At 44.0% G+C, this 288,358-nt stretch overlaps 4 protein-coding genes across 13 annotated transcripts; 2 read left to right on the forward strand and 2 right to left on the reverse strand.

The window, feature by feature from the left end:
• The first annotated feature begins 639 nt into the window (after positions 1-639).
• ADSL (adenylosuccinate lyase) lies at positions 640-22,054 on the forward strand. The gene is made up of 13 exons (XM_072656236.1): positions 640-869; positions 6,625-6,828; positions 8,034-8,078; positions 8,726-8,805; positions 14,688-14,859; positions 15,010-15,056; positions 16,334-16,424; positions 17,384-17,453; positions 19,214-19,361; positions 19,445-19,535; positions 20,565-20,654; positions 21,074-21,250; positions 21,782-22,054. The coding sequence occupies exons 1-13, from the start codon at positions 705-707 to the stop codon at positions 21,866-21,868; spliced, it is 1,467 nt and encodes a 488-aa protein (XP_072512337.1). The 5' UTR covers positions 640-704; the 3' UTR covers positions 21,869-22,054.
• Positions 22,055-24,576: 2,522 nt separating this feature from the next.
• On the forward strand, positions 24,577-52,288 carry SGSM3 (small G protein signaling modulator 3). Of its 6 annotated transcripts, none has more exons than XM_072656232.1 (22): positions 24,577-24,722; positions 44,618-44,690; positions 45,057-45,142; positions 46,606-46,672; positions 46,971-47,179; positions 47,264-47,371; positions 47,481-47,624; positions 47,713-47,908; positions 47,996-48,141; positions 48,735-48,959; positions 49,053-49,107; positions 49,202-49,329; positions 49,868-50,023; positions 50,135-50,189; positions 50,404-50,453; positions 50,651-50,803; positions 50,898-50,968; positions 51,095-51,143; positions 51,248-51,333; positions 51,416-51,538; positions 51,615-51,675; positions 51,779-52,288. In XM_072656232.1, the coding sequence occupies exons 2-22, from the start codon at positions 44,660-44,662 to the stop codon at positions 51,860-51,862; spliced, it is 2,283 nt and encodes a 760-aa protein (XP_072512333.1). In that variant the 5' UTR covers positions 24,577-24,722; positions 44,618-44,659; the 3' UTR covers positions 51,863-52,288. The 6 variants fall into 6 exon arrangements, with proteins under 6 accessions (XP_072512333.1, XP_072512334.1, XP_072512335.1 ...); XM_072656233.1 differs by having other exon boundaries at positions 24,586-24,722; positions 51,639-51,675; XM_072656234.1 differs by having other exon boundaries at positions 24,586-24,722; positions 51,399-51,538; positions 51,779-52,069.
• On the reverse strand, positions 52,009-208,156 carry MRTFA (myocardin related transcription factor A). 5 transcript variants are annotated; one of them, XM_072656224.1, is made up of 15 exons: positions 208,005-208,154; positions 199,774-200,035; positions 97,907-97,972; positions 67,565-67,620; positions 65,214-65,289; positions 64,005-64,166; positions 61,753-61,928; positions 60,540-60,692; positions 57,216-57,466; positions 56,827-56,992; positions 55,333-56,295; positions 54,093-54,227; positions 53,806-53,979; positions 53,593-53,653; positions 52,009-53,428 (listed from the first exon to the last, which is right to left on the reverse strand). In XM_072656224.1, exons 1-15 carry the CDS (start codon positions 208,083-208,085, stop codon positions 52,935-52,937), a joined length of 3,276 nt encoding a protein of 1,091 aa, XP_072512325.1. In that variant the 5' UTR covers positions 208,086-208,154; the 3' UTR covers positions 52,009-52,934. The 5 variants fall into 5 exon arrangements, with proteins under 5 accessions (XP_072512325.1, XP_072512326.1, XP_072512328.1 ...); XM_072656225.1 differs by lacking the exon at positions 54,093-54,227 and having other exon boundaries at positions 208,005-208,156; XM_072656227.1 differs by lacking the exons at positions 199,774-200,035; positions 208,005-208,154 and adding an exon at positions 183,409-183,675.
• Positions 208,157-268,204: 60,048 nt separating this feature from the next.
• LOC140532112 (uncharacterized) lies at positions 268,205-273,151 on the reverse strand. Its single transcript, XM_072650657.1, has 6 exons — positions 273,117-273,151; positions 271,041-271,138; positions 270,784-270,869; positions 270,601-270,735; positions 269,870-270,178; positions 268,205-269,394 (listed from the first exon to the last, which is right to left on the reverse strand). The coding sequence occupies exons 1-6, from the start codon at positions 273,149-273,151 to the stop codon at positions 269,149-269,151; spliced, it is 909 nt and encodes a 302-aa protein (XP_072506758.1). The 3' UTR covers positions 268,205-269,148.
• Between the last annotated feature and the right edge of the window lie 15,207 nt (positions 273,152-288,358).

The following is a 288,358-nucleotide window of genomic DNA, read 5'->3' on the forward strand; positions in this document are numbered from 1 at the left end:
TAGGTGCTTCATAACTGGGAGTCGCCCCTTCACAGCTCTCAGTTTCCAGATGTGCAGAATGAAGGGGCTGGACCCCTTCCATCACCCCAAAGATTTAGACAGATGGGAGGCCTCCTGTGGGGTCTCTCACCCTCACCCTGCGGAGGAGATGCGGACTTCGCACCACGTCTGGCCTCCCAAGCCCTCCTGGAAGAACGCAGCACAACAAAAAGCCAAGGCCCGGGGCGGACTGGGACGGGGCTGCGTAGTCCGACTCGGGGCCTTAGGTCAGTTTCTCTGCGGGAGGGGGGGGAGGAGTCTACGGGAGCTGACGGATCCACGCGGGGCAGCCTGGCAAGCCCCGGGAGGGCCAGGGCCACAGCACGGCTTTGGGACAAGACCCCGCCCTTCCCTGAGCCTCAGTTTCCCCACGTGTAAAACGTGGAGGGGTGAACTGGATCCCTTCTAGCTTGAGATATGACCACGCAGTCAGTGTGGGGGGCTTGGATACGTCTTTCCCACGCCCTGGGCCTCAGTTTCCCCACAGGTGAAAACGGAGGAACGACCGCTAGATGATTCAAACGTCTTTCAGCTCCGGCGCGCAGTGACGTCACCGACGCAGGCGATCACGTGCCAGAGGCCGGCGAAGTCCCGGCCGTGACGTCAGCACGCAGGCCCCGCCCCCGACGTCGCGCCTCGCTGGGCCTCTGGGGCGTGGAGCCGGGATGGCGGTGAATGGCAGTCATGGCGGCGGGCTGGCCGACCGAGCCACGTACCGCTCGCCACTGGCCGCCCGCTACGCCAGTCCGGAGATGGCCTTCCTCTTCAGCGACGCGCACAAGTTCCAGACGTGGAGGCTTCTCTGGCTCTCCCTGGCGGAAGCCGAGCAGGTAAAGCGCGGCCGGCCAATCAGCGCCCGCGCTGCACCCACGTGACGCGGGCGCCCTCCAATCGGAGCGCCGCGACCCCGAGCGACCCCACGTGTCCTCCCTTTTTCTCCAGGCCACCCCTTTCGGGCCTCAGTTTCCCCCCTTAAGAATGACAGGGTTGGATTTGGCGGCCTGTGAGGGCCCTCCCAGCTCACCAGTTCGATAGTGGGCATCGTGGTGGCTCCCACCCACTACCTCTCCCATCGCCCCCCTCCGCGCCTTTGCACAGGCTGACCCTGCTCCCCACTTCAGGAGCCCTTTCCTGACTCCCCCTCCCCCTCCCCCTCTCGCTGTTAGGTTGTCCGTATTTTGTGTAGGGCTTTAGCCCCTGCGTACGTCACGGCCTTACTTGAGGATATAACGCACCTTTGGCACAGCCCCACGTGGCTGTACATACTCACATGCCTGCACTATTCCCAGTCCACGCCTGGGCCTTGTGTGCCGGGCCACGCCCACCAGAGGTTCTAAATAACTTTGTATTTATTGTTGACCCTCACCCCCCAGGGCAGGTATTGGGTCAAGGGAGGAACGAAGGAAGCGGTCCGTTAAAGGGGTAAGACAGCCCCTGCCTCCAGGAACTTAGAGGTCTGGACTGAGGCCTCAGCCGAGCATCAGGGGCTGCCTGGGAAGGGGCGAGAGGACCCGCCTTCCCACGACGGATACTTTGTAGATACCTAGGGTGTCTACTTTGTTTCCCGAGAGAATGTAACTGTTGCGCGATCAAGCCTTCCTAAATAAATGCCTGGTGGTTGATTGACTAAGAGAACTGATGTTCCGTCATGGGTAACAGCACACAGGGCATACGGAGAGGAGAGTGACCCCGGAGAGTCATCGAGAGCAGCTTTTTTATTTTACAGGGGAGGAAGTTAAGGCTCAGAGTGGTTCAGTGATGTGTACAGAGTCTGAGGTTACAGGGGTGGTCAGCGGGAGAGCCAGGATTTGAACCTGACTGCCTCCACGTGGGCTGTCTGTGGGGAAGGACCTTAGAGTATAGGATGTCAGAACCAGGAGGGTCCTGGAGAGCCATTGAGTCCAGCCAGGGCCAGAAAGGGCTAGATCCAGAAGCAACCACAAGGAAGCTACGCTCCTCATTTCTCTGCATAACCGTGATCCCCTCCCACCCCCCTCGATTCCCAAGGCCCCACAGCAGCTTGGTCTGCCCCAGTGGTGTGCTCTGGAGTTGCTGGGACCTGTCCTCTGACCATTCCCCTCGGCCTGCTTGGTATAGATCACTGCACCACCTTTTAGGAAGGACAGGGAAAGGGTAGGTGACAGCAGCAGTCAGTGTTTGTGTAGTGCTCTGCAAAATACCTTAGGTAGCTTTTCTCATGTAATGTTCTCCTAAGAGCCCTTTGAAGTAGGTACATTTATTATCCCCATTTTACAGAGGAGAAAGCTGTAGTTTTCTTCAGAAAAGAAGTTAATTTGCTTGGGGTCCCACAGGACAGGTTTGAACCTTGGTCTTCCTGACCCCAGATCCAGTGTTCTACCCACTCGGCTGCCTCTTGGCTGGCCCAGGGAGCAGATTAGAAACCATGTAATATTTGAGAAATGAGTGCAGGTGAGTAAAGTACCTACTGTGTGCAAGGCACCTGCTTATTACCCTCCCCTCCCCGTTACAATGATGAAGAATCACCTCACACATCGTGGAGTCAAAGTTCATAGTTTTGCCATCTGTGCCTTTTCTATTTGTGTATTGAAACACTTATTTCTGTTGATGTTTAAGGTGGTATTTAAGGAAATTTAAGGAAAATGTGACACACAGCTGAGGCAGGCTCTTCCAGCCTTGTGGGAGGGGGTGGAGAGAACACTGGAGTGACAGATGTGCAGGGAAGTGCTGTGTGAGGTGACTGGGCCCGAGCCAAGCAAAGGAGAAACCCCATGTGCTTTCACAAAAAAAGTATGTGTGTGGCTGGGGTACAGCCAGGACTTCCAGCTAGAGAGCTGGCCTGGGACTCAGAAAGCCCTGGGTTCGAGGGTGATCTCTGGTGGCCACAGCCTCCAGGCTGCTGGTTGTGGAGCAGATGCTGCACTAACTTGGGAGTCCAGAAGACCTGGGTTTGAGTCCTACCTCATACACACACTGGTTGTATGATCTTGAACAAGTCATTGACTTTCCTAGAGCCTCACCTCACAAAGCCAGGGAGGTGGTACAAGATCCTGTGTGGCAGGGGCTTGTTATTATTATTGTACTGATGAGAAGGAAATGTATGAGAGAGAGAATCCCAACAAGTCGAGTTCTCCCAAGTGGAATTGACTGCCTTGCGAGGTCGTGAGTTCCCCATTCCTGCAGTTTTTCACATGGCGTCTGCAGGATCACTAGGCCAAGGTTTGGCAAAAGTATTCTTACTTCCTCTAGGGGCTGAGCTGGGCTATCCCTCAGACCTCTTTCCCACTCCATAACTGGGGGGAACTGTCTGAAAGCTTCAGGTTTGAAAATCTCTTTTGTCGCTGTCCTGGTGACCTCTTTCCTTTCCTCTGGGCCCAACTTGGGCCCGTTCCCCATCCCTTCCCCCACAGGGATTTATTTCTAGCTGGATGTTCCCATTCCTGGGTGGTGACAGCCCCTGGGGGAGAGGTTTCCCGGGTGAACCACCTGCTCATTCCTGTCGGTCACTTTTTGTCAAAAAAGGTCAGGCCCCTTCTTATCACACTAGGAGCACATTTAGAAGAAGGGGAGGGGAGGACGGATAATTTGGGGGGTGGGATTTTTTTTGAAGGGGAAAGCTAGCAGGAACATTACAGATCAAGCCCTTCACTTTATAGATGGGGAAACTAAGGCCCAGAGTGGGTGTGTGTCTTCCTTGTTTGGTCACAGAGTTGACTCTGTCCACTTCCAGCCTCTCCTGCCTGCAGCCAAGGGGATGATGGGGTCGGTCTGACCAAAATTGGTGATGTCCTTCCAAGGAGAGGTCACACAAGAATGAGTCTGCCTCTGGGGCCGGCGGTTTTGTGAGGACAGCCGGCCAAGGCAGGGAGCCTGGCATCCAAAGCCCAGCTCCTCAGTGATCTGAGGCTAGACAATCTTAAGTGGGTCTCAGTTTCCTTATCTGCAAATGGGCAGGGGCAGGATGGTGTGTTGGAAAATGCTCTGGAGACAGTACCCAGGTTTCAATCCTGGCCTTGTTAGAGCTCACTCAGCTACAGAAGATTGTGAGGGGGACCTCAGGTAAATGACTTGCCTATGGTCTCTAACTCAGTAGTAGATGGGCCTAAGCCCCTCATTAGGATGTGTCATCCCCCAAGAGAAGAGAAGAGAAGAGCTGAGCCTCTGAACTTGTATGTTGGTTGAAGAGCAGACCTGACATAACCTGGACACCTGGGAAGGAAGGCAGGGGTGGAGGCTGACTCTGGTGTGAGCCCCAAGGTGCCTGACCCAAATGGAAAGAAGGGATACACAAGTTGGTTCAGGCCTGATCCATGCTGGCCAGGGGACCTCGGGCAAGTCATCAACCTCTTGGTGCTGCTGGCAACTAGCTGAGACTCCCAGGGTCCAAAGCCAGATGGAAAATGGTTCCCCTAAAAGAGCACTTATCTCTAACTAGCCCCCATTGGGGGAAGATGAGAATCCTGAAAATCAAGGGCAGCCTCAGCCTGAGCAGTGCCTCCTTTGGAGAGAAGTCATCCTGGCAGCTGGTACATGGGAGGGTGCTCATTTAGGCTGGGGCTGCCACTTGCTGCTTTGGGAGAAGCTATTTTAGGGACTGGCCTGGCCACCCCAGGAGGCCTGAGGCTCAAGTACTCCCGAGGACTCTGGAATTCGAGGTGTCAAGTGGGCTGTGGCTGGGCCCAGGGAGGCCTGGTTTCCTGCACTCTATGTCCTAGGTTTCTTACTGACTCAGTGACCTGGCTCCCAGACTGGCCTGGACACAGTGATGTGGGCGGGACTGCAAGGGACCAAAAATGCCTGTCAGCTTGTTTACTGGATTTGTCTCTATAGTCCTGGATTTTGTTCTGAGGAATAAAAAAGGATGCCAGTGTGGGCAGCTGTGCCAGGCCCCCAAACTAACCAGAGAGAGGTGCCACATGCCTCGCTTCTGGTGGCTGGTGGCCCTGGTTGAGGTCGGGGGGCAGAGAAGATATATTTTATGTGGGGCCTCCCCTGCCCAGCTTCTCCAGCTCAGTGTGTCCAAAACAGGGCTCACTGGCTTTCCTCTTTGACCACACTCTCTGCACTTTGCCCTCTTGGGTCAAAGGCTTGGGCATGTCTTATTCTCACTGCCCCCCAAATGCAATGAGTTGTTTGCACCTCCTTCTCCAGAGCTGAAAAGAACCTCCTGAGGAGGAAACCGAAGTCTGTGCCAGGTCACACTGGAGAGTAAGCTCAGGTGGAATTCGAGTTCACACCCTCTAACTCCAGAGCCTGTCCAGAGCGCCTCCCTTCTTTCTGCAGTACCCTGCCATTATTATAGTGACCTCCCTCCCAACCCCGTTTTGGTATTTCCATTTAGGGCTTGGTTCAGTTTGGTTTCGTAGGGATTTGCAATAGCCTTTTACTTGGTCTCCCTGTGGCTGTTTCCCTGCTCTGATCCATCTTGCCTGCTCATTCAGACAACCCCTGCTGGCATTTGGCCTTGAGTGTCTCACCAGCTGATTATGCATGATTCCCTGTCCTGCACCTAGTGTTCTCAGGCCTGCTGACCGCATGTCTGTCTGCTCCCTGTGTGTGACATCTCACCTCCCACCTCCATGTCTTTGCCCAGAATGTCCTGCTGTCACCCCTGCATCTTGAGACCCCCTTTCAGGCCCTGTTCCAGTGCCTTTTTCTGGAGGAGCCCATTCTCCTGGGCCCTGGGGGTTCTCCTTCCCTCCTAGTCCCTTACTGTCTTCCACGTGTCTGTAGAGTCTAGCCTCTGTGTGTAATTTTCTGCTTGGAGTGAGGGCGGGAACAATTGTCTTCGTGTCTTTAGGCCCCTGTCTGGCACATAGTAGGTGCTTAATGAATGCTTGTATCCCCACTTAGAATGGTCAGCGGAGTGGCATTGGCAAGTTAGAAGGCTCAATCCACTTGACCTCTGTCCATTTGTCTGGTTTGCTCAGGTGACTGGGGGAGAGGAGACCAGCTCTGCTCTTTGCATCAGGCAAAAGTTCAGTAAAAACAGTAGAAATAAATGTTTCTGAGGAAGTAAAAGTGATATTTGGGTTTTCTCAGTTTTGATCACTCATCTTCCTCATGTCTCTCTGGTTCTCCTGCTTTTCTTTTTTTGTTGACACATTTATTCTGACATAAGGTAGACTTCCCAGCAAACCCTCAATGACCCTCCCTGCCCCCCAGATCATTCCCTGAGCAAATGCCAAGTCACCAAGTCACTGGGAGGGGACATGCAGTGGTCTTTCTCTTCACCCTGCCTTTGGCCAGAACTTGGCTTCCCCTCCCACGAGGAACGCTCCCCTGACCGTCTTTATACAGGGACATCTTGTCTCGCTATCATGGTTAGACTTCTTGAAGTTTAGCTGCAGTTGTAAGGTTACTGGATCAAATAGAGGACTTCTCCTGAATAATACCGATAGATTTCCAGGATGTTTGGGCCAATTGCAGCTTTCACAATGAGCTATCCTTACTCCTCTTTGCCCTTCAACTTTGGACTTTGCCATCTTTGCCCATTTGCTGGGTGTGAGTTGATACCTCAGATATCAGCTTTTTAAAAATGTCAGTAGACTTTCCCTGCTCCTGGCCATTCACCAGAGCACCTTGCCCTTCTTTTGTCTCTTGCAGAAACTCGGTCTGCCGATCACAGACGAGCAGATTGAGGAGATGAGGCTGAACCTGAACAACATTGACTATGACATGGCTGCCGAGGAAGAGAAACGTCTTCGTCATGACGTGATGGCTCACGTCCACACCTTTGGCCATTGCTGCCCCAAGGCGGCTGGCATTATTCATCTGGGTGCCACATCGTGCTATGTTGGAGATAATACAGTATGTGCCAGCCAGGCTGCGTCTTCCTGTGGCTGATTCCCATGCCCAGCTTAGAGGAGTTGGGTCTCCAGCTTCTTGGGGTGCTTTTCTCTTGCTTAAGTTCTGAAGCACACACAGATCAATCCATACCTGGGCATAGATTGTCATAAGATCTAGAACTGTCAGCCCTTCAATCCCCTTCATTTGTGGATGAGGATTGGAGGTGGATACTTGGTGACTCAGGCAGGGAGTAATGGGCTGGAGTCCAGGGGAAGGAACAAAGTCAGGATTCTTTTTTTCCCTTCAAAATTTTTTTAAAAATTGTTTACCTTATGCAGTTTAAAAACATTCTGAGTTCTGAATTCTCTCCCTCCCCCATTCACTGAGAAGACAAGCAGTGTGATCTCAGTTATACACAGGAAATCATGCAGAGCATTTTTACATTCTCCATATTTCCAAAGTAGGTGAGACAGCAAAGAAAGCGCGGCCGTTGTCCTCCCGTTTGCCGCTCTTCCTCAGCGGATCTCCGTGGCCACGCTGCTGTTCCTGTCTCACGTGACTTTGCATCAGTTTCTTTAGGTCCGCCCCAGCTCGGCAGCGCTCTGTCCTATCAGGCGCCCCCGCTCGTTCAGCCCCTCCCCAACTGACGAGTGTCCCCTCAGCTTCCAAGACAGCATCTGAAGTTGTCTGCAGATCCCAGACCCATCGTTCCCTGTCGCTGCACTAGAAAATATTCTTCTTTTAATTTCTCTGCAAAAACCTATGTCTTTGTTTCCCCATAAAGCATTGTCCACGTGTATTTGTTAATTAATTACTAATATAAGACAGTGTGGCCAGGTTATTGTTTTCATCAGTTTTTCCCAGGCTCCCCCTCCCCATGAGTCCTCTTTGATGATATCAGCAGAGCCGATGTAAGAGTTCCACGTCTGGCACCCTGTATCATCGAGGATACACCCCCACCTCTCCTGACAGGGTCTCCTGGCCCGGGCCTGGCTGTGGCCATTGACCATTCTTGTTCTTCTGAGTGTCCCCAGCATGTCCGTGTCAGTCCTCCGCGTTGTCTTCCCAGCTCCAAGAGTCTTGCAAATTGAAGTAAAAAGGGAGGGATGAGGCCTATTCCGTCGCTGGCCTCCCCCAGGTTAAGGAGCGGAACTGCTGCTAACTTTGGTGGGTACCCGCACGCCCGCTCTCCTTACCCACGGCTTTCCATGTGCTCTCATTGGCAGGACCTGATTACTCTCAAAAAGGCTTTCGATCTGCTCTTACCAAAGGTAAGGAGACAGAGGCACCTGTTTCTCCACTTAGATCCTTTGGGGAGAAGGGTGACAGGCTCAGGGTTCATGGAGAGGGTATGACCAAAGGAAGGGAGGAACAGAGGGCTACCCCTGGCAATGGCCAACACAAAGTCTGGTTTCCTAAACTTCTGAAGAGGAAATACCTTCTCCCATGAGTTGTCCAGAATGCCATGACCCCCCCAGGACGTTGTGCCTCAAGGAACCCTCATGTCTCCTGGGATCCTCACTCTTGATGTGAAAGTTTCTGAAAAGCCTGGCCTCCATAAGGGGCTGCCCTAACACAAAAGGCTAGTCTGGGTGGTTTTCATGCCAGATTTCACCTGTCTAAACACTGGATGGAAGGTCATTTGTGATGGGATGTGCCCTGTCCATGAGCCCCTTCCAGGCATCACTGTGGGGTTCAGGTGATGCCGAGGCTAGGAGTCTGGGCTCAGTGACAGGCCATCCCTCCCTCTCTTGTCCTGGCACCAACCCCAGAATGCCCACTGGGCCTCAGCTGGCCTCCACGGTCATCTCTGAAGTCATGGGCAACCCATGTGGGCAGCTGCAGGAGTGAAGTCAGCAGTGACCTTTCAGCCGGTATCTGATCTTTTGCTTCCCTCCCCCAACACCCTTTCCCACAGCTGGCCAGAGTGATCTCCCGGCTGGCAGACTTTGCTGCAGAGCATGCCAACCTTCCCACCCTGGGCTTCACACACTTCCAGTAAGTAACCTGACCCCTCTATGTGGCTTTGACCTTTTAAATGACTCCCGCCTCCATTTCCCTGAAGCGGCCTTTGACACTCAGTTGTGCTGAGCACACAGTAGGCACTTAGGAAATATTTGGTGAGTTAGGTGGCATTGAAGCCACTTAACGTTCTTTGGACCTCAATATTCTCACCTAAGAAATGGTTACAGTAATGGCTCTAGGACCCACCTACCAGAATTGTTGTGAAACTCTAATGGGGATTTCTGAAATGTACTTTGCCAATCTTGGCATGTGTGCACCATTGGCATTAGCACTGGCATTCTTGTGAGAGCTGTCTTCAGGATCTGGGAACTTAGCTGAGATCTGCTTGGGTCCTGAGGGTAGGGCTAGGAGCAGTGGAGGACATGCAAGAGAAACACATTAAGATTGAATGTCTCCCCCAGAGCCATCCATCCAGATGACCCCTCTGTGGGCCTGTTGTGGAAGGCTTCCAAGGATAGGACAGCCATCCCTGCTGCCTGCCCTGGCTTCAGTGGGCATAGCCCTCCTGTGATACCAGAGTTGCTGTGAATTGATCAATCAAAGGCTGAGACCAAGAAGTGCAGTCATTGCTGTGACCTGGGCCCAGTCCTCAGCAAAGAGCGTGCAGGAGCTGGGCATCCCTTCTCCGGCAGTGAGTTGGCATGGACGCAGAGAACACACACTCATTAGGCAAAGTGTAATGAGGAACCTGATCACCTGCTGTGCCCACTCAGCACATGATGATGACTAGATTGGAGCAAAAAAAAAGCAACAGTGTCGTCCTGCTTCTTGATTTCAGATAGAAGTTAAGTTGGCATCTGCTTCTGAGCTGCCTGTGGACAAAGAGCTTCCCGTTCCTGGGAGGTGGCTTTAATGCCAGATTTTCCCAGGGGAAGAGCTTTTGATAAGCTGAGAGCCACCTCACTGATGACGCTCATGTGCTCACACGCATGGTCGGGCGCCCATGTCCATGAACAGTGCTGTAGCATCTTCCAGGACACGGCCAGTCATGGAGGGACAGAACATGCCACCACCACTGCCTCTGTGGCACCGGCATCCGCATGGACAAGGCGTGGTCTTGGAGCACCTGGAATCCCTCCCTCCATGACTCTGGAATGTGTGGCTTCCTTTATCCTTCACCTGATACTGATGATGGAGTGAGGCAGAATGCTGGGTTTTGCCCTCATCAGAAGAAAACCTTTCGGGCACTGTTTACCCAACCCAATCAGAGGAGTGAGCTTGTTGTTTTGTTTAGATAAAGGATGAACAAACCACAGATTCCCTGCCTCTCCCAGGCAGCTGCATGACCTGCTATGTTTTCCCCGTGGAAGGACAATTTGACATGTGCATAGTTGGCATCCTATAAACATCGTATACAGAATGACCTTGGCTAAGTCACTAAGCAGCCCAAGTCATAAGACTGTACATTGTAGAGGAGGTACTAACCTGCATTAGCAGGACTTTCTTCCTCTGAGAGTTCCCACTCATGCTCCCTGTAGGAAGGGAGGTATCATTAAGGTCTGAGATTCTTCTCACATCTTTGGTGTGTTCCTCCTCTTCTGGTCACTGGTGGCCCCAGTAATCCCTCATAGTTGTGTCCCCTCCCGCAAACACCTGCTTTGTACCCTTGGGCCAGTCTGTCTGCTTTTCCCATCCAGGGCCCTCATTTTGTCCCCTCTGAGTACCTCAGAGGCTGCCATATTGGACTCCACATGAGATGGGCCCACTTTTTTTTTTAATTTTTTCTTAATTACATGTAAACAAAAATTTTTAACATTCATTTTTTTAAATTTTGAGTTCCAAATTCTTCTGCCTCCTTCCATCCTCACCCCCTCCTTATAGCCACATTTCCTATGGTGGTCAAGAAAGAGTATTGCTGAGGCTCTGCTGTCACTTCTGTTGGTCATCCTTCCTGCAGTACCCTTGGGATGACCTTGCTGATACTTTAGAGGTCTTTCCCAGGCTTTCTTTTAGTCTTTTCAAAGGCATTTCTGTCATAGACCTGGCAGCCAAGAGGGGCCGCAGATTTAGAGGCAGGAACCCCTGCCTTCCACTCTTGCCTCAGAAACTTAGCAACTGGGTCACTCTGGGCAAATCACTCACATCCATGACATGGGATAATAATGGCACTGGCCTCCCCGAGGGGAGGTGAGCGTTTAATGAGATAATGTGTTGTTGGGAATTAAGTGTTAGGTGTATCGATGTTTAATCATCCCTGTCCCTGTCCCAGCTTTTGTCTCAGAGTTTTTGAACAGGTCACATTGGAGCTGTTTTCACTGTAAACTACTTTTCTTTGTACTGAATTTTTATTCTGCTTTCTACCAGTCTTCATCTCTGCTCTCATAGGTCGATGTTGTGAGTGTGCACGCACTGCTGCACCAGCAGTGGCTTGTTTCCTGTGTTATCAGAATAGACTCAGGGTCAGTTCTGTGGTGCTGTTCCACACTTGCTGGATCTGGTGCCTTGAAGCAAGTATTATGGCTGTGGGGCTTGGGGGCGGTCTGCAGCAAGTCTCTGCCTTTTCTTTTTCCTGATCCGTGTTTTCTGATATTCTTTGCTCCCTTGCCTTTTCCCATGTTTACATTGAAGTCACCAAGGAGCAGAGAACTTCTTTGTGCTGGGTACTAAAGATAAAGAGGCACAGAAATGGAGTTGGAGGCTTAGGGATAGCCCCTGCTGCTCTCAAAGAGCCTCTGCTCAACTGCGGTGAAACAGGTTTAGGGTCACTAGCCCTGGAGGGCAATGGCCATTGGGACCAGGAAAGGCTTCCTGTGAAAGGTAGAGTATAACCTAAGGTATATGGGGTGTTCAGGGAGAACCAGCACCTCTGGGGTGAGGGCTGCTCAACCACCTTTGGTGTCCACCTGTCACCCACCTCTCACCTGTGACTCCAAGAAGCTGGAGCCAGAATGGGCTCCGGAGGAGAACAGTTTGTTCCCATGGGACATGAGAGCGACTGAAGCAGTGCTTAGAGCTTGGCCAGACATTGAAGACACTGAGATCATCCACTGCATCCTGGGTCACCGCCAGTCATCCCAATTTGTGTCTTATCAGTGGACTGCAGTGACTCCGGAAGAGATGGCTTTGCACTACTCTTGCTTCACTTAAATCCAATTCTGGCGCATCACCCCATGATATCATTAGTCTTCACAAACAACAGCAGATTGTGAGCTGAGGAAAGTGAGGGCTTTGTCAGGAGGGAGAGAGCATGGTTAAAGCTCCGGGGTGCTGAGAGAGGAGGCCATTGGCTAAGCACAGATTCTGGGCACACGATGAGGCTGGAGAGATGGGCTGGGCCAGGGTTTTAAATGCTCAATGGAAGAATTTATATTTTATCCTAGAAGCAAAAGGAAGTGCCATGATGGATTGGAATAGGAAGAGACTGGAGGCAGGGGAGAGAGATTCGAGGCTAATCCAGTGGTCTAGATGAGAGTTGATGCAGGCCGCCTGGTAGTGGCTGTGTGAGTTACGAGGCAGGAGAAACACCAGTATGGCACCAGGGGAGGCTGTGTGGCCTGGGAGTGAGTTATAAGTCAAGGATAATACCAGACTGATAAGGCTAGGAGACTGAGAGCATCATGGTGCCCTTGGGAAGTTGGGAGGTAGATGAATGTGTTCTCTTTGGGGTGGGTGGAGTTGGAGATGTCTAGGAGACATCCAGTCTGAAAGGTCCCATAGGAAGTTAGTGCTCATGGGGAGAGATGAAGTCTGGGACACAGCCAGTTCTGGGGTGCCATCTTCATCAAGATAATATGGGAGCTTACCAGGTCGGTAACTGAGAAGAAGTGAGCACACAAGCAAGAGTTTGAGGGGCAGGGGAAGAGGGTGTCCAGGAGCAGAGGCTGCAGGAAGGTCAAGAAGAATGAGGGACTGAGAAAAGTCCCGTCTGATTTCATGGCTAAGAGCTGTGACCGTAGAGGAAACAAAACCCAATTGGAACCATTGGAGGACCAGACTCTTGGCTGTGTTGTGTCAAAATAATAACAGTGATAAGAGAACGTACCCAAAATTCATGGCACATACTGTACTCTCCCCATCAGACTGCCACAGAGGTCCTGTACAGAGCTAAACAGAAATACTCATAAAGTTCACACAAAGGGAAGTCATGAAGGAAAGGACAAGCAGAGGGGGAGGGCACTCCCTGACCTGAGTCCTCCAAATCCTTTAGTTCTGGTGAAAAACCAGAGAAGTCAGTCAGTGGAACAGAGCACCCAAGAATTGAGCAGCCCAGAGTCTGATAAAGTCCAAGTCATAAATAACTCAGTAAAGAACTCAGCTTTTAATAAGAACTGCTGAGCACCTGGGAAAGCAGTCTGGAGTCGCGAGGCTTATTTGTTATTTTTATTTTAAACTTACATCCTCTCCTTCCGACACTTCATCCAGCCCACCCCAATTAGAAAAGCAACATTCACAGTAGAGCAAAACAGATTCCCCCATTGGCCATGCCTCCCCCTCGTTCCCATGAAGGTAAGACTTCTTCTGCCCTGAGTTTGTGACCTCTCTTCAAGGAGGGCCATCAGAGGGCCTCTGGCATCATGGTTGGTCATTGTGGTGATCAAAGGTTCCAAGTCAGACATTAGCTTACTGTTCACAGCAACAGGTAAAGGGTGATTTTTTTTTTTTTCACTTAAATCTCTTTTATTTTTAGATCCTCATTCTCTCCCTTCCCTTCTCTCCTGTGCCTTCCCCCAGCTGAGAAAGCAAGAAAAACAACCTGTTAAAGCATGTATAGTCATAAATAACTACATTCCACCCCCCTCCCCGCAATGTCTCTCTTAGGAGATGAGCAGCCTGTTTCCGCTTGCATCCCCTGGCATTGTGTTGATCAGAATTCCCAAGTCTTTGACAGTCGTTGGTCTTTAAAGTACTGTTGTTACTGTGTATTCATTGTTCTACTGGTTCTTCTCCCTTCCTCTGCATCAGTTCAGACAAGTCTTCTCATGGGGTAAATGTTTCTTACAGGGTAAAAATTCTTAACTAAGCAAGGGATAGGGCAGTTACAGAAGATGTAATAGATCATTTTTCTTATATGGAAAGGAAAGGCTTTTGCAAAAATAAAATTAATTCGACTGAGAGACCATAGTCCATTGGGAAGAAGCATTTTTTTCAGATAAGGGTCTAATTCCAAAGTTTATAAAGAGCAAACAGATACGTCAAATCAAATTACCTGATAGATCAATGGTAAACGGATGGACAGGTATCTCAAGAGAATTTTAACAACTGCCTGGAAATTGATTCCATGGGGTTTAACCTCACCAGTTGGCAGAGTTGACAGAAGGTTGAATAGTGCATGCTAGAAGGGTAATGGGAAAATGGGCACACTGATGCATTGTTGGTGGAGCTGTGAGTTGGTCTAGCCATTCTGAAAAACAGTCATCCCCCTTGACCTAGAGATTCCACTGTGAGGAGGACCCAAGCTGACCCAGGGAAATTGAATTTGCAGATTGGATCATCTTAGTATTTATGTGTTCATCCAAGTTATTGATCTGAATCTTGATAAGGACAGGGCCCTGGGAGCCCTCCCATGGAAACCATCTACAGTGAGATGGGTACAAGACAGGATGCTCTGTGCTTCTGCTTGTTCATGAATCCGTGGAGCTAGAGGATGCCTTCACCCAGGCATCTCATGAAAGCCTGTCAGATGCCTTGGTGAGGTCCAGGGCCTCTAGGCCAATGGCAAGTCTCCAATCCCCGGGGAGCAGTGCCTGATACATAGTAGGGCTTACAAATGCTCATTGAGTGACTGGTTGATGGCTCTAACAGCCCTGTCAAAAGGAAATGGTAGGTGAGCCTTGCATGTTCTTCCCTACTGGTTTCTCTATTGTACTAGACTTCGCAAGTGTCACCATCTTGAACTCTGTTTTGAATGTCTTCAGGCCTGCTCAGCTGACCACAGTGGGGAAGCGTTGCTGTCTCTGGATTCAGGATCTGTGTATGGACCTGGAGCGCCTAACACGGGCCCGAGATGACCTGCGCTTCCGGGGAGTCAAGGGCACCACAGGCACCCAGGCCAGCTTCTTGCAGCTCTTTGAAGGAGACCACCAAAAGGTAGATGAGCCAGCCCACTGCTCAGTGCAGGCAGAGGGGAGGCCCCTGGGCCAGGGAGCGGGTCGTGGTCCAGAGGGAGCTGCCTCTGACAGCTGCTGCTCGGGCACACTCCAGAGGCCATGAGAGAGCTCTTGTTTTTTTTCCCCCAAGGTAGAAGAACTTGACAGGATGGTGACAGAAAAGGCAGGATTTCAGCGGTATGTATAGGGTGTGTAAGACATATGTCACTGGGGCAGGGCACACTGCGGGCCCCTGGCGTGGTCTCAGGGAAGGCACCTGCTTGTCTTTCTCCTTGAGGGTTTGCCTGGGCTTTGATTTTTTCAGTTTAAGCTAATTTGTACCTGTCTCTCCCCACTGTGGCCTGGAGTGGTGGCCAGAGACTGCCTCACAACCAGGAAGCCCTAGGTTCCTGTCTTGGGTCCATCCTGGCTGCGTGACACTTCCCCTCTTTAGACCCCAGACCCTTGGGTCTGGGCGGGAGAAGGGGGAGTTTGAGCTTCCTCAGGAACCCAAGAAAGGCCCTAATCCTTCTCCTTTACCTACCTCTGGCCCTGGGTCCCATTTTCTTCATTCCCCAAAGAAGGAAGCAGCAAAAGGGATTGTACGTGTGGGTGGGAGTGGCAGGCTATCTTTCCTCCTGGCACCTGGTGGATTGGCCCCAAGGTCAGTGTGGACCCAGAAAGGCTTCTTTACAAAGATGTTCTTGAGTACTCCCCATCCCCCAACAAATCACCTGACACCCCCTGAGCAGGTCTGAGAAGCCCCAGAGGAGCAGGGAGGCCCATCTGCCCAGATTGTTGGGGGCCAGCACTTCCTACCTGGCATCTCTGGGGGGGGGGGGGTTAAAGGGGCACTGCTACTCTGGGTACACCACCTCCTGTCCCCATCCCATTTTCACATCAGGGAAGTAAAAAGTTGGGGCCCCCCGGACCGACCTCCTTTGAAACTGATTCTGAATGTCAGCTAACAGGGTAGGAGAGCAGACTTATTGTCACATCTTATAGTAGAAAGAATGAGGGTTTGCCCGACTCCATAACCTTGGATTGGTCACTTCATAGCCTCCTTGGCTTCCCTCTGTAAAGTGAGGATGGGATTGCATCCACCTGGCTCGAGGGCCCTTGGGTATGTGGCCATGGAGCCCAGGGTGGGCGGTCAGGAGACCTGGGTCTGAATCTGGACTTTGACCTTCGCCCTCTGGGCCCTCCCTGAGACTACAATGCACAAAGCAGGGCTGTCAGTCAGCGAGTGTTTATTAAGCATTTAGTGTATGTTGGGCCCGTGCTTCGTGCTGGTTGTGGTGGGGAGCACTTTGTGCACCTCCTGGTGGCTCCCCTCCCCCGTGGTGCCCATCATTCTGGGGGGAAGGGAGGAGGCTTCTAAGGACTGATTGGGAGGCTGGGGCACAACCTCAGGCACCACAGGATCCCAGAATGTGGCCAGGTTTGGTCTTGAGGCCTTCCATGTTTCTTTTTAGAGCCTTCATCATCACAGGACAGACATATACGCGGAAAGTGGACATCGAGGTGCTGTCTGTGCTGGCCAGTCTGGGAGCATCTGTACACAAGGTCTGTGGGGCCTGGGGATAGGCTTGTGGACCCTCCTGACCCCAGGCTCAGCCCTTGTCTGTAGGAAGGCACTCCTCCAGTACCCTAAAGGTTGTTTCCTCTGGTGATCAGAGCTTCCTAAAGGAATACTCAGCACAATGGAGGCAGGTGGGCTCCATGGCTCCCATCTAGCCAAGCACCATTGCATTGACTTTCTCATGCATCTTTTTAAAAAAAATATTCTGTTTTTGTATCACTAAATTTTTCTACCTCTTCTGCTCCTCTACCCAAGATTCATCCCTTATAACAAAACATTTTTAAAAAAGAAAAATTCAGTGAATTAGCAACACAGAGAAAAAGTCCACCACTGTCTGCAGCGCTGCATGGAGACTGGTGGGGAGATGCTGTCTTGGGCTCTTCCGTTGTTTACAGCTGTGTGTTAGGCAGGATTTGAACCTTGAGACTGGCTCTCTGTACTAATGGGATCTTTGGGACCTCATCCTCAGGGACCCAGGTTCCACTGTGCCATCTCCGAAGGAGGGGTGGTGGTGATGGTGTGGTCTCACCTGGCACTAGGGGACCCTGCTTTTGTCACTGCCTCAGAACTGAACCAGACAGATTTTGAGCTGGAAGGGGCTGGAGGCCACCTAGACCAATCTGCCCCTTTTACAGATGAAGAAACTGAGACTGAGAAAGGTTTAAGTGAGTAGGCCAGGTCAGTTAGTGAGGAGTGGAGCTGCCACCACACACAGAGGGCAGGGATGCATTCAGGCCAGTGTGGCTCCCTTCTCCCACCAGGTGTCTCAAAAGAGCCTAAAGGACCAGGGCAGCCAAGGCCCCATCCTGGTGGGGCACTGGCTGCCCTTGCCTGCCTGAGCTTCATCCCAGGGGCCCAGCACGATGGGAGCGCAGTACGTGGAGAGGGTTGGGACCCTGGGGAGATGGCTGGGTTGCATTCTGCTCCCTTTCTTTCCCTTCAGATTTGCTCAGACATCCGCCTCCTGGCCAACCTTAAGGAGCTAGAGGAACCCTTTGAGAAACAGCAGATTGGTGAGCATGGGCAACTCTGGGGGACTTACTTTGTCTTATGATGACATCCCTGGGTGCAGGTGACTGGCACAGAGCAGGGATTTTGCTGTTCTAAGAAACAGTCTGAGTAGGCAGGGTGGTCCCTCCCCGTTGCTGAGGAGCCTCCCTGTCAGTTACCCAGAGGCCCATGCTTGGGCCTTACATCATCACTTAAGGGATGCCTTATGGTGTCTTCTGCCAAACGTATTGTATTTGCCATTGAGCTGGTCACAATCTAACTTAGCCCCTGGCATGGGGAGCCAGGGTCACTTCTGTGAAATGCTGTGAGGTTTCAGGAGTGGGTGCCGTCAGATGGGATGGAGATGTTGTACCTCACCCTGTGCTATCCTTCCTCAGTTCAAGTAGTGTCCTGCTCACAAGAAACGGCCTCCTTTCTGGGAGGGGCTGACCCATGGCCTCCATGCTGTTCACATTTTCCCATATGAGGCATCCGAGGGGGCCACTGGTAGCCAGCAGTGCCCAGAACTATGTGAGCAAGGTTCCCAAGGGATCAGCAACCCCTATGAAGGAATGTGGGCCTGGGCTCTTTTGCTGGGAAGCTCTGGAGAGGTGGGGAGGTAGTTCTTTGCTCTGATTCCTATCTAAATTCCTCCTCACCTGGGGTATGGAATGCCAATCTTAGCTGGACTAGGCTGACGTGGAGCTAGATCTGGGCCCAGATCTGGGCCCTTTGCTGACTGTACAGTGGCTGGCCCAGGGTCTCCTAGGAGGGCCTTTTCTTTCTATTTCTCCATCCCTGAGATGTCTTTTTGGCTCTCTGCCATGGGTCACTATTTGCCAGGCTATTTCATTCAAAGCTTTTACTTTAAAAAATAAAAGTGAACAAACCAGTGGCTTCTGAAACCTTCCCCCCAGCACCTCTCGCTCCCCTCCTGGTTGTATGGGGAGTTCTGGGGATCATTGTGCTAAACGATCTTGTGTGCGAGTGGCCTGTGGGATGTTTGTTCTCCCTCCTTAGTCTGCTTCCTTTGCCGTGGTGTGGCAGAAGTGGCTCCTCCCCTGCGGCCCTGCTTCTTCCTGAAGTGTTCTGGGTGTTGGTGCCACCATGGGGAGCACAGGGTTGCCAGAGCTCCAGGCACCGCTGCTCTGGGGTGTGGAATGGCCTGCCACCTGCTCTCTTCTTTAGCGCCTCATGTCCATCAGTTTGGAGGGAAAGGTCCTCCATCTGGGGTGGCTCCTTTTACTGCTGAGGTGGTTTGGGAGATGTGGACGTCCTGAAGCAAAGGACTGGCTGCCCGCATCCCTAGCCATGTAGCCTTGACCTTGGTCACTCTGACCTTTCTGATGCCATTATCCTGTGGTGGAAGCCAGTGGGGAGGGCCTGGAGGGGCTTGCACCAGTCGTGTCAATCTGGAGTCTGACTCGGCCCTCGGCAGCCCCATGTGGAAGGCTGGGGTGCTGCTGGACACCCCGAGACATGACTCCTCTTCCACCTGCACATGAACTGAAGCTCATGATGGTGAAGAAAGGGGGGAAACCATCTAGTCTTGCTTTCATCTGTTTCTTCTGTCAAGAAGGCACATGGGGTGGGGAGCAGCCAGGGCCCCTGCTCCCCCATGCAGCTCACAGCCCCTGCCTCTGCTCCTTGGCTCAGGGGGCCACCTCTTCTCTGTCCACTTGAGGAAAGGCTGAGCCCCCACATGCTACCCCTGACCTTGCCCCAAGCAGGCCACAACTCCCTGAAGGTTCTCTCTTTCTTCCCTCCCCCTTCATGGAGGCAGGCTCCAGCGCAATGCCGTACAAGCGAAATCCCATGCGCTGTGAGCGCTGCTGCAGCCTGGCCCGCCACCTGATGACGCTCGTCATGGATCCGCTACAGACGGCCTCCGTGCAGTGGCTCGAGCGGACCTTGGATGACAGCGCCAACAGGTTTCCACATCGCCCTTTCCAGCAAGGGTCTGGGGACTCAGAAACAGAAGGGAGAGGGGTCACAGGCTGTGGTTTTCTTACAGGCGCCTGTGTTTGGCTGAAGCCTTTCTCACAGCAGACACCATCCTGAATACACTGCAGAACATTTCTGAAGGTCTGGTGGTGTACCCCAAGGTAAGAGACCCTCGTGGGAGCAGGAAATCTTGAGGAGGGAACAGCTCTTTCCCTGCTGTTGGGCAGGAGAGAGGAGAGGAGGGGAAAGTCTGAGCCTGCAAGCTCCCCCTGGGATCCACAAGCAGCATCCTGCTGAGGAGAGGAGAGCCAGGTCCCAGGGCTGCCCCACCCTCATCTGGGTCACAGATCAGTTCCAAAAGGTTCCCAGAGGCTGGTCAGACATCCTCCCTGTAGAGGCTCAGGAGGGGAGGCCCCAAGCCTCTGAGCCGGGGGGTGCCCACACTTGGGGCTCCCCACCCTGGCAGAACATCCACTGTTGGCACTATTGGGCCAGGGTTTAGAGCTCCAGGCCTCAGCCCTTACAAGATGAGGGAGTCAGGGCTCTGCAGCCCGGGCCCTGAACGCCCCGGGAGCACTTCACATCAAGTCTGACTGTTCTTAGAGGCCAAGCTCAGCCTTCCCTTGCTGGCCCTGACTTGGAGATCTTCTTGGTCTAGTCCTTGGGAAAGAAGCTTGTCACATTTCTGCTGGAGCAGCTTTGTTCACACCCTTGTCTCTCCAGAGGTGCCCCTTCTCCATTTCACCGCCCTCACTGGGATTGAAAAAGGAGAAGAAGGTGTTCTGACTGGCATGCATCCCCTCTCTTAGCCAGGTTGCTCTCACTCATTCCCCAGCACTGTCCTGCTGTGGTGTTCGTCCCCTTATGACTTGTTGCATCCTTGGGTGCTTGGCTTGGGTGGCATCACTACCTCCTAGCCTTCCAGCTCAGACTGCCTCTTTTATTTCTGCTTGACACTGTGCTCTGCCCATCCCTGGTTGATGGCACCCACACGGGTTTCTCTTTTTTGGGCTGCTGCCTGAAGGGCCCTTGTGGTTAGGTGGGGGATGTGTAACTGCCCATGGACAGAGGTGGTCACCAAGTACCCTGAGACTGCCCCTGGCTGGAGAGATACAGAGGCTGTGAACTGCACCCAACATGAGGAGGGCCTGGGAAAGTAGCCAGGAGACCACCTCCTTCTCTTTTCTCAGGTCATTGAGCGCCGCATTCGTCAGGAGCTGCCTTTCATGGCTACAGAGAACATCATCATGGCAATGGTGAAGGCTGGAGGAAACCGCCAGGTGTGTAGCTCCAATAGGTGAAGCCCCTTAGCGCCTCTGGGCCCAGCACCTCCAGAGAAGAGAAGGAAGCTGTTCCTCCATGAGGTCAAGGGACAACATTCAGCCCCTGCACCTACTTCAGCTTAGCAGGGCTTCTTGGGAAGCCCAGTTTATATGGAGACACCTGTTTAAGGTTCACAGGGCCATACAGGAACAAGTATTAGTGTGCCATAAGGGCAGGCATTGGGGGGCGGTAAGGTTGTTTCTTCTGAGATGAGGATTGAGTGAATTGTCAGGGGAGTCACCCACTTTACAAGGAGTAGGAGAAGCCTTCCTGAAGGGTGGCAGGAGAAGGCCTAGGAGCCCCAGGCTAGCCAGCTGACCCAGTGCATCGCCTGCCCCCTCCACCATCCCACTGATGTTGGTCTTTGTGCTCCCAGGATTGCCATGAGAGAATCAGGGTGCTCTCTCAGGAAGCGGCTGCTGTGGTGAAGCAGGAAGGAGGCGATAATGACCTCATTGCCCGGATTCAGGCTGACGCCTACTTCAGCCCCATTCATGCCCAGCTGGAGCATTTGCTGGATCCTTCCTCTTTCACTGGCCGTGCTGCCCAGCAGGTGATGCCCGCACCTTTGGTAGGGTGGGCTTTCTTTCCCTCCATGGCATAGAGGATCTCCTGGGGTGGGATGACCAGCCTCCTGCTGGCCTGCCAGTGAACTTCTGATGGGTGATAGATGTGCTGGGAGGAGGTCTCAGAGTCTGCTGGGGCTTGGGAGTTGTTTTGTTTTTTATTTTTCCCAGTAAAGGCATTTAATGAAATAAATACCCTGATTGGAAAAGTAGCAGTCGGCCATTTTCCCCAGAAGCCTGGGCTACCCAGCCCCACAAACGCACTCACCATCAGGTCACACGCTTCAGATCAAGGGTGGGGGTACATGCGTGTGCCTGGGATTTATGCCAAATGACCCCTTGCCCTAGTAAACTACTGACTAGCTCCCTTTGTGTGGGACCCGATTAGGGGATGCCTCCTGGAGGTGTCTTTGCAAAAGAGATTCCAGGTGTGCACACCAACCCCACATCCCTGATGGTGGATCGTCCTGTCTGGGTTTAATGCCTTCTGTTCTCCTTCCCTTTCCCCGTTTGGACAGGTGGACAGATTCTTGAAGGAAGAGGTTCGGCATCTTCTGAAGTCTTATGAAAGTCAGATGGATGTGAAGGTGGAGCTGAGCCTTTAGAGGTGAAAAAGGTGTGAAAAGGAGTGTGTGCTGGTAGGCCTAGTCCAGAGGCTGTGGGGAGGCTGCTGGGTGCTTCAGGCTCAGGGATTTCTACAGGCCTTCGGAAAAAAATTGGGAGGAAGATGTTCTTTTCCATCCCAGCTCTGATGTGTTCAATAAATATTACTGATTCTCATCATTTGTTCATTCTGTCTGTAAGCGTTTTTTAATCACCTGCTGTTTACTAGGTCAGCAGCCCAAGGGGCAGGGCCCAGACATGCTGGGGGTGGGAAGCAGAGAGGCGGGGCCCAGAGGTTTTAGGATCAGATTGGGGGCTGAAGTACGTTATACTGGAGGGGAATAATTGATATTCAAATAAAAACAAACACAGAGTGGGGGCATCAGGGTAGTGGTCAGGTCTCCTCTTGGAGGAGAGGCTTGCTTACGTTGAACCTAGATGGGACCTAGGGAGGGATTCCACTAGCCAGAGGTGGACATGGGCTGGACATCCCAGTGAGGCATGGAGGGTAGGGTGGGTAATGGAAGGCTCTGCCCCTCCTGCCCAGAGCAATTCCCAGATTTGTGTCCCCTCATGCTGACCTGCTTGTATGGCGAGTAGGCCTGGTGACATTGTCAGCCGTGTGCCAGCCTGTCGATCTCAGTAGTGCAGTGGAAGCAGCTCTGGATTTGGACTCCACAACAAAACTGACAAGTCGCCCTTCCTCCCTTCCCTCCTCTTTCCCCTCCTCCCCACTGCATGAAGGAAAGCGTAATAGAAGTGTCAGATGGGAAGCAGATTACAAACGACTCTGCATTAGGCTTGCAGTTTGGTTTTGATCCTGGGGTCAACAGGGAGCCATAGAAGATTTTTGAGGGATAGGAGAGGCAAGTAGAGAAGGAGGCTGTAGTCAAAGTTCTATCTTAGGAAAAATTCTGTGCTTTGTAGAAACGGCTTCACTTGGAATCTGCCTCCTCATTCTACCTGTCCTCTATAGTCTCCCCTCTCTAGGTTATCTGGATGTCCTCCCACCCCCACCCTGATTCTCCTCCTTCCTCTCTGACCCCTCCTGGGATCAGGCAGATGTCCCCCAGGGTTCTGTCCTGGGGTCCTCTCTCTTTTCCCTTTATACTATTTCCCTTGATGATATCAGCAGCTCTCATTAAATCCCAATGGACTGAATGACCATCTCTATGCTGACCATTTTCCGATCGCTTATCCTGCCCTAACTTCTCCATTGACCTCTACTCTCATCTCCAAATGCCAACATCCCAACCTAAACGTGTCCAAACCAGAACTCATTCTCTTCCCCCAAATCCTCCTGCCTTCTGTAGAGGGCAGGCCTTCTGGCTCCCACCCTTAGAGTCATCCCGGATGCCTTTCACTTTCCTTATCTAGTATGGTGCCAAGAGCAACTTTGAAACATCTCCCCGATACATCCCCTTCTTGGGACACTGCACCTACTCGGGTGCAGGCCCTCAGCCTCTCACACCTGGACCACTGCAGTAATAATCTGCCTGGGGAAGGGGGGTGGGGGTCTGTCTGCCTCAAGTCTCTCCCCATTTAACCACCAGAGGGATTTTCCTAAAGGGTGGGTCCAACTACATCTCCCATCCCCACACTCAAGAAACTCCAATGGCTCCCTGTTGCCTCAGGGATCAAATACAAAATGTTGTTTGGCATCCAAAGCCCTTCATGATCTGCTCCCTCCTTCCTTGGTCTTCTCAGACCTTGCTCTCCAACGCAGTGACCCCGGCCTCCTCGCCTCCATCTCCAGACTGTCCCCCATCCCTCATACAGCCTGCTTGCATGTGTGTTAGATGGTGAGCCCCTTGGAGGCAGCCTTAACACAGTGCCTGGCACATAGCAGGTGCTTAGCCTTAGGAACTGACACCCAGAGAGGCTGAGCCCTGCCCCAGGACCCAAGGCCAGTCACTGGCCCAGCAGGATGGGGGCAGCTACGATCCACCTGCTCTCCTGCCTTCAGGACCCTGGAGGAATGAGACTTGGCCACATCTCTTGGGCCAGTTTTCCGTGGGTCTCCCTGATCCGGACTTGCACAGTGGTCCATGAATGCCCCCCTACCCCCCAATGTCCCGCTGCCTGCCCAGGTCAGTCTCCTGTGCCCGGCCCAGCGCTCGGGCTCCATTCGCTGCCAAGTTTGGGGGCCCTCCAGGTGGGGGCTGGGGGGGACCCGAGCCAGGGAGGGCCGGCGATGGGCTCTGGCAGGAGGGGGAAGGGCCAAGGGCCAACGCCTGGCCCTGGAGCCTGCGGGGGGGAGGGGGGGGGGCTGCCAGAGAGGCTGGATGACGTCACTAAGCTAGGGAAGGTGGGCGGTCCCCTAACCCCCAAGCCCGGGGACCCCTCTTTCGAGACTGGGTCCTGTCCTTACCCCGCCCCGCCCCGCAGCGAGCATCCACTGAGCGTGCGTGAGGGGCGGTCTGCCCGAAAGACAGGGTTGTCCTGACCCCCGAGGCCCAGAGAGTGTCTGCCACACTCGGAGAGGCCAGAGCTCTTTAAATGGGGCAGGCGTGGAAGGGTGCCAGCTAGAGCCCGCCTCCAGGGTCCTGTCCCCTCCCCCTCAGCCCCAGGGCTGAAGTGCCACATGCTGGCCTGCAGGCGGCGCCCGCGAGCAAGGAAGAGAAGGGAGAACTACAGCTCCCAGAATGCATCGCGACCCCACCCCTTCCACACCTCCGCTCCGCCTTCTTCCCCCGCGCGTGCGCACTGAGGTCCCCAGCGGAGCGCTGACGGGCTGGGAGCTGAGGGGCTGGCGACGCGGCGGAGGCTGACTGACGGAGGGACGGACTGAGGGAGTGAAGCAAGGACTGACAGCCGGAGGGACGAGACCCGCAGGGGCCCCGGGCCTGGCCCCAGGTACGTGGGGAAGTCGGCGCCGCGCGTGTTAATGTTGTGCGTATTTGTGTGCGCGAGTGTGCGTGACACGGGGGGGGCGATCCCGCGGGACAGTGAATGTGCCCGTGGGCGTGTGTGCGTGGCACGGGGGCAGTGTGAGCGCGCGTGTGCGTGGCAGGGGGAGCGGGCCCAGGTGTGTGGGGCGGGCAGGGGCGTGGGCGCACCCCTGGGCGTGACTTGGCTGCTTGTGCGCTTGGGTGTGCAAGGGTCATTCCCAGGGTGGAGAGTGTGAGTGCGTGTGCACAGCTGGGTGTGGACTGAGCTGTCCACTTCAGGAGGGAGAATGAGTGCGCGCTTGGGTGTGCAAGGGTGAAAGGTCTGGGCAGATAGACCAAGAGCAAGCATTTATTAAGCGCCTACTGTGTACCAGGTGGACCTCTGGTCTGCCCACAGCAGCCACCCGCGCCCGTGTCCAGGGAGTTTCCAGGGGGGTCCGCAGACTTACATGGGGAAAAGTCACCAACCTTTGGTCTCCTTTGCAGCGCTGTTTCCACTTGATGCAGGACCAGCAGGGGGGCCCGGGACCCTCCCAAAGTGAAGAGCCCCCGGGATGGAGCCTGGGGAGCCCGGGGAGAGGGAGATTATAGAGAGGGGGAGCCTGCAAAGGAGGCCGGGCACAGAACGGGGCAATGACGGTGGCTTTTGCCCTTGAAAAAAGAGCCCCCTGGCTCTGCCTGGGCCCTCTCCTGGTGCCTGGGTTGAGATGCTTTTCCTGTTTTCAGGGCACCCACTGCCCCCTTCTCACCCACCTGTGCTGTGCCTCAAGGGCAACTCGGTGGTGAAGTAAATAGAGGCCAAGACTGCCAAGAAAACCACAAAGTGTATCCCAAAGAATCAGAGGTGGTTGAAACAACTGAACGGCTACATTGTTGCCCTGGCAGTTCTGTCCCAGGGGAGCCAGGCCTTATCTCAACTTGTCTGTGACTGATGACTATTGGCCGGATGCTTTTTTAAGATTGGGGAGGAGTGGAAGCTTTGGGCCTTTTAAACTTATCTGTGCCTAAGCTTGAGGAATTTTTAAATTAAGTTTAGAAATTTCCCTTTCATAACAGAACAGCTATGGAGTCTCGCCTGTAAAGGTATGTGATGTGTTGGATTAAATTAAATGGGAAAACCTGTTCCTTAGGAGGGGAAATTTATAGATGTCACAGAATAATCTTTATGGCCTTCTCTTCCTTAGAAAATTCATATTCCTCCCTCTGAATTCTGACTCATTTTCTTATGGAATCTATAGGGGAATCCGTATTCCCTCTTTCTTGTTTTCTTTCTTTTTTTTTCATCTCTCTAAATGACCCATTCATATTTTCTTTGCTTCTTATATTTCTTACTGTTCCCCAGAGATAGGCTAGAATTGCTTTTCCACTCTATCTGTTAATAGCCCTAAATGAGGGCAGCCTTTTATCACTAATTTTCATCTCAGCCTGTAGACAAGCCTCTGTGACAGGGGAGGGCAGAGGGAGAATCAGGCCTGTTTTCATTCTGTCTGAGACCTGAGCAAGCAGTGAGTGGGGGGAGCAGGTAAACATGGCCCCAAACCAGACGTTAGCAAAGAAGGTTAAGGGTTGAATGTAGAGGAGCATAATGACCTTTTAAATTAGAGGCCTCTGCCTGTTCAGAAGGAAGTTCTGAAGGAGTAGGATGGTTCTTCCCAGGAAAGAATTTAAAATAGGAGTGAAATTCTAAAGAAATGGATTTTTTAAATTGGGGGATTGGCTGCTTTTTCTGTGAATGTAAGAGTTGCCAGCAGCACCCTCAGCTTGGAAAGAAATTTTAAAAACAGATTTGTCAGTTGGCATTGTCTATTTTTCTTTGTTTTGGGGGTTTCTTTTGTTCCCAACAAGAATTTTGACTGGGATTGAGGATCTTTGTTATGGTAATTTGAGAATTAAACATCTGTTCTCTCTGTTTCATCTCATAATCATATCTGAGGCTGTGCTTGGGAATTTTCCATAGCAACCATTCATGAGGTCACCCAGATTGTCCCAGGGAGGCAGAAGAGCACTAAGGATAGTAAGTCATGAAGAAATAGATTGTTTCCAGTGGAATTGTGTCTTTTGGACTTGGACTTTGGAAAATCTGGGCCAGATGAGAAAGTGAGGGTGCCGTGGAGTGTTTTCGCCTCATCAGGCTGCAGAGTTATTGGACACCATCTCCATGCCAGGCTCTGGTATTCAGAGGCAAAAAATAAGGAGCTTACAATTTATTGGGAGAGGAGAGGAAGGGGTAGGAATGAGATGTATATACAGACAAGATACATTAGAATGAGAAAAGTGTTTAGGAGAGGTCAGATGTATTAGAGATGGGGGTGGGGGAATCCCTGGGGCTAGACAGCTCTTGGATGGGAATTTGTTCATGGGAAAGGAGCTGCCCTGGAGATGGGTGATAGCCCAGGAGGACAAGAGGAGACCAGGAAATGGCTGACTGGAATCAAGCAGAAGGCAGTATGAAATATGTTTGGAAAAAGAGGTTTGATTGTATAGGTAATGAGGAGCCCCTCACCCTTTGTGAGGGTGGTGACCAGACTTGTCAGTGAAAGAGATGACTTTGGCAGTGGTGTGAAGGCTGGAGGAGGGATGATCATTTAGAACCTGCTGCAATGATGCAGTGGAGAGGCGCCACATGTGGGGGGACAGAGTAGGGTTGCACAGTTCCTGTTCTCAGGGAGTCCACAACCTCATGGGAAAGTTAACCTGCAGACCTATATATACAAATAAGACAAGAGAAATGGATGATTATCTGTAGAGAGCCCTAGATTGGAAAAGACTTCCTATGGAATGTTGGATTTTACTACAACTTGAAGGAGCCCAGGAGATGAGGAGAGAGCATTCCAGGAATGGGGGACAGCCAGTGAAAGTGCTCAGAGCTGGGAGATGGAGAGTCTTGTGCCAGGAGGCCAGTGTCACTTGACCAAAGAACATGGAGGTGAGGGGGGAAGGTAAAGGGAGGTATAAGGAGATGGGAAAGGCAGGGGGAAGTCAGGTTATGATGCACTTGGACACCAAACAGGATCTTCTATTTGATCCTAGAGGAGATAGAAAGCTACTGAGGACAGGAGCTAGGGTCAGTCATGGGATCTATGGGCCAGGTCATGAACTCAGAGAGGAAAGAAGAGTTATCGACAACAGCTCCTGGAATTTTGATTGGATGGTAGATATGGGTTGAAATGAACTTCAGAGGAAGAGAGGTTACTAATTGATAGAGGTAGTGGGAGAGTCTGGAAGTGGCCACAGGGAGCAGAGAACCTGCCAGCTTCTCCCTCTAGACTAATGGGTCTAGGGCAGTAAGGGAATGGAAAAGACACTAGATTTCAGAGGCAGAATTGACGGAACCTGCCATAGGATTGGATGGGGTGGGTGGGACTGAAGATGAAGGAATAGATGGTTGAAGTTTCCAGCCGTGGTGATGGAAAGAACAAGGATGACTTAAACAGAGGCAAAGTGGAAGGGGCAGGTTTCCATGCTGCATTGAGGAGAGGTGTCAGATCCCTGCAGGTTGCATGTTGACTGAGAAAACCACAAGTTCCCATTATCTATGTTGTATTTTAGTTTTGTCGAATATTTCCTGATTACATTTTAATGCGGCTCCCTACTTGGAAGTTTTGCAGGGTTTGACTCTGAAGCCTCCAGGTGGAGGAAAGTTCAAGTGGTAGAAATGAAAGAAGAGGCCAGGGGCATTTCTATGGACTTGGGTGTCATACGAAGACCATGGCATCATGAATTCACACCTGGGAGGGCCCTGAGCATCCAACCTCCTTCTTTTACAAATAAGGAAACTGAGGACCAAGGAGTTTAGTGACTCGGTGGCACACGACAGAGCTGGCATTCAAACCCAGATCCTCTGGGGCCCAGAGCCAAGGCTCTTTCTACTTCTCTGTATGTAATAACTGAAGCCCCGGACAATTGCCAACAAAGATGTTGAAATAGAAGAGCCTTGGAGAGCACCCTACACAAGGTGGATTAGGATCAAGGGACAGAACAAGTTGTGGCAGAATATTTAGGTTTGAAATAAAGCACTTCCTAAAAATCCAAGCTAGCCAAGAGTGGAATTGGTGCCCTTGGGAGGAGATGGTTTCCCCTCACTAGAAATGACCACAAGTCACATGTGTTAGAGGGAGGATTCTCACCGAGTTGTCCACTGGACGGTGGCCTTTGACGTCAGCAAGGCTGAGTGCTAACTGGCTGTTGGTTTGAGCAGTAGCTTATAGTCTGTTTATCCACAAGCATCCCGTGGGTGCTGGAGACGCACAAAACATGAATGAAATGGTCCCTGCCCTGAGGGACACTGTCTTCCATTAGACTGGGAGTTCCTCCAGGGCAGGCTCTATCTTTTGCCTTTCTTTGTATCCTCAGCACTCAGCACTCTGCCTGGCGCACAGTAGGTGCTTGATAAATGCTTGTTGACCAACTGAGTGAAGATCTACAGGAAGAAGTCACCTCTTTATTCAGTGAGTTGAGGGAGGAAATAGTATGCCAGTAGGGCCAGAGGTAGCAAAGCTTGAGTCTTGGGGGTGGGGGAGGAGTTCAAATACTTAAAAAGCTTGTGTTTGTCCTTCCTTGAAGAGGGCCATGACCAGGGAAATGATGACATGACTTGCGGTTGACTTGGATTGGTGGGAGGTAGGGCTGTGCAAGGTCACCAGCCTCACTTTCTCCTCCAGAGCCATCTGGGTCCAGTGGCCAGATATTCATCAGGATGCCAGATGGCTGAGTAATCAGGCCAGCCATGCCTTCTCATCCTGTGGATTCTGGTCCCACTCCCTCCAGGATCTCACCTGCCTGCTGGAGGGCATCTGGAAGGGGCTTTCCCTGCTAGCTCTGGCTCATTGGTCAAGTCTTTTTTCAGGCCTCTACTTCCTGGATGGTGTCATTTAATGATAGGCAGTGTAGCCTGGGACATAGGAGGCACCCAATCGATGCTTATGGATTGGGAGTAGGTTTACGGCCTGTGTATCCAGGTGTATGTATCCTTGCGTGGGCCAGGATTTGCAGACACACAACACCAGTGAGACAATATTAGCATTAAAATGGTGACAGCAAGGCCAGGAACTGGAGCTGCTTGGGACTGTTGAAAACACTGGGAGGTTTTCCAAATGCCGTTCAGCCATTATATACTGTGAGCACACAAACATTGCTAAGCCTTCCCCACACAAGCCAACATGTTCTCCTTTCTCCAAATTCCTATAATTATCTTGCTGATTGGATTTTAAACTCCCCATGAGTAGGGAATCAGGCTTTTCCCCCCAGCACCCAACACATTTGATAATGTATCTTCAAATGACCTGTACTGCTCATTTAACATCGATTTTTCATGGTTTGTAATCGGCCTATTAATAATAAGAGTTTTCATCTTGCGTTCCCAATGAGAACACCAAAAGTAGAGGGTCCTGGGCTCTGAAGCTCCCAACTCTCCTTAGGACACATCGCTTTTTTGGGCTCTCATGGACCCTGCAACAAATGAAATCACCAGATGTTGTTCTTACACATGTTCATGTGTAAGCCACTCGACTGTGTGTACATGGCTTTCTTCCAATATTTCTGCAACTGATTTTATTTTTCCTTAATTAGTAGGATTGACAGGAACACAATGTATAGATTGGTCCAGGGTATGTTCCCTCCATCATATTGCCTCTTATCCAAAGAGTACAAGTTCTGTTGGCAAGTCAGGCAATGAATTTACCCTGAAAAAAATAATCTCAGCATCTGTAATATTGTGTGTGTCTGTGTGTATGTGATGGTCAATAAATGTAATTGCATTATGTAGCTGAATATAGTAAATGTCATGAAATGAATTAATAATACATTGTCAGAAGAATATGATTCATTTCTAGCCATTACAGTGTCCCATGTCCCTAAACTATGAGTGAGGAAAATGAGTGGCCCTCAGTACAGATCAGAGGCAGGAACTAATGACTTGCCTGAGATGCTAGAAGTCCAGAATTCCAGATTTAGAAGGAACTCATTATCCATGGAGGCAGGTCCACTGTTGATTCATCCTACAGCCTTAAGGATAGGTAGCCTTGTGTGCGAGTGGAAAGAGGCCTGTATTTGGAGTCTGTATGTGGGTCCGAATCCTGACTTTGTTCTTTCTAGCCTACGGGAAAGGCCTCAGCTCCATCGTCTGTAAAATAAGGAGGTAGGGAGGTATTGGTCACCTCTCTGACACTGATCTCTGATTCTGGGTCCCTGAGCAGTGATCCAGTCTCTACACAAATCCTTCCAGCTGCCTTAGAAGTAAGACAGTCATGATAGGACAACATGCAGTTCCTCCCCCAGCTACTATCCTTAGTCCCATTCTGCCCTCTGGACAGCTTCCACGGCATCTAATACCTGTGGAATGCAGAATAAGCTAAGATATCAAAGGCCCCTTGGGTCTCCTCCCCTCTGGGCCTCCTTTGGCCCAGCTTCCTATTCCAACTCAGGTGCTCTGGCTTCTCCAGTTTGGCTGCCATAACTCTCTGTACTGCTTGCAGAAGTGCTCTGTGCATACTAGAGGCCTATCACTTCCCTCGGTTTGGACATCACACTTCTTTCAGTTCAATACATAAGGATCTCTTGTTTCTCTGGTGAGTTCCTTCGCTAACTCACAGTTTAGTCTGCATCCCCATAGGAAATGGTCTCTGAGAGTGGCTAAAGATGGCAGTTTTGTCAACCCATGGATGAGCCTCTCTGGAAACCGAGCTATGCTGCCTACCTGTCACTCCTAGGCTTCGAGCCCAAAGAGGTCAACGACAGAGGAAAAGGATCCATCTATACAAAAACACCTTTCATGGCAGCCCAGCTAAGTTTTTTTTGTTTTCATTTTCTCGAAGTTTCTTCTCATTCTGCACCCTGAATCCAACACCTCTTTCCAGAGTAGCAAAGAACTTGAAACTAGGGAAGGTGCCCATCCACTGGGGCTCAACAGATTGGTCTATGCATTTAATAGAATGTTATTGTGCCATAAGAAATGAAGAAAGGAACAGTTTGGGGAAAAAACTGGGAGACTTGTGTGAACTGATGCAGAACCAGGAGAACTTCTATGAGAATAACAATTTTACAAGATAAGCAACAGTGAAAGACCTCACCCTGATCACCGCAGTGACCAGCCAGGACTCCAGAGAAGTGAGAGCGAACCAATTCCTCAGGAGAGCTGGTGGACTCAGGGTACGGAAGGAGATTTTGTTCAGTTGTGGAAGTGGAGTAGAGAAAAACTAGGGAGGAAATCAAATGCAAATAAAAATGAACTTAATGGAGCTAGTCCAAAAATAGACATGATTTGTCCCTACGTGCATAGTCAAAGCCTTTCCCGCTTGGTGGGACTTGCCAGAGCTTCTGAGAAATCAGCATCCCCTCCATGTCCTGGCAAGAAAGCAGAAAGCATGTGGGTGGAGGAGGGACCTCAAATGAAGCTTCCTATTGCTGTGGCTGCTTGTAGTGGCCTAGCAGAGCGCTTCCAGGGGATGGCATGGCTGCAGGTTAGAATACCGCCATCTCTGAGTACTTAGAGGCTCAAGTCATTCAAAAGGAAGGTGGAGAAGAGCTTGGGAGTCAGCTGCAATAATCACTAATTATTATATTAGCACAGGGAAAGGAAACGGTGGAAGGATGTTATGAGAGAGATGTATGACTGAAGGGGAGGTGAGCTTCTCCTGCAGTAAGCCTGAGAATGCCTAGGGGACAGCTTAGAGGTGCCATTACAGCTGCCCCATGGCAAGAGATAAGGAGAAAAGCCTACAGCATGTTGGGTAGCCTTCAGTGATGATTTAGGGGAGAGCATGGAGCAGGGTTCCCCTGAATGAGATAGTGTACACTCACTCTGATGAGATGTAGTGAAGGAGCCCACTGTTGAGTCAAATAGAGCTTCAAATCTTCAGTGAACTCTGTGTTCCTCCATTCTGTGTGGGGGTTGTTGATTTTTTGCTAGCTAATAGAGTTGATAACCCAGTGTCTAGACTCTCTCCCTGCCTAAGATGTGTTCCACCATTTCATTAAGTCTCAACCTTATAATACATAGGTGCTATTTATAAAGTGATCAACCTATTCTTGGTAACAAGTGATATAAGATAATTTTATCACAGGATTTATGAAAGTCCCAGATATGTTAGACAAAACCAACATTTTTCTTATTATTCTAAGCTCCTATCACTGGTCTGAGTAACGACTAACCCCAGTGTGGTTATACTTTAAATTCCTCTCTCTCTGTCTCTCCCTGTCCGCCTCCCCTCTCTCTCTTTCCTCCATCTCTCCTTCCCCTATCTTTTTTCTCCTCCCCCTTCCCTCTTTCTATCTTGACTGACCCTGATGTATTTATGTAATTGAAATTCCTTAAACACACACAAATACACACACATACGCCTATACATCTACCAGGAAGGTGTCCTTGATCCTTCTTTACGGGTCTAACAGAACATACATATTATTAACCTTCAAGGTGGTTAGTCCTGCAGTGTGTTTCAGTAGTTTTTTGGTCTCCACCTTAGAATTAGATCCTGAGAGTAGAAAACAACCTTGCCATAGCCGCTGCTTTCCCGAGGGAAGCCATTTCAATTCAAATTCTTTCTTTGTCATATCTTCATGCTTTCTTTTCTTTTAAAAATACTTAGATTGAATCAAAACAACTCTGAGGTACCTCATCACACCTATCAGATTGGCAAACATGACAACAAGAAAATGATAAATGCTGGAGAGGATGTGGGAGAGCTGGAACACTAATTCATTGTTGGTGGAGCTGTGAGCGCATCCAACCATTTTGGAGAGCAATTTGGAACTATGCCCAAAGGGCTACAAAAATGTGCATACCCTTTGACCCAGCAATATCGCTACTAAGACTGTATCCCCAAGAGATCATAAAAATGGGAAAGGGTCCCCCATGTACAAAAATATTTACAGCAGCACTCATTGTGGTAGCCAAAAACTGGTAGTCAAGGATGTCTATCAATTGGGGAATGGCTGAACAAGTTGTGGTATATGAGTGTAATGGAGTACTATTATGCCATAAGAAATGATGAACAAGAAGACTTCAGAGAGGCCTGGAAGGACTTATATGATCTGATGCTGAGTGAAAGGATCAGAACCAGGAGAACTTTGTGCACAGCAACGACCACAGTGTGCGAGAGTTTTTTCTGGTAGACTTGGAATTTCGTAATAATGCAAGAACTTATTAAAAAAAAAAATCCCAATGGTGGTTTTCTAAGGCAAAACGCCTTCCACACTCAGAGAAAGAAATATGGAAGTCATTTGCAGAATGTAGCAGATCATGTTTGTGTGTGTGTGTGTTTTTGTGTATCATGTTTTGATTTGTTATATGATTTCTTCCATTTATTTTAGTTCGACTATGTAGCATGACTATAGTGAAAATGTACTCAATAGGAAAGTATATGTAGAACCTATACAGAATTGTATGCTGTCGTGGGGAGGGAGGGGGGTGGTGGGGGGGGTGTGGGGGGGATAAAATCTTAATTTTATGACAGTGATTGTAAAACATTAAAAAATAATAATAATAATAAAATACTTAGATTGGCAGCCCAAGATTAATCCATCATCTAGTTCAAATCCTTCTCTGTTAAGTGAAGGAGGCACTAATTTCAGCAGATGTTTAGTAGACATCTTTGAGTGTAGAACTGAGCCAGGTACTGAGGAAGATCAACAGATCAGCAGAGAGAACATTAGGTCTAAAATCTCATGGGCCCCGTATGTGGACAGGGCTCGTCTAGTGAGCCCAATGCAGGCTCATTGCCAGAAGATGGGCTGCAGCATCTCCAATAGTTCCCAAAGAAGAAGAGGGGTTTTGGTTCAAATTGGCAGAACAAGCGGCCATAAGATGAAATCCCACTGAAGAAGAACATGACAGTCTTACCTTCTGTTTTCTTGCCAAGGTGACTTTCTCTGCCTGGTTTTTTGAAGCTGCAAGTGATCCATCTTTCCATTTACCCAGAATCAGAGATAACAGAGGCAGTGTCACTTATCAGGCAGTCCATACAGCCTGTACTGTCTCTTTCCTTTCACTAGTAACCTGGGATCAGCCGAAGCAGCATCGTCACCACTGTTCCATATGAGTGAAGTTCAGGCAGTTGGAACTTCTGAGTGTGGGCCTGATGACTGATGACCGCTCTGAAGACTAAAGAGTAAAGTTATCTCCAAGTTTAGAGAGAGAAAAGTGAGACCAGGAGACTGCCCATGCCAAGCAAACAGATGGTAGTTTTAAGCCATCCTGCTCCCATCCAGCATTCCCAATGGAGGACTGTGTTAGGAGAGACTGAGGGCAAGGTTCTAGCCTCTGGTGTTCTAGAACATCTGGCCTAATTCTAGGTCATTTCCATCCCTGAGGATGCCAAGGATGTTTTCATTGCCATGGGACTCTTGAGTAACCTCCAAGACAGTAAATGGTTGCATCCAGTCTCACTGAGGGTTAGCAGGCACAACAGGCTGGGAAATGTGTAGCCACTCAATGGCAAGAACATGGAACCTAGAGTCAGAACACATGGTTTGGTTCTGTGTGATTTTGGGCAAGTGAGCACCCTCTCTGAACCTTCATGTCTTCTGAACAGTGAAGAGGTCCTTTTCCAGGTCTAAATCTTGTCAGGGCCCCCATCTTATGAAACCTAGAAAAGTGAAGGCTGAGAAAGGGGACAGGATTGGAAAGTCTAACAAATGAATTCTTGATGAGGAGAACGCAGATTTCTACGCGGAATCCTAAATTAAACAAGGCATTGTGACCAGCAAGATGGAAAACTGGCTATGTGTGCTCCCCAAAACCCCAGGGCCTCCCCACAATAGGAATTAGGCTCTAGGGATAGTATAGGCTCTAGCTGTAAGCTGGCTCTGGGATTTGGATATCAAGAACCAGTGAACTGATGACAGAGAAGGCTAATAACCCCTACCTCCTAACTTGCTCACTCAGCAAAATAACAACAGAGGGCCCTTTAAAAGATCTCATTCTGAAAGTACACAAGGAGATAAAAAGACCTGATGCATCATGGACTGAACACCCCGTCTCCAGGTGAATCAGTGATTTTATGGGAATAGGCTATGGAAAGAGATAGAGGGGAATGTATATTGTGCCTTAATCAAACCTGGAGTTTCTAATGAAGCAAAACCAACTCCCATAGTCTCTCAGTAGGAGAAGACCTTATGGGTAAAAGGCTGATCAGACCAATCCAACCTTGAAGGCTGTACCACATGGTGGGCACAAATGGAATGTGTGAAGTGGAGATGGCCCTAAATGTGTGTATCCCAAGAGGGTTCTTGTGCAGCATATGACTGCTTTCTGCCTCTTCTCCCACAGTCAGGGAGATGCTCAAGTTTGGCTGAAGTGACTCAGGCTTCTCTAGCATAGAGTACAGAGGTTTCTAGGATAGGGCAGGAGGACTGGACGGTCCCACAATAAAGTAAAATGCTCACAAGTGCCTGGAGATGTCAAAGAAAAAGAGACCAGAGGTTTTTAGTCTACCTTGGAAGTCATTTGCATAGAAATCCAGCTAGTGACCTGACTAGTGGAAAGGAATGAAGAGAGAAGAGGGCTCAGCGGGGAGCCTTGCAAGACACCAGTCCCCAAACCTTAAGAGGTAAAATATAGATAGGTGGCCTGGCCAGAGGAGGAGTGTCTCAGACACCAAAGGACAGAAGCGTGTGTAGCAGCAGCATCTGAAGTAACCGAGCTGAGCAAAGGCCAGGAAGTTAGCAGGTGAGCTCTGCTGCTGTTTGGCTGGGTTTTTCCTCTTCCTATATAAGCAGCTTTCTGGTCTGCCTCATACTGGGAACCATCTGCCCAATGAGGCTAATGAACTTGCTTTTTTTTTTTTTTTTTTTTTTAGCATTTTCCTCAAAACAACCAAGGAGGGCAGGCACAGAGGAGGAGACAGAAACTCAGAGTCTAACTCCAGGCTAGTATGAGCCAGGAGCAGGACTGGCCCCAGGTCTTTCCTCCCCCCTCTCTCTCACCCCTTTGGGACAGCAAGCCACCATTTCCCTGGAAGAGCTAGCTAGTCAGCTAGAAAAGTCCCTGGCCAGAAGATTGGCCACAGCAATCAGAACAGCCAACGAAACAGTGGGAGGGTCCTGGCAGTAGAGCCCTCTTTGAGGTGTTAAGGTAAAGAGGGCAGCTTGGATTGGCACAAGTCTGGAAGCAAAAACCTCCTGAAGCCTGCAGGGCTCCAGAGATAGTATGACCAAGCATCTTTGGATGAATGGAAAAGGCTTTTAGCTGTGATTATTATTTTCCTCCTTTTAACCAAGTCAAGCAGATCTTCTAGACTGATGGTGAGATTCGAACCCAGTCCTTTCTGCTTGCCTAACAAGCTTTCGTTCCAGCCCAGGCCCTTTATCTAATGGGTAGAACTGTGTTCATGCAGTTGCCTCATGTCCATCTCTAACCACTTCCTCAGCTATATGTTAGAAGAATGTGTTTGGGCATGAACCAAGAAGGTGACCAGGACTTCACTTGGAGGAGGACTTTGAATGGATGGGGAAGAGTGGGGATGGTCTTCAGAACTCTCCAGGAGCCCTCACAGTGGAACTGGCAAATCCATCTCCATGGTTGCTGATTTAAAGGGTGGCGTCACTGCTCTCCCTCTTCCTCGTTTCATGAGTCTGATTGGCCTTGTGTAGTTGGCCCTGCGCTTTGCTGGAAGGAACCGTGTTGGATTGTACCCAAGGCAAATATTGACTGGGAAGGGGATGGGCAGCCTCAGCCCGAGACTATCCTGAGGATGTGGGAGGAGGAGCAGATGTTTGAAGTGACAGATGGGAGGCTGGGACAGGGTGGAGATAAAAAACCTGTTCTTAGACAAACGTTGCTTGAGCACTGCCTCTCCAGTTGATAAGGCTTTGGCCTGCTCCCCTGGGGGAGGAAGCCGGGCATTCTCCAAGCCAAGTACAGCGTTCACTGGTCCGCCTGGCTCAGGCTCAGGAGTGTCGCCCAGCAAGGAAGCATCTGACTTTGGAAGGTGATGATTGTTTGTATGGAGAGCTTCATTTGAAAGAGGACACAGCTCCTGCAGGACTTTGTAAATAGAAGCATCTTAATAAATGTCCGTGTGGATTTGAATTTCTGGGGAGATAGGCCAAGGAGACCCACCTGAAGGACACTGGCCCCAGACAGGGTCCCATTTCACTCCAGTAAGAAAGGGAGCATTGTTCATTGCTTTCAAATAAGTAAGTCAAGCCTGCTGATGCCTTTGCCAGGAAATGGTTTAAAATGTAATAATCGCGTGGCTGGGCTGAGGTACAGCAATGCAGTCTTAGAATTAGGGAAGGAGAGAGCCACAGCAGGTGCGGGGAGGGGTGAGGAGCTCGAAGGCTGGATTGAAGCTCTGTCACCTTGGCCCAGTCACTGCCTTTCTCAGTGCCCTGGACAACTCTAAGAAGGGGACTTTTTCACTTGAGGTCAGCCCAGAGACCCAGATTTCAAGGAGTCTGTGAGTTTGTATGGGAAAGATTCTATTTTCATTTTCACTAACTGAATTTAAAAATATCACTGTAAGAAGGGGTCCGTTGACTTTCCCTCACTACCAAAGGGGGTCCAAGGCACTCAAAGAATTGGGAACCCCTGCTCCAAAGCCCGCATTGCTGGGGGGGGTCATTTCTCCCCCCCACCCCCGACCCCAGCTCTCCTTTCACTGTCCTGCAAGACCACAGGAAGGCTCCCACACTCTCTGCTTGGCCTTAGGCCTGGCTGGGTCCCAGCCTCATCTTTAGTCAGGTGATCAAGGGTTAGTAACCTCATTATAACACATCTTCAGAGGACACCTAGCTTCCTTCCCTGCTGTGTCCCAGGGCCTCTTGGACATTTCTTAGAGTCTAGGCAGATTTTTCTAATATTTAGACTTTAAGCCTAAATCCTTCTTGGTATAGCCTAAGACTGGCAGTCTGTTGTCTATTATAATTTGCCCCATAATCAGTCATCCTGAAAGCACCTACTGCATGCTACACGCTGGGAGAACCTTATAAAACAACTCCTGACCTCCATTAGTTTATACTTTGTTTGGGGAAACAACGTAACCATGAGTACATATCCCAATCGGGGTGAGGGAATCAGAAAAGGCCTCACAGCCTTTATGGGAGCTGCCCGTTCTCCAGGTCCTGCAGAGGAACTGAGATGAGATGAGATACCATGCAAGGAAAAGCACAGGGCAGGATGGCTGGAATGTAGAATTTCTGCAGAAATGTCAGAGAGGAGCCAGCTCTGATGGGGGGTGGCTTTTGTGGAGTTTGCACTTTCTTCTCTAGGTAACAGGAGTGCTGGGGTCAGGCCTGTGCCCTGGGAATGCCAGGTTGCTAGCTGTGAGGACAGCTTTGGGACAGGGGGGACCAATCAGGAGAGTGTTATAAAAGTTCAGGTGTGAGGGGAGGACTGGACTTGAGTGATCTCCACGGGAGGGAAGGATGTCGGTGACAAGGGAATGGACGCAAGGGATGGTGTGGAGGAGAGCTGACGAGATCCGGCCACTGATTGGACAGGGAGGTGGGGAAGGGTGGAAGAACAGGAAGATCAGTGAGAGGCTCTGTCTTGGACATGTTAAGGTCAAAGTGTCTCTGAGGCATCTTTATGGAGATGGCCAAGAGTCGTCAGTGATGGGGGCCTGGCGCCCTGGGAGAGAGGTGAGGGCTGGCTGGATGTGTGAGTGCTCTGTGGAGCTGGAGAGGAATGTTTACAGCAGGTTATATGTTAGGAGTTATTTAAGGAACAATAAGGAGGTGACTTTGCAGTGGTGGGGCCAAGTGGAGAACAGAGAATGTGGCTACCCGATCTGTGGGAGGAGATGAGGAGGCCGTTGGGGAAGGGAAAGTAGCAGGGTGGCCTGTACGGGATTGTGGGGGGACGACAGCTAGAGGTTGGGGAACATGGAGAGTGGGCAGGAAGCAATGAGACAGGCATAAATGGGAGGGGGAAAGGAATTTCAGATCTTGGAGGCAGAGAACCCATAGGTGATGGTGCACTCATTGCTGTGTATGTCTTGGGGAGAGTAAAAGCACAGGCATTGAGAAGTGAATGTTGGAGGCAAGCTTTGGATATAGGCCTCCCTGACTGCAGGACCCTGGGCTCCATCACCTCAGCCCAGAGCCAGTATTCAAACACAGATCACTGCCTCAGAGTTGGGAAGGACATCAGAGGTCATTGATCAAATGAGAGAATATCTGTAAAGTGCGCTTAGTAAATGCCTACCTGGACAAGAATTCCCTTTACAACCTCCCTGACAAGTGGCCAGTAGCCCATGCCATTCAGAGGACCTCACCCCAAGGGTGAGTGTGGGTGACCATGGCATTCAGGACAGTTGAAAAGCTTGTGTGTGCTCTGACAGGCTGCTTTTGAGTGAATTGTTGGGCTTTCCTGCTTGCCCTATTTAGGTGTACTTGTTCTGGGTGTGTCTGTGGCGATCCTGTGAACAGCTAAAAGATGGTCCGAAAGGGTTTCACTTCAGTGTAGGAGAGCAGGAAACAGCCCCCGTGTTGTGAGCCTGGTGGGAGGGCTGGGAGCTTTGGGGCTTCTCTCCAGCCAGCTCTGCTTTGGAAGGATGAGGTCTTCCAGAGGCTTGCAGCAACGTTTCCCAACAGCTACTTCAACAATTACAAAAACTTATTTTTTCAGGGAGCTGAAGCAGCTAAGCTAAGCTTGGAGCAGCTTAGGAGGTTGCTGAGATATGTGCCCCCCCACCCCTGCCAAGCAGTGATAGGAAGCATCAGCTTCCCCTGGGGGAGAGGACACCCCAGTCGCCCCATTCACAGTTTTCAGGAGAGTTTTCTAATACGTTCGCACATGGGGTTTCTGTCTTTGGTTCCCAAGGTGGTGTGTAAACATTGAATCCCAGCTGTGGGAAGTGTTAACTCCAGCATCAGGTCAGGCTGAGAAGTTGGTTTCCAGGTTTAGCTTGGGCACAAATTCTCAGAGATGCCACAGAAGGTCTTTAACTGTCTCATCTGATGCTCTGTTGGACCCCAAATGGTGACCATTTTTAAAACACTGTTTCCATTTCAAAGTAGCAGATGTTCTTCCCTTCGCATTTCTCCACAATGAGCCCTTCCTGCAAGCTTTCTTACCATCCAACACTCAGGAAAGCCATGTGTGGCAGAACTCTGTCCTTCTGCCAACCAGAAGGCGGCCTTAGCCTGATGCTTCATAGCCCCTTCTTGGCTTCGCACCCCTGACAGCCCAGCTTGTCATCATTGCTTCCCCCTCTTGGCAAGTCTCAGGCCACTGTTTGTGTGCTCTCCATAGAAAACCACTTGAGTGAACCCCCTGGAAGGCAGAAGACAGCACAGTGTGATCCAGGAGATGGAAAATTTAGGGGAAATATGGGAATAAGAGTTGTACACAGATAACAGAAAGTAAGCCATGTAAGTCAATTAAAAGAGTTGAAAAGGGAGATGTTTTGTGAGATCTGTCAGGAAGGACATGGCTGTGCAGCAGTGAGTGAAAGAGGGTCCAGGTGACCCTGAATTGGATTTTACCCCCAAATTGGAACTGGAAAGGAAGGAAAATGGACAAATTTTCTCAAGTGCCAGACCATCCACACACATCCACACCAGTTGGTCTTAAGTTCAGGAGAGAGCAGGCCCAGAAGTTGATTGTCTTTCAGGCCCCCAAAGATGCAAACCCCAGGGAGGGTCAGGGTGGAGGCTCTTCTCCTCTCATGGGACCAAGTCCTTGCTTCTCCCTGGAGCCCCTCACAAGGGCCTGCAGCGGCCTCCACTAGCTCTGACAGCAATGCGGAGGAAAGTTTCCATAGAGGCAGGAAAAACCTGCCTTCCCAGTTCAGCCGCTCCTGTCTCATGTCTGTTTGCTGTAAGGGACACAGCGTGGCCTGATAGCCAATCATGTGCAGGAGAAGGGGGCCTAGCCAAGAGGGGTGCTTCTAGGAAAGCATGCAGGGCCCCATATGGACCCTAAGCAGTTCTATGACTCCAGACCCCCAGGGTCACCCAGAGCCAGTGACCAGGCTGTCTGGCTGCCTTCCTCTCCAACCAGGCCCAGTCTTCCTCGGCCTCTTGTCTGCTGAGGTGCTACTAAAGCCAGCTATCGGTGGTGGGCTGGACAGTGCCCTAGTTGAAGGAGGAGCAAAGGAATGGATGGAACTGGATTGTTTCTGATATCCCTTGTGGGTCTGAAATCTGGTATGTTGAAAGAAGTATGGTTGCTTGTTGCTTATGTATTGACAAACAAACATCCCATAAGACCCTGTGGTCTCTGGGGGAAATGTTTGGGGGAGGACTTGAACACAAGTTAATTGCCGCATGCTGAATACCATGCTGCTATCTGCCCTGGGAAGTTGCTCCACCTGGCAGAGGTAGCAGAGTTAGAAGGCCTAAGGCACCAGCGTGACTGTAATGGGTAATAACCACAGTTAATACTTTAGAGAGGCAAAGAACAAAGTGGGCCTGAGGAGGCCGCTTCAGGAAGCTGACATTTCAGTTGGACTTTGCAGGATGGACAAAGAAGAGGAGGCAGCCCCAGATGGGGGAGCCCAAGGATGGGGCAGGTCTGTTTCTCATCGTTGTGTGTATCTGCGCAGTGTAGGTGCACAGTAGGCACTCTAGAAAGGTTTCCTTTTGATCCAGGAAGTCCATAGCTCCCTGGACTTACTGACGGTTCCTTTATCAGATAAGGTTTTTATGCAACTACAGGGCTCTTTGGCCGCCATGTTTGGGGAACTCCATCAGGATTCTAGACTTTTTTTCCCTTTTCAACCCTATCAGAAGTGAATTAGGTCCTAACAATACTGATAAACACATTAAGTTGAGAAAAAACAGCCCAATCCAACCCCCAACATTACCACAAAAGCCTTTCTCATCGGGTCACTTGGGAGGGGGTCGCCTTTTGTTGTAAATGGGGCCTGGCACAGACTGGGGGTGGGGCCGGCTGCCTCTGGCCCCATGGATGTGGGTGGATTGGGCTGGCTTTTTGAGGGAGAGTTCAAAGCGGGTATTTTGCCTAACCTGCCTCCTCACCAAATGTCCATATGGGTCTGGGGCAGTAGATGACAGAAGCTGTTGAACAGGTGATTCTGATTTGGGGGCAGAAATGGGCCTGTTCTAACGAGCTGCTACAGGACTTTGAGTAACTCCACCCAGAGCTTGTGGTCCAGGGAAGCCTGAAGGATCCACTTAGATATTAGGAGAGGACAGTGGGAGACCCCAAGAGCTCTGCCTGCCATCAGGCAGACCCTCGGGCCATTTCATCCCTCCCCCCATTCTACAGATGAGGGAGCTGAGGTCAGGGAGGGCATAGGACTTGCCCATGGCCATTCAGGTAATAAATGCCAGCTCTTCTGCTTCTGCCTTCATAACAGTGACCCTCTCTGGGCCTCTGTTTCCTCATCTTTAAAATCAAGGAATTGGAGTTAATTTTCTCCCAGGTCTTCGCCGGTTTGAAGTACTGTCGGTCTAACACTACAAATGACTAAATGGAGGTGCCTTTGGGGCTGGCAGGGCTCGGTGTCACTTCAGGGGGCCAGGATCTCCCATTCCTTGGCACTCGATGTCCACAGTACTTTAAGGGAAGTCCCTGCCAAGCTACAATTTAGGGATTCCAAACTAGAAAGGAAAGGTTTAAAATGCCACAGGCCCTACTTGCTGCCTTGGGGTCCAAGAGGCAGGGCCCTCACATGGATAGGCCTCCTCCTCCTCCACACTTTTGCCCAGCCAGTCTCTCCTGAGGCCCTCCACCCATGGGATGTGAGTGTGAATCACCTTCCTGGCCAGTTAGCCAGGGAGGAGCAGGAGGAGCTAGGGATGGCAGCTGGCCCTGGCCCTGGCCTTCCCAGCCAGAGGATTTCCTGGCTCCAGGACCTCTGCTTGTCCTCTGCTTGTCTCCTCCTGTGGACATTTTCTTTTCTTTAAATTGGAACTGGTGCCTTTTGACTTTGCGGCTGGGTGCTTCCCCACTCCCTCCTGACAAAACAATTCAGCAAGTCTCCCTTTCTTCCAACCATCTTCTACCCATTCCATGCCAGGCTTTCCCTTCTGTGCCCCTGAATCCCTAGGGCTTTTCTCATTGCTTATTTACAGTGTTATAGTGATCTTTGGATCGATTGGTCTTTTGGAACTTTGGATAGTTTCATTTTGTTGTAAAGCATTCCCAAATGCCACCCTCACCTCTCCCTTACCCACAAGCTCATAACAAAGATTTAGAATGAGGGGAAAAGGCAGTTCAGCAAAGCCAGCCAGAACCTGAAGTGAATGCGACACTGAATGCGAATGCGGAGTCCTCGTCCTTCGTAGAGCAGGGAAGGAGCTGCATTTTGCCATGAATTCAATGGGGTCAGGTTCCTTCCATTTACATGGAAGTCACAGCTCTGGGAATGGGACATAAACCCTGAGAGGCGATCACGCTCCCCATGGCACCCAGGCAGCAGGAGAGACCAGGGGCAACATGCTACATCACCCAGCCAGTCTTTGTGGCTGAGGCAGGGCCTCACCTCTGTGGGCCTCAGTTTCCTCATAAAGGTTAGCCTAGATGACACCTGAATCCTCGGGCTCCTTTCAGCTCCAGGCCTGTAACCCTGTGATGCCAGAAAGAGCAGAGCCTGAGGCTTTTTCTGCACATTCTGATGTCAGTGGGATTCAGACTCACAAAGCTAAATGGGCCTGAGGAATTAGACCGACTGTTTGTAGGAAACATGATCCTGCTGACCTCAGGCCTGGGTGCTTTTCTCCCTGGAGGGATATTGCTGGGCAGGGGGCGCTGCTCTCAGCCAAGGCTGTGTGGAGAGAGAGGCAGGCAGGGTCGCTGATTTGGGGATCACAAGGCCTAGGTTTGAATTCTGCCTTTGCGGCTCACTCCCCCTGCCCTCTGTGGGCCTCTGTAAAAGCAGGGGGCTGGGCCAGCTGAGCTTGGAAGACCTTTACTGTGGCCTGAACAGACCTTTGCTGTTATCCCCACAGCGGTGGAGGCTCCCCACAAGGCCACGTGGGTGGGGTCTGCAGATGCTTCCTGGCCTTTCGGGCAGAATGTCAGGTAAGGTCGATGCTCTCTCTCTAACCATATGATTGGGCTGGGGGTTGCGCCAACCTCGGGGAATGGAAGCCTGGCCAAGGGTCCAACAGGTACTAGATGAGCCTTGGTGATGAGGGAAGAGACTGTTGGGTCTCCACTTCTGGGAGCGGCTCAATGGGACTTCCTTTCCTGACCCAGAGTCCATTTCTCCTTGATCCCTCTGGACTCCTGGCACTTTGGCCCCCTTTCCCTCCTGGAAGCCCAGAGAAGCCCTCCCTTTTGGTGGGCTTGGCCCCACTGGGGCTCCCTTGTCCTGCTCATGATGGTGGGTGGCCTGTTACTCAGCTTCCCCAACCCTCTGTCCCATCTTGTTTTCTTTGCACACAGGGAGCCATACACCTCCTGCTGGGGGCCCCTTCTCAGCCCTGACCCCAAGCATATGGCCCCAGGAGATCCTGGCCAAGTATTCCCAGGTATGGAGCTTTCCCAGGCAGCCAGCTGGGCTGTATAGAGCATGAGGGCACCGACAGGCCCTCCCAGCTCTGTGCTCGTAAACTGAGCCATGATTTGGGGTCATTTCACTATGGAACTAATGAGGCAGGATGCCTAGGGTGAGGGCTTGGGTCCAGATCTCAGCTCTGACATTTTCTGGCTTTGGCCCCTCAGTCACTCAGATCCCAGAGCCTCATTTTACTTGGTTAGCAAAAGAAAGTGGTCAGGATAATACAAGCCACCTGTCGTAGTTCTGGGAGAAGCCCTGGTACACTTCGGATGGCCCAAGGGATGGAGATGGGAGCTGGTGGGGGGAACATGGCAGCCTGGGAGCCTTTGTGATGGAAGAGGGGGGATGGGCAGGGGTCAGTCCCTGCCAAGGCCTGAGGGGAACCACGTGGGCAAGGAACTGCCTGGGGCCTGCGGGTCAGGAGCATCCTTGGTGTAGAATGACCACAGTGAGGAAGGAGCTCCAGGCCCAGGTTCTGGGGCTTTGTGGTGCAGGGCAGGTGTGGCCCTTCTCCTCTGTGCAGAATCATGATAGAGAAGCAGTCCAGAGGAGAATTCTGGGGAGCCCTAGGCCCATGTGCTTCCTCTGAGCTTATGGGGGCTCCTGCCATCTGGTCCTTTGGGAAGTCATCTCAGGGAAAAGTGTGGCCAGGTAGCACACAAAGAGGAAAGAACATTGGCTTTCAAGTCAGAGAACCTGGGTTCAAATCCTGCCTTTTGGACTTAGCCTGTGTGTGACCTTGGGACAGGCCGTCTACCCAGTGCGATCCCAGGACTCTTTAAATCTTCCTAGATGGGCCTTGAATAATGTGAACCACGAGCAGCACCTGGGCTATAAGAGAGCTCTGGCTTGTCCCCAGGGGCCTTCCCTGGTCTTGTTGAAGGGCTTTAAGAGGAGCTCAAATGACCCCTTGTGGGCGTGGGGGCTGCCCCTAAAAACACAGGCTCCTGCAGAGACAGTTCAGGCCATCCAGGAACCCAGCTAGAGACAGACTGACTAGTCGAGGCAGGTGCTTCGGCGATTTGAATGAGAGAAATTGTCTGGAGCTTTAAAGGCTTGGGTGATCAGGGAAGGCTTTGTGGAGGAGGGGGCATGTAATAGATGGGGACACTTTGGGAGATGGAGATGGGAGAGGAGAAGGCACTTCAGGCAGCAGTACCGGCATGAATGAATGTGCAGAAGTGGCAAAGTAGATGTGTTCTAGGTTGGCTGGAGAGAAGAGGCAGGGATGAAGCCGGCTGGGGAGGCTGGGACTTGGCTGAGGAGAGGCCATGTGTCTGAACTTGTTCCCTGGGGCCCCTTTGCAGAGCCAGTGGCTTCAGGGAGGGTGTGGAAGGTGACAGACCTGAGATGGGAGGCAGCAGAGAAGGGGTATGGCCACTGGGGAGCAAATGGAGAGATTCTGTTATTGTCTCCCCTGGCTTCTGGTCCTAGAAGGAAGAGCTGGTGGAGCAGCCCGAATTCCACTACGATGAGTTTGGTTTCCGGGTGGACAAGGAAGGTAAGGTCTCCCCTGGGTCCTGTGGAGGGACAGGCTTGTGTGCCAGCTCCCTGGGCACCTAGCTGGGGGCAGCCCCTGCAGCACTGGCATCTTGGGGAGCTTGGAGATCTCCTGATGCCCTCCCTGATGCTGGGTCCTCTCTAACTGTCCCTGCTAACACCTGTGCCCTCTGCCTGGGCTGGGCAGGGAAGGTGGGACCCCCAGAGTACCCACCCACCTTGAGGCCCCTTCTGGAGTCTCTGGGAAAAAGAGGAGGAGGAGAGGAAGTTTCCTTTCTTTCCTGACTCTCCCACTACAGATGGCGCTGAGCCCAACTCCAGCAAGCTCTTGGGGGTGCCCCTGACAGAAGACCCCCAGCAGAGGCTTAGGTGGCAAGCCCACCTCGAGTTCACTCACAACCACGATGTGGGGGACCTCACGTGGGACAAGATCGAGGTGTCCCTGCCCCGCTCTGACAAGCTCTGTGCCCTGGTGCTCGGGGGCATCCCTCACAGCATGAGGCCCCAGGTGAGGGTTGGGCCCTGGGGAGGGCGGCCGGGAGCCAGAGCCCCCACCCACCTTGCACTGCTAGCCTCCCCTCCCACTCCCCAGCTGTGGATGCGCCTGTCGGGGGCCCTGCAGAAGAAGCGCAGCTCGGAGATGGCCTATCGGGACATCGTCAGGAGCAGCACCAGTGACGAGACCATCGCGGCCAAGCAGGTGAGGGTAGGGGAAGAGGGCTGGAGATGGCACGACTCTGGGCTTCCCGCTGCCCGGGGGGGGCGACTTCCCACGGCCGCGTCTCAAAGGGCCGCTGGGCTTCCACCAGATCGAGAAGGACCTGCTTCGCACCATGCCTAGCAACGCCTGCTTCTCCACCATGAGCAGCGTCGGAGTGCCCCGGCTGCGCAGGATCCTCCGAGGGCTCGCCTGGCTCTACCCCGAGATCGGCTACTGCCAGGGCACCGGCATGGTGAGCCGGGGGCGGGGGCGGCGGGGGCGGGGGGGCGGCAGAGGGAGGGGGCGCCCTGGGAGCCCCCCCTCCAGCCCCGGCCCCGCAGGTGGCCGCCTGCCTGCTGCTCTTTCTGGAAGAGGAAGACGCCTTCTGGATGATGTGCGCCATCATCGAGGACCTGGTGCCCGCCGCCTACTTCAGCACCACCCTGATGGGCGTCCAGACCGACCAGCGGGTCCTGCGTCACCTGATCGTTCAGTACCTGCCGCGGCTGGACGCGCTGCTCCTGGAGCATGACATAGGTGAGGGGGGGCCGCGGGGCGGGGCCGCGGGCGAGGCCGGGGAGGGCAGAGCCAAGGGGTGGCAGCTGCCCGCCTCTGTCCCCCCAGAGCTGTCGCTTATCACCGTGCACTGGTTCCTCACGGCCTTCGCCAGCGTGGTGCACACGAAGCTGTTGCTGCGCATCTGGGACCTGTTCTTCTGCCAGGGCTCGCTGGCGCTCTTCCAGATCACCCTGGGCATGCTCCGGATGAAGGTGCCCGCTCCCGAGGGGGAGCCTCTGAACGATGGGGAGGCAGCTGGCCCACTGTTCCCATTCTACAGATAAGCAGACAGGCCCAAGTTAAATGACCTGCCCAGGGACACAGCAACGAAGGGGCAGTCAGAACTTGAGCCCTGGTCTGCCCAATGGGGTTTGGTGGGCAGAGCAGGCGATTCTGTCTTCTCCACTCGGTGACTGACAGGCCGGCTGGCATAGGGGACGCCTGGCAGGCTGAGGCGCCCAGCACCATCTTAGGATTTAGATGACGTTTGAAAGTTTGCACAGCATAGTACAAGTATCTCCTCCTGGCTTCACAACTCTGGGAGATGAGTGCTGTTATCCCCATTTTACAGACGAAAAAACTGAGGCAGGGGAGAAGTGATATGTTCAGGGTCCCACACCTTGCACCGCTTGACTTGGGGTCTTCCTGATTCCAACCCCAGGGCCTCCCACCAAGGCCAGTTCCCACCTTGGAGAAGTTTCAGCTGTCTCCACGGCTGACAAGGTTGTGCTGGGCGTCCAGTGGATCTCTGCTGGCCTTTCCCTCCCATGTCCCTGCCTTCACCTTGCTCTCCCTCTGGCTGCAGGAGGAGGAACTGATCCAGTCAGAGAACTCGGCTTCCATCTTCAACACACTGTCAGACATCCCATCGCAGATGGAGGATGCAGAGGTGCTGCTGGCCGAGGCCATGCGCCTGGCTGGCTCCCTGACCCACGTGGCTGTGGAGACCCAGCGCCGCAAGCACCTGGCCTACCTCCTGGCTGACCAGGGCCAGCTGCTCGGCCCCAGCGTCACTGGCAACCTCTCTAAGGTGACCACGGCCACGTGGCCTCCCCTCAGGGCCGACTCCCGGGCTGCTGGGCTAGGCCCAGTCCCTGACAGCTCTGTGGCCACTTTTCTGCAGGTGGTGCGGCGCAGAACCCAGCGTAGGAAGTCGGGCATCACTTCCCTGCTCTTTGGTGAGTTCGGCAGGGAAGGAAGGAGGCTGGACCACGGGGCCCCCTGCCACAGAGAAGAGGCTGCAGCCCTCACTGACATCTCCCCTGTCTCCAGGGGACGAGGACCTTGAGGCTTTGAAGGCCAAGAACATAAAGCAGACGGAGCTGGTGGCTGACCTGCGTGAAGCCATCCTGCAGGTGGCCCGCCACTTTCAGTGTGTGGACCCCAAAAACGGCAGTGTGGTGAGTGGGGGAAGGGTGGGAAAGACCCAGTGTTAGCGGCCTCACTTTTCCCAGGGAGCCCAGGGCACTGCCTGCCTCCTGCGAGTGGGCTGAGGTTGGCTGGGTCCAGACCCCCTACCCGGTGCCTTGAGGTCTACAGGAGCCTCAAGCCTGTGCCTGGTGACGGGGTCAGAGCCTGAGCAGGAGCCCCTCCTCCTGGACCTTAGCCCAGCACCTGGCACCTAGTAGGTGCTTAGGTTTGTTGACTTGCCAGCTGATCTCAGTGAGAAGACAACTCCCAGGTGATGAATCTCCTTCCACCAGCTGATGGGCTTAGTGGATTGCCTGGGATGTGCAGGTCTCATGCCAGCACAGGTCAAGAGGGTCTTGACCATGTCTGTGACCCATTGGGGCTGCCACTTCTTTGTGGCCTTTCCAAGTAGGCTTATCTGAAGAAGCCTCTGGCAGGTGGGGGTGGGGTGGGGGGGAGAATGTCAGGGATGAGGCACTGGGGGGTTTGGGCCGTGACTTCCCCACCCCTTTTGGGGGCTCTGAACAGGAGCTGACCCCAGACTATACCATGGAAAGCCACCAGCGGGACCATGAAAACTATGTGGCATGTTTCCGCAGCCAGAGGCGCCGAGCCAAAGCCCTGCTGGACTTTGAGCGCCACGATGACGATGAGCTAGGCTTTCGAAGGAACGACATTATCACGGTGCGAGCAGGGCACGTGGGAGGGCAGGGCGCGTGGGAGGGCAGGCAGCGGCTGGGGGGGCTTTGGCCCCGTCCTCGGGGTGTGACCAGGCACCATCTCTTTTCTTGGTAGATCATATCGCAAAAGGACGAGCACTGTTGGGTAGGGGAGCTGAATGGACTGAGAGGTAAGAGCTGTGGGGAGCTGAATGTGGGCCCAGGCTGGCTGAGTGGCTCAAGCACAGGAGCCCTTTCTGTTTCCTGGCAAGCCAGGGAGGGGAGGTGTGCCCACAGACTGGTGGGTGTCTGGCTGCAGCTACCATCCTCAGCTCCCACCTGTGTGCAACATTAGCCACTGCAAATGGCTCATGGACCTGGGTCTGTTCTGTGCCTCTCCCCCAGGCTGGTTTCCTGCCAAGTTTGTGGAGGTCTTGGATGAACGCAGCAAAGAGGTAAAAGGCCATGGCTGAGGAGGGGTCATCTCCGGGAGCTCCTCTGGATTTGACCTTATGGTCCTAGAACTAGGGATGCATGGCGATGGGAGAGCCTGGACCCAGTTAGCCCCATACTTTACTTCCCCCCAGAAAAGCTTTGGGGGTCTAAGCCTTGTGGAATGACCCAGGCCTTACTCACCTCCCCCTCACTGCAGTATTCTGTGGCTGGAGATGACTCTGTGACAGAGGGTGTCATGGATCTGGTGCGAGGGACTCTCTGTCCTGCCCTCAAGTCGATATTTGAACATGGGCTGAAGAAACCATCCCTGCTTGGGGGCCCAGGCCACCCATGGCTGTTTATTGAAGAGGTCAGAGAGGGGCAGGGGTCCCGGGAGGGATCAGAGGAGGGCCTGGGAATGGTCCCTGGGGCTGACCTTCCCCTCCCTCTCTCATTCAACACAGGCTGCTGGCCGAGAAGTGGAGCGAGATTTCGACTCTGTCTACTCTCGTCTTGTTCTCTGTAAAACTTATAGGTAATGGTTCTTCTTCCAGGCTTCTCTTTCCCTATAGTGCCCAGCCTGTCAGGGGCTTCTGGGTCCCATTCCCATGCCAGCACCCCACCTCCCCATCCACTGGGCTAACACTTTGGCCTTCTCCAGGTTAGATGAAGATGGCAAGGTCCTGACCCCTGAGGAGCTGCTCTATCGAGTACGTGAGTGACCCACAGCCCTGGGCCAATGTCCCCTTCCTTGGAGGTGCCCACTTGGGCAGGGGGACTGTGGTCTGGGCCAGCCTCTTGTCTTCCTCTGCAGGCCGTCCAGTCTGTGAACATGACTCACGATGCTGCCCACACCCAGATGGACGTCAAGCTCCGCTCACTCATCTGTGTGGGACTCAAGTGAGTGGGGAAAGGGAGGGGCTGGGGCATGGGGTGGGGCAGGAAAACATCTGGTTCCCTTGTAGCAATCTGCCTCCCCCAGTGAGCAGGTACTACATCTGTGGCTCGAGGTGCTCTGTTCAAGTGTGGCCACCGTGGAGAAGTGGTACCACCCGTGGTCCTTCCTCCGCAGCCCAGGTTGGGTCCAGATCAAGTGTGAGCTTCGGTGAGTGGCCCTCCCCTGGGGGCGGGGCAGGAAGGCACCTGTGGAGGGCTTCACCTCTGCCTTCCCTCCCACCCAGAGTCCTCTGCTGTTTTGCCTTCAGTCTCTCTCAGGACTGGGAGCTTCCTATAAAGAAAGAGGTGAGTGGCTGAAGGGAACAGCCCCTGCCTGCCTGCCCAGGCCCTGGGGCCACGGGTCAGTCTGTGCCCTGTTGTGGTTAAGAGGATTCTGGTCTATTTGCAGGAGAAGGAGAAGAAACCATTGAAAGAAGGCGTGCAGGACATGCTCGTGAAACACCATCTCTTCAGCTGGGATATAGATGGGTGACCCGGAGGCCCCCACCCTACCTGGGCCCTTCTTGCCCTCCCCTCCCTGGCATGGCCAGGGAGGGGAGGGCAGAGCCCACCATACCTTGGGAAACAAGACACCTGTTTGCTACTTTGTCCATCTTAGAGAGCGGGGAGGACGGAACATGAGCCAACAGTGATAGGACCTTTATTCTTTTGGTTTATAAATAAACAGCATATTGTGAAAGCACCTGCTTTTTAAAAAAAAAACAAAAAACCACACCACACTGCCCTCAGCTCCTGCTGTGTCCCTGAAGGGGAAGGGGAGGCATTCTTTCTCCTCTGCTCCCCACCCCCTCCTGGGGGTGCCTTGAGGTAGGACATTACCTTAAAGCGCTAGTGTGTTCTTATTTATTAAAAAAAAACCCCTTTCCTGCCAGCTGTTCACCCATCATTGAGCCCCAGCCCCAAGGGGGGGGGGGGAGGCAGCGAGAGGGCCCTAGGCCCAGCCCTGCTAGTGTTTGCTGCAATGAGGCAAGTGGACGAAGATGCGGGTCTGGGCCTCAGAGCACCGCTGCCCTCTGGCACTGATTAGGAACCAAGGGGCAGGGCTGGGGCACGTCCGGTCAAAAAGCAAGCCTGGCTGAGGGACTCTCTGGGCCGCCATAGCCTGGGGGGAAAGGATGCAGAGTCTCAGCCGCCTCTCACCAAAAAGAGAGAGATGTATATATAGAATATATATATACATACATATACATATATATGTATGTATATATATATAATATTGAGCTATTTACACCTGTACAGACCACTTCTTGGTGTATACCGCTGCACTAGGACTACCCAGGAGGCCAGGGGCCCAGGGGGTTTCCGCCCTGAGGAGAAAGGGTCAGGAGCTGGGCAGGCAGGTCTGAGCCTTAACCAGTCCTGCCCTGGATAAAAGCATGGCACCTCAGGCCTCAAAAATGGAGGCCAATAGCAACTTCCCCAGCCTGGCCCAAGGCCACCCAGGAAAGCCCCCGGTGCAGCCACTTCACTGGGGTGTCCAGGGCCCAGCTCAGCAGGCGGGGGCTGCTTGGGTTGTCCCTTTCTTCAGGCCTGGAAGTTGGAGGCTACAAGCAGGAATCCCAGTGCAGGTGTAGGTCATGGCCATCCAAGAAGTCTGTGGAGAAGAGGCTGGGGGCCATGCTGCTTGGGGGTGCCAGGCTAAGGACAGGACCCCCTGACAGTTCGAGCCAGTCCATGCTGTCCAGATGGCTCTCGGCCAAGTCCAGACTCAGGCTGGTGCTGGACTCATGGGCAAAGTGCAATTCAGAAGTATCCATAGGGGAAGGCGGGTGGTCCAGGATGGCAGAGCTGCTGAGCATCTGACTGTGCAGGTCATCGATAAGGGACAGGGGCTCGGGGCCTTCCTGACCCCCTGTCAGCAGGGGTAGCCCTGTGCTGCTCTCCAGAAAGTCTTCTAGGCGGCCTGGGGCAGGGCTGGTGCCCAGGGGCAGGGGCAGCTCCGGAGGAGGTTGGGGGGTTGCTGGGGAAGGGCAGGGCAGGGCTGGGCTTGACTCCTTCCCAGGTGAGGGTGAGGACTCCTTAAAGTCAGCTGAAATTTCTGCCAGAGAAAAGAGAAGGGTCAAGGACATGAGGAAGGCCACAAGGATGGGGTGGCTGAGCTGGTCACTGAGAGCTAAGCTGTGACCCAGACTGGCTCCCTCCTCCTCCATTCCCGAGAGAGCCCCTCCTTCAATGAAGGGGAGGGGGAGTGCTTGCCCTCACCTCCACTCTGAATAAGAATGTCAAAGAGATCGTCCATCTGCTGGCTTGAGGAACCATTTTCCTGAGGAGAGAGAAAGGAAACTGTGGAAACGTGTGGCTTGATGGGCCATCTGTCCAAGTGCCAGTTCTGACCACTGCCTTGCCAACACCTTCCCTGGACCAGGGACTCTGCCCCGCACTACCCCTGCTGGGCCCATGGTCACCAGCACTTACCTCCTGGGGCTTAGGCGGCTGTTTTACAACTTCGTCATAGCCAGGGGGCTCTTTCTTCACCAGGGCAGGGAGGGGGCTGGCCCCAGGAGCTGCCTCAAACAGGGCCTGAGGCTGATGGTCCAGGTCCATCTGGGAGGTCTGGAGGGCTGCTGGCGAACTGGGCTCTGAGGAGGGCTGAGCAGACAAGAGAAGACGTATGTGAGGAGTGGGCAGGCCAAGCTTGGCCCTGGAGGCAGGGTCTGGTCTCACCCGATCCCAGGGACCTCTGGTCAGGAAAGGGCACGTACCTTCTTGGGCAGGCTACTGGGGGAGGCCATACTGGCTTTCAAGGCTGTCTTGTGGAAGCCATTTGGAAAGAATGACTGCAGGGCAGGGGGGACTGAGAAGGGCAGAAGGGGGGAAGGTCCCGGACTGGAAGGACCCTGCAGAGAGACAAGAAGGGTTAGCCCTGGTGATCAGGGCTCAGAGGAGGCTGGTCACTGACCCCTGGGTGGAAGCTTCAGATGCATGCAGGAAAGGAAGAAGAATGCTGGCATCTCACAATCAGTCTGAGTCCAGGGACAGAAAGGGATTTGCCCAAATTCAAGTGTAAATTGTGGCCAAAACCCATTAGGCCCTGCATTGCCAAGCTCTTCGGACATCAGGGCTCCCAGCGGATGACAGGCTGAACGAGGCTGTGTCTAATGAAGGGAAGGGGATGAGGACACATGGGCCCCAAGGGCATCCTCAGAAACCACACTAAAAAGTCTGGGTACAAGCTGGGCCAGCCTGTGGCACCACTCAGGACAAACAGAACAGCGCACAAAAGCATCAGAAGTCCATCCTGGGACTCCGGAGGTACTGGTAAAGGCTACTGTGCCACTTGTGGAAAGCCAGGGAGGGTGTCCTAGGCCTGGGGGATGGTTAGAGAAAAGGCCTGGAGCCATCGGGGAAAAAGAGAGGGAAAGGAAACAGAAACTGAGGAAGGGGCTGGTGCTGAAGAGGGTTGGCCACCAAACAGCATTTGTGTTTGCTCCTAGAGGAGACAGGAAGTACTGAGGTTTACTGAGTAGGGGGTGACATGGGGTGGGGGGCAGAGATCTGAGGCAGGTAGGGGCCCCCTACCCCAAAGCAGTCTATTGCAATGGTCCAGGTACCACGGTGCGGGGGCTAAGTTAGGAGTTCCAGATGACTCCAAGGGTGGGAGTTTGGGGCAGGGGGGCCGGTTGGAGATCCTGAGGTTTAGACATGCCCTGAGTTTCATATGTCTACCGGACATCCAGTCCAAGATGGGAGAAACTGAGAGGCTGGGGCGGGTAGGAAAGGCAGATGGGAGAGTCATCAGCAGTGACCTCAGTGTGTACAGTCTGGTGTGGAGGAGGATGCAGCGGATAGGACGCTGTCCTCCCTGTAGGACCTTGTGTACTCCCAGGAGATGCGAGCGGGCCCTGGTTTGGGTTGCACAGGAGCTGGATGGAAGGGCAGCCGTACTCCTGCCCTCCTTCCCTCAGCACCCCCGTCCCACAGAGGACAGGACTAAGTTCTCACCTGGGAAGGACTCTGGCCACTGCCAGGTTTTCCAGGCTCATCATCAGCTGGGTCCTCTGTGTCCCGCTTGGTCACGGTGAGGACGATGTGGGTCCCTGTGGCATCAGTGATGAGCGCTGGGGGAGGCCCTGGAAGGAGGCTGCTCAACTCTGGTGCCAGGAGGCAGCTGGGAGGCTCCTCCTCAGGCACCACCTCCTGCTTTACCGTCACTGCCAGCACGGGTGCAGTGCTGGGCTCTGTGGATGGCCCTGTGAGCTGGCAGCTGGAGAAGCCATTCTCCTGCTTCACCTGGGCCAGAAGGGTAGGAGGTGGTGGGCGGGGGGCAGCCTGCTGGGCACGCTTCTCCTGCTCCAGCTGCAGTCTCAGCATCTCCACCAGCTGCTGCTTCTGCTTGAGCATGCGCGTCAACTCCTCGATCTGCTTGTCCTTCTCCTGCAGCATCTGGTCCTTGTCTCGGCCCTCAAGGTCTCCACTGCCACGCTCGGCCCGGGCCGTGGGGCTCTCCTCCTTCACCAGGATCTGCACTGGTGACGCCTGCAGGGTGAGCTGCGTCAAGGGTGAGGTCACCATCTCCCCAAAGGCATCACCTCCAGCCCCAGTGGAGTTCTCATCGCCAGTGCTGAGCAGGGAGCGCTCTGAGGGAGTAGGAGACACTGGGGGTGTTGAGCCTGTGCTGCCAAACTTCACCATCCCATTGCTGGTCACCGTGGCCACGACGACCTCAGTGGGCGCCAGGCCTGCGGCCATCAGGGTAGGGCCTGTGCTCAGCCGGGCTGCAGGGAAGGCCACCACCACTTCACCAGCTTTGGCAAGGATGGGGGCAGCCCCAGGCTTGGTGGTTCCAGAGGTGGGGCCGGGGATCCCTGCGTGCTCTTGGTAGGCTCGGAGGCGTTCGATCAGGTCTGTCTTGGTGCCTGAGACGGGCAGTGCCCTCATCTTCAGCTCCTGCTTCAGCTCAGCCACCTGCATGAACCACAGAGCAAAGGTGGAAGAGGAGGGTCAGCAGCAGATCCTGAGTAGCAGTGACGCCAGGGCAGGACAGATGTGGCCACTGTAGACCCAGGGGCTCCCAAACCAAAGGCCGACAATGTCCCACAGAACCTTCCCTGGGCTCAGGTTGCTTGTCCCTCACCTGGCAGGAGACTGAACTCCTAAAAGCTTGAGCCAACAGGATGAGGTGGGAGGCCTGGGTCTGAACCTCTTGTGCTGAGCTCCCTCCCCAGGTCTCAGTTGGCCATAATAAAAATAGGGAGACATGAAGCTGGTTTGGTTTGCTGATCAAAACCGGACATTTTGTGGTTAAAGACCTTTATCCAAAGTAGGTTCTTTCATCCTCCAGACCAATGATAGGAGAAAGATGCCCTCCCTACCCCCAAGAACACTCTCTGGAGAAAATCCAGGGACCAAGGCCTCAAACCATTCCCCAACCCAGACCTTGTGGGGCGGGCAGGCGCCTGAGGCCAGAATTAAAGAAAGGCTAGAAGACAGCTTTACCTTCATGTCATCCAGGTTGGAAGGCAGGGGGCCCAGCTTGCCTGTCATGGAGTTCTGGCGCACAAGGCCACTGGGCCCAGGTGGGCCGGAGGCCGAGCTTCCCAGGGCAGCAGGGAGAGTGCGCAGGGAGGCAGGGCTGCTGCTACCCTGGGGTTCACCCACAGGCCTGGGGGCAAGGAAAAGAGTCAGAAGTGAAATTGTCCCAGATGCCAAAGTTCCCCTTTCTTCCTCTCCTGGGCAAGGTGGGCAGGGGGCCAGTGCAGGGCACAGCCATACCACACAGCAAAAAGGGGCTCAGCAGGGCTTCTTCCCCAAGAAGGAATGTGGGCCCCAAAGGTGGCATTCCCGGGGTTGCTGCCCAGAAGGAAGTCAGGGCAGGGGGGCCTTACTTGGGAGGGGCTGGCAGAATGGTTTGATAATTGTAGTGCTGCTGCTGCTGGTTGAGAATCTGCAGTTGGAGAAAGAGCTGCTGCTGCTGCAGGATCTTGGCATAGGAGGAGTCCATAGGGGGCACCCCCTTGTCCTGCTTCTGGTCAGGGGGGATGTACTGGTGGTACTTGAGTTTCTTGATTTTGGGCTTCAGCTCCTTGGCCTTCTTGCTGCGTGGAGGTTTCTCCCCTGGTGCCTTGGGCTGGCTTTGCTGACAGGAGAACAGGAGAGGGGAGGCATGTAAGCCTTGGCCTTCCCTAGAGCCCCAGCCCAAGTTGACTCTGTCCTTTCTATTCCCAGGCCTGCCATGGTCAGCTTTGAGACTGTCTAAAAGACTCCCAAGTCCCTCCTCCTCCTCCTCCGGACTTCAAGGACTGCCTGAGCCCATGAAGCCTTGAGTTCATGGAGGAGGTGAAAGTCACAGCTCTTGTCCTCAAGGAAATGATGGTCTAATGGGGGAGGGAGGTGGAGATGAGATGATGATTCAGGGCTGGCAGAGTTCAGAGGAGCCTGAGAGCTTTCAGAAAGTTGGAGCTATCACAGAAGACCAGGGAGGAAGCAGCCCCTGAGCAGGGCATCAACAGGCCAGTGCTGGAAGAGGGTATGGTTGTGGCCATGGCACCGAGGCAGCAGGGGGAAGGTGGCTGAACTGAACACCCAGCATAAGGCAGGAGTGGAGGAGTAAGTGGAGGTTCGAAAGGCCTTCCACCCCCTCCACTCTTCTTCCTGCTGCCAAGGGGAGGCCACAGAGCCTAGGGGCCTGACTGAGTGTGGAAGGAGAACAGAGACCAAAGATGATATGGAGTTAGGAGCTAGAGGACCAGGTGAATGGCAGGTTGAGGAGGGAAGATGGAGTTCAGCTTGGGACCTCATGCTAAGGGCCAAGTAGAATTAAGACATTGAGGAAGAAGGGCAATCACAGGCAGTTAGAAATGCAGGGCTGGAGGTCACAAAAGGCCAGGGGCAGGACACATGAACTTGGGAGTTTACGTGCCTACATGATAGCTGAGGGCCTGAGGACAGATGAGATTGCCCCTCAGGGAGGGATCATGGAGGGAAGATTGACACATGCTAAGCATGGGGCCTCCTGACATGTCCCCAGGAGTTCACATATTGGTACAATGAGTGCAGGGTGGAAGATACTTCTCCGTCCCTCACTACTTTATAGCATCAGCTGCCAAGGAGATGGGATGCCATCTAGAAGGATCAGGATGGGTAAAGACACAGAGCTGCCTAGGTGGAAGGGACAGAAACCCAGAGCACTCTGGTCAGATTACAGGGACCTCTGTTATCAAGGCCAACTCATGTCAGGGCCAGATTCATGGGCAAAGATTTGAAGTGTGTGTGGGGGTAGGTGGCTAGTCAAGGAGAGGTAGCTGCTTGGAGGTCATCTAGCCACACTCAAAAGTCAGTGCCTCCACAAAAATCACAGAATCTGAAGGCCTTCTATATCCAATGCAGTTCACTCGACTGCGGGCAGCTCCTGTCAGAAGGCTTTTTCCTTTGAGCCTAAGTCTAGCTTTCTGCAACATCCTCCACTGCTGTGAATTATGTCATTTGGAGCCAAGTAGAACACAAGACGACCCAGGACACTTATCTATTGAGCACGCAAGAGACTGAGAAATGTGCAAATGGCCGGGCAGGAGTCTATGAGGACGGGCACAGCCAGCAGCGCTGGTGCATGAGTTAATCAGTAGACATGCCGGCTAGGTGCTGGGCCCCGGACTAAGCGCTGGGGATGCCAAGACAGCCCAGAGACAGTCCGAGTCCTCAAGGAGCTAGTTCCCAGTCTGAGTGGGGAGACAACATGCCAACAACCAGGTATGAACACGATACAGAGAGAATAAATAGGGAATTATTGGAGGAAGGCACTCTCATTAAGAAAGAATCAAGAAAGGCTTCCCACAGAAGATGGAATTTTAGTTGAGGACTTGAAGGAAGACAGGAAAGCCAAAAGGTGGAGATGAGGAATGGGAGAATTCCAGGCATGGAGGACAAAGACTGTAGGGAGCTGTGAAATGGAATATCTTGGGGGAAGGACAGTCAGAGGCCAGTATCACTGGATCTCAGAATGGTTGTAGGGCTGCAAGAGAAGGGGTGGGGGGAGGCAGTTAATGAGCAGCTAAGTGGATAGAGCTCTGGGCCTAGAGTCAGAAAGACCTGAGTTCAGATCCAGACTCAGACACTTATGAGCTAGGTCATCACGGTGGACAAGTCATTTAACCTCTATTTGTCTCAGTCTCCGGATCTGTAAAATGGGGATAATAACAGAACCTTACCTCCCGAGGTTGTTGTGAAGATCAAATGAGATAACTGTAAAGCCCTAGCACACAGTACTATAAACATCAGTGATGATGAAGGGCTTTGAATATCAAACAGAGCATTTTGTATTTGTTCTGAGAGACAACAGGGAGCCACTGGAGTTTACTGAGTTGCAGGTGACATGATCAGACCCGTGCTTTAGGAAAATCACTTTGGTGGCTGAATGGAGGACAGTCTGGAGAGACATGGGGAGATCCAACAGCAGTTATTGCAATAATCCAGGAGGGAGGTGATGGGGGCCAGCACCAGGGTAGGCGCAGTTCATTAGAGGAGAGAAGGGAGTATATTTGGCAAAGGTCAAATGGACAAGAGACGATCAGAGGTGAGTTCAACAGGCCTTGGTAACAGCTTGCACATGGCAGGCTGACAAGTGTGAGGAGCCCAGGATGACTCTGAAGGTGTGGAGAAATGGAACAGTGGTTAGGATCCTGAGATGGGGCCTGGCAAGGACAGGAGTGGGGTAGAGGGACTGATCAGGGTGCTAGGCAGGGCATTACTGGAATAGCTTAGCAGGTGATCCAGGCACAGCCAGAAAGAAAATGAAGACAGAAGGGAAATGATGAGCCAGAAGACTGGAATGAAGAGGGAATTTGGCACTGAAGGCCACCGAGAAGGTGACGAACAAGTTCAATAGGAGTAAGGGAATGGGGAAGGTAGCTGTGGTCAAGAAGGGAGCTCAGAACTTCAGGATTTAGCAGTTATGGCCTGAGGGAGAGGCCTCTTGATTTCCTGTGTCCACAGCCCACCTCCCTCTCAGCCACATGAAGCAGTCAACTCCTTCCACTGAGTAACCATGACACCTCCTCCTGTCCCTCCCACAGATGTTTGTCCCCATTATTTCTTTCAGGGGCCTAAGAAGGGCTAAGAGAAAAGCCAACACCAAGAGTCCTCACTCAGCCAGAGATCTCTTCCCCACCTTCCCCCTCCCTCTGACCCTGACATCCAAAAGTGGCTGATAGTACCTTGATGAGTGTCGGGGTGGGCTTGGCAGTGGGAGCAGTCCCTCCATTGGGGAGGCTGGGTGGCATCAAAGGTGGAGTTGGCAGAGGAGATGGCTGCTCTGCCAGGTAAGCGGGTTCACTAGAGTCAGGGCACACTTGGAGCTGGGACACCACCTGAAGGGGAAGGAAGAAGATGAGGGCCAGTCTGAGAGCCCACAGACCCAGGCCAGTCCATACACATCAGAGGGCAAAGCATCATGACAGTCAAAGAGGATTGGTCAGCGTTGGCTCAGCTTAGACGGGAATTATGGCCAACTTGTTGGAAGAAACAGAAAGGTAGATGGAACCCTGCTGGGTAGATGGGCTCTGATGGCAATGACTTCCCTAGCTGGTCTGAAGTTGCTCTGAGAAGTGTGTGATAAACTGGCCAGGAGGACTGAGTTGGGGCTGGAGTCACAATCTACATATCTAGAGCTCCTTCCTCACAATCTCTTTGAAAGGGAGGTAAAGAATATTATCTCAGTTTTTCAGAAGAGGAAACACGTCGTGTGACAGGAGTGTCCTGGCCCAGACAGGATTTGAATCAAGATATCCTGACTTTAAGGCCTCAGAGGGTCCCGCATGGATTTAGAACTGGACTAGACTTGGAGGTCACCGAGTCCAGCCCCTTCATTTTACAGAGGAAGAAACTGAGGCCCTTAGTGGGGCAGGGCCTTGCTCAGGGTCACACAGCAAGCTGGAGTCTGAAGGAAAGATCTGAACTTCAGTCTGTCTGGTTTCTATCCACTAATGGCACAGAGGCAGAAGGATGGCCAGAGGATCGCCCATTCTCATCAACACCCTCAGCAGACGGGGGGTGAGTGGGTCAGGCACAGGAAGCAGAGGCAGACTTCGAAGGGTGATACTACAGCTAGCTGCCAGGCTGCCTCAGTCACAGCCCTGGGCCCAATCTGAAGTGGAATCCAGTCCAACCATTTCCTCCCACTCCTGCATGAATGTGCCAACACTCCTTCAGAGCCTCCTTTTAGAGGCTACCTGCTCCAGCTGGCTGGAGGGCTTTCCTAATGGGGGCTGAGAGCACTGCAGGTACCTTTACTTTCACAAATAAATGACCCATCAGAGTAAAGGGACAGCCATTTTTAAGAGAGTGAAACCTTGGAGATCACAGAATCCAGTGCTCCAAATTCAGTTATGAAGTCACTCTGGCCTGAAGAAGCTGCTGCTGCAGTCTCACCTGAGGGGGGGACACAGAAATTGAGGTGGCCAGGGGTTCGCTGCCTCGACCCTCCAGCGGTGATGGTGCTGACCCCTGGGATTCATGGCTGGCTGGCTGCTCAGGGGACAAAGCATCACTACTGTCCTCATCAAAAGAAGAGTTGTCGGTCACTTTGGGATAATTGACCTGTCCCACTACAAAGAAAATTGAGTCACGTGTCAGCACAGGGCCAGTGAGGCTCCACTTCTCACCAAAGGGGGTGGTGAGAGACCCAGAGGAGCCAAGCAATGGAATCCTTTGCCCATCCAGCAGGGGAGGGGCATGGCCACCCTTTCACTTCACTTCTTCTTCCCAGGGAGGGCAGGCCCAGAAAAGCTGTTCTGGGTAAAAGAGAAATAAAAGCTCCTTCACATCACCAAGTGTCCCGCCCCTCTACATGTTCCCCACTTTCAGTTCCTCATTAAGCCCCTTCTCATTTCCATCTCGTTAGCTGCCCGGGGGTGAAAGGCTCTCCAAGCTTTGGTGGCCTTTTCCTGCCCTCCAGCCTGGAGCCACAACCAGACTTCCCATTTGCCCAGGGGCTCACACAAACTGCTTCTCCTTCTAAGGAAATGTACAGGGGAGCTGGAGCAGGGTGTCACTGACTGAATTCTCAAGAAAAACCCTAAGGTGCCTCTCCCTGGTTCATGTGACTGCCTTTCATAAATAAACTTTTCATAAATGAAAACAAGAAAGAGGACATCTCCTGGTCAGGGATACAACCTCCCAGCAATGTAGAGAATGAATCTTACTCATCGTTGTGAAAATGATGAACTCTACAGGGCTGGCTTAGTGTGTCTCTTCAAAAGCAAGGAGCAGGTTCAGGAGGCCTTGGCATGGAAACCCCAGGGTTATGAGGAAAAGCAGGAAAAGAGAATAGGGAACCCAGGGAGAAAGGGACACTTCAACAAAATTCATGCCACCACCTCTGAATCAGGTCAGAGAAGCATCAGAGCTGCTGATGGGGATAGGGTAGGGGGTTGAGATGGACTGATGGACAAATTCAGCTCATTCCATTTGTGTGCCTCTATGGGACCTGCCCAGAGGAGCTCTTACCACTGCAGAGAGGCCAGAGGTGGCCTGCTGACCATGGACCAAGGTCATTGGGAATGGAGAGGGGCCCAAAACGGAAGAAGAACCTGAGCAAACCCGTGACAGAACATGTTGGTAGCAGCCGTACCCAGTCTCCCTGGGCAAGGCCAGGCTCTTCCTCATGCTCAAGGTATGGGGAAGATCCTGACAAGATGCCTCCTCCTTCTCCCATTCCCTGTCCTCCTGCAGGGCCAGGGTGATCAAGCCCCCTCCCTAGGGCTGCACAGTCCCTCTGTTCTACCAGGGCCCGTTTTCAGACCTTGTAATTCTGCCATCCTAGCAGGGCCTCAGCAGACAGAACAGCAAGGGGTACAAGGACAGGTCCCTTACATTAGGGGCAAGTGTATTTGGGGAGGGTGGGCAGCTTCTCCTGGGCAGGGATCTCAAAGTCCTTCATATTCAGAGCAATTCAATCTCATCTCCTTCCAGTGCTTGAAAGGCTTGTCAGAAGGTGAGCCCTAGAACCACAGGCCCACCTGGGGCCAGGGTGGGCATCACCCTGCCCATCTCAGGAAGCAGGTGTGCTAAGCTATATGAGCTGCATGCTAAGGGAAATACTGCCAGGGGCCTTTGCCCATGAGAGTGCTGAGGCCACCCCAGCTGGGTGGGGAGCAGCGCTGTGGGGGCAACTGCTTTCTCCTCTATTCTACTGCTTTCCAACCTGGGGGGGTGGGTCGAGTGTGCCCACATTAGTGCTTTGAGGAGCAAAAGATACTAAGCCAGGAAGGGAAAGGAGGAATGGGCACACACATGAGGGAATGCATGCACATTTATGCATCTGCCTGCTTTTAAGTGACCCTACTGGCAAAATGGAGGGTCCTACGGGTAGGGCTTTTTCCAGGACACCTAAGTCTGAAAGTGTCAGGGGTCCCAGGAGATGGCTCATTAGAGGAGAAGTCAAGGGCTGGCTCTGCCAATTGCCCTCCTGGAGAGAGCGAATGATCTGCCCTTCTCTCCACTTCTCTATCAAGCACCAAGAGCCAAGGTATCTTCCTCTGTTCACACTACCAAATTACCTCTCAGGGTCCAGACTTGCCTGGATTTCCTCTCAATTGGGCAGGCTAGCAGATTGGCTCTAAGAGCCTCGGCCCTGTCCTGGGCTTTAAAGCCCTGCCCCTCCCTGGGCAGTGCCTCCTCACCAATGATGGCCTCCTTCAGACTGGACTCCACTGGAAGGATATTTTTCTCCACCAGCTCCATGGGGCCTGGCCGCTGGGCGATCTTCTCATTGAGGTCGTCAGCCAGCCTGGCTCTCTTCAGTTTCAGTTGTTTGGCTTGGAGGGAAGGCTCAGCTGAGGTTTCTGCTCATAAGGAGATGGGGAGAGGAAGCCTTAGTGCCCCTGCCCTATCCTGAGGACATCAGAGCAGCTATCCTTTCTTTCTGAAAAGGAGCAAGGAGAGCTACATACACCCATTTCCGATTCACCTTGAATTTGGGTGGGCCACAGAACAAGAGTTTACCAACTTGAAGGCTACCCAGGGACCAAAGAGCCAATGGAATAGAGATAAATTCTTACCCTAAGAAACAGGATATGGTTGCACACTTACTGGGGAGCAGCACGCTATATAAAAGAAAGAAAAATAGCCGGGGAAATGGGAGGCCAGGGTTCTGGTCTAGCTCTGCCCCGATGTCACTATGTGCTTAGACAAGTCATCTCTGCTCCGGGTCCCAGGAAGCCTCTTCTGCAAACTAATGGGGCTGGACAGAAAAGCCTTATCACCCCACATTTAGCTATTTCTCCAACGGCCACTCTGCTACTACTCGTTGGTCCAAACCCTGGTAGGGAGGGAGAAGGGGGAAGACAGCGTAGAAGAGATGGCATGGCTGGGGCCAGCTTTGGAAGATCAAGAGAAGTTTCACAGATTGCATTTGTTTTAGTCACATTTGAAGGAGAAGTAAGGCATGGATGGGGATGGATGGAGAGAATACATTCAGTACCAAGAATTGGTGGGAGAAAATGGCTAATGACTTGTATGGAAAAAAGAATCAACACCAAATCTGGTGCCTCCCTGAGAATTCTAAAGCAGAAATTCTGGTCAAGGCAGCTTGGCTGGGCCTGGCGTGTGAGAACATGGCCAACTCCTTGTTGAGAAACACAGGAACTGAAGAGAGGGATGGGGAAGTCTGAGGGGAGCAGTGTTCTTGTCAGGGTCCAGTGATTTCCCTTTCTGAACTTTGGGATTCTTGGATCTGTGAAATGAGGGGCTTGGATTGCCTGAGCTTTGAGGCCTTTCTCATATTATAATCCATTACTAATAAATGCTGACTAATGGATTACATTCCTGAGGCAGTTGTAGTAAGAGAAAGTTAAGATTCTCTCTCCTGGATCCCTCCCTTCTACACAAACCTTCCAAAATGTGCATCCTGACAAGCTCTGATCTCTCTGGCCGCGAACGGATCTTCCGTTTCAAATAGTCTTCTGTCTATTAAAACAAAAGCAAAAGAAAGAGGCTTTCAAGACTGGTATTCAAACAAGGAGAGCAGCCTAGGCTGGATGCTTCCCAGGTTCCCCCAGTCCAGCTCTGAGACCTGCTCACACTGGCAAGGTCAGCAGAGGTCAGGGGCCTGAGACTCCAAATGCACTTGCCAGCTTAATCCACAGCCCAGCTGGTTTTTTAAGACTCAATTCTCTTTGATTTACTGTTATTGAAATCCACACAGTTCTGATGCAGTCTCCACAGCCCCACCCAGCACAGAGGTCTCATCTCCACAGTCTTCCCTCAGGGTTATATCAGAGGGCAGACAAAGAGAGATCTCCTAGTGCAGGCCCATCAAGTCCTGGGGTCCCATACCTCTGCTCTGTCTCTTGTTGCCTACATATTCTCCACGTGAGCTCACCTGGTTTTGTGCTCTGGGCCTGTAGAGCCAGCCAGACTATCTGGAGAAAGCTCAATCCTAATGGCCACAGCAGACAACCTCTAAATGCTGTGTGGCCTTCAGAGCCCCCAACTTGGGAAGGCCTGAGCTGAACCCACAGCAGCACTTTCTTCACAGTCATCCTGTGAGGGATGCTACCAGTATTGCTGTCTCTACTGCCTAGACAGAGAATGAGAGGTCCGAGGAGGACAAAAGGTTTCCCTAGAGTCACAGGAGTCAGATACAGGCCCCCTCACCCCAAATCTAGAACTCTTTGCACTGCGGTGCTTCCAAATAAAAAGGCTTTTGGGAACGGAACTGAAAAGGGCCTAGTTCAACTCCTCAGGCTCTACAGGAAAAGAACCCAGAGGAATAGAGAGAAGGCGCCACAAGTCCCATTTTAGTCTGGTTTCTTGGACTTGGCTCTGATGTGGAATGTTAGACACATCCTGCACCCTCCCCTCCCCTCTTCCCCTTTCCCCTCATCACAATGTTGGTCTGGGAATCAAAAGACCTAGGTTTAAGTCCTCCATCTGCCACGGGCAAGAAAGTTCACCATTCTGGGCCTCAGTTCCCCATCTCTAACATGAAAAAGATAAGGCTTTGAAGCACTAGAAAAACCTGTCACTGAGACAGTGGGGAAGGATGGAAAAGATAATGGATTTGAACCTGGGTATGACAATCCTGTCCTGACACCCCAGCTGGGTGACCCTGAACCTTCCTGAGTCTCTTTCCTATAAAACAGCAATCTCAATCTCAGCAAAGCTTTCACTGCGGAAACGTCAGGAATGGTTATGATCTTGGATTCAAGTGAGAGTCATTTTCAAATGCTCCATCCATCACTCATGAGCCATGGCCTCTGGGCCATGGCTAGGAAATGGGATTGAGAACCAGCTGGGTGATTCCACCTCAGGCCTTAGGCTTTTCAGCTGGGAAATGAGAGCCTTGGGCCAGATCAGCTTTGTGGTCTCTGTTTCTAGGATTCCTCTCAGCCATTTAAAGAATCCATCAAAAGCTCTGGTTGTACACAGCTATCTCCAAGGAGGTAAGAGTCTCCTGGAGATGGCCTAAAGGGGCCAAGATCTCCCAGTGCATTCTTGGTCATCTCCAGTCATCCTGATGAAAATATCTGGTCACTGGACTCAGATGGCTCTGGAGGAGAAGTGAGGCTGGTGACCTTGCACAGCCCTCCCTTACTAAAAACAAAGTCAAGTGCAAGTCATGTCATCATTTTTCTGATGGCATGGTCTTCTTTGACAACAAAGGATGAACACAAGAGTCTCCTGGGGAGCCTCTGGGGCTGGGAGGGGCCAGCTGGGCTAGAGCTTCTATCACTCAAGGTATGTGAAAGGCAGAAAGCAGAAGCCTCTCGGGGGTTTCCCCATCAGGCAGCACCCTAGAACAGCTCTCAGACAAGGAGCCTGGCTTTCCAGAGCCCCTCTGAAATCTCTTTGGCCCTGAGGTGGTCAGGAATCCAGCCCCACAAAGATGCCTGCTTGAAATGACACAGAGGGAGCTAGTTTTGTAACTGTCCACACCAGCAGTGCTGCCCAGGGGAAAGATTACTCAGAGCATGGGGAGAGAAGTGGGATTCTGAGTGGGAAGATGAACACCAGAGCCCAGATTTCTGTGTCAACATACTGAGCTCTCATTCTGATGACATTCCACTTAACCACACCAGGAAAGCGTTCCTGGAAAGGTACTGGTAGGTGGAAGGATCAACAGGGGCACTACAAGAGTGCGGGAAAGATAGACAACTCTAGCCCCAGTTTGGGGCTTCTCTACAGGCAGCAGCCACAAAAAGACATCAAAAGAGCTTTGGAGAAACATACAATGCCTTACCCGGGCCCGCTCCAAGCTCCTTCTCTGCTCATGAAATGCAGCTGGACTTTTCAGAGCTGTTGGAAAGAAGAAAAACGTCAAAGAAAAGCCATTTCAGTGAGAAGCTTTCCAACCCTTCTGCCCATGTCTCCTCAGGAGACCAACGACAAGGCCCACCTGTGGCACAGCCTCTTGACCACATTCCTGCTAGGGTTTCATACCTGATTTCCCTGCTTCAGATCTCCTTTTCTAAACTGAAATCTAAGCCTCGGATTTCCTATCTGTAAAATGGACACAACACCACATCCCTCACAGGGTGGCTGTGAGGAAACTACTTTGTAAAGCTTTTAAGTGCTTGAGAAAATTAAGCTCTCCACTAATGCTTTTGTGGCTGCAACCCTGGGCCTTTCCTGGTTGACAGGCAGAGGTGACTTGATTTGCCCTAAGGGCAGATTTAACCACATTACTTCCCCCACTCACTAAACTACAGTCTAGTGTACTACTAAACTATTGTCAAGATGAGACTCAAACATAAACTCCTGTTTGGCCATTAAACCTCTTCACAGTTTGGTCCCAGGCTACCTTTCCGTCCTCATTCTACATTTAGTCCTCCTCTGTCATCAAATTAGTCTCTCATTTACCACTTCCATGTCTTTTCCCTGGATGGCCTGAATGCCTAAAATACCTTTCTCCTTACTACCACCTCATAGAAAGCAACTCTTCCTTCAGTTCAGCTTAAGCACCATCCTTTACATTAGGCATGTCAAACTCAAATAGTTGTTCAGTTTTCAGTTGGGTCCAACTGTTCCTGAACCCAGTTGGCGTTTTCTTGGAAGAGATCCTGGAGTGGTTTGCCATTTCCTTCTCCAGCTCATTTTACAGACAAGGAAACTGAGGCAAACAGGTTACACAGGGTCACACTGCTAATAAGTGTCTGAGGCCTAGCACTCTATCCACCCAGCTGCTCAAATAGAAAGAAGGACAACTAAACTATACATAAGCACCCCTATACAAGCGCATACTGAATGAGAAAACCATATATTAACCTTATCAAGGTTTTATTGTACTTTTATTAATTTTTAACTATTTCCCAATTGCTTTTCCCAATCTTCACAAAATGGTCACAACACCAATACTTGTCAAAGTCAATATTCAAAGCCAGCTTTCCCCTGACTCCTGGTCTGGCATTCCCCTATACCACCAGTGAATCCTTTTTCTTTAGCTCCTAAAGACTAGGAATTAGACATTTCACTTGACTAGGTCAAAGTATTACATGTCACAGTGTTACTCAAATTAGCTTGTACCTCATCTCCACAGAGCTTGTCCAGGAACTTTACAGTCATTATTTGCTCACTACTGCCAAGATTCACTGGGCAAAAGTTGGCTAAAGTAGCTTAGGGGGCAGTGGACAGAGGGAGCCCCTGGAGTTAAGAGCCCTTGAGTACAAACCCTGACTCTGCCAGCTCACTCTCGGGCTACCTTTGGGGCTCATATTCATCACTGATGAAACGAGGTGGCTGGACCAGAGCCTTCGAGTTTCCTTCCAGCTCTCAATACCTAGGATCCTGAGGCTTTCAAGTCCAAAGTCTAGGCTCCTGTATCTCACTGAGGTGAGCCGGCCACTCCCAGCCTCCACTCTCAGTATGACCCAGTATGGAGACTACCTTCTGGTTCCAATGGAAGTTCCAGAGCAGGGTGGGGATGACACAAGGCCCAGGCAGTTCTCAAAAGCCTTGCTGTGGGACCAGAAGGACAGTGACAAGCCAGACCATGGTTTCAGACATTTCTCTGATGGATGAGGGGTCAGCAAGTCTTGACTCACTACAACTAAGCAGGGAACAACAGGAAGGAGAGTGAAATGTACAAGACTGTGGTCAGTTTCACTTCTGAGCAAAAGGATTTCAGAGCAGTTGTGAAACCACCGAGAGCGCTTCTGCTCTGGGTCTGGCTGGCGGCAGGAAGGAGAAACACAGATAGACATGAAGGACACTCCCTGGCTGGAGCCTCTGGGAGGCTGAGTCTTCACAGCCGATAGCACACAAGGACACTTACTGGAGTCTGATCAGCTCAGCTGCCTCTGCTCCTCAGCAGGGCAGAGGTCATTCATTCAATGCCTACTTTAAAAGTCTCCTAGCTTTGTGGGTCTTTGGAGCGGAGCTCGTGTTCCCAGTTTGCAGCAGCAGGGGGCAGTCTATGTTTATCAAAAAGCCAGAAGAAGAATGAGCCAGGCTCCTCCCAGAACACTCACACATTTACAAAGAGGAATGGCATTTTCAGAAAGCCACATCTCTGTTCATCTGAAGAAACAGACGCTCTGGTCAATCAATCATTCAATAATCGTGGTACAAATGTAAGGCTCTCAGAGATCATCCAATCTAAACCATTAACTTTATAGATGAGGAAACTGAGACCCAGTAACCCAGCTGGTGGGCTGATCAGCACGGCATACCCCCTACTGCCTCAAGCACAGCTCCGTATGGACCACATATCCTGGTATAGGAGAAGGGGCACCAAAGACATATCAGGACATCGGCCTTACCTCTAACGTGCCACATGATTAATTCTATCTCCCACTAACCACCCCCCTGAGCAAAGAAGCAGAAACAAGAGATGCCCATCAACTGGGAATGGCTGAACAAACTGTGCTACATGAATGTTAAGGGAACTTAATGTTTCTATAAACGAATACAGAGAAGCCTGGAGAGATCTATAGAGCCAAGGAAACAGTCTGCACAGTACCCACAACAATGCATATGGCAAGAACCAGTGACACAAATCAAGAGAGAAAGCTGCAGAATCACAAAGAACAAGCCTTGCTCCAAAGCTGAGAGATGAGAAGGCATCTGACCCTGTCCTTCCAAGAGGCGGGAAGCCCACAAATGTGGTACACACTGCACACAAGACTTTTTCCAATGAATGATCAGTTATGCTGATTTTTTTCCTTTAAAATTTTTTTTTTACTTATGTGGCATGGCTCTCTGGGAAAGGGGTGAGAAGTGATACCAAAGGAAATAGTGATGTTAAAAAAACCTCATGCAAATGACATCAATAAAAACTTTTTTTTAAAAAAGCACCAGAGATCTTCTAATGTTCCTTCCAGTTCTAAGAATCTATAAGTAGGTGAAAACAAAGCCCACGCCTGAGTTTGCCATTTAACTAAAAGAAGTTGCATGACATGATAATATACAAAGGCAAAATATTACATTTTATATGCAAAGTGAAAGAGTGGACATTTGTGGGGAGAAATGCAGACAGCCTGGCTGCAGACACTTAGCCTGAGGCCTTATGCTGCACTTGGTACAAAATCCTGTCTTTGGCAGTTTAGTTTACCTGGTTAATGATGACAGTGATGAAGGAAAAGAGAATCAGAGAAACAGCTATCAAAGTTTCATGCAGCACTTTGAGGTGTGTGCCTGTAGTGTCTGTTGTTGTCATTGCTATTTTTTTTAACAAAATACTTTGCCAATATAAGCTTATTTGATTCCCCACAAACAAACCCATGAGGCAGGTTCTGTTATTATTCCATATTCTATATGGAACCTGAACTTAGGACTTGACTACAAGATCAGGCCACTATTTACCATGCCATAATGGATTCAAGGTCATGTGTTTGATCATGTATGGACTAGTTACTTTATTCTCTATGGCGGTCAACTCTACCTCTAGCTTGAGTATATCCTAAGTCTCAAGGAAAAATTATTACAAATACCACTTCTAGGTGGGGGAAAGTCCAAGTACACACTAACTAATTGTAGACCACAAAGGAAAGGGTACTACTATTAATAAATACCAATGAGACAACTTTTGTCAAAGGAAGGGCACTGTTATGTAGGAGAGGGGGATTTCCCTTGATCTCTGAGGAAAGAAAACACTTGGTAAATGAGAACAAAGGGCCACATGGACACAGGCCTGAATTCAGATGAGGAAGTGAATCTGTTCATCAAGCGGAAGTCATGCACTTGACTAAATGGGTCACCCTGGCTGACAAAGAGGGCCATAATCATTACAGATGTGTTTGATGAGATGAATGCTCTGCTGGAGAAAAGCTTTCTTGCTGTGTATGAATTGATGTAGAGTAAAATATGTAAAACAGAAGAATCAGACCAACTCAATCAACCACAATATAATCAATCAGCAAGCATTTATTAAATTTAATAAATGCATGCCAGGCAATGAAGATACAAATACAAAAGTGTGCCAGCCATTAGCTCCCATGAGTCTGATTATGTGATCTTCATGGTGATGACCTTCCATCTCCCATCACCAACTCAAAGGGATGATTGTGCATAACAGTGCCCATCATCCCCCAACTCCCGCCCCAAAGCCGCCCCGCTCCACCACACTTTCCTATTTCTGTTCACAGCACCGCCATTCTTGCAGTTCCTTCACATCTCATGCTCCCTCCCCCGCCATGGCTAATCAGATGCCAAACATTTCCATTTCTACCTTCACACTTTTCATGTCCATGCCTCCTCTCGCCTCATGCCACCAGCACTTTAATTTCATCTTTCATCACTCCATTCCCAGATTTCTGCATTGGCCTCCTAATAAGCCTCCAGTCTCAAGAGGTTCCCCACACCAGTCCATCCTTCACACAGGTGACAAAGTGATTGTCCTTAAGTACAGATCCGATCAAGCTAGTCCTACACTCGATCGACTCTAGCGGCCACCTATGGCCTCTAGGATTAAAAAGCAACTCCCATTTGCCTTTCAAAACTCTTCACAACTTGACCTCAACTTAGGTATCTTTCCATCTCACCAAGTTATTCTCCCTCCTACACCCTATAATCTACCCAAATGAGCTCAAACACGAGCTCTAACTCTGTCTGTTTCTGTCTTGACGATGCAGCTCAATCACATCTTCCTGATCTCCACAGCCAAATGTTACTGTCCTCCTTATCTCCCTTATATTTTGTTGTTTTTTCTCTTTGTATCTATTTAGTTTTGTGTGTGTGTACATGTGTGTATGTGTAATGTCTGTATTTATGTACATAGGTATCTGTCCCTCCTGATAGAATGGAGGCTTCCTGCATGAAGGGCTTGCTTCAGTCTTTGTATTTATGACTCCAGAACCTAGCACAGTACTTAACACACAGCAGGTGCTTAAAAATGGACAGTCTTTGCACTCAAGAAATTTACATTTTACCAGGAGGATCCACACACCATGTTCACAGCAGGATACAGACAAAATAAATACAACTGATTTCAGCAAAATGGAGACAGCAACAATTAAGCTGAAGAAGGTGAAGAATCAGAGATCACTACTATGTTCCAAACTCCAGACCCATGAAAATGGGGCCCTTGACAGAAGAAAGGAAGCGATGAGGAGAGGAGAAGGGAGTAGAGGGGCAAGATGATAAGCCGCTCTGTCCATGATGACGCTGGACACAGATGTCATCCTATTAGAGGTAGGGCCCAGGCGAGAGAAGAGGACTGAGAAGATGATCTTGCAGTAACAGGCCCTGAGCAGAACTGGTCAGAGAAGCAGAAAAAAAGCTACAACAGAGCAGCATCTAGGGAAGAAAGATTATTAACAAAGGGGACACAAAGTCACACAGAGCGAAAAGGACGAGGCATGTGCAAAGGCCATTGGACTGAACAGACAGCTCGTGTAGACATAAGAGAGGGCAGTTTCAGTTCAGTGGAGACAGAAGCCAGACTGTAGGGGTAGAGAAGTGCAGGAAGTAATCATCGAGCAAGGGGAACAAGGAAATTCTAGCAGTAATTTCTAGAACTAAAAAGAGGAAAGGAGGCTTGTAAGGGGAAGGCTCACTACAGTAATTCAACACCTCTTGCCAAAGGAATCATTTCTTCCATGCACTACATCTTGGTAAAAGTGGTACAGAAGCATGCGTAGGATGGAGTTATAGGTTGTGTACTGAGGTCTCCATGTTACAGAAGGAATTCCTGTTCAGGGGCCCCTCCAACTCAGAGGCTCAGCACTTCCTGCCTGGTGTGGGATGTCCCTCCTTTATCCCTCTGGGCAGTTATTCCCATCTCCCCATCATTGTCCTTGTGCTACACATAGCTCTGCAACTGTTTTCCATTTTCCTTCCACTTCTAAATGGCTCCTTCTGGGGTGGTTGGTTCAGCAATTTCAAGTTTGCTTCCTCCAACAACTCCAAGGAAGGACACACAGAGTGGCCCTCTTTCTAGTCTGTTCTTTGCAGGGGCTTCCCAAAAACTTCCTCACCAAACTCACCACATGAGGGGCAAGGCAAGTAAATGTTTGCAGCAGCTAGACAGGAATGGAGGTATGTGAGAAAGTACTGATGTATGTCAAGCACAAAACTGTTAAAAGGGGTTAAAGGACATTTATGTGAGAGGAAAGGTGAGAGTGAAATACAACTGACAAATGTATTGCTGCCTATGTAAGGAATATGGGACTAAGGGGCGTCAAATAATCAAAGGTCATGTTCAGGTTCATTCAGTGCTTAGGAGAAGAAAGGACAAGAAAGCCCGTCAGAGCAGAGAGCATTTTTTTTTTTTTGAAAGTCAAGGCTGACATTCTCCAGGGAATTCTAGTCCTGGAAGAAACCCAATGGCCAAGTTCTCCAATCATCCCTAACACAAGTCTCAATCTCCAGGCCAACTGACTACGACTTCATTGTTCTTAAACAGGTGCCTCTCTCCTCCCACTTCTACTGTTCTAATGGCTTTGCCAGTTATGAGCTGGAATCGTAGGCACAAAAATATTTAGAGTAGCCCTTCTCATAGTAGCATAGGACTGGAAACTAGGGGGCTGCCCATCGATTAGGGAAATGCTAATCCAATTGTGGTATATAAATGTTATATAATATCATCATGCCATAAGAAATGGCCAAACAACAGTGTCAAAGAAAATTGGGAAGATCTGTATGAACTAATGCAGAGCAAAGTGAGCAGAACCAGGATAATTTATACAATAGCAACAAACAACTCTGATCGATGCAGTAACCACTCCAGGCAACTGGCAATGAAGCATGCTATATCCTCCTGACAAGAGAGTTCATGGACTCACGTTGCAGGATGAAATGTATTTTCAGACAAAGCTATAATGTAACCATTTGTTTTATCGGACTATGAATATTTGTTACAAGGGTTTTGTTTTTCTTCTCTTTTTTAAAATGAGGCAGAGAGGTGGGGAGAGGAGGGACATAGATAGAGAAGGAAGAAAGCTGGGTGTAATTGAAACATTTTTTTAGTGCATGGAAGAAATCAGATTTTTTTAAAAGGAAAAAAGAAAAGAAAGGCTCACTGAAGTATTCTTAAATACATACAGGAAAATAAAAGGAAATCACAGATAAGTAGAACATCTCTGAAAGTTACATGTTGAATTTATTACATACTCAAAAGAAAACTATGCATAATATATTCACAGTGCTGGGCACAAGCTTCTTTTTCTATTCCAATGTGTATTCAGAAATGCTCTTTTTATTAAGTATTTGTTAACATCAAAAAAATTCCAAAGAAACCAAATGAGAAAAATTTGTTTTAAAAAAAGGTGGGAACTGTGTGGTGGTTTTAATTAAAGTTTTTGTTCTGAATTCAAAGCCCTCCCTTGGCATCAGTGATGGTGGTTCTTTCTTCCTCCTTCTGAAGTAGTCAGATTTTCATTCCTATTTAAAAGTTAGACGTGATCAGAGGAAGATGATCAGGATGGTGAGTGGACTAGAAGCCATACCAACAGGACAGACTGAAGGAACAACAGATGTCTAGCCTTGAGAAGAGAAGACTGGGAGGTGGGGGATGAAATGAAAGCCATCAAGGAGAAGATTTTAATTTGTTTTGCTTGGACCTTTAGCACAGAACTGGGGTGGAAGTTGCAGAGAAACCGATCAGATCCAATGTGAGGAAAAATTCCATAATCCACTAAAACCATCCAAAGTGGAATGGGTTCTCTCAGGAACCAGCTTCAAGTGGAGGCTTAGAAGGGACCAATGCTCCAATTTTACAGAAGAAAGCAAGGTCAGGTCCACAGCTGTGATGTGATTTGTCTAACACCATGAAAGTACTAAGTAGCAGAACTAGTATTCAAACTCAAGCATCAGGTGATCCTGTCCAACTCTGAGACTCGATGACAATATGCTACCCTATATAGAATGGAAGGGAAAGAGCATCACCTTGCTTTGGATGTGTCCATAGCTGTTATCTAGCTTTGAATACCTGTGAGAGCAAGCCTGCATGCCTTTCTTGAATGAAGGATGAAATAATGGTATTATTTTTTCATTCATTTATGTTTACATGGAAAATTCTCCAGATAAACTGCAACGGACTTAAATGGTTAGTGGGACCTCACATGAAAACAGGAGACATCATGGTGGACCATAAGGGGAAAAGGACTTTGCAAGACCTTTGAAAGGAATATCAGTGTAAGCCATTATCACTATTCCTATTAATATAAATTGCTATATTATATCACTAACAACAATTTCTAAAAAGCAGCATAGGCAATTCTTCTGGATATCTAACAGTATCTACAATTGATTACCTTTATTTTCCAAATGGGCACTAAGTCATTTTCTTCATTATTATCATTAAAAAATATTTATTGAGGGCCTGGGAATGAAAGTCACTTTGTTAGATGAGATACAATTAATCCCTATTCTTAGGTCCCTCCCAGCTCTGCCATTCCCTGTTCTAATGGCCCTCCATTAGATTGTGGGCTCCTTGAGGGCAGTGATAATCTTTTGCCTTGTCTTTATTCCCAGGGATTAGCACAGTGCCTGGCATAAAGTGGGTGCTTAACAAATGTTTACAGCCTGACTGGTTTTACAGCAGTTCAGCTATAGCTATAAGGGCCATCTACAAAGGCAGTGCAGCCTGTACAAACCCAAGTACACTCAGCACGATGGGAAACAAACAAAAAAAAAGTGTGTTGGGAGAAACAGATACTTCCCTGATCAAGTATCAACTTCTTGAAAATGTAATAATTACAAAGAAAATAAACAACAGAGATTTAATCTGCTCTTTCACATTCTCTCTTCTAGCTATTCTTCTGGGAACAAACCCTGGATTGTCGTTTTTGCTAATGTTGGTACAAGGACGCAAGGGAGGCCTTCAAACTGACCACAAACCATGTCCAAGGGAACACATCTTCTACTCCTTTCCTCTGCAGCCCTCTGGGAGAGGCTGAGAGAGCAGAGAAGGCTCCAGCCTTGCTTTTGGCCACAGCACAAATGCCTGCTGAGCAGCTCCAGGCTGCTGGTTCATTCTGCCACAACCAATCTGTACCACAACTAAAGGTCATGCCAAGCTTTTCCCAGCACCGATTCAGTCACATTCAGTCACTCTCAACCCTTTTGGTATGTTCTCACCCCCTTCTTCTTCAGACCCCACCCCCCACCCCCCCACCCCCCACCCCCCCCCCCCCCGGAAGAGAAGCATCTCAATGTCATCACTTGAAATGGGCGTGAGGGAGGAGAGACACAAAAGGTCAGTGGGTGCCTGCTCCTAGATCCTAGCCCTCCCAGCTTCCCAGAGTTGTTGTTCAGTGGCTCTCACTACACAGCCACCACTGGAGACTGCTTGGCTGTAAAGTAATCTAGATAGGCATCACCACATAAGCCAGAGAGGACTTTTACTCTTCCCTGAATTGCCCAAGGCAGGGCCTTAACTTGGCAGCCCAAGGAGGTGGCTGCCAAAGTGGGACAGATAGGATTTTTCACTTTCTGAGGTCCTCTCAGGGGCTCTTGCTTTAAGCTGAGATTTCTGGGAATAAAGGATTTAGGAGAATGCAAGGCTCTTGAAGACAGAGGCCTGCCCCCTACCATTCTTGGAACCAACACATTCTAATTCAAAAGGTCTTCTTGCCCCCCAAACATCAATTGAATTGGATTGGATTGAAATGACCTGCTTCCCTCACCAGCCTCCAGGCTGTCTCCACCACCTCTTTCCATGGCTCCCTGTTTATAATGCTGAGGCAGAAGTATCTGCTCCCCGATGCAGCTCAGCTGGGGAGCAGTGTGGCCCAGTTGAAAAATTTCACTGGCTATAGAATCAGGGGCCAGGTTTCAAATTCTGGTTTTTCCATTAATGGCCTGAAGCTAGTCACTTCTTCTCACTGTGCCTTGGTCTCCTCATCTGTAAAATGTGAGCTGTACCACGTGGCCTCCTGAAGCCCCTCCTAGTTTGAGCTACAACCTGTTCACAGGGAATTACGACTATTGTGCCTTTAGGTGACGCCCCAATGATTGTGCAGAGTGAAAGGATTCATATCCACATTCTGGTTTTTTCTCTATTTTGTCTGGACACTCAGAAAAGCCCAGAACACATAGGACCATTAACCAAATGGCTGCTTGTCAGTCTTCTCAAGTTCCACTTACTAATCATGACAAAGAGAAGCAGAGTTGACTCAACTCTCTGGTGCTGAAGCAGGGAGAAGGAAGGAGCCTGAACTTGGGGTCAGCAAAGCCCTAAACCAACAACAAAAGTCTCCTTTGTCCACAGGTGGTTTGGGCACTAGAGACTCGCCCTCCTCTGCCCCAGAGGAGGTTATAGCTCCAAATAGAAAATCAATGAATAATCCCCCTGGCTTCCAGGCAGTCACTGCATATGTAATACTCTCCAAGATCCTCGGAACAGGTGAGGGGGTCTCCTGGAGCTGCAGAGAGGGAGGGGTGAAAGCCCAAACGTGGTAAGGCTAAGGGTGCACACTCCCCAGGGCTTGAAGAAGTGTGAGTCAGTACAGCGAACTCAGCAAGGTAGGAAGAGAGGGGGTCAAACACGCTGCTCTCGGCCTTGCCTCATACCAATCATCCCAACCACTTCTCTCTGAATTTCATACCACAGCCGTCTCAGGCTCAATCGGGCCCTTCAATCATCACTGCGGCACAAGCTCCTTACTAAATCAGACTCAATAACATCCACTGGTGCTCTTGGTATGAATGTCCCAGACCAGCTGAGGAGCTACCAGCACAACACCACAATCCGAGAAGTGTTTCTGCGGACCCACTGAAATTCCATTACTATCATCATCAGATACATGCCTTTAACATGGAGATGCTCAATAAAGTTTCCTGAATTCATCTGAAACATCCCTGCCGCCCGTCCCCCACCATGGCACTATGAGGTTTGTAGACGTGAGGTCAGATGGGCAAGTAATGTTACTGTCTTCATAATCTATTCAATTTCATTTCAATAAGAACTTGAATACAAGCTATCTTTGAAGAAACAAAAGTAGACCAAACAGTGAAATAAACCTGTCTAAAAGAACAAGGTAAAAGCATTTACTTTCAATAATCTCATTTTCTTAGCATGGTTTTTTTAAATGACAATAAACAATATCAGAAACATGTAGCTGAAATTCCTAGCAAATGGCTGGGGAGGAGGCGGCGCATTCTGTATATCTCATATAACCTTTACAACTTTGTGTCCAACTTTCAATGAATGCCAGTGTAGACACACACACACACACACACACACACACACACACACACTTCACCTGAGCATACTACTGTTAGAATATAAAAAATGGGAAGGAGGTGGTTCTGTTAAGTGTTAAGGTGGGAAACTGAGCATGAAAGAAGTTCAAAGAGCCACTGCCATACACACACACACACACACACACACACACACACACACACACACACATCATAAATACAGTATTAAGCAACTCCAGGAGATTACACAGCTGATCCTTTCACAAGATAAAAGGGAATGATTTCTGATGCCGTGACCAGGGAGAAATTCTTTGTCAGCCCCAAATCTAACGATGCAGCTTATCCCTATTCCTAGAACAAAAACCCTCCTACAACACTCGTCCAACACTCTACGTTGTTCTTGTTGTCTGTGAAGAGGGTGAAGTCCTGACTTGCTCATGCACTGGACTGAAGTAAGGCAGAGAGCCTCACTCTTTCTTCAAACTCATAAAAGCTCGGCGACAAGACAAAAGTCAAGGAGTGCCCTGGAAATTCCAAGACAGCCGAACTGTCACACTGCTGTCCATCAGCCAGTTACTCTTAAACGCAATCATCCTTCCATTGTTCCCTGGGCTTATCATCTTCCTCTATACAGTGAGGGGGTGAGACTAGATGACTTCTGAGGAATCTTCCAGCTCTAGAGCTGAGAATTTTACTTTAATGATTCAATCAGATTAATTCTTACAACATCCTCAGAGGAGGGGTTAAAGATAAGATCCAGAAAACCTCAGGTGTGTGACCAAAAGCTGTCTAACTTTCAACAAGACTCCCTTCTTGCCACTTTGGAAGAATTTTTAATGGCACTAGTTTATGGCCATGTTTCCAATGGTTTGCTCAAGAATTCCTTCCAGCCACAGACAAAAGCAGCAAGACAGAGCACACGAAAGAAGTGAATAAAGACAGTTACAAAACGATGAGGATCTTCTTGTCATCAGAGAATCAAAATTCCAGAACTACAAGGCTCCTCTGAGACAATCTAATCTAAACCGCCTCATTCAGACGAACTCTGTGGGCACATGGCTAGTTAAATGGAGATGGCCTAAATGTTCTCTAAGTTCTCTTCCTGGTCCAAAATTTATGATTTATAATTGACTGTACTGGCAGAGTTGGGGCTAAAATTGTAATTTTCAATTCAGTAGATATCAAACAAATTAGGTGGCCTTGTAATGCAAAAGCTGAATTAAGACAAAGTTGGAAGGTAAGTTGGGGAAGATGGAGACAATTAGGTAAAGCATTCACTCTCAAACCAGATTCTTAGCTGTCTTTTCTGATGAACAGACCCATCCACTAATTTGTGAATGCTTCTGTCAGTTGGCAAGATACCAAGGAAAAGCACAAAATTCCCATATTGGCTACTTCTCACTTTTTTTTTTGATTGATGGCAAAAAGGGTACATATTATCAGAATAATTTGGAGTTCTCAAAAGAGTAAAAAAAGACAACTTCATTACTGATTGATTGTTGTCCTTTGCTCTCAAAGAGGACCAAAATGATATTATGTTAAGAGTCAAGTTACAGTGTTGTTAGGGGGCTGTGGCTGATCAGAGCAGTATGAACTTGAAATGCTCTACCACATATGAACTGATGCTGAGTGAAAGGAGCAGAACCAGAACTTTGTACACAGCAACAACCATAGTGTGGAAGGAATTTTTCTGGTAGACTTAGCCCTTCACAGCAATGTAAAGGACCTAAAAAACTTCCCAATGGACTCCTGAGGCAAAATGCCTTCCACATTCAGAGAAAGAACTATGGAACTGGATTACAGAATGATACAGATCACTTTCTCTTGTGCTATGTTTTGGTTTTTTTTCCTGGTTTCTCCCATTCACTTTAATTCTTGTATGCAACATGACTAAGGTGAAAATGTATTTAATAAAAATGTATCTGCAGAACTTATAAGACTGCATGCCCCTTGGGGAAGGATGGGGGAGGGAGGAGGAAAAATTCTAAGATATATGGAAGTTATTACAGAAAACGGAAAACAAATAAATTAATTAATTTAAAAAAAAAAAAAAGGAAAGAAATGCTCTACCACTGGTCAGACCCAAACAGTCCAAGTAAACATCTGGGGCAGATTCTCTAAATCTGTGCATCTTGTGTTTCTTTTGGGCTATTTCAAATCTGTTCTGCTCACAGAGCACAGCCCTTCCTTAATGCAGATGGTCCTTTGTTAGTGTCTCCCATATCATTCAATCAATGCAAAGTTCTTCAGAGAGACCTCCAGGGTCCTGTTACTGCTTTTTCTGACCACCATGTGAATGCTTGCCCTGTGTATTTTTAGGACTTAGTATTTAATTACTATATAGTATTTAGTATTTAAATACTAAATATAATTGTTTCTCTTTTACCCAGGAACCCTGAGGGTCTTCTCTGTTTATTTTTTTATTAAAGGGGCCATCCCTTGAGCAACTACTTAAAGAAGCTTATTCATTGAATGGGTGCATTTCACTTAAAGTGAGAATGCTATAGGACCTTAGCCTGAAAGGGGCAAGGTCTCATATTGCGTACTGGGCTGTACCCAGTTGTCTTGATGAATATCAGGCCACTGGACTCAGATGGCTCAGGAGGAGAAGGTGAGGTTGGTGACCTTGCACAGGCTCCATCACTCAAGTAAGTCATGTCATCATCTTGATGTCATGGTCCTCTTCGAGAATGAAGGACAAACACAACAACAAGAACAAGCCCTATGTAAGTTCTTCTAGGCAAGCATATGTTTATTACTAAGAATGGAGGCCATAAATTGCCCAAAGGGTCACATATTGATTTCAGAACAGGGGTTTGGTGGGGTTAGGTCCAAAGTAGTAGAAGCTGGTTGTTGGTGCAAACAATAACCTATGACTATTTTTTCCTGGAATTCATGGTAACAAAGGAAAAACAAGTGAAATATAGAAAGAATCTCTTTTATTTATGGAAAAAGATTTCCCATACTTGAACACTGGTTGTTGCAGTATTTAATTCTAGGGTCCTGAGAAGCTGCCCTCAAGGACACTTGCTGACAAAAATATCTACGTGATACTAGTATTCTTCTGGCAAAATGGAGTCAATACTCTCTGTCTACCTCACCAAAATTTCATAAGCAAACAATTACATTACATGTGACATGGTCAAAGATCCTTGAATAAAGATGAGATGTGCTGAGTTCTAAAGAACCCAAATGAGTAAACTAAAAAATTATTAACTGAAATAATAATTTTAGCAAAGTTGCAAGATACAAAATAAGTTCACATAATCACCATATTTCTGTGTACTTACAGGAAGAGAGAAATTACACTCAAAATAAATATAAAATGGTTGAGAGTTTATCTACCCAGACACAAACAAAATGCTCTATATACTTAAATAATTGGAGAAATCTAAGTTGCTCAAGAGCAGGCTAAGCAAATACAGTAAAAATTAAAATCATTGTTCTTCAGTTATTTTTCAGTAATGTCCAATTCCTCATGATCCCACCTGGGGTTTTCTTGGCAAAGATATTGTGGTGGTGCACCATTTCCTTTTCCAGATGAGGAAACTGAGGCAAACAGGGTTAAGTGACTTTTAAGAAAAAGAGGTAAAGGGCCTAGCAGTATCAGATCTTGCACTTGAGATTACTATGAAGCCATAACAATCAAAACTATTTAGTAATGGCTAACAAATAAAGAAGTTGACCAACAGAACATATTAGGTACAAAATATAGAGAAGCAAGCAAATATAGTAGTATAACATTGGGTGAGTCTAAAGGCCCAAACTCCTGGGGCAAAGATTTACTATTGAACAAAAAACTTCCGGGAAAAATGGAAAGCAGGCAAGCAGGATTTAGCAATACCTCAACACCTCATGAAACATACCGAGGTAAGCACCCAATGGATAATCATAGATATAAATGGACACATCACAACCAAATTAGAAGAGCAAGGAAGAAAATGGCTTTCACAATTATGGAAGAATTCATGACCAAAGGTTAGATAGACAAACAAACAGGATAATTTTGATTATATAAAATTTAAAAAGCTTTTACACACAAAAAACTAATACAGTTAAAATGAAAGAGAAACAGCTAACTGGGAAAAAAGGCCATTACAATCTTTATTTCTGACAAAGGCCCTCATAGTCAAGATGGAGAAGGAACTATTTCAGTTTAATAAGATGAAGAACTATTCCCCATTCGACATTAAAAGATGAGAGGAGCCAGTTTTCAAAGAAAAAAATCGAAGCTATCCACTGCCTATGGAAAAATGCCCCAAATGGCTAATAACTGGCAGAATGCAAATCAAAACAACTCTGACTCTCAGACTGGCAAAGATGATCAAAAGGAAAGCCACGGCTGCTGGAGAGGCTACCAAAGAACAGGTACATTCATATACTTGGTGGAGCTATGAATTACTGGTGCAGTCCTTCTGGAAAGCAATCTGGAACCAGGCCCCCAAAATGACTGAATTGTGGATACTCTATAGCCAGTACTAGGTCCACACTCCAAAGAAATCAAAGACAAGAAAATGACACACATGAACAAAAACATTTAAATTTAAATATTTAAATAAATTTATAAATTAGATAAATATTTCAAATTAAATAAAAATTAAATATTTAATATTAAAAGCAAAGAACGGAAAATTAAGGGGGTGGCTCATTAATCAGGGAATGAGCAAATTACAATACAATAATGTAACAGAAATCACTATACCCTAAAAAATGATGAAAGGGACAGTTCCAGAGAAACTAGTATGCGCTGCTGCAAAGAGAAATAAGTAACTAAGTGGCACAGCGGATGGAGTGCTGGGCCTGGAAACAAGGAGACTCATCTTCCTGAATTTAAATCCAGGTTCAGATACTAGTTGTGTGACCCCAGGCAATCCTGCCTGCCTCAGCTTCCTCATCTGGAAAATGCGCTGGAGAAGGCAATGGGAAACCCCTCCAGGACATTTGCCAAGAGAACCCCAAATGAGGGCCTGGAGAGGGGGACATGGCTGAAACAACTGAGGAACAAAATAAGCAAAACCAGGAACCCAATTTCTGCACAGGACTATAATCAATGCAATGATGCCTAACAATTCCAGTGGACTAATCGTCACAGGATAACAGATTTTAAAATGGAAGGGGCCTTAGAGATCTCTGAGACCAAGCCCTATTTTACAAATGAGGAAATTGAAGCTGGGAGGTGGCTCAGAAAGAATGTGAGCTCTGGTCTTAGGGACTCCAAGTCTAAGGCTCTATTCTAAGCGCCACCTGCTGCCCACTGCCTGGCACAGGGGCTGAGTGAGACAGAAATAGGTTTTGCTTGGCTAAGGGTATTCGCTCCCAAGGTCTTGTTTTTCTTTGTTTCAGTGAGATGGCAGGTGGAGGGAGTGACCTGAAAGAGAAGAGAGGTGAGCAGCAGAGCTGCCAAAAAAAAAAAGAAAAACTGAGAAAAGGTGGTCACTGACACACTGTTTAAAATTCACAGAAGAGAAGAAAGTCAGGAGGAAATCCAGACAGGCATAGCAGCTTTGAAAATTTATTCTATGCTTTAAAAGAAAAGCAGGCTGTATGTATTTAATAGAGATTCACAGTTTCAGGCACATTCCTCTTTTTCCAATCCACCATACATATGGAGATGCTCATTTTATTTAAGGTTTAAGCTCAGAATGAAAAAAGTTTTAAAAGGTGCTACCCCTCTATTATTCCATTTCCCCCATTAGGCAATGGGGAATTAGAAGAGGACTATGTAGGCCACGTCTTTTTAATAATAATAAGCACCCTAAACTATACCCATCATACCTCTTCCCCCTCAGGAAACACCAAGGCCTCCTTAAGTCTGCTCATTCTCTCAAAAGCAGATAAAGCCTAGGATTTAGTTTTCACAGGTATTTACAGAGGGCACCACCTAAGACACAGTGGAGGAAAGCACTGGCTTAGAGAGGTCAGTCTACGTGAATTGCTGTCCTGTCACTCAGTGTCTGCAGGTGACTCAGCCAAGTCTCTCAGCCTCTCTGGGCCTCAATTCTCTTCTCTGTAAAAGGAGGAGATTAAACTCTGATAACAGCCCACCCTTATCTAGCAAGTAATGGTTCACTCCTTTGCTCACACCAGCTGGGGTGGAGGGTGGGGGACTGAGCAGTCCCAGAAGAGTTGGCCACCAAGTGACAGCGCTGGGATTGGCATCTTCTCACTCCCAAACCAGTGACCATTCCAAGACACTCAGTAGCCTGGAGGCTCTCCAAGAGGCTTTCTACATCCTGTGAAAAGAATTATAACCTGGGAAACATCAAGGCGTTCAGGAAGAGAGAGAGGTTGCCTTTGGATATGGACAATGTGAAAAATAGGTTTAGCTTGAATATGCATATTGGTTACAAGAAGATAAGTGCCTGTTAATTGAAAGAAAGAAAAGGGATTTGAACCCTAGATGCTCCATTTGCTCCATAAGGCCAGAGAATTTCACTATTGGCAAGGAGATGAACAAAATTCTTGGTACTGATAGAGTGACAGTATTAATAGAGTAAGTGCTTCAGGAAATTGGTTTGGTAATTCTGAAGCTCCAGTCAGTTAAAAAGAAACTTCTTTCTTAGCAAGCACATTACTACAGTACCTGCCCTCAGAGCTTCAGTCGATGTGACTCAAGAAATGCAAAGATCCTGGAATCTATTCTAAGCTATACTTTAGTTTTTTCACACAGGAAGAAAAGAGGTCTTCTAGATGGTAACAGAATTTTCTCTTTGGGTCAAAATTCTCTTAAGATACTTTTAGTTTTCTTAATTGTTTAGACATAAATGTCTCAGAAGGCTTATATAGAAATTCTTTAAAATTAATGTCAAAATAATCTTTCCAAGAAATTAGAGTATGGTTCTGTGAACATTGGTAGGTTCAAAAATACTCATAAGGTACAACAATTTAATACAACGCTCAGTACCTTCCCACCAATATATCTGGACTCCCAAGTCCAGCGCTCAGACCCCAGAGATAACACAAATATTTGAGAGGAAGAGATCTGCTAGAACATAGCTCTGGAAGGGTATAATTTATTTAAAAGAATAAAATAGGTAAAAGGTAGAATCTAAGAAACATTGCATATTAAGAAAAAATACTTATGAAGAAATCTATAAATCAGAGGTGCAAAAGAATGACAGAGAAAGCAATTAGGAGGCTATCATAATAACACAGCTGAAAGGTGGTGAGGACCTGAATGTGTAACTGCACTATGTAGAGAAGAGTTGGCTGTAAGGGTATTATGAAAGTAGAAATGGCAAGATTTAGCAACTAACTGGATGGGTGAGGTGAGGGAGAGTGATGGTGATCATGTCAAGATTATAAACCTAAGAAAGTGGCAGAATGGGGTACCTTTGATAGAAGTGATAAGTCTGGAAGAGGAAAGTATTTAGGTTGAAAGAGGACAAATTTTTTGAAGCCTAAACTAACTCCAAGATATCCTGTTTGAAATGCCCAATGGGCAGTTAGTGATATGGGACTGAAACTTAGGAGAGAGACTGGGGATGGATGTATAGAAGGTCCCAAAAGTCTTATGAACTTACAATAAACAACATTTACAAGCTTAATTATTTACTGATACTGTTTATTATTAAAATTCATCATAACCATTATCCTGCGCTATCCATCACTCTAGTCGATTTATGAATGTCATAAAAACTTTCATCAGCTGCTACTCACTACTGCATTTATAATCTAAGCCTTAAGATCATCCAAAGAAGGAGGATTTCATTTATATGCCATGATTTTGATGTTAACCCACAACAAAAAGTATAATGGAAATAGATCAGGTAACAGGGAAGGCCAAGAAAGAGCCACCAGCTGGAGCAACTATCAACCAGAAACTGCTGCATGTGCAATGCAGCGTAACAGGGTGCCCATCCTATTAAAGTGAAAAGTTATTCAAAATTCACAATACAAAATTTAAATAATTAGGCTTTCCAATGATTAGTTTACAAGTTTGCTGAATTCATACTTCTGAAGCTATAAAAACTCAGAAATGCCCTAAGACTTTTGGGATTCCCTATCCAGAACTAGGAGTCATTAGCATATAGATGATCAATAAATCTACAGGAGCTCATACAGTGCCTGAAAGAACAGGGGATTTAAACACAGAGCCTGGGGGACACATTCCAAGAATGAACAGAAGTTAGCAAAGTAGTGTAAAGACAACAAAAGGTGTGGTGGGGCAGTTTGTTTTTTTAAAGTCCCTTTAGTATGTGAACATTTTGACTGAACAAGGCAGGAAGAAAACATTTCTATAAGGAAAGCTAGGAAGATCAACCTGACCAGAAAAGAATCCTCTCGGATAAAATGTTCCTCTTTCCCTCTATTTCCATTCTTAAGATCATCCTGACAGAACAGAACCACCCCCAGACCTTGTCTAACTAGACTCCTTCTATGACCCCTGATGAAGCTCCAAGTACTGAATGTAATCGAATGCCCCGTATCTGAATACAAGCATTTTAACCTTGGTTAGAACCTTATTGTCCACCTTTCTTCTTCACTCCTGTGTCTGAACTTAAGAGTTTCTTCACAGCTCTGGTCTGTTCATCAAGAATGATTGAGAGTGCTCTATTTCACTAAAAATCCATTTTTTCCCCCTGTAGCATTATACTCAAATGTTGCTGAGTAAGTTGGTCTTGGCTGTTAGCCTTTGAAAACTTTCCCATCTGGAATATTGTTTCCTGAGCCAAACAAAAGATTCTATATTTGATCCTGGGGCAATAGGGAGCCACTGGAGTTTACGAAGTCGGTGGATGATGTGATCATATCTGTGCTTTAGAAAAATCACTCTGATGGTTGAGTGGAGGACAGACCTGAGGCAGGCTGACCTACCAGCAGGCTAGTCCAAGAGTGAGCAGATGAGGCCCTGCACCATGGTGGGGCAAAGGTCAGAAGAGTGAAGGGGACATATTAGAGAGACTTTGCAAAGGTAAAACTGACAAAGGTAAAACTGGCAAAAGATTGGATTGGGAAGGGCAGGAGTTGCTTGAGAGATAATGAGGACTCCAGGACGTGCTGAGTTGCTAGGGACTAGGAAAATGGTGTTGTCCTCATCAGTAATAAGAAGTTAGGAGGTGGGGGAGGGTACATGAGTAAAGAGAATGAGCTCTGTTTGAGCCACGTTTAGTATATGGTGTCTACTAGACTTACAATTCTAGGTGCAAAATAGATTTGGGAACCATCAGCACAGAGCTAATAGTCTAGAGGGAGAAGAATCCAGGACACAACCCTATCCTAGATCCAGCAAAGGAGACGGAGAAGAAGTGGTCTCAGGAGAATCAGGACAGAAAGTTGCCCCAAAGAGAGCATCGAGAGAGAAGAAATTATCAAAGGACAGGGAGTGATCAACTGTGTAAAAGGCTGCAGTGAGGTCAGGAATGAGGACGAATCATAAGGAGTTAGGAAAGAGAGTGAGAGGAGAAAACATGGAAGCACCTATTAATGGAGGCCTTTTCCAGGAAGTCAGCTTCAAAGGGCTAAGGAGATAGGAGGATAGGAGTTCTGGGGATGGATCAAATAAGAATTTTTCAGGATGGTGGAGACATGGGCATTGTGTAGGCAGCAGGAAAGGTTCCAGTAGACAGATTAAAAATAATTGACAAAGTTTATGAAAAAATGACAAAAAAAGGAATTTGTTGGAGGAGATTGGAAGGCTAGCCTGAGTAGGTAGAAGGATTAGCCTTGGAAAGGAGCAAGGCCCTGTCTTCCTCTGAGACAGGAGTATAGACTGAGACAGAGGCAGAAGGCATCTGAGTGATACAAGATCAGGAAGAGGGGCCAAGAGGGAGCTCACGGTGAATGACCTCAATTTTTTCTGTAAAATATGAGACAAGGTGCTCAGCAGAGGGGGTGGAGGAAGGAGGAAACATCAGAGGTTTGAGGAGGGATGAAAACCTTTGGAAGGGACTCTTTGGAAAGTGGGATAATGAGTTAATAAGAGAGGTTTAGCAGGATTACCTAGCAGCAGTGAGGGCACAGTTGTGGTTGTGTTGCATAAAATTGTAGTGGACCCAATCAGAATGGCTGCATGTTTTTCTTCACTTTTGTTCACTACCATTTGCATAGGGGCAGAAGTGGCAGATAGTACGAATTATCCAAGGCTGAGGCTTGGCAGGATACAATCAGTGAAAATCATGAAGGGGCTGGAGACTTGAGAAGAAGATAGTGTAGATTTGAACTGGCTCACTAAGGGCCAGATGAGGCAAAAAGGAGAGGGTAACTAATGAAGGGGTGATGACCTGGGAAAGATGGAAAACCAACATGGTCAGTTAAGACAGTTTTGAATTCTTGAACAAGGAAGTGGTATATCTGTGGGTGATGATCTTGATCCAGTGTACAACCATTTTTGTGTGTGGCTAAGGTGAAGTGAAGGAGCAGGTCATGGGAAATGAGCAAATTCAGGAAGTTAGTGGTTAGGATGTTTGAGGGAGAGTCAATATGTATGTTTAAGTCCCCACATTTGAGGACAGCAGTTGGGAAGGAGAGAAAAACTGTGGTAACGAGTTCATTGAGGAAGGAAGGGGAGTGAGCTGGGGGTCTGCATTTATCAGCTGCCTGGATTTTGACTGGGTGGTAGATATGAACTGCATGAACCTCAAAGGAGAGATTAATGAGTGACAGAGGTAGGGGGAGAACCTGGAAGTGAAAATAGAGAACAAGGAATAGTCTACCTTCCTCTATCTTGACCAATGAATTATAAGAGTGTGTGTTCGTCCTTCGTTGCCAAAGAACACCATGCCATCAGAGAAATAATGACATGACTTGCACTTAACTGGTTTTTTTTGAGTGAGGGAGGGCTGTGCAGGTCACCAGCCTCACTTCTCCTCCAGAGCCATCTGAATCCAGTGACTAGATATTCATCAGGATGACTGGAGATGACCCAGGATGAGGCAGTTGGGGTTAAGTGACTTGCCCAAGGTCACACAGCTAGTGAGAGTCAAGTGACTGAGGTGAGATTTGAACTCAGGTCCTCCTGACTCCTGCACTGGTGCTCTATCCACTGCACCACCTTGCTGCCAACCAATGAATTAAGGGGATGAGTGAAGGTATATCCAGTACTGGAAAGGGTGACCAGAAAGCCTGTTAAACCATGAAAGGAGTGTGAGAGGAAAAGATTTAGGATTAAGGGAAGTTTGTTGCCTGTGGAACAGGCATTCCAGAGGGCACAGTAAAATGGGCAGGTGGCTTTTGCCTGGAACTTTGAGTAGGAACTTTAAGGAATCAGGAGCTGGGGAATGGGTTTTGGATGATGATCCACAGGGGTTCAGAATCACCGACTGAGATGTGTTATCATTAAGATGTTCATTGAGTGCTACTCCTCTACTTAGAGGAGGTTAAGAGATTGGGCTGGACACAAGTAGAGCCTGAAATGGCACAGCAGGAGATGGATGGAGACAAGTAAAGCCTTGGAAATGGCACAACAGGAGATGGAAGTCTCACTCCCCATTTATTTTCCTCTTCCCTCAAGGGACAGGTAGCGGCAGGAGATGGAAGACCTGAGGTCAATGGGAAGGTTGTTCCTCTTTGCACTAGAAGGTCTCTACATCCCAGCTGGAAAAATCAGACTGGTGGAAGGAAGTGCCAGCACAGATGGAAGTCACTCCCTCAGCCTTTAGCAGCCTTCCCTCAGGGGACACATAGAATAGGAGATGGACGTCTTAGTCAGAGGAAGGTCTCTCTCACTTCTTTTTCTTTAGTTTACTGATTCTTAAACCTTCTCTTCTTGGTCTGTTTCTAGGTCAGTTGTTTTTGATATGAGATGTCTTATATTTTCTTCTACTTCTTTTTTCAGTCTTTTGACTTTGTTTCAATATTTCTTGTTATCACATGGAGCCACTGGCATTTCTATTTGGTCTTTTCTAATTTTCAGGGAATTAGTGGCTTGGTTTTGTTATCTATTATGCCAAGCTGTTCACTGCCTTTCCAATTTTTTCTTCCACAGCTCTCATTTCTTTTTCAGTTTTTCCCTCTAGCACTCTCATTTCATTTTTTTAAAAAAATAAACTTTAAAAAAACTTGCTTCATTTCTTCAAGGAATTCTAGTTGAGTTTGTGCTCAAGTTGTGTTTTTCTCTGAGCCACTTCTTGTAGATGTTTTAGAATTCTTCTTTTCTGCTTTTGTGGCTTGAGTTTTCTTGCTGCCATTAATACCTCTTTAGGGGAGAATTCTTTTTTTGTTTGATTATTATCCCACTGACTTCCTGATTTCAGACTTGATGTTAGGGCTGGATTCTGCAGGCTTCTGGTGGGGAGATCTGGGCTTGCCTTGTTGCTACTTTCTTAAGGTACTGAGTGTTACATGATTTCAGGATCTCAGGGGCAGGCTGGGAACCTGCAAGCTTTAAGTGCTCTCATGGTAGTCTGATATAGAGCAAAGTCTGATTGCTGCCTACCCTAATCTGATCACTGAATTCCTGACTTTAGTTTTGGTCTGATCAATAGTATAGAATGCTTATGGACCCAGCCCCTATTAGCCAACTGAAAGCTTTGTTGGTTCTGAATGAAAGAATTCTAGGCAGGATTCTCTGGTATAAGACTTTTACCCAGGTTATTCCTCCACAGACTGGGCTAAATGCTGGAACTGAGACCTTGTTCTACTCCTGGAATCTGTGCCACACAGCTACCCTTTGCTTCTGAACTTGCTATTTCCTTGCATTATATAGCCTTTCTACCTTGGACTGCCACTCCCATGTAGAGATCCCTTTGTCAGTCTACCCTATATCTGTGATCCAGGACTGAGTATTAGGAGACAAAACTGCCCGTTCCCATCATCGTGCCCTGGGCCCTCTCCCTGAGTGTTCTTGGCCTAACATCTCATCCCCAGTATCCACAGACCTCTTTGTTCCCCTGGATGGTTCGCTATGACTTTTTCTGGATTTCCCCATCAAGATTAGGTCTGGTGCCTCTTCTAGATCTCTGTGGAGGGGAGCTCAATTGTACTGCTTTCTAAAGTTTCATTAGCTTGACTCCACCCCTCTCAGATAAAACGTCAAAAAGAGACACACTGTTCTGAGAACTAGATAAGACCTCATCTGATGAAATATACTGGGGGAACCTATTTAAAGGAAGATTAGTACCTCAGGTAACCATGGCCATAAGGCTACAACTTGTGATTCATCAGTTAATCTGCATGTCACTGTTTTTAGAGCTGAGAAGATTATAATTGAGAAACTTTAACTAAAATAAGTGGGAGACCACAGGAAGATTATATAAGGACTGATGAGGTCCTACCTGGCAGAAAAGTGCAACTAATAAATTGCACATTATAGATTAGAGATTGGTCACTGAGAATACGGAGGCATCAGAAACCAGAGAGAAGAAACTATAGGAAAAGGCAGACAAAAGGAGCATGAGAGTAAGTTGAGCCCAGGAGAAGTCTCAAGAAGCAGGGGAAAGAAAAAGGCTGTCATCCTTCTCTGAGACCACTGCTCTGATGATTGACTGGGGAAAGGACTGAAGGCTTGTCTGCTGATTGGAAGACAGCTAAATCTGGACCCTATGAACAAAGGCGTCTGAGTTTACTTCTAGAGCCATCAAGAATTTCAGAAGGGAGAAACCTTGCACCTGACTGTCCTCTACGATTTGGGAAGAAATAGAGGGGAAAAGACAAGCAGACATCTATTCTACTGTGGTATCTGATACTAGAGAAGGGGATTTTCTTTGCTGGAGCTGATCTGTTTAGTGATGAGTTGGCTGGACTTGTCTGCATTGCCCAGAGAGTTAAAGAGGAGATTTACAGTTCTTTGGGTTAAGGGAAATGCTTGTCACTGAACAAGTATGATGGTGATTATATATTTGTCTATGTGTATATGTGTATATATGTACGTGTGTAGGTATGTAATTCAAATTATATGTGTATGTACAGTGTCCATTTTTGACAGCATTAGAAGGCTGGTTAGGTGAATGCTGTAAGTTAGTTTAGCTATTTTTTGGCAAAGCATTTGACAAAATCATTCACAAAAATCTCACTGAAAAAATAGAGATGTAGGCTAAACCAGCACACTTAGGTGAATTTAAAATTGGCTGATGGACCAGACTCAAAAACTGATCCTACGTCAACTCAGAAGACATCAGGGGAAGAGGACTTGGAATCTGTAGTAGGTGCCATTCTTGTCACTACAGATGGCAAGTTTATCGAATGTGTAGATGACACCAAGCTCAGAGCACCAAACACCAAACATGGGATTTGTTAGGGATATATGTAAAGTTATTAAGCTGGGTTGAAAGAAATCAATCTTAAACTTTAGAAATCCAAGATGGCAGAGGTGTGGGGAAGACAATCACCATTTGAAAAAGACTCCTGTAGTGGGTACGGCGGACTACACACTCAATCTAACTCAGTGGTGTGATATGGCAGTTAATAAGGAAAACACAATCTTAGGCTCCATTAAGAGAGGCACAGTGTTTAGGATTAGGAAGGTGAAAATTCTGCTGTTCCTTGTCTTGGTCAAACCATACAAAGAATACTCTGGATGTTATATTTTAGGAAGGCAACTGGTAAACTGAGGACTGGCCAGAAAGCAGGCAATCAGGATGGTGAAGGGCCTAAATAAAGATCATGCCACAGAAAGGGTGGTGGAAAGAGCAGAGCATGCTGGGCCTGGACAAGAGAAGAGCTGGAGGTGATGTGGTAGCTTCCTGCCTGCAGGCATCTATAAAAAAGGGATTCAACTTGATCTTCTTGGCCCTATAGGACAGAAGTAGAAGCTCTGGTTGGAAGTTTGAAAAGGGCAAATTAACGGCTAATTAATTTAAGAATTAGCAGTATCCCAAAATGCGCCGGGCTGTCTGGGAAGTAGCGGGTTAGACAGATAAAGATAAGGCTGGATAACTATTTTTTGGGTCTGCTGCTGAAAGCTTCCTTGTTCAGATATAGGTTGACCAATATGGAGTCTGAGGGGTCTCTCAACTTAGATTCTATGAAAAATGGTGCAGGATGAGACGGTATGAATGGGTTGCAATCTATACTAATGTCAGGATACGTCCTGACAATGCTAAAGATACACAAAATACTGTTTGTGTATGTGGGAAAAAACTAAGGATGGGCGGGCAAGGAAATAGAAAATACCAGTATGTTAGCTATAGACTGAAATTTATCAAAAATGGAACCCTGTTGTTCCTTTCTCGATAATCCTAGTATTGGTCTGAAAAGGAAGAAACCAATACAGCTCCTCTTTTCTATCTAGGAGAGATTATAGATTTTTCTGGTTTGTGCCAAGTAACAGAACTTCTATGATTCCTTTAAAAGGTCATTCCTCTGCAACATCTCCCTGCCAGAACATTTCTCTTAGAATTCACCTCAACCTCCTGACCTTTTACACCTTTAAATGTCAAATATAAAAGGCAAGGGGAAAGCACTGTTTAAGAACAAGGCATTCCAAACACAGCTCATCTCTTCCCTGAACACAACACTGAATCTCTGTCTGGAGCACATGGAATACATCTTGCCTCAACTTTCTGACTTCAAGACTGGCTTCCTTACTCAGCCATCTCCCCCCTTCCCCCACGTTGCTTCTTCAACGGAAATCCATGGTGAAAGCCCAGGGTCTGGAACAGATAATCCTGTGCTGTCTGGCATTGTCTGCACAAATGCAGAGTTTAGTTAAGTGGTGTTAAATTGGAAACCTATGTTTACATGTTGAGAACAAAGGAGACTGGGAAGTGATCCTGCTGAACAGTCTACAGCAAACACCACCTTCATGACAGGCCAGATGTCTTAAATGATGTGTGTCGTTAGGGCAGAGACAGGAAGAACCAGGCACCAGGGCTTATTTCAGCTGCCAAGCCCTTTTCAGAAAAGCGGCTTCGTTCACAAAACTCTCCCTAGCACCCAATCATCTTCTGAACTTTCCCATTTCTCTCAAAGGCACTAGCCTTCTTCTTGTCTCCAAGGTTTGTAAGCTCAGTATTATTTTTGACTCCATTTTCCAATTTCCCACATTTTGTTTCCATCTTGTCCTCTTCTCACTCCATATGTAGTGACTGCTTGGTGCAGGCCCTCATTACCTCTCACCTGGACCACTGCCCACCAGCCTGCTGGAGAGGTCTACCTGCCCATTCCAATCCTATTTCCCTCAGCTGCCACAATGATTTTTTTTTCCAGGACAAGTCTGACCATGATCTGCTCAACAAACTCCAAGAGATTGTCACTGCCTCTGTTTGGCCTTGAAAACCCTTCACCACTTAGTCCCAATCTACCCTTCCTGTCTTAGAATCCATTAGCCCACTCCCAAGCTTCAAGTTCTTCATGCTCCTCCTCACATCCAGCTATTTCCCATCTCTGTGTCTTTGCCCTGGCTGTGCTCCAAACGTACCATGCATTCCCTCTTCCCCTCTGCCTCCTTCAAGGCTCATTTGAAACAGGGCCTTCAGTGTGAAAACTGGCCTGATACTTGAAACTGTTCATGCCTCACCCCTCCCTCCCTGCACCACTGAGGACCCATTCTGTCCAGATGATTGATTCTGTCTAGACATGTGGTTTTTGCCAACAGAATGGAAGCTCCTTGAGGGTAGAGATTGGTTTTGTTTTGTTTTTGGTATCGAGAAGTCAAATAGAGTGCCTGGCACACAGTGGGCACTGATTGATTGTGTGACTTTAGGTCACAACTTCTTTGGGTCTCAGTTTCTTAATCTGCCTTACCCCTACCAAAAGCAGAAAAAGAAGAAAAAAAGAAAAAAAAAAAGGAATAGCCTGGACTGGATAATGTCTAACTCCTTCTTATGTGTCATGACTCTAACTTGGGGTGGTTAACAGGCAAGAGAGAAAAGTCCAAACCTGCAGGAGTCCCAGGAGATTCCCACCTGATCATCTAACCCTGCCTTGCAAACATGAAAGGATCACCATTTTGTCCTGCAAGGCACTTACACATAAGTGGCTTTTCCTTTGGGGAGTGGGAGGCACAAGCGGGAGGAAGGTACGGACCAGAAGGCAGAGTCTACTCCATACCCATCAGCACATAACTGTCTCCAGCTGTTTTGCCTGGGTCAGGTTTAGCTCCCCAACTAGAGTTTATTTCATTTCCTTGACTGCAGCCCTGTCTCTTTTCTTTAATATCACTCAAAGCACTTAATGAAGTCCTAGACACTTAGGAAGCACTTGCTGAAACATGCATATCATCAGTTTCCTTGAGGAAAGCTGGCAATGTGTCTGCATGGTGCACATCAATCTGGAGATCATTTTGTAAGGCAGGTTTTTTCCCCTGCCCGATCTCAGGCTGCCTCACGTTCCTTTGGGTAGCTTGGGCCACTAATGGGACAATGTCCAAGACAGGGCATTGCTGGCAGGCTATGTCCTAGATTGGATAAAGCACCAGAGACTTGAAGTCACAGGACAACAGTTTTGATACTTCATTCTGTGTCCCTTTCTAGGCCTCAGTTTCCTTCTCTGTAAAGTGAAGGATCAGACTCTAAATGATCTCCTAGGTTCTCTTCCAGGTCTTGCAAGATACTATGAGTCTATAAAATAAGAATAATAATATTTGCACAACCTACTCTGGATGGCTGTTGCAAGACAAATGTTTTATAAATAAGTTATTCCCTAAGTGACAAGGACTCCAACCACTTGTTCTACAACATCAATGGATTCCATTCACACTGGGAGATACATTTGCCAAATCACACAGTTAAAGCAGGTAAACTGAAAACCAGTTTCTATACTGAAAGGGCATAAAACAAGACAAGGATGAACATGGTAATGAGATGAATGAACAGTGCAGTGTCAGAGAAAAGACAGACCATAAAAAAGAACTGACTTTGACAGGCCTCCCAGAATTCTCCAGGTGTTGCTAGAATCCTACCTCTTGAATCAGTAATGGATTCATCCTGAGGGCCCAGAAAGGGAACATGTTACCAATGTACTTTGAGTTATGAAGGTGGACAATTCTGATTTCCTCTCTGCCAATTAGAAGGAGTTTCGGAAGTTTCCTTTAATCTATTTCTCTGGAATTATGGGGGTGTATTATAGGTGGCTTTTCAGAGTAGGATTGAAAGACCTTTTTTTGCAGAAGGCTTTTCAAAGAAAAAAGCATGTTACATGCTTGGGATTGAAACAGAATCACATCAGAAACAACCAAAGTTTTGCTCACTTCCATCTCACTAAATTTATGATCCTGCTGGTATTGACAAGAACAGCAATCAGCATTACTACAAAGACTTCCTCCTAATCACCTGATGAGGGGAAGCAGGGAGCAATCTTTGAGCAACACAGGAAACTGAGGCCAAGAGAGATGGAGCTATTTGTCCACAGTCTGGCTGCTGTTCAGTGTCAGAAGCCTCTCAAAACACATCTTGCCCTCTTCATATTCTACCGCATTATTGTCAACGGGTCCCCCCAAATAGTCTGAAGTTCAGAGCTGGCTCCTCCAATGTCCACCAACCCCACCTACGGTATGCACATTCTAAGGGAGCCCAAGCTCACAGCCACATCACAATACTTGTCAATGCCTCACTCTGAAATCAAAGTCAAAATCTTTCTTCCAAAAATGACTGCTTTGACAGTTCAGAAAACAAGGCTAGGACTTGGAGGGGCAAGAAGGAAACCCCAGGGAGTTTTCTCCAACTCAAACAGCAAGGCAGAAAACTTGTGGGCCCTCATCCATAACACTCAAGTTCAAAAATTATGGTAAGTTGACAGAACTCACAGGAGAAAACCATAAAGGCAGGAAACCTGCACAAAGATTGATTACCAGCCCCGCCCTGCCCACGAAGGTACATGTTCAGAGCACATTCTTTGTAGCACACATCACGGAATCAAAGGATGATTCACAGTTCTCCCTGTCCTCCCTCACTACCTTCCATTTTCAAATTAATCAAGGCTGTTTCATTCAGTCTTGTTGGCCAGAACAATTGTAGCTCTCTGGATGCACTGAACTTTGAAAAACATTTGGTTGGGTTTTCTATTTTGTGCCAAACATTTCCCATTCCACCCCATCAGGCACATCTCTGGCACTACCCCCACCAAAAGCAGCTGGTTCTACTTGTTAGGAGAGGGCAGGGATGGGGCTGGTGGAGGGGGTACTTACGCGGCATGATCCCTTGGCTCACCAGCTCCTCCCGGGTCCGTCGTTGCTGAAGCTTCAACTGGAGCACTGCATAATAGAGAGAACAGGGAGGCAGAGGGTCAGTGGGACAGAGCACCACAAAAGGCCCATTTTAAAATTTAACATGAGTTTTGTCTTTCAGTTCTAAGCCATGAGGGTCTAAGTGTTAAGGAGAGGTCAGGGAGCTGTGAACGTCCGCAATTGCAGAAGTGGCCTCATAGAACACAGTTTCCGTATTTGGCTGTGGGTGGCAGGAGAGGAAGTTGTGAAGGGTCGTGCAAGGCGATAACAATCCACACAACTCAGAAGCCTCGCCTCTTGCACAAAACCTGCCAGACCAACACACTCCTTCCTGAGACTGGAAGTTTGAAAAATGACAAGGTACTAGATTTCCATTTATCAGAAGGGTGTTCTACAAGGCTCCATTTCCTAAGTTAACCAAAAGTAGTATGAACACGGCAATTATGCGGCTCAAGCTGTATGGCAGCCATTTCTAATGCGTCTGTGTACTGTGGGCAAGGCTCTGTCCAAATCGCTGTCCACACATCCCTTTGCCCTTCTCCCTTTCTTTACCCTCCAGAGCACTCAAAGGCCCAGACACTCCCTGAAGATGAGGAAGCGATTCAGAGCACATCCGGACGGGGCTCGATTTTAGTATCAAATGAGTGCTTGCTGTCACCCTGGCATGGCAGCACAGCTTGATAAGAGTTTGTTTAAAAAAAAAAAAAGATAAAAGATAAAAATCAATTCTCTGTATTTCAAAAGCCAAAAAAACAAAACAAAAAAAAAACCAAACCCTGATACACCCTACATGAAGCCACAGGCCTCTCCTGTATTTATAGATAGTTTATATAAATGAAACATGTACTACTCTATGAGAGGCTGGAGCTTGGGTTGCAGAAAGATGTTTAAACAAGACATCTCTGAATAACTACAATTTTGCAAACAAGATGACTAACTAGGGTGTGTATCCAACTCTGTCATCTGCTTCTCTCAATAAAAAGTTTTTCATTAGCTCCCAAGCAGGGGTGATAGAAAGTGACACGAATGGACCCACTCTCTTCTTAACGGCTAACAATCATAATGACAACTCGTGTTACTGTTTTTGTTGCTAATATATGTAGTGACTGGAAAGCATTCCAGCATGTTGTCTCACTGAGTTCTCACCTGAGGAAACTGAGGCTGCTAGAAGTTAGCTAACTTGCTTGGGGACACGGGACTGAAGTTTTTGAGGGAGGATCCAGCCCAAAACATGGCTCTGTCTACAAAGCTTTAAGCCTCTCTCCCATGGTTAACAAAGATTTGGAAATGACCCAAGATCACAGGCCGAGCTTCTTAGTCCCCATCATTTCCTGACACGGAGCCCTTCCATTTAGTCAGGCAGGGCTTTGGTCACAGACTCGTTCTGCCCAAGCTTCTCTCACTTTCCTTTCATTTATCTAAATCCTGCTCACTGAACAAGGACCAGCGAGAAGGTCCCCTCCAATAGAAAACATTCCCATTTAACTTCCACTTAGGGTAGGTTTCTTTACCTGGAATCTGTGAAATTAAGAACAAAATTACAGTTTTATTTTAACTAATGTTTTCGTTGTAATCCTATGTATTTTATGCATTTAAAAACATTATTCTGAGGACAAATAGGGTGAAGAATCTTGATTTAGAGGAAATAATAACTGAACGATTTGGTCCCTTTCACTCACATACCAGCAAGCAACAGAACCTTATGTGTGCATACATGTGCATAAGTAGAGGGCTTGCACTGTTCACTGCTTCCTTATTTCTCTAGGGTGAGAGAGGGGACCGGAATAAGACACTCTACTCAATACTGCCTGACATCAGGGTGACTTCTGGGGCCACAATTTAGCCACACTAAAATCCTCAGTATCTTTTCCATATGAACTACTGTCTAAACCACATGAACAACACATACATGAACAGTTGATTTTTTAAAACACAAATATAGGATATTAGAGAGGAAAGAACACTGCATTTGGGGCCTGCAACCTTGGGTTCAAATCTTTAACTCTGATGCAACTTATTTCAGTGTGACTTGAACTCACCTCCACACTAGGCTAGATATCCTCATCCTCCTAGCTTCCCAGGCTTCCTTCATATCTCAAACTATAAATCCCACCTTCTTTAAGAAGTCTTTTCTGGTCCCTTTTAATGCTGGTGCCTTACATCTCTGGATTATTTCCAATTCATCCTCCATCATCTCAGTTGTTGTTTCCTCTGGAAAAGTTGACTTTCAACTCTCTTTGCATCACCAGGGCTCAACCTACATGCCTGACACATAGTAAAGGCTTAATGAACACCCACTAACTATCTGTTCTTCAGTTTCCTTATGCGTAAAGTGAGAGGGCTGTATTAAATGATCTCTAAGGGTCCTTCTGGGGAAGCTAAGCGGCACAGTAGATAGAATGCCAGGCCTGGAGTCAGGAAAACTCATCTTGAGTTCAAATCTGGCCTCAGACACTTACTAGCTATGTGACCCTGGGCAAGTTACTTCACCCTCTTTGCCTCAGTTTCCTCATCTGTAAAATGAGTTGGAGAAGAAAATGGCAAACCGCTCCTGTATCTTTGGCAAGAAAATCCCAAATGGGGTCACAAAGAGCTGGACATGACTAAAAACAACTAAACAACAAGGGTCCTTTCAGATTTAATTCTTGCGTTACTAGGAGACCTTGTTTGTTAATACATATCTGTCACCTACAGATGGGATACTCCCTTTTCTAAGGGGGGCTGGTTGGGGGATAAAAGTAACCTACCTACATTTACAATGCAGGAATCATCCTGGTTAAGAAGTTTTATGACAAAAAATGCTCTAAATCACTACTTATTTGAGAAATGCAAATTAAAACAACTCTTGAGGTACCACCTCACACATCTATCAAATTGGTTAAAATGACAGAAAAGGAAAATGACAAATGTTGGCGGGGATGTGGAAAAATTGGGACACTAATGCACTACTGAAGTAGATGTGAAACTGATCCAACCATTCTGGAAAGCAATTTGGAAATATGTCCAAAGGGCTATAAAACCATGTGTACCCTTTGGTCCAGCAATACCACTACTAGGTTTGTATTCCAAAGAGTTCAAAGAAAAAGGAAAAGGACCTATTTGTACAAAATATTTAGAGCAGTTTTTTATGTGGTGCCCCCCAAGAAAAGTGAAATTGAAGGAATGCCCATTAACTGCAAATGGCTGAACAAATTGTGGTATATGATTGTGCTATAAATGATAAACAGGATGGTTTCAGAAAAACCTGAAAAGACTTACATGGACTGGATCAAAGAGAAATGAGCAGAACCAGAACACTGCACACAGTAACAGCAAGGATCAGCCACAAATGACTTAGCTATTCTCAGTAATACAATGATCCAAGACAATTCCAAAGGACAAATGGTGAAAAATGTTATCCACCTTCAGAGAAAGAACTGATGAAGTTGGAGAGCAGATCAAAGCATACTTTTTAAAAACTTTATTTTTACTGAGTTTTTTTGGTCTCCATTTTCTTTTGCAACATGGCTAATATGGAAATGTTTTGCATGACTGCATATATATAATCTATATCAAATTGCTTGCCTTCTTGAGGGGGGAGAGGAGGGAGAGAAATACAAAATTTTAAAACAACAAATGTTTCAAAAAGCAGCACATTTTACATTAGACTTGATGTTGTGCATTAGCAGATTCTGTAGTTCTGTATATGACTCCCAGTTATTTCACTAGAACTCAGTGTGGTACAATGGAAAGAGCCCTGAAACTGGAGTCAGAGGACCTATGTTCAAAGGACCTATGTTCAAATAAGGTGCTAACTGCCACTCACTGCCCTGTGATTCTAAATAACTCACTCACTAGGCTTCAAGGTCTTCATCTATGAAATATGCAGGTTAGATCTGATGGCTCCTAAAAGTCCCTTCCAATTCCAAATCCATGATCCTCTGAACTCAATTAATCCTCCATGATTAAGGAAAGCAAAAGGAAAGCCCAGGGCACCGTCCCTTGAGTACAGGGGTGGGAAAGCAAGCCAGGCAACTTAACCACTGAGTGCCCTTTCAATAAAGAAACTCAATTCTTCTAGGAAACGTGATGACAGGTGAAAAACTTCATGTTAACTAAAACCACTACGCTCAAGATCTTTCCTTAAGGATGTCCACAGCCTCAGCAAGTGACAGTGACATGAGCAAGGAAGTCTCACTGCCACAAGGTCATCTAGCAGGAATTTGGATCATTGGGCCCAGGCTCTAAGAAGAAAGGAACAAGCAACAGAGACAGGACGGTTCAGGCCAATGTCAACAAGCTTAGGGCTCTTGCCCTCTAAATTAACCCCAGAATTTACTTTCTCTTCAGAACATTCTGAAGCCACAAAATAACAAGGGAGTTAAAAGAGTGCAGTGGAAATGTGAGAGAAGAGGGAAAAGAAAATTTTACACTGCTTCCTGAGAGTTCTAGCGAAGTTACTAGAAAATGTCTATCTATGTACAAGGACATACTATATCAATACAGAATAATCAATGTTCTTAACCTAAAACTTACAACATTTTTAAAATTCAACAGGTCTAAACACCTCAAAGAAACTGCTCAGAGTCAATAAACATTTTTAAGAGCTTGGTATGTGCCAGGCCTGTGCCAAGTGTTGGGGATTCAAAGGCAAAAGCTGCCTCTAGAGGCCCTTGAGGAGCTCACAAGCTAATTGGGGGACCCATATAACTTACTTAAACAACCATATACAAGCAACATACTTGATAAATAGAGAATTATTAACAGGAACTATTACCCTAAAACAATAACAATTTTCTTTAAAAATCCACTAGAAAGGGATACAAGTTCAACCAGCAGGCTTGGCAATGATCCTGAATTCAGAGACTTCCTGCTTCATGAGACTCCTGCAAAGCTCTCCAATTTACTCTCTGACTGAACTCTTGTAGCCTGGGCAAGCAAGGTACTTTCCACTGCTTCTTAATGCTAGTCTAGAGAGGAAGGGAGTTCCATTACAAATGCTAATAAGAATTAGACTTCAATTATCTGAAAGGGCCATCAGTTCCCTGGCCTCCTTTGTCTCCCCCACCTCTGCTGTTAACTCCCCATTTATCTGAAATCTGACCAAGTTCCCCAGTGAAATAAGGGAGGTGACCTTGTAACTCTATTATCTTTGGTGTTGCTATAACTTGACAGTCAGTGTGTCTTGTTTGGTACATTGCATAACTCTCTTCTAGTTACTTCAATGATATTTATAAAAAAGAAAAAAAATTAAGTAGCCGAATCAAGTAACAGTATGATTTCTTTATTATACATAAGAATGATCCTTCTGACTTCTGATGAAGATGAAGGAACAAAAACTGTTTTCTGCCCTGCACTGGAACTTCCTCTTTTTATAGTCATCCTGATTACTGGTCACCATTTTATATAAATTCTCTCCTTTGATATTTGCCAACTACAGAGATGAATCATCTTAGCAGACATTTCATGACAGACTTTTAATAAATACCAAACCAAACCAGATGAACAAGGCCACAGAGCCACTTGGTCAGTAAGGACACAGAGTTCCAAGGCCTACCAGGCCCACCTGGCCTATACCCTAAAGTGTCAAGCACCAGTTCAGACCTCAGACACTCTTTGTTTTGGGGTTAGGTACTCTACAAGTGCTGAGTCAGGAGAGAAGGTATGCCATCCCTTGGGCCCACACTCTAATCAAAAAGCATGGCTTGTCTGATCTACTTGCCAATGAATTCCACCATCTATTTAGTGGATCAGCTAGTCAGCCTACACACATAAGGCTTACATAGAGATGAGCAAATATTTGTAGAGATGGAAGTCACTGACTAAGCAGCCCATTAAAGATCAGATTTGGAACAGAGAAAATTATTTTAAAAAACACTATAAAGTAGAACTGAACACCATCATCTGCCCCTTAGGAACTGTCAGCGCCTCCAGCTCCTTCCTAAACAATGACGACTCATATTTACTGTGAGACAGAGAAAGCACATGGGTACAGAACCTCTGCAGACTGAGCTCATCTTACTCCTTTCTCATTTCTGAAGCAACCTCCACTACAGGAACAAGAAAGTCCGAATACAGAGAGACGGAAAAGAATCGGAGAGGTTACTGATATGGTAAAGGATACGAAAGAAAACAAAGGCGCAGCCATCTCCCTCCCACTTCTCTCACTGAGCACCTCAAACTATTGTCAAGTGGGATTTGTACAGCACTTAGCACAAGGCCTGGTGCTATCTAAATGCTCATCCCCTTCCCTTCCCCTTGTTTCAGACTGCCTCCAAGAATCAGGACAGCAAAGACAGGCTCAGTTCAGAAAAGAAGATAGGTGACAGGCTATTTTTCTCAGGCTCTGATTATCCAAATATGAGAATGGTAATTCCTATTCCATGATGGCCTGGGACCTCGACTTCAAATCGTTTTGACAATCTAGGTTAGACGCCCTTACACGCATTAAACAGCAGCATTATGGATATGTTTCAGGCCCCATGTGGGGTCTGAAAATGACATGCCAGGCAGCAAAGCAGAAAAGCCATCACCGAATGACCTGAATAAGGCCTCCTCCAAGTATCTTATTCGGCTTTCAGAGGCTGTTGAGCCTAGTCCATACCTGGACATGTGTTGTCTCTACAGCATCCCTGACAAGGTGATCATGGCAGGCACCTCTGTGTGAAGATTCCCACTGAGAGTTCCACAGGCTGCACTTTGGGAGAGCCTGGTCAGGAGAAATCTCCTTCTGCTCACCCTGTGTTTGCTTCTCCTCAACTGCCACAACTGGTACTAGTTCTATACTCAAGGTCAAAAGAACAAGTCAATTCCCTCCTCCAAATGATGGAATCATCAAATACACCAATCACTCAACCAATCAACAGTTATTAATTACAGAAGATAGAGCACTGGGCCTAAAGTAAGAAAGGGCCAAGTTCAAACCTAATCGTAGACATTTACTGCGTGATCCTGAGAAAATCACTTAACCTATTTGCCTTAGTTTCTCTGACCAGAATAACACCTACTTGCTGGAGTTCTGGTCTCATTTTACCAATGAGATATTTGTAAAAGGACTTAACAGAGTGTCTGGCACAGAGTAGGTACTATACATATATGTGTGTGTATATATATGTATATACCATTCTCTCTGCTGTATGCTATGTTCTGAGCTAGATGCCAGGTAAGAATGAAAAGAACTCAGGAATCCCTACTCAAAAGATACTTATATGCAAATGGGGCACACAAGTAAATAACTGGAGTATAAAAAAAAAACCCAAGATGGCTTGAGAGAAGAGAAAAGGCTTACTGTAGGAAGCAGGGCCTCAGTTGCATCCTGAAAGAAGAGCTGACATGGGCAGAAAACAAAATCAGTTTGGCAGCATGTGACAGGAGCGGAGAGAGCTGGAAAAATGGCAGACAAATGAGAAGGCTGCCTCACTAGTTCAAGTAAAAGGTGATGAGAAACTGAGCTAAGACAGAAGTAGAAACATAACAACAGACTGACAGGTAGGCCTAGGCAAAGTGAGGAGGCAAGGATGATGATAACGTTAGAAATCTGGGAGACTGGAAAAATAGTGGTACCTCTGATAGAAAGAGGAGGAAGAGTAGGGAGAAAGATGAGTTGTTTTAGATGTGAGGAGTCTGAGATCTCTCCAGTCTGAAATGTCAAAGAGACAGCTGATGGTGCTGGATTGAAGCTCAAGGGAGAACTGGATAGATAGTTACCAGTTAAGGGCTAGACACAGATGTGGGAGGTCTTGTAGAGATGATGTTAAACCCATGGGAGATGATGAGGATAAGGAGAGGGAAGACAGGAGAGAGAGTGTACCTAGGACAAAACCTTGAGCAATACCTAGGTTTGATGAACCAGCAAAGGAGCAGTCTGGCAAGTGGGCAGAGGACCAAAGTAGCATCACAACATCCAGACAGGAGAGAGTACCCGGAGGAGTGGGCAATCAGTAGTGCCAGGTGCAACAGGCAGCCTGAGAGGGGTCAAGGCTAAAAAAAGACTGTCCAAAGAAGCAGCTAAGATGACCTCTGGTCATTCTGGATGGGATTGCTACAGCTCAGACATGAGGCTGTCAACAGGCTGATGAGCGAGGAAAAGGGGATCGAGTAGAGGCCGTGAGCATAGATCTTTCCCATGGAGTTTGGCTGAGAAAGGGAGGAGAGATACACTGTGAGGGGACAGCAGCATCTGGTCAAAGTTATTTAAGGAAAGGGAAGCCTTAGGCAGGTTGGAAGGAGAGGCTGAAGATTTAGAAAAAGGGGAGGGGATGACTGAAGGCACGATCTGCTGCAGAAAATGCAGTGATGCTGGCTTTGGCAGAGGGAGGGGACATCTCTTTCTCAGAGCCTAGAGGATGATGTCAAAGGATACTGACATGAGATATCAAGAGACTGGAAGAAAAAGGGAACTCAGACTGGGGACAGCCATCCTATCTCCCCCAATCAGCTCTTCTCTTCTCTAGGATAAGCATGCCTAGTTTCCAAGACCACAGGATTACAAATTTAGAGATAAAAGGCCTCTTACAGGCCATATAGTCCAATGGTCTTATTTTAGAGGGTCCTGGAGCCCTAAGGAATTACAAGTGGCTTGCCCAAGGTCACACAGGATAGTAAGTAGAAAGCAATAGTTGGGATCAATGTCATTCCTAAGTGACACACCCAGAACAAAACAGTTCTGCTCACGATGACAGAACGGAGATTACCATTGTCTTAGTCCTGGACACCATGCTTCTCAATACTATAAAGCTGCTTAAGGTCATTTGTGAAGTGCCTAATAATGAACATTACAAGCTATTTCCACTTTAAAATTCATTGTATTTTCAGAAGTTTTTGTTTTGTTTTCTAAACTAAAATGAAAATACCCCATCAGATCTATCCAAGAATTAAAATCCTAAGAAGCAATGTCGCAGAATTAATGGTCACCAAATATGGATCCCACAGCACTAAAGAAATGCCTGAATGACTGAAATTCTGTGGTTCCAATTGTAACTGACTGAATCCTGAAACTATGAGAACCATGAGTCTGCCCAGTGCTAACCTCCGTAAGTGCTATTTAAGTTGCCATCTTTCCTTGAACATTTAGCACTCTAAGTCCCAGAGACAGCTTTCTCTTCCCCTAACTCTCTCCTCTTCCCAGTATCCCCGTTCTGTTGAAGGCATGGCAGCCTTCCAATGCCTGCCCTGGACCCCTCACTCCACCACCAAGTCTTGCCCTTTCTACCTCCACTCACACCTTGGTTCAGGCCCCCATTACTTCGTGCCCCTTAACAGGAACCTCTCTGTTCATCACACTAGAGACTGCATCTTCTGAGGTTAGCATTGGGCAGGCTCATGGTTCTCATAGGAAGTGATTTTAGAGGCCACTGAGCCCAATCTCATCATTTTACAAATGAGTGAATGTAGACACGTTGAATTAAGTGATTTTCTCAGGATCACTAAGCTAGTAAGTGTCTGTAGTAAGATCTGAACTCAGGTCTTAGTGACTCCAAGTCTGATGCCTAATCCTTATGCCATCAGGACTTTAAATGGGTAAACTCATTTAAAGCCAGCCAAATTTACACATTAGTAAATGCGTTACGCAGTAATACACGATAAGGACCACCTTCTTAGTAGTATACGCACTACTAAGTAAAACCCTGTTTAATTGCCTTATCATACACTTTGAGATTATCATCTGTTTGTAAAACATTGGCCACTGACTCCATGTGTAGAGAATGCAGGCAAGTACAGCAACTGCCCTAAACCACAAAAGCATGTGTCAATTGTTAAACTGGTCTGGCAATGCCAATGGTTTTAGGGAGTTAGGCAGGGCACATATCACTGCCACCATAATGCCCTGCCACACAGAGATCCAAAGGAACTGAGGCACCAAAGAGAAAGTTTGATCAGGTTTTCAGGTACCACAATATCCACTGACAGGGCAGATTTCTAAGATATGACAAGACAACTCAGTCCTGATGACAGAAGGACTGCATATAAACTTTAATGTTTCCTATATGACCACAAAAAGCTCAAAATAAAATCAAAGGGACAGAACTGTAGTCCACATGGGGTGGTATCAATGAGAAAGGAAGGACAACTGATAACATGCTTTCAAGTAGCATTTAGAAAATAATTAATTCCATGCATCAAAGCTCTGAAACAGACAGTTTATATCTAGACTGACTGACTCACTATCTCTCATATTCCTACCACATCCAAGCTGTTGCTAAGCCTTGGAGATTTCATGTCTCTTAAATACATCTTCTTCTCTCCCCTGATTCTGCTGATGGGTCCGCCTACTTATCCTCCATTAAACCACTAAAGTACAGGTTCAACCATATCACCTTCCCCTCCCCTTCCAAGTTCCTTAAATTCCAATGCTCTTTTGATCCAGTGACACTGCCCTGGCTGTTCCACAAACAAGACCCTAGTTTCCTCAGCTCTGGCCTTCTTTCCTCCTCTTTCCTAGGCCTGGAATGCAATCCCTCCTCGGCTTAGACTACAGAGTTCCTTGGCTTCCTTTAAATCCCAACTAAAATCGCCTGTCCTTCCCAGTCCCTCCAAATTCTACTGATTTCCTAGTTATCTTGCCCAGAACTTGTTAGCACCCATCTGTTTGCCTACTGTCTCACTCATGGGGGCAGGGAGGGGGGAGGGGGGGGAGACATGAGGACTCCTCAAGAGCAGAGGCCGTTGTCTGCTCCTTTTTGTATCTTCAATGCTAACCACGTAGTAGGTGCTTAACAAGTGTTTACTGAATGATGTCCATACATAGATACAGAGAGTACCTTTGGACATAGGAGACAGTCAATGAATATAGGAAAGAAGCCAGGAAGGGAAGGAAAAAACAGAAATATTCAAGATTAAATGTTTTACTTAGGGGTGGGGAAATCAATCAGTACCATTGGGAATTCCATGTCTAAAATGAGTAAGATTGAAGGAACCCATAATCATTTTATTCTGTTCCATATGGAAAGGTTTTGTGAAGGAGATGGAATTTCAGTTAAGTGTTGTGTTAAAACTGGGTTTTAAACTAGCTAGATGTGGAGAGAAAATCAGATAGCAAGTCAGTCAGTTTAGGATGACAATAAACCACACCCATACACTGTTTTCTGGATGTAATGCCATGTGGAACTGAACTCTATTAGTTACGATAATTTAAAGAGCAAATAAGTAGATCTACATGCTCATTCAAGAGAAATCATCTTCCATTGCTCATGACTCTGCAATCTGTTGAGACTTATTGTTGGTGGGAGATGGACATGAAGCTCATTCCTTAAAGATGGCACTCTAAGACAGTTCTGAAATCTTGGTAGGCTAATCAGGGAAGGACAGTAGAAACTCCAGCAGTCATTGAGGTCAAACTGTTGCAATACTTTGGTTCATTATTTTTTACACTTCTGCTCTTTTTTACCCATGGAGCAGAAATGAGTCCATTTGCCCGTGAAGGTCAGAACAGAAGCCAAGAGCTATTCTCTGCACACTGTCCCGGCCCCCTCCCATTAAGTGGCCAAGGTGGGAGCAATGCAACACTCCAGTTTCGCCCCCTGCTAGGATTACACTCAACAACCTGTATCCCTCTGAGCTTCACTGCCCAATCAAATTCTGGTATCCTCCAGGACTTCTTTCAGCAGTGAGTTCACTCCCTAGCTAATCGTCTTTCTTTCCTTCTTGACTGGAGCTCTCAGACTACTCTCTTAACTTTTCCTTGATTCTTTTTTTCTAAGCTTTTGGGACACTCCTCTCTCTTGGTTCTCAGGCTCCTTTGCTGGATATTCATTTAGGTCCCACCCAATAAGCCTGGGTATCCTACAGGGCTCTATCCTGGGCACGCTTCTCTTCTCCCTCCATACTATCTCACTTGATGATTTCATAAGCTTCCACGGATTCGACTGTCATTGCCATCCTGATAATTCTCAAATCGACATATCAAGCCCTTACCTCTTACACAAAGAACAGATCTCCAGTCTGGTATTTCCAACTGCTTGTTCCAAAGATAAATGGGATACCAAATCAGGTATCAAGAGAGATAATATCTATAAAGTGCGTGGCACAGTGCCAGGCACCTAGTAGGCATTACACAAATGCTTATTCACTTTTCTCTTCCCCTTTCATGGACATCGTAAACTCAATATGTACAAAACCAAACTCATTCTCTTGCTCCCCACCTGCCCTCTTCCTAACTTCCTTTTTTCCAATAAGCTAGACATACAGGCTCACAATTATCCTGGCATTCTCCCTCTTTTGTGGCACATGTGAGATGCGCTGCAGCCCCTCATCACCCCACATCTGGATTACTGCAATAGCTGCTAGTTGGCCTCCACAGGTCTCTTTCCACCTCATCTGATCATGTGAGCTTCCTAAAGTAAGATTCTGATCATGTCACTCCCTACCCGTGCCTGGAATATAAGCAGACATGTTAATTAACTATTTGTTGATTGACAAGAGAAGAGAAGGCCAAATCAAGGGCCCAAATTTTTTCTGGTCACTAATGTTGCATGAAAGGATTTGGAGACACTTGATGGAGAATCACAGCCTCCAGTATACCAGCCTCCCTTAAATCCTTTCCTAGACCCACCAGGGTACCCTGATTCCAACAGACTCAGTGACCACCCTATCACAACAGGCTTAACAGATAAAGATATAAATAAATAAGATAAAACAGCTTATTCCATAGCAAAAGCTGGGAAACTCTGTCTACTTCACAAACAAAATAAAGTAGGCTTTTACTCTATTTTCAACTTGCTTGGTTCTTGGTTCCCAGAGTGCTATCATGAAATGCAAAAAGATGCTTTATTACCACAGGAAACTATAAAAGTCCTGGAATGGTAAGTGTCTATAAACAGTCAAGGCATAGTTTAAAGAACACAATTTCCTATTTCACACAAAGAACAGAAAATGCCCCATAAAGAACTGCAAATGATCACAATACTTAGACACATAACACAGTCAGAGAAAGACAAAGTCAGTAAAGGATGGAATTCTAGACACACAGAGGGAAGTCTGTGTTCCCCTTGGTGCCTCAAGGGCCTAATTTTTAACCTTCACTTTGGATGCCCTCCTTCAGGTTTCAACAAAACCAAGGACAGCTTTCTTAACAGGAGAAAATTCCCTCAAAATTAATGCTAAGAATTAAAACGAAATCCTCTTTTGATAGAGCCAGAAACCAAGTTCTACAGAAGCTAAGGGGGATGTCTACATGAATTACAAGGTAAATTAGTGGGACAAGTTGGAATGAAGTCTCAGGGTCTCCTGAGAGTCATCCCGAATCTTCTATGTAGTTCATGCTAACAATAGGAAAAACTGGTTTAAATATACGGAAATATATGGAAAGAGAAAAATAGCCTGCTCAATATTACCTCCAGGATCAAATAGAAAATCCTCCCCTAGGTGGTCAAAGCCCTTCATATACTGCCCACCCTCCCCTACCTTCTCATTCTTCTTCTACCTCATGCAGCCCCCTCTCCTGGGGATTAAAAATAAACTTCCAGTCACATTTATGAAAGAGAGATCCCCTTCTCTTCTTACTTCTATGTTGTGCTCTTTAATATTTGGGTCACACAACCATTTAAAATTTACTGTAAAATATAGTGCAAGATATCAGCCAAAGCCTAATTTCTGCCAGAATGATTTCTAAAACTCTACTCACACAGGAAGCTCTTTTCTAAGTAACAGGTTTGCAGATTCAATGAACTTTTTATTACCAAATTCCATTATTTCAATGTATCCCTTGTTCCACTGATCTACTTTTTTGTTGTTTAGTAGTGCCCAACTCATGGTAATCCCACTTGGAGTTTTCTTGGAGATACTGGAATGAGTTGCCATTACCTTCTCCAGCTCATTTTACAGATGAAGAAACTAAGGCAAACAAGGTGAAGTCACTTGTCTAGCATCATACTGCTCCTAATTTCAGTGACTGCTGCTTTTTTTTTTAGTTTGAGATCTAAAGATGCTATTATCCTCTTCATTCCTACCCATTTTTATTATTTCTCATGATACTCTAGAGCTTTTAGTCTTCAAATTAATTTTATTATTATTTTATTAAGTTATGTAAAGTAGCCCCTCAATAGTTTCATCGTTATAGCATTAAAACCGTACTTTGACCATGGTAGTATTGTCACTTGCATTCTACTGAACATGGCCCAGGCATGAGCACTGACTATTCTTCTAGCTATTTAAGTTGTTCATTATTTCTTTAAGGAGCATTTTGTAATTTAATCTCAAGTATTTCATGTGCTTTGGGCCTCTTAACTGCCAAATTCATGGTCCTAATCCTTTTCAACCTATCACCTGCACTTGACACACTGGTCAGCCTCTCCTCCTGGACATGTGCTGTGCTCTCCTGTCCAGGCTTTCCTGACACTATTCTCTCTTGGTGCTCCTACCAGGCTGATGCCACCTCCTCATTCATGCCATAGCCCCTAAGCGTGGGTATTATTTCCTGGTTCTGATTACTTTGCTTTGCATGAATTCATTGAAATCTCAGGCTTTCTTGAATTCTTCTTTTTTCTTACATTACAATAATTATACCCACATACCACAATATGTTGACTTATTGCCCAATGGATAGGCATCTACTATGTAATCCTGGTGTTTACGCTACCACAAAAATTGGTGCTATGAATATTTTTAGACTTTTTTGTGTCTCTGACCTCCTTTATGTATAATCAATCCTTGCAATGGAATCTCTGGGTCATAGGTTATGGTCACTTTAGTCATTTTCTTAGAATAATTTCACATTGCTTTTCAGAACTGTTGAATCCACATTTGTATTTCTAAAAAAGTTTATGGATATATGCCTTTATGGAGATGAGGCTGAAAGGAAAAGGTGAGAAATGCAAAGATGATGCTGATATAATTCTTAGATTAGAAAACTGAGCTCCTAAGTCAGGAAATTCAGTTAAACTTGCTACTAAACATCAGAATGCTCAACCACACTGAGTTAACGCATTTTCTATTTCTATTTTCACACACTCACACACACACACACACACACACACACACACACGCATCGCCCCCCCAATGTGTAATGTTCATAATGTATACCTTACATGTATGCCTTAAAATATCTTACGTAAAATATTGGTGGCGCTAAGTTTAAAGTTCTGAAGTTTCGGACAATTTCTCAAAAATATCTCATGTCCTGTGGCCTTTTTTTCTTTCCTTCACCTAGCAAAGAATCTCCTACATTACACAGCAAAAACTATCTCAAACTGCACAGGCTGGTCAGGAAGACCAGGGCACTTACAATGACAAGCATGACTTTGTGAACAAGAGATTACCATGTGTAACTGCCCTTCACTTGTTCTCTCAACAGCACAGAGTACTTGGATATTTTTTTTTATTATTATTTTTTAATGTTTAACAATCACTGCCATACAATTGAGATTTTATCCCCCCCACCTACCCCCCACTCCCCCCTTCCCTCCCCACGACTGCATACAATTCTATATAGGTTCTACATATACTTTCCTATTGAGTATATTTTCACTATAGTCATGCTATGTAGTCAGACTAAGATAAATGAAAGAAATCATATAACAAATCAAAACATGATACACAAAAACCTACATATACACAAACATGATCTGCTACATTTTGCGAATGACTTCCATATTTCTTTCTCTGAGTGTGGAAGGCATTTTGCCTTGAGAACCACCACTGGGATTTTTTTTTTTTTAAGAAGTTCTTGCGTTATTACAAAATTCCAAGTCTACCAGAAAAAATTCTCGCACACTGTGGTCGTTGCTGTGCACAAAGTTCTCCTGGTTCTGCTCCTTTCACTCAGCATCAGGTCATATAAGTCCTTCCAGGCCTCTCTGAAGTCTTCTTGTTCATCATTTCTTATGGCACAATAGTAGAGTACTTGGATATTAAAAGGGGTACAGGTTTACCCAACATACTGAACCCCTCCAACCATCCATCCAGCTGCCTCCTAGGCTTGTCTGGAGTGAGAGATCCAACTGCTGTAACACAAAGCTACTATTACGGGGAAGCTGGAGACACTCCACAAAGGAGTTACTAGTGACTAATTACATCATGTCCAAACTACTGCTTTGTTCTTTTTGTGTGTCTTTAGGTACAACCTTAATTAACTTATTTTCTCCTTTTCATTATGATTAACAGAGATGCTCAGCAAAATAAATTTCCTTCTAAGATCTGCTTTAGCTGCATCCTAAACATTTTAGTATGTATTCTATTTTTTGATTTTTTTAAGTTCATTGATAATTTTAAAAAAATTTCCACATATCCCTAACATGTCCAAACATTAAGTATATTTAATAAACAAAAACAATAAGAAGTGTTTCCTCTCATACAATCATCAGATTCAAAAGAAATATTATCTTCATATTTTAGATATGAATGAGAATCAAACTGTTTTAAAATATTCCATGTTACAAGACTGGTTACTTTACAGAACTATCATTTTGGAACCTACGTGGCACATGCCATAGTGGACAGGTGGTGGTACCTACAGTAAGGAAGACCAGAGTTCAAATCTTAACTTAGACACTTACTAAAGGAATGACTGAGGGAAAATCACTTAACCTCTATTTGCCTCAGTTTCCTCAGCTGTAAAAAGGGGGTAACCTTAGCACTGACTTCCTCAGGTTGTTGTGAGGATCAAATAATATTTGTGAAAAGTGACTGGCACCGTTCCGCAGGCACCGAGAGGCTCTGTGTAAATGCCTCTTCTCTTCTCCCCCCACCTCCTTCTTCATTCACTTTTGTGAAGCCTCCTATTTACAACCTGCCCCCGAAGGCCCCAAGAGTCTAGTGATTTTACATTGATAGCTATTAGCCCAACTGGCCTATAATTTCATTTTTTTAGTATTACCTTTACCAAGTTTCAAAATCAACAAATTTGCCTCACAACAGAATTAATAAGCATTTAACTTTCTGCATATTTGAGAATAATATAGGGAATACAGGTGTTTTATTTACTCTTGTAAAGTCTGAAAGAATTCAGCTGTGAATCCATCTGGGCCAGATGTTTTTTGGAGGAGTGAATTTTTGATGACTTGTCTTACTGCTTCCTCTAAGACTGCATAAAGTAAACAATATACACACATGTTGTATATATTATGTTATATATATACACATATATTCAGTCATTCATTACTTGTTTATTGCTGTGTCAGTTTGGGTAATACATATCTTTCAGGATAATCACCTAGTTCTTTTACATTTTCTAATGTGTAAAAATACAGTTATGCAATACTGTTAATTTAGTCAATAATATTCATTATTTGAGTTTTGATCAGTTCTGTTAATCTTTTATTTTTTAGTAGAGTCACTTTTATAAACCATATCATCTCTTTTTACAAAGCTCGCTCTGGACTACTGCTTTGTTCTTTTTTTGTGTCTTTAGGTACAACCTTAACTTATTTTCTCCTTTTCATTCATATTAACAGATGCTCAGCAAAATAAATTTCCTTCTAAGATCTGCTTTAGCTGCATCCCAAACATTTTTTCTGATTTTTTAAGTTCACTGATAATTTTAAAAAATTTCCACATATTTTGTATAACTTATTCATGCCATTGCAACATTCTTTTGTTTTTATTGAATTGTGACCTGAAAATAGAGTAGATATGATTCTTGTATTTCTGGATTTGGGAGAGTCCTCACAAAAAGACCTTTTTTTGTGAACCTTCCAAGCATAACTGAAAACAAAAAGGGTATTGCCTGCTTCTACAATTTAGTACCTTTTGTGTATCTATTAATTTTGACATGTTAAGCAAGTGGTTCAAATATGTGACTTTACTGTTAATATTTTTGACCTTTAAGAAAAGAATAATATAATTCCTTTCCCTTCTACCTCACTCCCCTACAATCTTTTTTAGTCCTGACCTGTGATTTACTTGATCTATATAGAGCCTGGCCAATGAGGAAATTCCTAGCAAGGTAGATCAACACCTGTCCTATAACTTTTAAGAGTTACCCTAACTATTAGTTGTATTTCTTATCTGACTGGTGTTAATCGTTATTTTATGGATTTTAACTGCTGAATTACTTGGTGTGCATGAATTGAGGAAAGAAGGGAAGTGATATGGGAGTTTGTAGACAACAGCCCAAAGGATTTTACTCAGGTGGCAGATATGAAGAGCATGCACTTCAAAGCAAGAGAAGTTACTGAGTGATGCAGGTAAGGAGAGAACTTGAAAATGACAATGGGGAACATGGAGTATTCTGAACCTCCCACCTCCACCAGTGAGTTGAGGGGAATGAGTTAAAGTACTGCCAGGCGTGGAAAGGATGTTCAAGGAGGCTATCATCAGGAGAAAACCAGGTAAGAGATAGCAGATGGAAGGATCAGAAAAAAAAAACAATTAAAAATAAGTATTTAGGAAGTTTGTTGCCTATGGAATAAATACTCAAGAAGGCACAGTGGAAGAGCTGGTGGTGTTTGGCCGAAACTTTGGGGTAGGAGTGGGATTGGGTTGGTACATGAGGAGGTATGGGAGGGTTGAGAGGGGATTGGAATGGGGAATCAGGGAGTGGGGGAAGAGGTAGGGAATGGGGTTTGGATGATGATTTACAAGAGTTCAGGGTCACTGGGATGTGAGTAGTATGAGCAGGCATCAGAATGTTCATCATTGAGCAGAGGATGCCACTTGGCTGGAAATCTGGCTGAGGGCAAGTGCATCATGAGATGAGGGGGACACAGTCAGATGGAAGGGCCTGCTTTACAAGTCCTCTTCCCTCCAAAGGCTGAAGATGAGGCAGGAAAAGGGTGCAGCTGGAAATGGAAGCTGAGCCTGCCCAGCAGAAGAAACATGCCTCATTTCCTACCAGTTTTCCTCTTCCATTTCCCTCAAAGGACAGGTGCAGCAGGAAATGGAAAACCTGAAGTCAGAGGGACAGTTCTTCTCTTCACATCAGAGAACCTTTTTACATCAAAGGTTCTCCACATCCCAGTTAGGAGACTGAGCTGATAAGTAGGAAGTGGTGCTTAAATTTTTATTTTATTAAATTCCTCTAAGTCTTACATTTGTTTGGAATATATTTTTCTGTTCTTGAACATTACAATCACATCTTCTGGGCCATGTATTTTGGAGATCGAATTTCATTTTTTAAAAAACTTTTTAATATGCAGTCCAATTTTGAAATGTTTATTATGAAACTGCTCTAACTGGTATTTCTTTAAATGTCACTATTTTTTCTTATCACTTAAATTGAAAAAATTAATTCTGTAAACTGAGCTGAGGCTAATGGATTGCTTGAGTTTGTGACTTTTGAGTTGCAGGAGGGCAAAAGCTGATTGGACATTACCTCTAAGTCTAGCACCAACATGGTAAGCCTCCAGAAGCAGGGACCACCAGGTTACTGAAGGAATACAGCAGACCAGAGAAATGTAAAACAAATAATTCTGTAATTCAACAATTACATTATTTAGTAAAAAGAAATAAGTATTTCATTGGGCTGAAATCCTATGTGTCCTCGCCACTTGCTGAATATACCTTGATCTTGTCCATTGGGCAGTTTGGTGGGTGGTGGGAATGATGAAGTGGGGAATATTGGCCACAGTCAAGTATTTAGGGCTGGAAGAGACATTCAAAGGTCAAACAATCTATCGCCTCATTTTATACAAAAGGACGCTGGATCAGAGAGAGTTTAACTCACCTGTCCAAGAGAAAACAGGGAGCAACTGATGAAGCCAGGACATGAACTCAGATCTCCTAATTCCAACTTCAGTATTCTTTCTACCAAACCATGTTCAAGATCACAGGGGGTGAGGGGGTGGGTCTTTGGGAAAGGAGCATATGGAAACAAGAAAGGGAGAGAGATTTAGCGGGTGGATGTGGGGAGGAGATGGCCAGGCTTTCAGCCAGGAGGCCTCAGTGCCTGAAGAACAGCACTGAGAGAGAACTTGTCAACTCCTGGTAAAGTTTCCTGTAGCTCCCCTGTCCTGGGATCTACCACACTGGGGAGGCCTTACCCCTTCACTTTCTGACACTATCTTACAGAAAGTCTCCAAGTCTGTTTTCTGGGGACAATACCTTCCTCCAGGTTTTATTTTATGCTGAGCCAAGCACGTTATTAATTATCTAATAAATGTTTATTGGTAAAAAAAAAAAAATTTCTGATGGTACTTTCTTACTCCAAAAACTTTTCCCCCTTTTCCCCCAGGTGTTCTGACCACTGGTAACTTTTCTTCTACTCCCACTGACCCTCAAAGTCCAGTCCTATAATAAAGAAATGAACAGCATATAATTTATGGTGGATATAATCTCTTTATGAGCTATCTCCAAAAGGAAGAAAATATATTAAGGGAAGGTCACAGAAGGAGACGCCATTTGGGGGCCCAACAAGAATTACCATTTTGGACTATTTGACAATTTATATTTGGAAGAGCAAAATGCATATATCTGATTTCAGTCACATTAAAATAAAATAAGTATGTGGTAAACGTCCATCATGTGCCAAGCCCTGTGGTAAGTGATGGGAATACAAAGGAAGGCAAAACACAATGACTTCTCTCAAGAAGCTCTAACAGGGAAGATAAACACGACATCTATGTACAAAGCCACAACACTGAGGGCAAACTGGAGAGAATCACCAGAGGGAGGGTGCTAGCATTGAAGGGACGGCTTTTTCAGAAAGTGGGATTTTAGCTGGGCCTGGAAGCCAGGAGAAAATCCAGGAGTGGGGGGACTAAAAGTCAAGCAATGAAGCTTGAATGAAGTGTCTTGTTAAAGGAACAGAAAAAAGGAGGCCGGCAGCACTGGGTCACAACACTTGGGCCATGCTATGGAGGGCTTTGAAAGTCAAATACAAGATTCTATATTTGATCTTGGGGGTAAGAGGGAGCCATAGAGTTGACCAAATAGGGGTAAGGGGAGAGTGAGAGCAAGGGAGAAACTTGTGACAAGGGGACCAACCAGCTGGTTACTGCCCAAGTCAAGGTGTGAAGTGATTAACATGATTCAGGAAGATGTGGAGGGAACCACCCCACAAAGTTAATTTTATATAGTTATCTGTCTGATCTGATCAGGGTCATCTAATTATCTGAGATATGAAGGTACATGCCTTAAAAATCATGTAGGAACCAGCAGCCTTTAAAGCTGCATGTTCTTTCTCTCTGGGGATGGGGGGAAGTTCTGCTCACTCAAGTTTTGTACTTAAATGTTGAGATAAAAATGAACCTAGGATTGACCTCTTAAGAAAAAGGTCCTTCTAGTATTTCACCATCTAAGTGACTTCACTATGATCAGTAAAGGAAGTGAAGGGGAGTCTTGAGTCCACAGTCTCTTCCTTTTACCCTTTTCCCACAGTCTTGTTAGAGAACAAACTCATTTGTTTAACTAGACCTTAGTGGGTAGAAATCTTGGGGTTTAGGATCTCAAAACTGCATGAGTTTCATCAGTGCGTTTGCTCCATTCCACCAATACAGATCAAACCGCTGCAATCCAGTAACAGCATAACTGTAATGATCATCTGTGAAGGACTTGGCTACTCTGATCAAGGCAGTTCGAAAAGACTCACGATAAAAATGCTGCCCCTGTCAGAGAGAACTGATGGACTCTGAGTCCACTACAGTACACTTGTGTCACTTATTTTCCTTGGGTTTTTGGTGTGCTTTCTTTTGCAGCCTGGCTAATATGAAAACATGTTCTGCATGGCTTCACAGGTGAGATGGACATCACATTGCTTGCCTTCTGAAGGAGTGGGGGAGGTGGTGGCAGGGAGGGAGAAAACTGAGAATTTAGAATTGAAAATTTTAAAAAATGAATGTTAAAAGTGTGTTACAATGTAATTGGGAAATACCTAACAATATTTATCTGTTTGTTTATTTTTAAAAGGCCTCTGTGATCCTTATGAATTGCTCTATCAGTCAACAGCAGGCAACAATTAAACACCTACCGAGTGCCAGGTACTCTGCTAATTCCTGGGGATACAAAGAAAGGCAAAAACACATTGTCATAAGGGAGGCAACATACAACCAACCACACACAAAGAAGAGAGGTGAAATCAGAGGTGACTGTCAGAGGTAAGTTAGGAGCAATAAGGAAACCTAGGAGATCAGTAGGTGGAGACAAGGAGGAAGAGTCAGAAAAGTCACAGATGGAAGAGTGCCTTGTGCAAGGAATACTAAGGAGTCTTTGGATTATAAAGTACATGGAAAAAAATAAAGTATAAAAAAGCTAGAAAGGTAAGGAAGGGTCAGATTATGAAGGATTTTTACATTTTACTGAACAGGGCATTGTTTAATGTATATTGTGTCTATGTGTGTACTTATTTATATGTAAGAGGGAAGTGCTAGAATGCACAAAATAGGAGGGTGACACAGAATGTAACTCTGGTAGCTGGGTGGAGGATGAACTGGACAGGAGAGATACACAAGATAGGCAGACCAACCAGGAGACCACTGCAGTGGGTGAGGGGCCTGCATCAGCTTTGGTCACATCAGAGGAAAGAAGAGGTATATAGAAGAGATATTACAAAAGGCAAATCAACAAGACTTGGAAACAAACTGGATCTAGGGTATGTCACCCAGATTGCAAGCCTGGGGGACTGGGAGGATAATAGGAAGTTAGGAAGAGGATTTGGGGAACAAGGTAATGAGTTCTGTTTGGGGCATGTTGAGTTCATAATGTCCCATAGGGCAGACTAAAGGTCAGCGAGAGATTAGGGCTAGATAGGTAGATCTGAGAATGATGAACACAGAAATCTTTAAGTTCACTGGAGGAGATGAGATTGAAACAGCACTGAAGGGGAGAAAGTCCAGGTCAATTGTAAGTGGTTTTGGGTGAACGTCCAGCAGAGGACAGTGAAAGGGAGTGATCAGAAAGCTAAAAGCAGAATCATACCAGGAGAAGAGAGTGATCACAGTAACAAAGGCCAGAGGGAGGTCAGGGGCAGGACTAAAAAAGGCCATTAATAAACTTAGCAATTAAGAAATCACTGCTTAACACTGGAAAGAGCACTCTCAACCAAATGGTGAGGCTGAAAGCAGATAGTATAGAGTTAAGAGGAAAGTGAGAGGATAGGAAATTGAGACTTTCTATTTTTGTAGATGGCCTCTAAAGACATCACAAAGGGAGAAGAGGGAGATGGGACGAGAATGGAGATGTATGGATCAAGGAAGGGTTTTCTGAGGATGGGGGAGCCATGAGAATGAAGGGGGAAAAGTGTTCAGGGTGGAAGATAGCAGTTACCAGAATCTGGACTGAAATGCATGAACTTCAGAGGAGGAGAAGCTGCTAAGTGATGATGGTAAAGGAAGAATCTGGAAGCAGTCAGGAGCAAAGAGTCTATCAACTCCCCCTGCCATGACAAGTGGTTGGGGGAGGGAAGTGGTATGAGTGAAATGCAACCAGAGCTGGAATGGGTCACCAGGGATGCCATATCATCAAGAGGAAGCCAGATCTCAGTGAATGCAAGAAGATGGAAAGGATGAGAGGAAAAGTTTTAAGATGAATCCAAGTCTGTTACTTATGGAACAGACATTCCAAAGAACATAGAGGAAGGTATGGTAGATCTGGAGTGGGCTGTTGGAGGAACTGGACTGAGGAAGGTAGTAATAAGGCAGCAAGCAGTAGGGAGTAAGGAAAGGAGTTTACTTATTAACAGCCAGGGGTCCAGAATCACGGAGATGGGGAGAACATGATAGGAAGGAGGACAGTCTCCAGAGGGGTAGGCAGCTGGTGTGGAGTTGTGGCAAGGGGAGCTGGCAGGAGTGTGAACAGCATGGACTAGTCCTTTGCACAATATGGAGGGCATCCTATGGCCAATCTAGAAATGGAACTTATTGCTCAGATCACAAGCATACAGTGTTCTATCATGCTTTATAACTTTCCTGCTTGGTAGAATTTTCAAGAACTTATTCTGTGCTGATATATCCTTTGAGAAATCAGAGTCCCTGAAGATTTTAATGGGGATATAAAGTGTCAGGTACACAGTCTTATTTCTGCATACATACACATACACACATATGTGGCCTAAGAGTTGCTGAAATGACAAGAACATAAATAATAAAAACAAAAAAGAACACCGAGACCAAACTGGGCACCTGAGTGAAAAGGTCAACACCTCTCTCCTGTCATTGAAGAGAGGAATGATGTTGGGGCAGAATGGCTCCACCCTTCCCTGGATTTGTGAAGAAGACACATTCTTTATCGCTGGGCTGTCCAGGACCTGCCCCCTGCCAAAACACTTGAGTGTGTGCCCAGGTGCTCACAGGCCCCCATTTGTCAAAGCTTATCAAGCTCTCTCAACTGCGGCCTCTCCGCTTTGGCACATTCTTCCAGGCAAATGTCCAAGACAGGCTTCTCTTTCTGATGAGGCATCTGGGCAGTGAAGAGAATAGCACTGGATGTGTAGAGAGAAAGCCCAAGTTCAAATCTATCCTCTGAATTCTTAGTGGTGTGACCCTGGGCAAGCCATTGAACCTGTCTGCCTCAGCTTCTTCATCTGTAAAATGGAGATAATACTTCCAGAGTTGAGGTGAGACTCAGATGTAAAGTGCTTTATAAATTTGAAAGTGTTACAGAACCATTTGCTATTACTGTGGTTGTCATTCTCTGCTCTCCCTGCCATAAATACATCAAATGGGTGCTTGCTAACAGCTCAATTGTACCCCTTGAGTCTTCTCTATTAAGGTAAATATCCTCAGTCCCTAAAAGCCTTTTGCCCATATGGCCTGAGCCTTAGGCACTTCAGCATTTTGGGGGACCTCTTCTAGATGTTTTCTAGCTTCTTTCAATGTGGAGTCCAGAATGGAACACCGTATTCCAGGTGTGTTCTGATCAGGGTTCCGTGTCAGACAAATGCTCTCCCAACTGGTACTCATGTGGTCAATTTTTGGAACTCAAGTGTGACGCTTTAAATTTATTCCTATTTGGTTCTATCTTTCTAGACTCCACTCCAAGTCCTAACCTGTTGCAATCTTTCTGGATCCCCCTCTTATTATTGCTAAGTTAGCCCCTCCAGATCCATGTCACCTGGCAACTGGATAAGCATCCCACCTGTACCTTTATTCAAGTTAAGGAAGCAAGGTCTGACTTGGATATTTGTTCTAAGAGCAGACAGAAAACAATGTAAAACCAGGAACAGGAGTGGGAAGCTACAAATAGGCAGTTAGCTCTGATCTAAGGAAAACTTCCTAAGAAGTTGAGCTATTTCTCCAAGCAGATGGAATGGGCTGTCTCAAGAAAGCAGGCCTCCCTCTTCCCTTATTGGAGGCCCTTCAAGCAAAGTTGGGTGGCTGTCTGAAGATGTTGGGGCACAGCTTTTACCAAATGGCCAATGAGCTGTCTTCCAACTTTACATTTTATGATTCAATTCATCTTCTTCATCTATTCTCTGATTTGTGTCTTTCATGACATCCCTCCCTTTATCAATCCATAATTTTTTATGCTGCTTCTTACCCCCAATTTTCCTTTACTTTGCTTTTATGTTTTCCAGAAGTAATTCCATTTCCTGACTTTGGTCCCCAGAGTTCACTGCACCAAGTACATATGTTTTGGTCTCACTGACTTTTCAGTACTGACATAAAGGATTTTCAAGGCCCAATTTATATTCTGATTCCTCCTACCTGTCTACCAGACAAGTGTCACCCTAAATCTACATAAACTTTCAGAAGTGGGGGGGGGGGGGGAGGGAGAAGAAGGTTATTCCAGAAACTAGCTGATATTTTATCCACCAGTCTTCACTCTAAAAGGCAGGTCAAGGAAGGGCCCCTTAGAGATTTTACAAAGGCAATGGCATTCACTGGTTTCGAATCAAAGGCCTCCTCCACTCCTCCTGGGTAACCACACTTCACTTTACACCAAATACACCAAATACCAAAAGTAAGGACTTTTTATACACATCACAAGTTGTTGAGAGCTAATAACTGCTCCCCCCAAAAAAGACTTATTTGCTTAGGAACATGTAGTCAATTAAAAAGTACACTTTGTTCCTAGGCTTCAGAGTATTTAATACATTTGGTGGTAAAGAGTGCAGAATTAGGGAACACAACAAGTACCTAACTATAATTAAATGCACTATGAGTGTCCAGAATGTGTTCCCCAAATTCTAACCTGCCAATATGTGAGAGGCACTGAAAAGACCCAGAAAAAATCTCCATAACCTGTCCAAAAAAAAGAGAAAATGAGTGCCTAAGACTTAGAATCAGGGAGAGGATAATGCCCCTGGGGTTTTTAGCCCCTCCCCTTTCAGAGGCAAACAGGAAAGATCCGCTCTTTCATAAAGTGAAACACTGGCAACTATTAGGTAGAAAGAGATCGCTATGCAATTTGTGTTAAAAATACCCAAATCATTTAGAACCTGTTATGGAACATCATGTTCAATTCAAATTATAAAGCCAATTATGATTCTGCTAAATATAATTATGCAGAATGGAAAACTCTAAGGACATGAACAGAAAGGCCCCCCAATCTCATAGAATATACAATAAGATTTCTAATTTGACAAAGTTGTGCAAGCTAATGTACCTGATGATCTCCTCCTTTCCATTAAGTCCCTTAATAAGATTCTTCCTCCATCAAAGCATGATGAAAATTAAACTAACTTCCCAGATGCCTAACCCTCCCTTCTACAAAGTAACAACTTAAATATTTCCATTTGGGTTCTCCTAAGTGACCTTCAAAGGGCACCAATTTGATGCCAGCTTGAACAGAGTTCAGATGTCAAGCTAAGGTTTTAATAATGACACCACTGACCACAGTGTCCTGGAACACAATTTCCAAAAGAGAGAGGAAAGAATCTTTAAGGAAAACCGTGAGAATGAATGTAAGGGGGAAATCCATCAAAAGTTAAGAATTTGTAAATTCTCCCTTTCACTTTCTGAAAGGAGCAGAAACATTCCAATGGGATCAGTGCTTCGCGGGTGGGTGGGCAGGCTCTTGAGGCCTCCTATTCTCTGGGGCTGGCCTGTGGCAGGCCCTCCTCAGAAGGCCGTCTTATGTTGACTACAATGTGGTTGAAGTGATGCATTTGGTGCCGGACAGCAGAGGTCCTGGCTGTGCCCTTACGGCACAGCCTCTTACACAGAGGGCTGCACGCTTCCTACAGCCCTCCTGCATTTCTACAAATAGCTCATTTCCTCCTCGATCCAGTTCACTGCTTCACTGGTCCCCAGACACAGTACCAGGGCTAATGCAAAGATACAAGTCTGCTCAGTGACTAACTCAAAAACAATGCTCCGACTGCCCCCCTCATATAGGACCTGAGGATAATGTTCATTTCCACTGTTTGCCAGCATTGGGGGGGAGAGGGGGGAAGATAAAGTGGGAATCTGATTTCCTCAGATTGGCATGAACACGTGAAGGACCCTCTCAGGGGGGAGGGAGGCAGGAACAGCATTCTCCCCTCCACATTCATCCTGCACGTTCATCAGGCCCAACCATGCCAGTCTCCAATTCTACCTCCTTTTCTCTCCCTGAGATTGTCAGTGCTGAAATCGTACAGAGCTTTCAATTGATGGCAGGTGCTAAATGAGCTGGTTTAAAGATTTAGCCAGGTCCCCAGGCAACAAAGGAAAAAGGGAAAAAATTTTAACTATATTAGAGAGTTTATTCTTACTGTATTTCATCACACTAGATTTGGAAAAAAAAAAAGAACAAGGGAGACAAATAAGGCAGATTTGTCTTATCATATAAATCTAATTTTTTTCAAAGAGGATGAACTTTGGAAGCTAAGTATTCCAAGGATTAAAGGTGCCTTCCCTATATATCTTCCAAGGTTTCTGAAAAGCTATATATTTTTCAGTGTTTGTGGTAAGTGAAAGGATAATGAAATAATTATTTTGGAAACTGGCTCTTCTGGTTGAACATTTCCCTGCTGTTTCAATACAAAGCTATTTGAGTCTTAGGATGAGTGGCAAGGAGAGGAGCAGGGGGCAAATAAACTGGAAATATTTAAAAACAGTTAAAAAGCACACATTATTTCTATCTGGGCCAAAATTATTTCTTCCTTTTCCAAACTAAAGGCTCTCCCATTCTTCCTATGTAACAGATTCAACAGACGCTTTGATACTCTAAAGTAGAGTGAAAGAAAAACAAAGTCTTTACTATCATTCAATTCGAAGCAATTTTAAAACTGTGAATTTTACCCCAAATTCAGTCAAGATTTTACAGTTCACGTTTTCTCTAAGAGAGCTATAAGAACAATTAGCAAAGCTTCCATCTTCTTTCCTAAGCAGGAAACAAGTCTGTGAGATTACACTGACTACAATCTTGTGTGGATGATGCAAAATGAGAAGGGGGCAGAGGAGAGCTCCAAATGCTCAAAGGAAAATGCCCCACCCCTCACCCCCAAGGTTGCTCCTCTCAACGCCCTACAAGAATCCTATGAATGCCAGGGAACTGAGACATCCGTTAAACAGTCTTTCCCCTCCCCACAATACCCCTCTGCATGTGTCATGTAGGGAGCTCATGTTGCTATGGGGCCTATAACTCATAGCAACTGTATTTCCTGACATTTGTGTGGTTAAATATGCAACTTGAACATTTCACTACTGAGGTTTTGCACACAATTTTACAGAACACTCAACAGTCAAATAGAGTACAAGTCTACGCAAATCCACCCAGAACTGAAATCAACAAATTCCTCCATATTACTTGTAAGAATGCCATTCCATCCTGGGGGCCCCCACTGTGGAGCTTCCCTTTCCAGACCATCCACCATTCTTGGCCTGGCCTGGCACAAACACTCAGAGGGCGGAGTCATGGCAGCCATAAAGTCGATGCTAAACATGATGCGAAGCCAGTTGTGACCACTTTCTTTGCACTATAGAGTGAGACAGAGGCTGCCACACCCATGAGTACACTAACTTGGTAAAAGAAATGCCCCTCAAATTTATGTCAGCTTTTACTCCTCTGGGCTTGCATTTTCAAGCATCATGATTATTCCCTATCATTCCTTGCAGACAAAGTGGTTATCATGCTAGCTATTTGGGAAATCCAGTTAGCCTTGTTTACAGGGCTGTGTCCCCAACCCCCATCCTCCTCGCCTTCTACTCCTGGGCATGAAAATAGCCAGAACTAAAGCAACAGCTGGGGATCATTAAACCGACAGAAATAGCTTGGGAGACTCTGATGGGGAGGGAAGCACAGAGTGTCAGATTCAAAAAACCCAAAGGGCAACAGGAAAGGGGAGGGTTGAAAATCCTCTCACACCCACCTTCCCTTTGCACTTCAGTAAATTCACCAGAGCTCATGAAAACCTAGGTGAATACCACCCCATCTGCTCTTTTCTCTCATCTCTTGGATGAAAAATATGGTCAGAATAGGAAATGACTAAGTTTTACTAAGTGACAAGCCCTGTGCTAAAGACACAAACAGAAAAGGCAAGACAGTCGTCCCTGCTCTCAAGAAGCTCACTCTCTAATGGTGGTTGGGTGGGGCAGGGCCAGGTTCAACTACAATGACAATGGAAAGACCTCACAGTCCTAAGGGAACAGTAGTGAGGTACACAGCAAGACCCAGAGAGCCTAAGGTAATAAAAAGTGAAGATGGCAGTAGCAGGGATGACAGGGCGGAGGCAGGCCAGACTGTAATAAATCTGGTGGTCCTCCAGTTTTCAAAAGGAAGAGAACTGATGGTTCCTATCTCATCCAAGTCCTATGAATAGTCCAGTAGCTAGAAAGAAAGCAAGGTATGTAGGGAACATCCCATGGAGCCAACGCCTGCCACTACCAGATCCTCCCAGATAGGTTCTGAGATGGCCCAAGGCCAGGGAAGTGGGCAAGGGAGGAAGACAAATGCTTGCATGTCCCAATTTCCAACTTTTAAGGTTGCCTGAGCATTTACGTTGAAGCTGGTGGAGTCTCATAAGTTAAAAGTCTCCTCTAGGAGGGACGGGGAGCCTTAGTTATCTCAGACCCAACACCTCAGGTTGACCCAAATCCCCAGAACAGGTTGTTCTTAACAGATAAATCTATACCCCTAAAACTGGCCTGTAATCTGGCTGACCTATGAAGGTGAGGGGTGGGGGGAAGTGTCAATGCACCATTGTATTGGTTACTTCCCCTGAATTGTGAGTACACATGGGCTTCATGGCCGCATGCACGTGCACATACACACACTCTGAATCCACTAGGATAGACTCAGGAAAGCCATATCAAGGGAATCAGTGGTTCTCCATCTGTGAGTTCAGTTCTTTTCTTTCCTTATATCCTTAATATACAAAGCAATCCTCTCATCCATCCTTGACAACAGGATGGATAAAAACCAAGCTATCCCAACAGTCAATATCATCAAGATGAGGGCACCACCACCTGATGTAAATAGTTAGACAACTCATGTGTACACACATATCTTATAATTACAATTAACTTGTCCGGAAGGCAACCTGAGATGGCCCCCTACACACTGTTCGCCATCAGGAAATGATCCGATTGCAGAGACTGTACTTGCAACCCTCTTTGGCAAGTATATTTTGTAACTACTATGGGTCAACAACAAACTCAACCAGTATTCATTAAGACCTTACTGTACATAAAGCAGCATGCTAGGATAAGATACAAAATTTAAACAGGACAATCATTGCCTTCATAGAGCTCATGGTATAAAATCATAGGAGAACATGATAGAAACATAAGATAAAATGGCATTCATGTGTCAGAGTTACAAACAATAAGCTGCTATGAAGTCCAAGGAATGAAAACCATGGGGATGGGGAGTATCAGGAAAACTTCCTGCGAGAGATGATGTGTAAGATGCACTTAAAAGGGCGGGGCAAGTCTTGCCAGGAATAAGAAAGAGTATTAGCAAAGGCACAGGTCAACAAACTCCTGAATGTCTCTCTGAGAGATGTTGAAGTGCTGACTTTGCCTGGAGCACCAAGGACATGGAAGGGAGGAGTGGACATGACTAGACTGGTGAAGTTCAATGGTGTCTAATGATGAAAGGTCTTGAAACCCTAGGAAGCAACTGAAGGATTTTGGGCAGAGGACTATGGCTGAGAAAGATAAAATGAGTAGCATGGGGGGCCTGGTTTGGAGGGGCTGGGGGACACAAGTGAGAAAGCACTTATTGTCCAGGTGGGCATAGACTAGAGTGGTAGCTGTGGGGATAGTGAGGAGAGAACCAATGTGGTAGATACTGAGAAGCCATAATCAGCAAAGTTGGATGATTGGTTGGACATGAGATCTATAAAAGAAAGAAGAGAAACACAAAGTATGAGTGAGCTGGCCAACACCCAGTTTCTGCTTAGATATCATGTGAGAGGTGCCACATTCTGAAATGGCAGGGGCAATCTACACTAAGTATTCCTAGCGCAGTGGAGCTTACAGGGTTGGGGCCTAAAGGAAGAGGGCATGATCATGAACATTTCCAAACTCCAACAGCCACAGCTGGGTATTTGTCAATGTATCTAAACCTCTTTACTGAGCTGGACAAGAAACCTCAACATCTTCAATCAGTGTCATCCTACACCCAGAAAATCAAAAATAGAAAGAAATTAAGAAAATTATTTAAATGTTCTTCAGGTCATACATTAAGCATACCCTGAGAAACATGTGTAACCACAAGTTTGATTAACTGAACCAATAACCAAAACCATCTCGTGGTGAAGTAGGGTGATTGACTACCCTGTCATAGCCTGTATCTTCTGTTAAGGCAGTAAATGGCCTTTACTCATAGCTTTGACTAAATGGTAAAGATGTTGAAAATTAATTGTCTGTTATGTCCATTATGTACAAAGAACTGAAGTAGGTACTGCACAGAGCCTAGAAAGAAAAACAATCATGTATTTACATGGTACTTTAAACAAAACATTTTCACATAAATTATTGCATCTGATATATACCACCTGATCCTGTGAAATAGGAATAAGAAACAGCCAGGAAAAGAAGTAGCTGGTCAAAAAGAAGGTACTTAAATTTAGATTTCTGAACCACAGTTTAAAATATAAGAATGACAGGCTCCTATAAGAAAATTACGAGAGCATGCAAACCTGTCAGATCTATGGATAAAGGAAGAATTTATGACCAGAAAGAGACAGCATTACAAAATGTAAAACAGATCATTTTAATTACACAAAATTTAAAAGTTTCTAAACAGACAAAACCAGTACAATCAAAACTTTAAGGAAAGCAGAAAATTGGGAGAAAACTTTTGCAACAAGTATCTCTAATAAAGACCTCATTTATCAAATATATAGAGAACTGAGTCTACTTTATACACAAGTCATTTCCCAAATGGTAAATGGTAAAAGGATATGAACAGGCAGTTTTTAGACAAAGGAATCAAACTATCTATAGTCATATGAAAATATGCTCCGAATCACTAATGATTAGAAAAATGCAAATTAAAACAACTCTGAGGTACTACCTCACACCTATCAGGTTGGCTAAAATGACAAGAAAGGAAAATGACGGATGTTGAAGGGTTCATGGAAAAACTGGGACTTTGTTGGTGGAGTTGTGAACTCATTCAGTCATTCTGAAGGGCAATATGGAACTATGCCCAAAGGCTTATAAAACTGTTATGCCCTTTGATCCAGCAACACCACTGCTAGGTCTATGTAACAAAGACATGAAAATAAAGGGGAAAGGACCTAGTTATATAAAAATACTTATAGCAACACTTTTTGTGGTGGCTAAGAATTGGAAACTGAAGGGATGCCCATCAATTGGGGAATGGCTCAACAAATTGTGGTATATGATTGTAATGGAATATTACTGTGCTATAAGAAACAACAAGCAGGATAATTTCAGGAAAGTCTGGAAAGATTTGCACGAACTGATGCAGAGTGAAGTGAACAGAACCAAGTGAACACTGTATACACAGTAATAACAACATTGCTCAATGAAGAATTATGAATGATTTTGCCATTCTCCAAAGGATCAATGATGAAGTATACTATCCACCTCTAGAAAAAGAACTGATATTGTTTGAATACAGACTGAAGCATGCTATTTTTCACTTTCTTTCTTTTTATTTTATTCAAGTCTTCTTGTAAAAACTGACTAATATGTAAATGTTTTACATGACTGTATATGAAGAGAAAAAAAAGAACAACAGGTTCCTGAACAGAGATGGAACATCTGTCTGGAGTCTTACAAATCCAATCAGAAGGGTTTTAAACTGAAAAGAAGAACAAAGGTGAGGTACAGGTAGAAGCTTTCTTCTATTTTATTTGTTTAATCAAGCTGGACATCACAAAGAATAATTACAATGTAGGGGAAATAACAACAGAGATAACCAGAAGTTCACAGGAAACAAATACAAGAAAGCAATCAGTCATAAAAACCATGGCTCCAGAAGTACACACATTAAAAAGCATGGAGAATAAATGGGATAAATTATAGATGCAAACTGGATGCAAATTTAATTCACAGGCTATTACTGCTGCTTTTTTGTTGTGTCTGTCCTTTGTTCTCAAAGAGGATCATGACATCAAGATGATGACATGACTTGCAATTGACTTTGATTTGAGTGAGGCAGGGCTGTGCAAGGTCACCAGCCTCACTTTCTTCTCCAGAAGCATCTGGGTCCAGTGGCCAGATATTCATCAGGATGACTGGAGATGGCCCAGGATGCAGTGGGAGACCCTGGCCATTTTAGGCTAAGGTCTGATCAGATTCTCACTTTGAGTGAGATAGACCCATTCAATGAATAGACCCTCATTTGGTTGGTTGTTGTCCTTCATTCTCGAAGAGGACCAAAATGATGTCATCATGATAAATTCAAGTTTCAATGTGTCTAACTGTGGCTGATCAGACCAATACGAGTTCAGAATGCTCTACCACAGGCTGGGCACAGAGAGTCCATGTGAATATTTGAGGTGGATACTCCAAATCTGCACATCCTACATTTACTTTATGCTGTCTCAATTCTGCTTTGCTCATAGAGCACAGCACCCTTTCTGATGTGGGCACGCCATGCTGGGCGGTCCTGTGCCAGTGTCTCCCATGCTGCACAGTCAAATCCAAAGTTCTTGAGAGAGACCCTGGAAGTGTCCTTGTATCACTTCTTCTGACAACCATGTGAATTCTCCATAAAATAGTCTTTTGGCAAGTGTACATTTTGCATTTGAACAACATGGCTAGCCCATTGGAGATGTGTTCTCTGAAGCATAGTTTGAATGCTTGGCAGTTCAGCTCAAGCAAAGACTTTAGTGTCTGGTGCCTTATCCTGCCAGGTGATCCTCAGAATCATCCTAAGAAAGTTCAAATGGAAATGATTCAGTTTCCTGGCATTGCACTGGTAGATTGTCCATGTTTCACAGGCATATAACAATGAGATTAGCACAATGGTTCTGTAGACTTTCTGTTTGGTAGTCAGTCTAATACCTTTTTTCTCCCAAACTTTTCTTCAGAGCCTCCCAAACACTGAGCTACCTCTGGCAATGCACGCATCAACCTCATTGTCCATGTGTATATCCCTGGAAAGTACACTACCAAGGTAAGTGAACTTATCCACAGCATTCAAAATTTCTCCATTTGTTGTAACTGATGGTATGGATGGTGTGGTGGTGGTTGATGGAGCACCTTGCATTTTCTTGGTGTTAATTATTAGGCCAAAATGAGCACAGGCAGCAGAGAACTGATCCATACTTTGTTGCATCTCAGCTTCAGAGGCTGCATTGAATGCACAATCATCTGCAAACAGAAAATCATGCACCAACACTCCCTCCACTTTGGTCTTGGGCTTGTAGCCTTTTCAAATTGAAGAACTTACCATCAGTAGGGTAGTTGACCTTGACGACGTGTTCATTCTAATTGAAAGCATTTGACAACGTGGCTGAAAACATCAGGCTAAAAAGCATGGGAGCAAGCACACAGCCCTGTTTCACCCCACTGGTGACTGGGAAGGCACAAGAGCATTGTCCACTATCCAGAACCCAGGCAAACATGCCATCATGAAATTGATGTACAATATTGATGAACTTCTCTGGGCAACCAAATTTTGACATAATTTTTCATAAGCCATTATGACTAAAAGTGTCAAAGGCCTTGGTCAGATCTACGAATGTTCTGTACAGACCTCTGTTCTGCTCCTGGCATTTCTCCTGGAGTTGTCAGGCAGCAAACACCACATTGACTGTTCCTTGGCCCTTTCTGAAGGTCTCAGGTAGATGACCATCTTCCAGGTGAAAGATCAGCCTATTAAGGAGAGTTCTAGGAAGAATTTTGCCAGCAACGACTAAGAGAGAGACCCCCCCCCCCCCAGCGACTGTCGCAGGACAATCTATTCCCTTTACCTTTATAGAGATGGACAATGGAGATATCCATGAACTTCTGGGGGATGACCTTTCCCTTCTCTGTTTAGCCAATCAGGCAGGTGGAAGGTGTCAACAAATGATTACTATGTAGCAGACTGTGCTCAGGGTTGGGAACATAAACACAAACAATCAAAAAGACAGTCCTTGTGCTCCAAAAGCTTACATTTTAACTGGGAAGACAACACTGAATGCCGGGGAGCAGAAGAAACTGGGAGGAAAGTTTTGGAGAACTTAGTCTACATACAAGTACAGCTCAAAGAGGAGCGAAAGAGCCAACCAGGCCAGCTTGGACACTTTTCTTAAAATGGAGGTTCTTCCAGGGTGAGAAGACTGCTAGAGAAAGAAGCTGGGAGTGTCAGAAGCAGAGCCCAGAGAAAAATAAAAAACTAAACACATTTTTCTCAATTGCTTGAAAGGACTATGTGGTACTTTGGTATTTTTGTGTTCCCTGGTCTTTCTTGTACCTCCTGCATATGTTGTTTTGGTGCTGAACCTGGCTGGTGAATTCCCGATGCTTTTCCTAGAGTATCTTCCCACTGCTCCCCTGCGGTGTCTTAAGGATTTCATTCTGGAGTGGTTCCCGTTCCTCCTCGGGAAACTCTCCTTGGAATCTTAGGCCACAGTACTGTTCTTTGTCTTTCCCTGAATCTTTTGTAATCTGTGCTCCAAAAATGTAGAGGGCATATCAGACAAGGTCTAACTTCCATCTCCTTGCCTATGACAAAGTCTAAGATGAACTGGTCAGTCCTTTCTCATGGCTCACCCAGCCAATCCCTCCTTGGTGAGAATCAGGTCCAGGATAGAATTTCCCTCTCTAGTTCTTCCATTTCGAGGAAAGTAAAATTATTATTGAGACAGTTTCAGAAGCATTACTTGCTCTGCTCTCCATAGATGATCTAGATAACTAAAGTCTCCTGTCATTGTCATATTAAACTTCTCTCCTCTCTCTCTCATTCCTTCCCCCTCCCGCTCCCCCCCACCTCGATACAGAGAGAAATAGACAGAAATGTAGTTTTGGTACAGGAGACACCACTGTGTCTGCCTCCTTCTCTTGCCCAAACGTTCTCCACCATGGTCTCCCACATCTGATTCCTGGACTTGCTGCTATTTTATCTTCTTCATTCACAATGCTAATCATCGCTCCCACTGCCTCTTATCTCCTCTGTTTCTTTTTGTATAGGATATCCTAAGTCTTATCCCAACAAGGGCGGAAAGAAAGTAATACCACAGATTAAATTTGTATCCTTGGATTAATTAAGGTAGTTTGGGAGAGAGGTCACTAGTATTTGGGGGATAAGAAAGGGTTTCATGTCGATGTTCCTCTTCAAGGATGAGGGGGGTAAACTGAGGCAAATGTAAGGAGCAGATGCATTCTAGGGATGGAGAAAGGAAATGCAATGTGTGTGAGGAACACAAAGAAAGTCAGTTTGGATGGATGGATAAAATGTAGGAGGGGGCAGTAACATCCAACAAGGCTGGAAAAACAGATTGGGGTCAGACTGCATTAGGCTTTAAAAGCTAAACAAAGGAGTTACTATTTTATCCCAGAGGCAATAGCAAGCCTCTGGAGAGGAGTATGGTAATCACATGACTTTGACAGCAAGCACTGTGTAGGATGGACTGGAGTAGGGAAAGACTGGAGGCAGGGAGACGAATTAGAAGGCTACTGAAATAGCCTAGGCCAAAGGTTAATAGTTAAAGGTAAATGGAGAGAAGGGACTGAATACAAGAAACACTGTGGATGGTGACTAACTGAACGTGCAGAAGGAGGGAGCACAAGGTGGAAGAGTCAAAGATGATGCCAAGATAATAAACCAGGGAGACTAGAAGGATGGCAGTGCCTTTGACAGAAATGGATAAGGTTGGAAGAATGAACGGGTTAGTAAAGATGAGTTGAGATGTTTCCTGGATATCTGGTATGAAACATCCAAAAGGTAATTGTTGATACAGAAGTAAAGCTTAGGGAAGAGACTGGGGCTGGAGATAAGTACATTGTGTGTGCGTGCGTGCGTGTGTATGTGTGTGTACAAGCTCACGCATATGGGTGACAAGGGACTGATGCAGGTTCTGAGTCCTTCAGACACCTGCACTAGGCCTCACCTGTTGCAATCCACACAACGCACAGTGATGCATGCTGGAAGGTCCCTTTTCCCTCTTTGGAAGATGCACAGTTATTATGCTTTCCTGTGAGCTTACTGTATGGTGACAGGAAGACCTTTTTGGCTGAACATGGAGACAAAAAGTTTGAAATCCCTTTCCCAGTGATGAACAAAGCAAGACCTGGAGGGATCTGTGAGCAGAAAGCAAAACTGGCAGGGTCTCACAGCTCATGGCCTCCTGCAAGCAGCCTTTTTCCTTATCTAGCTGCCATGTACCCATAGACATATAGATAAATTTGTTTTATTTAATTTTTCCTTATCTTGAATGAATAGGGATCAAAGGTGGCATGGACCAGGCTACCACCTTGTCAACTTTGAAAGGTAGTAAAAGTCAGCAAATGGGGGCCAGACCTGAGATTGCCTGTAGCTGCTACAACTGAAACCAGGCAGTAATCAGCCCTAAGGATCAATCTGCTCGATCCACTTCAGCAATGAATCCAATGCAGCAACCTAGACGTCATGTCCTGAAAACCCAAGAGGTACTTGGTCCCAACCAGAAACGTACCTCATAGAAGTAATCATTTTAAGGGAGAGCTCACTAAATAGCAGAAAAAGTATACCCTGGTTTGGTATAGCTCAGGGGAAATTTTTGTAGATTGGGTCTTGATATGTCTTCTTAGTAATTATTCCTTTGTAAAAACTAATTGATTATGGTAGTAAAATTACAATGGGGCAGTAATTACAAGTTAGATGATAGTGAGGATGTGGTAACTGGTTAGTTGATATGGGAGAATCACTGGATGGAGGCTCATAATGCTAAACAATACCCGCAAGCTCTCCGGTGACTCCTAGAGCTCTGAGAAGCCCATCTGGCCATGCTCTGGGGAGCCAACCAGCTAATGAGAACAGGGCCTCAGAATGAGCACAGAGGGGAGAGTATTAACAGGGGACTTGACCGACAAGGGCTCAAGCCTTTGCACACATGTGGTATGGTCTGAAAGCTGCAATCCACATGGCAGCTTTGGGAGCCTAGCAGGACTCAGCACAGTACTTGGCACAAATAAGGCATTTCATAAACGCTAGCTGATCAACTGAGGATAGGGCCCAGAAGAGTAGCTGGGGCATATCCACAGTTACAGGAGTGACAGGCCAGAAAATGAGACTGAAGAGCAATCTGATGAGTAGGAGAACAAGGAGGGAGTCGTATCATGGAAACTCAGAGAGAAACAAGCATCTAAGAAGAGAGGGTGGTCAACAGTATCAAATGCAGCCTAAAGGCCAATGGCCAGCTGAGAAAACACCATCAGACACAGCATTTTAGAGATCAATGGGGAGGCAGGCAGAAGCCTGACTGCAAAGGACTGAGGACTGAGCGAGACCAGAGGAAACAGGGGGCAGCAAGTGGAGGCAAGCTTTTCCATGGAGCAGGGCTGACAAGGGTAGGACAGAAATAACAAGACAGAATGAGAGGATGGTAAGATCTAGTGGAGCTTATTTTGAGGAGGAGGAGAAGCTTGGGCCTGATTAAATGCAGGAAGGAAGGAATCAGCAGGTAAGGAGAGGTTAAAGCCTACAGAGTAGGGATGACTGGGGGGGATCATATCAAGGGGCTGCATACTTCCAGCAACTGAGTCTGAGTAGAGGGGCCCAGGCTTCTTTTTCTAGTCCCGAAAGCTTTGGTTTCTTCCTCTCAACATCCGTTCTTTCTTTCCCTTCAACATTTGGTATTTGGCATGGCTTACAGATATTTTTAAACCTCTCCATTTCCTAATTTCTCTTATGCCCATACTGTTTCATATTATTTTGTTATTTTTGTAAATGTTTTTAACTCCCCTACTCAACTGTGAGTTTGAAGAGGTAGGAATTTTATTTATTTTGATATACCCCTTGGAATCTAATAGTGGGATTTGTTAGGCATGGGGGTGCAGCCCTGCCAGGAAGGCTGAGACTGGGAGATAACTGAAGATAGTTCTGAATTGTGGTAGTGCTAAAGCTGAGTGTCCAGAGGGATATCAGGTGATTTAAGGAGGAGAGAACCAGCCCAGGCTGGAAAAGCAACAGGCTAAAACTTCCAGGCAATTGGTATTGGGAACAGATCCAAGAGTGGCTTCCAGCCTTGTATAGGAGGAAGGAAAAAAGGGGAAGGGAAAAAAAATGAAGGGATGGAAAGAAAGGAAGAGAAAGAGGTAGGGAGGGAGGAAGGAGAGAAAAAGGAAGGAAAAAATGAAGGAAGGAAGGGAGGGAGAGGGAAAGAGGAAGGAAGGGGAGGAGAGTGGGGAAATAGTGTTTTTGATTATTTGATTAGATTTGTTGAAATGAAAAGCATAAGACTTCTTAGAAGAGTCAGAAGGGGCCCTTTGCTCAGTATACTTCTCATTACATCGAGTGCTTTTTTCAGAACAAGGGTATTACCCTCAAGGAGTTCAGTTCTCTTACCTGACTCTCCAGCCTGTGTGTTATAGGTTTACCACATTTCTGCCTAGAAAAACAATCCAACCAGTTTTCCTGGACCCAGCAGTCCACCCTGAATCCACATTTAAAATAATTATACAGCCCGAGCATAATGGGGAAAACTGAATTTGGAGTGAGAGGACACAAGTTCAAATTTTAGCTCAGTTCTTTTTTATTCCCCATGTAATGTTAGTCAACAATCACTTCTTGCATGCTTTACATGCCAGTCATTGTGCTAAATAGTGGGGATAAAAACAACAAAAACGAGGCTCCTGCCCTCAAGAAGATCATGTCCTAATGGGGAGACACTAAGCCAACAAGGATTTATACATACAACATCCCCAGAGTAACTGGGAGGTGACTGAAAAGCGGAGGAGACCAATGGACTTCTTGAAGAGGGCAGGCCTGGGGCAGAGCCTGAGGAGGCCAGAGAAGGGAGGGGGTGAAGGGAGGAAGGGAGGCCAAAACCCTTCCAGTACAGGACCCAGAGGAGGTGGACAGGAGCAAGAGAAGCCTGGAAAAGCAGGCAAGGGCTGGCTCGTGCAAATCCCTTTACCTTCCTGAGTTTGTTTCTTCATCTGTAAATTGGGAATGGCAATACTTATGTCTCAGGGTTGTTGTAAGGATCAAATGAGATAATATTCATAAAACAAAACACTATAAGGCAAACCTTGAAGCCCTGTGTAAATACCAGCTACTATTATCTGTAAAATGGCAGGCAATTTCTTCCCACTTCTAATCTTATGCTTCTAAATGGCTGAAATTTCTTCCTCAAGCAAAAGGCATCTTTAATGTTACTGTCAGTTTCCTGGACACAAACATTTTCCCATGGTCAGAAGTAGGGAGTGTGACATCACTGAAAGAACAATGGATTCTGAGCCTGAGGCCCTAAGCTGGGACCCCAGGTCTGTCATTTACTGCCTTCATGATCTTGGGCGAGATCTCTGCACCTCCATTTTCTCAACTATAAAATGAGGAGGTTCAATTAGAGGCCCTCTAAGGTTCCTTCAGCTGTAGATCTGTGGTTGGATGCAGTTGTAAAACATTAGGTAATACTACGTGGTGGAAGGATGTACAAGTAAGTACACACGCCACTGCCCTCTTTTGAATAAAGAAACACTACCTGTGTGCACACTTCTGCCCCCCAGTGACGAGAGGTAAGACTACAATTACCAGGTCCAATGCCAACAAGAATTGGTAAAAGCTTGGCTCAGAATTCAGTTACATTCTGGAATGAAATCAAAGGCAAAAATCACCTTTGGATCATGGGAATTTCATATGAAATTTCTTTTCCCTTTTTATGACAGTTTATTATGAATTCAACTTTCAACATCAAGACTGTTAAAATATTCATTTAAAATACCTTTATGGGCCTCAGTTTCCTCCTCTGTAAAATATATGTAGTATCTATCTCACAAGACTGCTGTGAAGTGATTTGTAAACTACAAGGCCCTGCAGAAAAGTGAGTTACTACCATGATTAAAATTAACATCTAAACAGCTACATCAACTTATTACCTACCTCACAGGATCAAACGAGATAATAATTATAAAGCACTTAGCACAGTGCTTGGGATATATATATATATACACATATATACATAGTAAACCCTATGTGCATGTTAATTATCATTCATTTTTTCCATTCACATTAACTGTGACTACACAGCAAGCCACGGAATAAAAGCCAACACTGACGCTGTTCTTCTACTTCTTAGATTTTCCGTTGCCATTAATTACTGTATCATGCTATTCTACTATATTACTATACAACCATTTGTTCAGTCATTCTTGTTATTTAATAGATACTTAGTCTGTGTCCATTACTTTGCTATTATAAACACTACTACTATAAACACCTGCATACAGATTTTGAAAATACTTTGAAATGTTTTCAGTGTATAGTCTCAATGATGAGACTAGCGGATGGCTAGGTATTATTACTTCTATAACTCATCATATACCACCAGATCTCTCTCCAGAAAGTTCTGTCAATCTGCGAGGTCGTCTGAGTTTAACTGTCTTCCCCAAAACAACCACATACTGAGTTTTATAGTTTTTGCTTATCCTTAACAACCAACTTAACTTAATTGCCACCTTAAGTTTAAAGAGATTGTGTAAAAAATACAAATAAATCAATGTTGGAGCCTTTCAAACTCTTCTCCCTCCTGGATCTATCCACTGTCCAATACTGTCTATGCTAAAGTAAAATGTGGAAGACAACAGTTTGGGTGCCTTCCGCTTCCATAGGTTACTCCAACTGTCAACCAACACAATAAAGTGAAGGTCACCTTTGGCTTGCTTTTTCTCCAGGTACAATTAGCCCCAAGACGCTGATTTTTAAAGGAGAGGAAGAAAACAGAAATGTGAATAAAAGAACAAAAATTATATATAAGAAAATGAAAACTAATTAGAAGTGTCTCTAGTTTGGATTCCTGAAATGTGTAACTTTTTTGTTCCCTCCCCCAATCTTCTGTATGAAAGAATTAAGAGCACACCCAAAGTATGGATGTTTTCTTCCTCCCCCTCCCATTTCGTTACAAATACTGAGACTTTAAGTAAGAGGAGACAGAAAATCAGGTTTCTCTTTCAACTTTCAGAATACAATATGAAATTCTAGAACACTTCAAAAGAGAATTATCTCAGTGCTTATCTTAAGAGAGACTCAAACCTCATAAACATCATGAAAACAGCAAAAAATATAGCCAGTTTTCAAGGAAGTAACAGAAACGATTATTCTGTATCCGCTGAACAATAATACTACAAGTATATGGCGGAAAAAACTGACTGCCACTAACTAAACCATTTTTAAAAAGTTTTTTTTTTAAATCTCTTTCCCAGATGAACCCAGATCTAATCACATTTACAATACATCCACTCATGGCCAATTATATACACTCAAGAATTTTCTAAGAAATAACTTCAAATGTATGGGTTAATCCACATTTAATTCTTAGTGTGCATTACAGAAATTTGACCATCAGAAAACACACAGTTTCCAAGCTATAAAAAAAAAAAAGGATACTTTTCCTCTACTGGCGCTCCTTGGCCATCTTCCCTTCTCCAAACTTTAAGTTCATCTGAAAGTATTTTCTTTAAACTTAGGATCATCTTTTGCACTGAAGCCAAACATTATTACAAAGCTACAAAGAGAATTTCTTCATAAATTTAAAACTAAGAATGGCCAAGATTGCTGTATCCAGCCCTGGACCAGAACAAAGTGGCAGCACAAAGTACCTCCCCTCCCAGATTGTGGTGCTGGCCTGGAAACTGCCAACATTTCTAATCCTTGTTACTCCCCCTAAGCTGAAAGAGGCGGCACCTTGGTCCTTAAACTACTGTCCAAAACAACAGACAAGAATGTCCTGTTTCCCTAGGAGGCTCTTTCTCCCTGGTTCCTCCTCCTCAAAGCTGAGCAACCTCATGTGGGGAAGGTAAGGGCTAGTAAAGGGAGAAAGCATTTGGGCAATGTGAACCAACCATTAAATAGAGATAGATGGTGCATGCACATGTGTAGATAACAGGCACGTGTGTGTGTGTGTGTGTTTGCTATCATGCCTAGTTGCCCCGTGATCCTCACAACTTCAGAAAAGCTTGGAAGAAATAAGCAGCCAGACTCCAAGCTTGTATAAGGGCAGGGAAAAGGGGGCAGCATGCAGACGCAAAGAGGCTGAAATCTGCTAACCTTCCCGCAAACTGTGGTACGGTTCCTGGCATCCTGCTGAGTCAATGTCCTGCCCTTGCTTCAGCCCAATCCCTGAGAGTGGCAGGATTCCAGAGGCACACTGGAGGATATTCGTCTTTTCCTCCAGCATGCTGGAGGGGATTTCGGGCTCCAGAAGCAGATGCTGCAATAAGCCAGACTTCCCTCACTCCCTAAAAGAGGCTGTCTGCTTCTTATAAGAGCTCGGCTCACCATCACTTTCGAGGCTGCAGAGCACCAGGTTGGCAGCTGCCCATGCCTGATCCCATTTGGGGAAGGGGACCCTAAAGGGTGTGCTGTTCCTTCCAGTCAGGACTCAGACTAGGCAGAGACACCTCCCTCTTCCCCCCCAATTTCAGTAGCAAGCTCCGGGATGATCTCAATGAGTAGAGCTGTGCATACTGGAAGCAAGGAAGGGTCCCATAGAGAAGCTGCTCGCAGCAACCAAGCAACCTCATTCACCCAAAATAGTAAACACAGTTGGTTTCTCTGCTCAGAACTTCAAGACTTCTGCCAGACAGGCAGTATCACATGACTTGATTCACTGCTCCTCTTCCTACTTACTTCCCCGCCCCATCCCCATTTTGCAAGGGCAAAACTGGGATGCAGGTACTTTCGTGTCATTTTACATTTTTATTAATTTTGAAACCATTTCAAAATATTTACAACTAAATGATACCAAATGAAAAACTCTAGTAGAACATTTTACTCTTCCAGTCAAATCTCTTAAGCTATCCTATACCAGCTTCCTCTGATGGCCTTCAAAGCCTTTACTGATAAAGCCACTAAAAGGCAAGACAAATAACTTAGGTGTTTGTTCCTACTAATAAGATGGAAACCAGCAGTCTTGACTAGACTTTTCATTGTAGCAAAGAACCAGAGAGAAGAGAGATGTGCTGAGATTGCAGAATAGCTACAAAATTATGGGGTGTGAATGAAATAGAATATTATTGCATCCTAAGAAATGACAAACAGGAAGTCTTTGGAAAAGCATGGGAAGACCTATGCAAACTGATGCAGGGTGACATGAACAGAACCAGGTCAAAATCTTTCTACATACACAACATAAACAAACAACAAAAAAATACACTCAGTAACAATAAGACCCTTGAGAAGAGGCCACCTCTCCCTGCACAAATGGGTGACTGTGAGAGGGAAGTACTGCATCCACTGGCAGCAACAACTGATATATTCATTGGCTTTGTCAAATACTGCTTTTTTCTTTTCTCTTCTTGGAGGCAGCTGGTGCAGCAGACAGATCACTGACCTTGTCAGTCAGTATTTATTAAATGCTTATTATGGGCCAGGCACTGTGCTAAGCAAAAGACAGTTGCTGCCCTCAAGGAACTCACAACAAGGGAGACACAACAAAGCCAACAATTATAGACAAACAAACCACACACAAGATAAATAGGAAAAAGTTAGAAGAGAACGGCAGAGGAAAGGCAGGGACTCGCCTGAGCTCTCCCACATTCTCTTCCAAACAACTTTAAATAATGCCTCAAAATGAATAATGAAGTGCCAGAACCTACAAAGAATGGAGTGAATCAATTTTCTAGTCCAAGACAAATTAGAAGGTTGGCAGGAAAGGTCAGTCACACCAGTGTGAGAGTGGAGCACAGTCTAGCGCACCAGCAAACCAGAAGCAGGACTTGGGGGCACTGAATCAGCAGTGGCAGTTTCTAGAATTCTCAGTTACAACAGACAGTAAAGAGATGAGAGAACTGATCAAAAGAAGATTACATGGGGTCCTTTTGTTGGCACTGGATGCTTGCACTGCCCATACTCAGATCTGGGCTGAAGTCCTAGGTGGCAGTCTCAGGGTAAGGAAGAGCATTAGCACACCAGAGCTTATAGCTGCAGGAGAACAGGAACCCTGGTCATCATTCCAGGGTGGAAAAGAATGCTTATGGTTACTTACAGACCAAAGCATAGACCAGGAAAGTAGTAAACACACTTCCACTTGGATCATACCACATTGGAAAAACCAAAAACTTGCAGATTTCCACTAGCTCTGAAAACAGCCACACAAAAAACCTGAATTTTGGGACAATGCTCCTTCCACCACAGGAGCCCAACCTCAACATAAAAATTAAAAGACAAGAAACAGGCTGAAAAAATGACAAACAACAACAGCAAAGAATCCAACCATAAAGTTACTATGGTAACAGGGAAGATCAGAACACAAACTCAAAAGAATCCAAAGTTTTGAAGAAAAATGTGAATTGATCTCAATTCCAAAAAGAATTCCAAAACTCAAATAAGAGTGGTGGAGATAAAAATGGGAAAAGAAATGAGAGCGATGCAAGAAAATCATGAAAAATGAGTCAACAGCTTGCTAAAGGAGGCACAAAAAATACTAAAAAAACCAAAACAAACAAAAAAAACACACACACTTAAAAAAAAAGGATATGCCAAATGGGAAGAGGCACAAAAATCCATCGAAGAGAAAAACTCCTTAAAAAGAATTGGCCAAATGGAAAAATAAGGTACAAAAGCTAACTGAAAAAAAAAATTTCTTAGAAATTAGAATGTGGCAGACTCCATGAAACATCAAGAAGCAATTAAACAAAATCAAAGGATGAAAAAACAGAAGGAAATGTGAAATATCTCAGTGGAGGAAAAGTGATCAAAGAAAGATAATTTAAAAATTTTTGGACTACCTGAAAGCCATGATAAAAAAAAAAAAAAGAGCCTAGAAAACATCTTTCAAGAAATTATCAAGGCAAACTGCTCTGATAGTCTAGAACCAGAGGGTAAAACAGAAATGGAAAGTATCTACTAATCGTTTCCTGAAAGAGATCCCAACATGAAAACTCCCAAGAAAATTATAGCCAAATTCCAGAGGTCAAGAAGAAAATAATGCAAGCAGCCAGAAAGAAACAATTCGAATACTGTAAAGCCACAGTCAGGATAAAACAAGATTTAGCAGCTTCTACATTAAAGGATCAGAGGGCTTAGAATGTGATATTCTAGAAGGCAAAGAAGCTAGGGTTACAATCAAGAATCACCTACCCAGCAAAACGAAGTATAACTGGAGTGGAGGGGCGGGGGGGCCGTGCAAGGGAATGAAATAGAGAGGACTTTCAAGTATTCCCGATGAAAACACCAGAGCTGAATAGGAAATTTGACTTTCAAATATAAGACTCAAGAAAAACATGAAAAGAGAACTAGGAAAGAGAAATAATGAGGGATTCAATAAAGTTAAACTATTTACATTCCTACATGGGAAGAAGATACTTGAAACTCCTAAGAACTTTCTCATTATAGGGGCCATTAGAAGGAATATTCATAGGCAGAGGGCACAGATTGAAGTTGAATATGATATTTTAAAAAATAGAAGTTAAAGATGAGAAAGAGAAATGAGCTGGAAGAAGGGAAAAGGGAGATGGAGAATGGGGTAGATTATCTCACATGAAAGAGGTGCAAAATACCTTTTATAGTGGAGGGGAAGATGGGAAGGAGGATAGTGCTTGAACCTTATTCACATCATAACTGACTCAAAGAGGGAATAATATACACATGCAATTGAATATAGCAATCGATCTTATCCTATAAGAAAGTAGGAGGGGAAGGAACTGAAGAAGGGAAAACAAATCACGGAAGGCAGTAGTTAAGAAGCAAAATGCTTGAGAACGGACAGGGTAAAAGAAGAAAGGGATGGGGGGGAACAGGATGGAGGGAAATAGACAATAACATATGAAAAAATTTTTACAGTAAGTTTCTCTGATAAAGATCTCATATATATATATATATATATATATATATATATATATATATATATATATCCCAAAAAGATTTTTAAAAAAAGGAAAAGGACCTATTTGTACAAAAATATTTATAGCAGCTCTTTTTGTGGTGGCAAAAAATCAGAAATTGAGGGGATACTTACCCATCAATTGGTCAATGGATGATTAAGTTGTGGTATATGATTGTGATGAAATACTGCTGTGCTACAAGAAATGACGAGCAGGATGCTCTCACGAGCAGGATGCTCTAAGAAAACCCTGGAAAGACTGCCATGAAGTGATGCAAACTAAGATGGGCAGGACCAGAGTTAAACTGCAATACTGTATAATGATCAGCTGTGAAGGACATAGCTCTTCTCAGCAATACAATGATCCAAGAAAATTCCAAAGGATTCATGAGGAAAAATGCTATTCATCTCCAGAGAAGCAACTGATAGAGTCTGAATGCAGATTGAAGGATACTCTTTTAAAACTTTATTTTGCTTGGGTTGTTTTGTTTTGCTTTTTGGTCTGCATTTTCTTTCGTAACATGACTAATATGGAAATATGTTTTGCAAGTCTGAACATGTAAAACTTATATCAAATTGCCTGCCTTCCTTCTCAATGAGGGGAAACAGAAAGAAGGGAGGAAAAGAATTTGGAACTCAAATTTCTTTTAAAAAATGAATTTTAAAAATTGTTTTTACATGTAATTGGGTAAAAATAAAATATTAAAAAGAATGCTCTAAAATAGTAATAAAGAGAAAGAATTATGAGGGGTTGGGGAAGGCTTCCTGTAGAAGATGGGATTTTGTCTGGGACTTAAAGGAAGTCAGGAGGCAGAGACGGGAAGAGAGGGCATTCCAGAAATGGAAGACAGCCAGAAAAAAGGGCCAGAGTCAGAAGATGAGTATCTTGTTTGAGGAACAGCAAAGAGGCCACTGTTAATTGGATTGAAAAGTACATGGCAGGAAGGAAGATACAAGAGATCTGGGAAGGTAGAAAGGGCTAGGTTACGAAAGTTTTTAAAAAACCAATAGATTTTCTGTTTGATCTGAGGGGTGATAGGGAGCTATGACATGGTCAAACCTGAGGCTTTAGGAAAAAAAACCTCTTGCGTGGTTGAATGGACTGCAGCAGGGAGAGACTAGAGTCAGGCAGACCCACCAACATGGTATTACAATAGTCTGAGCATGAGGTGATAAAAGCCTGAAAAAGGAGGGTAAGCAGTAGTGTCAGAGAGAAGGGGGTAAATATGAGAGATGTTGCAAAGGTAAAATTGACAAACCTTGACAACAGATGGGGGAGAGAGGATGAGAGATAATGAAAAGTCCAAGATGATAACATGCAGATTGTGAGCATGATGAACTAAGAGAGTGTTAGAAGTCATCAGGTTAGGGCAGCACAAAGAAATGATAATTAGTGCCAGGAGAGCTAAGAAGCTCACCAAATGAGGTGGTATAGAGGGAGAAGAGAAGAGAGTCAGTACTACAGAAGGGTCAGATTACAGATAGCATAATCCTATAAAACATCATGCAAGAAAACACACCAGACATCTGACTAACCTGCAGACCATTTGTCATTTGGGAAATGAACAAAAATCTTTAGCATTTTAAGGCATGGGTTCCTAGAAAAGCTATAACACAAATTCAACTTTTGAACTGAGTTTCATGGTTCTAAGAACAATGGACTATTTACATACACACACAGAGCTCTTAAGAGGGACCCAAGTACTATTTTTCATTAAAAAATAATTATTCAGTGCTGCAAAGACTCTCACACTTAAATGTAGCATTAGCTCATTCTAGAATGTTTCGTTTCCTATGAAACAAATCTAGACAACACTCCAATTCCACTGATGAAATGTCTTCAGGATAGGATGAGCTAAGAATTATTTAACCTAACCAGAGGATGTTTAAGTGAAATAACAACCAACATTTATATAGCACTGAGTGAGTGCTTTATAATTTGTATCTCATTTGATCCTCACAACAACTCTGGGAAGTATGTGCTACTATTAAATCTATTTTACAAATGAGGAAACTGAGGCAAAGAAGAGCGAAGTGACCTGTCCAGAGTCACACAGCTAGTAAGTGTGTCTAAGTCAAATGTAAACTCAGGTCATCTTGACTCCAGGCCAACTGCTCCAACCACTGGATCATCTAGCTGCCCTCAGAAGGGCACAATGAAGTCCAAAATTCATTGTCTAACACTTTTTGTGGATGATGAGAATTAACAGGAGAAGCATCCTGCCACAGAGGCTAAGGATCCACTCTGAGTCAGGAAGACTCAGGCTCCTGTCTCTGCTATGCCCTGGTCATGTGATCCCAGACAAGGCACTTTACCTATCAGGGCTAATCTGCACCAAAGAACTACTAGTTTACCTCCTCCACTCCAACTAAGGGCTCATCTAAACTCCTCCCACTCCTTGCATATAAAATTCACATCTAATCCACAGGACTAGCTTTGCTCCTGGGAAAGTAAAGGTACAGGCTGTGGTTAGCACTGACCCGTGCACGGCAATGTCCTGGTTTCTTGGTTAGGAAGCGCTTGTATTTCCATTTGCACAAGGCCCCTACCGCTTACACTATAGCACAGAACAGTGAGGAACAGAGGATGACTGGTGTGTTCAGAGCTGAGATTCTCAGCTTCTTTTGTATCACAGATGCCTTTGGCAGTCTGGTGAAACCCAATTATGAAAATGATCTTTTAAAATGCATAAACTAAAGTATATAGTATTACAAAGGAAAGCAATTATAAATTTATGGACACAATTATAAAAAAAAAATTTAAGATGACAATTAAGACTCCTGATCCAGATCTTGCATTTAAATTACATTTTAATCAGGTTCAGGTTGATCCCACAGCCTATTTAAGCATGGGGCACATGACGGTACCCCCAAGAAGTAACTAAGCAACAATGCTTGGAATATTAGAAAACAACTGAATCAAGCTTAGCAGGCAATACACCATTCAGATCCAACTTTAAAATCTGGCTTATAACAGGCCTTTTAAAGATGCTTCCTACACAGTCCGCCTTTGACACCATTCCAGCCTGGAGGCAACTCTGGTCTTAAAGGCTTGGCCAATAGAGTGCAACCTCTGGTAGGCCCTGCTGAGCTGAAATGGCTTCCAGTGTAGGCACACTGAGAGAGAGACTGGAGCAGTCAGTCAACAGGCCTACATTAAGCATCTGCATATGCTGAGCACTGGAGATATAAAGGAAGGGGAAAGAGTCACTCTAGGAGCTCCCAAGACTAATGGGGAGAGAGCTGTATGCAAACAATATGCAGAAAAGACCAAATAAAGATAATTGTCAGAGGGAAGGCACTAGCACAAAGGGGAATTAGAAAAAACTTCTCAAAGGAGGGGAGATTTTAGCTCAGACCTCTTTGAAGGGAAGTTGGTTTGTGGGCACAAGGCAGAAGACCCAGCTTGGAAGTTAACATCAAATTGGCTGGAGGGGGATGAATTGTTCAATCACATCAGCTTTCAAAGGCCTTAGCCTTTGGCAGAGAAGTCTGGGGAAAGGAGAGCTCAGAGTCACTTCTGGATTTCCTCAGAAAATTCCCTAAATCAAGATCATCTCCAACCAGCTTTTGTCCCTTGCACATTTCTACCTCTTACCTGCATTGCTAATTTGGACTTCAGTTGTTTAGTGTCAGTCTAACAAGTTCCCAGAGGACAAGAATGACAATGACTTCATTTCTGTATCTTTTCTTCTCCTCCCATCTGCTCCATGTGTAATATGGTGTTCTGGATAATGGGTTTTCAATATGCTGTAAGTGATATTCACACAAGTCTACACAGAGAAAAAGTGAGACCTTGATGGTACATTCAAGGTTTAATTAATTAGAGGCTAACTAAAAGGGCCCATGGTTACCTATCTTCCAGATCTTTCTCTTGCCTTCTGTCATATGCTCAGCGAGTTATCAGACCCATAACATCGAGGGCAGCCTGCCTGGAGTACACGATGACAGCCATCAACCTATGGTCAACCACTGAGGCTTTGTTTCAACTGAACACAACACCTTAGTTGGGAGTCCCTAATTCAGAAACATTTTGGGGAAACAATATTTCCAGATCCTCCTCTACAGCTGTCAACACTTCTCAGATACCGACAATACATGTTTCAGGACTGAGGGCCCTTACTGCCACTTTACGGTCAAAGAAATTGTTTAAAAAAAAAGAGAAAGTTTTAAAGATAATACCTAAGGGCAGCTAGGAGGTGCAGTGGATAAACACTAGCCCAGGAGTCAGGAAGAAATGAGTTCAAATTTGACTTCAAACACTTACTAGTTGTGTGACCCTGGGCAAGTCATTTAATCCTGATTGCCTCCCCCTGCCAAAAAAACCCCCCAAAATAAAGATAATACCTAAAAATCTTTTTTCAACATTACTATTAAGTAGCTAGCCTATTTCATTAGTTATAGAAGCAAAAATACTGTACAATAAATAACTCAATACTCCAGAAGATGAATGATTTTATCAAGGTTCATATTTCTTCCAGAAAGCTAGATCACAACTCCTCCTAATACCTCAGTAAGTGATTTCATGAATTTTTGTGGCCCAAAGAAGTCACTTGCCAGCCAACCTTTCAGTGCTTCTCACTCCTTGGCTAGGCTGGCCCTCAGTCCAAAATAAACATTTTCCCATACTAACAGAGGCTCTCAAAGCCCACACTCCATGGACATTGCCTTCAAAAATCCCTGGTCAACCCCATGCCACAATGAGGCAGAAGAGTGAAGCAATATAAAATAAATTACAACCTATGTGCATGACTGCCTAAATTACTATTTGGATTTTGTAATGGCTTCTGGTCAAAAGCAATAAAGATCCAACCTGATTATTTTAATGAGTTATGACTAGTAGAGATTATGATCATCAGATGCCTCATTCCCTAACTGAAAGTGACTGTGGAATTGCACTATCTCAGAACTGGAAGAGACTTCAGTGATCACTTGATCTAAACCATACCTGAAAAAAATTCTCCATCCCTAACAGGTGGTCATCCAGTCTTTTTGAATAAATTACCCATCAGTCTTTCAGCAATTTCACCTTAATGGTAAATGTTTTACCTTATTAAATCAAAATATTCATACCACACAGAATTTTCCCCACACCCCAGTTCCTATGGAAAGACCCTACTGTTGAGCATTATGCACATTTCTAGGAAACTTCTAATATCCTGATATCAAAAGATCAGCTCACAGTCTGATAGAAAAATAAAGTAAAATCCCATGGAAGCAGCTGTGAACATCCTAAAGCCAACACGTTCTCAGTTGTTCCAGTCGTGACTGACTCTTCATGACCCCACTTGGGTTTGTCTTGGAAAAGATACTGGTGTGGTTTGCCATTTCCTTCCCCAGCTCATTTTACAGATGAGGAAGGTGAGGCAAACAGGGTTCAGTGACTTGCCCAGGTCAGATTATTAGCATGACTAAAATGATCAGGAAATTTAGAAGTATTCCTATAAGCAAAGAAATATCTAAAAGCCATAACTGCCAGACAATAAGCTCTATAAACTCCTTACAGGTAGTGAAAAAATTCTATTCAATCTTTTTATCCTCCCTCCCCAGCCCCACTCCCTCACTTGGTGTTCCACCCCAACCCATCTCTCAGCCAGCATCTAGCATGGGACCTTGAATACATAAGTTGAACATTTGTTTAGGTGAATTTATTAAATTTAAAAACTCTTTAAATGGTACACAGATACAAGCTAAAGAAGACGTCACTGTCTCTATCTAATGGGAGTTCAAAAGACAGTTAATGTTGATGTGGATAAATAGGGCTTGAATAAGTATTATAATCAACTCTACATTACTTCCACAGAAATAAGTACATACATATTTTGCCATGGTAACAGAAGAGGGAACTATGTGCCTCAAATATATTCTCACATATCCTCTTATACACATTTCCTTTAAGAAAATTTAGGGGAAAAGAAAAGAGGAATTTCGCTAAATGGTTTCCTAATGTAGCTTAATATACTAGGTTTTTCCCCTTTCTATCTTGAAAGGGTCTTATATCACAGAAACCTAGAAGTCCCAAGCTCACAGACCTAGAGATGGAAGGGACTGAGACCCAGAGAAGGTAAGTGTCTTGCTCAAATATGATCATCAATATGATGAAGCCATAGCCATACCTCCAAGCTTCAGCAGGCAAGAAGACCACAATATGGGACCAGAACAAAAGTGAAAAGTCTAGGGAGACTCTAGGAGAAGGAAAAGAAACTGTCCATCATTCGGCCAATGATGGCAGCTGGAGACAGGCATGGTTACTGGATCATGGTTACTAAGGTTCCAAAAGCAGTGAGTGACAGAAGGTCTTTGCTGAAGCATCTTACTCACAAATTTTACACCCAATGAATTTTTAAATCACCAATTCCTGATGAATCATACATAGAACTACCTTCTTCTATTTTTTCTTTTTTTTGGTTCCCAAGTTTCATTAGCTGGTGAAGAACATAATGTTCTTCTTCCTTCTAAGGATGATGTGCTGGGGTTTGGGGGGTTTTGTTTTTTAAGTAGGAGGAAGGAAGAAGGGATTGTCCAAGAAGCCCCTGCAGCTGACGGTCTCTGAGCAGTACAAAGCAGTTTTTGTACCTGTCTTTATGGTGTGCATGGTCATGCAAAAATCACACAAGATGATCAAGTTGGAATTGGAAGCCACCTCAGGGGCTACTAAGGCTAACACTCTCATTTACAGATAAGGAAAACAGTCACCTAGCTTTTCCTTGAAGACTTTTACCAAAGGGAAACCCATTCCCTTCAGAAGCAGCCTTGTCCACTTTCAGATAACACCAATTGTTAGGAAAGTTCTATCCTGAAGTTTCAATCTGTCTCTCTGCCCTCCTCCAAACATGTTTCCTCAGCGTCTTGCAGACACTACCAAGCTCTCCCCAAGTCTCCTCTTCTCCCTCTACTTCCTTCAGCCAATTCTCACACAGACTGAATTGGAAGACCCTTCACTCTCCTGATCACCCTCTCTTGTAACATGTCAATGTCCTCTCTAAAATGGGGCCCTAGAACTCAAAACTCTCAACATGTCTGAGAGAACAGAGCCAGGGCTCTCTCACCTCCTCAGGCCAGATATGGCTTCTTCATTTATCCTGCTCTCACTTTCCTGGCTGCCAAATTACACCATTGACTCATTCATGCTAAAGTTTCAATTCCACAAGCTCAGAACTTGTAGAGTTCTCTTGATGCATTTGTTTCTTAGAATACAATATTTTTCCAACATACCATTACCTTCATACCTCCAAGCCACCCCCCAGCCCTCCACTGTAACAACAAAAAAACCGGATGAACAAAATCTGGCAACATTAACAGCTGCCATGAACAGCAACACACACTATTTTATATTTCTCTGCTGAGAGAAATGTGTTTTATCCTGTCTCTAGGATCAAGACTCTTCATTCACTGAATTGAATTTGTCTGGCTGCCTTTAGTGTTGTGTTTATTTGCACACCCATTAGTTCCTGCAGGATATAGCTTGCCTGGACTTCATCAAACGCTGTCAGATCCTCTCCTATTATCTCCCTGCTTTGCCTGGGTCTCTCAACTACTTAGTAGCCATTTCTATTACATTCTTTCCAGTCCAAACATTGTTCTCCTTGAGAGGCGGAGGGGCATGGGGGGATGGGTGGGCTGGGGGGGTGGGAAGGAGACGGGGGAGGGGGGGGGTACAAGCACAAACAAAGTAAAAGCTGAGTAGTTTGTCCATGAACATTTCCTTATCCATCCTCTACAATAATCTGAGCTCTTCTCTTCATTACAGCTTAAAAGCAAAGTAAAAACCCACATCATTATTTGCTGTCCTTAGTATTCCTTGCTGGCCTCAGGACATCATGAAGACCCTAAAGCAAAATGTCATCCTCATGATGCCACTGGTCCCCTTTGAAAACAAAGAACTGAGAACAACAACATTTAAGATAGATCACGTAGTTGGAGTCAGGTTTAAAGCACCACCATTTATCTTCTAAATTCTCCCTGGCAATCATGATCCTATAACTTACAGGATGATGGAGGGGAAAGTATTACCGGTCTACTCTCCTTTCACCATCAGGACCCAGAATGAAGCTTTTAGCAGTACCATACTGCTGGTTTGGGAGACGACAAAATTCTTTCTCTTTCGACCTCAAGAACACCCTTTTGTGGTTTATAATTGAAAAAATCCCTGCCCTCAACCACTCAAGCAGTAGCTCTACTTCATAGCTCCTGTGAATACTATTTCCCCTCTACAGCAGTGACTTCAACATCCATGTGGATGAACCACCGACTAGACGGCAGTCCAAAATCAGATTTTTATTAATCCATCTTTCCTGGAAACGTCTGATTCTCAATAATGAATCTCTGCTACTTTTTACTCACCTCTATCTTCTATCATGTGCCATACCCTGAAGCCCATTTTCACAAGTCAGTGTTTTGCCTTAATGGGCCGGCCCTCCAACATCTCCAGTTGGGCACTGTTCTTCCTTCTCCCATTACTTTCTTCTCTCCCTCACCCTGACCACAGCTGCTGTCCACATGTCCTGAGACTTCCAGTCACTCAGCTCCTCTTACTTAGACAATTCATTCCCTACTCTTGATGAAGTCTCCTATGCCAGCCATCTCACTGCAGTCACTTTTATCCTTTTACCCTTTTATCACTTAGCCACAAAGTTTTGCTTTCTTGTTTTTGGGTTCAGATTGTGATTTCATTAGCTTAAATTAAGGTAGAAACTTGCTCCATCAATCCAGACCAGCAATTATTGGTAATCTCTAATCTTACAGACTTGCCTGGATCACTAAGATGTTAAATAACACACACAATTACATGATCACACATCTAGTATACTGTCAGAGGCAGGACGTGATCTGAATCCAAGATCCACAGGCTAGCCATGGCAACACTTTGCCACTCAGTTTGCTCATATTAAATACTTAATAAATGGCTCATGAATGTACCACACTACAAATGCTGGATCAATCAATTTCTATAACCCAATTTCTCTCCTCCAGCGCACCAAGATCAGATCTATTTCAAAAACACACCGCCATGTTTCGGCTCTCAACTTTATTGGACACTTCTTTTATTCAACATTTATCTATTCTCTATCACGGTCTCTACCACTGGTGTCTCTGCTCTGTTCTAGCTCTCAGTATTATGGACCTCTTAAGTCATCAACTACTTTACAGAAAAAAATGCAGGTCACTGGGAGGAAGCTCCTTCATCTACTTTCTTTGCCACAAATGAATTCTTTCTCATCCTGCATACCTGCAGTTCCAAATGAAGCTGCCTGTCGCCCCTTTCATCCATGCATTCATTGCTTTGTTCTTCCTAAAGATCTTGCTACCCCCGTCAGCACACACACAGACACACAGACACACAGACCACACACACATACACCACACAGACACACAGACACACACACACCACACACACACAGAGATACATACACACAGACACACACATACCACACACACACACAGATACATACACACAGACACACACGCACACAGACACCACACACACACACAAGACTGGAGATATATGGTCTGATCAGAGAACACTCACCTTCCCCGTGCCAAATCCAAGGCTGTCAGCCCCTGTACCTCTCCATAGCATTTTGCCATCCTTACTGAACTCCTCCTCTCTGACTGCCTCTCCAGCTCTCATGCCATCTCCTCAGCAATTTCTCTCCCTCTCTTCACCTCCACAAGGGGGCACTGTCTCCTAGGGGAGGGCTGAGACTACTCGGCTCTGTGACTATTCTTTTTTGGGGGGTCCAAACTTGTGATTTCATCAGTGTAGACAGTTCTAATTGAGGAAAAGCCTAGCAAGGTAGAGGTGATTGATTATTCAGCAATCTACAGTCTTTGGGAGTTGCTTGGGAAGTTGCCTAGGTTCACACCATTACACTGGGTCAGAAATGGGCCTTGGAGTCGTCTTCTTCATTGATGCTAGCTCACTATCTCTACTCTTGTCTTTCAACAATCACTCCCTCAACTACTCACTTCTCATCACTCTAAACATCAACTCTACGTTAATAACGCCCAAATCAAGTTCTCTGGCTCCTATTTCTTACTCCAAGCCCAACCCTGTGTTTTCAAACTACTACAAGACATCTTTAATTAACCCAGGTTTCCTATTATATGCAGTGGTCTAATGGCTAAACTTTCACTTCATCTTGCAAAGATCAAGCCTCCAAGTTACTTTCCCACAACTTTACTCCTTCACCCCTGTATGCTGGCCACCATGCCCTTCTCTATCTTACCAGAACTCTAGACTCAGCCCTAGATACTGGGCTGATAAATTAACTTTTATCTTGCCTGAAACCAGGCTTCCACACCACTTTCTGGCCATCTCCCCACCGTGAGAACTCCTCCCCATCTTTCCAGCTCCTCTCAATGCATTGTCTTCCCCTATTAGAATGTATCTTTGGAGCAGGGACTGTCTTACTTTCTTATGTTTATGTCACCAGCACTTAGCAAGGATACACTGCACACCTCTCCAATTAAAAAACAGAGCTGCATTTTCTTTTCCCTAGTACTAATGTAGACACTATAATCCTATAGCATTCACGTGCACTTTACTGTTCTTCTATTACTTCAGCACTGGGAAGGTGAGTGTTCTCTGATCAGACCATATAGCTCCAGTCTTGTGTTGTGTCAAAGAGGACACTAAGAAGCCAGAGAACATGCAAAAGACAGAGATCAGGATAGTGAGAAGCCTCAAGAACATGCCTATGGAAGGACTGATCGAAGGAATCACACATGTTTAAACTGGAAAAATCTCAGGGTAACATGACAGGTTTCTTCAAATCCCTGAAGGGTTGTCATGTGAGAGTTAGTATAAGTCTTGTTGCCCTTAGCCTCAAAGGGCAGATGTAGGGGCACACAAGCTATCTCAGAGAAGCAGACTGAAGCTTTATGGAAAATGAACACCCTGAACAATGGGAGCTTCCTTACCATGGAGAGGGCTGTCTACATTCCCTCTGGATCCAGAAAAGCCATTTGGGGGCTGTGCTGAAGAAACAGAACTAGGTGGCCTCAAAGGTCCCTCCCAACTCTTTACGAGTCCATGCCTGATGAGCAATGATATCTGCCAGGAGGCTACAGACCTCATGGTATGGACCTAACAATATTTCAATTCCAATGAGACATGAGGAATGTGGACACGGCAGAATGAAGAGGAAGGAAGGGGTCGTGGAAGTATCTTTAGAAAAGACACAGGCTTCTGAGAGCAAGCTAAGAGAGGCAGCTTCTTGTAACTGAGACAGAGATTGGAAGGCTTTTCACATAGACATCGGCGACTCTATGAGGGGATCTTTCCAACCTGTGGGCTGACTGTGGAAAGAGATATCTGCCCAGCCTTTCCCAAACTGAAGTAGAAGCCTTAGGAGAGATTTCCCCACACAATATTCACTTGGAAATAAGACCTGAATGCCTAGAGTATGTGTTTGGATTGTTTACTTAAACTGCTTTGAGACCGATTAAAAGTCTTACTTTGGAAATGCATGTTCTTTATTCAATCTGCTATACAAAGAAAATGAATTTAGATGACTTGCAAAGTGCCCAGCTAAGCAGAATGAGATGGGGACTGGAGGCAAACAAGGGAATTATCATCCATATATCTCACAATGAGCTCAGTTACACATGAGAAGACAGGTTTTCTCCTTCTCCTCCAACTCTTACCTCTAATAATCAATGGCGCTAAAGACCAACCTAGAGTAAATGTGGGCACATTCTAAAAAAAGCTTGCTGGCCCACATCTTTCCCAAATGTAAGATCATGTTGTTTTATTCTGTTTTTAAATCAAAATATCTCCATTTTCTGTTCTTGCATGGTAAAGATTCTGTTTGTTTAAACAGAGTACTTCAATGTCAAAAATAATTTCAAAGAATGATTTGCCAAGGAAAGTCCCCATGGACAATTTCATAGATAATCAACCCAGAGGACAATCCAGAGCTGAATATAATGCCAGATTCTCTCATCATCCACAAAGATTCTATCACTTCCTAAGGCTATTTTCCCTAAAAGAAATGCTTTAAATTGCTCAACTCTTCCACAGCTTACCTCCTATTCCTTATCCATCTACAAAGTAGAATCATTCAACCAAAGCTCTCTCATACCCACCACATAACTGCAAAACTGAGTTTTCTTGTCCAGTTTTGAATTACTTTTCTAAGCTTTCACCTAAAAGAATATCTGAATGCCTGAAAGTTATCTTCCGGGAGTTCCCTCAAATATCTTTAGGGGAGAATAAAAACAGATTTCTCTTGCATTTTTACAAAAACTTCCCCAACATCTTTCAGTTTTGGCAGGTCCTGACAAAATCCCCTTTCCTTATATACCCTTACAGGGAGGGGAATTTGGGTCAAGAACACTGCCAACTTCTAGTTGCCTTAGGCAAATTTCCAAACCCACATAAAGTCCATGAGGTTAAACATTTCTCAGTGACACAGTACTCCTTAGAGGGAGGAATAAGGAAAAGGTCCAAAAACCTATTCTTCCCAAAGTTAAAAAAAAAAAAAGCCAATTCAAGCCTATGTCTTGCTCCAGAGAAATAAGTGAAGCTAAACCACATTTTTTTTAACTCCCTCAATATCCCCACTACAAGCAAAAAAAAAGTTGGGAGGTGAGAAGAGACATAGTTGCAGACATTAAGATTAATCTAATCAGTAAATTAATTTCTGGAGCATAAACATAACGATTTCCAGTCAAGACCTAAGCGTGGGGGGGAAAAATCTATGATAAAGTGAAAGGACAGGAAGCAATTGGATAGAATAACCTGAAGTTGAAAAAATATGCCGGGGCAACAAGTTCAGCTCAGATAGCGGCTGGAAATCCACATCTGCATCACATTACCAGAACTATTTAAATTAACTATGTGGGTGTGGCTGTGGCTGTGGCTGTGGCTGTGGCTGTGTATGAGTGCAGGCACACACAGGCACATAGGGTGGGAAGGAATACAAAAGTTTTATACACACGTAAATAAATGCACATATACAGACATGCATGAGCACACACATGTAGAGACCCACCAAAAGAAGACTATCACTTATCTGGACTCCTGGCACATCACTCAGAATGTTCTTGAGATCACTACATAAATGTGAATTATTTTATGGAATGAACTTATTAAAATACTTTCAAGACTGAATCAATGATGGTAAAGTATTCCCGGCTCAGCTATGTCTTCACATGGATTTTCTCACTTAACTGTCATAATAATTCTGTGAGGCAGGCAGGGTAGATAGTATTATTATTTTCATTTTAAAGACAAAGAAACAGAGAGTGTTTTGCTCAAATTCCTGTTAAATCCTTCCATGATACCAAGCAGCCATTCACCCTGAAGCTATTGAAGGAGTAAGAGAGCATTCACAAAAAGATGTCCAGTTTTTGTACTTGACTTCTGTCCAATGGAATTGCGTGTCTTTACGTTGGCAACAAGACTATGTCACTTCTAAGTAAGTCCCAGGCTCCAGGTACAAAACTAGAAGGAACCTCAGAGGTCCAAGAATCCAAACTCCTCACCTGACTGATAAAGAAATGAAGCCCAGCCACGAAATTATTTGCCCACAGTGACATTAGAGGGAGAATTTGAACTCAGATTCTGTGACTCCAGAACCACTCTTCATGCCACTGCATCCAATTTAACAGGCATTTATTAAGCACCTATTAAGTACTCATCAATCTTCAAACCTACTCTAGACAAAAAAGAAATTCACTGAGAATGCCTGATGATAATCCAAGAACCCAGCAGTGGGAGCTCCACTTGCCCAGTGACCAAGTCAAGTCACTTCACCAAGACTTCATTTCCTCATCTGTTGGACTAGATAATCTTGAAGGTCCTTTCCAGCTCTAAGTCTCAGGATCCTATGAATTCACTTTTGAGAGTTAGTCAACAAGCATTTATTAAATACCTACTATTTGTCACAGTCTAAGAGGGGAGACAGCAAGAACTAAGACAGGATGAGTTGGAGATAATCAGCAGTGGGAAAACATTAAGTTTAAGAAGAATTAGGAATGGAGAAGGCAGGGTTTTATCTAGAACTCAAAGGGAGCCCAGGAAGCCAGGAGGGGAAAATGAGGAGGAAGAGCATTCCAGGGATGGAGGGACAGCCAGAAAAAAATATTCAGAATGGGGAGAGGAAATGTCATGTTCTGGGAAGGGTAGGGAGGTCAGTATCACCGCATCAAAAACTCCATAGGGAGAAGGACTGGAAATGTTGGAGGGGGACAGGTTACAGAGGATTCTGAATACCAAGATGAAGATTTCATATCTGTATATGGAAGCAACAGAGAAATAAAGGACTTTATTAAAAAGGACAGTGACATAGTCAGACTTGTGCTTTAGAGAGATCAGTTTGATAGCTGAGTGGAGGAGGAACTGGATTGAGGAGTGATAGCTGAGGAAGGGGAACCAGCAGCAGGCTACAACAGTCCAGGTTGTGAGGTGGGATGAAGGCCTGCACCAGGGGGCACATGGTCACACAGTTAGCATTTGTCACAGGCTGGCAGAATGTGAATGCGGACTTTTCTGACTCGGGAACAGTTCTGTATCCACTAGACTAGACCATACTGCCTTTCTAATCTCATTTTACAGACAAGAAAGCTAAGACTATGAAAAGTTAAATGACACAGTCATGGTCACATAGTCAAAGCCTCTGAACCAGGATTCAAATTCAGTTCTTTTGATTCACCATGTCTAGGGCATCTCTTATTATACCAATGAACCATTCAATCACTCCTCTCTTCACTTAGGTCACCATTTTCAGAACACTTGGTTGTAGGACAGGAGTTCCTCAAAAAGAAGAAAGGTTCTTTTTCTCCCTCTCCATGAGAACTAGTACGAGAATGAGATGTTGAGAGTCTCCAAGAAAAGAGGAGCATTTCCCAACTTCATTCCTATGGTATATGTCACAGTTGAGACTTTGCAAAAAGATGCTTTCACAAGCTGCCAGAAGCCATGCCCTAGTCTTAGGGGATGACTAACCACTCAAGCTTTATGGTGTTGATGTCATGCTGGCAGTGGCCAAAATTTCACTGGTTGAACATGTTGACTCTTGATATCCAGCTACAGGGCAAAGGGACAAACATCCTGTAGAAATCCAAAAATTCACATACATAGCCATAACATCATTTAGCAACTTTCAGCTTAAAAGTAATTTGCAAACCTTAACAAATCTATCTCTACTATGAATAGTTTATGGAAATGTTTGTTAAACTGTAATTTTTCTAATTCTTATTTTACATAATAACTCATGTGCTAGACAAAAATCTTCCAAACACTTTCAAAGGGCAAATGCAATTTGGAACTTAGTTTAAAGTAACAATATACAAGAAAATTATTCGGAAAAGGGAAGTTTACCAATGAAAGATCCTCAGGCATCTGAACATTATGATGAGCAGACCAATGTCAAAGGTGTTTGACATTCCAAGGAAATAAATTCTGAGAGATGGTATAATCAGCCAAAAGATCAGTTCCCATTCCATAAATACTACCTATCTCACCTTGGGAACCCCCTGGCACTAACAGTACTCCAGGGGGCCACGGGCAAAAGCCAAAGGAAAAGCCTGGTAGTAGGCAAGATGCAGTAGCACCCTAACAGCGCACATCCAAGCTGGCAGGGGTGGACTAAAGCCTCACTGGGATGGCCGTTCCTGCTTTGGCGACAAGTTGGGGAGCTTCAGGACACATTGAGTCAAAGATGTTTTCTGAGAGGCTGAGGGAGGAAACTGTTCCAGGTGACACACTAAAGGGTATCAAAAAGGAGCAATGAAGTCCTTGGTCTCTAGAGCACTTAGAGCTGCTGTGCAGCGGGCACCAGCTGGGGAACGAAGTGGGTACAGAGGCTGTCCTTACTTCTACATCCAGAGAATCTGACATACAGCTGTATGTCTAACCGTGTGACCCTGGGCAAGTCACCTGACCTCTGTTTGCCTCAGTTTCTGCACTTCAAAAATGGGGATAATTGACAGTAGCTACACCCCGGGTTGTTGTGATGATCCACTAAGACAATGTAAGTGTAAAGCACTTAGCACACGGTGCACACTTCTATAGATGTTAGTTACTGCCTCACTTTTTCATTTCCAACAAGGATGACGCAGAAATTCCATCGGAAGCCCCTCCTGACACCTCCTACAGTGATTCAGAGCACAATCATTTAGAGGCCGCTGGTGATTACTTGCCTGTAGGGGCCAGTCTCTTTCCACTACAAGTCTATCCATCCTCAATCACCAAGTCTCCCTGCCAAGCCCCAGAGGTCCCCTAGTCGGAATTAGAAACCAGAACAGTCTCCTGCAACCTTGACAAGAGGTCAGTCAGGCTCCATCTGAAGGGCTCCAGGGGAAGGAGCACTCATTACCTCCAGGACAGTCTGCCCTAGGCCAAGCAGTAAGTCTCCTCCAAGAAGCCTTCAGGCTATTCATTTCAAAACAATCTATTTCATCAGTATCTTGTCTAAGTAGAGCATATGAGCTCGGGTGGGACAGAAGGATGCCTTTTCTACATTCTGCATAACAACAGATTAGCAGTCTATTGTTATTTCAGAAACATACATGGGATGCAATGGTTTAGGTTGGTTTTTCAATCCTTAAATATCTATTAAATTCAAACATAACGGATAATGGTCACCATGGGCAGAACTGAAGATTTCATAAAGGTTAACACACAGGTTGATTGACAAACCGCCCTAACAAAAGGATCTTATTGCAAGGTAATGAATTACTGCTCTTCAGAGTAAAGCCACTAGTAATTTATTCTCAAATGTTTCCTAAGTGGAAGAACAACTGTTAGTAACTACTAACATTAAAACCACCACCAACAGAAACCAACCACTGTGGAGGTCCTCAAACTTCTGACCTTTAAGGATCTTTTTAATCTAGAGCCGGCAATGACCTTCACAAACTAAATGTTCCTACTATAATGATATCTAGGTTTAAATTTACTTCCCATACAAAGAGACTGCCTGGCTACATCGGAAAAAATTCCTAATGCACATTTTATGACAAGAAACTCAAGAGGCTTTGCTTAGTATCAGGGCTATTCAAATACAGGACTTGGGTTAGGAGCCAGGAGAGGTGGAGCCAGAAATTTTACTTCATTGTAATTCAAAAAAGTAACCATTCCAATCCTTTGAGCTGACCACAGTCATGACTGGAAAGAGCAGCCTCCAGGGGATTGCCTAGAACATATAAGAGTTTTACAAGCCATATGAGATAGAATCAAGACTCTCCTGGGAGGGTAGTGGGGGCCCAATAACCCTTCCTCTTTAACATTTTTAAATCTGGTCAACATTATAAAGTACAGCCTTGAAGGGAGAAAAAGAAGCAACCAAAGGAAGAGAAATTCCAGTTAGTCCAAAAAGAAAAGGAAATGAGGATGCCAGGTAGTTTGCCTACTTTCCTGATGCCCCCATTGCCAGGCACAAGTTCACTGTTGTGCATCTCAGGGCTGATCTTTTTCAGCTCCTGCTGGTGATGCCCTCAACCTCCTACTCCCCAAAGTTACTGGGTTGCTCCATTTTCCAAGAACCCAAAGGAATACGGCTTCCCCTCCTCCAAAGGATGGAACTCAGGGTAACTTGCCTTACCCAAAGGATAGTTCTGCTTGTAATGCAAAGAAAATGAAATAAAATTCAACAGAATGCTTCATGAACTTAATGAAAGATAATAAAACCCAATCAATCACCATGCCTGAGTTTTGAAGTCTTTAGCTACAGAATTAAAAACAAAAAATCAAAGGAGGCAGCACACAGAATAAAGAAAAATGACCAAAGTAGTTCTACTTAACCAACTGCCTAAAGAAGAACATGGTAACAAGTAATGATAAGGAAGAAAAAGCATCCCACTGTTACTGTGGCTAATGCAGCTGGAGAGCATGCCAGTAACAAAAATGGCTTTTCCCCATTTAGCCACATGCATTTCTCAAGTGATTCTTTAGTCTATATTTCTAATATAAGCCATAAATTGGTCAAAATGGGGAAAATAAAGAGACAGTCCTTTGGCAACAATAACCATGATGCTCCCTGCTGTTTCCCCTCTCCTCTTAGGTGAAGATGGGGCAAATCAAGAGGCATCCCTGGTTCCTGGAGCGAGCTCAGTTCCTAGCAGGAAGAAGAGGAGTTTTTCCGTCCCTTCTGCTGAGATGCAGGCAGGAAAGGATTCCTCTGCCTGCTTTCAGGTAAGCTCCAAGGCTCTAAATTGTGCTCAGCACAGGTCAGTCCCAAATGAATAGGGCAGAGCAGTAAGAATGCTGAACAGGAAAGAAAGAGGCAGGGCTTTTAGCTTGGAGACTTAAGGAAACTCCATTCTGTTATGGCACTAAATGACTAGGAGATCCTAAGAGTCCTTTCTTCAGAGTCACAGTTTTTACTATGACAATGAAACAAACTCCTCCAAGGAGGGCAAAGATATGCCAAACAACTTTGCCTTGGGTGGGGTTAAATCTATTCTTACCATAGGCTTGCGTAATTAGTCAGAAATTATTTGTTCTCTCTCAATAGCAGGTCTTCATCTCCCATGAGTGCACACCTACTTTGATTTTAGGCTATGCTTACCAACCAGGCTGTTTAATAACAATGCAGAGAGCTTCAAAATACTCCCCCCACCTTCCCTCAACACCAAGCAAATCTGTCAGGGCTAAAGCTCTAGTGTCTGTGTAGAGTCTGAATGAAGCCTGACAATTCACACGGATTCACATTCTTTCACCCCAAGTCACTCACTACACTTTAGAAACTTTAAAGTTGTACACAGGAAGAAAACTGCAAACTAAATGACTCTGACGTAGCAGGATCAAACAGCTTCAGGCTCAGAAAAGGGATGAGGAAATATACCACCTTAGGTTCCACTGGCAAGACTGGGCAATCAAATGGGGGCCTCAGTCTGAGGCAGAGAATAGAGGTGCTACGTGTTAACCGGCTTACTCTATGTCAGGCACTGTGCTAAGTGCTAGCGATGCGTGAGAGACAGAGACAGAGAGAAAGGGACAGAGACACAGAGAGAGAGAGAGAGAGAGGATGACGATGATGAAAAAGAAGAAGAAAAAGGGAAGAGACAGGGAGAGAGAAACACATAGAGGGAGAAAGAGGTGACACGACTAAGAGGGAGAGGGTGATGAGAAGGAAGTGAAATAGGAAGAGGGAGAAAAAGGAGAGGGGGAAAGAAAGGGAGAGAGAGACAGAGGAAGAGAGACAGAAAATAGAGAGCGAGAGAGAAAGGAGGAGGAGGAGAGACACAGAGAAAAGACAGAGAGAAGGGAGGAGGAGAAAGAGAAAGGAAGGAGGAAGGGAAAGATAAAAGGGGGGAGGGAAAGAGAAAGAAGGAGGTAGGGAAAATGCATGAGCACTTTTTCCACACACTCCAAAGTCTCATACCAAACTGTTCCACAGAAATGCCCTTTCAAGCAGTTGAAACACTTCAAAATCACGTCACTATTTTATGCCCAAGGGAACCGAGATCATTCTTGCCTATCAAAAACAAAAAATAACTTTGTGTGCTTCTAGTTTATAAAACTTCTGCAAGGCTTAGCTAATTGAGGGTACGCCTGTGTGCATAGGAGGGATCAGCAGCTCTGCCAAGAACACAGGCTAACACAAACACTGCAAAGATAAATTTTAATAAATCTTACAAAGAAGAAACAAAGGCAAAAATGTGAAAGGGATTTTATACAAACCCTCCTGGTCAAAGGGAACAGCTTAATGGCCTGGAGTTCCTCCTCTGCCCACATTCTTAGAGGGCAGCCTCACAGATCTCAAAACATCAGCCCTCCCCCCTGCCTTAGCCAGGAGACTACAGCCGCAGCTTTCTTAAGAGAACATTTTGTCAAAGCTGGTAGCCGTTCTCATTTCAGAATTCAGGACTTCCCTCGATTCCTGGACTAAAGCCCAATGAAGCACAGCGAGACCTAGATGAACTGAACTAACCTGAGTTCGCAGCACTAGCCTCTGCCCCTCGGACTAGAGGGTGCAGCAAAAGCCTCCTCCAAAATCTAGGGAATTCTTCGTTTCCCATCAGCTGCACTCTTTGGATTCCATTCCACCATCAGCACCTTAATAAACAGCATTGTATTGTAAGTCAGAACATACAAACTAACAGAGAGATGCTTTTCTGACCCAGTCTTCTAGAAATTTGCTCCCTGAAACAAATCATGTACTTCAAGTAAGGATAGAGATATGTAAACGATACACACACACACACACACACACACACACGTTCATAAAGACAGGTTTTTACTAGAAGGTACACTTCAATTGTGGGGTTAAGTTATCCCTACAATCTAATACTGGTCCAGTACTTGGACCCAGACACAACCAAGATGGCAGAATCAGTGAGCTCCCTACCCCAAATGCTTCAAGCAGATCTAAAAAAGGCACCAGACCAAATCCTGAAAGGGAAATGCAGAAGAACTTGGGAAGCCCAGGTTGGTTCAGAGACAGACAGGAAGGTGTACAGATACTGGGATGGGACCAAGGAGCATGCCAAGACAGGCTAGCCCAGTGACAGAGAGGCTGTGAACCAGACAAAGACCCGGACCTGGCCAAACTAAGGTCCAACTGGCACTACCCCATCCTAAGCTACAGACTTAGGGTGGACTGCAGAAAGGGAAGGTAGGGAAGTCCTAGGTAACGTACTGAAAAAGGAGGAAGTTCAGAAGCCAGCAGCAACAGCAACATGACTCAGACCTCAGGCTTAGAATAAATTCTCATTTCCAGGATCTAGCTCAGCTTGCAGAGCAATAATCAAGACAGGAGTCAAGACCAAAAGCGAGCCTACAGCTCTGCAGCTCAGAACCAAGAACTTTCCAATGAGCACCTACTCTTGCTCAGACTCAAATCTAGGGCAGGTATTTTCAGCGACCAGATCACTCTGGCTCTGTCCCTCAGACCCTGGGATAGCACAACACTCCAAGAAAGCAGCAGCAGCACTAGCCCAAACCTTCCCTCCAGAAGTGTGTGGATGAAGTTGGAGAGTGGGCTGGAAGTGATGGGGCACAGGCCCAAGCCAAGACCTTTTCCCCTTGGATCGGGAGGGCTTTTGCCCCATTTGTCAGAAGGGCCCTGGAAAGTCTGGCTTGGGGAGGGCTCCTTGGACTCCCCTTCCATTTCTCCCAGCCCAGATACTCCCTATCAGATCACCATTTAGCTTGCTTTCTCTCCCTTTGATATTCCCAACTACTCAGCATTCTCTTCAAGTCCAAGTTGCCCAGCCTGGATTGTGGATTGTCTGGACTACCAGCCACTCCCATCAGGATCCTCTCTGGGGTTGATCTAGCAAGACTATCCCTGGATGAGACTACCTGGTGACACCTGGATGCTTTCCTCAGTCTTTTCTGTATTTAAGTTTCATCTCGCCTCCATGAAGACGCTCAGATTCAATCCAGCTCAGACTCTGTCTAGCTAAGATTCTATCTGGCCTGCTTGTGAATACAAGCGTTACAAATGCTTAGGCTCCTTAAGAGTCAACCCAATATGGTGAATCTTTAATAAACTTTGTTTTTCTTTGGTTTAAAGAAGTCTGGAGTCGAATTTATTCGAGTAGGACCGGTGTGTCAGTATTTCAGGGTCCCCAGCACCCCTAAACTTCATCAGAAGGACAAACAAAACCCACTATAACACGCTATTATGATGGCAGGGATCCTTCAAAACATAAGCATAGAAGACACTTGACACTCACTAGCTGTGTGACCTTGGGCAAGTCACTTAACCCCAACTGCCTCATCCTGGGTCATCTCCAGTCATCCTGATGAAGATCTGGTCACTGGATTCAGATGGCTCTGAAGGAGAAGTGAGGCTGGTGACCTGCACAGCCCTCCCTCCCTCAAAACAAAGTCATCATTTCTCTGATGGCATGGTCTTCTTCGGCAAGAAAGGATGAACACAAACAAGCACAAAAGAGAATGAATCATAACATCTCCAAGCAAAGCAAAGTCTCAGAAAAACATAGCTTAGACACAAACTCACCCAGAATTCCTGAAAGAGATAAAGCAAGAGTAAAAAAAAAAAAAGTTTCATAAGTGAAAAGAAAGCATCTTGAATAAGAAACTGGAAAAGAAATGAGGTATAGAAGAAAGAATTCAAAAGGGAATTAACAACTTGGCATAAGACGCATAAAACTGCCTAACCAACAACCTCTCTAAAAATGAGAAATCATGAGGCAACAAGAAATATTAAAACAAAGCCAAAAGACTGAAAAAAAAACAGAAGAAATGTAAACAACCTCAGAGAGGAAAATAATGACCTGGAAAACAAACTGAGGAGAAAAAAACTTTAAAATCATTGAACCATCTGAACATCACAACCAAAAAATGAGCCAGTCATCAATTTTCAAGAAATCCTCAAAGAAAACTCCCCAGTTATCCTAGAACCAGAAGGCAAAGTAGAAATAGAAAGAATCCATCAGTCACCTCCTGAAAAAAACTCCAAAATGAAAATTCCAAGGAACATCACTGCCAAAAACCAGTGCTTCCAGGTCAAAGAAAAAATACTGAGATCAGCCAGAAAGAATTCAAGTATCCAGGAGTCACATTCAGCGCCACTCAAGATTTAGCAACCACTACTATAAAGGAATGCAGAATTTCAAATATGATATTCCAGAAGGCAAAGACTATAGGTTTACAGTGAAGAATATTTCACCCAACAAAAAATGGACCTTTAATTGAGGACTTCTAATCATTCCTGATGAAAAGACCAGAGCTGCCACGAAACTCTGAAGTTCAAACACGAGTGAAGAGAAACAAAAAACGGTAAACCTGAATGATAAAGGCAAAGGACAAGGATAAACTACTTATATCTGAATATGGAGAGAGGATATATGTCCCCGGTGAACCCTATCATCAGTGTTCATAGAGGGAGTCCAATTAGGACTGTTTCTATTATGTCTGGATGATCTTAAGGATGGAAAAAGAGGGGAAGAAAAATACAGTGGGGGCAGGGGAGTGAAAGTTAGGTTAGAGAAAATTATCTCACATAATCATGTGCACATGTAGACATCTACAAAAGGAAGGACAGGTAGTGGAAAGGGAGTGACTTGACACTTGAGCCTCACTGTCATGTGAACTGACCTTTTGGTCAAAATAAGAATAAGGAAGAATAAACACCGAAACACATACACACACATACAAAGAGCTGGGAAGAGAAACTTTTCACTCAACAGGGAAATGGGAGGGAAAGACAAGAGAATGGGAAAGGTAATTATAGGGAGATTAGATTATGGGGGGAAAAGAGTTCTAAGCAAAACAAACTCCATGGAGAGCTCTCTTTGAGGTGACAAAGAATGGTAATCAGATGGGGCACCCGTAAACTGGGAAAGAACAACCTATGGTTTCTATGATGGAATACTAACGGTTGTACTGAACTCTTCTCAGCATAACAACCAAGCAGAATTCCAGAGAACTAATAATGAAAGAGCTTATCCACCCCCAGTAAAGAAGTGAAGGACTCAGAATGAAATAAATATTTTTTTGGACATGAACAATGTAGAAATTTGTTTTGATTGACCAGACGTGTTTGTACTGAGTTTTGTTTTTTCTTGTATTCTCAACCGGGAACAGGGAGTTGGGGTGGGAGAGTAAGAAGGTGGAGCTTGTATGATTAAAACAAAATATTTTAGAAAAAATGCAAAAAAGAAAAAAAGAAATACAAGTAACTAAAAATAGTCTGTCTTCTCTAGGTTTTCATGACACTTACTCTAGCCTGGTTCTATTCCTACCTTTCTTGACCACTCCTCTCAGGTCACCTTTGCTGGATCTTCATGCCTGAAAAGCATGAGTGTCTCACAGGGCTCTGTCTTGGATCCTCTTCTCTTCTCCTTCTACAGTAGAGTCATATACTATGTTCACTTAGTGAGGTCATCAGCTTCCATGGATTCATCTGTCTCTGTGCTGAAGATTCTCAAATTTGACCTCCAGTCTCACATCTCCAACTGCTTATTAGACATCTGAAATTGGATTTCCTATATGGCATTCATTTTAAACTTAAAATGTCCAAAGCTGAACTCATCTTGCTCCCCTCTCCCTAAATTCCTAAATGGTAGTATAGAAGGCACCATCATCTTCTCAGTCCTTGAGTCCCACAACAGGCATCATCCTCGACTCCTCATTCTCTCAATTCACCCACATACCCAATCTTTTGTCAGATCCTATAGTTTCTACCAGCCAACATCTGCCACAGACAATCCCACCACCAGCACTTCACACCTGGACTACTGTAATGGTCGGCTGGTTGTTCCCCTTGCCATAAATCTCCCCCTACTCTAGTCCATCCTCCACTCAGCTGTGAAAGTGATCTTCCTAAAGTACAGTTGACCATGTCATGCCCCTATCCAATAAACTTTTTTTTAATACCATAAATGCTTAGCACAAGGCCAGGTACAAGGAAGGTACTTAATATCTGTCTGGAGACTAAAAAAGCTAGGTTAGCAGTTTAAGCCACAGAATAAGGCAAATGACAAGAGATTTCTTTGCATGCCTTCTATAAAAGAAATAACTACAAATCCAAGAGCATGCCTATCTGGCAGACAATAGGTTAAAGTGCTATGTTAATAAAGGTAGGGTCACAGGTTCCATCAATATGAGAACCATAGAGTTTTCTTCTTTTCAATGATCCCTAATACCAACTAGTCAGTCTGAAAATAAATGTTATCCACAGACAGCACAGTTTCCACTTGTCTCCCCTCATTTTGGACTTCTTTGCTTCACCATACACCCAGTAAACTCACCACTGAGAAATCTTCACCATCTTACAAGATCCAATCAGCCTTGGTATTCACATACCTAACAGCATCCTCAACCCCTTTGACTGAAGGGTGGAGGCATGAATAACACCTCAACCTCCATTTAAGAAGTTAGGGGTGGTGGTGGACACCTCCTCAGATACCACCTCATTTCCCATAAGGCCACACTCATTCTGGACTACTTCTTTGCTTTTCTACCATGCCTGCTACCTCCTCACACTCCTCTTTAGCTTTCTTTTTTCTGTTGTATTACCCCACTGTATCCCCCTCTACTGTGTTCTGTTCTTCCAGTAAGCACCTTGAGGGTAGGAATTGTCTTTCTTTTTCATATTTGTATCCTCAGCACAGTGCCTGATACACAGTAGGCATTTAAAACATGTTTACTGCCTACTATGTCACTGGTCACAAAGGGAATTGGGCAAGACACTATTTCAATATAAATCCATCCTCATTACTGAAAAAAAAAAAAGCATATACTAAATCTCCTTTAAACAATTTTTAAAAACCCAGATTAAACCTAACAGCCTTACAACATCCAAGCATTACAGAAGAAAAATTGGACTAGAGCCTAAGACCATAGTTCTAATCTCATTTCTGCCCCTAAACTGTCCACATGATTGGAAACAAGTTGCCTGATTTTGCCCAGCCTCCATTTTCTGACTCATCAAATGAAGATGTTATCTTGCCTAATTCATAGGGTTTTCAAAAACAGAAAAGGTTTGTGAAAGCACATTATAAATTGATATGAGTATTAGAATCATACACTCATTGAGGCAATATTAGAATCCAGGTACATTGAGTTCCAATTCAGAGCTCTTATTAGACTATACTGTCTCTTCTCAACTGGAAACCAAGCTTTTCTAGACCAAGTCTGCACAAAGAGACAATCCCATCAAATAGGGAAATAATAATAGCACCTACTTTCCAAGGCTGTTGTGAGGATCAAATGCAATAATATCTATAAAACTTTTACCAGAGTGCCTGGCACACAGTGGGTACCATCTAAATGCTAGCTATTGTTATTATTAAAAGCACAGTGTCTCTCCTCTGTAGCTTGGTATATCCCCAGTTACCAGCACATAGCAGAATATTCTTTTAGTGGTAAGAAAGGAACTCAGGGTTTATAATACAACTGGCAAAAGGCCTTCACCAAAGTATGCCATTCCCAAGGCCTCAAAGATGTCACCAAGATCCCAATAATCAGAGAAAAGTGGCCATAATAATGGGGGAATCTCTGAATGCTAATAACAGATGGCCTACGTTCAAGTATGGATACACATTGATACTATACTCTTATTAATAAAACAGTATGTTATCTGTTCCTGGAAATCCAATAGCTAGGATGTATGGAATAAGGAGAATGGAACTCCTTCCATTTAAGACCATCACATTTTTCCCACTCTAGCCCCCTTCAAGAATGTTCAAGTCAATTCAAACAACTTTTATTGAATTGTCACACCTATGGTCTAGGACTCAGGAGTAGGGAACCCCCATGTGGCCTCGAGCCAAAGGTTCCCCACCCATTAGGTGTTAGGGGACATAAAGAGGAACATGAGACGAATCTGATCACTCAAGAGCCCAATGTTTTTGAATCCTTGAATTTGAAATGCTACAGGAAAGGGAACCCAAGATAGCACCCAGAAGTGTGCGAAAAGCAATCAAGCATTTAGCCCTGTTTGTGATCAAGAGGATGAGAAGATGAAAATGCAGGCATTGATTTGTCCTAATTTTCAGAGACCATTTAAAAATGTCCTAGAACCAATGCTAACATATTCTGTGATCATTTTATACCAGAAAATAATAAAGTAGCATAATGGTTTGCAAGACAGAAGAAAGACTAGGTATATAAAGGTAAAAAAAGCAATTTTCCTTTATCAAGAGCCAAATTTAACATTTCAGAGTCTCGATTTCACCTATAAATCAAAGATCAGTCAGGAGGAGGGGAGAGTGGTTAAGAAAATTAAGAAGTAATCTATCCTTATAAAATATTTTAAAATAAAAACCTAGTAAAATGTAAATCAAACAGAAAATAATGCAATATGGTTGAGACAAGAAAATTCTCAGGAGTGCTCAAGTGTAAAAATCTGTGAATGGGGTATCAGAAGACTTGGGCTCTAATTCCAGTTGGCTACTAACAAACCATCACCTTGGTTAAGTTTCTCTGGGTATCAGTTTCCCCATCAGCAAACTTCAGAAGATTGGACTAGATTGTGGATTGGCCACTGGTAACTTCCAAAACAAATACATCTCTAGAAGAAGATCCCTGCAGCTTTGCAAGCCCAAATGAGTAGAGTCTGTATTTCCAAGTTCTGCCTATCCTTATGCAAGTCACTTCACACCTAAGCCAAATCTTCTGCACCCCCAGGTTCTTCATCTTCATTTGTCCCTATAAAAATGGAGACAAAAACACTTTTACCATCCACCTCACAGGGCTGTTCTGAGTAAAGTGCTTGTAAACTGTAAAGCGCTGTGCACACTTGAAGTGTTATTGCCTGTGGAAGATGGGTTACATATCATAAGTAATGAACTAAGTGAACCTCCTACCTTGGAAGCAGGCAGAGCTAAGGTTTGCCGTTTTCTTGTTCCCTATCTTACCCAAGATAGTGCCCACTAGGGTAGACCTCCCTCCCCTCTTTAGTCACTACTCCCACTCTACAAACAGCCCTTTTAACCAATCTGGCTTGCTGCTACGATACAATGACTATTCTACCTCCCACCTCCTTCTGTCTCATACTTGCCCCTCAGAGCCAGGCTCATCCTGTCTTTAACATGACAATTAGCTAAACTAATAAACTTAATATTCATATAATACAAGAAGATCATAGGAGATCTTTTGGACTCTCAAATTCTTAGGCCACATATATTCAGAATACTAAGTGGCTTCTGGAAACAACAAATAATTACTAGTTGGCCAATTATTTTACATTACACAAACTGAGTAAAGTAATAAATGCATATGACCTGGCTCTTTGAAGAGTTATGTTCTAAGAACACTACCCCAAAATGACTCTCCTCCCTTAAAAGACTGTCAGATTCTGAACTTGATGTTTTTTTGTAAGGTCGTTTTCAGCCTATGTTTCAAAGATATGGGTTCTAGAAATGGGGAAATGTGCTGGGCACTGGGCTAAGCCTTCGGAGGCTTTAAATTTAAAAGCAAACTGTTCTTCGTTCTCAAGGAACCTACATTCAAACAGAGAAGAAAACATACACATCTACAAATAGATACACAACAGATACCAGGTAACATGTACTGATCCAAATAGCTAAGTCAGTCAAAATGACCACTATAGAATATTACTGTTACTGTGCACGATGTTCTCCTGCTTCTGCTCCTTTAACTTTACATCAGTACATGTAAGACTGCCCAGGTTTTTCTGAAAGCATCCTGCTCATCATTTCTTTTTTTTCTCTTCATCTTTTCTTTGTGGCACAACAGTATTCCATCACAATCATATACTGTAGTTTGTTCAACCGTGTCTTAATTGATGGGTCACTACTGAAAGGGTTGTTATAACTGTTTTTGAACATACAGGTCATTTTCCTTTTTCTTTGATCTCTTTGGGATACAGACCTAGCAGTGGCATTGCTAGATCTGTTTTATAGCCCTTTTGGGCAAAACTCCAAAATGCTCTGCAGGATGGTTAGATCAATTCACAACTCCACCTAGAGCTTGTCAGTGTCCCAATTTTCCCATATGTAACACTGGCTAATATGACGGAAAATGACAAACCTAACAAATGTGAGGTGGTACCTCTGAGTTGTTTTATTTGCATTTTTTTAATCAATAATGATTTAAAGCATTTTTTCATATGACTACAGCTTTGATTTCTTCATCTGAAAACTGACTGTTCACATCCTTTGACCATTTATCACTTGGAGAATGACTTGTATTTTTATAAATTTGATTCTGTACCCTATGTATTTGAGAAATGAGGCCTTTATCAGAGAAACTTGCTGTAAAAAAATTTTTCCCCTAATTTCCTGCTTTCCTTCTAATCTTGGCAGCAATGATTTTACAAAAACTTTCTAAATTTGTGTAATCAAAATTATCCATTTTACATTCCATGAAACTTTCTATTTATTTCTTGCTTGGTCATGAATTCTTCCCTTACCCATAGATATGTCAGCTAAAAGTTTTCCATGTTCCCCTAATCTGCTTATGATATCACCCCTTATGCCTAAATCATGTTCCCACTTTGACCTTATCTTGGTATATGAGATATTTGGTCTCTACCTAGTTTCTTCCAAAATGCCAGTTTTCCCAGCACCTTCTGCCTAATAAGACAGTTCTTGTCTCAAAAGCTTGGGTCTTTGGGTTTACAAACACTAGATTACTGTGGTCATTTACTACTGTGTATTGCATACCTAATTTATTCCACTGATCCATCACTCTAGTGCTTAGCCAGTTACCACTTTGTGATACACTCTGAAATCCGATATTGCTAGGCCACCTACCTTGACATTTCTTTTCACTAATTCCCTTAATATTCTTGACCTTTTGTTCTTCCAGATGAATTCTGTCATTATTTTTCTATCTCCATAAAACAATTCTTGGTAGCTTGATTGGCATGGCTCAGATTAAATAAATTAGTTTAGGTAGAATTGTCATTTTTATTATATCAGCTCAGTCTACCCATGAATGATTAATATTTTTCCAATTGTTTAGATCTTTTACAAATAATGATAGTGTTAGAAGGATACTGCTTATATTTACTTTAAGGCAAGCTCCATTTAGTCCAATGTTTTCTCGTGTTTTTTTTAATTGTAATGAACATCATATTTTGTCAAAAGACTCTTCCTGAGTTCAAACCTGGCCTCAGAAACTTACCAGTTGTATGACTCTGGGTAAGTCATTTAACCCTATTTACCTGTTTCCTCGTTTGTAAAATGAACTGGAGAAGGAAATGGCAAACCACTCCAGTATCTCTGCCAAGAAAATCCCAAATGAAGTGATAAAGAATTGGATACCACTTAACAACAACAAAATTTTGCTTTTGCTTTGAGATCATGATTGTTACCCCTGCCTTTTTTACCTCAGCTGAAGCATGAAAGATTCTGCTCCAGTTCCTTATTTTTATTCTGTGTGAGTCTCTCTGTTTCAAGTGTGTTTCATGTGAACAATGTATTGCTGGATTCTGGTTTCTAACCCATTCTGCTATCCATTTCCATTTTATGGGAGAATTCATTGCATTCACAATCAATTGTGATTACTAACTGTGTATTTCCTTCCATTCTATTTTTTTTCCTCTTATGTCTTTCTGTCTCTCTCCCCCCTGTACCTCCTCAAAAAGTTACTTTGTCTCTAATCACTGCCTCCCTTAGTCCTCCCTTCTATCAGCCTCCCCCACCCCTACTTATCCTCCTTCTCTCCTACTTCTCTGTTAGGTAAGATAGATCTTCATATCCAACTACTATATCTGTTGTTCCCTCTTTGAGCCAATTCCAATGAGAGTGAGGTTCAAGCATTGTCCACCATTCCCCACCCCATTTTCCTTTCCACTACAAAAGCTCCTTATACAGAGAAAAAATTTCTTACTATCTCTCCCTTTCCCAGCGCATTCCTCTTTCTCACCCCTTCATTTTGGGGGGGGGGCGGAATTAATCATTCCAATATAATAGACTCACATTCATGACATCTACAAAGACTTCATCTAATTGTCCTATTAATGATAAAGCTCTTAGATTTTACATGTATAATATCAAGTAAACACTTTAAAGAGCCCCTTATCATTACTCTTTCTGGTTTACCTCTTTATGCTTCTCTCGAATCTTCTGTCTGAAGGTCAAATTCTTTTCAGCTCTAGTCTTTTCACCAAGAATGCTTGAAAAGTCCTCCTTTTTATTAAATATTCATTTTCCCCCCGAAAGATTACACTCAGTAGGTTATTCTTGATCGTAACGTTAGCTCCTTTGCCTTCTAGAGTATCATATTCCTCCATTCCTTTAACACAGAAACTACTAAATATTATGTGATCCTAACTGTGGTTCCATGACATTTAAATGGTTTCTTTCTGGCTACTGACAATATTTTCTCCTTGACGTGGGACCTCTGGAATTTGCCTATGATAATTCTGTGAGTTTTCATTTTGAGATTTCTTTCAGGAGGTGACTGATGGATTCTTTCAATTTCTATTTTATCCTCTGATTCTAGGATATCAGGGCAGTTTTCCTCAATAATTTCCTGAAAGATATTGTCTAGGCTCTTTTTTTTTGTTCATGGATTTCAGGTAGTGGTAGTCCAGAAATTTTTAATTATCTCTCCTTGATCTATTTTCCAGGGCAGTTCTTTTTCCAATGAGATATTTCACATATTCTTCTATGTTTTCATTCCTTTTTTGTTTTGTTGTTTCTTCATGTCTTACAAATTCATTAGGTTTCACCTGCCCAATTCTGCTTTTTTAAGAAGTTCTCTTCAGTGGATTTTTGTGCCTCTTTTACTATTTAGCCAATCATGGTTATTTTAAGGCATTCTTTTCTTCAGTACTTTTTGTGCCTCTTTTCATAGTTTTCTTGCATCACTTTCTTTCCCCAGTTTTTCCCTGACCTCTCATTTCATTTTTAAAGTCCTTTTTGAACTCTTGCAGGAATTCTCATTGGGCTTCTGTTCAATTCACATTTTTCTTTGAGGCTTTGTTCATAGCTCTTCTGACATTATTTTCTTCTGAGTTTATGCCTTAATATTTATTCCCTGTCATCATAGTAGCCTTTTATAGTCAGTTTTTTGTTGTTGCTGTTTCCTCATTTTTCTAGCCTATGTCTTCATTTTTAACTTTATGTTAAAGTTGATCTCTATTCCCAGGGTACAGGTGGTACTGTTCCAAGCTTCAGGAGGCTGTTGGGGTGTTCTCTCCGCTGCTGTTTTCAGAGCTTCTGAAGTTTTGTCTGTAAGTTTTCAGTGCTTCAAGGGTGGTATGATCTAAGGAGAAGTGTGGTCATTGCTTTTTTGGCCTGTGCTCTGGTCTTTATCCAGGAAGCATCCTTGTTTCCCTACAGTCTCAAATGCTAGTATTTCTCTTGGTCCTAGAACTGTGACCAGGGCTACGCTGTATCCACAAGTTCAATCTCTCCTTTTGGCCTGGAACTGTGACGTGGGCCCTGCACTCTTGTGGCAGCAAGCACCTGTGCATCTCTTCATCCTGGAACTGTGACCAGAACTGCACATGGGCAATTCCAACAGGGTCTTGTACTCAGTACCAGCAAAATCCCCTGTAACTTCTTTTTGATAAGTCATCCAATCCCAAATACAGCAGCCTGGTAAATCTATAACGTTTCTTGGATCCACCCCGTTCTCTCCTTTGGGTGCAAACCTTCATTATCTCATTCCTGGCCTAATGCAACATTCGACTGCTCAGAATGCCTGCCCCAAATCTCTTCCCATCGCTGTCCATCTTCCACTCAGCTGCCAAAGTGATCTTCCTAAAGTGCAGGTCTCACCTCTTCTACTCCCTATTTATGTAACAGTGGCTCCCAACGTCCAAAATAATATAAAAAATCCTCTTTTGAGCAGTCAAAACTCTTCATAAGCTGCCCCTTCTCCACTTTGCCAGTATTCGTGCACCTTCCACCTCCCTCCCCTACATGCTCTGTAATCCACAAAATACTTCTCTCAACTCCAGCCATTTTCTCTGACTATTCCCCATGGCTGGAATGCTTTCCCAACTCATCTCTGCCTTCTGCCTTTCCTGGTCCCTCTGAACTCATGCCTTTCCTCTGCTGATTATTTATAATTTAACCTGTCTGTAGCTTGTCTTTATTTGCATACAAGTCATCAACATGTTGTCTACCTCATTGGATTGTGAATTCCCTGAAAACCAATATTGTCTTTTACCTTTTTTTGTATCCTCAGTGTTTAGCACAGAGCTTGGCACATTGTAGATGCTTAATAATATGTACATGACACAGATGCTAACTAAGGACACACCAAAGGCCTCTGTCAATTCAACTGAAAATAGTGCCTCTTACAGATCAAGTACATGACAAGCCCAAAATGCAGAGGAGCCCACCTTCACCTACCATTGGCAATTAACTGTTATTAGGAGATCTGAATTGTCCGGATCTAGAGATAGGGCCTGCTAGGTTAGTGACTGCACACCTGAGTCTCCTTATTCATCAGCAATGAAGCCCTCACGTTATGACACTGTGAAATGGACATAAGTCACACTGCTTTGCCCCCGTCTTCCCTTACTCTTGTTTTGCAAAGTCCCAAGCTCATCTTGCTCCCTGGGAGGAGGGAGCAATGTTGGCTGTCTCCCTTTCTCATCAGAACTTAGCAGAATGCCTAGGAATAGTGATGGGTATGATAGCCCAACTAATACTGCTCAAGATGCATTCCAAGTGTCTGACCAATGGGAAGCTCTAACACCACACTGTTGGAGACAAAAAAAAAAATGATGCAGACAAGAATGGAGAAGCTTTATTTTCTTGCTGTTCCCAATGGGCTATCTCAAGGATAATGGCTCCCCTTCACTAGAGGTTTTCAAGCTGAGACTAAGTGATTACCTGTCAAGAAGGGTATAGAAGGGTTTCCGGCTCAGGCAACAGGTTGACCCAAGTGACCTTGGAGAGCCCTTTCAACCCTGAGATTCTTAGGCTCATGGCTTCTTCTTGGCACTCTCTCTGTGTACAGACCACATAAAAAGCTACTGGGGTCTTGTTCTAACAGTATTTATGCACTAGAGAGCATCACCTCCTATGATGCAGGCCCATCATGGATGACCATTCAGAGAGGTTGCAGGGGGCTGAGTCAAGATGGAAGAGTAGAAGTATGACCTACAAGAACTCTCCACCCATAGCCCATAAAATACCTGTAAAAAATAACTTTAAACAAATTCTAGAGCAGCAGAAGCCACAAAACAACAGAGTGAAAAAGATTTCCAGCCCACAGCAGCCTGGAAGGCCAACAAGAAAGGTCTATCACACTGGGCTCAGAGCGGAGCATGGCCCAGACTTGGCCACACATGTCATGGCAGGGAAAGGACCAGAGCAGCCTTCAGGGCACCACTGGCAGCAGCTCCAAGTCCCTGATCCCTCAACCCAAAAACACCAGAGACCACTTCAAAAATCAGTGAGAAAGCTCTTTCATCTGGGTGAGAAGTGAGCAGGGTCCTCCTGCCATAGCCCCAGTCCCAGGTGGCAGCAATGTCAATTTTTGGAGCCCTTGGCCTAAAGCTCCTGGGGAAATCGAGCTGCTGATCTGAGTCTCAGCCCTGAGTGGCAGCCCTGGGGTGAGGAGGAGCACTGACTTGGTGGAGATGGTGGAGGTTCTGGAGAGGAAATTCTACTCGCAGATTCTGGGCAGAAAAGCTTGTGCTAGCTCCCAGACCAGGACGTAGGCCAGGACAGGAGTAAATTCCTCTCCCTTGATGGTGCCATCTTGGAGGAACTGAGAACTTACAGATCCCCAGAGCATACCCTCCCTCCCCTTGACAAAGGACTCAAAAGTCAAGTAACTAACTGGGAAAATGCCCAAAAAAAGGAAAAAAATAAGACTATAGAAGGTTACTTTCTTGGTGAACAAGTATTTTCTTCCATCCTTTTGGATGAGGAAGAACAATGCATACCATCAGAGGAAGACATAAAACTTGAGGCTTCTGAATCCAAAACCTCCAAAATAAATATGCAATGGTCTCAGGCCATGGAAGAGCTCAAAAAGGATTTTGAAAATCAAGTAAGAGAGGTAGAAGAAAAATTGGAAAGAGAAATGAGAGTGATACAAGAAAATCATGAAAAGTGAGTCAATAGCTTGCTAAAAGAGATCAAAAAAAAAAAATGCTGAAGCAAATAACACCTTTAAAAATAGACTAACTCAAATGGCAAAAGAGGCCCCAAAAGCCAATGAGGAGAAGAATGCTTTAAAAAGCAGAATTAGCCAAATGGAAAAGGAGGTTCAAAAGCTCTCTGCAGAACATAGTTCTTTAAAAATTAAAATGGAGCAGATAGAAGCTAATGACTTTATGAGAAACCACGAAATCACAAAACAAAACCAAAAGAATGAAAAAATAAAAGACAATGTGAAATATCTCACTGGAAAAACAACTGACCTGGAAAACAGATCCAGAAGAGACAATTTAAAAATTATGGGACTACCTGAAAGCCATCATCAAAAAAAGAGCCTAGACATCATCATTCATGACATTATCAAGGAAAACTGCCCTGATATTCTAGAACCAGAGGGTAAAATAAATATTGAGAGAATCCACTGATCACCTCTTGAAAGAGATCTGAAAAGAACAACTACTAGGAATACTGTAGCTGAATTCCAGAGTTCCAAGGTCAAGGAGAAAATATTGCAAGCAACCAGAAAGAAACAATTTGAGTATTGTGGAAATACAATCAGGATAACACAAGACCTAGCAGCTTCTACATTAAGGGACTAAAGGGTGTGGAATATGATATTCCAGAAGTCAAAGGAACTAGGATTAAAACCAAGAATCACTTACCCAGCAAAACTGAGTATAATACTTCAGGGGGAAAAAATGGTCATTCAATGAAATAGAGGACTTTCAAGCATTCTGGATGAAAAGACCAGAACTGAGTAGAAAATCTGACTTTCAAACACAAGAATCAAGAGAAGCATGAAAAGGTAAACAGCAAAGAGAAATCATAAGGGACTTACTAAAGTTGGACTATTTGCATTCCTACATGGAAAGATAGTATTTGTAACTCTTAAAACTTTTCTCAGTATTTAGGTAGTTGGAGGGATTATACACACATATATACAGACAGAGGGCACAGGATGAGTTGAATAGGAAGGAATGATATCTAAAAAAATAAAACTAAGGGGTGAGAGAGGAATATATTGGGAGGAGAAAGGGAGAAATGGAATGGGGTAAATGATCTCTCATAAAAGAGTCAAGAAAAAGCTTTTTCAATGGAGGAGAAAAGGGGGGATGTAAGAGGGAAAAAGTGAAGCTTACTCTCAACACATTTGGCTTAAGGAAGGAATAACACGCACACCCAATTCGGTATGAAAATCTATCTTATACTACAGGAAAGTAGGGGAGAAGGGGATAAATGAGGTGGGGGGATGATAGAAGGGAGAGCAAATGGGAGGAGGGAGTAATTAGAAGTAAACACTTTAGGGGAGGGACAAGGTCTAAAGAGAGAATAAAATAAATGGAGGGCAGGATAGGATGGAGGGAAATATAGTTAGTCCTTCACAACATGACTATTATGGAAATCTTTAGCAAAACTACACATATATAGCCTATATTGAATTGCTTGCCTTCTCAGAGGGGATGGCTGGGGAGGGAAGAAGGGAAAGAAGTTGGAACTCAAAGTTTAAGCAATGAATGTTGAGGATTGTTCTTGCATGCAACTGGGAAATAAGAAATACAGGTAATGGGGTATAGAAATCTATCTTGCCCTAGAAGAAAAGAGAGAAGATGGGGATAAGGGAAGGGAGGGGTGTGACAGAAAGGAAGGGAGACTGGGGGAAGGGGTAATCAGAATGCATGGTGTTTTGTTTATTCTCCCCCTCTCAGGGAAGGCTAAAGGATGGGAAGAGGTTGGGGAGGGGAGAAATGGGCAGAAAATGTGGAACTCAAAATCTTTTGGAAATGAATGTTGAAAACTAAAAATAAATAAATAAAATTTTTTACAAAAATCAAAGGGGTTTGCATTATAATGAACCAAAAGTAACTCATCAGACAATAGCTGAAGCACAGTTTTGCAGCCACCATTATCGAATGTTACTGTGGGAAAATTAGGGCCTCACACCAGTGATGGCCTTCACATTTCTGGCAGACTGGTTTACCTTGAATCCACCGAGCAACTGTTTCAATTTCCCTAAAATCCATCCTTTGCAGGTTATCCAAGAATTTCTTTTGTTTCCTTTGCTAAATGACATTAGTGTGTCACTGGGCAGCTACAAGATAGCTGCCACATTCCACAGGCAGTGAAAAGTCCACCAGTTTAAGCCTACTATACTTTTGGATGAAGTCAGCCTGATGTTCTAGCCCTCCCTGCTTCATGCTGTCTAGCTTGAAGAGAACAGAACGACAAACACAAGAGAAGAGAATCCTGCCTAGACTTTTCATCCCACCTTTACCTGCCATCTATCCTGCCCTGCACACTGCTTCCCCCTGAAACTTTTATGCGGTGGCTGGCCAAACAGAGGGTAGCTAGTCTAACCTAAATATATGTCCCAGGGGATAAAAACTCCTAGAGAGATCAAGGAAGTCATAGTAAACAGAGAGAGCACTGAGAGCCCTTGGAGAAAGCAAATATTTCGTCACTTGAGGGACTACTGAAAGATGGATACTTACATGTTCTATAATGAGTTCTCTGACTAAAAATAAACAATCACTAAAACTGTTTGAGAATGAATTGTTCCAAAGCAAAACGGACACTTACCTACACAGAATGACACTAAAATATTAGCATGAAAGAAACTATGCTAGTAATTTTGTTAAAGACAGATATATAGCATTAAGAGAGGGACAAGACTGGGGAGATTCAGGGAGAAGGCAAAAGTAAAGCAACCTGAAATATACAGAAAACTATATTTGCAATGGCTGACTAAAAAATGGATCCTGGTAGTCGTATTACTTAGAGTCAGGAAGAAGAGGAAAGGAAGACTGACTGGTTTTTGCTGCCTCCATTCCCTTCTGTACAGGGAAGCTTGGTGGAACCTGAGGCTTCTACTGATCACTAGCTGGAGCCTTCACTCTACCTAAGCACTCCCCAATGAAAACCGTGAGACTGCTGCTGCCAGAACTAACAAGGAATCTTATTCTCCTCCTCTGAGTGAAGGTTAGAGGATGGGAAGAGGTTATCAAATGCCATTTGTATGAATCTTTCAAGATATGTTCTCAGTCGAGGAAATAAAAGGAAAATACTGCACTATATTTCAATCCAAGTCTAAAAATAACACAAGAACATTTCCTTATTTTTAGAGTGTTATCTTGAAAGTTTAAAAATACTGGCAACCTAGACAAGCCCATTACAAACAAAAGGAGTTTAAAAAAAAGTTTACTTCTAAGACAGGCAAAGTCTACTGCAAGAGAAATAGTGCTCAGGATTTACATTTTCTTCCTTGGCTTTTCTCACCCCCAAATGTGTAGTCACCATCTGGGGGGTCTCCATGATAAACAAAGGGCAGTAAATGAAGACGATACCTACCAACCCAAGAGGAGCCAGGCACTGGGAGCGGAAGAAACCTTTCTTAGGACTTCAAGAAGGTCACAGAGAAGTATTACTTCATGTTTAGGAGGCACTCACAAAACGTATGTTGAACTGAATGTAAGCAGGCCTGAGATGGGCCTTAAAGACAGAAATTCATAAAACAACAGAAGCATAAAACAAAAGTAATCCCTCATTAAAGCAATGTTTAAAATACTTGATTAGACTAAGCTTCACTTTCACACACTTCTTTACTGAAGAGAGCCTCGAGTTCAGCAACTACAGGATTCATCACTGATTCCGAATGTTTGGAATTTTAAAATACAGGAAAATTATCAACTGTTAATTCATAGTAAAAGACTGAAAATGCCAGTGAAATAAGCCTAATTTCTGCCTTGTCTTCACACTGAAGTCCAACCCCTTAGGTCATATAACCATCCTAAGGATGGATATCCATTCTAGCCTAGAAAACAGGGCTCAGAAAACAGTTTACAAGCAAAAGCTCTGGGATTACCTGAGCGCACAGCTGTCATTAGCATTTCGGGCTCCAGCAGCGTCATGACAGCCCCAGCGAAGCAACAGACACACGCCAACTAAAGAAAATCTGAAAAGGATCTTGTCTTCAGAGGCTACTGAGTACCTTCCTTAAGGCCACTCTCACACGCCTGCAGCTGAGATCAGGCTGAGAACTCTCCCTGGAGAGGGTAGTTCCCAATTTATTCAAACCACAGGCGAGCTGAGATGGCCCAGAGTTGAATGACTGCCCACAGGAAGTTGAAAAGCACTCAAGTCAAGACTCCCAAGTGTGCTTAGAACAGGGAGCTCCTCCCCTTGCTAGCCTTCTTTGGGGGAAGGGGAAAGACACAAACAAAAAGACACAGAAAAGGAGAGGAAGAATCCCCCCTCTCCCCAGTCCAGAAAGCAGAAGGAGATTTTGTACACATTCTTGATCCTCTAGGGATCCTGCTAATGGAGGAGCTTAGGTCTCTGGATAAAAGACAACACTTAACACACTCCAGGGCACTCAGGCACCAGATTCCACATCCGCTAAATGAGGACAAAAAAAGGCATACATCACACACAAATGTGAATGCCATGTGAGCATTATATATTACACCCCCTTAGTCTGGGATATTTATAGAAGCAGTCCAGAGAAGCTAACTATTTGCCTACAGAATCTGAACTATTCCCTCCTCCCCTCACCCGTTAAAGCATATTTCCAAGAGTTTTCACCTTTCTCAGGTCATTCTCCAAAATAATTCACTCCTAAGTACCTAAAAAAACCATGTGATCATATCTGTACATTCAACACTTTCTATTTTCTTATAAATAAACAGAGTTAGCAGATGAATAGTTCCTTTTTAGCATGATTAACATATTTTAAATGAAAGAGCACAATCCTAATGCACAAAGACCTTTCTTGTTGGACTTTCTTGTCTTGTGCTTCATTATCTCTTTACTAACACAGAGTATCTTCCAAGCTTTAACTTAAAAATAGGTGAAAGGAGGCCTGATCAGAGAAATGAACCTTGGAAGTAAACATTACTCTACAAAGTCCATCAAGTCACAATAAATTCCCTTAGTTCAGGATCTGTACCAAAACCAAATAATCATACTTTCCTTCCCCATCACAGTCCTATACAAAAACCAGTATTCATAATGATAATTCATGCTTGATATTTCTGCAGTTGCTCTAGCTCAACTTACAGGTGAGGAAATTGAGGCAAAAAGGGTTAAGTGACTTGCCCAGGGTCATACAGCTAGGAAGTGTCTGAGACTAGACTGGAACTCAGGGAGAGGAGTCCAGAGCTCTATCCACTGTGCCACCCAGCTGCCTATATTTGACACATGCAGTTAATTAAAACCTTCCGATAATCAGAATGCCCTCTTTGCCAACATTAAATACCATTAGGAGCCTACTTTATCATCATAACACACCACCATTCAGTTTTTGGTAAACCAATGCCTCAATGCCAGGCGGTCAACTGCAAAAGAGACACCAGAATGTTAACCCAAGCACAGACAAATGAGCAGCAGTAACAGGGATCCTCTGAGAGATAAGGGGCTCAGAACTAGCCAAGGCCCCTACTCTTTTATGCCAAAGAGAAAAGTTCATGCAGATTTCTAGGGGGGAAATTCCTCAGGGCTCCAAGGGACGGGAGAGGTTCCTCCCTCCTCTGCCCGCCCCCCACCAAGAATGTACTATTTAAGAGAAATCAGCAAAGCTGTTTTTAGAACTGTGGGAGGAAATTAACAAGAAATGGGAGTAGTCGCCAGCATAGGCTAAAAGCTGCTCGGAGACAAGATTTTCCAGTGACATTCTCACTACCCCTCTCTGGCAAGCTCCTCACCAATCCCCTCCTTAGTGCTCAAGTTAGTTAAGACCAGAGAGGGCTGACTCATCATTCTGCCCCTGCACAGGATGTACAATGAGCTGAAACAGACATTTGGTCTGTTTTCTGTGGACAAACAAGTGCAAGTTGCAGGTCTCTGCCTTCTGCTACCTGCCCTCTTCACAATGGCAGTGCTCTAAACAGCCTACTCCTAGCGCAGGAGAGACACAGTCACTCTTACATGCCTATAGAATAATAACAAGAATATACGTTACCAAGTATTCATGCTTATCAAAATGTTTTCCCTTTTAGGATTATTTTCATGTTTATAATCTGCGATCTAGCACAAGGCCTGGTACTTAGTAGGTGCCATTCCAATCCCTCTGTTGATTCACTTGATCTCATGCTTTCTTATCTCCAGCAAACTGCCCTGTCCATCAGCCCCCTCTAATCTTCAGACTGTTCAAACTGTTATTTGCCATTCCTTCACTGTCTACAGATATGTATAGTTCCCCCTAGATAGATGGCCCAGTGGATAGAGTGGTAGGCCTGAAGTCAGCAAGACCCAAGTTCAAATCTGACCTCAGATACTTGGGCAAGTCACTTCATCCAGTTTGCCTCAGTTCCTCATCTATAAAAATGCTCTGGAGAAGGAAATTGGCAAACCACTCCAGGTCATGAAGAGTCAGACATAACTGAAACGAATGAATAACATTCTTTTAAAAAAGAAAAAAAAACCTTCTTCACTAGACTCTACAAACCCCTCAAGCTAACGTCCTCTCTCTTTCCTTCCTTTCACAGTCAAACTCCTAGAAAAAGCTGTATTATACACTCTCTGCTACGACTTCCACTCCTCTCAACCCTTTGCTTCTGACCTCATCACTCAATTGAATCTGTTCCTCTGGTCCCCTCCAGCATCCCTTTCTCTTAATCTCCAATCGCTCCCTTCTCCTGGCTATTTATGTACTGCTCACAAACAGGTCCATATTTTCCCTGGCCTCCAAAAGGCCTCACATGATCCCTGGATCTCCAGCAGCTGTGATCCTCCATCTTGTGTGTCCTTCACATCTCAATCCTCTTCCTTTCTCTCCCTCTCCCTCTCTTCGGAATTCTTTGCGGCCAAGTTTACAACGTCATTGTTCAACAGAAATTGTTCTTGGAAGTTATCGATGATGTCTTAGGCCTAATGAATTATTTCTCAGTCTGCACTCCTCGTAAGCTCTCTGCAGCCTCTGACACAGCTGATCCTTCTCTCCTGGATATTCTCTCCTTTCTATGTTTTCATGATCCTGCTTTCTTCTGCCTATCTTGGCTTTTAAGGCTCTTCATAATCTCGCCTCTTCCTGTTTCTCCAGTCTCCTTACACCTTTCTCCCCTCCATGGACTGGATGATCCTGTAACATCCCCTACCTCTGAATGTCTCGCTGTCTCCCTCCCTCATCTGGAACATTCTCCTTCCCTGCTTCAGCCTCCTGGCTTCCCTAGCTCCCTTTCCCCAGCCTCCGAGAGCTTAGTGCCTTTTTCCCCTGAGTCTAGGACTGATTTATCCTCAAACATTTTCATGTCTCCCCCAGCAGACTGGGAGTTCCTTGAGGGCAGGGATGACTTTTTCCTTTCCTTTGTATTTCCAAAGCTTAGGCCAGTGCCTGGTTTACCGGACACTCTTCAGAAAATCTTCCTGACCAACTCCCCAAAGTTACCCATGATCTTTTAACTGTCAAATTTAATCAGTCTTTACTCAGTCTTCATCCTTTTTGGCTTCTCTGTAGCATGCGATATTGCTGATCAACTTACCCACTGGATAAACTCTCTTCTTGCTGGTTTTAGCGTGTTCCTCGTTCCTGGTTTTCCTTCTACTTGTCTGATCATTCTGCCTTAGTATCCTTTCCTGGCTCTTTATCTATCTCCTCTCCTCAGTCTTCTTCTTTTCTATTTCTATATCATCCCTTGGTGACCTCAACTTCCGAGTAAACTTCAGCAAAAGGCCTTGCCTGGATCATTCCTGATTCCCAATTAGAAGAATCTCTATCCAGGTTTTACATTATGAAATAATTCCCAATGAGTTGCAGCCCCTGGGTCTCGGACTTTGATAGCTTTAACCATAGCACCAAGACTTACCAAAATACGGGTCCTATTTATCAATGCAATCTCACCTTCAGGCAACCTAGGGGATCTGAATAACCACAAAGGAAGAGATATGAAACATTATTAGCCATGGGATTGATTTATAATGACTTAGATTTATATAATATCTTAAAAAGCACTTAACATACATACTCCTGTGATCTAAGAACCAGATGAGGCACACAGTCAGGACTTTGAACCCAAATCTTGAGACCCCAACTCCAAAGTGTCTTCCACACTACTACCCTACTTCTTCTAAGACAAGGTAAAAACAGAACGTACTGTCAATGGTTAGACCCAAAAGCAACAAGCTAAGCCCTGTCTGTTAATGACAAAAAGTTAATACAACATGGGAATGATGTCTTCTGCATGAGAATGCCTGCCTCAACAACTGCACTAAGATATGGAATCAGCTCATATAGTCTGGGACCCTTAGTAATGGGGTGCTCTCTTACCTGCCCACAGGAAACTCCAATGTGGACAGTCTGAAAGATGGTAGGGAACAGACTGACGAGTCCATCACTGGTGCACATCAGCCACCATGCTATCACTGAATCTTGGAGAACTATCCACTCAATGGTGCAATGAGCTGGCAGGGTCACATAGCCAGGACAGGTCAGAAAGAGGACTTGCATCCAGGCCTTCCTTGTTCCAAGACCAGCCTTTTCTATCCATGAGGTGGTGCCACAGTGCACAGAAGGAAGTGTACTTATGAAGATGGGAACTCAAATCTGACCTCAAACAATTATAAGCTATGTGAGCCTGCGCAAGTTGCCTAACTTCAATTTCTTCATCTGTAAAATGGGAATTATGATAAGATAGCATCTACTACATAGGGAGTAAGCACAGTGCCTGATACGTATAGGAGCTCTGCCTTATACCCTTCTCCCCAACCGTGCCACACTGATTCAAGATAGCTAGATGTACTTCTGGGAGAAGATACCAGCAAATGAATACTCAGAGTGATAGCAGAACCACAAGAAGACACACTGGGGTTCAAAAGTTTTTATGTGCCATCTTCCATTTGACAGCAACATATTCCAACACCAGAATATGGTGGGGGACTTCAAGGACAGCCACTGTCCCTGGTGCTACCTATCCACAGAAACTCACAGATTTCAAAGACAAAGTAGTCCTGGACGAAAGCTGTTGAGTGAAAAGTCTCTCTCTGCAACTATTAAGTAGAAAGAATAAAAGTGCACAAGGGATCTAAAATTCTCAATTTAATCAATAGGCTTTCTTGTTTACCTTTACCAGAAAAAATTTATTCTAATGCATCTAAAAGTTAGATTTTATTTTCTCTACCTATCCTTTGTTACCTCACTGCTAATAAAGAGAAATGGATGTTTCACTGCTAATGTAAGTATAATGACAAGAGAGTAGAAAGCAATAAGATGGAGGGCTGGATCACACATAAACTGCTCCAATTCTGAATATCTGAGTGTTGTCCAGATCTCGAATAACTAAATTCTGGCACTCCGTGCAACTCACACAGTGACAGACTGAAGCAACACATGTTTTTTTATTTTTTTAAACGAAGTCTTCACAGGGCTACAGACAGCTAAAATGTCATCTATGTCCATTTCTAATAAATACATTCCCAAGCATACTTGCAAGTTATTGTTTATTATTCCAAGGAAATCTAATCATATGGAAATGCCACAGGTTCTCACTAGTTAGGTCTCTTCCCTCAAACACCTGGTGTTGTGTAAACTAAAAGGACCCAAAAGATAACAGCAAGACCAACAGGCTCTAGGCCTCCCCCAGGGCCCGGTTGTCCAACCTATGCCTCCAATGTGTCAGAACCTAACACAGAGAACTGCAATTGCCACAGATTTTCAGGTGTGCTGTTCTTTGCTCCAGGACAGACAGAAATAAAGCAAATGTAACAGCCATAAAATTATGACTGCAAATATTCAACTCTATGGTATTAGCACTCACATCATTTTAGAACCCTAATTTCCACATCTTGTCACCTAGGGTTCTTAACCTGAGGTCTGTGAACTTTTTTTAAAAGTATTTTGATAATTATATTTCAAAATAACAGATTTCCCTCACAATCTCATTTTATTTGATTCATCCAAAAGTATGATTCAGTGAAGGGAATCCAGAAAGTTAAGAAACTTCAGCCTTAGATCATGTGTACCCTAGAATACTTTGGGTCAAACTTTCAACTAGCACAAATGGCACCTTTGGGGAAAAAGAAGTTCTCTATGCAAGACGTTTACACATTCTGCATATGGTTCAACTGCCTTGGAGGAGAAATAAAGAACTATCTTTCCAAGCACCATGGTCAACTTCTCAAATTTCAGAGAGAGGGTTCTAGAACAATATTAAGAACAATTATTATTTTCTGTTTTCTAAGAATATATTATGGTCTCCGATTAAGAAACAGAAAATTCTCAAGGTCTTCATCTCTCAAGAGTCAAAATGCTCGGCGGAGCCAAGATGGCGGAGTAGAAAGACGCACATACACATAGCTCTGAACCCACAACCCATAGAATGGCTACAGGGAAGTAACTCACGGCGAATTCCGCACCCAGAGGCCACGGAACATTGGAGCGAGGGAGATTTCGGTTCCAGAGAGACCTGCAAACCTCTCGCGGGGGTCCTTCGTGCTGCGGACTGGGCGCCGGGACTGGGAGCTGAGTGCAGCCCTGCAGCGGCCACGGCACCGAGAGGAAAAGATCCGAGCAGGCTTCACAGACAGGATCTCCAGCGGCCACGCGGGTCCCTCCACCCACAGAGGGATCTGCAAACCTCTCGCAAAAGGTCCGTCGCGCTGCAGACGCAAAGCCCAGCCCAGACCTGCTGCGGCCACGGCTGCGGCACCGAGAGAAACAGATCCGAGCAGGCTTCAGGGACGGGATCTCCAGCGGCCGCACAAGTCCCTCCACCCACAGGTGACAGGGGTGGGTGAGAGAGTCTCTTTGGCGGGTCAAGAGGGGAGTGGGGTGCCCCCATAATTCAGGCCCCCCCCGGGAGGTAGAAGCTGAGAGGCGGCTGCAGACAGGGGCTCCCCAAGCGGCGGGAGCCTGAATCCATTGCGGAAGGTCTGTGCATAAACCCCCTGAGGGAACTGAGCCTGAGAGGTGGCCCTGCCCCGACCTCAGCACCAGAACATAATCTCATACTGAATAGCAGCCCTGCCCCCGCCAAAAGCCCTGAGGCTGGAAGCAGCATTTGAATCTCAGACCCCAAACGCTGGCTGGGAAGATCAGGAGGCGAGGTGGGTGTGAGGAGAATATTCAGAGGTCAAGTCACTGGCTGGGAAAATGCCCAGAAAAGGGAAAAGAAATAAGACTATAGAAGGTTACTTTCTTGGCGAACAGGCATTTCCTCCCTTCCTTTCCGATGAGGAAGAACAATGCTTACCATCAGGCAAAGACACAGAAATCAAGGCTTCTGTGTCCCAGCCCACCCAATGGGCTCAGGCCATGGAAGAGCTCAAAAAGAATTTTGAAAATCAAGTTAGAGAGGTGGAGGAAAAGCTGGGAAGAGAAATGAGAGACATGAAGTCAAAGCATGAACAGCAAATCAGCTCCCTGCTAAAGGAGACCCAAAAAAATGTTGCAGAAATTAACACCTTGAAAACTAGCCTAACTCAATTGGCAAAAGAGGTTCAAAAAGCCAATGAGGAGAAGAATGCTTTCAAAAGCAGAATTAGCCAAATGGAAAAGGAGATTCAAAAGCTCACTGAAGAAAATAGTTCTTTCAAAATTAGAATGGCACAGATGGAGGCTAATGACTTTATGCAAAACCAAGAAATCACAGAACAAAGAGAGAAGAATGGAAAAATGGAAGATAATGTGAAATATCTCATTGGAAAAACAACAGACCTGGAAAATAGATCCAGGAGAGACAATTTAAAAATTATGGGACTACCTGAAAGCCATGATCAAAAGAAGAGCCTAGACATCATCTTTCATGAAATTATCAAGGAAAACTGCCCTGAGATTCTAGAACCAGAGGGCAAAATAAATATTCAAGGAATCCACAGAACACCGCCTGAAAGAGATCCAAAAAGAGAAACTCCTAGGAACATTGTGGCCAAATTCCAGAGTTCCCAGGTCAAGGAGAAAATACTGCAGGCAGCTAGAAAGAAACAATTCAAGTATTATGGAAATACAATCAGGATAACACAAGATCTAGCAGCCTCTACATTAAGGGATCGAAGGGCATGGAATAGGATATTCCAGAAGTCAAAGGAACTAGGACTAAAACCAAGAATCACCTACCCAGCAAAACTGACTATAATACTTCAGGGGAAAAAATGGTCTTTCAATGAAATAGAGGATTTTCAAGTATTCTTGATGAAAAGACCAGAGCTGAAAAGAAAATTTGACTTTCAAACACAAGAATGAAGAGAACCATGAAAAGGTGAACAGCAAAGTGAAGTCATAAGGGACTTACTAAAGCTGAACTGTTTACATTCCTACATGGAAAGACAATATTTGTAACTCTTGAAACATTTCAGTATCTGGGTACTGGGTGGGATTACACATGCACACACGCTCACATACATAGAGACAGAGTGCACAGAGTGAATTGAATAGGATGGGATCATATCTTAAAAAAAAAAATGAAATCAAGCAGTGAGAGAGAAATATATTGGGAGGAGAAAGGGAGAAATTGAATGGGGCAAATTATCTCTTATAAAAGAGGCAATCAAAAGACTCATTAGTGGAGGGATAAAGAGGGGAGGTGAGAGAAAAACATGAAGTCTACTCTCATCACATTCCACTAAAGGAAAGAATAAAATGCACACTCATTTTGGTAGGAAAACCTATCTCACAATACAGGAAAGTGGGGGATAAAGGGACAAGCAGGGTGGGGGGGATGATAGAAGGGAGGGCATGAGGAGGAGAGTGCAATTCGAGGTCGACACTCATGGGGAGGGATAGGATCAAAAGAGAATAGAAGTAATGGGGGACAGGATAGGATGGAGGGAAATATAGTTAGTCCTATACAACACAACTATTATGGAAGTCATTTGCAAAACTACACAGATATGGCCTATATTGAATTGCTTGCCTTCCAAAGGGAAGGGGTGGGGAGGGAGGGAGGAAGAGAAGTTGGAACTCAAAGTGTTAGGATCAACTGTCGAGTAATGTTCTTGCCACTAGGAAATAAGAAATACAGGTAAAGGGGTATAGAAAGCTATCTGCCCCTACAGGACAAAAGAGAAGATGGAGACAAGGGCAGAAAGGGATGATAGAAGAGAGAGCAGATTGGTCATAGGGGCAATTAGAATGCTTGGTGTTTGGGGGGGGAGGGGATAAAAGGGGAGAAAATTTGTAACCCAAAATTTTGTGAAAATGAATGTTAAAAGTTAAATAAATAAATTTAATTATATAAAAAAAAAAAAAAAAAAGAGTCAAAATGCTCTTTACATGCCTTTCTTCCATCATTTCCAAAAGATGGTTCCTTGCCCTCTTAATGAAGGTCTTCCACAAGAGTCTGTCCTCAGGCTTCTTGCCAATCTGTCTCCTGGCAATCAGGTCTACACCCACACCTTCATCTGCCCAAAGTGCATTTGTGCCAGGATTCAAATCAATTTAACACAGCAAACATTTATACAATACAAGGTATAGATAAGGCCCTCTGCTAGACACTAGCAACAAAGCAAAGTCCAAAATCCAAGACCTGCCCCTGATGAGCTTCAAGTGCTTTGGGACGCATGACGTATACACGAGTAAATGAATGCCAATATAGAAAAAGTAACAGAAAATCAGTTCATGATGGAGAGAATCCTACCAAACAGCGAGAGAATGAATGTTCTTGCTTAGGAGGTATCAAGTTAGCTGTGCTTTTAAGAAAGACAAGGGAAGAAGGAGTGCACCACTTACAGCTAGAAGACCAGGTTGACTAAAAGGGAGAGTGTGGGAAGGGGCCTAATATAAAAACAGACAAGAAAAGTCAATAGAAACCAAATTTGGGGGGGCAGGGCAGGCTTTCAGTGTGGAGGATTTTTTATTTTATTAGCAGCAAGCCACTGAAAACTGCTGAGCAGGAAAGTATTATGGTCACAGCTGTCTTTCAGAAACGTTAAATTGGAAATTGTACCAAGGTGGAATTGATTAGAGCTATTCCTCAATTGATGGGCATCCCTCAATTTTCAATTCTTTATCACCACAAAAATGAGTTGCTTTAAATATTTTTATACATATAGATCCCTTTGCCTTTTTCTTTGATCTCTTTGGGATACAGACCTAGCAGTGGTGTGTGTATGTGTTTGTCCTTCGTTGCTGAAGAAGACCATGACATCAGAGAAATAATGACATGACTTGTACTTGACTTTGTTTTGAGTGAGGGAGGGCTGTGCAGGTCATCAGCCTCACTTCTCCTCCAGAGCCATCTGAATCTAGAGACCAGGTATTCATCAGGATGACTGGAGATGACTCAGCATGAGGCAACTGGGGTTGCCCAAGGTCACACAGCTAGTGAGTGTCAAGTGTCTGGGGTGAGATTTGAACTCAGGTCCTCCTGACTCCTCTGCACTGATGCTCTATCCACTGCACCACCTAGCTGCCCCTAGCAGTGGTATAGCTGAGTCAAAGGGTATGCACAGTTTTATAGCTTTTGGGGCAGTTCCAAAATGCTCTCCAGAATGGTTAGATCAGTTCACAACTCCATCAACAGCACATCAGTGTCCCAAAATTTCCACATCTCCTCTAACATATTGGATTTTCCTTTTCTGTCATATTATGCAATCTAATAGGGGTAAGACGGTACCTCAGAGTTGTTTTAATTTGTACTTCTCTAATCAAAAGTGATTTAAAGCATTTTTTATGACTAGAGACAGCTTTGATTTCTTCATCTGAAAACTTACTGTTCATGTGCTTTGACCATTTATCAATTGAAGAATGACTTGTATTTTTATAAATTTGGCTCCATTTCTTATATATTTAGGAAATGAGCCTCTTTATCAGAGAAACTTCCTGTAAAATGTTTCTCTCCCGTTTCCTGCTCTCCTTCTAATCTTGGCAATGTTGGTTTTGTGTAAAAACTTTCATAGTTAATGTAACTAAAATTATCCATTTCATATTGCATAGTCCTTTCTATCTCTTGTTTAGTCAAAAATTCTTCTCTTATCCATAAATATGAAGGTAAAATGTTCCATGCTCCCTTAATTTGCTTTTGGTGTCACCCTTTATGTCTAAATCATGCACTCATTTTGGCCTTACCTTGGTATATGATGTGAGATATTGGTCTATACCTAGTTTCTTACAAACTACTTTCCAGTTTTCTCAGCAATTTTTCTCAAATAGTGAGTTCTTGTCCCAAATGCTTGGATCTTTGGGTTTACTGAACATTAGATTATTATGGTAATTTACTACTGCGTACCTAATCTATACCAGTGATCTAACACTCTGTATCTTAGCCAGTATCACACTGTTTTCATGATTATCACTTTGAAATAGTTTGAAATCTAGTGCTGAGATCCAACCCTGCTCTGGTCACAGTAAACACTCTCTTTCAACAACCCAAAAGGCACCTCTACACATGGACATCACCAGACGGTCAATATCAAAGTCAGATTGATTATACTCTCTGTAGCCCAAGGTTGAGAAGCTCTCTACAATCCAGAGCTGACTGTGGCTCAGATCAGGAGCTTCTTATTGCAAAATTCAGACTTCAAGTGAAGTAGGGAAAATCATCAGATCATAGAGTAGAAAGACTTAAATAATATCATCCCTTATGAATATCAAATGGAGGTGACGAATAGATTAGAGTGCCTGAAGGACTCTGAACAGAAGTCTGTGTACAGGCGGCTGCAACAAAAAACATTCCAAAGAAAAAGAAAAACAAGAAAGCAAAACTGCTATCTGATGAGGCTTTGCAAAGATGTGAGAAAAGAAGGAAGGAAAAAGGGACTGAATACAGAATTCCAGAAAACAGCAAGAAGAGATAAGAGGTTTTCTTAAATAAGCAATACAAAGAAAACAGAAGAAAATAACGTAACAGGAAAAAACAAAAGATCTTTTCAAGAAAACAGTAGGAACTTAACAGAAACAGAAGAGATTAAGAAAAAATGGCAAGAACACACATAAGAATTACACGAAAAAGATCTTAACATCACCAATACCCATGATAGTGTGGTTATTCATATAGAGCCAGACATCCTGGAGAATGATGCCAAGTGGGTCTTCCAAATGAGGCTAACAATAAAGCTAGCAGAGATGAGAGAATAGAGAATTCTATCTGGGCTGTTTAAAATCCTAAAAGATGACGCTGTTAAAGTGCTGCACTCAAAGTGCCATCAAACTTGGAAAAACCAACAGTGACCAGTGGATTGCAAAAGATCAGTTTATGTCCCATTCCTAAATAAGGGCAATGCCAAGGAATGTTCAAATTATCAAACAATTGTGCTCACTTCACAAGCTAGCAAGGTTATGCTTAAGATTCTGCAAGCTAGGCACCAGCAATATGTGAACTGAAAATTACCAGGAGAGCAAGCTGGTTTTTCAAAAAGAGGCAGAGGAAGTAGAGGACAAATTGCCAACATTTGCAGAATTATGGAGAAAGCAAGGGAGTTCCAAAAAAAATCTACTTCTGTTTCACTGACTACACTAATGCCTTTGACTGTGTGGATCACAACAAAATGCGGCAAGTCCTCAAAGAAATAGGAGTGCAGATCATCTTACCTGTCTCCTGAGGAATCTGAATATAGGCCAAGAAGCAAAAGTTACAACCAAACATGGGAAAATTGACTGGCTTAAGACTGGGAATGGAATATGACAAGGTTTTATATTTTCACCTTATTTATTTAACTTATATGTAAAATACATCATGTGAAATGCCAGGCTGAGCAAATTAAAAGCTGGAATTAAGGTTGCCAGGAGAAATACTGCTAATCTCAGATATGCACACAATACTGATCTGGTGGCAGAAACTGAAGAAGAAGCCTCTTGATGAGGTTAAAAGAGGAGGATATAAAAGTTGGCTTGAAGCTTAAAATCAAAAAAACTAAGATTGTGGCAACTGGTCCCATCACTTTCTGGCAAATAAAAGGAGAAGAAATGGAAGCAGTGTCAGAGTTTATACTCTTGGGATCAAAAATCACCGCAGATGGCAACTGAGGTCATGAAGTAAAAGATGTTGGCTCCTTAGAAGGAAAATCTGGACAGCATACTATAAAGCAGAGACATCACCTCACTGACAAAGGTCCACATGTAGTCAAAGCTATGGTTTTCCAGTAGCCATGTATGGCTGTGAGAGTTGGACTGTAAGGAAAGCTGGGTGTCACAGAAAGATGCTTTCTAATTGTGGTGCTGGAGAAGACTTTTCAGTCCCTTGGACAACAAGGAGATTAAATCAGTCAATACTTAAAAGAGCCTGAGGTGCTATGGTTCGTGGAGTCACAAAGAGTAGGACACGCCTGAACAACAAAAACAACGCTGCTACCCAACATCTCTCACACACCAGCCCTTACTCTTGTGACACTGCTATCGCCCAGATGCAAGCTGTCATTACCTCACACCTTCACTATTTCAATGTCTAGGTGGTCTCCCTTGCCACACGTCCCTCCCCACTCCAGTTCATCCCCCACTCAGCGATCGAAGTAATCAAGGTATATAGCTCCCTCAGTCAGCAAACTCCAGTGGCTCCCTATCACTTCTAAGATCCAATATACAATCATCATTTTATTAAGTCCATCCTATGCTGAGACTTTCTTACCTTTCTAGTCTTCTTATACCTTATTCCCCTCCACACACACTCTGTGATGCAGTGACACGGGACTCATTGCTGTTCCTGAACAAGGCCCTTCACCTCTCAGTTCTTAAGTGTTTCGTTTCCATCAGCTGTCCTCATGGCTGGGTTTTCTTCTTCCCCGTGCCTGTTTCCTTTCAGTCTCAGCTGAAGGCTTACCTTCTGCAAGAAGCTTGTCCCAGACTTCCTTATTCTTAGCGCATTCCCTCTGAGACTGCCCCATGTCTATCTTCTCTCTATCTTGCTGTACAGATCTGTTTATATGTTGTTTCCCCCACTAGACTTCTGAGCACCTGAGAGCTCAGATTCTTTTTTTGTATTCCCAGCACAAAGAAAAATGCCTGGAACACAGCAGGTGCTTAATAAAGGCTAGGTTCCTTACTGACTCTATGCATGTGGCTCCTAGAGAAAACTGTGAATTATTACGAAGTCAGGCAAAAACTTTTACTAAGGGTACAATGAGTATGGAATCCTAGGACCTGGGTTCAAATCACAGCTTTCCTACTCCCTAGATGACTAACCTGAAGCAAATCCTTTCACACATCAGTGTTCTCATCCACGAAATAAGGAGCTTGGACTAGGTCAAGTCAAACTCGAAGTCCTCAGGATTCCCAAATCTCCAGAATCCCTTCTAACTCAATGAATGTCCTATGAATGCTAAGGTCCCTTAAGTCTTTAAATCCTATAAGAGTAGATAAGACCACAAAAGATAAAATTATATTATTTTAATTACATAAAACTGAAGAGCTTTCATTCAAATCATATCTGGCCCAGTGAAACAAAAGCAATGATGTGCCTAGGATCTAGATGGAAATTGTTGATTGGGAGAAAAATTTTTTGTATCAAATATCTCTGAAAAAGGTCTGAATATATAAGATATACAGGGAACTGACACAAATATATAGGACCAAAAGTCATTCCGCAATGGATAACTGGTCAAGTTATTAAAATAAATGAAAACTATTAACATCTGTGTGAGACTGCTCCAAATCAACAACAGCAGAAGTACAAATCAAAACAACTCCGTGGCTATACCTCACACCTGGCAAATTGACAAAGAGACAGGAATAATTGACGTGAAAGGGGTTACAAGAATGAACACTGTGAAATGACCCAACTGTTCTGGAAAACAATTTGGAATTATGCAAAATAAGTGCCTAAGTGTCCCAAGGAGGTCAAAGGCAGAACAAAAAGCTCCACATATAACAAAATAGCCAGAGCAATACTTTTTGTGGTTATTAAACAAAGAGAAATGAAAAAGATGGGAAAGGGACATAGATAAGCAGGACAGAGCTAGAACTATCATACTAAGTTTAACATATACTTTTAATAATCAAGCTGCAGGTAAAAGATTAGTGTCATATGCAAACTTTTTTCTGTTTCTTTGCTTAAGGAAATTTTCATGTTTGTTGATGTTTGTGAAGTTTATGATAATAAATTTAAAAAATTTAAAATAAAATGGATGCTAATTGATTGGGAAATGACCAAACAAAATATTACACAGTTGACAAGTAGGAGGAATTTTGAAGAATGGTAAGATTTAGATGAATGGATACAAAGTGAAGTAAACAGAATCAAGAAAAGCAATCTATACCATGACTGCATCTGTGTGTTCATCCTTCCAAAGAAGACCATGCCATCAGAGAAACGATGACATGACTTGCACTTGACTTTATTTTGAGTGAGGAAGGGCTGTGCAGGTCACCAGCCTCACTTCTCCTCCAGAGACATCTAAATCCAGTGACCAGATATTCATCAGGACGACTGGAGATGGCCCAGGATGAGGCAATTGGGTTAAGTGACTTGCCCAAGGTCACACAGCTAGTGAGTGTCAAGTGTCTGAGGTGAGATTTGAACTCAGGTCCTCCTGACTCCTGCACTGGTGCTCTATCCACTGCACCACCTAGCTGCCACGACTGCAACAAAGTAACAGAAGAACAATAAAGTGCACCTGAATGCAGCAAGATTATAGTGTCTACATTTGGTACTCGGAAAAAGAAAATGCAGCTCCCTCTTTTAACTGGAGAGGTGTGCAATGCTGAATAAGCTACCAAACAGAGAAGATGAACTACTGCTTTTCTTTCATCTTTGTTACAAATGAAGGCTCACTTTGGAGTGGGGATGTATCTGGAAATGGTTGTAATGTTAAAAACAAAAAACATCAATAAAACAACTTTTAAAAAAATTTTAAGGAAAAAAAATAAACCCTATAATCTCTAAGACCAAAGTACTTAATACCGGGTCCTCAGACGACTAGGGGATTAATGACAGACTTCAAGAGGCTCATGAATTCAGATGGGGAGAAAAATAATTTTATATGCATGTCTCTAGTTTCATTAACCTCTAACTGAAATTTAGCATTTCCTTTGACTATGAGGTTTTTTTAAAATCCTTATTCTGAGAAGGGGTTCATACGTATCACCATACAGCCAAGGGGACCGACGGCACAAAAAAGTTTAAGAACCCCTGCTATAAGCTAAAATCCCTTCGGTCTCTACCTCCAGAGGGGTCAGCTAAAGTTGACATCTTTAAATTCTATGCTCCTAGGATCTCCACAGTCCTTCTCATCTCTACGGTCTATACTCCTATGATTTCTAAATCCTTTCCATTTCTGAGAACACTCCCACCTCCAAATCTGTGCTTCTGTGACATGAAGGCTTGATTGAACAAACTCTACCAAAAGGCAACTGAACTATCTTTCTACTCACCATTCTTCCGCTCACTGAGTGGAGGCAGGTTGGGATTCCTGCCAGCATGGAGGCTTAGGGTCAGCTCAGGCTGCAGGGTAAGTTCCTGAAGTTCATTGGCAACAGCTTCACTCTGGGGGCTTGGCGCCGCAGCCAGGGCCACCAGCACTGGCTCCTCATCATTGTCGCCAGCCCCTCCTCCGTCCAGCCCATTTACAGCAACGACGGAAGGGGGCAGGCACACCACACTGGAGAAATCCACTTTGGCTTTTGTGATGGCAACCTGGAAACCAAACGAAAAACAAAGTTCAGATGTCCAACGCCACCCCAGATTATCAGCTTAATACTCTGGGGTTCTTAATTTATTGATGGATCTCATCTCAGGAAGATCTGAAAAATACAGAAGAAGCAAAATAACAGGTAAAAACAAATGACCCCTGAGGGCAGGAGTCAGGCCCCTCATTAACCTCAAGCACCAGAATTGGCCAAGCAAGTCTGGAAATCACTCTCAATTATGAAATAATACCTTATTTTAAACTCTACTGATTTACAATTTTTGACAATTCAACCTGGGTTGGAATGAAATTTACTATGATGTTATCTGTGAAGACAGAGTTTACCAGGCTAGTATTTGACCTTTTTTTGGAGAAGAGAAAGCAAGGCAATTGGGGTTAATTGACTTGCCCAAGGTTACACAGCTAGTAAGTGTGTCAAGTATCTGAGGCTGCATTTGAACTCAGGTCCTCCTAACTCTATTCACTGCACCACCTAGCTGCCCCAGTATTTGTCTTAAATAGTATTAACCTGCTGAAAAGAACATCTTAAAAAATAACTGTATGTAAACATTTGTTCCTCATTCCATATGCAGGGCAGGGCAGGCTGGTGTACATGGATATGTATGCAAATATCTGGAGAATCTGGATTTAAACCTTCCTCTGCCATTTCTTCCCACTATAACCTTGGGCACATCACAGAAGCCTCAATCTCCTCATCTATTAAAATAATGAGGCTTGATCACATGACCCATTTGGTAAAATGTACTTAGAAATAAATTATTACTAGTTAGTTCAAGCAGTGGGACATACTACAGAGCAGAAAGAAGGTCAGGGAGCCCCCTCTCCCTACCTTCCCTCAGATCCACCCCTATATAACTCTGACCACTGGGCTAGAAGAATGGCTATCCTCCTTTGCAGCCTTCTTTCTCCCATTCTCTCAAGTCCCTATGCTGCCCAGACCCCATCAGGGAAGCCCAAAAGGAAAAGACACAAGAGAGTTCCTACTACTTGGTAATTGAGAACTGCAAGCCTTTGTCATTTGCATCCAGGCCTTTCCATCTGCCCAGTGGCTGGTTCTTTTAACATGTGCTGTCTTCTCCAATTAGAGTAGGAGCTACGTGAGGGCAGGAACTGTCTTGTAATTTTTTTCTAATTTTATTTCCAATGGCTGACACAAAGTAATGCAATGTTTTTCATCCATTCACTTAAAAAATGTTATACAATTCACTTTTCATATTAATTCTATTAAATAATTGAGTGCAAAGCACTGTGCTAGGTATTAAAAGAGAAACAAAGATGAATAAAACATACACCCAAGGAGTTTCTAATATAGTTAAGCAGATCCTATTATAAATGACAGATAAATGAGATGTCATCTGCGAAGTTAAGAAGGCAACAGGGGCTTGAGGGATTAGAGAAGGACCCTAAAAGCTGTGCTTTGGGATTCTGAGAAGTGAAGAATTAAGGAAGACAAGGATAGGAGGAATACTAAATAGAGAAGGAACAGTATCAGCAAAAAATAAGACTGAGGGGGGCAGAGCCAAGAGGGGGAAGCGGCAGAAAGCAACAAAGCTGAGCTGCTTTCCACAACTCTTCCAAACAGATCTAGAAAATGCACTAAACCAAATCCTGAGGGAGAAATACAGAAAGGTACAGAAAGCCTTCTATCTGGTCCAGGTCAACACAGGTAACGGCTAGACAGGGTGAAGTTAGCTGACACCAGGGCCTAGCATACTAGGGCAAGGGCATGGCCTGGCATCCAGAGAGGTTGTACAACAAGGCATGAGGAGGTCTCAGACCTCAGTGGGGACTAAGGCACCACAATGGGCAGATTACCGGAGTAGGAGGCCCTGGGTGGGATCTGGGAAAGCAGGTCAGAAGCAAGCAGTAGTAGTGTGGCTCAGACCACAGGAGCAGCGAAGGAGCTTAGCTCCAGCCTCTAGCCCAGCCTGCCTAAGAATGACCAAAGTTTTGCCTCCTGAATAAGGAGAACTTCCTAAATGACCGAGAGGGTCAGAAACTAGCAGCAATCTATATTTGCTCTGACAAAAACCCAGGTCAGAAACTTGGAAAACTAGGACCAGAAGTCAATTAGACTCTGCCTGGGATCAGATCCCATTGTGAGCACTGAAACCTTTCTAGTCCCAAACCTGGGCTGTCCCTGAGATGCTGGAACAACACAACTCTCAGCACCTCAAGAAAGCAGCTAAAAGACAAGCCCAGGCTTTCCTTAGAAGTGTGTAGAGTCCAGTCCTAACAGCAAATCCGGAAGTAGGCTGGAAGAACAGACAAAGAACCCCACCATAATGAAGCATTATGATGGCAGGGCCTATCAAAGACACAAATGCAGAAGAAGAGAATGACTCCTAAATACCTACAAGCAAAGTTCTCAGAGAAAAACAGTTTAGTCACAAACTCAACCAGAATTCCTGGAAGAGATGAAACAAGAGTTTCTTAAAAATAGAGTTTAAAAATGTTTTATAAGTGAAATGAGAGCACTTGAGGAAGAAACTGGAAAGGAAATGAGAGCTTTCAAAAAAAAAAAGGATTAGAAAAGGAATTAACAGCTTGGCACAAGAGATACAAAACCTTATCCAACCAACAAACTCCCTAAAAATCAGTAATTTCACATGGTAACAAGAAACATTAAAACAAAATCAAAAGGCTGGGGAAAAAAACAGAAGAAAATATAGGAAATTTCATAATAAAAACATGGAAAACAGATCAAGGAGAAAAAGAATGCCATGACCAAAAAAGGGCCTAGAGGTCATTTCAAGGACTTCAAAGAAAAGTACCCAGATCTCTTAGAACCAGAGGACAAGAAAGACTGGCCACCATCTAAAAGTAACCTCAAAATGAAAACTCCCAGGAACATTGCTGCCAAAATCCGATGCATCCAGGTCAAAGGAAAACTAACACAAGCAGATAGAAGTAAAGAATTCAAGTAACTATGAGTCAGTCAGAATCACACAATTTAGTAACCACTGCTAGAAAGGAGTGGAGAGTTTGGAAGATGGTATTCCAGAAGGCAAAGAATATAGGTTTGCAATCAAGGATAACTTACCCAGCAAAGCTGAACATATTCATACAGTGAGGAAAATGGATCTTTAACAAAATAAAATACTTTCAAGGATTCCAAATGAAAAAGAGCAGAGATAAATAGAAATTTTGAAATCCAAACAGAGAAGTCATGATAAATACAAATAGGTCATCACAAATGACTAAACAAGGATAACCTATTTTTACACATATGGGGAGATGATACATCTGAATTCTATCATCATCAGGAGCCAGTCTAATTAGACAGAAGGTCTAGGAGTGCTATAGAAATCTATACAAACCAGGAGGACTGGAGGAATTAGGTGACATCTGAACCTTATTTTCCTCTGAACTCTGTGTGTGTGTGTGTGTGTGTGTGTGTGTGTGTGTGTGTCCTTTGTTGCCAAAGAAGACCATGCCATCAGAGAAATAATGAGATGACTTACACTTGACTTTGTTTTGAGTGAGGAAGGGCTGTCCAGGCTCACTTCTCCTCCAGAGTCATCTGAATCCAGTGACCAGATATTCATCAGGATGACTGGAGATGACCCAGGATGAGGCAATTGGGGTTAAGTGACTTGCCCAAGATCACACAGCTAGTGAGTGTCAAGTGTCTGAGGTGAGATTTGAACTCAGGTCCTGCACTGGTGCTCTATCCACTGCACCGCCTAGCTGCCCCCCTTCCTCTGAACTAGTTAAAGGAAGGAAGAATATACCCAAGTGCAGAATTGGCTACAGAAACACAGCTCACGCAATAGGGAAACAGGCAAGGACAGAAAGGGTGAGAACCTGGGAATTACTCTTAGAGGGGAAAGTGAAGAGACAAAGAAGCAATAGGAGACTTCATCAAACCTAGACTACTGCGGCTGAACACGCCTTATCCTTTTTAAAGAGGGAAAAAGCAACTCTAATCAAGGTAATGGTGAACTATTATAATAACAAAAAATACTACCCATTTCCTGCCTGAGGTGATGGACTCAGGGTGCAGACAAAGACATATATCTAGACAAAGCCAATGCGGGAATTTGTTTGCTTGACTATGCAAATTTGTTGCAAGAATTTTATTTTGCTTTCTTTTTCAATGGGACAAGGAAGAGGGAAAGAAAGTGGATTTCTGTTCATTTAAAAAAATAAAATTAAGTTTAAAAAAAGGGTAATTATCTCTTACAAGGGTTTTGGTTTTCTTTTTGGGGGGACAGAAGGGAAGAGAAAATACTGTAAATGCTTACTAACGGGGCAAAGTGGAGGTGATGGGGGAAACTAGAGAGGAGAGAATAATCGTATCCGGGAAGGGAGGATAGTCAACAGTGCCAAATGACATTAATAGGTCAAAAAGGATGAGGACTGAGAAAATATGTCTTGTTAGATTTTACAAGTAAAGGATCATAAGTAATTTTAGAAAAAGCTGTCTCAGTTAAGTGATGTCAGAAACCAGATTATATGAAGTTGAGAAGTGAGAGAAAAAGGAAAAGTAGTCACAATGAGTGGTTGAGAAAGGAATGATAAATGCCACTATACAACGATAGCTCTCTCAAATGGTGGAGTCCAAGCGCAATTTTTTATATAGGAGACTTGGGCACGTTTGAGGGAGGGAACCAGTCAGACAGAGAGAGATTCAAGATCAGGGTGAGAGGGGAAATTTTTGATGCTTAAGACAGAAGAGATGTGGGATCAAAGGGACATATGGAGGGCTTGGCCTGGACAAGAAAAGCCACTTCATTGTCAGAGGTTGGGGAAAAGGAGGAAAGAATGTGAGGAGATGAAACAGACTTTCGAGTTGAAGCTGAAGAGGAGGGAGATGAAGAAACTCCTATCAAACAGCCCCCATTTTCTCAATAAAGTAGGAGGTGGGTCCTTGGCATAGAGAGAAGGAGATAGAGAAGTATGGGAAGGTTAGAGAGAGAAGAGAAAGTGTGGAAAAGCTTTTCTGATAAGTGAGCTTGGCTGTCAATGAGAGAGGAATAAAAGGACTACACTGCTGTAGTGAGGGTCCACTCAAAGTTTACCATGGTCATGTAACTTCCCCCAACTCTGATTCTCAACAAGTAGGATCAGCAGGGGAAGATGGTGGGAGTAATACAATCCTAAATTTTGGGAAGGGAAAAGCAACCACTAGACAAGAAGAGGGATTAAATAATAGAGGGTAGCATGGAATTTCTTTTTAAAAGATTTCTGTCAAGGAGGGTTTTCATTTCCAGCCCTTGATTTTTCTTTGCTGGTGTCCTAAACACACTCAGTTTTTGAGCTGTGGGATACAGCTTATCTACAACACTAACATTCCTTTCTAAATATCACAGCACAAGATAGGCCAGACTGCTACGTTAAATACACATGACAAATTAGCATAGAATCTGAGGACTCCGGTTGTGCAAACCATACCACCCATCCGTTTTACTCATACAATAGAAAGATACATACTGAGAGTGAGGAAGGGACAGAATGGAAAAAGCTAAGGGGCACTGTGGCCACTGTAGACTCTGTTTGGCTAGGAATAAACATGAGCAAAAATGTTCTTTCTTTTTTTTTTTTTTTTTTGTAAATACTAGTTTGGAATGAGAAACTTGTTGAGACAAGCTGGAATTGGCATGAAGATAGGCAGCAGTGGGGAGGGGGTGGACACTTAAAGGTGAGGCTTTGTTTGCAATGAACCAGTTTAATTATTCCTCTGACAATGGACTATTTGAAGGAGAGTCCTACTTTCCAGTGCCAGAGGCACCATGTCATTAGGTTTCCCAAGTTGAACTCTCTCCCAACTATAAACTCAAAGAAATGCCCCTATTTTGCCAAGAGACCCAGTGTCAATGAATATTTGAGAAGCCGATTAAATATTTTAAGCTTTGGTAATAGATGTGCTGCTTTTAAAAAATGATTCCTATTTTGTAAGAGCTGAGAAAGACTCAGAGTAAGAAAGCTGCTTGTGTCTTGGGCGTCTGTTCCGGTTCTGTTAGATCAGAAGCCAGTGTGGCCTGCAGAGGCCCAAGCCTCTGTCCCATTCACTTGACCTCACTTCCTCTACTTCTCCTCCAGCTTCAAACAGGCAACTTTAGCAGGCACTGATCCTGATAAAAGAACCACCAGGGTCCCAGTGCTGCCTCCTGTTCTGGGAGAGAACAATTAGCAGATTCACAAATCACTGTGTTTAGACTTCAGTTACAAAGTCAGCCTCTGGTAGGCCTGGTCCACACCATCTATTTCACCTTCACTTCTGACTTGGCTTTTTAGTGAAGAGTTCTACCATTCGCTGTCTCCCTCATCTCTCACATTCAAGCGATATTAACTTGTGATTCCATTTTCACAACATTTCTCTCATCTGATTCCCTTTTACAGGAAAAGGTAGCTTCTTTCTGCCTCCACTGTCTCCTTTCTCCAACCCATCCTCTATGGTACTACCAGACTTTCCCTCCTTACCAGTAATGTCACTCCTCTGCTCAAAACTCTTTAGTGGCTCCCTGGGGCCTTCTGGGTCAAGTTCAAGTTTCTCCTGCCCCTATTTGATGAACCCCCTCCCCCCAACTTGGCACTTCATTCTTACCTCTACTCACCTACCTCCAACCCCACACCCCAAACTGAACCCAAACCCATCAGTGATCTTTCCTACCACTATGCCACTCCCCTTCCCCATGCCTGCAATAACCTCCCTCACCGGGGAGGTTGCCTGTTGAATCATAAAGCCCAACTAAATCAAATCAACCAACAAATATCTATTAAGTGTCCAGGCACTATACGAGGCACTAGGGAATCAAACAAAAATGAAACAGTCTTTGCCCTCAAGGAGTCTATAATTCATAGAAGGAGACAACAGGTACGTATAAGCAGATTAAAGACATTTGTGCAATCAACTCAAGGTGAGTTGGGTGAGCACCAGCAGGTACGAGGGGAAAGGAAAGACTAGGAAAGATGGAGAAAGGAAAGGGGAAGGCAAAATGCAAGGGTGAGGGATGAGTGTGCTCCAGACCACTGTGAAGTCATGGGGACAGGCTGTGCTGTCACACTCAGCAGCTAGGGCTCCTGCCTGGAGTCCCAGAGAAGCTCTCCCACAGGGCCTTGTTCCTTCAGGAGTGCTGACAGCTGCTCAGCAATCCCAGCTGGCAAACACATCTGTTACATACCTGTAATAATTTTAGTACTTTGGGATGTGATGAGCTCACTGATGGCAACTGGGTGTCCAGTTCCTACACCTTTATTTACCAGGGTGCTAATTAAAGTTATTTTGCTTTCTGTCCTATCCAGTCTGAACATCACTATCCATTTTGTACAAAATGGGAGTTGAATTAGCAAGCCCAAGAGCCCCAAAACAGAAATGGCACTCAACCCACGCCCTGCTTCCAGTTCACCTCAAGATAGTCAGTGTGCAGGAGAGCGACTTTGGTCAGGATACCTACCACCATTCTCAGAGCAAATCCAACAAAAGGGAGGTATGGATAAGTGTAAGGGTCCCAAGATCACCAGCCTGGCTTCCAGCCTACTTCTGCATTCACTGTCCAGGGAATTAATCTTCATGAAGCCTTGACCCAAGCAACTGCCTCTGCACATGCTACAGCCCTCACATGCTCAAAAGCCCTCAGTCACTGAAGAGCCAGAAAAAGAGAGGTCATCAGCATTCTTGTCACTGTGAAATGTACTTGCACCAGAACAGGATACAGTCTCATTAACTTGGACTTTGACTCTAAAGAAGAGGCACCCCACTGTGCTGTGTCACTGTATCCTAAAGAGCACCAGCCTTTCCATCTGACTTGCAGCTAAACCCCTATATATGGTAACTCCATATGAGATGTCCTAAGTACCTTGAAAGTAGGAAGAGACTTGCTTTTCAATTTGTGTCCCCAACGCATTATGCACCGGAAGTGCTTTCAAAATGCTTTTTTCTGGGGCTCCTGTGAAGAAGGGGACAGACATCCCCACCAACCGCTAACCACAGGACAGACAAGCCAGCCTCACCTGAAGCAGCAGAGAACCCAGGGGGTGAAACAGGAGGCAGCCAGTCTCAGCCAAGTCAATCATCAGTACTGCCCTGACCATTGCTTTCACTTGGACCCTGATGGGGACTGCCCATGCCACCAGCACCACCAGCCACCAGCAGGGGACGGCCTTCCGTCAAGGGTTACAGCCACAGTTCTAGAAGACCCAGGAAAGAGAGTCCTTATTACTAAAGGCCTTAACCCTGGCCAATCAGAAAATGATACGATTTTATCCATGGAAATGATCTTTAAGAATAGGCCTAGCCATCTGTTTTTTCACTGCACCCCAAGGACCAGGAGTTCTTTCCATGTGACTTGCAGTTGAAACCTTTCATGTATATTGTCTCCTCCATCAGAAGGCGAGGCTCCTCTAGGGTGGGGACTGTCTTACTTTTCTATTTGAATCCAGATAACAAAAGCTTCTTCATTAATTTTTGAGTCACAAATTCACAATCACTCCAAGTTCGATTGCTATTCCTTTCTTATCTTCATGCCCCAAATAAAGCTCCAAAAAATCCTTCTTTTGAGTGTTCATCCTAAGTCTCAGAGTTCATCAGGCTCAAGGCTTTTTGACACAACTCTTAGAAGACACTGCCACACTTTTATATTTATCCTTAATTACCTTTCTCCTCTCATGTATTAATATTTAAGCACACATAAAATAATGCACTGATTTCAAAATTAAAAAAAAAAACTTCCTCTTTAAATTCACCTAGTTCTTGTGCCCAAAGGGCTACAAAAATACCACTCTTGGGTCTGTATCCCAAAGAGATCATAAAAATGGGGAAAGGGCCTTCATGTACAAATACATTTATAGCAGCTCTCTTTGTGGTGGCAAAGAACTGGAAATCGAGGGAATGCCCATCAATTGAGGCATAGCTGAACAAGTTGTGGTATATGAATGTAATACAATACTAATGTGCTATAAGAAATGATGAGCAGGCAGACTTCAGAAAAACCTGCAAAGACTTATATGAACTGATGCTGAGTGAAATGAGCAGAACCAGGAGAATATTATATATACTAACAGCCACAGTGTGTGAGGTCTATCTCTAATGGACTTAGCCCTTCACAACAATGCAAGGACATAGAACATTTTCAAAGGACTCTTGAGGCAAAATGCCATCCACATCCAGAGAAAGAACTATGGAGTTGGAATGCAGAATGAAGCAGACTATTTTCTCTTTTGTTATACTCTGTTTTAGTTTGGTTTTTCTCATGGTTTCTCCCATTCACTACAATTCTTCCATGCAACATGACTAATGCGAAAATATGTTTAATAGGAATGTATGTGTAGAACCCATATAAGACTGTAAGCCATCTTAGGGAGGGAGGAAGAAGGGAGAGGGAGAAAATTTAAAATATGCAGAAGTGATTGTTGAAAACTGAAAACAAATTAATAAAAAAAAATAAAATTCACCTAGTTCTTAAAAGTGAGGGATTTTTTTTACTCCTCGGCTGAAAACATAACAGAAAATCTGTTAAATAACCTCACACCCTGTAAATAAAGCATAAGATCCAAGTAATCTTATCTAACTTGGCATAAAATACAAACTTTAAACCCAGCGACCTTCTTAACTCTATAGTAAAGTTCACAAAAAAAGATGCAGCTAAAATCATTTACATTTTCCACGGCCATTCATTTGACGGGCATCTTCATTAGGCTCTTCAGAGCTGGCTGATGCTGAAGGAGAAATAAAGGTTCAACATGACAGTTTCTACTTCTGACAAGTTTACAATGTACATTTACACCCAAATTACTGTTGTTCAGGCATGTCAGTCATCTCCAACTCTTTATTTGGGGTTTTCTTGGCAAAGTCACTGGAATCGTTTGCCATTTCCTTCTCCAGCAAATTTTACAGGTAAGGAAACAGACGAACAGGGTTAAGTGACTTGCCCAGGGTCACACAACTAGTGTCTGAAGTTAGATTTGAACTCAGGAAAATGAGTCTTCCTGACTCTACCCACTGTGCCACTTGGCTGCCCCTTCCATACCAAGGCAGAAATTTCCTTAATATTATGAGAAATGTAGTTCATTAAAAAACACAGACACAGACACCCAAGAAATCCATGATTAACTCTGACTACTGCAATATACAGAATAAGATGCTTTAAAAAAAAAATCAACATGTCTCAATTATGGGCTACTCTGGCATCCAATCTCTTCCGAGTTATAGAACCCTTTGCAAATGTCACTGTCTTATAAATTTCATCTCTGCAATCACTTGGCTTGCCCCTGGATGAGGAGGGCAAAGAATGTTTTCAAGTTCAAACTCTAACTTGAACTTGAACTCACTCCAAAGTGGTGGTTTCTGGAAAACATACAAAATTTCTTCCAGCTCTACAAAACTTTCTGCCTGACCCAAGAAGCATTTTCAGAGGTATACTTTTAAACACCTATAAAGTTACACTGCTGAAAATACCACAAACATACATTTAATTAACTGGCTTTATTTTTCTGTTAGCATTAAGGGCTTTATAAAGTAAGCTAGAAAGGCTTCAAATGACTCAAATAAATTCAACAATCATTTATCAAAGAACAATTACATGCCAGGCCCTGTGAATTTAAAGACAAAAATGAACACAGTCCCTATCTTCCATGAGTTTGCATTCCACTAAGGATAACCAACATGGACTCAACATTCTAAAATCCTTTCCAAGTGAAGCAATCTTCACTGGGGGGAATGAAGAAAAGCCACCTCCTCAAGGAGGGAGCACTTGGAGGGGGGAGGTTTCAGCTTCAAGCCATCACCAAACAAGTACCAAGTGCCTGCCTGCTGCATCAGACTCGACTAGGTAAAAACACAAATGTGAAACAGACCTGCTTGCAAGGAGGTTATAGTCTAGACAGGAGAGTTACAACATACACATACAAGTACGTGCAAAATAAATCAATACAAGGTCATTTAGGGGAAGGTAGAAGCAGAACCAGAGGACTAGGGAAGCCCTCCCGTAGAAAGAAGTATTACATTGATCTTCGAAGGAAACTAGCTATTCACATTCCACACATGGGGTCAGCTTGTCCAAAGGAACAGAAACAGCAAGAAAACGAGTTTGGCTAAACCATGGAATGCGTGAAGGCAGGGTTGCCAGGAACGGACTTGACTTCCAGTCAAGACAGCTGAAGGGAGGCAGGCAGCCGAACTCCCCCACATTAACTAGAGCTAAACCTTTAAAGATCTCAACAAAGGGAATAATCTGTTCCTCACATGACATTCCCATCTCCCATCTCCATGTCTTTAAGATGGTGACCCAACGTGCCTAGAATGCACTCCCTCTTTATCTCTTCCTTTAAGACATCTTCCCATGAGATTATTTTCCACCTGCTCTGTCGACAGCTTAGATATACAGACCAGTTTACACGTCAGCTCTCAATTAGACTCTGCACTGCATGAAGATGGGGCAAGTATTTTTGTCTTTGCTTGAATTCTCGGAATTGAGCACCATGTCACCTTGTAAGTGCTTATTAACATAAGAGATACAGTTCAAGCACATCATCTACATGAAACTTTCCTGATTTCTTGGTGCCAAACTCTCTCTCTCTGACTGTGTGTATGTGTGTGTGTAGACAGACAGACAGATAGATAGATACCAGTCTTTCCCCATTAGACCGTGAGCTCCTTACAAGTAGGATTGGTCTCTCTCTTGTACTGACAATTCTTCAACCTACACAATTGCTTAACAAATGCTTGCTGATTAACTAAATAATCAGGAAACCCAATGAGAAACTACAATGAAAGGAAAAGAGATCAGAAATGTTCTGCTTGGACCCAAGGGCAGAACAAGAAGTAATGGGTGAAACCTACAGACTGGCAGGCTCTGAGAAAACTTCCTAACAATTCCAGCTATCCAAAAGTGAAATGAGTTGGCTCAGGGGTAAATGGGGTTTCCTTCTCACTAGAGGGCTTCAAATAGAGACTGGATGACCCCTCATTTGGTTTGGCTGGAAAGGGGATTCTTCCGGCACAAGCTGGAGCTCTGTTCTAGCTCTCAGATACTGCGGAACATCTCCCTGAGGTCACCGGTGCCCTCTAAATGCACTGCCTGTCTCAGTCCTCATCTTCCTCAACCTCTTTATAATTTCTGCCAACCACTACATTCTCTACTCCACAACTCTGTCATATGACTCTCTTCTGACCTGGCTCTCCAGGGCTTCCCTGATCTCCCAAGTGGTAAATGCACTGTCCTTCCTCAAATAATTTTGTATTTACTTCTACTGTATACATACTGTATTCTCCCCTACCCCCAAGTGGGATGAAAACTCCTCACAGGCAGGACTGTTTAACTTATGCCTCATGCCCATTAAAGAGATGCCTAGTGAATTGGGGGTGAAAGGCCAAAAATGTAATTAATCAAAAAACATTTACAAAGCATGGGCCAGATACTCCATTAAGTGCCAGGTGAGCTGCAGTCAGGTTGTGAAGGGCCAAACAGAGAATTATGAATTTGCCTCTAGAGGAAATAGGGACCCACAAGAATTTACCAAACAGGGAAGTAAAATAATGGAACAATAATATGACTTTGAAAATGTACTTCTCTCCTGCTCTTCATAGATGGAGGTCTACAGGTGAGGAGCATTGCCTATACCGTAGAAATCAAATAATTTCTTGATTAGTTTTTGCTCAACTGTTTATTTTTCTTTTTTATTCTTGATTACAAGGGATGACTTGTTGGATGGGGGTAGAAGAATGATTTGGAAATTAAGGTAATATTAAAACACAACATAATGATGAAAAAGAAAAAAAATTTCCAAGAATACTGCTTTGGTAGCTAAGTAGGGGAGAAACTGAAAAAGGGAAAGGATGAAACAGAGAGATCAATTAAAAGGTTATTGTAGTAAGCTTGGCCAGAAGGTGATGAAGGCCTAAACTAAGACAGTAACCACTTGAGTAGAGAGAAGATGAGAGATATGCAAAACATTATGGAATCAGAAACAAGATTTAACAACAGATTTAATGTATTTAATTAATTTATATAATTTAAATAAATAATTTAACAATTGATATAATTAATATTGCATATGACACATTAATTTTAATAATATAATTTAATATATGGGGTGAGGAGTCAAGCATAATATCAAGGCTGCCAACCTGGGAACTAGAAGGAAGGTGGTAACACAGATAGAGATTGGGAAATTTTTAAGAGGGTAGATTTGGGGGGGAAGATGAGTTCTGAGTTAGACATGTAAAGCCTGAGATACTTACAAGAGATCTAATGTGAAAAGTCCAAGAAGCAGCTGGTGACAGAACTAAAGCTCGACATGAGACTAGTGCTAGGTAAGTCCATGAAGGAGTTTTCTGCATAGAGATAACTGAACCGAGGGAAGCTGAGGAGGTTCCTTATTAAAAGAACAGAAGACAGCCCAGAATAAAGTTTTGTGGAACACCCTCGGTTAGGAGGCAGGATATGGATGATTTAACAAAGAAACCTGAGAAGGAAAAGCTAGGCAGTTAAGACAGAAAAGAGTAGAACTGCCCCAAAAGCCCAAAGAGAGAGTATCTAGAAAGAGTCAACATCAAATTGTTGCAGTGACGTAAGAAATATGAAATACAAGAAAAAGCCATTGGATTTGGCCATTAAAAGGTCAATGGTCAAATAGGAAAAAAAATTTGTATCAAATTTCTCTGATAATGGTTTGTTATTCAAGATACATAGATAACTAACAGAAACATACGCAATGAAAAGCCATTCCCCAATAGATAAAGGGCCAAAGGATATTTAACAAACAGCTCTCAAAAGACTGCAAATTATTAATAACCATATAAAAGTATGCTCCAACTCACTAATTATAGAAGAAACACAAATCAAAATAACCCTGAAGTTTCAACTCACACTCAGCAAACTGGCAAAGATGACAAAAGATGGAAATAGTCCATAGCAGCTGGTGACAGAATCAGCAGCTAACATTTATACAGCACCTTTATACTATGTGCCAGACACTAACGTGCTATTATTACCCCCATTTAACAGACGAGGAAACTGAAGCAAACAGGTATTAAGTGACTTGCTCAGGGTCACACAGCTAAGTATCTGAGGCCAGAACTGAATTCAATTCTTCCTGACAACGGGCCTAGTGCTCTATCTACTGAGCCACCTGCTGAAATAACTGTAGAAAGATACGTTGTTGGACAAGCTGTGAATTTGAACACCTGTTTTAGAAAGAGATTTGGAATTATGCAAAGAAGAGATTAATATGGCATACTTTTGGCCCAGAAATTTCACTACTAGGCATATACCCCAAAGAGCTCAATGGTAAAAACAAAGGCCCTATATACAGCAGTACCCTTTGTAGTAGTAGAGAACTAGGAACAACATACATGCCCACTAACTAGGGAATGGCTAAACCAATTGTGGTAGATGAATACAATGAAACAGTACTATGCTATAAGAAAGGATGACTATAGAAAAGCGTGGAAAGACATAGGAATTGACACAAAGTGAATAAACAGAGCAAGGAAAACAATGTACAAAATTACTAAAACAACGTAAATGGAAAGAACAAACTGAACAGCTGAAAATGAGTAACAAAAAATTACAAAGAGCAAGTACGGCTCCAAAATACAGATATGAGAAGATCTCTCTCCTTTGCAGAACTGGGGAGGAGGGGGTATCTATGTATGTGGAACACTGCATATATTTCCAGATTTCATCTATGTATTCACTGGTTTTAATGATGTTTATTATCTTCATCTTTTTCTTATGAAAAAAGTTCTTTGTTTCAAGGAAAGACTCAGGAAGATTTGAGGAGAAATGCAGGAAAGGAATTTAGATGATTAAAAAAAAAAATCAAAAAAATATAAGAGATTACTTCTGCCATCAAACAAGCAATATGAACTTTATAATCCAAGCCCAGCAGTCTTTAAAAAAAAAAATCTTTAGTTAGGAAAAAGCATTATTCTACGTTTTACGGGGCTGGTGAAAATGCAACCTAGGATATTCAGAATCAACAATTTCTGGGGAGATAAATGAAACTGGATTAGACTAGACTTAAAACATTCCCTACCGTAGAAAATAAGAACTCTGTGCCTCTATGACTGACAGGAAATAAATCTGTGACATTGCCATGGGACAGATTACAGGGCCAAATCTGTTACTTAAAAGTACATACGGGAATGTATAAGTCACGTAAAGGCATGTAGACCTTAAGCTATTTCTCTGAGCTTTGTTTTTGTCACATTAGCCACCGAAACAGTAAACATTAGTTACTCCCACACTTCTTTTCTGGGCTCTGAAAAAATTATACAGCCCTAGCTCGCCAAAAGCACAATTTCTTCTGAGAGTTTAAACTAATCAATCAATAGACATGTACTAACACCACTACTAGTAATAATTACAAAGCAACCTAACAATGTGTTAATGTGCTCGATGTTTTTACCAGATCCCAGCATCAATGGATACAACAGCTGGAGCTAGGAGGAATCTCAGCAACCATCTAGTTGAAAGATTCCCCTTTGGGGAATTTCGAATTCAGTCTGGCAGACAGTATGGAGAAAGTGACGGACCCCTTCTCAGGATAACATTTTTTAAATATATAAAATAAAAAACAAAGACTTACAAAAGAAACCAAATATTTAAAAACATTTGTCAAAAAAATTTTTTTAAATAAATTTACAGATCTCAGGTTAAGAATCTAGTCCGGGGTGGAGAACCTGTGGTCTTGAGGTCACATGTGGCCTTCTAGATCCTCAAGTGCAACCTTTTGATTGAAGCCAAATTCTGCAGAACAAATCCCTTAGGATTTGTTAAGGATCAGATTCCCCACCCCTGATCTAGTCCAACCTTCTCATTTTAAGTGAAGAAAGCAATTATCAGTGAAAAGTGATCTGCCCAAGGTCACAGATATAGAAAACGGGATTCCAGCTCAGATCCTTGAGCCCCAAAACAGCATTATTTTCACTGCATCCCACTATCTTCCCTATGTTTTATACCCTATCTTAGAACAAAAGTGTCATTTCTAGGAAGGTCACACTATACAATGATTCTACTTTATTTACTAATAGGCTTATAATGCTACCTCTGAAGCCATTGAGGATTTGTTAAAAAAAAAAAAAAAAGCAGCAATAATGAGTTTTAAAAACTAACATCTCTAAATACTCAAATATCACCAAGAAAATATTTTAACAGTCACGCATCACAAAAGAAATCAGCCTAGAAGGCAGGTTATAAATAAGAGTATCAATAAAAATGGAAAATAAAACTCAGAACAGATACCATAATGCATCAGAAAATAAACTATTTTAAAAAAAAAAATTTTTAAAGAATCCATCTATATCATTTCCCTCATGTCTATGTGATGAATTATCACCACCAGCAAACATACTCTCACAATTCACCACACACAGGTGAGAAAAAGAAGGGAAAATGATGTAATTTGATTCTTTTTAAAAATGTGTTTTCTTTTTTAAGCAGTGGGTTTTTTTTAATAGTTTATTATCTTAATTTTTTCAAGAGACAAGTTTTTTTTTTAATTAATCTGTCCCTCCCATTACCTTTCCCTCACCAAGTAAAATTTAAAACGGGGAAAAAGAAAGGGGAAGGAAAGGAAAACAACCCTCAAAAGATGGCTAAACAAATCATTCTACATTTTTAGTTCATCACCTCTCTGTCAACGAGTGGAGAGTTTCATTCTCTTCTTTACCACTGTATTAATCCGAGTTCTAACGATTTTCAAAGTCTTTTTTCTCTGTCATCATTATATATGCTATTCTCCTAGTCCTGCTCACTTCCCTCTACTTCAGTTCATAGAGATCTTCTTACTTTCTCCCAAAATGTCCATTTGTCATTTCTCGTGGAACAATAACATCTGATTACAGTCATCTACCTCAATTTGTTGTTAAGTAGTTTTTCGGGCCTACCCCATTCTTCACGATCCCATCTGGGTTTTCTTGGCAAAAGTACAGAAGTGGCTTGCCATGTCCTTCTCCAGCTGATTTTACAGATAAGGAAACTGAGGCAACAGGGTTAAGTGACTTGCCCATGGTCACACAGCTAGTGAGTGTCTGAGGCTGAATTTGAGCTTGGGAAGATGAGTCTTCCTGACTCCTGGGGCCAATGCTCTATCCACTGTACCACCTAGCTGCAGCTATCAATATTTTTGTACAAAGAAATCACTTTCCTTTTTCTTTAAGGTATAGACCTGGTGGTAGGAAAGGTAGGTTAGCTGGCTCAAAGCACATGAACAGTTTGTAATTTTCTGGGTTACTTTCTAGTTCCAATTGTCTTCTAGAATATGTCTCGACCAATCCACAGCTCAATCAACAATGGTCCTAGCTTACCCACAGTACCCCCAACATTCATTCTTTTTTTCTTTCGTCCTCTTTTCCAATGTGATGACTAAGAGGTGGAACCTAAGAGTTGCTTTAATTTGCTTTTCTCTAATTATCAGTCATTTAGAGAATTTTGTTTCATGACTATTTATAATCTGAATTTACTTCCTGTGCAAACTGCCTGTTAATAATATCTTTTAACCACTTCTCTATACTGGGAAATGGCTCTTAGTCTTACAAATTTGAATCAGTTCCTTATATATCTTGGAAATAATACTTTTACCAGAGATACTTGATATAAAGTTGTTTTTTCCAAGTCTTCTAAATTTTACTGCATTAGATTTGCTTTTGCAAAAACTTTAAAACAATAAAATCAAAATTGTTCATTTTGTGATGATCTTCCCGATTTTGTTTTATCTACACTATTCCTTTTTTACTCATGGAACTTTTCCCCCTAGCCATGATACAAAACGAATTTCTTCATCATTGGTTGAAGTGATCTGATGTTTTTTTTAAACTAATACAAATATGATTTTAATCCTAAACAAACTATAGCATAATGACATACAATGACATGACTGTCTGAGGGGTTTCAGGTTGCTTCCCAAGAGAAATTCACTAAGTCAATCTTATTCAATGAGCTAGAGGAATGTTTCCTGGATCACTCACTTCCTTCCATCTAATCACAATGCTGCAATATTTCAAATGCCTACTCTCTTTACATGTTCATTCTCTACTACTGGCCTTCTAATTTACAAAATATAATCTAAATGAGACTCACTGGAAGAATGAACTGCAAACTGAAAGATCTCCCTCCTCCCCTCCCACTAATTATCTAGAAACAGTCTTAGTTACTTTACAAATTATTCTTTACCAGAATTCATTTTAAGTACTTAAAAGCTTAGTCACGTAATTACATACAAAGTCATTAATCACTGTCTTTACAGTGAAGAAATGGTGGGGAAAGATCATCACTATTTCCTAGAAGCATTAAAAAAGCTTTTTAAAAGAGGAAAAAAATATATTTAAAAAATGTAATAAGTAATGGAGGAAAAACTGGGAAAAAATGAGTTATGCAAGAAAATTATGGAAAGAGAATTCCTAGCTTGGCAAAAACAGGCACAAAACTTCACTGAAGAAAATAAAACCATAAAAACTTTAATTGAAGCTACTGATTTCCATGAGACATCAAGAAAATAGAAAGTCAGAAGACTGGAAAAACAGAAAAAATTATGAAATATCTCTTAGAAAAAACAACCAATCTGGAATACAGATCAAGGAGAGATCATTTCAAAATCATTGGACTTATGAAAGCCATTACCAGGAATGCAGGACTGATACAATATTAGGAAAACAACAAGCATAAGTGACCATATCAATAACAAAAACAACAAAAATAATTCATTTCCATAGATGTTTTTGATAGAAGACAATGCCAATTACTGTTTAAAAAAAACCCACTAGAAGCATAAGACTAAATGGAGCTTTTCTTAAAATGACTAGGAGCATTTATCTCAAGTCAAGATCAAGCACTATCTGTAATAGAAAGAAATAAGAAGTCTTTCAATAAGACCAGGGTGAAGTAAGGAAGCCCAGAATCACCATTATTATTCAAGATTGTGCCAGAAATGCCAGTAATAGCAATAAGACCAAAAAAAGAGAAGGAAATTGAAGACATAAGCATTGGAAATAAGAAAACAAAGCTATCACTTTTCCAATTTACATAAAGAATCCCAAAGAGTTCATTAAAAACGTAGTAAAAAAATTAACAGCTTCAAGTAAAGTTTCCAGACGTAAAAACTTAAATAAATTCATCACCATATCGATATATTACAAAAAAAAACCCAGCAAAAAGAGATAAAGAAATTCCAGTTAAAATAACTACACAGTATAAAATTCTTGGGAATCTATATGCCAAATACACACAGGAAATATATGAACAAAATTACTAAACTCTTCATACAATGACAAACAGTTGGAGAAATAGTCATTGTTGACAGATAGGCTGAGTCAATATAATAAAAATGACAATACTACCTCAATTAATTTATTCAGTACCATAACAATCAAACTATAAAAAAATTACTTTAAAGAACTAGAAAAATAATAAAAAATTCATCCAGAGGAACACAAATTCAAGAAGTACCCATTTTAAAAAATGAAGCATGGATGCTTAGCAGTAACCAATCTCAAACTCTACTACACAAAGCTATAATCATCAAAACAATTTGGTAATAGTTAAGAAATAGGATGGCTGATCAGCAGAAAAATTAAACAAACAATGTAAAAAAGCAAATGAAATGAGCACAGTAGCCCAGTAGTTTGGGAAACTAAAAGATGCCAGTAACTAAGGCAAAAACTCACTACATGAAGAAAACTGCTATGAAAACTGAAAAGCAGTCTGGCAGAAACTAGGCATAGACCAACATGTCACACCATGTTCTAAGATAAGCTGAAAATGAAAACATGATTTAGAAATAAAAGGTGAGATAACTTGATCAAATTAGCGGAGCATGATAAATATTATCTATTAGATCTATGGACAGGAGAAGAGTTCATGACCAAACATTAGAGAGGGTCACAGGAGGTAAAATGGGCAATTTTGATTACATAAAATTTAAAAGTTTTCACAAAAACCAATACAGCCAAAATCAGAAGAAAAGCAAGAAACTGCAGAGGTAGGGAAATCTTGGCAGCAAGTTTCTCCATAAAGGTCACATTTCTCAAATATATGGAGAACTAAGCCAAATAAGAATAAGAGCCATTCCCCAATTGATAAATAGTCAAAGGACCATTTATTTAAGTTTTCAGAGAAAAAAACCAAAGCTATCAATAGTCATATGGAAAAAAATGCTCTAAATCACTAATAATTAGAGAAATGAAAATTCAAACAACTCTGAGGTACTACCTTACACCCATCAGGTTGGATAAGACAACAGAAAAGGAAAATGACAAAAGTAGGAAGTTATGTGGAAAGATAGGGTCCAGAAAGCATTCTGGATTTGGAATTATGCCCAAAAAGTTATTAAATTACACATCCTTTGACCCAGCAACACTGGTACTAGGTCCACACTCTAAAGAGATCAACAAAAAAAGAAAGGACCACATGTACGAAAACATTTATAGCAGCTCTTTTTGTGGTGGCAAAGAAGTGGAAATTGAGGGGATGCCCATCAACTGGGGAACGGCTGAACAAGTTATGGATTACCATGTATGAATGTAATGGAATACTAGCGTGCTGTAAGAAATGATGAAGTAGATGGTTCCAGAAAAACCTGGGAAGACTTATATGAACTGATTACAAAGCGAAGTGAGAAAAATCAGGAGAACAACAATATTGCAAAGACAATCAACTGTGAAGAAATTAACAGCTCTGATTAACACAATGATTCACCACAGTTCCAAAGGACTCATGATGACAAATGTTATCAATCTCTAGATAGAGAAATAATGGATTTAGAGTGCAGATTGAAGCATACTTTTCCTTTCAGCTTTTTGGGGAAACATGGCTAATGCAGAAATTTATTTTGCATGACTTCATATGTATAATGCGTTTTGTGTTTCTTGCCTTCTCAACAGAGGAAGAAAAGAATTTGGAACTGAAAATAAAACAATTTTTAAACATGAGTTATGGAACAAAGAACTGAAAAGGGAACTAACAACTTGGCACCAAGAGGCATGCAACCATGCCCAAGCAAGAAACTCCCTGAAAATTAAAAATGGACTAAATAGAAACCAATGGCTCCATGAGTAAAAAAGAAATATTAAAACAAACTCAGAGGCTGAAAAAAATAGAAGAAAATATAAGGTAATCTCATAGCAAAAACAACTTAAGGGGAAAACAGATTAAGGAAAAATAACTGAACTACTTAAAAGCCATGACCAAAAAAATGGCTTAGACCTCTTAAAACAAAAAGGCAAAGCAGAAAATGGAAGAATCTGTCAGTTACCTACTAAAAGAAACCCCAAAACAAAAACTCCCAGGAACATTATAGTCAAAATTAAGAGTTTCTAAGAGAAAGAAAAAAATACTGCAAGCAGCCAGAAAGTATTCAAATACTTAGGAGCCACAGTCAGAATCACACACAATTTAGCAGCCACTAATCAGTCACCTAGCATCTATTAAGGACCTATTATGTGTCAGACACAGTGCTAAGTGCTGGAGATACAAAAGAAAGTCACAATCTGTTGAAAGAAGTCACAATCTGTTGATGCAGACAACATGCAAACACTGATGTACAGATAAGACACAGGATAAATAAAAAGACACTAAGATTAACTGGGACTGAGAGACTTCTTGCAGAAGTTAAGACTTTTGCTAAGATTTAAAGAAGCCAGGGAAATCAAGAGGCATTTTCGTGGTACATTCATGGCATGGGGGACAGACAGCAAAAATACTCAGTGTCACGACATGGAGTGGTTAGTGTGAGGAGTAGCAAAGAAACCATCAACGGATTACAGAACATGTGAAAGAGAGGAGAGGGTAAGAAGGCTAAAAAAGCAGAAATGGGTCAGGCCATAAAAAGGATTTTATAGCTGATCTTAGAGACAATAGGGAACCACTGGAATTGACTGAATGGGGGTGACATGATTAGACCTGCCCTCACACGGAAATCAGGAGGAATAGAAGGATATTCTCAAGGATCCCTTCAACTGGAGAATGACTAAACAATTTGTGATATATAAACGTGATGGAATACTATTGGGCTATGACAAATAAAGATTTGTATGGTCCAAAGCAGAGAAAGTAAGCAGTAACAGGAGAACAATTTTTACAATGACAACAATATTGTAAAGACAAACAATTTTAATACACTTAGAAATTCTGATCAGAGTAATGACCAACCACAATTCCAGAAGACTTGTAACAAAAAATACTCCTCACCTTCTGATAGAGAGATGAAGGATGCAGAGGGCAGAATAAGAACTTTTTGGCAGGATGAGATAAGAGGAACACAACCCAATGCAGAAATTAGTTTTGCTTGACTATATATGTTTTTGAGGAGCTTGCTTTTCTTTCTTTTTCAAGGTAGGGGGAATAGGAAGGAAAGTGAATTTTTGATAATTCAAAAAATAAAGTTTAAATTTTGGAAAAATGTTTATTTATCTGAACATGATTCTCATAAGTCTTCCCAAATCCTCGGAGGGGCAAGAAGATAGTGCTAGAACTGGGATAATAGACTCAAGATCAGTTTTAATTTTTTGAACATGAGAACCGAACAAGAGAACCATCTCTGAGGAGGAACCACACCTACAGTCTAGCTCACAAAGAGAAAACTCAGCAATTTCGGTGATGATCTTTTCTGCCCCTTCAAAGCCTGCTCCAATACCGTGTGGGGACTAGTCAGGAAGTCCCTGCACACAGAGAAGGGTCTTCTTGGGGCAGCAAGGAAAGCACAGCCACCACAGGCCAAGAGATGCTCTTTCAGGCTGCCCAAAGCTAACCACAGACAATTCCCCCAAAGCGCACAGGAAATATCTGCTTATCTAAGGTTCCAGAGTGCTGACTGACAGCATGAGTACAGTACTTTAAATGCTCTAGTTCTGCGCAAATATTTTTGAGATTATTCTCCATCGAGCTCTTGTGTGGGAGGGCCTCTGCCAGCATAAGTGATGCTTTGGAGATCTCTCACTTCTCACTCTGTCCTGATAGAACATCAAAGGGTGATCACCGGCCAAACGCTGATGCTAGTACTGGCTGGCACTGCCCTAAACAACATCCATTACACACTCTTACATACACTCATGTTTTAGAAGCACCAAATATAAAAGAGGCTTTCTTTAACAAAAAAGACGTATCCAAGCCCAAAGACAAGAAAGTTTCTCCCTTTCCCTGTCCATTAGGTCTCTATCTTCCCACAGAAACCTATGCAGCAATCAAACTTAAAAGTATTATCCTGGCTGGGGTTCATTAAGGATTCAAGGCTTCTCAAGACACTTCTGCTAACCACAGGTTCCCAGTGAGGGTGATACTGCCCCCTTGGGGATACTGGAATGATCCAGGGTGGATTTGGGGGACACCGAATACACCTAAAAGTTAGCCTAACCTAACCCCAGGGTCTCTGAGTAAGGGGCGCAGTGGTAGGCCAAGTAAGTTTGGGAACCTCTATCAGCTAAGCTAACCCTCAGAGATCTACATAGTTCATACTGTCTATCATACTGCCCTAGAGAATGCCCAATAGAGAATAAAAAGTGGAGTTTGCTCCTTCACTCAGTGTCCAAGTCTTCACTGTTCCCTGGCTTCCCAACAGGGACCAGCTTCTTGCATTGTTCCCCCCCACACACACTCTTCATCACTGGTCCTGGGCAGCTATCATGATCAGGCTCATTGCTACTGGCTTCTCCTCTTAGAGATGCTGACTGCCTACGAAAGTCTGTATGTACCACTGTTAAAGGAAAACAGAGAAAGCTAAAAGAAGTCTATAAAATGTTCTGTGAAGAATGAATCTACAGCTATAGCCACTGAGGGAACACTATGGTGATACCCCACCAAAGGATAGGGATCATTATTAAATCTCCTGAAACTCTATGAAACTCCCAGCTTTTCCTCTCCCCCCCAAAAAAGGTTCAGATAAACATGAAGGAGAAGAGTAGCCCTTCTCATCTGTGTGGATGTAGGTCAATCATTCTCATGCTATTCGTGTACAAGAAGGTTACAATTAATTAGGAACTGAGATCATCTAGAGACTAATGACTCCCTGAACAACATCCATTACATCCTCTTACAAACGCTCATGTTTTTGAAGCATCAAATATAGAAGAGGCCTTTTGACTGAGTCCAAGTTTTACAGAATATATCCTTTTATAAAGGGGATTTGTTCTGTGAAGTTTGGATTCAGTCAAAGGGCTGCACTTGAGAACCTAGAGGGCCACATGTGGTCTCAAGGCTGTAGGTTCCCCACACCTGTCTAGTCAAAGACTACTCTGAGAGGTTAAATAATATGTCTTAGGTCATACAAGTAAGCAGCAAGGCCAGGTTTTGAACTCAGGCTTTCTGATCAGAAGACTAGTGCTTACATTTTTGACATGTTATGAAATACTGTAGATATAATATTTTCAAAATACAACTTTTTTGGTGAATAAATTTCATCTCGACAATTCATGTACCACTCCAGCAGACTCCCAAGTAAAAGATCAAACAAGTGATCCAAGCACAAGCAGTTTGTTCAGAGAAGAATGCACACACGTCTTCAGTGTTTTCCAGTGTTACAAGCGTCTTCTTGCCATTAAAGTTGTCTACATTTCTGGAGACGTGCTAAGTGTACCAAATGTTCCTTGTGCTCTCTATATAACTGGATCGAGGCCTCACTACATTTCTTTAAATTCTTCGTATCTGCAATCCCTTGTGGTGTAGGAGTCCATTATATTATATAACTGGCTAATACCGCTATTTCCTGTTATTCATATAATTAATCCACTCTACACTGGAATGCCAGCCCTGGGGCTGAGCCATTCTGACTGGTGAGTGACTGAACACAAGTTCACCTGGCCACAATACGTAGCCAGCTTCAGATCAGAACATACTTCACCTCCCAGCTAGCCATCTGCCTTACCACTATTTTCCACCTTCTGCTCTGGGCTAAGAGTAATCAAATCAAAATCACTTCTGGAAAAGATACATCAATTAGCTTCCCATGATTCAATTTACCATTCTGAAGATACCCAAACCAAAATTCACTTCCCCTGGTCACCACTCCCTGTTACGTGCTGTTCCAAGTAACAAACACTTCTGATACAAAAATGGAAGCACATTCACAACATAATAGAAAAAGTGCTAAACGTGGAGGTAGACAACCTGGGTTCAAACTCTTCCTCTGCTACTAATTCCCAAGGCACTAGATGATCTCTAAGGGCCATTCAAGTTTTTAATGTTGCCATCTAAGTCCTCCATAACCTGACCCTAGGAGGGGATTTGAGACTAAGATTCAGTGAATTTAAACAGTAAAACGTAGGAACCAGGATAGGGGGCTACAGTGGACAAAGATGAACCAAGACTGCATAGCAAAATCAAAGAGAAGACGATCACAAGTTACTTAACATTACTAAGATGCTCAGAATGAGATCGTGATGATGGGACTGACAGAACCTTCACTGGCTGGATATGTCAAGTACATGAAGTTCTAGATGTCTTATTTTTAAAGGAGAAATTACTAAGGTAAAGAATATCCAGAGGGTGACCAAGATGGTGAAGGAGCACCAAACACTGTTATTTAAAGAAGCCAGCAAAGTTTAATCTGGATAAAAGACTAAGTCAGGAGAACTGACCACTTTATTCAGTGAAGAATTCTGCTGCAGAGGAGTGATCAGACTCACTCTTAGCCCAGACGGCAGACCTAGGACCAACGGGTGAAAGCCACAGACAAGAAAATTTCAGTTAGATAAAATGAAAAATAGCTGCCCCAAGATGCATTCAAGTAGAAGCTAGAGATACGGGAGATGAGACTCCCACTTCAGTTAAGAGTTAGATTAAATGACCTCGAGAATCACTACCAACTCCTGAAATGATGATTCTATCAAATGTTGATATATAAATATGCCGATCACCTTGTTTCTGTACAACAGGCACACCAGCTGATTACTCTAAGCCATCAAAATGCCACGGCTTTTCAGGCATCTGCAAAGTAACAATAAGATGTAATTTTTAGATTAGAAGTAAAGTGTAGCATGGCTTTTTTCCTTAGTTATCCAGTCACTATGGCTTTTTTCTGAAACAAATAATACATAACAAACTGACAGCTAGAAGAAAAACAGATAAACAACAGACTGGTTCCACAACGTCCTAAATTAAAAGTCAGACTGCATCCCCATCAAGTTTCGCACAGAGAAGAAAGGGAAGGCTAGCATTACAGAAGGAAGGTCTAAGGTTACTGCCCTAGGCACAAATCCAGCATTATGAGTCTAAATGTGTGTCTGCAGTAGGACAGGGCCACTGAGGAATAAATGAGACACTTTATCAGATGGAAGATATGAATAAGCAGGAGAAGGATGTTAAAGATAGAAAATCAAGAAAAGACTTGTTTGAAAGAGTAACAAAAAGATAATGCCTGGCTGAAGCAGCCACCACACAAAAGCTATCAGCCAAAATGCCTCACAGTCAAAGGGAAGGGCCTTTCATTTCAGTGCTTTTAGGCAAGCACACTTAAAACTGCAGAGTGCACAAAAGCCAGCAGGGCAAGAGGCTGAGAACATTAAACACAAATTATTTAGCAACCCCCCCTGAGGTCCAGACAACAGGTACTCAGTATATTTCCTAAATGAATTTTAAATGAAGAAATAAATATTTATTTTAAAGTCACGAGGTCAGCACTGAACTCAAAACTGTTAATGAGTTCATCTCTCTATAGAGATATTTGCTCTTCTGATCACATGGTCCTGTTCTATCAATGGTCAAAAGGAAAAAATTATTCAAGACCCAAAACTCTGAGTTACCTGAGGGGAAACAAGCCAAACAAAGAGATGTAAAGTCTATACCTGGAGCTATTAGAACTGTATTTTCTTATAGGAATGATCTAATGATGTAAACTAACCCACTCAAGGGATCAGAAAGTGTGTAAAAAAACAAAGCGAGAGAATCCTAAATCTTTTCGCTCCTCAATAAACGTATTATTTGTTTATCACATTCGTTTTCTTTTTTTTTTTTAAATGAAAGAAATCGTTTAACAAATCAGAACATGATACACAAACACAAACACATACACAAACATGATCTGCTACAATATGTGAGTGACTTCCAAATTTCTCTCTCTGAGTGTGGCAGGCATTTTGCCTTGAGATCCTCCATTGGGATTTTTTTTTTTTTTTGGTAAGAAGTTCTTGTGTTATTACAAAAATCTAAGTCTACCAGAAAAAACTCTCACACACTGTGGTTGTTGCTGTGCATAAAGTTCTCTTGGTTCTGCTCCTTTCACTCAGCATCAGGTCATATAAGTCCTTCCAGGCCTCTCTGAAGTCTTCTTGTTCATCATTTCTTATGGCACAATAGTACTCCATTACATTCATATACCATAATTTATTCAGCCATTCCCCAATTGATGGACATCCCCTTGACTTCCAGTTTTTGGCAACTACATAGAGTGCTGCAATAAATATTTTTGTACATGTGGGACCCTTTCCCATTTTTATGATCTCTTGGGGATATAGTCCTAGTAGCGATATTGCTGGGTCAAAGGGTATGCACATTTTTGTAGCCCTTTGGGCATAGTTCCAAATTGCTCTCCAGAATGGTTGGATGCGCTCGCAGCTCCACCAACAATGAATTAGTGTTCCAACTTTCCCACATCCTCTCCAGCATTTATCATTTTCTTGTTCTGTCATGTTTGCCAATCTTATAGGTGACATTCGTTTTCTTTTAAATCGTGAGTTGCAAGATGACTCCCTACTTCCTGCCATTTCCTCACCCAATAAGAAAGCAAGCGAATGATATCAATTACATACATGAAATCATGCAAAACATTTCCCCCTGAGCCACAGCATCAAACAAAAAGAAAACAAGAAAAACTGTATTTTGATTTGTACTCAAAGTTCATCAGTTCTTTCTCTAGAAGTGATAGCATTTGTCCATCAAGTCCTTTGGAATGGTCTTGGATAATTATGCTGAACAGAGTAGTGAAGTCTTTCACGGTTGTTCCTCACACAATACTGCAGCTACCGTGCGATGACCTCCTGGTTCTGCTCACTTTACTTTGCAGTTCATGTGAGTCTTGCCATGTTTCTAAAACTACCTCCTCAACATTTCTTAGAGCACGATAGTATTTCATCACAATCATATGCCACAACTTGTTTAGCCATTCCCCATAGGATGTGCAATTTCCAATTTCTTGAGACCACAAAAAGAGCAGCTATAAATATATGTCTTTTTCCTTTTTCTTTTGAAAAAGGTTCTTTGGGTTAAGGCCTAGTGGGGGCATTGCAGGGTATGCACAGTTTATAGCCCTTTAGATATATTTCCAAATTGTTGTTCAGACTAGTTCACAAATCCACCTAAAATTTATTAGGGTACCTATTTTCCTTCTCCTCCTCTAGCATTTGTCATTTCTGATAGGTGTGAGGTGGTGCCAGAATTCTTTCCTGAGACAAATATAGTAGTAATAACTAAACTTGAGAAAGAAGACATGAAATGAAAACCATAGGCCAATACCATTAATGACGGACACAAAAATTTTAAACAAAAGACTGCAGTGATTTACCCAAGAAAGCATTCATTATGGTCAAATGGGATTTATACCAGGGATACAAGGGTGGTCCAATATTAGAAAAATAATCCACATAATCATATCATCCAAAATGACAAGATTATCTCAACAGCTGAAAAAAGACAACAAAAGTACAACACTCTTTGATGCTAAAAATTTTACAAAGTATACGCACAGAGGGACCTTTTTAAAAAAAAAACTCTCAAAAAATATATCTAAAACCATATGCAATGAGAGTACACTAGAACCTTTTTCAAATAAATATGGGAGTGAAGCAAGAATGTTCACTCTCCCCACTGTTACTTGATATAGTTCTGGAAATGCTAGGGAAAGCAATAAGATAAGATAAAGGAACAAAAGAAATAAATAAAAGTAAAGAGATGGAACGATCACTGTTTGCTGATGATGGTTAATTGGAAAACTCCAGGGAATCAGCAAAGTTACTAAATGAGAAAATTAGTAGCTTCAGCAGAGTTGCAGGCTACAAATAAAAAGAAGGACAATGGGGGAAGAGCACTTCCAGATCTCAAACTATATTACAAAGCAGTCGTCATCAAAACCTTTAAAAATATTTATCTTACATTTATTTCATTTTTTGCTACATTCTGACTTCCAAGTTGTCTCCCTTCCTCCCTCCCAATTCTGCATTAAAGAAGGTCAACATCTGATACAAATATGTATGAGAACCATACAATACATACTTCCATCTATCAGCTCTTTCTGTGGAGATGAACAGCATTTTCTTTCAAAAGTCCTTCATAGTTGATTTGAATGTTCATATTACTCAGAAATTGCTATAAATGCTACAAGATTCAATATCTTAATATCTGAAATCTGGTTTTCAGATTCTGTTTTTATTCTTTATTTCCTTCATGCTTGCAAACTGTTTTCTTCCCTTTTTCTTTTAAAAGAGTATTTATTGATCTTTTCTGTTTCTTCCATTACCACAGTATCCCATGGGATCCTTCCTTCTTTCCTTCTGACAGAATCATCTCATTTGACAAATGGCATTTTTTTAAGAGGAGGAAAAAAACCTACAACCAAACAGCACAACTGACTGGTACACTGACAGTCTTAAAACATGCAGTGTGTAACACCTATGGACCTGCCGCTTCCATGAAAGAATAGGCTGGGATATCTTCTTCTCATATGTCTACATTTGAGTCCCTCTTGATCTTTGTAATTTTGTTACATTTACCTTTGATTTTTTAGTGTATCATTCTTTCCAACTGCATTCTTGTAGTTACTGTATAAATTGTTTTCTTAGCTTGGCTGACTTTACTGCATCAGACCTGCTCTTTATAGTGGAGAGAGATTTGTAGCAGGGAGACCAACTAGCAGGCTACTGAAATCGACTTCCACTTAGTTAATGATGTACTATATTTGGGGAGTGGAGAAGAGGCCTCTCCTCCTTGCCTATAATGGAACAGAGGGCACGTGTCAAAGGTAAAACATAAGCCCAGACTTCCCAGCTCCACAGATGGCTGTGCAGGCCGCCTCTCTTAAGCAGTCATCCAGCTCATTGCTCACCTCCTATTCGCCTCACTATTCTTTAGGCTTTTTCTGTTCTATCATAATCCATATTTAAAAACTCAGTGTGGGACCTCTCCTATTCTCTCTCTCTCTCTCTCTGATCTTATCACTTATTGTTGTCCAGTGTCCAATTTTTCATGACCCCAATGGACCCCAGCACACCAGACCCTTCTATCCTCCACTGTCTCTTGATATCTGTTCACATTTATGCTTGTTGTTTTCATGACACTATCTATCCCTCTCATTCTCTGCTGTCCCTTTCTCCTTTTGCCTTCAATCTTCCCCAACATCAGGGTGTTTTCCAATCTTCTCATAGCGTGACCAAAGTATTTAAGCAGCAGTTTCAGTACTTGACCTTCTAGTGAATATCCTGAATTAATTTCTTTAAGTATTAACTGATTTAATCTTCTTGCTATCTAAGAGATTCTCAAAAGCCTTCTCCAGCATTACAATTTGAAAGCATCAATTCTGTGGTGCTCAACTTTTCTTATAGATCAACTCTCACAGCCATACATTGCTACTAAAAAAATCATGGCTTTGACTATACGGACCTTTGTCAGCAAGGTGATGTCTCTACTTTTTAGTATGCTGTGCAGATTTGCCATAGTTTTCCTTCCAAGGGGCAAGTATCTTTTAATTTCATGCCTGTAGTCTTATCACTTACATGGGTTCCATTATCTTCTCTAGAGAGATGACTCCTTAATCAAAACATCTATCCCTCATCTCTCTCTTGAGCTCTACTCATGCATCACCAAATACCAACTGGACATTCCATATGTCCATCTGAATGAATATACCATGAGCATCTCAAACTCCACAGGACTAGAACAGAACTCACTGCCTTTTCTCCAAACCTCACCCCCATTCTGAACTTCTGTGCCCAAGGCACAAACATCCTTCTAGTATCCTGAGTTTACAACCTGGAAGTCATTCTCAATTCTTCCCCCTTCCTCACCTATCTCCAATCAGATGCCCAAACTCGTTGTTTCCACTTCTACAGTTTCTCCTTTTTTCTACTTCCACAGCCCCCAACCTTATTCAGGTACCTATTACCTCCTATCTGGACTAGAGCAATCGCCTTCTAACTGGACTCATTATCTCCAAGCTTTCTCCTGTCCAAACCACTCTCCACAAAGCTGCCCAAATGAAGTTCCGAATACACAGGCCTGACCAAGTCATTTTACAGCTCTGCTCCAAAAGCTCCAGCGGCCCCACCTGCATCCAGGACAAAATGAGGAAGTGCTCTGGTGACATTTAAAACCTTTAACAATCTGGCTTCATCTTACTTTTCCAGACTTCTTATATATTATTTTCCCTTGTGCATTTTAAGGTTCAGTTAAACAGGCCTCCTAATTGTTCCTCAGCCACAATTCATTTCCTCTCCTTGGCAATTCACTCTTTCCTTATCTCTGCCTCTGAGAATTTCACGGCCTTCAAAGCTTCACTCAAGCACCAGCACCTCCCCAGCTGATCCAAAATCAGCTCTCCCTCTGTACCCTACCCCCACAAAAGAGAAGGAACTGATTAATCTGGGGGTTTGTTTCTTTGGTGCCTAGAACATAATAGGCCTTTAAAAAGTGTTGTTTAATTTAATGTTATCAAAAGTCAAGTTGGTTTTCTATATAAAATTTAGAAATCTGTATTTTCAAATTTAATTCTTCTGGTATTTCCATTAAACAGTTTCCTGTTTAATTCCCTCAGCACTCTGCAGGTACTTCATGTTTATTGAAATGAACTAAATTCCCATTTAAAAGTAGAACAGGACAACATAAAAACTTATTTATCCAAGCTTACAACTTAAAAGTTTCTAAACAGCCAGATTTTTAAAAGGTTGCATACATCTACTGGTTATATCGATATTTATTCAAGTTGACAAGTGAAGACATGAAGAAGATGAGGGTACAAATCACATTTTATTTCAAGTCAACAAGGATTAAGTGCTAAAAAGATGGCTTACCATGCTAAATGCTGGGGATACAAAGGCATCCTCTCCCCTTTTCTTCTCACTCCTGGACGACAAGATCATCTATTACTGGGAGTGCCCAGCCTCACTACTCACCCATTTGGGGGGCTCCTGGTCTCCTTCCCAGAGAAAGCCTGGGGTCTCAACATCACTTCTACTCTCCTATGTGTGGAAGAACAAGAGCCTGATGACTCAGGGTAACCCACAGGTGCTTCTTCTCTCTCTCTCCCTCCACACTCAGAGGTCCCCTTTCTCTATCCACCCAGTTCATTCCTCACGTGTCAAGAAGTGCCAAAGTAAAAGCAATGGTGTTCCTGCTCCCCTTAAAGCCTGGAAAATCAGAACCACATCAGTCATCACCCATCCTTACTGTGACAGGTGGTTTCCATACAGGGATGCTTGCAAAAGCACGTGATCCTCTCTAGCAGCAAAACATCAGGTAATGTGGGAGCCGCACCTGGTGCACTTATTTGTGGCCTAAGATATAATCCAAGCACACAAGTAGGAGAGGTGCTGGCAGGAGGGCTGAACTAGTCAGTAACACAAACTGGAAAGTAGCTGAGGTCAGCAGCAAGAGATGCAGTTTCATGTTGCAATGAACAGAATGCTGGGCCTGGAGTCAGGAAAATCTGAATTCAAATTCAGCCTCAGATACTTCCTTAACTGTGTGAGTTTGAGTAAGTCACTTAATCACTGTTTGTCTCAGTTTCCTCACCTGTAAAGTGGGGATAATAGCATCACCTACCTCCCAGAATTTAGAGGCTTCGGTATTTTAATTCCTGTTTCACAGGTGGAAAACTAAGGCTCAGACTTGCCCAAGGCCCCACAAGTGGTAAGTAACAAAGTCAGAATTCAAACTCATCTCCTCAGACTCCAAATTCAACATTCTATCCACCACGCCTCAGGCCTCTGCTCTGTACACGTTCATAAATGACTACAAGACAAGGCTTGCACATATGATATATGCCAATATTTCAATCATGAACCCAGGCCCTTTTTGAATTCTCTGAACCACAAAGGCAGTGGTTGTTTCAAAACAGTCAGTAACAGTAAACCCCAGGCAGATCAGAGTAGGACATAACATCAGACAACGTCCCCAACACCCAGCAACAGACAAAATCTCATTGTCTCTGATGGGAACAGAAGAAGTATACTCTTTTTGGAAGGTTGAAAACACCTTCTAACTCACTTTCAGTAATACCCTAAATATCCAAGTTGGGCTGTTTCAATACTTTGGATTCACTCCATTAACAACTATTTGCTGTTGGGTACCTCCCCATGTTTAAAAAAAACTCAAACAAACTTGACTTGAAGGAAATAAACAATTGTGAGAGACAAATGTAGTCTACCTGTGCACAATAGATTAATAGGCCTGAAATAATCAAAGAATACAAGACTTACAAACAGTACAAAGAAGTTTCAAATTGCATGGCAAAGACTACAATCTATGAGTGATACAAGGATTGAAGGAAGTGATTACTTAGCTTTGAAATAGACTAAAAGATTTCCTGAAGAAGCCTCCAATAAAAGCAGCCCTTGAGGACAGATATGAGCTGAATATTTACAGGTTAAAGGTGTTAACCAGAGGCAAACAAGGGCAGACATTCCAGGTAAGGCAATAGCAAGGAATGAAGGCACAGAAATAGGACTAAGCATGACATAAAAGGACAGTGAGAGCAGCCTAGGAAAGCAGATTAGGAAATCAGCTTGGAAAATGAGGGCTGGGGGAGAGGACTGGATCAGAGGACGAATTAGAGGACTCAGAAGCTGAGACTTGTTTCTAGAGGGCCTAACGAGTCATCAAAGCTGATGGAGTACCTTGAGAAAAGGGTTTACAATATTCTTCACTTTACAAAGTCTTCCCTTTACCAAAGCATCCGTTCTAAAATTCCAAGTTCTCCAGAATTTAAAATGATTCTGTTTACAAAACCCCAAAACACAAAAGGTTCTGGAAACACATCTACTGTATAAAAAGAGATACATGAGTACAAACATTGTCAGAAAAGGGACACAAGTTGAATCCAAATTTTTCATACTAAGCCAAGATCATTTCTACAAACTATCAAAAGTTGCTAAATAAAAATCACACTCATTTTTGTTTAACACTATGATCCCAGTACTTGGCTTTACATCAACAGGCCAAAACAACTTCCAGTTCTTTTGAACAACTTACAATTCATACTTTTATTACTGTGGCCAGTGACCTTCTCACTGAAGTGGTAACACAAATGTTGCTACAACTTTGTATACAGAGGGTCTATAGAGGAAAGTCCCGTAGGTGAAGGTTAATAAGTCCATGGGGCAATATGCCTGCTTACTGGCTTCTTCCTATACAGCAAGGATGGCAGGGCACAAACGTGAGGGTGAGAGCCTTCTTCTCTGTGTGAGTGTGGGGGTGGGGGGTGGGGGGGGGGGGGTTGGTGGTGACTTTAGCAGGGCCCTTCACTTGCCTCTCTGCTCCAGGCATAGCCTCTAGGGCTCCAGCAGTTTGAGTATGTCGGGGCCTCAGACCCAGTCAAAGCTCAAGGATTCTAGTTGCACATGCCTCAAAGTGTGGTGTACATTCACTGAAAACCACATACTACAGCTTGAAATGAGAAAATGTTCTAGACCACTTCATCCGAGCAGCCAGCTTCTGACACAGCATATTCAAAATAAAGATGTGCAGTCCAGATCACAAGGCCAAGGTCTGAGCTAAACCCTCCACTTACAGACACAGATCTTAGGGAAGAATTTCTAAACAGCAGCAGGAGACCATTTACATGAAAACAGCAACAGAAAAAGTAAAGACGTACTTAGGGATGAAGTCTTTTTTTATTTAAAAAAAAGACAGACATTTAATGCTCATTTTCTACCACTGTTTCAGGATGGACTCTTGGCAATTTGGTTCGAAGCCTTCTTCTGGGGATAAGCACACAAACAAATGCTCCTTCGGTCCTTCAGAAACTAAACCTTCTGACTGGAGTTCTTGATAGGAGTATCTCATAATTTCCACATGTAGGGGGATTCCTGTGTTTCCCGGCAACACAGCTTCATGAAGAATGGCACTGGAATTTTATAAAATGATAAAAGTTTTTTTGCAAGAGAAATGTAAGCTAAATAATTATCTCAATCCTTCCCTTCTGTGAGTCATTCAGACCCAGAACAGAATAGCAAAAGCTATTTGAACACATAAAGTAAAAAAACCAGTCCAGCATTTTCCAATCCTTTTATTAGCTCAAGGACTGCCATGCACAACATCTAAAATTTCTGGAAAGGTAACATTTTAAAAGTTTCCTCCATCCACAAAAGTATTTACGATTAGAACTCTATTACCAAATCACAGACAGACACTGTCCTTGTTCTTAAGAAACTGACTGGTGTTTTCTGGACCAATCTTCTTTGAAGGACAGAAGAGAAGCTTGGAAAAGAACAGAATGGAGAGGAGGCTGTTATCTGTACCAATGGAGAGAACATCCATAATACACACACACACACACACACACACACACACAAGCAGCCTTCTGGAAGTTAAAGTATATGCCTATCAGTGGAGGAACTACTGCATTAATTATGATGTATCAATGTAATGGAATAGGAATGTGTCATAGGAAATGAAAAATGCAAAAAATTCTGGGAAACTTCCAAAGATTTTTATGATATGATGTAGAAAGAAGTGAACAAATCCTGAGTAGTTCAGAGAATAGCCATGATAACTTAGAGAGAAGGAAAAGAGACAGACAAGAGAACCCTGGTCCACACACTGACTAAGTGTGACTACAGCAACTTTCAGCTAAGGCCTGCTCTGCTCCTGGCAGGGAGGGGGTGGGGGGAGGGGGAGGCAGGCAGGGAGAAAGAGGGAAGGAGATGGGGAGCCAGAGGGAGGAGGCAGGGAGCTCTAGGTGCAGAATAAACCAGGCGCTGTCAGATAAGGCCAACAGGGAGTTTGTTTTATTTTACCGGATTTCTTTGTTGCAAAGGAGGATTCTGTTGGGCAGTGGGGGAAGAAATTAGGAATTGAGAATGATGTTTCTTAGAAGTAAGTAGTAGTAAGTAGTGACTTTCTCTTTTGGACAGCAACCCTGAGGGTCTTTCCCTCCCAATTTGATTTTTTCTTTTATTAAAGGGGCCATCCCTTGACTCACTTCTTAAAGAGGCCGTTACCTCACTCAAAGTGAGAACTTGAAAAGACCTTGGCCTACAATGGTCTCCCATTGTATCCTGGTTCATCTCCAGTCATCTTGATAAATAACAGGCCAGTGGACCCAGATGGCTCTGGAGAAGAACGTGAGGCTGGTGACCTTGTACAGCCCTCCCTCCCTCAAATCCAAGTCATGTATGTCATCATTTCCCTGATGTCATGGTTCTCTTCGAGAACAAAGGACAAACACATTAGTTCAGCAATGTAACATTCATTATTGTTTTAAATAATGAAAAAATAGACACAAAAATAATCTTATTTCAAATGAGGACTACACAAGTATTACCTTTTTTCCCTCAAAAATGCTACATTCTTCAATATGAGAAAGTCATATATTCATTTGGGAGAAAATGAAATTAACAGTAAACTCAAGACTCATAGAGAAAGGAAAGGAACAAAGCAGAGTAAACTAAAAGAAACTAACTCAAGGAGAAGAGATAAAATCAGAGAGCAAGAAATAGTGTCCTGACAGGCATGCCTGAGGCTATGATGTGGGTCAGTGACTGTAGAGCAGTGATTCATGGGGGGAGAGGAGGTCTCCAGTGGAACACTCCAGTGATCTGCCCTGCTCTGCATCACATTATTATCAGAAAATCTTAGGGTGCCAGATGTGGAACAAGAAGGGACCCCAGACACCATGTCATCCAATCCCCTCATTTCATAAAGGAAACTGAGGTCCAAGAAAGGTCAGTTTCTTGCCAAAAATCAAACAGTAAGTATCAAAGCTGCTGTTTGATGCAAATCCTCTGACTCCAAAGTCAAGAGTGCTTCCACCATCCTTGGGGATCTGGATATCAATGACAGTGAATAAATGTGCAACTACCACAAGCCTGGGAAGAGCTAGCTAACACATTAAATGAAGACTACATCAATGTTCAAAATATTTTCCTAAGTACTGGCAGTCTAGTGGCACAGTGGAGAGATAGAGTGCCAGGCCTGGAGTCAGGAAGACTTGTCTTCAAATCCAGCCCCAGACACTTCCTACCTGTGTGAGCCTAGGCAAGTCACATAACCCCATTTGCCTTAGTTTCCTCAGCTGTAAAATGGAGAAGGAAATGGCAAACTACTCCAGTATCTTTGCCAAGAAAACCCCAAATGGGGTCACAGAGAGCCAGTCATGACTCAAACGACTGAACAACAGCACAGGTTTAACCACATCACCCCTTGTTTAAAAATCTTCATTGGCTCCCATGGATGAGAGAGGGGGAGACAGAGAGAGAGTCTGTCTGTATCACAGACTCTTTGTTAAGTCTGGAGAAGCCTAAGGACTCCTCTGAATGATAGTAAATGCATAAACTAGAACACTGAGAACTGTCAAGGAAATAAATTAGAACGACACATAGATTAGTTCTCAGCTGCAAGCTCCTCACCTTCCAAGCCCAGGCCCAGATTCCTGGTCAGGATTACTCCACATGGCTCAGCCACTAGCACTCTCACTCCCAGTCACACACACTGACCCACTTGCTGTGATCTATCCAACAGCCCTGGAGTGCTCTCCCTCCTGACCTCTCTCACACACCCCTGCTTCTTCCTTCAAGTCTCAACCCCCTCCTATGTGAAGCCTTTCATTACGCTCTAAGCAGCCAGAGCTCCGCCCCTTCCTCCAACGGTATTGTCGGCTTAAATGTTGTAACTTACAGTAGAGTCCAAGCTCCTTGAGGACAGGGGCTTTTTTTAGTGCACAGCAGCTGCTTAATAAATGTTTGTTGACGACACTGCCTGATCAGATTCTAGTCTGCAATATTTCAGCTCTGGGTTCCATATCTTCAGAATGGAAAACTATATGATATGAATAAAAATAGCTGAAGAAACCAGGAGTATTTAGCTAGAGAAAAGAAGGCTTGGGGGAATGACAGTGATGTTCAAGGTGCAAAGGGCTGTCATGTTGGTCATACTAATGCCCTGTGGGCAAAGTGGTGAATTGGAACATCCATTCTGGAAAGCCATTTGAGATTATGCAAATAAAGTACTAAAACATTCACATCCTTTGACAACAGAGATTCCACTCTGAGGAAGTCACTGACAAAAATAAAAACTCCACAGGCATCAAAATATTTCTATCAGCACATTTTATGGTAGCAAAGAACTAGAAACAAAGTAAGTGCCCATCTAAACAAACTGTGGTACATGAATGTAATGCTGTAGCTTAAGAAATAATGAGCAAGATGAAAGCAAAAAAAGTAAGGACTTACATGAACTGATGTAAACAGAGCCAAGAAAACAGTAGCTAGCTGATGCAGAGGATGGACTGCTAGACCAGGAGTCAAGAACATCTGAGCTCAAAGGCTCCCTTAAGTATTTACAAGCTGTGAGACCCTGAGCAAGTCACTTAAACTCAGACAGTGAAATCAGGAGAATACCTACCTCACAGTGCTGTTGTGAGCAAATGAGATAACATCTACAAACTGCACTCTTAGTTTCAGATGTATACTGAACTCTAAATTCAATATACACAATGACTTCAATTCAAATACTGCACAATTTCAAACCATAACCTTGGCCCAAAGAAGATATATGGAAAGATATCTCTCTCTGTTCCTTTACAGAGTTTGGGGTTCACATGCGGGGAACATCATACATAATGTCAGATGGTCCTCAATGTATGGATCAACTTCTCAAGTTCTTTCCCTCTTCTTCCTCTTGTTTTCTAAAAAATTATTTGTTATAAAGGATGACTCTGGGAGGAAAAGAGAAGAAAGAGACAATGGTAAATCTAGGTAACATAAAAAACTAAAAAAAATCAGTAAAATCTTTTTTTTTTTTTAATTAAGGGCTGTCATGTGTAAGACAGAGGGTCCTTCTGTCTGAACCAACATCAACTGTCACCAATGAGCAGATAAGCCCAAGCACACCAGAAATATCAGCACACACCTACTTCCCTGCTGGTTTCAAAGGGCTGAACTGAGAAAAAACAATGGCAGGTGCAGAGAGAACAACTTCAGTTCAACCTCAAGAAAATCTTCTTAAAAAGAACTCTCCAAACTCCCCTACACTGGAAAAGGCTGCTTCTCTAAGCCAGTGAGTGCTCATTCTCATTCTCACTAACCATCTGCCAGTCAATGGCATTACGGGGATTTCTCTTTAGATGGGTATTGAACAAGAAGGACTCCAAGGTCCCTTCCAACACAGATGCCAATAGGAACAGAAGGAAATAAAGAAGATCCCATTCAAATGGAATGGTGTTTAAATATGCACTGGATTTAAACATGGTGTTTAAATATGCACTGGAACCAACTGGGGCAGGTCAATGCAGCACAACAGCCTCTGACCCCAAACCAAATCTGTGCCCAGGATCATTTTGTCTTCACTCTAGTTAGTAGTCAGTGATTTTTTTCTTTCCCCTGCTCCTACTGAGAACAGTAGCAGAGCTGGTGGGTTCCATGAGGCAAAACTCTCCAAGGATGCCAGTATACAACTATAAGAGAACTGCAAGGGCAAGGGGGATTGGGGAAACCATAACTCACAGCATCCTATGGGAAGTGGACAAGGAAACATTGGCCGAGTAGATCTTACATAGGTAACTCTCCTATTCCACTGCCCCCACACCCATCAAGAGACTCTTCTACTGTTATGAGTAACAAAAGATTTATTTTATTTTATTAGATAACATCTTTGCAATGCAATGATTTAAAAATACAAATGGTGTTCTTTAAATCTTGTGTATTCATCATATTTAAAAAAACACTTCTGGGGGCAGAGCCAAGATGGTGGAGTGGAAAGACACACATACTCTAGCTCCTCCCCCATAGCCCATAAAATACCTGTAAAAAATGACCCTTAACAAATTCTGGAGCAGCAGAAGCCACAAAACAACAGAGTGAAAGAGATTTCCAGCCCAAGGTAGCCTGAAGATTGACAGGAAAAGTCTATCACACGGATCATGGCGTGGAGTTCAGCCCAGCCTTGACCAGGCCGCACTGGGAAGAACAGGACCAGAATAGGCCTGGGGGGCAGAATCCCCGGCAGCAGCAACGGTTCTCAGATCCCTCAACCCACAAACACCAAAGAAACTTCAAGGGTCAGCGAGAAAGTTTCTTCAACTGGATGAGAAGGGAGCAGGGCTCTCCCCTAACCCTGGCCCCAGGCAGCTGGTGGTGGAGGCGGCAGCGGCAGCAGCAGCAGCAGCGTCCATCTGTGGAGCCCTCAGCCTAAAGCCCCTAGGGGAACTGAGCAACTGATCTGAACCTCAGCCCTGAGTGTCCACCCTGCGCTCTGCCTAAAGCCCCTAGGTGAACTGAGCAGCTGATCTGAATCTCAGTCACAAGACTGACCCAGAGTGAGGAGGAGGAGCACCAGAGTGGCAGGAGCTGGAGATGGTTGTGGAAAGGGAATTCAACTACTCAAAGATTCTGAGCAGAAAAGTTTTTCATTGCTCCCAGATTGGTGCACAGGCCAGGAGAAGAGTAAACTCCTTTCCCTTGATTGTGCCACCTTGGAGGAACTGAGAACATAGAGGTCCCCAGAGTATACCTTCCTCTTGACAAAGGACTCAAAAGTCAAATAACTGGCTGGGAAAATGTCCAAAAAAGGGGGAAAAAAATAAGACTATAGAAGGTTACTTTTTTGGTGAACAGGTGTTTTCTTCCATCCTTTCAGATGAAGAAGAACAATGTATACCTTCAGAGGAAGTCAAGGTTTCCAAAACCTCCAAAAAAATATGCAATGGTCTCAGGCCATGGAAGAGCTCAAAAAGGATTTTAAAGATCAAGTAAAAGAGGTGGGGGAAAAACTGGGAAGACAAATGAGAGCGATGCAAGAAAATCATGAAAAATGAGTCAACAGCTTGCTAAAGAAGACCCAAAAAATGCTGAAGCAAATAACACCTTTAAAAATAGACTAACTCAAATGGTAAAAGAGGCCCAAAAAGCCAATGAGGAGAAGAATGCTTTAAAAAGCAGAATTAGCTAAATGGAAAAGGAGGTTCAAAAGCTCACTGAAGAAAACAGTTCTTTAAAAATTAGAATGGAACAGATGGAGGCTAATGACTTTATAAGAAACCAAGAAATTATAAAACAAAACCAAAAGAATGAAAAAATGGAAGATAATGTGAAATATCTCATTGGAAAAACAACTGACCTGGAAAATAGATCCAGGAGAGACAATTTAAAAATTATGGGACTACCTGAAAGCCATGATCAAAAACGGAGCCCAGACATTATCTTTTATTAAATTATCAAGGAAAACTGCCCTGATACACTGGAACCAGAGGGTAAAATAAATATTGAAAGAATCCACTGATCACCTCCTGAAAGAGATCTGAAAAGAACAATTCCTAGGAATATTGTAGCTAAATTCCAGAGTTCCCAGGTCAAAGAGAAAATATTACAAGCAACTAGCAAGAAACAATTTGAGTATTGTGGAAACACAATCAGGATAACACAAGATCTAGCAGCTTCTACATTAAAGGACTAAAGGGTGTGGAATATGATATTCCAGAAGTCAAAGGAACTAGGATTAAAACCAAGAATCACTTACCCAGCAAAACTAAGTATAATACTTCAGGGGGAAAAAATGGTCATTCAATGAAATAGAGGACTTTCAAGCATTCTGGATGAAAAGACCAGAGCTGAAGAGAAAATCTGACTTTCAAACAGAAGAATTAAGAGAAGCATGAAAAGGTAAATAGGAAATAGAAATCATAAGGGACTTACTAAAGCTGAACTGTTTACATTCCTACACGGAAAGACAATATTTGCAACTCTTGAAACTTTTCTCAGTTATTTGGGTAGTTGGAGGGATTATATACACACACATAGACAGAGGGCACAGGGTAAACTGAATAGGAAGAGATGATATCTAAAAAAATTAAGGGGTAAGAGGAATATACTGGGAGGAGAAAGGGAGAAATGGAATGGGGTAAATTCTCTCTCATAAAAGAGGCAAGAAAAAGCTTTTTCAATGGAGGGGAAAGGGGGGAGGTAAGAGGGAAAAAGTGAAGCTTACTCTCATCACATTTGGCTCAAGGAAGAAATAACACGCACACTCAATTTGGTATGAAAACCTATCTTACACTACAGAAAAGTAGGGGAGAAGGTGATAAGCAGGGTAGGGGGGATGATGGAAAACAGGGCAAATGGGAGGAGGGAGAGATTAGAAGTAAACACTCTTGGGGAGGGACAAGGTCAAAAGAGAGAATAGAAGAAATGGGGGGCAGGATAGGATGGAGGGAAATAGTTAGTCTTACACAACATGACTATTATGGAAGTCATTTGCAAAACTACACATATATAGCCTATATTGAATTGTCTGCCTTCACAGTGGGGATGGGTGGGGAGGGAGGAAGAAAGAGAAGTTGGAACTCCAAGTTTTAGAAACAAATGTTGAGAACTGTTTTTGGCATACAACTGGGAAAGAAAGAAATACAGGTAATCGGTACAGAAATTTATCTTGCACTACAAAACAAGAAAGAAGATGGGGATAAGGGGAGGGAGGGGTGTTAAAAGAGAGGGCAGATTGATGGAAGGGGTAATCAGAATGCTTGGCGTTTTGGGGTGGGGGGAGGGGAGAGATGGGGAGAAAATTTAGAACTCAAAATTTTGTGGAAATGTTGAAAACTAGAAATAAATAAACATTAAAAAAAAGTTTGATCAGACAAAATTTAAAAAAAACCCACTTCCCATTCAATCCCAGTATAGTGATATTAATAGCAATTGTCTTCATTTAAGCAGTGCAATAAAATACTTCTTTTTAGTAGCAAGATGATGCCCTTCCTCTCTGGCAGAGCAACACCACTACATAACAGTAAACTACTAAATGTGGCAGAGCACATGTAGCTCGTTGTTTTTTTCTTTTGTTAATCTGTCATACTCAGTTCTCACCCTGTCCTCCAAACTGAGCTCAGAAAACAAAAAGAAAGCCTTCAATACATAGCTACGGAGTCTGACAAAACAAATCCCCATAACTGGAAATGTATCTCTCTGTATTTGAAGTTTGTCATCTGTTTCTGGAAGCAGGTGTGTATTTCATCTTCATTCTTCTGAACTCATGGTTTAGTTTATGCCTGCATTGATGAGAGTTCAAAAATCTTTCAAACTTGTTTTTCTTTATAATGCTAACATCAGGGTATAATCTGTTCTAGTTCAATCATTTCATTGCATTCCTAGCATAAACCCAACTTGGTCATAGTGTATAATCTTTCTATTACATTGTTGTAGCCTTTTTGCTAACATTTTATGTAAAATGCTTGCGTCTATGTTCATAAAGGATATTAACCTGCAGTTTTCCTTCTTATCTTTGTCTCTCCTAAGTTTAAAAATCAAAATCACATTTACATTATAAAAGGTGATTGGAAGGGTGCATACTTTTCTCATTGTTGCAAACTGCTTATGTAGTACTGAAATTGTTCTTTGAGTGTTTGATGGAATTCACTTGTAAATCTTTCTGGTCCTGGAATGTTTTTTCTCTGGAGTTCATTTATGGTTTGTTCCATCTCATTTTCTGATATCGGAATATTTAAATAGTCTCGTTCTTCTTTTGTTAATCTGGGCTTTTAATAAGTATTCTCCTATTTTATCTTATCAGTTCTGATAGCACATAACTGGGCAAAAGATTTTCTGAAAATTTTATCTCTTCAATTTTGTTTTTTATTTTTTATAGCAACATATAGGTTTTACTCTGTTTTTAAAAATTAAGTTACAGATTTATTTTATTGGGGTTCTTTCTCCCTCCTCCCCTCAAAAGCAGCTTCTTTTATTTATCAATTCAGTAGTCTTTTTGCTTTCAACTTTATTAATTTCTTCTTAAAGTACAGAGTTTCTACTCTATATTTTTTATTTTTCAAGTTTTTTTTTAACTGTATGCCCAATTGATTTGTTCTTTCTTTATAAAAGTGTGTAGACATACAAATTTTCCCCTCAGTACTGTCTTTGGTTGTGTCCTATAAGTGAAATTTTTATGCCTTAAAATTGGGTTGATTTTAGTAAGGGTACAATTTACAGCTGAAAGGCATATAAATTCCTTTCTATTCCTGTTTAGTAGTCACCAAAGATCTATTATCTCTAATTTTTCTAAAGTTTTATTCAAGTCCTGAACTTCTTTCAGGTTTGCCTTTTGGTTAAAAGTCTGAAAGGGCATATTAACATCCCCTATTGTACAGTTTCATTACATATCTTTCCCTCTGACTTGATTAACTTAAGTATTTAGATGTTATCAGATGAATACATATTTAAGTATTGGACTGATTTGTTATCTATGGATCCTGTATTCATAATGCAATTCCCTGGCTCAGCTTTTGTTCATGATGTCTACATTTACAGTAACCTTAAATGAAATTATGATTGCCAGCTGAGTAAGAGGACTTTGCTTCCATCTCTCATTTTCACTGTCTGAATATCTGTGTTCCAAGTCTGTTTCTTGTAATTTGCCTTCTAATCCATTCTACTACCTTCTTCTACTTTATGGATTAATTTATCTGTTCATATAGAGTTATGATTGTTAATGATTATCCTTTTATCTCCATCCTTTTCTCCTCTCAGTGCTCCCAACCTCATCTCTACAAACCAGAAAGTGGGGAAGGAAAGGAGCCTGCCTGACGTCTGGGATCTCCTAAATCAAACAGCTCTGTAGCAGCTCTTCCTTTGCCCTTGCCCTTAATCCCAAATTTTTGCTCTTTCTTCCTTTCCTTTTAATCTCAAGCATCCCCTCTTGGAAGAGGCTTTTCCTGGGTCCCATAGTTGCTATTGTTTCCTCTCTAAGGCTACCTGCCAGCAATCTATGTGCTGATTTACATACGCTGTCTCCCTTACTGAGATGAGTCTTGAAGGAAACCAGGGGTTCTACAAATTGGAAATTAGGAGAAAGAGCCCTGTAGGCACAGGGAATGGCCAGTGCAAAGATATGGAGGTGGGAGATGGAGGGTCATGTGGAAAGAAACAGCAGTTGGAGGGCTGTTGATGTTAGTCCTTGCTTTTGAAAAGAACCAATGACATCCCAGGGTGATGTCTTGTCAGCCTCACACTCTCCTCCAGAGGCCCTGAAATTCAGTGGCAAGACAAAAACCGGAAGACTGGTGATGACTCAGGATGGCACCTGCTTTGGCCACCTTCACAGCCACTGGAACAAAACGTTTTCACCTACTCACATTGCCTGGGAAGTCTTCACATGGTGGGGTCAAACATCCCCCAACTCACCAACAGGTTTGAGGCCTCTCAGTAAGCCTGGTTTAGCCTGTCTGCTGAGACCGCTATACCAGGGTACAGTCAGCGTGCATGCTACAGCCTCCTGGAGCCACAGGTGACATGGGTGTTCAGAGAGGACTAGTACTTCTGGTGTGAGAGTCTGCCAAGCCCCTTTCAGGGCGGCTCATCCACCTTTAATGTCCACCTGTCATCAACTCTCACGAAATCTTTTAATTGCCAAATCCAATGGCTTTTCTCAATCCTCATTCTCCTTGACCTCTCCGCAGCCTCTGACACCATTAACCACTATCTCCTCTCCTTGATACTCTCTTCTGGACACTCTCCTAGTTTTATGTTTTTATGACTACTCCTCTGTCTCCTTTGCTAGATCGTCTTCTAGATCATGACTTCTAACGATGGATGTCTCTCAGGGTTTGGTCCTGGGTCCCCTCGTCTCCTCCCTCTGTACTACTTCATTTGGTGGTCTCATTTCAGCTCCCATGGTTTCAATTATCCTCTCTATGCAAATGACGCTCAGATCATTTATCAGTCCTGACATCTAGTCTTGTATCTCCATCTGCCTTTCAGACATCTCAAACTGGATGACCAGTAGACATCTTAAACTATGTCCAAATGGGAACTCATTATCTTTCCCCCTAAACTCTCCCCTACCTCTTACATTCCCTATTACTGTAGAGGGCAACACCATCCTTCCAGTCCCTCAGGCTCTTAACCTGGGAGTCATTCCAGATTCCTCTTTCTGACCCCTCATCCAATATGGTACCAGGGCCTGTCAATTTACCTTTGAAAGGACAATAGATTGAAGAAGACTGTAAAGGGAGGAAGGACACAAACTTTGGGTGTCAAAGGACTTTACACTTGATCCAAGAAGTAAGACGGTTCCATCATAGTATACAAAGTAAAGAGAGGTTTGGAAAATCACTTGTAAGTGGAAGGTGAATTTGAGTGAGAAGAGACTTAACGCAAAGAGACCAATCAGAAAGCTATTACAATAATCTAGAAATTTTGAAAAAGGCTCCTATAAGGGTGTTGATTGTATGAGTGGAGAGAAGGAATGTATAAAAGAGATCTTATACAGAAAAATATCACAAGACTTAAAAAGAGATACACTATTTGGAGTGAACAAGAGAGAAAAGATGAGGATGATGCTGAGGCTGTGAGTGACTAGAAGGATGGTGGTGTCCTTGATAGTTACAGAATTCAGAATTGGGGAGGGTTTGGTAGAAAGACAATGAGTTCAGTTTCAGACATGCTGAGTTTAAGGGGTTCATAGTCTATCCATTTTGAAACATTCAACGAACAGCTGGTGTTACAGAACTAAATGTCAGGAAAAACGCTAGGGCTAGATAAAAAGATCGGGAAATCAAGTGCATAGAGATGATAAATGAATCCATGGAAGTTGGTGACATGCTCAAGTTAGAGAGAAAGAGGGACAAGGGCCCAAGAGAGAGCCTTGAGGTAGAGCCACATGAAGAAGGGCCTACACCTTTTCAGTGACCCTAGGTTTGAACCCCAGATCTATCCCCCACCCTCTGTTGTAGCCACATACAATTCACTTACCCTTTTGTAATCCTTGGCTTCCTCAACTGTGAAATAAGGAGGTTGGATCAAACGAGCTTTAAGTCCCAGAACAGGGTAGGGAAACCTGTGGCCTCAAGGCCCTTGAACTAAATGTAGTCCTTTAAATAAATCCACACCTTACAGAACAAATCCCCTTAATAAAAAGATCTATTCTGTAAAACTTAAATTCAGTCAAAAGGTCATATCCAAGGACCTAGAAGGCCATAGGTTCCCCACCTCTGTCCTAGAATCTTATGATTTGTGCTAATATATGAAAAGAGAAATTCCAAACGTGTAGCCTGTGAGTGATAAGCTGCTTCTAAGTCACCTAGAAAAATTTTGTAAACTCTAAAAAACACTTGATACTGCTGCCCACCCATTTTACAGAGATATGTGAGCTCACAACAAAGCGTTCTCTCACAAAGTATTAATGGTAAACTTCCTTTCATATTCAATTATTTGCAAGGATTCAGATGAAATTTACCATATGCCTGGAAATTTCAAAGCAACTTCATTTGTTAAATTTTATTCTCTTTTTCGTTTTTAAAAATCATTTGTTATAAGGGATGACTCTTTGGAAAGGGAGAGAGGGAGAGACTTTGGGGAAAATCTAGGCAATGAAAAAAGGTTATCAGTAAAAATCTATTTTAAAATAACACTTATGGAACATTATATAATAAAGATAAAATTAAAGCAGCATCCTTAGCTATTGGCCTGCAGAAAATGCTACTCAACCAGTAACATTTATTATTAGTATTAACTATTTACAGGTACATAAAGTTCTTTGTCTGGAAATGTCCCTGGCATTCAAAGACCAACAGAAACAACTCAACAATTCCCAGCTGGCTTCACTAAGGGGAACAAACAAGAAGAGAAGGAAATAAGAAGGAACAGAGGGAACAATTCCTGTTACACTTTTATTCTATTTTATATTGCAAGATTAAATCTTATGTTCTTTTTGGTCTAGACTCTAATCTACAGTTTTACAACAGTTTAATCTTTAACTTCTGCAGACATTATTTGGATGACAGCATGATTGGGAAGTGAAACATGCAACAAAAAAATTCCCAATTGCTGACCCATTTCTTTTATATGCCTTTCAATGACCAAGATTAAAAAGTCTCTTCCACTTCACCATCAAATTGGGATAAAAAGTATCTTAAATTTGGAAACTGATGAAAAATAAAGTATATTATGCTCTGGTTGTCCATCACACCATCCTGGAAAAGAAAAACTCCTGCTCAGGTGAAACGAAACTAACAGAAAATCCAGTCCCGGAGGGATAAAGAGGGGAGGTGAGAGAAAAACATGAAGTCTACTCTCATCACATTCCACTAAAGGAAAGAATAAAATGCACACTCATTTTGGTATGAAAACCTATCTTACAATACAGGAAAGTGGGGGATAAGGGGACAAGCAGGGTGGGGGGGATGATAGAAGGGAGGGCATGGGGAGGAGGGTACAATTTGAGGTCGACACTCATGGGGAGGGATAGGATCAAAAGAGAATAGAAGTAATGGGGGACAGGATGGGATGGAGGGAAATATAGTCAGTCTTATACAACACATCTATTATGGAAGTCATTTGCAAAACTATACAGATTTGGCCTATATTGAATTGCTTGCCCTCCAAAGGGAAGGGGTGGAGAGGGAGGGAGGTAAAGAAGTTGGAACTCAAAGTGTTAGGATCAACTGTCGAGTAATGTTCTTGCCACTAGGAAATAAGAAATACAGGTAAAGGGGTATAGAAAGCTATCTGGCCCTACAGGACAAAAGAGAAGACGGAGACAAGGGCAGAGAGGGATGATAGAAGAGAGAGCAGATTGGTCATAGGGGCAATTAGAATGCTTGGTGTTTGGGGGGGAGGAGATAAAAGGGGAGAAAATTTGTAACCCAAAATTTTGTGAAAAGTTAAATAAATTTAATTAAAATTAAAAAAAAAAAAAAGAAAATCCAGTCCTAGCTGAGACTGTTAATTACACTTGCATGGTATACACTTACACCTGTCTTACCTCTAAACTTCCCCACTAATAGGAAAGGCCTTCTTCCCCATAGGTCACTGTATCTCCCCTGAACTTACTATATTACTCTATAATCCACATTTTCTTTTCATCTGTCAGACAAATTTTACAGAGAATCCAAAGTAAAAAGCACTGCACATGTCCAAAGGCATCTAAACCAATTGCATAAAAACATTTTTTTAAATGGTTTATCTCTAACACATATGAATTTTGGCTTGCTAGTAATTCCTTGATCCAGTGGAAACATTTATAACCACTTGTTTATACATTCTGGCCAAAACTGTTGTTATTCCAGCCATTACAATGGATTATTGGCCTTCAACAGTGAGTCAGAACTAGGGAGTGGCTGAACATATGGAAATTCACCAGCTGGCAACCACAATTAGACTCAACATGGCAAGTGGAATTTGATGTCAAGGTTTTCTAAAAGCCAATTTGTTTCTTGGATTGATAATGCTGGGTTATGCTCAAATTAGAAACATGGGGGAAGAATAAAGAAATCCTCTGCAAACTGGAAAGCCTCTTGGATACAAGGAGTCAAGACAGCAGCACCAAAAAACAATCCCTACAGATCCACCTCAACTCTAAACCCAAAAAAATCACACTTTGTAATTACAGGGCCAATGTTTTCTCCAATTAACATTCTGCTAAGATTAACTAATCAATCAGCCAGAAAGTATCCTATAAAAATTAAGTCATGCCAACCTACCCTAACGTTCCCACTTCCTTCTGGAGCAGGAACCAGGTTAAGTTTTCTAACAAGATTTTTAGGTCAATATTCACCCAGATTTATTTTAACTAGTAAAAATTTCTTATGCATCGTATTACCCACCTAATACATATTAAACAATTCCATTCAGACCAGGCTTCACTTACTAGTTCTAACAAACATTCTGACAGACGGTTCAAGATATCCTCGGTCTTCATGAAACTGAAATAAACTCAGATGCCCAAGGCTTCCCATTCATGCCATCCTGAGTTATTGTTAGCTTCCTTTCATGTACTCTTATTCTATAATCAGCTTTTTTAACAGGGTGAAAAGGAGTAGGGGACTTCTTCAAGTTAATCAGTCCACCAGTTGTTCTCCTGTGAATCTGATAAGGATTTTGATTGTATAACTTTTCTTTTTAAGAGTCAATTCTGCTCCAATGAACCCCATTTTGAATGCAGTATTAGCCTGCTGCCCGAGTCCACTTTCCAGTTATGAAGGTGGAAGGACATGAAAATTCAAAAGCATCACTAGCCACAAAGAACACAGATTTCGTGGACAACGCCTGTGAAGTGCACTAACAATATCATACACAGGTAGCCCCCACCCCAATTTCACAAAAGTTTCATTACTTAAAATGCTGATTTATAAAATAGCTATTTGGAGCTTGGAGTGCATCTGGTCACTGAACCAGAGCTATAAATGGTGGCTGGATTTTCTAGCTTGTGCCACAGTATCTAATTACCCCATGTAACTGAACCATCAAATCAAGTTAAACACGATTTTCTGAGCAAGCCCAGAAACCTAGTCACTTCAACTTAACCTGGCAAAACCCTTCTCTTCACTTCAGCATCAGTTCAAGGGGCAGCAGCTCAGGGCAGCTTTCCTTGACCTACCCCAATGTTATTTTTCTCTCTCAAATTTCCCTGGCTCTGTTTGGATTTCTCTTGTCCCTCAATCACACTCTTCTGCGGGCAGGCCATTGTCCAGGAGAATTTAAGTCCCTTGAACGCAGGGTCCATCATTTTTCCCTTTGCCTATCCTGTACTTGGCACAGTGGTTAGCAGAAAGTAGACACTTGGCAGCATGCTGAATGAACTTAAATACTTCCTATGGAGGAAATGGTAACCTTGACTTAACCCCAGATGAGTAAAAAGCCTTTTGAACTCAGTACACACTCACTGCCATGACTTTAACAAAGAGGAGGGACTTCTCCCAGCAATTATGACACTCCCACATCCAAGCTAAAGAAAAAGAATTATTCTCCCTCCCACTGAGACAGTAGCAGTCATTTCCTGGCAACATCAGTAGAGGGTCACATATGAAGAACATCTGAATATTGGAGAGGCTTGTATGTTAGGATATTTTTGCCATTGATGCGCAGGTAAATTCCAAAGCCCCAGACACAATAATGACCAGCCCTGCTTCTGGTATGGTCCCCAAAGCCATCATCATGGGAGTATCCCAATACCACCAATACAAACTAGCTACCAACTGGGAGCAGACAAGGCCCAAAGCCAGGGGAAGAAGACTACCAACCTGCTTCCACCCTGGCCCACACAGCCAACCCCAAGGAAACATCCTGCAGAGATTTCACCATGTGCTGCAGGAGCCAATGAAGACCCTAAAAAAAAGCTCTCAGCACAAAAACTCTGGCACTGTCTGACAGCACAACACCAGAAGCAGATGAAGTCTTACTAGAAATGTCACCAACAAAGAGTCCCAACCCTCAGATTTGCTGCTGAGCAGCCTCATGCTTTTCCATCTGTCCTGCAGCTCCTTGGGCACAGAGCTGTCTATACCCAGGACTTAGCACAGGGCCATGCATATAATAAGCACTTATTAAATATACTTGCATTTATTCATTCTTTATTCATGATGATTCACAACTAGAGTCAGAAGAAAATTATTCTTGACTTCAGTCAATGGATTCTCTTCCAAGCTGGGCTGGGGCTATGGCCTAATTCATACAAATAAGGAAATAGATCATAAAAGTAGAATTCCAACAGAGCTTTGCTCAACAGCAAGAAACTGTCATCAGAAGCAGTACGCCCCAGGACAGGTGAGCTACGTCTGCATGTCCCACCCCAACGATCCCACTGCTGCAGGACACAGGAACTCACACTGTCACAGCACAGCTGAGAAGTGCCCAACCAGAAATCTGCTGTTTCCTGAGAAGAGCAGCTAAAAGGAAGTATGGTGATGGATGGAAAACCTTGGTGGAGTCAGGAAGACCCTTACTAGCAGCGTGACCCTGCACAAGTCACTTCGCCATTCTAGCCCTCAGTTTCCTCATCTGTGAAATGAGGGTTGCATTCCATAACCTCAAAGATCCCTTCCAGAGCAAAACCCATAACCCCATAATCCTAGGAACCTGCAGGGAGACAAAAAACAGCCTCCTCACAGAGAATGGCATCTCAAAAACTGGCTGCTGATCCATCTGAAGAAACAAAAGGTCGAGAATATCAAGAGAATTAATGAAAAAAAGAGTGAAGCAAGGTGGCCTAGGAGTAGAGGCAGGGGGTCAGCACATAACACAGAGCAAGAGTGACCACAGTGATCTGAGATTTGATAAACACAAAGATCTGGTCTTTTGGAACAAGAACTATGACAAAAACTGCTGGGAAAACTGGAGAACAGCTTGGTAGAAACTAGGTATCAACCAACACTTTACACCACTTACCAAGATAAGGTCAAAATGGGTTCCTGATTTATGTTTATAAAGGATGAACTCATAAGCAAATTAGGGGAATGTGGAATAGTCCACCTGTCAGATCAATGGATAAGTGAAGAATTTATGATCGAAAAACAAGTGAAGAACATTATGGGATGTAAGATGGATAATTTTAATTACATTAAAAATGTTTTAAATGCAAAAAATCCAATACAGTCAAGATTGGAAGGAAAACAGAAAACTAGGGAAAATTTTACAGCAAGTTTCTCTGATAAAGGCCTCACCTCTCAAATATATAGAGAACTAAGTCAAATTTATAAAAATCCAAGATACTATCCAATTAATAAATGCTCAAAAGTTATGAACAGGCAGTTTTCAGATGGAAAAATTAAGGCTGTCAATAGTCATAAGAAAAAATGCTCTAAATCACTACTGATTAGAGAAATGCTAATTAAAACAAATCTGAGGTACCACCTTACACCCATCAGATTAGATAAGACAACAGAAAAGGAAAATGACAAATGCTGGGGGGGATGTGGGAAAATTGGGATACTAATTAATGCACTGTTGGTAGAGTTGTGAACTGATTCAACCATTCTGGAGAGCAATTTATAACTATGCCCGGAGGATTACAAAACTGTACATACCCTTTGAACCAGGAATCCACTAGTAGGTCTGTATCCTAAAAGAGATTTAAAAAACAAAAAAAAGAAAAAGGACCTCTATATATAAAAATATAACAACTCTTTTTGTGGTGGCAAAGAATGTTAATGTTTGAACAAATTGTAGTATATAATTGTGATGGAATATTATTGTGCTATAAGAAATGACAAGCAGGATAGTTTCTGAAAAACTTGGAAAGATTTATATGAACAGATGAAAAGTGAAGTAAGTAGAACCAGGAGAACATTGTACACAGCAACAGCAATACTGTAAAATGATCAACTGTGAATGAGCTACCTATTCTCAGCAATACAATGATCCAAAACTGTTCTGAAGGACCTATGATGAAAAATGATAGCCACTTCCAGAGAAAGAACTAATGGAATCTGAATGCAGATCAAAGCATACTAGTTTTTTTACTTCCTTTATTTTTCTTATAAGGGATTTTTTATGTTTTCTTTCACAACATGACTAATATGGAAATATGTTTTGCATGACTGCACATGTATAACCTTTATCAAATTGCTTGTCTTCTCAATGAAGGAGAAGGGGAGGAGAGAATTTGGAAGTCAAAATTATTTTTAAAATGGTTAAAATTGTTTTTATATGTGTTTGGGAAAAATAAAATATTTTTTAAAATTTTAAAAACTTGGCTGCCCCAACTAACAAATAAAAATAGCTAGGATTTATATAGCGCTTTAAGGTTTGCAAAAGCCAACTGTATCCCAAAAAAGTCATACAAATGGGAAAGGGTCCTACATGTACAAAAATATTTATAGCAGCTCTCTTTGTGGTGGTCAAAAACTGGAAATTGAGGGGATGCCCAACAATTGGGGAATAAATTGTGGTGTATGAATGTAATGGAATACTATTGTGCTATGAGAAATGGTGAAACAGGAAGACTTCAAAGAGGCCTGGAAGGACTTATATGATCTGATGCTGAGTCAGAGGAGCAGAACCAGGAGAACTTTGTACACAGCAACAACCACAGTGTGCGAGGAATTTTTCTGGTAGACTTCATCCTTCATAGCAAAGCAACAAACTAAAAAATTCCCAATGGACTTCTGAGGCAAAACGCCTTCCACATACAGAGAAAGAACTATGGAACTGGATCACAGAATGAAGCAGGCCATTTACTTTTGTATTATTTTCTTTTGTTTTGTTTTATGGTTTCTCCCATTCATTTTAATTCTTCTATGCAAGATGACTAAAGTGAAAATGTATTTAATAAGAATGTATGTATAGAACCTATATAAGATTGCGTGCTGTCTCGGTAAGGGACGGGGGAAAGTGGAGGAAAAAATTTAAGACATATAGAAGAGATTGTAGAAAACTTTGAAAACAAGTTAATTTTTTTAAAAAAGGATTTGCGAAGGCCTTTCCATGCTATTTCATTTAATCCTCACAACAACTTGTGAGGTAAATGATATTATTATTATCTCCATTTTACAGATGAGGAAACTGAGGTTGAGAGCAGTTAAGCGACTTGTCCAGGGTCACAAAGCTAGAAAGTGTATGAGGCAGGAATTGAACTCAGGGCTTCCTGACTTTTGCACCCTTCTTGCTGTTCAGTTGTGCAACTGAGTCCAACTCTTCATGACCCTGTAGACTATACCATCTACATACTGGGTTTTCTTGGCAAAGATAGAGTGGTTCGCCATTTCCTCTTGCAGGGGATTAAGGCAAACAGGTTAAATGAACTGCCCAGGATCACACAGCAAGTAAGTCTCTGAGGCTGGATCTGAACTCAGATCTTCCTGATTCCAGGCCCAGAGCCCTATCTCCTTGAGTCATCTCACTTCCTCCTTGCACACCCTAGCTACCAACAAAACCTGACCATTTTCCTATCAAGAGCAGTTCATAAGCAAGAAAAAGGTTTGAGGGCATCAGATCATAAGATTTTAGAGGAAAGGAGCCCCAGAAATCAAAGTTCTAGGGGCCGCGTCCTTTTCGTCTTTGCTTGCCCAGCACCCAACACAGTCCCTGGCACCAAGTAGGGCTTAGTAAATGCTTGCTGATTGATCCAGTGGCCCAGAGGCTTAGCCAATACTCCCAGGATAGAAAGTGACAAAGAAATGACTCTAGCTCCAGGCCCCTCCACTTCAAATCCACACCCTTCCCATGTCACAGGATGGCACCTGGTACCCCAAGGAATGGAAAGGCACAGAACTTGGCCCTTAAAGAAGAAGAAATACCAAGAACCTTCAACATCCACACAAATATACTAAATGCCTATTTTTATTTGACACTCCCTAAAGTAAGTCCATACCATTACTAAGGACAAGAGAGAAGAATAATCAGATCACAGAGTATCAAAGAGAAACCAGTCAAAGCCACATCTAAACAAGAGAGTCCTTTACACAAACCACCACAAGTGGCCACCCAAGTCTCTGCTTGAAGACCCCACTACCTCAGGAGGTGGAAGGCGCTGCTCACAAACAGCTTCAGGGATGAGCTGTGGGAAGCCAAAGTTTTGATTTCAGCAACTTCCCCTCCCAGTCCCTAGCTGTGCCTTCTAGGGCCACCAAACAAAGTAAGACTGATCCTTCTTCCATATAACAGCCTTCTAAGTACTTAAAAGACAGAAATCGAGACCATTATTTTCTACCCCAGACTAAACATTCCCAGTTTAACCAACCAATTCTCATTATGACCATATTTTGAGTACCTAGATGTCCTAGCTTCTCAATAACCTTCAAAAATTGTCACATCCAGAAAAGAAAACACAATTCCACAGATAAGCTATTATTACGGGGCAGGGGATAACAAAGCTTTCACCTCCCTTTTTCTGGACATTAGACTTTTAGTAATAAAAGTCAATATTTTCATTAACCTTTTTGGCAATCATGTCACACAGCTGACTCACAGTGAGGTTATGATCAACCAAAAAAAAAAAAAAAAGCCAGAAAGGCTCATAGGATCAGTGATTTAGAGCTAGAGAGGACCCTGGAGGTCATCAAGTCCAACACCCATTTTTACAGATGAAGAAACTGAAGTCAGAATGATTATGTGACTTGCCTAACCTCACAAAACTAGCAAGTGTGTGAGGTTGGACTTAAACCCAGGTGTTCTGGACTCTTGGGCCACAGCCCTGAACATACACTTCTGTCCAGCTACACCCTTCCCCGTTCTTACTTTGTGCAGCTAATTTTTTTAACCCAAATGAGGCACTGTATATTCACCCTTATCAAATTTAATCCCATCTTATTTGGCCCATTGTTCTGTTTTGTTAAAAATCATTTTGAATCCTGACTGTGTAGCCCTTCTGGCTTGGTGTCATATAGAAATGTGAGAAGTGTGCTATGTAAATCTTTAGCAAAGTCACTGACTGAAATGTTGAATAGAAGAGGACCCTGGACATATGCCCACTAGAAATATCCCTCCAAGCTGAAGAGAAATCTTTCTAAGTTAAAGAATAAAGGACAGGGTTTGCAAAGGAGTAATAACTGGGAGAGTAATACAAGTAACTAGCATATGGTTCTTAAGGGCCTTTACATTATTTCATTTGATACAATACTGTGACAGAACATGTACCATTGCTGTTCTGCAAATGAAGAAACTGAAACAGAGAGGCAACAGCTTGCCTAAGGTAACAGTTAAGTGGCAAAGCTAGGCCTCCAACTGAGAGCCTTAAACTCAAGCCAGGCCTGCCTTGGGGCTGAGCTGCTCTGACTAGCTAATGAAGGGAAACAATCTCACAGAGCCCACTGTAGATCAGCTCATACCATGTCCACCTTGAACATTATTTTGCCATTGGCTCCACCATTACACCTCTACCAGCTTTTTGCTTAGGAAACAGCAATCAAATCAATACTCCCATTGTTTCCATAAAATACTACCATTCCCTTTGTAATGAATCCTACCCCCAAGAGAAGCGGCCATCCAGCCTCGGCTGAAAGACCTCTAGTGACAAGACTTGCCATCACTTTGACTACCCAGAATAAACACCTTTGGCCTGGTCTACGCTGTCCATCTACAAACCTCAAGTCAAAAAGGACCAGAGAAATCAACTTGTACATAACCCATACCTGCCTGAGAATTCCTTCTACATCACCCCGAAGTGACAGTCTTTGACTGAAAACCACAAGTGAGGGAGAAACCCACTATGTTCAAGCTGCCAAAGTCCCTTCCACTGGGGAAAGCCTTGGCTGTTCAGGGCTTTCCTTCCTTTGGCCATCCCATTCCCTTGCTGGCTCCTCACCCTGCCCTGGTGGCGGAGCCCAGTAAGATCACCTCTTCCACAAGACAGCCAGCACACCCCTTCCAAGGCTTCTCTTCTCTGAGATAATCATCCCTCGCTCCTTCAACCTGACCCTGAAGGCCAGAGTTGTCCAAAACCACAGCACAAATGTGGCAGGGAGAAAATGGACAAATTTGGGTAAGCGTGCAAAAGTTCTCTCCATAGGTTTCTCCCTCCTTCTTTGTGTATTCATTCTAGGTTGAGCATCACAACACTCACAAGTATGCAACACCATATAAATGTGAGGTGGTGGAGTGGAGAGAGCACCCAGCCGGGAGTCAAGGAGACTCATCTCCCTGAGTTCAAATCTGGCCTCAGACACTGCCTAGTTGTGTGACCCTGGGCAAGTCACTTCACCCTGCTTGTCTCAATTTCCTCATCTGTAAAATGACCTGGAGCAGGAAATGGTGAACTACTTAAATGTCTTTGCCAAGAAAACCCCAAATGGGGTCACAGAGGGTCAGGCACTACCTTAATGACACAACAACAAAACATGAATACTCTGCATATAATACAGATGCAAGGAGAGATGACTGTCAGTGAGCTCACTAAGTACTATAACAGCTACACTGAGTCGCTAATAACAGTGAGAATTTCTAAAACACTCTGAGGTTTGCAAGGCACTTGACAAACAGTCTCTCATCTGATCCTCACAACAACCTTGAGTGACAAGTGCTATTACAATCCTCATTTTTACAGCTAAGAAAACATAGATTATGTGGCTTGCCCAGGGTCACACAGCTACAGCGTCTGAGGCAGAAACCTAACTCAGGACTTTCTGACTCCAGGCCCAACACTCAGTCCCCTGGGCCAATCAGCTTACTCACCCCAGAATGAATACTTAATGATTACAAAATACCTGCACATGAATGATCTCATTTGGACCTCATAACAATCCTGTGAGTTAGAGAGAGGCAAATATTATCCTCATTTAACAGATGAGAAAACCAAAACTCTTCAAAAAGATAAAATGACTTGCCCACAATCACAGGAACAGACAGAATTGGGACTCCATGACAAGAAAAACTCTGAGTAAGCCACAGTCAAGGGTCACCAAGCACCTGCTATTGACATACGTTATCCCATTACTAGTATTGGCCTCATTCAATAGATGGGAAAATGGAGGCCACACAAAGCAGTATACCTTGTCCACCCTAGTAGCATCAAGGCAGAGCTAGACCCCAGGGTTTACAACCTTCCAAATTAAAACAAGACTGACCCTGTCCCCTTTCTGGAAGGCTGCCCATTGCCATGGTCCAGCCTTCTCTCTGAAGCCTCCTATGCCAATGCAGCTCAGAAAGGACACAATGACAAACCAAAATCTATAGTCCGCACTCACAGACACAAGGAAGGCAGCACATCAAGCTCTCTCTGGACTCAGATTGCCGCTGCTGAAGTTTCTGGGTTCTTATCAGATAGAAGCAGTCCTAATCTCCCTGGCTCCCCTTTCAAGCAGGGCATGCCAGGGAAGGTAGAGGAGGAAAGAACCTAATACAATATGCTCCTTTTCATCCATGGTAAGCCTTCAACTAGAAGCTAAGCTATTTCCCACTAAAATTACAAAACCCTGCTGCTCGCAGATGGCCCAGCAATACATCCTCGTACAGTAAGAAGCCAAATGACCTGATCCTGGGCACAGGAGCAGCAACAGGCCTGATAAACAAGGACTAACCAGAACCCTTGGCAGAGAGGCCAGGAAGCAGCATGGCAGTCAAGCAGTGGCTTCCTCAAATCTCTTTAAACAACCACAAAAAGTGCTGTGAAGCCCCAAGGTGACATGATCTATGACTTTGAATATTCTCTAGAATGAGTCATTGCTTAAGGCACCATTAAAGAATTTGGAGCCCAAACCCCTAGGACGTCACTCTTAAGCCCAAAGGGATTGGTGAACCATTTCAAGGAAGGAGGGCAGGACACAAGAATCCAGTGACACTGTTTAAAGCCAGAGTGATCTTTACCATCTGGGATTTCCTCCTTGTACTACCCACCTCACAAAGTAGCAGAGGGGTGGGGGAGACACCAGGGTTTTATAAACCTTACCATGAGATATAAAGTCCAATGAAGAAGTCCAGGGGACCAATGCCAGCCGCCTCCTGGCAGAGTGCTGATGGGCTCAGGTGACACATTAAGACATGGATTTGTAGACATAAACAATGCAGTTATTTGTTGTACTTAACTATGCCCATCTGTTACAGGGATTTTTTTTAAGTGAAAAGAAATAATATAAGTTTTAAAACGCAATATGAAGTGGCACAATGGATATATGACTAGGCCTGAAGTTTGGAGGAGCTGGGTTCAAATCATACTTCATATACTTCCTAGCTGTGTGATCCTGGGAAAGTCACTTAACTTCTGCCTGTAAGGAGATAATAGCACTTACCTCTCAGGCTGCTGTGAGGAATAAATAAGATATGTGTGAAGTTCTTAGCACAATGTCTAATACATAGTAGACACTTAATAAACGCTTATTTCCTTATTATTATTATCATCATAAAATGAGTTTGAGGCTGACATTTCTCAATCAAGCAAACTTTTTCCAGAGGAATTTTGTTGCTGTTGTGCCATATTCTTGGCTGGAGATACTCCAGCTCGTTTTACAGATGAGGAAACTGAGGCAAAGAGATTTAAGTGACTTGTCCAGGGTCACACCGCTAATAAGCATTAGGCCATAAGCTGACCTAAGAGAAAGAGAACCAATGTGAAGAGTTAGAGAAAGTTGTTCCACATTCCTGCCCAATAACTGGAGAGGATCACCATGACAAAAGAGGAAAAAAATGATTGACTTGGCTTGAAAAATGTGTACCTTTCCTAGTGATAACCTTCTGACACCTCTAGGGAAATTGAGAAAGAAGCCATCATACTAGGCAGATAAGTCCATTCTCATCCTTAAGAAACTCTCCTCTTCGCCCCAAATATCCTGGCAGGAAAAGATGAAAGAAACTCCTGATTGCTTTGGCCAAACTAGAATCCCAGTTTTGCATGGCTTACAGTTGTAAGAAACAACCCAAAGCAGAAAGGGTACCTAATGAGCCATGTTCCAGGACCCAAGTGTAAATCTTACACCCAGAATAAGCTTGTCCTGACTCCCCACCCAGACAGGTGCCAAAAAGGACTACATATACTTTATACTAACTGCTGCTTTCCCCTCGATACAAGTTTAGCTTCCTGACTTCTAGAAAGCAAAGCATCCCAACAGAAAACAAATCAAAAACAAAAATGAAGCAAGTTTTTCCGATTTTGCAGCTGGTATGGTCTAATCCAACCCCCTCACTTTATGGAAGATGAGATGATTTCCTCTAGAACAGTCAAACTGGAGATCGGCACCTGGACATTCATCCTGGGAAAGTTCTTAAGAGCCTACAAGGACAAGAGTTGCCCATCTGAACAGAGTCTTCCCATCAGTACCATTTCCTCCTAGCCAGACACTTCCTGGGAATCAAGGGAGGAAGAGAAAAAGGCAAGGTTTGACACACCTCTGTCCCCCCATACCATCTCTTTGCTGCCCTCTTCTCTAGCTCCAGACTTAGATAGACTAAAAGCAAAGAAATAACTTGGTCATTCTTGAAATGGTCCAAATATGATGTTCATTTCACTCTAACCTCAAGAATAGGGCAGTGTGTGTGTGTGAGAGACAGAAAGAATGAGACACAGAAAGATAGAAACAGAAAAAGAGAAAAGGAGAAGAGAGAGGGAGGGAGGCAGAGACAAGAGAGACAGAGGCAAGAAAGAGAATGAGAGGAGAGAGAGAAAGAAGTTGATTGATTATGTGGGAAAATGGAGAAAACTGTCAAAGCCCCAGAACCTGCTCCAGCCAAACTGGATTCCTTGCTACTTCTCATACACAATATTTCATCTCTCATCTCCAGGCTTTTGACCAGGCTATCCCCCCATGCCTCGAATAAAATCCGTCCTCACTTCTTCCAACAAAGTTCACCTCATGTCACCACCAATAGGAAGCTTCTTCTGACCCCTGCCCCTACTACACCCAAACACCATCCAACTAGGTGCAAGGGCCATACCCTAGAAATGCCTTTGCATACACTTGGTACACATTTGTCTTTGTGCCTGTGTCTTTGCCCCAAACCAGGTTAGTTCCCTGACCGTTTTATTCTTTTACTTTGTACTCACAGCCCCCTAGCACATGAATATAGCCTAAGGAACACTGTTGACTGGCAGGAGGGGAGGAAAAATCAGGGCACACTAGGAGGGGGCCTCGCTTCTAAGCTCTCACTTCAAGAAAGAGAATGTTGAAAAAGGAAAATGACAAATGTGGGAGGGGATGTGGGAAAACTGGGATGCTGGTGGAGTTGAGAACTGATCTAACCATTCTAGAGAACAATTTGCAACTACACCAAAATGCTATAAAATTTTGCCTATCCTTTGACCCAGTGATACCACTACAAGATTTGTACTCTAAAAGAGATCAAAGAAAAAGGAAAAATATTTACAGTGCTTTTTGTGTTGGCAAAGAACTGGAAATCAAGGAGATGGCCTTCAAATGGGGAATGGCTGAACAAGTTGTGATCTATGATTATGATGGACAACTGTTGTGCTATAAGAAATGATGACCAGGATGCTCTCAGACAAAAACTGGACTTTCCCCCAAGATGGTACCAAACGTGAAGAAGGAGGCCGTTGTCCCCACCAAGACAGAGGCCAAGTCCAAAGCCTTGAAGGCCAAGAAGGTGGTGCTGAAGGGTGTCCATAGCCACAAAAAGAAGAAGATCCAAACATCCCCCACCTTCTGGTGACCCAAGACAATAAGACTTCAGAGACAGCTCAAATATCCTAGGAAAAGTGCCCCTCAGAGAAACAAGCTTGATCACTATGCCATCATTAAGCTTCCCTTGACCACTGAGTCTGCTATGAAGAAGAGAGAGGACAACACCCTAGTCTTCATTGTGGACATCAACGTCGACAAGCATCAGATCAAGCAGGCAACAAAGAAGCTGTATGACATCAACATGGTCAAGGTCAACACGCTGATCCAGCCTGATGGAGAGAAGAAAGCCTACATCTGGCTTGCTCCAGACTATGATGCTTTGGATCAACATCAAAACAAAATTGGAATCATCTAAATTGAGTCCAGCTGTCCCACTGCACCTACAATAAAAAGTTTTTCTAGATAAAAAAAACAAAAAACAAAAAAACGGGGAAGACATACATGAACTGATAAAAAGTGAAATGAGCAGAACCAGAAGAAGAACGTTGTACGCAGTATCAGCAGCACTGTATGATGACCAACCCTGAAACACTTGACTTTTCTGACCAAGACAATCCCAAAGGATTTGTGATGAAAAATGCTATCTCCAGAGAAATAACTGGAGTCTGAATGCAGATAGAAGCATGCTTTTTTTTAACTTTATTTTTCCTGAGTGGGTTTTTTTTCTCTGTTTTCTTTTGCAACACGGCTAATATGGAAATATGTTTTGTATGGAAAAAAAGAGAAAGTGAATGTTGAAGAAGATTCAGAAATCTTTCCAATTCACTCAATAGAACAAAAGATTACACTATGATTAACTTAGTTTTATTTAGGCAACAAAGAGGTTGTTACATAAATTGCAAAATAAAATGCCATTACTAGCCTTGTATAAGGCAGATACAATTTTCAAATATAAATGCTGATTCTGCCAGTTTCATCCTCACAATCAGCTTTCAGGTTAAATTCAACGAAATAAAAATACAAAACTACAAGGGGGTCATAATAGCCTGGTGTTTGGTCCACAAAAAAATTCAGAGATTTGCTTGGCACAAGGCATTGGTTGGATACCCATGGATCAGACCACAAGAACAGGTCAACAGCCCTTTAAAGTTGAACAAGGTGAAGAGTAAATTTTGCAATTTACTTTCTTTATAATTACTAGTCCAATATCTCTTACATTAGTACAAAGGTTCCTTTTCCCTTTTTCAAACACATGACTCACGCAAAAAAGAAAGAAAATCAATTAACATGGGTCACCTTAGGTACTAGAGCCTAAAAGCATTGTTTCCAAAGATCTGAGTAAAGTCAGATCAGGTCAACAGACATTTACTAAGCATCCGCCATGTGTCCAGAACAATGCCATTCACTCGGGATATAAAGAAAGACAAAATACACAGCCCCTGAATGCAACTAGCTCACAGCCTAATGGAGGGGACAACCTACAAACACTTACGCACAAACAACAGAATCAACTGGAAATAATCAAAGGAAAAGGCACAAGCATTAAGGGATTGAGGAAAGGCTTCCTTGATTAGATGACATCTGAATAGCAACCTGAAGGAAGCCAGGGAAGCCAAGAGGCAGAGAGGAGGGCCAGGAGGAAAACCAATGAACATGCCTGCAAGTTGGGAGATGGATTTCTTCATGGAGTCACTGGCTCACAGAGTACATTAAGACAAGTGAGGTGTAAAGGACTAGAAAGGCCTCTGACATGAAACTTGGTCTCTAAAATCTCCCTTCCACACTAAGGCAGTTTAATATACTTGAGGAGTTAGGAAAAAAAAGTCATTAGTTTTAACTTCTCAATTCAATTCATGCTTTTCTCTCTACCTATTTTAAACTAACTGTAATCTTCTATCACTCCCCAGGCCCTTCATAAAATCTCTTACAGGAAAGCACAATAAAACACATTCTGTTGTCACAAAGAAGAATAATTACTTTAAATATAGCCTACATATAAGAATACAAGTGAATAATTAACAATCTAGCCAGGGTCTCAAGGGTGATAACCCATTCTGAAAGACAAGAAAAAAGTGCAGCTTGGTATACAAAAGCATGGCAGGCTGGCAATTTTCCAAGTTCCTACAAATTCTGTGGTAGAGAAAATACGTACGTATTAACCACATTAATGGCCACTGGCCCCATTCTCCCCATTTACAGTTAAGAAGATACTGAAATACTGGCAAGAACTTCTCACCATTTGGACATTATAGTATGCCCTTATTTAGTCTTTACTGAGCCATTTCAGATGTGAAGTCATTATCCCAGTTTTCCATTTCAGGAACAGCACCGAGATACAAATAAGGAATATAGCAAAGTTCATTTCTACAACTCCAATACCTTGATTGCTAACACAAAGACTTCCAAATCACACCGACACGCTGCCCAGCTACGCAAAGCTGTTCCGGGCTCTATTTTCACCAGTTAACACTGGCTCTTTCACCTGACTCAGTGGAAGGTGCCATGGGGAGGTAGGAGTGGGAGGCAGTTGTGTTTATTTTAAAGTTATGCACTCACAGTCTACATTTTGATCACTCAAAATATTTTTCTCACATTAAAATTTCCCCATGCACAAATTTTGAGATGTATGCCCCACAAAAATTTCTTCCCATTTAACTTCCACTCAAGTTCTGCTCCAATGCTCCCTCTCACTGTGACACAAAAGTGACCCAGGGTCATTGAGGGCCATGCCACAAAGCATAACCTCTGGCAGACTCCTCCACCCTGCTAAGTTTTGAGCATGGCCCCGGTACAGACCACCTGTCTTTGATCCGAGATCCATACTCGCTAAGTTTTGGGAGCCTCTCTACCAAAAGGGTTGCAATTAAACCAAAGATCTCTAAAACAGTATTTCAAATGATAAGTTTATTAGCTCCCATGGATTCAATTCTATCCTCTTGCTGATTCTCAGATATATTTATCCAACTCCACCCTCTCGGCGTAACCTCAGATTCAAATCTCCCACTGCCCACTGGAACTGGATATGCTACAGACATGTTCAAGTCAACATGCTCCAGATCGAATGCCAAACCCTACCTTCTTCCTAATTTCCACATTACTGTGGAAAGCATCATCCTCCCCGGCACTCCCTCCCATGTGTGACCAAGTGCTGTTGCTAGGACCTTTGCAACATCCCTCATATATACCTCCTCTCTTCTGACATTCCCAACACCCCACAGGTATTTGCCTCAACTGCAGGGCCTTTGGGGTGGTCTCCCAGACATAAGCTCTCTGCACTACAGTCTAGTCTCCATTCAACTACCAAACTAGCCTTCCTAAAGCACAGGCTGCCCACGATACGTGTCTGGGTGGCCCTCCAGCACCTCCCAGATTAAACCCAGAGTCTGGTTTGACATTTTGAGCCCTTTGTAACCTGTCTCCCTCCTACTTCTCCAGGCTTCTTACTCAACCTCACATATTCTGTGACCCAGGGACACTGGCATCCTGGTTGTTGCTCCAATAAGGCAATCCATGGCCATCACTTGAGTCCAGGCATTTTCACAGGCTGTCTCACAGTCCTGGTGATCTCCCCTTCCTCATCTCCACCTCTTAGCTTCCTTCCAGGCCCAGCTAAAATCCTGCCTTCTATACAAAGCTTTTCTCAGCTATCCTTAATGCCAGTGCCTTCCCTCTGGGATAATCTCCAACATGTATGAGTGTGTATGTACAGCTCTATCTCTATGTATATATTTACAAACAGCTGGTCAAATGCTGTCTCCCCCATTAGGCTGTTAGCTCCTGAAGAGAAGGGCCTATTTTTTTGCCTTTCTTTGTAAATCCAGAACTTAGTACAATGTCTGGCATATGGTAGGCATTTAATAAAAATGCCTGCTGACTAGTTAACTGAAATAAAACAAACTATAAATCTCAAAGTGGAGAGAACTCACATGACAAGGAGTACAATCTAAATTTCCATGAGGCAGCTAAGTGGCGCAGAGGGTAAAGTGCCAGGCCTGGAACCAGGACGATTCACATCTTCCTGAGTTCAAATCTGACCTCAGATACTTGCTAGCTGTGTGACCCTGAGCAAGTCATTGAATCCTCTTTGCCTCAGTTTCCTCATCTGAAAAATGAGATGAGGAAGGAAATGACAAACCACTCCAATATCTTTGCCAAGAAAACCCCCAATGGAATCACAGAGTCAGATATGACTGCAAATGAAATAAGTAGTATGCTTGCTAATGAGCCCCATTTATGTAAAGAATGGCAATTTTTAATTTCATTTACTGAATAAAAATATTAGAAAAAGAAATGGTCCAAATCCAAAGCAGCACTTTAAAAACTTTTCAAAGCACTAACAAGTTATAATCACTGTCCTTATTTCACACATGAGGCCACTAGGGGTCCTCAAGATGGTCTCACTTCATATGCCCAAGCTCATGCTGAGGCCTTGCCAATTCTAGAACGTTCCCAGGCTGAACTACAACTTTCTCTCTTTACTCGTCCTCCAGCCACAGCCCCTGAGAGTTACTTCTCCATGCTGCCGCCTTGCACTGGGGCCCTCCCCAGCCTCAAGGCTGCATCTTTACCTCAGTGTCCCCCTCTCCTCCCTAACCTGGGAGTTATGCTCTCAATGCAATATATTCTTATACATTCACATGACAATTTCTGTGCCTTGGTTGCAATCTACAAGTTTCTTCCCTTTCCAACTTCAAATACTGTCTTCAAAAGATCTGTGATTTGCCATTCCACATTCCTAAGTTGCTGCAGCATCCAAATCCATCACCTGCTGGCCAACTCTGTGACAATGAGGCCCCAGCACACTCATCTAGGCAGCTCATCAGGTAACAGTTCAGTAGCATCATACATTCCCAAAGCCTTTCCAGCTTGGTACGAGACCTGCCAAAACCTGATGCAGGCAGGTTGACATAGTCATTGAGAGCTCATGGCCACCTCCGTGAATGATGATGTATCAGAACAGTTAAGAATTTCATGGAAATTCTCTTCTGAGGCTCTCCTGTAGTAAAGCCTATTTCACAAAGCTTTTTCAGAGATAACCTCCTCCACCCAACTCCAGGAAGCAACTCAACATTTTACAATTAAAGACAGAAAACATACAAACCCCACACACAACATAAAGATACATTTATTAGCTCATCTTTACGCTAATGCGTTCTCTCTGAACATAGTTACCCATGTGTTTACATAGACTTAATTTCTGCTGTATGAAAACATTGGCTAACTTCCATCTTCCTCTTGTATGAGCACTCCCTCCGTTAAAGCTGATTGCAATTTTCATCTTAGCAGACAGTACCTCCAGAGCGGTTGGGGCCAAGAAAATGTCAAACTTTGGCTTTGTGTTTTTTCTAGAACACTATTTTATCTCCCAGAGCATTTAGCACACTCACCTAGGCACCTAAGGGGTCAGTAAGTTAATAAACACTTATTAAGCACCTATTATGTGCTAGATCAATGGAAACCAATTCTAGTGAAATCCACTTATCAAAATATTTTTAAAAAACAAGTTCATAGATAACAGCTTATGAATTAATGAAATCACATATCCAAGTCAAAAATCCCCATTACCTTGCACACTGTGAGTGCTTAATGATGTCCGCTGACTCCATGGGAACCTCTGGAAGTCTTCTGAAGCCTGACTTTTTTCTAGCTGTGCTTAGGTAAGTATGAAGTGAGCCCTCTGCTATCAGGTCTGAATAATTTTCCCTGTATGTGCTTTTAAAGGCAGTAATAACTCTGTATTTCTTTCTAAAGCATTCCACTAATAAACTCAATTTTTGTGGAGCCTTTGACTTAATGTTTGAAAAGTGAAAGATGAGCCTGGGGCTGTGGGCCAGGTAGTTGCACCACTTTGTCCATGGGAAGCATGAAAAGCACCCCCCCTTTTCAATGGGGAAGTTGTATAATTAGAAGTGCTATGGGGTCATCTATAACAAGAAATCCAAATGCAGCTCACCTTCTTGTTGAATAAAGCCTGAGGTAGCACCCTGAGCTTTGTGTTCTAGAATGACAACTTACACTCAACAATGTGGAGGCATCTCAACCCCGAAGGAATGATAGGGAACATACAGGTGGATGATTCAGTTGGTGCCATCTTTCGGGCACTCTGAGGTAGCCCTTTCTGGAGAAAGTCAATAAACAAACTATTCTTTTTGCTAATATCTGAGTCTCTGATTCATTGACAAGGGTCTCTGTACCCCACACAGTTGTGACTTCATTACTATAACTGGGATTCCACGTCACATTCTGGTGTGTGTAATCTGGTGACCAGTGTGGCCTCCAAGGCAGAGTACTGGAGTTCCTTCGTTTGTGCTACCAAAACTGCACAAGGCAAGTATATTGAAATGAGAGTGAGAACAAGTTGACAGGAAATGCTGGCTTTTTTCCTAAGTCAGTGCAGAGAACTCCAGCTGAAAAATCTCCCTCCGTTAATGAAGATGAGCAGATGTTCCTTCCATTTAGTCTCAGGAATCTGTCCCCCAGCTTTGGACACCCAAGGTGGGACCTGAATGCCTGCCCTTGGGCAATTCGTCCTAACATCCAGATACTTTCCTACCCGAGGAAGTTCACATCTGCTCGGTTTTACAGGGTTGTGGGATCTGGGGCTAGAAAATCCTCTAGAGATGATCCAGGCCAGGCCCCTTCTTCACAAATGAGGAAAGTGCCCCAAGTCAGCCTGAGGTCCCTCCTCACCAGCCCTGCCTCTCCTGGGGCTCCATGCTCCATCTGCCGCTGCACAAGCATCAAACACCTACACAGCCCTCCCCCCCTGGGGCGATCCAGGGATATGGGTTACACGCTTAAGTGCTGGCCAACAAGAAAAGCCTTCTGAACAGGATCCAGGGGCATCCCCATGATGACAGAGGACAGCGCACTCCTCTGGGCCTATCCCAGTGGCAGAGAGCTAGGAGTAGGATCCCACTTCTGCCCGTCTATATCCCTGACCTGAGGCCTCTGTTTCCCCATCTACAAGACAGGGTTGGCCCAGGATCTGCGCCTTTTATTCAAAGGATCTGTTCTGTAAAATCTGGATTCAGTCAGAAGGGGCTGCACTTAAGGATCTAGAAGGCCATAGTGCCCCAAGGCCACAGGTTCCCCACCCCTGCCCACATGATGCCTGGGCTCCCTCCGGTGTCAGAGCAAATGGACCAGACCAGAGGCCAGACACCCTTTCTACTCTATCCTAATGACCCCCTATGGTGCTCCTGTGCTCTGCACTTTCTGCACAGAAAGGTCCACACTCAGGGAAGCCTCCCGGAACCGCGAGCGAACACTGCGAGCCAAGTCAACGAGGCATTTCCTCAGACATAAGCAGTGGACCCTCCTACACTAAAAGCCACAAGGCGGACAGCAAAGGCCCGGCTCGGTGAGTGCGGATCGAAGCAACAACCAGCGTTTTAAGGCTTGCTTTATTTATGTGTATCCTCTCGCTCGATCCTCCCAACAACCTGGGAGGGAGGTGCTGCTGCTGAGGCAGTGAAATGGCCCCCCCCGGTGAGCGTGGGGGGCAGGCTTCGAACTCGGGGTGTCCCGACGCCAACTCCCTGCTCTGCGCTCGCACCAGCTGCCTCTAGCAAGGGAAAGAAAGGGCAGGGTGCGGGGGAACGACCGGGGAAAGGGGGACGCGGGGCCCAGCACAGCTCCCAGAGCAGACGGGGGCGGGGGCACCGTGATACCGGCTCAAGTCTGCCCGGTTACGCAGGGGGCATCCGCTCCTGAAAGCGGCAGAACCGCGCCAGGACCCCACGCTTCCACAGGAGGGGGTGCTGGCAGAGGGAGGGCACCACCCCGAGAGGGCCGGGGCGGGTCCGAGGCGGGTGGTACCACGGGGGCAGGGAGGGCAGGGGGGGAAGGGTCGTACCACTCTGAAGGAGGGCCGCACCGCCCCGGGATGGACGGGGGCAGTTCTCGGGCGTGGGCTGGCCCACCTGGACGCGGAGGAATGGGGGGGCGGCGCCACCTGGGAGGGGGCGGGGCCTCCGGGGAGGGGCGGGCCGCACCTCCTCGGGATGGGGGGGAGCCCAGGGCGGGCCCCTCGCACTCACCTCCCTGGAGTCGCCGCTGGGCCCCGGCCCCAGCTCTCCCTCTCGCCGCCTCCCGAGAGTCCCGGTCCCGGCCGGTGCGGGGGCGTCCCAGGGACGGAGGCAGCGGCGGCGGGCGCGGGGCGGGGGGCGAGGGTCGGCTCGGAGAGGGGAGGACGAATCGGCCTCGGGTGGCGCGGCCCCGGTCCCTCCGCCGTCGCTGTGGCCGCCGCTGCCGCCGCCGGCTCTTCTCCTCCTCAGCCACGGAAGCGCCCGGCCCTCCCCCTCCGCGCCCCGCCTCCCCACGCCGCGCACGGCGAAGTGACAGCCACCCTCGGCCAATCAGCGGCCGCGCTGGGGAGAAGGGCGGACGGCGGAGGGCGGGGAGGGCCTGAAGGCGGGACTTCCTGGGATTGACGGCGAGCCGAGGCCAATCGGCGGGGGGAAGATGATCTCATCGACGAAGAGACTCCTGGAACCGACTAGGCGGCCCGGGGGAGGGGGGAAGAGGGCAAGGGAGGGCGGGAGGCGGGGCCCGGGAGCCTTAAAGGGGCCTCGCGCCGTTTGTGGAGGAGCGGGTCAGCCCGGGGGCCCCCCATGGCTCCAGCTCGTCCCCACCCCCGCCCCCTCTAGTGGACAGGAGAGGGAGCGCGAGGGTCCGAGCCGCCGCTCGCGGTCAGCTCCAGCAGCTAGACTCCTCAGGACTCGAGTGACCTCGCCCGCCTGGTCACTCTCAGTGGTCGGGGCAGACTGACCTTCTTCCTGGGCTGCCGCTCATGCGGGGCCTTTGCTCCCGAGTGCCTGGCACGCACCTCCTCTTTACTGCTGCCCCTTGCAATCTGGAGCCCTTCCGCGGGGCGGCAGCCCCTCCGTAAGCACTGAGTAGGCACCTACTGTGTGCCAGGGGTCGTGAAGCTCCGGGGAGCCCACCGTCTAACGGAGGACACCACGTTCAAGCACCAGGAGCCCGAGATCCGGGCTGCCTGTATTGGGGGGAGATCGTAGCTGGCTCTGGAAGGAAGCCCTGAAAGTCAAGAAACAGAGATGAGGAGGAAGGGAACACCGGGTGTGGGGCACAGCCAGGGGAAAGGCCCAGAGTCGGGAGATGGAGAGCCATCCGCTGGCAGGTTAGGAGGGGCTGCTCCTGGAGGCCTGGGGAGCCTGGAGTTATTGAGTGGGGGTGACGTGGCCGCACTTTTAGGAAGATCGCTTTGACGGCTGGGGAGAGCCTTGAAGCAGGAAGGACCCCCGAGGCGACTGCAATAGTCCAGGCGGGAGGTGAGGAGGCCTTTGCTTGGTTGGGGGCACAGGAGATCTGTCCTGACCTGCTCAGATGCGCCCCCCCCCCCCCAATCACCTGGGATTGACTTTGTATGCAGGACCTATACTGTGGACAAATGTGATGCATGAGGACACTGTGGTTTCTCCCAGGATAACCTATATGCCCCTGAGGGCAGGCAGCGCTTCTGACAGCTCTAGGTGCTACCCATAGGTGCTGAGCTTGTAACAGGGAACATTAGACCTGAAAGGAGACTTAGAACGTGAAATGTCACCGTTGGGAGGGGCCTCCGGGCAGGGGATGGCAGGGCTGGGAGGGGCCTCAGGGCAGGGGATGGCAGGGCTGGGAGGGCCTCAGGGCAGGGGATGGCAGGGCTGGGATCATCATTAGAGACTACCTATTCCTGGGATTCTTAACCTTTTTTGTGTCATAGATCCCTTGGGAAATTTGGTGAAATCTATAGGGCTCTTCTCAGAATGATGTTTTTAAATGTACAAAGTAAAACACACAGGATTAATTTTTAATCAACTTTTTAAAATTAACACACCTTCATTTTCTCTCCCTCCCACCTACCCTCCCCCCAACAAAAACAACAACAACAAAAAACCCTCTTGTTTGCATGTTCAAGCCAAATAAATTCCTCCATCAGCCACATCCAGAAAATTACTCATTATACTGAAATTCAGTTATCAAAAATATTTTTGAAAACAAGTTCATAGATTGCAAGTTAATAATCCACCTCCATCCCATCTTTCCAATTTAAAAGTGAGGATGCAGTCCCAGAGAGGGATTGTTTATCCAGCCTTACCTAAAGTCAGTTAGCTAATTAGTACCAGAAACAGGACTCTTTCCACACACACACACCCCTTCATTTCCCTCTTGTTGGATACAGAGTCAGTGGCCACAAGCCTGGGAGTCATGAGGCTTGGCCTCTAGTTTTAGGATCTGCCTTCCCGTGCCACACACAGTATCTCCTGCTATAAATGAGTTTTATGATTTCTCACTCTTCTGCCTCACAGAAATGTGAGGAAAATAAAGAACTGTCAATGGTTAAGAAGGCTGGGGTGAGCTCCCTACTCCACCCTCAGTGAAAGGAGGTCTTCCTATCACTAGCTTTGTCGATGATTTGCGATACTTGCTGTGACCAAAGCAAAGCAACCTAATTAGGCTCCTTACACCCTAAAGCAAAAAACATCAATAGAGCTTATAAAAATAAAATGAGAAAAACCATGCAAACAAGAGGGTTTTGTGTTTGTTTGTTTGTTTTTGTTGGGGGGAGGGTAGGTGGGAGGGAGAGAAAATGAAGGCTTGTTCATTGTTAATTATTTTAAAGAATTCTGAGAGACGCAGAACACTCGTTTAAAGTGAGTTTTAGAGAAGAAAGCGGAGTCCCTGAAAACCAGTGACTACAACAAGGTAAATGAAATCAACAAAACTCTGGTCAAATACATGATCAATGTCAGTCCCAGAGGGTCAAAGTTGAAGGCTACATCCTTCCTCTCTCTGTCCACAACTGACAAATTCACTGTTTTTCAGGGAACAGACTCTGTAAGGGGGTTTGTTTAGGTGTTCTTTGGGTCAAAATAAAAATTAATATATTTAAGATGTATTAGTGAATTTTAAAGCTGGAAGGCATTTAGTAAATGTTTATAATGGACAGATTAAAAATGAAGGGCTCCTTAGGGAGCCCTTCCACCCTCCTCTCATCCTACAGAAAAAGCAAGTCAAGTTGGGCTCTGATTATGTAGGTGGATATTAATCATAGTTGTAGGATTGAGAACTGGAAAAAAAACAACTAGAGATCATCTCATCCATCCCATTATCTTTTTTTTAAGGTCTCATTGAAGCCTTTGTTTTTTACACCACAATCATTTCTTAATATATCAACACCACATTAAACCCTCCCTCGGAACAAAGAAACGGTTAAGCCAGCCAGCCAGCTCGGCAAGTGCAGCTGTTGGCAATACAATACCCTACACCCATGTTCCCCACCTGTCTACCAAGAGGCGGAAGGTGTCTTTGGACATCTGTTCTGTGGAACTCGTGTTATTACAGGTTAAGAACTGGAAGGGAAGTGAACGGTACTAGAACAATTTATACAGTGACAACAAAATTGTGAAAACAGACAAATATGTTTGGATTTGGCGAGTGCAGAAATTTGTCCTGTTTGACGTGTGTATTACAAGGATTTTGTTTTTCTTTATTTTATTTTTAAAAATAAATTGCAAAAGAGTAAATTGTCATTTATTTTATTTCCTCCCTCCCCCATGGAGGGGGGAGGATAGACACAAAGAAAATAGATTTTTTGTTCACTGAAAAAATATAAGAAACTATAGAAGAGCCTTAAAGTTCCATCCATCCATCAATCAATAAACATTTATTAAATATCTAGTATGTGCCAGGTACTATGCTAAGCACTATAGTCCAAGGTCTTCCTTTTACCAAGAAGGAAATGAGACTCAGAGGAGTAAATTCACTTGCCTAAGGTCACACACAGATAGTGCACATTCCACAAGAAGATTCAGAGGTGGATTTAAAATCCACAGCTTTTTTCTCCTGTACTAGGATGCCAATCAGTGTCATTCCAGTATCTTTGCCAAGAAAACCCCATGGACAGCATGGAGTGCTATGCCCACGGGGTCACAAAGCCTTGGATGCTACCAAATAACTGAACAACATAATGCCTGTTGATCCTTGCATGCAATCTAAGCCCAGCAGGTTTTTAGAATTGTTTTCATTTGCATTACATTCATTCTGTATGTTATTCTACTGGTTCTGTATCAGTTCGTATAAATCGTCACAAGTTGCTCTGAATTCTTCAAATTATCATTTCTTTTGGCCTAAGAGTATTCCCTTGCATTCAGAGCATAATATCGTAGATTTAAAGCTGGAAAGGACTTTGGGAAGTTGTTTAATCTAATCCCCTCATTTTGGAGCTGAGGAAACTGAGGTTAAGTATAGAGAGGCCACTGTATAACCCCCCCACACACCCCTTTTCCTACCCCCTGGGAGGGAAGTCTGTAAGGCAGGACAGTTAGGTTAGAGGCAGTCCAGAGAGCCAAGTTTGACTCTCTCTTTGACATCCCTCCTGGATAAGGAGCAAGCCATGAGAAGTAGTGGGATGTAGTGACTGGAGCACTGAACTGGGCATCAGATGACCTGGGACCATGGGCAAGTCACTTCCTTATCTGGGCCTCAGTTTCCTCCTGTGTAAATTGGCAGGACAATAACACCTAAAATACCAACCTCACAGAGTCACTATAAGACTCTGATGACATAATATGAGCAGGGAACTTCTGTAGAAAATAGCAGGCTTGTTTCCCCCTCTTTATCCTCCTTTTTTAAAAAAAATTCTGTGATTTAAGCAATGGTTCTCAAGGAAGACAGAGAAGTTAGGGGGAAATGTAGGCAGTGTAAAAACAAAATATATCATTAAAATCTATTTACAAAGTAAAAACTAACAACTAAAAAGAAATCTTTATTTTTTCAGTTGCTTCCCTTCTCAGCCTCACTCCTCCTTATCTGTACAATGAGTGTATATGAATATAGAAGCATTTATTAAGTACCTACTAGGTACCAGGCACCTAGGGGCACACCTATAGGGCAGCTAGGTGGTGCAGTAGATAGAGCGCTGGGCCTGGAGTCAGGAAGAATCATCTTCTGGAGTTTAACTCTGGCCTTAGACATTTACTGGACAAGTCACTTCACTCTGTTTCCCTCAGTTTCCTCATCTGTAAAATGAGCTGGAGAAAGAAATGACAAGCTACTATAGTCTTTGCCAAGAAAACCCCCAAATGGGATCACAGAGAGTTGGACGTAGAGGAGGGGTCACAGGGATGGATTGTGGCTGGACAGGCAGCCATCAATCCCCCAACAAACATTTATTAAGCACCTCCCCTGTGCAAGGCAGTGGTGTGAATATGGGCAATACAAAGAAAGCAGTTCCTGGTCTCAGTTTATGTTTTATTGGGAGAGACCCCATGCCTACATATGTGTATGTGCAGAAATCAGTGGCAGTATTAATCTGATTATTGTTCCCACTGCTTAGGGAGGAGCACACGGCAGGGCAAATGGAAACCTGGGGGAGGGGGCAGGGTGGGGTCCTGAATGGCTGGGTAGGATGGGAAGGATGGGAAGCCTGGTCTGGGGCAGAGTGCTATGTTGTTTGAGGTGGTCGGCACTCACCAGTCAGGACAGCTCAACCCTAGGAGAGGCATCCCAAAACCGAGGGAGTAAACCTCTCAGGGAGAAGGGGGAAGGATGATGGCAGCCCCTGCACTGCCCACCTCAAAACTTTACAGAAATGGAATTTCCATCTTTCAGATCTCATTCTGGCCAACCTTGGCTTTATATATTATAGCCTGTTCTCCGCTGCCCTCTAGTGGTGAGTACCTGCACCTCTCCCCACCCCCATCCCCACCAGTCTTGGCCAAGACGTGCATAGCAAACTTGGACCGAGGTTCCAGGAGGTGGAAAGAACTCTAAGTTCCCAATCCTGGAGGAATTTTTTTTTCTCATTTTAAAATAGCAGCCAGCAAAGCTTTATTTTTCCCCAATGAGGATTTAGCTCAGCTCTGTCATAGTCTAGGATCAAAATGTACCAGCAGCTGCCAAGCCCCAACTTCATGGCGGGAGGATGGAAGGTTTGGGTTGTTTTTTTTTTTTAATTGCATTCAGGATATTTCCAAGGCAGACAGACACAACACAGTTAATGGAAAAGCAGATTCCCCAGGACTCCAGACAAGCCCAAGGGAGGTGTCATGGTACAGGAGGAAGGAGGATTGGATTGGGAAGCCAGGGACAGGGTTCCAGTCACAGCCTGGCCACTTTCTACCCATGTGAATCTGGCTTAATTTCTTTGGGCCTCAGTTTCCTCATCTATATGAAGAGAGAGACAGAGAGACAGAGAGAGAGAGAGAGAAGAAGAAGAAGAAGAGTTGGATGACTTCTAGGTCCCTTCTGGCTCTAAATCAAGGCAGGAAGGAAGATGGGGTATGAATGAGACAGATAAGTCAATTCTGTGTGTGTGTGTGTGTGCGTGTGCGCGCGTGTGTGTGATATTGACTTATTTCCTATACGTATATGTGTGTATAATTATTGCATATTATACATATAAATAATAAAAAGTAATTTGGAGGGGGTTGGAGGCATTAACAAAGTTCAAGAGGGGCAGTAGTGAAATATATCAGGGAAGTCTGGCTGGAGCGAGATTCTGATGGGATTCCAATGCTATCTGCTTCTGAGTAGGAACACATACACGGTCCTCCACAACCTACCTGTGGAAGTCATCAGCCTCTGTTAGAAGAAGTCCAGGGAAGAAGAATTTGCTATCTCCAAGGCAACCTATTCCATCTAATAATAATAGTAATTAACAGCTAATATTTATCTAGCTTATTAAAGTTTGCAAACCACATGTTATCTCCTTTGATTCTTACAACAATCCTGGTAAAAAAAAGTACTATTATTATCTCCAATTTACTAGATGAGGAAACTGAGGCCCAGAGAGATGAATTAATTTGTCCAGGATCATACAGCTAATAAGTGTTTGAGGCTAGATTGGAACTCAGACCTTCCTGATTCCAAGTCTCTATCCCAGGGGTAGGGAACCTGAATCCACACTTCAAAGAACAAATCCTTCGGTGAAGCTTAGATTCCATTAAAGGGTCACACTTGAGGACCTAGAGGGCCACATGTGGCCTCGAGGCTGCAGGTTCCCCACCCCTGTGTCCAATGTGACACTTTGCTGTCATGCTTTTGAATATTACTCACTGTTAAAAAACTGTTTCTTTACTTCTGACACTAAATCTGCCTTTCTGCACCTTCTCTCCTGTATCCCACTCCTTGCTCCTAGTTCTGCTCTCTGATATTCGAACGCACAGTATCCATCCTGCCCTCCTAAATCTTTTTTTCTCCAGACTAATCAATCATTCCTCCTCTCTCCATCCCATCCCCAACATCCTAATTTCCTTTCTACAAATATTCTCTAGCCAACCCATGTCCTTCCTAAAATGAGACACTCAGAATGGAGTATGGTGCTCCATAGGGTCAGGGCAAGGCAGGAGCCATAAGGGACTCCCCATAATCACCCTCTTTCTCATCCCTGGAGCCTCCTGCAAACTCAAACTAATAAATTGATAGTAAATGCTCCAGAAGGGCATCACAGAATTATTATGGTAATCCTCTTCCCCTTCCAGTCCAACCTGCCCTGGAGGGGACCAGTTATAGGCTATTCATAGGATCTAGAGCTGGGAGAGCTCTTAGAATGTGAAACTAGCGCTGGGAGGAGTCTCAGAAAGAGGGGATGTCAGAGCAGGGAGGGAGCTTAGAACGTAGGATGTCATCAAATCAAGTTGTCTGACTACTTCCCTTCTTTCTTTTGCCACTAGGGTGGCAGGTTTTGTGTGGTCTCAGAAGAGCACGGTGAGAGAAGTTGGTCTCCCTCCAATGAGCCATCACTGAGTCCAGCTCATGGATCCTTGAAGGCTGGGGCAAAAGGATATGGGAAAGGCGATGATCTTGCACTGTCAGACTTTAAAGCATATTATTACAATATGCTAATGGGCGAAAAATCAAGAAATGGCACAATCAGCAGGAAGAGTTATGATGAACATCTAGGCAAATATATACAAAACACCAGTTTTGAATAATTTTTACATTTTCTTTCATCTTTTTAATAGTTCTTTAAAAATAAAAGTTAAGTCTGCTGTGTGTCTGGAATTTACTGAGTCTAAGATGTCAGCCTAAATTCGTTTCCTACCCAAATGCCAACCAATTTCCCCAAGTATATATGTGATACAACAAATCTTTTCCCCAGTTCCATTTTTCCATAAAAATAGTTCCATTTTTCCATAGTTTGTATCAAACTGTACGAAAGAGAAATTACTTATTTTTCTCCCCTATTCAACAAACGGTTATTAGAGACAAGATAAATACACTTGCCTATATCAGAATAAAAAAATCCTATGTTCAACAATAAGGGAATGCCTAAGTTAATTGTGGGACTTAGTTGTGGAATTGAAGATGCTAATGCCATTAAGGTGACCAAGTCTGAAGGAAACAAAGAAATCCAGAAAGACATTTGTAAGATCATGCAAGATTAAAAAAAAAAGAGAACCAGTGTCCATAGTGTCCATGGCCATGAAAGAAGAAAAGTGAAAAGTGACTGAGAAAAAATGGACCAAAAAAGCTGATGGAGACTTTGAGGAAATGACAGGAAGTGGCTATGATATTTTATGAACTGAAATAAACTCATTTAAATGTCAATCATTACTAAGCAAGTTTAACTAATTGTGTTGATATGAAGTTTAAAATAAATTATTTAAGGATTTTTTTGGTCTTTTTTTTTTTAAGAAAGCAAACTAGAAGGTCTGGAAACTACCAACGTGGGAATTAATCTTGAATCGGCAACCTGCATAGTCAGATTATCACCTCTTTAGGACAAAGATAAAAAACTGATAGAAAATTAGAAAAAAAAGTAACGATGACAAAGACATTTTGTTGTTCAATCATTTTGGTCATGTCTGATTCTTTATGACTCCATCTGGAGTTTTCTTGGCAAAGGTACTGGAGTGGTTTGCCATTTCCTTCTCCAGTTCATGTTAAAGATAAGAAAACTGAGGCAAAGAGGGTGAAATGACTTGCCCAGGGTCACAGAGCTAGGAAGTATCTTCCTAACTCCAGGCCCATTCTTTATCCATTGTGCCACCTAGTGTACAATAAAAACAACTCCAGTCTATTCTATTTAAGCAAGTTATTGATACTGAAGAAAGAAGAATTGATGGAATAAAAGGAGAATATGAATACTTGGTACCTGACACATAGTAAGCACTTAATGATATAAATATAGATGTATAGACATTGACAGATATAGAGACAGATATAAAATAGACATAGACACAAACACAGACATAGACATAAACACACAGACACAAAAGACACAGGCATGAACAGAGACACAGAGACATAGATACAGACATAGACACAGACGGAGACACAGAGACATAGACATATACACAGACATAGACATGGAAAGGCAGCACAGTACAGAGGATAGAGAACTGACATCAGAGTCAGGAAGATCTGAGATTCAAGTCCAGCTTCAACATGTACATGATATATTATATGATCCTGGACAAGCCACTAGACTCATGGTGTCCCAGGCAGATCTGTTATACAATAAGCTGTAGAGAAGGTGAAGTTTTGCATTGGTAGGGGAAATTTCTTCTATTGAAATTCCCTTTGCCAATGAAATCACAAGTCTATTCCTTATCTCCTATATACTTTTGGATATAAAGGTTGTTATATATTATATGCCAATACATAAAGTATAGATGATATAAAACCAATCCCCCTATCTATTAGGATGGAGTGACTGAGTTACTCAACTCAGCTGAGTTAAATTAAGTGAAGCTCAATCTGTCATCACTTCCCCCCACCCCCGCACCAGAAATCATCTATAAGTTATCCGACAAGTTGAGAAGGTATTCCTTTTAGCACATACCTGAAGGGCAAAGGTAGTGCTGAGCTACAACAGAGAAGGGAAATGTTGAGAGACGTCATGATCTCAGAGCAAAAGATTCAGGCAGAGGGAAGTCCCAAGAAAATATCTTCCTAATTTCTCCTCCCCTCACCCTAGACCTTTCTGTCTACAGACACTGTACTATAGGTTGCTGTGTCACTATCCAAACATTTCCAATAAACTGAATTTTGCCATAAATGTAAGGTTAGGAAGAGATATTCACCTCTACCTAGATGTTAGGAATCTTCTTACCTAGGAGCTTAGAGTTACTCACCTCATAATTTTTCATCTAAAATAAACTTCCTAAAGCTGTATAGGAAGGAACTATATGGACCTGAGGGGTCATTATACTGCTCCCCATGGTTTTAAATGAATTAATTATTGTAAGGGTGTTATATATCTAACTAGAAATACTGATCTTTATTTTTCTTGAGTTTTTTTGGTCTATATTTTCTTTCACAGAATGGTCATTACGTTTTGCACAACTACACATGTATAACCTATATCAAATTGCTTGCCTTCTTAATTGGGCTCGGGGGTGGGAAGGGAGGAAAGGAGAAAATTATTTGTATTGCAAAGCTTTAGAAACAAATGTTAAAAATTGTTTTTACATGTAAGTAGGGGGAAATAAAATGCTAAATAAATACAAAAAGGAAGGATGGAAGGAAAAAAGAAACAAAGAAAAAGAAGGAAAGAGTGTTTAAAAAAAAAAGATATTGATTTGAACCAGTGATTGCCTTGGTGTAAGCCAAAAGTTTCAAAGTTCATCCCTAGGAATCCTAAGGGTCACCAGGACTGTTTCAGGGAATCTGAGAGGTCAAAACTCTTTTCATAAAATTAGTTGCATATTAAAGTACTCTTTCATTTTCTAACTACATATCTGGATTGGGCTGGATTTTCTTCATATATCAACCAAATCAAGACATCACAGTAGAACAAATGCAGATACAGGCAGGAAAATCCAGCTGTCCTCCATGAAGTCAGTTATTAGAGAGATTTTCAGAAATATATAAAACAATCTCAAGAGATCATAAAAATGGGAAAGGGTCCCACATGTACAAAAATATTTATAGCAGCTCTCTTTGTGGTGGCCAAAAACTGGGAATCAAGGGGATGCCCAAAAACTGGGGAATGGCTGAATAAATTATGGTATATGAATATAATGGAATACTATTGTGCTATAAGAAATGATGAACAGGAAGACTTCAGAGAGGCCTGGAAAGATTTATATGAACTGATGCTGAGCAAAAGGAGCAGAACCAGAACTTTGTACACAGCAACGACTACAGTGTGTGAGGATTTTTTCTGGTAGACTTAGAACTTCATTGCAATGCAAGGACTTAAAAAAATGCTCTTTTAAGGCAAAATGTCTTCCACATCCAGAGAAAGAACTATGGAATTCAGTCACAGAATGTAGCAGATCATTTTCTTTTGTATTAGGTTTTGGTTTGTTTTTTTATTTCTCCCATTCATTTTAATTCTTTTATGCAACATGACTATGGTGAAAGTGTATTTAATAGGAATGTGTGTGTAGAACCTATATAAAATTGTATGCCATCTTGGGAGGGAAAAGGGAGGAAGGGGAGAAGGAAGAAGAGGGAGGAAAAAAAATCTAAGTTATATAGTAGTGATTATAGAACACTGAAAATAAATAAAAGAAAAGAAAAGAAACAAATAAAACTAGACCACTCTTCCCAGTACTTATTTTTTTTGTTTTAGAAACTATAGTTACTTTCATTAAAAATGTTATGCTAACATGTAGTGAGGCTGTGATTGTTCTTTTTAATAAATGAAATATTTTAAAATTTTATCAGTTTTAATTTATGATGTAGTAAATAGAAATTGATATGACCCACATAAACAAAAGCTCTCTGAGGGACTTGCAATCATTCTTAATAGTATAAAAGGGTCCTGAGACCCAAAGATTCAAGAACCACTGATGTAGGGAGCTCCTTGGGGGAAGTGTCCTTTACAGATACCATTTAGCACCTGTCATGATTTACAGTCCTAAAGAATTGCTTAATGTATTGAGATGTTAAGTGATTGGTCTAAGGTCACACAACCAGTATGTGTCAGAGGAGAGACTTGAACCCAGGTCTTCCTGACTTCAAGTCCAGCATCCCACTCTCTGACTTGCTGTCCCTCCATGCCAAAGATACCACTTGAACCTTTATTTCCTACCTGGCTCTGTTATGACATGGAACACAAAAAGGAAGATGAAAAAAGAAAACGAAAACAAAACAGGTCTGGCAGAGGCATCTTGGCTCTCTCATACTGTCAGGTGACCAAGTTAGGAGCACACTAGGCAACAGAGGGAGGTTCTGGGGAGTCGTGTCTTCTGCCTCTATCTCATGATACAGCATGAACAGCATCTTCTGGGGATGCACACTGTCTTGTGCTTTTTATAGGATGACAGAGTGGGTGTTAGCAAGCTGTAGCCCATTCCCCAGGATGTCTTTGCCATGAGATGTAAACTGTTTGCTCAACTGATCCATTAACAAACATTCATTAAGTACTTGCTGTGTGCTTGGCACTGGGATAAACATGAGATCCAAGGGAAGACAAATCATCCTGCCTTCAAGACGTTTCCCTTCTAACAGGAGATGCCATGTATGAGCAATTTACATAGAGAACAGATGATGCCAGCTCCTGGTGTTTCAGCTGAATCTTGAAGGGAGCCAAGGAAAGGAGGTGGCCAGTCGTGAAGCAAGAGGAAGGCTCCACAACAAATGGACAGTCCAAAGGCTTCCTGGGTGCTCCCCAGTGTTCCGACAGGATTCACAAGCTTCATCTCAGATGAGAGTTGGTGGATGAGCTGAGATCTGCACCAGAGAAAGGAGCGGCCACACTATGGTAAGTTCCGCCAGGGCAGGGACTTTTTTCTTTTGTACTGGAATCTCCAGCATCAGTCACAGAGTAGGCAGGTAATAAATGCCTTGTCCATCCATTTAACTGATGAGCTCATGGCTCCATTCACTGAAATATCAATATATGTTACAGTGGGAGACCAAAGGGGAAGGAGAGAGGAAGTCCAAGTAGGGGCTGGCACTGTGGCTTAGCTATGGGAGAAGAGTACCCTAGGAGCATAGAACAGACTAGAACATCCTAGAACACATAGGTGAGGAGGCTCTAGATGACCTGGACAAGGCTCGGTCAAATCCAGAGTGAATGGCAAAGTCCTTTTTCCAGAGAGGGGAAAATATGAGAGAATGCCTATTTTGAGAAAGGAGAATTTCCAAATAAAGTGCTTTGAAGGAAGTTGGGATGGGACAGGGAAGGGTAGGGCAGAAGTCTCAAGAGATTATTAGATTATTATTGGCTGCAAGAGATCCATCCTGAGAAGTCATGCTCTCAGCATCATGTTCAATTAGAAGGGGAAGGGGAAGAATGAAGACTGTTGTGTCCACCATGTTTGCACCTGGTCTGGAATGAGGAACAATCACGCCAAGTCCAGGGTCCCCAGACTCAGAGCTTGCTCTCCTTCCCTGGGAGATGACGCAGTTAAATGAATCTTCACCATTCGGAAAAGCCAACACTTGAAGCCCTTTCTTATTTACAAAGTGTGCTCCATATCAGATCCCATGCCTGTAAGGACAGTTTGTTATCAGAGAACTGCAATCCAAGATCACGGAATCATAGATTTAGAAGGGAAAGAGGAGAAAAAAAATAAGCCTCTATTAAGTGCCTACTGTGTGCCAGGCTCAATTATTTACAAATGACTTTGATCATTGCAACAACTCTGGGTGGAAGGGCTGTTATTCTGTCCATTTTACAATTGAGGAAACTGAGGCAAACAGTTCAGTGACATAGCCAAGAAGTATCCAAGGCTGGATTTGAATGCAGATCTTGTTGCCTCCAGGCTCACTCCTCTCTCCATAGACCACCTAACTGACTCTAGAACTGGACAGGATTTTAGAAGGAGGTTTAGTCCACCCCCATCTCCCACCTTGTTTCACTTTTACAGATGAGGAAGCTGAGGCCCAACCTGGTGAAGTTACCTGCCCAAGAGGCTGAGTCAGGATTTGAACTCAAGTCCTCTGACTCCAAATCCAGCTGTCTTTCCACTCTATTTCTAGCCTCACTCTCATTTAATAGATGAGGACTAAGATTCAGACACGGGAAGTGGTTTGCCCCAAAACATACAGCTAGTAGATAGAAGAACCAGGACTCAAGGCAGTTCTTCTGACTCTATGCCTAGGACAAGTCTGGTAAGACCCTACTGAAATCTTCCGTTCATTTCCTGATGAGGTTACTTCTTTGCTAAGACGTGAGTGTGCCCAGCCTTGGGTTCTCTGCTTGACCCTCTAACATCACAGTCGATTCGTAGGCCATACTGCACATCTGGAGTAAATACTTGCAGGTGGACATTGGGGGTTCTTGCAGATGCCTTTCCTGGTTCTGGTCAATCACATGGGAGCTTTGGGGCCTGCTTCCAACCACATGGTGGCCTAATTTTGAAAGGATTTGGTGGCATCAGGGAGGGCTAGAGGGTTGTGACAGCTAAAAGAAGGGTCAGCTTCCTACCTGCCCCTGGCTATGACTCTTGTGAAACAGGCAGTAAACTCTCTCTAGATTCTGGGCACCCCCTCCCAGCTCCCAAACCCTATCTCCTGCCAGCCACCACATGTGGAGCATGAACTTGTGCAGGAAAGCTGGCACCTGAAGCCCTGCTTGCCTTGTGATTCCCTTCCCAAGTAGAGGCCCAAACGTAATGCTCAGGGTGGACTTGAGGCCACTTTGGAAGTTCAAGAGACTCAGAGGCATCAGCTTAGAGCAGCCTGGTGACAGGGGAAGCCTCCCTGTCAGGTTCCTGCCACTAACAAACGGCCTGAGCCAGGAAGTAGGATTCCTTGAGAAGAATTTCCAAGACTGAATCTAGTCCATACAAACTCAGGGCTTCCACTGTGGGCCGTGAGCTGTACCCCCTACACAAATCCCTTGAGGTGATCCCTGGGCCTCAGAATGAAGGACTCCAAACTTCAGCAGGTCTGTAAATGCACTGTCTGGACAGACGGCTTTGTCCATTCAGGAACCAGAATAGCTATGTCTGGGATGCTCATCACTAGGTTGGCTTTAAGGTTCTACATTTTTTCACTCTTGACCTCCCTTGAAGTCTGATCATGTGGTTGCAATCTGCAGTTGTGGGGGGCATGATTTCATCTTGGACATATGGAAGTCATTAATCAGCATGATCCTTGCTCTCTTCCTGGTTCCGAGTTGTATGAAAGCAGTAGGATGTATATGCCTGAAGGCCTCCATGTTCCTGGGGGAAAGGAGCCCATGCTCAGCAGCAGTTGTCAGTCTGGATCCATACCTTTCTGGACCACTAATCTTTCCATATTTCACATTTCACGTTATTTCCCTTCACATCCTCTTTGTTCAGTGCAAACTGGTCTGCTTAATGTTCTCCATACACAACTCTCCATTTCCCACCTCCAAACCTTTGGACAAATGGCCTCGTGTCCGGGAAGTACTCCCTCCTCCCCTGGGCCCCCTGGAATCCCTAGCTTCCTCTTAAGCCAGGGGTTATTAACTTTTTCTGTGTCTTGGCAAGATGTGAACATCTCATCTTCTTGTCCTCCTTGAAAAAGGTTCAATCACAATTTGGAATTCAGAAATGACACCATTCTCCTGGTTCTGCCAGTCGGCTCAGCCAACTGGTTGATTCAACAAGACCAGGAAGTAAGAACTCAGATCATCATCAAGTCTTGTAGTTTTGGGCAGAGAAGCATAGGAGCAAATTTCACTGTATTCAGAACAAGAAGAAAGAAGATGTATATGTGTGTGTGTGAGTGTATGTGTGTGTGTTTGTGAGTGTGTGAGTGTGAGTGTATCTATGAGTGTGTGTATGATTTTGTATGTGAGTATGTATGTGTGAGTGTGTGTGTGTATGTGTGTGTGAGTGTATGTGTGGGGGTGTATGACTCTGTATGTGAGTGTGTGTGTGTGAGTGTGTATGTGCGTGTGTGTGTGTGTGTGTAGGTGTGTGTGAGTATGTGGGGGGTGTATGACTCTGTATGTGAGTGTATGTGTGAGTGTGTGTGAGTGTGTGTGTACACATATACATATATAAAATTGGAAGCCAAGATGGATTGGGGTCTCTTGGAAAGGTTGAGGAGAGGTAGGGGAGAGATAGGAATTCATCATTTTCAGAGGCTACCTCTCTAGAAAAATCTTATTTTTCTATTCTCAATACCCAGACTCTTCAAAGTTAGGGGTTATTTTGGGTTTGTTCCTCCCCTCCCAGCTAGAGAACTTTGTTTTCTTTTTCCTGTCCAACAGTCATGGGGCAAAAGCCATCAAATAGCACTTGGAGCTCCTGGGGTCTTGGTGTTACAGTGCTGGACTATGAATGAGGAATACTTTGGTTCTAATTCTACCTCTGACATTTATTAGGTGTGTGACCTCAATCATTTAACTTCTCCGGCCCTCAGTTTTCTCTTGTGTGAAATGGGGATACTAGAGTGCTAAGTCTGAATTCAGTAGGACGTGGGTTCAAATCTGACTTCCGACATTAGCTGTGACCCAGGGCAAGTCCACAGAACCTGCCTCAGTTTCCTCAACCATAAAATGGGGGTAATAATAGTATCTACCTCCAAGGGCTGCTATGAAGAGAAAATAATATTTGTAAAAGTACCTTGCACAACTTACAAAAAGAATATTTATATAAATATATTATTATAGTATATCCCTATAATATAATTATACTTATACACATTTATGTAAATTACTGTCTAAATAAATTACTTGTTACTTATCGTTATTATTACTAGCTTTTAGGACCAGCTCGACAGGGCTCTTGGGAGTCTCAAAAAAAATGTCCATAAAGTAATTTGCAGACTTTAAAACATCCCAGAAATGTCCCTTGTTACTTGTTTTTATTTTTTATTTATTTATTTATTTTTTATTTAACTTTTAACATTTATTTTCACAAAATTTTGGGTTACAAATTTTCTCCCCTTTTATCCCCTCCCCCCCCATACCCAAGCATTCTAGTTGCCCCTGTGACCAATCTGCTCTCTCCTCTATCCTCCCTCCCTGCCCTTGTCTCCGTCTTCTCTTTTGTCCTGTAGGGCCAGATAGCTTTCTTGACCCCTTACCCTGTATTTCTTATTTCCCAGTGGTAAGAACATTACATTTGATCCTAACACTTTGAGTTCCAACTTCTCTTCATCCCTCCCTCCCCACCCCTTCCCTTTGGAAGGCAAGCAATTCAATATAGGCCAAATCTATGTAGTTTTGCAAATGATTTCCATACTAGTTGTGTTGTATAGGACTAATTATATTTCCCTCCATCCTATCCTGACCCCCATTACTTCTATTCTCTTATGATCCTTTCCCTCCCCATGAGTGTCGACCTCGGATTGCATTCTCCTCCCCATGCCCTCCCCTCCATCCTCCCCCCCACCCTGCTTGTGCCCCTGTCCCCCACTCTCCTGTATTATGAGATAGGTTTTCCTATCAAAATGAGTATGCATTTTATTCTTTCCTTTAGTGGAATGTGATGAGAGTAGACCTCATGTTTTTCTCTTGCCTCCCCTCTTTTTCCCTCTGCTGCAAAGTCTTTTCCTTGCCTCTTTTATGAGAGATAATTTGCCCCATTCAACTTCTCCCTTTCTCCTCCCAATATTTCTCTCTCACTGCTTGATTTCATTTTTTTTTTAAAGATATGATCCCATCCTCTTCAATTCACTCTGTGCACTCTGTCTCTATGTATGTGTGCGTGTGTGCATGTGTGTGTGTGTGTGTACTCCCACCCAGTACCCAGATACTGAAATGTTTCAAGAGTTACAAATATTGTCTTTCCATGTAGGAATGTAAACAGTTCAGCTTTAGTAAGTCCCTTATGACTTCTCTTTGCTGTTCACCTTTTCATGGTTCTCTTCATTCTTGTGTTAGAAAGTCAAATTTTCTTTTCAGCTCTGGTCTTTTCATCAAGAAAATTTGAAAATCCTCTATTTCATTGAAAGACCATTTTTTCTCCTGAAGTATTATACTCAGTTTTGCTGGGTAGGTGATTCTTGGTTTTAGTCCTAGTTCCTTTGACTTCTGGAATATCCTATTCCATTCCCTTCGATCCCTTAATGTAGAGGGTGCTAGATCTTGTGTTATCCTGATTGTATTTCCACAATACTTGAATTGTTTCTTTCTAGCTGCTTGCAATATTTTCTCTTTCACCTGGGAGTTCTGGAATTTGGCCACAATGTTCCTAGGAGTTTCTCTTTTTGGATCTCTTTTATGCGGTGTTCTGCGGATTCCTTGAATATTTATTTTGCCCTCTGGTTCTAGAATCTCCTTGATAATTTCATGGAAGATGATGTCTAGGCTCTTCTTTTGATCATGGTTTTCAGGTAGTCCCAGAATTTTTACATTGTCTCTCCTGATTCTATTTTCCAGGTCAGTTGTTTTTCCAATAAGATATTTCACATTATCTTCCATTTTTCGAATCTTCTCGCTATGTTCTGTGATATCTGTCTTTCTCATAAAGTCCTTAGCGTCCAGCTGTACCATTCCAGTTTTGAAAGATCTATTTTCTTCAGTGAGCTTTTGAATCTCCTTTTCCATTTGGCTAATTCTGCTTTTGAAAGCATTCTTCTCCTCATTGGCCTTTTGAACCTCTTTTGCCAATTGAGTTAGGCTAGTTTTTAAGGTGTTAATTTCTTCAACATTTTTTTGGTTCTCCTTTAGCAGGGAGCTGATCTGCTTTTCATGCTTC

The sequence above is a fragment of the Notamacropus eugenii genome, chromosome 3, assembly GCF_028372415.1.
Source record: "Notamacropus eugenii isolate mMacEug1 chromosome 3, mMacEug1.pri_v2, whole genome shotgun sequence".
Taxonomy (NCBI): domain Eukaryota; kingdom Metazoa; phylum Chordata; class Mammalia; order Diprotodontia; family Macropodidae; genus Notamacropus; species Notamacropus eugenii.

What these genes read in the sequence shown, in the direction of transcription:
- SGSM3 (XM_072656229.1), top strand. Translation starts at nt 44,660, where the DNA reads ATGCTTCCTGGCCTTTCGGGCAGAATGTCAG. An exon ending in CATCACTTCCCTGCTCTTTG is followed by an intron (nt 49,108 to 49,201) that starts GTGAGTTCGGCA and finishes CCCTGTCTCCAG; the next exon opens with GGGACGAGGACCTTGAGGCT. An exon ending in AGCTTCCTATAAAGAAAGAG is followed by an intron (nt 51,676 to 51,778) that starts GTGAGTGGCTGA and finishes GTCTATTTGCAG; the next exon opens with GAGAAGGAGAAGAAACCATT.
- MRTFA (XM_072656224.1), bottom strand. Translation starts at nt 208,085, where the DNA reads ATGGTCAGGGCAGTACTGATGATTGACTTGGCTGAGACTGGCTGCCTC. An exon ending in GGAGCTTGGAGCGGGCCCGG is followed by an intron (nt 65,290 to 67,564) that starts GTAAGGCATTGT and finishes TTGTTTTAATAG; the next exon opens with ACAGAAGACTATTTGAAACG. An exon ending in CCAGTAGCCTGCCCAAGAAG is followed by an intron (nt 53,980 to 54,092) that starts GTACGTGCCCTT and finishes TTGTCTGCTCAG; the next exon opens with CCCTCCTCAGAGCCCAGTTC.
- ADSL (XM_072656236.1), top strand. Translation starts at nt 705, where the DNA reads ATGGCGGTGAATGGCAGTCATGGCGGCGGGCTGGCCGACCGAGCCACG. An exon ending in TTGAAGGAGACCACCAAAAG is followed by an intron (nt 14,860 to 15,009) that starts GTAGATGAGCCA and finishes TTTTCCCCCAAG; the next exon opens with GTAGAAGAACTTGACAGGAT. An exon ending in GAAAAGGCAGGATTTCAGCG is followed by an intron (nt 15,057 to 16,333) that starts GTATGTATAGGG and finishes GTTTCTTTTTAG; the next exon opens with AGCCTTCATCATCACAGGAC.
- LOC140532112 (XM_072650657.1), bottom strand. Translation starts at nt 273,151, where the DNA reads ATGTCCAAAGACACCTTCCGCCTCTTGGTAGACAG. An exon ending in TTCCGCCTCTTGGTAGACAG is followed by an intron (nt 271,139 to 273,116) that starts GTGGGGAACATG and finishes CCCCCAACCAAG; the next exon opens with CAAAGGCCTCCTCACCTCCC. An exon ending in AGCGGCAGCCCAGGAAGAAG is followed by an intron (nt 270,179 to 270,600) that starts GTCAGTCTGCCC and finishes TGATTGGCCGAG; the next exon opens with GGTGGCTGTCACTTCGCCGT.